The sequence below is a fragment of the Chaetodon trifascialis genome, chromosome 1 (genome assembly GCF_039877785.1).
Source record: "Chaetodon trifascialis isolate fChaTrf1 chromosome 1, fChaTrf1.hap1, whole genome shotgun sequence".
Classification (NCBI taxonomy): Eukaryota; Metazoa; Chordata; class Actinopteri; order Chaetodontiformes; family Chaetodontidae; genus Chaetodon; species Chaetodon trifascialis.
This window is the reverse complement of record NC_092056.1, coordinates 3,938,674-4,227,031: the sequence shown is the minus strand read 5'-3', so window position 1 is coordinate 4,227,031 and position 288,358 is coordinate 3,938,674. Positions and strand designations below refer to the sequence as shown.

General features: G+C 43.4%; 1 protein-coding gene across 1 annotated transcript; it reads right to left on the bottom strand.

Annotated features, from left to right (window-relative positions):
* Nucleotides 1-51,287: 51,287 nt before the first annotated feature.
* LOC139328888 (protein kinase C-binding protein NELL1-like) lies at nucleotides 51,288-285,122 on the bottom strand. The gene is made up of 20 exons (XM_070958961.1): nucleotides 284,961-285,122; nucleotides 284,287-284,415; nucleotides 252,501-252,651; nucleotides 238,833-239,003; nucleotides 213,241-213,337; nucleotides 206,398-206,470; nucleotides 205,783-205,865; nucleotides 198,411-198,545; nucleotides 196,803-196,905; nucleotides 194,783-194,856; nucleotides 189,675-189,774; nucleotides 185,820-185,948; nucleotides 123,514-123,639; nucleotides 104,863-104,985; nucleotides 81,496-81,591; nucleotides 69,696-69,836; nucleotides 61,143-61,336; nucleotides 57,124-57,300; nucleotides 56,526-56,750; nucleotides 51,288-55,434 (listed from the first exon to the last, which is right to left on the bottom strand). Exons 1-20 carry the CDS (start codon nucleotides 285,007-285,009, stop codon nucleotides 55,384-55,386), a joined length of 2,427 nt encoding a protein of 808 aa, XP_070815062.1. The 5' UTR covers nucleotides 285,010-285,122; the 3' UTR covers nucleotides 51,288-55,383.
* Between the last annotated feature and the right edge of the window lie 3,236 nt (nucleotides 285,123-288,358).

Below are 288,358 nucleotides of genomic sequence, written 5' to 3'. Positions count from 1 at the left end.
TGAATACAGCTGCTCGACTTTAGATGAATCACTTAAACTCAGTCACCATGATTTGGTTTTATGATGCCACTCCTGTCCTCAAGGCTCTGGCATCTTGTATAGAGCAGAGCAAGTTGCTTAACAAGCCCTCGGTGCAGGTATTGTGGCTATTGGTCAATTTCCCACCTAATTTAACGTATGTACTAAACCAGAATATATTACTGTCATATCATCACCTGAGATATATGACTTTACTGGTGTTTCCTGGCTTCCTTTCAGAGGTGTCTGCACATTTCCCGTCGGAAATCCTCCCGGCACCACAAATATGCAGCAGCTAATTACAAAGAACGGTGTTGAGTTTGTACAAGAGGTTTAATCTCAAAAACAGCTGTTGCTTTTTAATTCGCTGGTCTAATTTGCATCATTTTCAGTTCTGCAAATGTAGTGGAAAGAACCAAATGCAGGAATGCGCTAATTGAAATGCTTTCGCTGTCCCAAACAGTCCTGCTATACCTTCAAGCGTTTTGGAGAGCCACTGGGGTGTGACAGTGATGAGTTGCACTATTAGTCAGGTTGCTGATTGCTCCCTCCAGGTTTGGGGAGAGTTCCTGCCTCAAGTGGAGGAGTTTAAGTATCTTGGGATCTTGTTCACGAGTGAGGGAAGGATGGAGCGTGAGATTGACAGGCAGATCAGTGCAGCGGCCACAGTAATGCGGTCGCTGTATCGGTCTGTCGTGGTGAAGAAGGAGCTGGGCTGAAAGGCGAAGCTCTCGATTTACTGGTCAGTCTACGTTCCCACCCTCACCTATGGTCATGAACTTTGGGTCATGACCGAAAGAACGAGGTCCCAGATATGACTGAAATGAGTTTCCTCCGCAGGGTGGCGGGGCGCTCCCTTAGAGATAGGGTGAGGAGCTCTGTCACCCGGGAGGAGCTCAGAGTAGAGTCGCCGCTCCTCCACATCGAGAGGAGTCAGCTGAGGTGGGTCAAGCATCTCTATCGGATGCCCCCTGGACGCCTCCCTCGGGAGGTCTTCCAGGCATGCCCCACTGGGAGGAGGCCCCGAGGAAGACCCAGGACACGCTGGAGTGACTATGTCGCTCGGCTGGCCTGGGAACGCCTCGGGATCCCCCCCCCGGAAGAGCTAGAGGGAGTGTCCGGGAGAGGGAAGTTTGGGCGTCCCTGCTCAGACTGCTGCCCCCGCGACCCAGCCCCAGCAGTCACGTGGCGGACCTGTCCTGACGACCTGTGCTGGCATACATTGTACACAGGGGCCATCTGAGTCACCCCCACCTGATGGAGAAGCAGAGGCTTGCTTCTCAAATGTTTTCTCTTGTCATTTCCTGACCTACAATTCTGTGTTTCTGCTCTCTCTTTCCCAGCCCGATGGTTGGAGACTTCAAGGACGTGGTTAAACAGGATGCTGGAGCCATTTTGAGCAGCACAATGAACCAAATGTTTGCTGGCAGGAAACATGTTCCCTTCATAATGGAAGAAAGAACTCCAACTTGAGAGCTGGTGAGAGCACACAGCCTAATCCCAATTTGGTCCGAGGTGGTCCGTGTACAGCTGGGCAGCATCATCAATGCCTCTGACAGACTGTTGAATTCATTGGCTGCGTTATCTGTTCAGCACGTGAAACTAAATAGATTTTATCCAGAACAATCATGTTTCAGTGAGTCTGATGGTGGAGAGGCTTGCTCACCTCTTGGCAGTGGTGATGTGCGGTGTGCAAATGTTTTCACTGGGGCAACGCAGACTGTGCTCTGTCCACCGCATTAGTTTGTCACTGTATTAAGGACATGGTATGTTTCTATTTATTTCACAGCTTCCATGTGCAGACAGTTGCTCTGTTGGTCACTAATGACCCAGTTAAAACTGAGGCCAGCTGTGACCAGTGGCCCACTTGATAGTTGGACTCGTGGTGTTTTTCTCTGGAAAACAAAAACTGCCCACGCTAGCTGTTTCCCATTTTGTCCTGATTACTACTTTAACTAAATCATTGGCTCTGCATTTAAATTTCCCCTGTCCTCTTTCTGTCTTCTCTCCCTCCTTCGTCCCTGCAGGCGGCCTCACGCCCAGAAAACCCTGCTGGTCCACAGCAGCAGCTGCTGCGGCTGCAGGTCACCACCCAAGTTCAGCTGGACCTCCACCTGCTGCACATGGCCTGTCCTTGATCCCCGAGCTGCTGCAGCGCAACCTCATCACCTGTTTGATGCCTAAAAATGTATGTGTGCTTGCACTGGAGGATTTTTTCTTTTAAGGTCCCACAACTGTTTGAGTTTGTACTGTGAAGATGAAGTGAGGTCACATTAGATAATACAACTGGTTTTAGGTGTCATTTTGTTATAGGCTGAAATTGATCTAGCTTGTTGTAGTAAAGTGGCTCAAGGTCGAAGTAGAAACACCTGCAGGACAGGAGGACTTTGTTCACCATGAAAAGATGCAGACTTGAAAGAATCAATATTGGATTGTCCTGCTGAAAATTCACCATTAAGCTTTTAGGTGATAAGTGAACTTCATTTTTGTCTGCTTTTCTAGTCTACTTTGACCACTGAAAGTGCTTTAAAACACGTGTTGCATTCACCCATTCACACACCGATAATCAGCATCGGTTGGATGTGCAGGCTGGAGGAGGCGGGATCAAACCGCTGACCCTCTCATTGGTGGATGACCTGCTTTGTCCTGAGCCACAGTCCTGTCAATGGATAAAAGGACATTTGTAACTGGAATGTTGGAACATGCGTCCCAAGTGTTTTCAGTGTCTAAATTGAAAGGTTCATAGAGCTCCTCTCTGATTTAACATCAGGTTTTGGTTTTGTTAAGCAGTGACACCAGGAAGGTATCAATGTCAAAATAACCAACATAATGAATGTTTGTCTTTGCCTGCATCAGTGACTGCTTATTCTCTTTTTACAGGCTGTCTGCCCATCATCTGCCCTCCAATAAGCTGTAACACACAGGTGATGGCATGTTTTCTTTTGATCATTTTGTTGCTTTTGTTTCTGGTATGGTTTCACTTTAGAAATGATTACATCACTGAGACTTTTTTTTCCATTTCTACTGAGTCTTGTCTGTATGTTACTCTGGAAATGGCTCATCTGTCTCTTCTGTCCCTTACTGTGTAGATGGACGAGGCGTTGGACCAGAACGTCAAGTCAGCAGTGCTGCAGCTGCATGACATTGATGACCATTGTGTGTTCTGGGAAGACATCTTGGAGGTCCACAGCTGTGTTGTGGTCTTACTGCTGGTGAGGAACACAGGGGGGGTCCAGTTTTACTGCATTTATCTTCAAATTTTGGCTTTAGTCATCACCACCACAAACATGGTCCACACACACTGTAGTAAACAAGCACAAACTCTGTTGTGTATCAGTCTGTCCTCATGGCATCCAGCTGTTCAGTAATCCTTTGAGCCAGAGCGGTCATCACAGAAACGGCTTCTACCGAGGCTGTTTGCAGAGGTGACTGGCATGGGTTGACTGTTTGGGTTCCCCTGCAGGGATTACAGTTTTTGTGATTGCCTTGCATCATCAGAGGCCACAGCTCATCTTAAATATCTGCATGTTCTCTGTGGTTTTGTCAGCCGGCAGCGGCCCTTAGGGTTGATGTGTGATTAAAGTTGGCGGCTGGGAAGCACGACATGAAACTCCTATCATGGTAGCCACACCTAAGTGATAGTAAAGGCAACAAAATGCTTCAAAAGCTGTGCCTCAACATCATGTAGCTACTCACATGCGGATACGGTTATATTAAGAATGAGCTGTCGATCGGCATTGGCACCCGCACTGACCTTCAGAAATATTTTGGGTATCGGGCAGACATGACTAGACCATAAAGCATTTTTAAACCACTGTTTGTTTGTTTGTTTTGTCTTTTCCCTTAATAAAATTACATTTTTCACCACTTGTTTTTATTCTTTTTGTGGAAATCAATGAATGCAACAGGATTCAGAAGCAGGATATTCACCATGAATGGCACCCATAGTGACAACTGAAATCTTTCTTTTATTTATGTTCTTACTTTCATTTCTTTATTCTTTAGGCAAAGAGTTGCTGATTTTTGAGGCATTTATGTCTGTATAGTTAAAATATCAGATTCAAATCAATCACGAGTTGTTCTACTGTAAAATTACAATTTTAGCCACTTTTCTAAAGGCTAATGTCTAAAAGGCTAATGTAGTGTTATTGTTAGTAATCATGGAGATTTGTTTTTAAAAAAGGCCAAAAATGCACAAAGTTTAAAAGCATGTAAACAGTCACCCCACCCTGCCCACAATTTTAGGAGGAGAGTGCTCCAGCCAGTTAAATGAGCAGCTGCAGTGTTTGAAACTGACCTGCTGCTGTCTGTCCCTGCTGCACAGTACTTTTTAACCACTAGGTGGCAGTTGAACACCAGCGGTTCCTCCAGTCTGGACAGACGCCTGTGGCCTGGTGCTGTCAGTTACAGGTGTGTTTATAAAGCAGCACATTTCACTGGATTTATTCAGTTACAGAAACACAAGTGCCTCAAGGCTCCACACAAACACCGATCGCTCCTGCAGGGAGAAATGTTGTCGGGTGAAGCTACAGCGGAGATGAAAACCTCCTCAGTCTTGCAGGCAAATTAACAAGAATCTTTAATTCTGAATTGAAGAAACTTTCAGGTTTTCGTTTGAGCTCAAATTGAACTCAGACCCTGCGAGTTTGAGGACATGCAGTAATACATTCAGCGATGCTCAAGCCCAGCTGTTCAGGAGGTGTATGCCTCCATCATAGCTGGTGGTGCAGCCTGTGATGACGGGTTGCAAACTGTCTGTCGCATATCATGATCCTCAGCGAGTCCATATGTCTATACTCTGTGCTCGTACCTCTTTTATTGGCTCTGACCTTTCAGTGTGAATATTTTGACACCTGTGTGACAGTTCTGCCCGGAGACAGCAGCAACCTTTCCTTTGACCTCAGAGGTCTGGTCACTCTGTTAAAGCTTTCCTGCCGTTGATCTGAGCGCCAATTTTCTCCCCAAAATATGCCACAAAAGATGTTCTACTGGTGGAAAAAGTTCAACTACCTCCGGTAAAGCGTTATAAATATTTGATTCTTCATAGTGCTTTTAATCTTTCTAACTGCAGGGAGCACTGATGAAAAGTGTTCCATGTGCAGCTTTAGCACTTCCTGCAAAGATGATTTTCATACCAGTGAAATTCTGCAGTGAAGGGCGCCCGGTGACTTCATTTGATGGAGAACAAGAGACAAATCAATTATTCATCTCGTTGATTGTGAACTGACATCAGATTACTTTTCAGAGCGGCACCAGAGGTTGCATAGCCTTGTTTGTGGCAGAGTCCTGTCGTTAGCTTTAGGGATGGCGGAGCATCATGGGAGTCATTCAGAGCGCTTGATCCTCAGCTAACGTCAAGCCAGTCGCCCAAACCTGTCAGCATCAGCCAAGCTGTCTGTCAGGCTGTGTCACAGAGCTGAACAATGCCCCCCCCGTCAGACTCAACCCAACTGTACCAGGCTGTAGCCTGACATCACTGCTATAGCAACTGGCGAGCAGCAGGCTGTGTGTGTGTGTGCGCTGACAGGAGGAGGTTATGTCAGCCACGGTGAATTGTTTTGTTCAAAGAGGTTTTCAGTCTCCTGTACTCGGAGTGAAATCTGAGCTGTGATGTGATGCATGATCTGTTCGCTGAGGTGTTGTCTTTCAGTCCTGCTTTCCCGCTCGCTGTCTGAGGGTAGCTGTCCTCCTGTCTCCCCTCCTCCTGATCTTTACTTCCTGCTGTAGTTGAGACAGCTCTTTCTTATCAGTGTGTTTGATTTTTAGGGAGCAACAAACTAATGATCCACAGATCCTGTGGTTCATGCCAAGATGTCAAGATGCTTTGCAAAACACATGAACTTGTGTATTTTATTGGTTCCATTAGTTATAAAGTAGAAGTCCAGCATTCAAATTTTTACTTAAGTTGAAGTAAACAAGTGTGGCTGTGCTTGATTGTTGATTATTTTCCTTTTTGTTTGAAGTCTCCAAAGCTGGAAGTTCAAATTTGAGGTACTGTTGGTTGCTTTTAGGCATAATACCTGGAGTTGCCTGGGAGCTCTGTTCGGGTCCTTTTCCTGGACCTCAGCAGTGCTTTCAACACCATCAGGCCAGCCATCCAAACAAACTGGAGTGTTCAGGGGTGGACCAACACCTCACATGCTGGATAGTGGATAGTTTCCAAACGCTCACAGTATGTGAGGACACGGGACTGTGTGTCAGGGACTGTCCTCATCTGAACAACAAACTGGACTGGACTCATAACACCGCTGCACTTTATATAAAAGGACAGAGCAGACTATCTGCTCAGGAGGCTGGGGTCTTTTGGGGTGCGGGGGGCACTCCTGAAGACCCTCTATGACTGTTGTGGCCTCTGCCTTGTTCTACAGTGTAGTCTGCTGGGGGAGCAGCATCACAGCAGCTGACAGGAAGAGGCTGGACAAACTCATCAGGAAGGCCAGCTCTGTCCTGGGATGTCCTCTGGAACAGGTGGAGGAGGTGGGGGAGAGGAGGATGACAGCCAAGCTGTCCTCTATGACAGTCAGTGACTCCCACCCCCTCCAACACACACTCACTGCACTGAGGAGCTCCATCAGTGACAGGATGCTACATCCAAAGTGTGTGAAGGAGCGGTATCGCAGGTCATTCCTTCCTGCAGCCGTCAGACTGCACAACAGAAACTGCTCCAAGTAATCTGCAAATTATCTGTGAATAATCTGTGCAATAACCTGTGCAATCCATCATGTACATAAGTCTGCAAATACAATTTAGAATTTATGATAATGATTATTTTATTACACTCTTGTATATACTTATTGTTTTTACTCTATCTAATCTATCGTTTACTGGAGCTCCTTGCTTTGGAGTATTGTAAATGCTGGATTAACCAGCTTGTTGAATCTGAAATTAGGACACATTTCTGGCTGAGATGGATGTGGAGACATGGATTTCAGAGCAGCATTGTGTGAGTTCTCTGCGGGAATATAAATGAAAAGCGCTGCCAGATTTTAGGTGTCAGTTTTGAACTTCGTGGTAATAAATGTTGACATTTCTGGTGAGGTTGTGCAGTTATGTGCTGGGTTAATAGCAGAACAGTTGCCTGGAGAGGGTGTTGAAAATAATCAGGTCATAAAACTGTAAAAATGTGCATGACCAACATCACATTGAAGCATTTAGCACGTAGTTTCTTCTTAAGTCATCCCAAACGCCACGCAGCACCATCAGCTAGCTGTCGAGTTAGTAACTTTAGTGAGTTTGCATGCGAGCGTGCAAGCAGCTAAAAACAAAGCTGATTGGGGCGAGTACCACGACAGATTCCACATCGACCACATCACCGGCCTTCTGCAATTCAGCAGAGAGGTAGATTATGAAATGGCTTTAGCTAAAAAAGATGGCTTCATCCATTTTGGACTGTAGACCATCCTCTCAGAGCTGAATGACACCTTTTCAAGATGCTTTTTTCTTTATTGGTCGACAGCATGAAATCAGATGGAAAATGTGACTGAATCTGACAGAAAAGCATCACCAACATTTCCTCCATGAGAGAAACCTTCAGCCGCATTCGTGCCAATGAAAGCAGCTGAATGTTTTTGTCCTTTGACTCACCGAATCTGACAGCTTCCTCATTTGGCTTCTTATTTCTGTCGGCGGAGTCGCTCATCTCACTGAATGTTTGCATTTAATGTCACTGTGGATGGACATTTAACAAGTGGAAGAACACTCATGGTTGCTTTCACACATGCCCACGAGGGATTTAAAATAGGGCCTTTTTTTCCTGCCGTCTCTCGTCTCATTTCCCTCCGTCCCCACAGAAAACTGTGACTCATGGCTGTGATTGACAGGAGTGCAGCGAGTGATCATAGAGGACTGATTGACTCGACTTTATGACCAGAGGCCGCGCTCATTTTGCTTTTAACTTGAAGTCACCGGAGAGTTGAGGAACATCCAGCTGGCCACAGATGCTTCCTGAGCACCAAGGGGATAAAAATATGTCCAACACCTGAGAGGGGGGGTCTCTTAAAAGAGATAAATATGTTTGTGCAGCCTGAGGAGGCTGTTGTGCAAGAGTGCAGGCCCAGAGGGAGCTGCACCTTCCACGGTGCTCTGAACACCCTCGAACATGTTGCTGTGCAGATGTGAGCTGGCGATCAAAGGAAGGTTTCATATTAGCAGCCAAAATAGCTTTTCTGCTAACCAGGTCATGTTGATTTGTTCAGCTCCCGAAAATGTCCGATCGGGGAAGTAACCCCGAGGCCCCGGTGAGCCGCATGCATGAATATGTAAACATAGCGGTTTTGTTAACAGTAAGAGGCGGCTTAGTGTCAGTAATTCATGGCAGAGTTGGTCCCTGTTAATGAAGAGCTGTGCAGGAACATAATTGGTCCCGGTTGTGTACTTATACAGAAACTGTTTGTTTAGTACTCTGCCTTAAAGCACCTTATCAATCTGTGATGTTAATAGCTGCGTTTCAGATTCGGTGGGTAAAAACATTTTCAACTTGCACGGATGGCTCCACCTTCATTTGTCCCGTCCCGATCGAGTTTGCCTCAGCTCGCTTCTTTGCGTTGACTTGATAGGCAGTCACACTTCCAAAACCGGCTGCGCGTTAAGTCTGAACAAAAGCTCCCGAGCTGTGTTCACTGCAAATCCACAACAAGCCAGGGGGGTCTCTGAGAGGTTTCGATCAGTAAACCTGAACTAAAGGTGCTTCGTGCAGGTTTGGTCTGCAGCGTTGGTTTCCGTTGCAGCTGGACTGCTTGAATTTGTCTGTGGGACTGAATAGTCAGCGTTAACCCCAATGTAGCTTGATTGAACATGGCCTGTGATTGGATGTTTTTAACCACAATGCTTCTTGGAATCGGTCAATTTTCTACCGACCTTTTTACGTACAGGCTTTTACTTCAGTCACAGTTCCTCGTCTTTTGCACCAGTGATACAGCCAGAAGAGCTCTGTCTGTGCGGAAAGTGGATGTAACGTTTTCTCCCAGACCTTTCTGGTCCACCTTCAAAATAGCTTTGATATGACTGGCTGCAGTGCTGTCAGATACATGGAGAGTGCAACCAGGAACAGTGGCGGAAGAGTCGGGAAGGCAGTCTGTCAGTGAGATGTGAGCAGCTGTTCTCAAATCCTCCCTGTTAAATTTGTTACCTCTGCCAAGGAGGCTTCGCTTTCGGTCTGGTTAGTTGGTTTGGAAAAACTTCTTGGCTGATTTTCATGAAACGTGCTGGAACGGTGTAGCAAAGGCCAAGCAGAAACCCAAAAATCATTACTTTTTGTATCCAAATCACTGGGCACCAATTATTTCACCACCTTCGTTAGCGTTGCGAGATAAAGCATTTGGCCCTGGTGGTATAAATAGTGTTTCAACATCTTCCAGTACATGGTGGTAAAGTTCAGCGGTGATGCAGCCAGTTGTTGAAATGCGATGACATCATAATCCACGTTCACCGGTACCAGTAACCCTCTGGGGTAGCTGACACGCATAGTTAAACATGGAGGGGGGGGACTGATGCAAGTCTAGCAACTCTCCTTTCTCAGACTAAGGTGTAGCTATGGATGCTCATATCAGGCAGCTAATTGTATCCGTACTCCCATCCAATCCTTCCTTCCCATGCTTCATGGGAAAGAGCAATAATATGGACCATGAAGTTTGTGCTTGCTGATGTGCAGATTGTAGAGGAGGGGACCTTTGGCCTTGGTGGAGGTCTTTGCTCTCCCAGTGTCCTTCTAGTCTCAGAGTATGTTCAGAATTCAATTTGTAGCCGACTTTTTACGCCACTGCAGCATTGTGTAACGCCGTGGCTTTAGATAAGGTGCAATTTCAAACTTTTCATTGTCACTGAAATCGTTTCTCCCCACGCCTCCTCCCTAGTTTCACTTCGAATCAGATATAATGCCTCTGTGGTTGTGCAAATACCCGCTAGGCTCCTACAGGAGTACATATCCACCAGCCTTTCTCTATATACATGTAAATGTCTAAAAAATACAGACAAGAACAGATTGAAATGCTAATTCACCAAAGCGCTCCTCACAGTTTTTGCTCGTGTGCCCTGAACATTTCTGTGTGCTTTATTTGTATTTGCTCCGGAGTGATGACTGCCACAGAAAAAGGGGGAGCAGGTACATCAAAATGCAGTGATGAATTTAATTGAAAACCTGTTTTGTTCTGCAGAAAAGTGTGACTGATACAAATGAATCATCCCCTCACTCGAGCACCAAGTTGATGCTTTCGTCTCTTAATTGAAAAGCAGAGTGGATCGTTACCTTGAGAGACACATACAGGGTCAGACCAGAGGATTCTCTGACTGCCGTCTATCTGAATGTGAGTCATCGTAAGGTTAAGTGGAAAGCGGTTAAAAGTGGAAGCTGTTTATAATAATTAGGAACAGCTAATGCCTTTGGCTGCAGCGCTGTTTGCCTTATAAAAGCAGCGTGCGGCATATTTGTAGCTAGCTTCGTGCCAGTGTAGGTGTTCAAAAAAACCACAAAGGAGCACACAAATGAGTGGCGCCCGTTTGTTTACTTCACCCCAGGAAAACGCAACTAAAATAGGCTCGTGTTGAATAGACTGTGTTCTGCATTGAGTCTGGTTCAAAGGCATGCCGTTTATTTTCATAAAGCTTATGTCTTCGGGCAAATCAAAGCAATAAGTGCGTGTTCTGATATCATGGAGCCAGCTTTCAGAAATATTGCAGCACCTCTCTACTCTGAAATCATGTCATGCTGGTTGCATTTCCATGGCGAGATCTGTCAAAGAATGTTTTCCTGCCTCACATTTTCATATTCATGTGGAGCTCATGAATACATCACGGCTCCTCTCTATCCTGTGCACCGGTGGTGACGTTACATGTTTGTCGTCGGAATCGTAGCTTTTCCCCCAGTTAGGTCCAGAAGACATCGGCCGAAAACCTCCACCAAGCGCAATGGTTCAGATTTTAATCATAGATCATTTTTCTCTCTGCAGCACTCTCAATTTCGCTCTTTCGCAGTCAGCCTGACTTGTCCAAGCCCGAACGGGGAGCTGAACTTCTTTTCACAAGCCGTCACAAAGAGAGCAGGAACTTGTCAGATTAAATATGCAACAGGCTGCACATGTAGGAGACATGCAGCTACCAAGATATTTCAGAGGGAATTCTAATCTGTGCAAAAATTCTCCTTTGCTATGAAATCTGTGCATGTGCCAGTGAGCCCACCAGTTTAGCCACGTGAAGTCAAAGGTTACTTGTGGGTGTAAATTAGGGACCCCTGTGCACCAGCTGACACGTAGCTCCAAAGCAGTTCTTCAGCAGAGAAAGCGGAGGTGGGAAATGTGCATTTCTAAATATCCATCCATCCATCCATCCATCCATCCATCCATCCATCCATCCATCCATCCATCCATCTATACCCGACTATCCCTTTTCGGGGTTGTGGGACGAACCGGTGACCTTCTTCTTGCAGTGAGGCGCGCGCACTACCTGCTGCCCCACCGTGCTGCCCGCATTTCTAAATATGTTTCATGATTTTTGATTTTTCAGTACAAAACAAGACACGACACTTTCCCTCCCCCAAGGAAAACAAAAACAAAAACAAAACAAAACCTCGGCTCACAGATACAATCATCTATATAGGACAGTCGCTCAGGTATTACAAAAAATGAAACAGATTTCATTCAAGTTTTATTCGACATAAACCCTCTGGTAAGGATAACTGAAATATCCAATCCTATGTAAGACAAAAGAGACGTCCATGTTCTATGAAATACATTGTCTTTACAATGTAGCATGAATGTTAGGTAGTCGAGTGAAATATAACCAAGTACGACTTTATGCCACTGTGTTTTGGATGGGGCCTTGTCTGAAGTATGCACTTTCTTGCACTGAATGTTAGCAATTTATAAAGGTTAATTTTATATTTATCAGTAATGAGGCTGTTCAATATCCCAAGCAGCATATATATATAGCATTAATTTCAAAATTGACGGATAGGATTTTATTGATCTCCTGCCCCACAGTGAACCAGACCCTCTGTATTTTCCAGCAGGACCATAGGCAATGAGTGAGATTAGCTATCTCTGTTTTGCACTTAAGACAAATAGATGAGAAATCAGCATCAAACCTGTGGCGTTGTGAAGGAGATATATGACCTGTGTGTAGAATTTTAAGTTGTATAGCTTTAACTCTATTACAAACACTCAAAGCTCTCAAACTCTTCCAAGCATCAAGTTATTTTTCCCAGGTTTGTTTCAGGTGAAGGGTGCTTATATTACCATAGTCTCTGAGGACATTGTGGAACACACTTATAGATTTGGGGGCTTCTGAACAGAAAACTAGCTTCTCTATGCAAAAGTAACTTTGATTAAGGAGTAGTGTAGTGTTTCTCTTGACATAGTCCCTTTTCTGCAGATACCGAAAAAAAATCTTGTTTCTGAATTTTGTATTTTTCTGTTAGTTGAGTGAAAGACATCAAAGTGGATCCATCAAATAAATCACACAGATCAGAGATGCCTTTAGTTGCCCAGATTCGAAAACCACTGTCTGTCTGTTGTACCTGGCAAAAAGTCAAGATTATCACATATTGGAGTTAAAATAGAGGTGATTTGTGATCTACCTTCTATTCTTCTTGCTACAAGCAGATTTAAGAGATTTCAGAGTTTTAAGAAATAATACGTTTTTTAAGGGAAATCTGGAGACAAATTCTCAATATCCAACCACAGAGATGTGGGCTGTTTATGCACCCAGGCAGTTATAAAGCATAAGGAAATGTGCATTTCTAGCAAATGCACAGAGGTGGTGGGTTGTTGAGATGACCTGGGAAATTAGAGCATTCATATAGATGACATGGAGCTGGAGGGTAGTTCAGCGGACTTGGGAATTCTCAGCATTCCCAGCATATACACGAAGTGTGGGTCGTTGAGGTCACCTGGGTGATTGCAGTATTTCAACATCGGTGAACATCGATGTTGGTTTCGCCTCAGGTGATCGTTGTTCACCCGCGTGACCCTACCTTGGGTGTCTGGAGCCTTCCCCAGGAAATACACAGAGCCTGTGGGCAGTTCAGGGCCCTGGTAGATCTGGGTGTTTCCACTAAACACTAGATGAGCTCACAGTTGGTCTGTGTTGTTTTTTTGGTGGTGGTGGTGGTGGTGGTGGTGGTGGGGGGGGGGGGGTTCATGGGTCCTGGGAAATCAGAGCATTTCCAGCAAACACACAGATCCATGCCAGCTCTGCCTGTTTGTAAAGCGTGTAATCTCAGTCATGATTGCTAGACGATAAGTGACATTGATCAGAAACTTTGAGCAAAGAGCCAACAAAGTTTTTTAGGTTTCTCCTTTAAATGATTTTAACTGCTGATAAAGTTGCATTGGGAGGTGGGATTGTTTCACCCAAACGTTAGAATGGCTGGCTGGCTCACTGCTTAGGGGGAAACAGACTGTGAGGCCACGTGACTCGGCGAGATGATATTGTTGTGCAGCGGGCTGACCTGTGGTTCGCTGGCATGCTGCATGTATCACAGGTGTCGAGGAGGGCAGAGGAAGAAAGCGGCTAAATCGCTCTGCGTTGTCACCGGAGATTTGGATGCTGAATGGATGTGAGCTTCAGTCAGATCCGCGCTGACATTAACCTTCCCTGCTGCCCCCTCGCCTCCTCAGAGGTGCGTCCATGATGGATGACCTCTCTCACACACACACAACACACACAGCTCTCCCTGCTCATGCCCATTAAGAGCATATCCTTATAAACGGATTAGGAGGTCGGTAATGGAAACTCTGGGAACTCGGTCCCATAATCTCCTGCTTGATACGTTTTGCTCTGATCAATCTTTGTTTCACTGCCTCGGAGGTAGTAGTGAAATGTCATTGGCTAGAATTTGAGAGGTGAGGGTGTGTGCGTCCGTGTGGCTGGGGGTATTCAATGTCAGATGTCAGATTCATTTATCTAACTTGTTGGGCGCAGATTCATATTGTGTGCTGGCTTCAGGTGTCGAGGAGCCATTAGTTATTATCTGTGAAGGGTGTTGCATCTCTGATTTATTCGGCGCTGCAGCAGAGATTGTGCTGCTACATTATACCATCATTATGGCTTCAAGCGTGACCCAAATTTCCTCTGCCCCTCTTAACTCGCCCTCCTCTCCTCCTTCTCGCCCTCCTCCTTCTGCTGAGGCGTTCAATCCAGATGGAGAGCAGGCCGAATGGTGCGACCGCAGCTTATTATCAGCCTCGGCTGCACTGTGTGACCAGAGCAGAGGGAGACGGGGGAGAAAGAGGGACGGAGGAAGGCAGGGGAGGCAGAAACACAACACGACGTTACGTCAAATACGCCGCTTGTCTGCCATTGTCTGCGCGTTTAATGCTTTTAAAGAAAGAAAATGACGCGGCGCTTTGACAGATCAGACTGGAAGATTTCAGGAGAGAGATTGACATTGAAGGTTATTATTTTTTTAAAGCAGCTGCTGTCACTCAGCATTTCATTCTGCGATTGCTATGTTTATATCTGTGCTGTTTTGCTCCTCCTCTGCCATTACTTACTGTATTTGAAAGACGTAAATAGTCACTTACAGGCACCTTTAGGACGCATACTGATGGCTGACAAATCAAAGGAAAAACCAACATTAAGTGTCTGGAGATCGGCTGTCAGAACAGCCTCAACGCTCGAGTCAGTGGATCTACTGGAGTGATGAGCACCGTTCCTCCAGATGATCTTCCCTCAAATGTGTGTAAAACCTTTATGCAATTAGGGAAAGCTTTCAATGCCGAGGTTAAAGCTGTGAGCACTTTTTCTCCCTTGTTGCTCTTAATTGTAGTTTTCAGTCATTGTTGTTTTGGTTACTGTTCATAGTGCCCATTTATCTACATTTGCTTCATTGTTTGTCTCTATGCTTCTGTTAGTGTTTCACTATGTGTTTTATCCTCTAAAAGCCTGACCGGGGACAGGGAGTGCAAATTAGAGGAGGCTTGAAGTTCAGTATACACCGGTCACATTTTTTTCTTTTATGTAATAATGTTGTCAAATAAGAGAAGAAAATCAAGAGAAATAAAAATAATCTCACTGAGATAAAAATCTCTTTTGCGAGAGAGACTCGAGTACGGCAGATAGAAAGAAAACAAGACGTACAGCATTGGTGTTATAGTGAGGGCGTTGTCTTACGTCCGCGATGCGTCACGGTTGTTCAGCTGGTTGAGATGTGGTGACTGTAAAAGCCATTTTCATATTCACCATCCAGTGTGTCCTCTGCATCTGCGTTTGTTTCTCCGCTCTCAGGTTTTTCCTTGAACTTGTCTTGATTCATCTCAGGTGATCGCTCTCAACGAGACGCTGCATGTGTGCTCCTTTATTACAACGAGCTTTAGATGTAGAGTCCGTTTGACACTGATGGATGACAGCTCAGCCACTTGTGCCTATTTCTGAGTGTTGAAGGGGAGGAAAGGCTATTCAAGGAAAGCTGGTGATATTGCCTGGTCTTCTACAGACTTTGTCCATGCGCTGCCCTTCTTCTCGTCGTCCCCAGCCACTGCATCACACCTCTGTCCTGACACACACCAGCACACCATGCAGAGACTCACTGAGTCAAATCGTCAAACTCCTGTGCCGCCGAGTGTCACGCTGCACCGCAGTCCTGTTGTGATGCTTATCTGACACGCCAACACGGCCTCTTGGTTTATTCCTCTCTCTGGCTCACTGCTCTGCTTTCTGTCCTCAACCCTCTTTCCCTGTCCTTGCTGTCTCAAGGTGAGTCCTGACACAAACAGCAGCAGTGGGAGCCCTCAGCTCAGCCGTCTTGCAGGTGACACTTCCCAGATGTCCCAGGCGTGATGACACCAGCATTTTCTGTCAGTTGAAGCCGGCGTATTTTCTTACTGAAGAGCAGCAAGTAATTATGGGACAAAAGCACGTTAGATGTCCTAATATTCTCCTGAGACACTTGCTTTAATAATCTCATCAGGAGGCAATCTGACAGCTATTCATCTTCTGCTGTTTATTAACACCTAAAAATGTCAAGCACACGCCGCACTGTGCACCAGAGCGCCTGTCTTTACCGCAGATGTATTAACACAACCCCATGCGCTGTTTCAAGAGAGCATTGCATCCACTCCAGTGAGCGCGGTTCGCCCAGCCCGTATGTCATCGTGTCACGTGTTGGTTTCTGTTGGTGGTGTTCCATTTCACAGTTGAGTAGATTTAACATGACACCCATAGCTTTTGTTTTGGGAGTGCAGCAGAAAACTGATGTTGGGAAGCTAAACAGGAGGAGTTAGTCGTGTGCTATCCACTGCCTGTGATACTGCTTATAGATCACTGATGGATTGTATCACCTGACACTGTGCCGACTTGTTTAACTGCATTAATCTTCTCTGTCCGAGTGAAACTGCACGAATATGTCTGAAACACCCCGTCTGCCATCAGCTGCATGTGTTTGGAGATTGCCTGTAAATCTGCCCTGGGTCAAACCATGTGTGTTCCCTGTCGTGATGCAACCATCAAGACTCAGCCTCTTATTTTATAGCCAAAAGTTTAGATTAAAATTAATAGATGCTCCAGTCTGCTCTCATATCTTGAGCTCTAATTAAATCTGCAGCCATGAGGTCTGTCTGCTGCAACAGACTGTCAGGCCAAACTGCACAAAAATGACAGATTCAACAATAACATTTCCATCTTAACCATCAGAATGGCAAACAGCTATACTAAAAAAACAACATATAGCTATATATATATATACACACAGTACAGGCAAAGGATCAAGGGTTTAGAGGGTAATGATGTCTTTCTCTGTAAACTTATGTAAACCTGCTTTAACAGAGCATCCTTTGTGGGCACTGCAACAAGCTTTAAAGACAACATTAACATATCTGTCGCATAGCATTCACTTGGAGTCACGTCTCTGAACATATGCCCAACATTCAGTCTTCTTTTAGCTCCACCAGCTGCTGACAGGAATATCTGACTCTTTAGATGCTAGCCAGCTAGTTGCTAACTTTGCTGTGTGGTGCCGGGCGGCTCGCGATGGTAAAATACATCCAGATGTTCTGTTATTCCTCTCTTACTGATTGAAACAGCAGCTAATCTGAAGTCCACTCTTTACAGTTTTGTTGGATCGAGTGTAATAAGATAACTGACTGTTTGTCCCTTTTGAGCTAAAAAAAAAATTGAATTGAATTGAATTGAATTGAATTGAATTAATTTGCTGTCATCTGTGTTCTCCAAGACAAGTCTGTCGTAGCTCCTTTTCTTTCTACCTTATTTCTCGGCCAGGTATTGCACATATTCTTAAACAGACCTGGTACCCATGGCGACGGACCTGGATCGGACTGACCATTCAAAACCAGGATCCGAACCTGTATGGGTACTGGGTTGGGTCCTGTCAAGATCTCTATTCCAAGCAGCCCTTTTCGTATATGCAGCTTTATGTTAAAATAAAAGCATTAATTGGAGCAGCTTTAACTTTTTGGACACATGATACATAAATTCTAATAATCACAGCCGGAGGAACATGTTTCATCAGTTTTGGTGGTTAGAGTGAGAAATTTTTATTAGGGCTACTTTTTTGTCCTTTTTTTAAACTAGATTGGATAATAATGACCCTATTTACAAAAAGTCATGGAGCGGTGAAATAGATTTGTCTGCATTAGAAATATCAAGAAGGTCACTGTCATGGCTTCAGTTTAATTTATCAGGCAGGATGAAGCTGCTCAGCCCAAAGATCCAATCAGATGTAATGTATGTCTATATATTTCAGATGAATGGGCTGGTTCGCGGTCAGAGGTGGATGGTCCCACGGTGTTTGATCTCGTAATGTCACAGGAACACGAGGCTCCGTGTGAATTTCCTCCCAGGTGGGATATTAATATTCCCTGCATGTGAGGGCGTGAATCAGATATTCTGCAAAGCATTTCAGTTTAGATTCATCTCTTGGTTCAATTGCTTTCTTTCATTTGCGGTTTGCAGGTGCAGACAGTGAGTGATTAGAACGTAGTGAAGTCAAATTGCTGGTGTGTTTGGTTTAAAATCCTGCAGGGACCCCCCCCCCCCCCCCCCCCCCAAGCCTCCACATCCAGATGAATCATCACTTCATAGTGAGGATTATCTCTCTGAGTCACCCATGTTGCTAATATCACACTTTCATAGGGCAGCTACACCTCTCATGAGGCATTGTAAGAACTGCACACAACACTTTTTGGGAACAAAGCCAGTGATCTGAGGACAGAAGTCAAATCAAGCTGAAGCTTTTTACTTTGAGACGATGAATCCATTTTTCTGGATGTATCAGTGGCGGGGATGTCATTTTTTCTACGGCAGCAGAAATCCACCAAGACTGCAGAATAAAAGATGGAATAAGTACTGTGTTCCGACAAAAGAAAAAGTTTTTTCTTTTCTTTCGAAATAGCCATTGTGAGACTCTAAAAGGGGCATGGCAGCTCTCGGTGGGCGCATTGTTATTTCTGCTGACATATAGCGAGCTGATAACTTACAGAATTGCCTGGTATAACGGCTTCTCTCCTTTGTTCAGTTTGGAGGTGGGAGGGGAGCGTTCCTGCCCTTCACCCTCGGTCGAGAATACAGAGCAGATTGTTGCGAGTCAGCGGGGGGACGCAGGTAACTTTTAGCGTCCAAAGACAAACAGAAAGGAGAGCTGCAGCCTCCCCCCGGCCAGGCAGCTGCAGCATTAAAGTGAATGATGACTTTAAGCAGTATATTTGATGCCATCTGTGCTGCATTGCTGAGCTCGGTGGTGAGATGTGCTCAGCTGCGGCTGCCCTGACTGTCAATGAGAAGTTCTCCGGGCTCTCCATCTCGAAATACAAGGCCTTCCAAGAAAACATGAAGTGTACTCAGAAAGATAAGGACGAGTCAAACGGATATTTACACAGAGAATTATAGTTTTTCATTCAAGATTCAATCATTTGTTGCCACAAAAACAGTTGTAAGGCTAAACATAAATATGCCAGTAAGACAGACCACAGTGCAGAATTCAGATGTAGGGGCTGTTATAAAAACCTGTCCACAAGTAGTCAAAATTATGTGGACACCAGACACTGTTGATCATATGATCCCAGAGCTATGGGCATTAATGCGCTGATATAACGGCCTCCGCTCTTCTGAAAAGGCTTTCGACAAGATGTTTTCACCTGGCTGCAGGGATTTGCTCGCATTCAGCCACGAGAGCATTAGTGAGGGGGTGTTGGGCGGGGAGGCCCTTCTCTGAAAACGGCCTTCCCCAAGCTGTTGCCACATAATTCGGGAGCGTGCTGTTTTCTAAGATGTCGTTTGGTCGTCCTGGAAATCCACAACCATTCCTAGAAATGCATAAACATACAGTATGTTGATATAGAAGTTTATATTAAAGGAATCCTGTGGAGTTTTCTTGTAAACAAGCGCAGTTATGTATGTTCAAATTCAGTGTTTCTCACCAAAAGGCACTGTTATATATATATATATATATATATATGTATATATATATATATATATATATATGTATATATATATATATATATATATATATATATATATATATATATATATATATATATATATATATATATATATTATATATATATATATATATATATATATATATATATATATATATATATATATATATATGTATATATATATATATATATATATGTGTATATATATATATATATATGTATATATATATATATATATATGTATATATATATATATATATATATGTATATATATATATATATATATATATATATGTATATATATATATATATGTCCTTGAAATGTAACAAGCGTGATAGTTGTCTGTTAATTCATCCAGGTCATGGTACTTCTAAGTGCTTTACAAAGACAACGACTTGCTTGAGGTTCTGGAAAACGTTTCGTCTCTCACCCTGGAGACCCTGCTTCAGTTGTGACTGACTGGGGAGTCCCAGGCATTTATCCTTTTGCAGGATCGCTCACACCTTTGGAGTCACGTGAGTTGTTGACCCTCCTGTCCATCATACAGGTCATCAGGGTCACATGAGCCATGGACGCTTATGACTCACATGTGAGCTCAACGACTCCCGACGTATGAACGACCCTGCAAGCGGTTAAATATCTGGGACTCCAAGAACCTCAAGCAAGTCCATTTGGCTTTTAAAGCTATGAGAAAAAAAACATCCATCCATCCATTGTCTATACCCGACTATCCCTTTTCGAGGTTGCGGGGGGGGCTGGAGCCTATCCCAGCTGTCAACGGGCGAGAGGCGGGGTACACCCTGAACCGGTCGCCAGTCGATTGCAGGGCAACATATAGAGACAGACAACCATTCACACTCACACACACCTTCACCATCACCATTTAACCTAATGAGCATGTTCTTGGTCTGTGGGAGGAAGCTGGAGTACCTGTAGAGAACCCACACATGCACGGGAAGAACATGCAAACTCCACACAGAAAGGCCCTGCTCGACCCGGGGATCGAACTGGTGACCTTCTTGCTGTCAGGCACGCGCCCTACCTGCTGTTCCACCGTGCTGCGAGAAAGAAACATGCTGATTGTATTTCTTTCCCCATGAAACATTTGGAAACCCAGTTCTGCTGATATTTTCCGACATGTTGACACCCATGTTTGCTAGCTACCTGCTGTCTTAATCACTGAGCAGAACAGACCCACAGACCTCAGGACGCTGTAGGATGTCAGGTAGACTGAAAGACAACACACGCTGGTGGCATCACAGCTTGTCAGACTACAGCGCTCCGCCTCTGCCTGCCTCTACAAAACAGAAATGTTATCATTCACTCTGTGGATCAGCACATCCTGGTTTCTGTACCTCAACTGGTGCTTTTTCTGTTTGCACGATGCATCTGATGCATCAAGTGAAGCTCTGCAACGCAGCCAGGGTGTGTTACCCTTGAGTAACAGCATCATCCACTGACCCACCAGCCCTATACACTAACAGGTGGTGGCCTAATGCAGCAGGTGTTAACAGAGCTTCATTAGCGATGAGGTGAATGCAGCAAACCCGTGCTAATAATTCCCTTCTTTGTTACAGGGACGATCTCTGCTGACTTTAACGATGCAGGAAGATTCCAGAGATCCACAGGTAAGACTGTGCTTCTGCTTAAATCAGCCGTGTTGTTTTTACACAGATCGACGTATTTCAGCAGCATCTCCAGGTGATGACAACGTGGGAGATCTTTTCTTATGGAAAACTATAGATATATCTCTCTTGTGACGCTCCCACAATCCAGCTTCAGAGCAACACATCAAGACTGTTTGACTCCACTGCTGAATATTTATCACTCGGGGAGACACGAAAGATGAAAAACCTGTTCAACCCGTTAACTCTGGAGTGACTGCTGAGCAGCACAGATGCTAAAATCACAGACTTAACATCACCCACACATTTTAGCTGATGTGTCGTGAATAAAATAGCCCCCTTTTCACGATGTGAGCGAGCCTTCAAAGCAAAATTAGCTCTGTGAAAAGAGATGGAGGAATGTCTTTTCGCTGTATCTCCTGTTCAATTTCTCAACCCAGCTTCACAATGAAATAAATTATGAGAGAGTGAACTGAAAGTGAACCCGGAGTTCAACCTGTGAATATAGACAGACAGGAAAGTGATGATTGAGGTCATATTTGGCCAGTTTTAAATGCTTAATGTCAGTTTCCTGTAGTTGGTCTTTTAGGGTCATGATGTGAATAGAATTTTCTAAAGCATGTCTATGTTTGCAGTGACTGGCTTTGAGACGCAGGAAGCTACTCTGCATTGCACTAGTAAGCATGTTTATGAGTGGGCAGATACCTGGGAAATTTACTGCTGGGAGTTAAGAAAATCACGTACATCAGTTTGTGTCCACAGCAGGGAGATAACCCTGTGTGGTGTTTAGCTTAGCTTAGCTTAGCAGAAAGATAGGAGGCATGGGGAAACTGCTAGCCTCGCCCTTCCAGCGAGTCCAACACTGTCCTATTTGCACATTGTTCAAGGTGTGGATGGTTGACATGTATGCTGGCAGCATATGTTGCCCTTTATAGCTTCAAGAGGCAATATGTAACATCACCATAGATGCCATAGTTACAGCAGTAACTCTATAATCATCTCTGACACAAACATCACTGCAGCACTTGCGCTGTCTATTGCATGTCCCTTTTTTATTTCTTCCCTGCTCCACTCAAATAAATACATTCACAAGGGGCTGTGAAACAGCAAATTGCCTTAAATTGTCCCTCGCAGCTGCGCGGTGAGTCAGAATAATCCACTAACGTCTGAACTGACAGCATGTTCATTAAAGGTAACACAATTACTGCTCTGGTGGCGTTCTGTGTAATAATGTTCCTGAGCCAAACTTTAAATGCGGAGAGTTTACGCTCTACTGTACGTCTTGGTCGACAGGTGTTTAGGTGAATGAAAGAGAAATGATGTTTGTTTCATAAATAGCTGACAGTAACGCTTCCTGTGTGCTATGCTGATGTACTGCGATCATTTTTGAGCAGCAGTAGCTATAATATAAAGGTGCTGTTTATTATATTGTGGGCTTAATGCCTGATGGCTACAACCACAGCTTCCTGACATAAATTTGGTGTTGGCAGTGTGTGAGAGTGCACTGCATCCTCCATGTAGTGTTAAAAAGGCTCAGTTGTACCTGAAATATTACCTGTATGCTCACATTTATGACTATAAATGATAGCACCTCTATAGGATATTCAGCAGATGGAGTTTAATCATTGGTACATCGATGCCTCCTGGCTATACCGACCCCAAAGTATTTCACCAGACACTGGCTGCCTGCCTGTGGTGACCTCCTGTAGAAATACACAGCCAGGTCGGCTCACGTGTCACATGACTCTATTAAACACAGCTATTGTAAACCATTCAGCAAAAGCTGGTGTCTACAATATGACATAAAGCCTTGTAACATGCATCTACAGCAAGCACACGTTCAAGAAAAGTGCACATTTCACATAATTCTAAGCCGTTTTGTCGCTTTCTGGGTGGTTGTGATTAACTGTAGGTTGGCGGGTGCGTTATCTACAGGCTGTCCCGCACCTTGTAGCTCCATAATGAGGGCTCTGGCAAACATCCAGCCACCTGAGACTGTGGAGCACGATAAACCACCTCGGTGTGTCTTTCTTTCTCTTTCTGGGACTGTTCTGTTTCTCTGCGTCCACCCTCATGTCACTCTCTCTGGCTGTCTGTCCACTTCCTGTCAGATACTTCATTTGTTCCTGTCGACCTGTCTGACCCAGCCTGTTCAGGAACGCGGCGGTGGGATGGATGAGGAGCCATTGTTGGTTTCACTTCGAGTGTCTCAGGGCTCTGCTGAAACTTCTGGATTCTGCTTCACTTTAGGGAAAAGCTTTAATGTGCAGTTTTACTCAATGTGTTGTTTCAGGTGTGAACAGCAGAAAATGAGTACAGCTCTGTGTTCTACTCTGTGTTCATGTGCTAGAGTTTACAGCTTCGGGAAATTCGTCAGTCAAATGGAAACATGTCAGCTTTAATGGATGCATCTTTCCCATATTTTGTGCCACGAATCTGCATCTGTTCAATGCACCTTATTGGCTCTGTATGCATTCACACGCCTCTGAAATTTGATTTGCATTCAGTCAGCTCACACCTTCAGACATTTAACCGCAACATCCACGGTTCAACTGCATATATTCTCAAAACGAGTTATTGTGTTATGTCCTTTGGCAACAGAAAACAATAAATGCTATACTCATCTGTGTTGGCAAATCCAATAATGCAGCCAGGTTCAGAGCGACACATGATGGGAGTTTGTTGCCGCTGGATGCCAGGAATGCACAATTGGCCTCTGGTGCATATAAAAACATGCATGGCTTGACGTTTCCAATGTGTTCCTGGATTTGTTCTGGCAGGATTCAACATGATTCATTACTAAATGCTGGAATGCTTGCATGTTAGCATGTTTAGCAGGTAATATTTACCCCGGTCCTGTCTTTGATAAGTGAGTCAAGCATGCTAAACTTTGAATGTTATTATTTTTGCAGGTATTTCATCATAAATAAAAGAATTGTACAAACGAAACAAAACAAAATTTGGGCTTGATGACGGCGACGGCATCGCAATTCATCCTGTGGGGACTGTGATAATGCACGACAATTTATCCAGACGTTTACCTCAAAACCAAATGCAGTTTTCAGGCACCTTCTAGCAGGAGTGCACCATACAGGAGGAGATTTCAGAATCAGGCTGGAAGAAGTGGAATTAAAGGAAGACTTGACTTCTGACAGGAGGAATAACAACCTTAATGGCCTTTCACACTGATGATAGATAGCATTGTGATTCATATACTGCGGCACTTGTGGCAGAGCTTTACAGTACACGTGGTTCCTGAGGAAAAAAAGAGTTTTTAACAGTGGGGGAGTGATGAACCAGCAGCTGCGCTCAGCAGATACTGTGATCACACAGATACAACACTTCCTACTCCTGCATATTAAATGAATGTGTAGGTTTGAGTGAAGAATAACAATTGATGGAGCTCTTGGGGGCTCTGCAAATGATCTCATGTTGTTGTGAAACTCTCATGTAGAGCCGATTGTCAGAGCTCTTATCACTGAACAATGCGACGGTCTGCCTTTGGAGCGAGGCTACGCTGCTGAACAGGAAGCAAAAACACACCTTTATTAGTTTTTCTCAGCTTTATTTTCATGAGCTGGAATTTTATTTCGCAGAATATCTGCTTTCATGTTTGTTATTTTTCAACTTTTTCTTCAAGATCCACTGTGTTGGGTTTTGGATGATGGCAGAAATGAAACATGACTTTCATGGTTGTGTTTTCATTAGTGTATAATCACTTGAAATTAAGAATCGTTGTGGTTTTGTTAGCGTAGAATCAGCTCTTTATATCTACAGAGGAAGTGGATCTTCTTCCACAGAGTCCGCCATGTTGCACCACCGTCTTTCTACAGTAGCCCAGAATGGACAAACCAAACAGTGGCTCTAGAGAGCGCCTTTCGCAAGCACTGTAGGGGTCACCATGATTAAGATTCTTCATCGTTGGTGCTTTTTCATTATCCGTCATGTATAATCATGTGACACATTACAGTTTTAATTTTTTAATGAGTCCATTTTTTTTTTTTTCTCATTTTGACAGAACCTGCAGTGAAACCCCGAATCAGGCTAACTGCAGCTGCCCCCTTCAAAGCGACAAACATCGAGGGAACTACAAGAGGTGTGTTTGATTCTGAAAAATCTTTGTCTTTTTAAGTCTTGCTCTAAGTTTCATCAGGGGAGTGAGGGAGGTTTGGGACTGAGAAAGGGGGCAAACAAGGACCCCAGTAAACACTTGGGCTATCCCCGGCTTGTCTTTTGATACTGAATAGGCCTGTCACAAAGATAACCTTGTTTCATCTTATGGCAATCAGTTCAGGGCCTCTGCAATAATTATGACAGCTGACAGCTGTGATTACTGTGACAGTTAACTTGAAGGTAGCTCTTTTCCCTGTTGAGCTTTCTGAGTGGCTGAACCCTTCTTTCATCTGGATCTCAGACAGAAGGGGAGCGTCACCTTCATCTACACAGACAGTTTTGGCTGCCGGCCATGGCTCACTTTCTCCTTCCATCATCCTCCTCCCTCACCAAGTGCAGTAAGTCCTGAGGTTTCTCTTTTTTCTCAATGTGTTCGGGCAGTTCATTGGTAGAAATACTCCACTCATGCCATATTATTGTCAAGTGGTGTACACTGACACGCTGATGTGTATTTTGGCTGCATGGGGCAGCATGACACTGATATTTTCACACCTGATAAGGTGCTAACAGGTTATCATTTACACATCCCACAGATTCAGAGCAACATGAGCAGTCATTTGGGGTTATGTTTCTGGCCATAAATGTCTAATAATGTTCCACTCTCTTCACCCGCTGGTCTTTAAGTTTGTCTCTCTGCCATTAGGTGTTGGGCAGGTAAGATACAGACGCTTTATCAGAGTTTTTTGCTACCTGCTGCTGCTGGAAACGAGGCTGATGATAGTGAATTAGCAGTAAAGTTATGGCCTGTAATACCAAAGCAAAAAGCTGAAATATGTTAAAACACTGAGGGGACCTGTGCACTCAACACTACGAGTGACAGCTTCCACAGTACATGTGGTCATTTCATCCATTGTGACCATAGAACTACTCATTATTGCAGATTTAACAGAGCGTATTATAACATGATGGAGATTCTTATTCCAGTATCACAGTAGTAAGCCAATAACAAGGCTCATGTTTTGTTTTTTCCCTATGCCGCTCATCTCATTTGAAGACCAGGTGAAATAGTCTGCACAGCGGTGGTTATCACATCTTTGTCCTTTTACGATGCATTGACAATATTAATAATCTTTAAATAAGTGGGATTTCTTTGAAAATAAACTGGCAGAAGGTTTTGTTTTCAGACCAACAAGGCATTACATGACATTAAATACTTTTTTTATCTGGGTCTTATGAAACCCCATCCAGCGGTCAGAATGGCATTTTATAAAAGAATTAAGAGTGAATAATCCAAATAATTCAAAGACCAGGCAAACTCTGCAGCTTCAGCTTTTAATTAAAATCTACATTTTACTTGCCCCTCTGAGGCCCTGGAAGCTTAATTAATTAGCATGGAATTACAGTTAAGCTTGCAGAGTTGTGTTTATCTCGATCACCCCAGAGAGAATAAAGATACTGTGGCGTATTTGGGGTGAATAGCCCACAGTGTCTCATCCACCATCTCTTCCATGTCTACCAGTATGAATTATCCTCACCTGCTCCCGCTGTCATATGTGCATCGTCTCCCACGCTGCCACTGTCGTGTGCAGTTCGCCTCTCATGCTCCCCTTCATCTTGTCTAACCTCTCCCCTGAGACGCAGACAGAAACCATGTGCATGTGTTGGACATAATTAGCTGCACATCTTGGCTCCTCACCATGCGGGTTAAATTAATGGAGATCGTAGTCAAAGTGACAGTCCTGTGGTCCCGCTCACAGCTTGACGGACTGTGGGGAGTATACTGGAAATGATCGAATAGTGGCGTTTTTAAGCAATAGATGGGTGCTATTATGTATTAACACGATCACTGATGCCTGCAGTATGATTAAAATGGCATTTTAGCGTCAGTTTGGTCAGGATGTTATAACTTTTGTTACTGTCACTGTAACTTTTGACACCAAAGAAATTACATATTTTAGGAAGGGTAGGCGTACTGAGCTGAGTGAGGTGCAGACCATCGCTGGCTTTAATATGAGTCCTTTTAGATTAAAAAAGGTTGCACAACTCTTCTCCAGCACGCCATGCTTCATTCAGGAAAGGTTTTAAGCCTTCATCAGGGTGTCATGTCCAGTTATCTTGTGGAAAACCAATTTCCTTCATGGAAAATGTGTTTTTGGAGAGAAAAACAAATATAATGGCTTGCATGGTAAATTTATCACAATGTACTTTTCTTCAGCATTAATTCCGGTCAGTTTTACCCAGAGGTGTGTTTAGACCGAACGCGGAGCACACCGTAGAGAGGGCATGAATCCATTCAGTGGAAAGATGCAACTGGGTGCAATCCGGCATTTGGTCCGTGCAGAGCAAATCAAGGCTGAGAGATGCATCTGATGATTTGAAAACGTGCATTGAAAATGTTCCAGCTCAGGGCATTGGGCCAGACTGGAGTCATGACTCGAGTCCCGATGTGATGATTTAAGACTGGACCCAAAATTCACAAGACCGGCCACTTTATTTCGACTTCACTTGAACTTGAACCTGGTCCTCATGACTTGGAAGCTGAAGAGGAAGAATATTATCTGGATCAGCAGTTATTTCAGAGATAGAGCAAACTTTCACACCACTGTCCAAACTGTTGGCTCTCTGGGAGCTCAGCTCTTGTTCTGAAGCGCTTTTGAATAAATTACTCTCACAAAACAACCGGCACAGCATCCACAGTGATGGATGTGTTGTACCAGATTGTGTTACATTTTACTGGTCCACATTCCTGTCCTCATCTGGGGCCACATGCTCTGGGTAACAACTAAGAGAATGAAATTGAAAATACAAGAGGCCAAAATGAGTTTCCTTCACAAGGTGTGTGGGCTTATCCTTGGGGATAGAATTATTAGGTAGCAGTAGACCTGCTGCTCATTCACACTGAATGGACCTGACTGAGGTGGTTTGAGCGTCTGATCAGGCCTTCTGGACATCTCCCTGAGGTATTCGGGGGCACTAGTAGGAGACCCGGGGGAAGAAGCAAAACACACTGGGATTATGTCCAACTATCTGGACTGGGAATGCCTCAGGATCCCCCAGGAGAAACTGGAGGTTGTGACTTAAATTAAAGACATCTTGGCTCTAGAACTGAGCTGGACCAGCTGCCACCGCCATCCGGACGCTGATATGTGGCGAAAAAACAATGGATGGATGGACGAATTGTAGCTCAATACCCGACTTTCTTTTAGATGTCTGTGGCCTATCATTGGAGAGACAGTGGGACGGAGGTGAACGAGTGGGAAGTGATGGTCTGCAATGAAATGAGAGCTTGCATTAACACCCTTTGTGTGACAAGACACCTAAAGAGAAATACATACATTTGTGCTACTTAACTTTTATCGTTAAGTGGCATTTGCTTTGCTTATTTCATCTCGGTGTTTTCATGGACAGCGGACATTTAAAAAGGGATCTTGCCATACTTTTATTCGCATTTTATCCGTATAGCTTTGCTTTGATGGCAAGAGTTCAAACACAAATGATTTGAACTTGCGCAGGACCTCTGTTTAAAAGCGCTTGACAGGATCTTGTATTATCTCACCTCATGCATTAAAGTGACTACCTGAGTTGTTGACTGTGCCCGTGGCTTGACCTTAAGGTACAGCAGACTGGGCCGATGAATTCAGACCATCTGACGCCTCAGTCGTCTTGTACCTGCAGCTTCATTTCAGCAGAAAAAAGTGACAAGCGTCAGCGCTGTGACCTTCTGTGACCAACTAGGTAATATACCAGTGTATTATTGGTAAGGGACTTATGTAGATATTTGACATTACTACAGTCTGAGACGCCATAGATCACGATTTCCTCTGAGAGTCAAACTCCCAGAAAGGCTTTATTAAAAGGAGTGATTTATCTAATCTGAAGCAAAGAGCGATGATGTGTGAAGCCATGAGAGATGATTAAGCCTCTCTAGTGTCAGGGAGATGGTCCCTGTCACATCCTGCTCCTCGTCAGAATTTAAGACCCCGCTGCCGTGACATGCCGTCCTCTAAACTCAGCACTGTTCACCCATTTTGCTTTATTCCTCCTTTTGTTCTTTAATCCCCAGTTGATGTGGCGGAAACACAGATCCATTAAATTAATTGCTGTAACAATTCACCTCACAGAGAGTTGAAAGTGCCAGTTCAGGTAACTTTTCACAAAACTTTATAATATCCAGTGGTGCTGACTAAATATGTTTTTTACTTACTAAGGAGGCAGATTAGTTGGTCATTTATTGACCAGTTTAATGTGCCATTTGTCAAAAGAATTCAAGCCATTAAGGCAGTAAATAAAGATGAGTGTCGCCCCCAGAAGGGACTAGCCAAACAGTCTTTTTTGCATTTTCAGTGGCCACCATAGGTTGTTACCACACCCACAGAAGGGGAGGGTTAGGTGAGGGGTATTCATTTGGTTGCACTCTGCAACCTCACCCCTCGATGCCACTGAATCCTACACAATGGACCATTAAAGGGTCAGTCCAGCCAAATGATGCCCTCTGGTGCTGTTCACAGTAGCCATGCAGATAAATTTGGTTTTATGCGCTGAAGATATCCTGATTCACCAGGCAATAAATGTTTAGATCCCTCCACGCCTGGGAACTACTTTCATTAAAAATTTCTGTGGAAGAAATAGTACCTATAGAAACAGTTAACAGCAACTTCTGTGGCTCAAACAGAGCACCACAAACTCGATTTCATTGACCTCCATTGTATTCAATGAAACTATCTGCAAATCTTGTTATTCATGTGGACACCTCACACCTCTTCAGTGATAAGCTGTTCTGGTTTTTGTCACTGGTGTACGATGCGTCCAATGAGTAGTGGTCACCTGGTAGTACCAAATCCACGAGCAACTTGCATAATGAGAACCGGTCTTTATAGAGGATCTTTGGCTTGTGTTGTCTCACTATGTGACTTCAATTGTTGCCTTTTTATTGGTCTTGTTTTGTAGCTACCACTTGAATGAATCGGTAAAGAGGAAATCCTTTCTGTTGTGCAGTACATCCAAAGGTGTGTGAATGCACAACATGTGCAAATCTGTTTTGGAGTGTGGATGTGTGTTGCTGTGAGGACACAAATCTGTTTACGCAGTCACATTGTGGGGACTCACCTTCGTTTCTGGGACAAAACACAATTCCTCATAACGTAAATCATTAAATGTTAAGATGAAGACTTGGGTTAAGGTTAGGATAAGGGTTGTGGTAGGTTGAGTCACCAGGAAATGAATGTAAGTCAATGGCATGTCCTCTGAAGTGATGGAAACGTGTGTGTGTGTGTGTGTGTGTGTGTGTGTGTGTGTGTGTGTGTGTGTGTGTGTGTGTGTGTGTGCGCATAATGAGGGCAGGCTGCTGATGGCAGCATGAGGAAAGCAGGCTCTCTGTGTATAAATAATACAGCCCAGTGAGATTTTCATTTTCTCCCTGATTGACTCTGAATTGGAAAAGCATCCTCTGGACACTGATGGGAAGGAGTGACATCACACTGGCAGGCACATCGAGAAGATGCATCAGATAGATCCATCTAGCCATCTATTTTCCACATTGCTTGTGCTGTTGTGGGAGGGCTGGAGTCTATCCCAGCATGCACGGACAAGAGGCAAGACACGCTGACAGTCTGTCACCGGGGGTAACACGGGTAGACTGACACATTTACACTCACATTTTCACCTATGGGCAGGGCCGTCGCGGGGTGGGGTGGGGGGGTGCGAGGCCCTGTGCGAACTTGAAATTCGAGGCCCACACAGCTATTCGAGTTGTACTGCACACATAATCCCGCTGCAATACCTTTTTTATCAAGTAGAATAATACAGCATAATCATACACACAGTCTTAGCTATGACTTTTTGTTATTTATTTCAAAGGGGGGAAAATCTACGAGTGGCTTTACATCAAGTCAGCTCAGTCACTTTATTTTTGGCATCTTGACATTTTAAAGAAGTAAGTTAGGACACTTTTCATTCATAATATACGTTCATTTTCATTATAACTATACGCAACATATTTACTGCACTGTAACTCTAACAAACGAGACGGACTCACCTGCGTAAACTGAGCAGAAACTGATCATGTCAGAGTCACTTTCTTTGCCTTCTTGGCCACAAACTCAGCAATAAGATCTTTATAATCCAGTCTGGATGCAGTGTCCTTTTCAACTGATAGCAGGGCAAACCCACTCAGTCTGTGACGTGGAGGTGCGCAAATAGTTTTTAATTAGTTTCAACTTTGAAAAGCTTTGCTCGCCCGACGCCACCGTTACTGGAAAAGTCAACAGGATCCTGAGCGCAAACTGCGCTGTAGTTGTTCCCTTTGGGATTATCTCTCGATGTATCCTCAACTCCACAAAGAGGTCCGGTGCATTTATATCCTGAGATTCCTCTTCAGCAGGATTAGTATGTATCAACCAAGTGCCCCAATCAATCAGCTCAGAGCATGCAGTCGATAAGTGACCTAGCAGACACTCGATGCCCCAGTTTGTGTGTTTTGTCTTTGTGGCTTTTTTAAATTTGCTGGACATGTTGCTGTTCTGCAGTGAGGGACTGTAAACACCACGCAGTCTGTTTAGCTGTTATAGCCAGAATTGTAGAAAACACATACTGTAGAGTGTAAGTAGCAAATATTGATATGGGTTTTTGATGCAGCTCATCTCTGATTGGCTAAGCATTGTCGACAAATGTTTTTTCTAAGTGGGTAGTAGGCGAGTAAAATAGGAAAAGAGCATTATCTATTTCTACTAATGCTATATGAAAATTCTATCAAAAAGCCACGTTTGAAATGTTTCATGCACAATATATCCAAAGGATATGACATGTCCTACATTTAGAGAGTTTCTCAAACCAAATACTGTCTCTGCTGATCAAAAGGATGTGAATATCTTAGTCGTCTCACGAGACGCTCCAGCAATAAAACAAATATCCTTCAGACTGTATCACTGGGAGTCTAATTAGAGAACATGTAGGTGCAATTGGCAGAGATATACAGTTTTGTACTCCCGAGTGGTGGGATATGAGGTAAATGCAAAGGTGTGGAGACCCTTGACCTCACGAGAAAATGCCGTGTACCCCGTTCATTTCAGTTTCCCGTGCGTCAGAGCCGTGGCCTGTTCGGTGGCAGAGCTCTCTCCCTGTTATTAAAAGCCGTGCAGTCGCTCTTTGTCAGAATGTGCTGGGCTGTGGAGAGAGCCAGAGAAGTGAAACCAGCAGGAACGCAGCCTCTGGTCTTCACCAACAACAACTTACACTTATCGACTGCTCTTTCTCGGTGGAAAAACTTAACATTTTGAACTAATTCAATTCAACAACAGCAGCTTTATCCCCGCACACTGTCACAATCTGACATTTTGGCTGCGACGTGTATTTCAGTCTTTGCTGTTCGACACTGTGTTAAAGCTCCGAGGCTGGAGGGCACACTGACACACAATGCATGGCATACATAAACCCACACACAACGCTGTTCACATTAACGTCTACCCAAAGACAAGATACTCAGCCTCAAATACACGTTTTATTTCCTCTCTAATAAATTAAATTCTAATAAAATTTAAATGTGCTTTTATCAGTACAAAAGACACTTGTTGTGAAGGGGTGCCATGCAGTTTTCATTTCCTGAAGCATTTTGGTGGTATTTTGTGTTGAATTTGGGGAAACCAATTGTTGTTTTAGTTGTGTTAAGTTATTGAAATGATCCTGGTTTGGCTATTGTATCAAAAAAAAACAAACAAAAAAACAAACTCGTGCAACTTTTGCTAGAAAACCAACACTTCCAGAGGGGTGCCAATACTTTCATCCATGAGTGTATAACTAATGAGACTAACATTAGAATAATGACAATAAAACACTGGAAGGATGACATGAACAAAGTGAAACAAATGATGAAATTTATTAATGAGAATTAAAACAAATGAACAGAAATGCTTACAGCAAAGATGCGCTTTGCCGTAATAGATTTTTCTACACCAAAAACTCTGATCTGCCCACAGCAGACGAGGTGACATTAAGTTTCTACCTTATTTGTAGCACAGACTATTCCAGCTTGACTTTCTCCCACTACTTACTGTTTTTGCTTTAGTGCTTTGATATTTCATTTTAGATACAACGCTGTGTGCCACCCATTCCAAGTTACAAATATCAGCTGCAGCAAATGTGTTCCCATAAATATACAGCAGCATGTACACCAAGCCTCGCCGTATTTGTCATTGCCGAATTGGCAGTCTCATTGTTTTCAGCCGCTCGTGACATATGCACCTCTCACTTTCTGGTTGGTAATGATCTTGAACTTTACAGCAAAATCGCGTCATTAAACGGTGAGATATTTATCAAGAGCGGAGCGCCTCGGTGCAGAGCAGAGAACTTTCCGCGAGAGGCAGTTTTTAAAACGTTTGCCAACTCGACAGAGTTATCGGGACCCAGGGACCTCAGATGTTCAGCAAACAGGGTTGATGGAACGAGTAGGTCAGAGATTAAGAGGATGGGGGCTGAAGAGAAAGGTGTGGGAGGTTAAGAGATCATTAATGCGTGCGTGTGTCCTGGATTAGAGAGCATTGATCTCAGATGAAGATGTTGCCTTTGGCTGTCTCTATTACTCTTGCCGCTGAAGGGGCTTGGACGTTTTACCTTCAGCTTCCTAGTATCCACCCACAGACTAATCGTTCTCTGTCCTCCTTTTATATCGTTTCCTCTTGCAATCACAGTCAATCATTACATCTATTTTGTGTCTGGTTGCTTCTCTGTCTCTGTTTCCTTTTCTTTCTCCCAGCAGCACAGCAGGGCAGTTGATTATTGCAGTTGTCATTTATCGCAGTCTGACGTGCACGCAAAACATGTCTTCTTGTGTTTGAAAGGGCAGGCCTCATTGCATCGACGTGCAGAAGCTGCAGCTGACCTGCATGAGCTGTGCCTTTAGCCTCCCCACAATGCATCCTGTGTGCAATTTACTGGGGTTTATGTGAGGGTGAATAGTAATACTAATTGATGCAAGTTACACCATCCATTAGCTTGTCATCATATTTTTATATGATAACATAGGGCTTAATTTGTAAAGGTTAACAGGTCAAGTTGAGTCAGTCAGTCCAGTCATGGAAAACCCCACCACCAATGCACCTGAGCAGTCCTAACTTACTCTGTATGCGAACTGTAAGTAACCTGTGTACTCTTTGAGTGCAGTACTAAAATCTGAAGTATCCAATCACAAATGTTTAATCATGTTTTTCATCGTGTTTATTTGTTCTTTGATCTGGCCTGCTCTCACCAAATGCCATACGACTAACACACAAATGTCTGAAGCCATTTGTTGTATTATCACAATGTATTTTTTTGCTTTTTTCATGTCGTAAAATCGTCCGCATTAAGCTTTTCGGTCGTCATTTAATGATTGTCATGGAGAAAAAAAAACATCAGGTAATGTAGCGTAAAGTGCGAGGAAGTCCACGTGTGGACGAGGCTGGGGTGGACGAATGGGTCAAACAAACACAGAGACAGTTTGTGTCCTGTCTGAAACCTGACGCTGACGTATTTTAACTTCATCCGTAGGCTAACTTACGTATTTAACTTCATCATGTATGTAACGTACGTTAACACACTCATTTTACTGTGCCATGATCTTTTGAGGTAAAAGCCGAGAACATGCATGCATTTCACATATAAGTGGAAGACAATACTGGAACATTACTTCAGTATTACCCCGTTAGATGACTGACTTTAGTCTTTATTTCAAACAGCTTGACAGACAAAAAATCCTCTCGCGCCACAGTTTGTTTAGCTGCACTGCAAACAGATTCATGCAAATTTAAATAATAAAATGTTGTTGTAGATAAACATCCTCATAGCGCCCAGTAGCTGACCTGAAGTCTTTAAAAAACAACTTATGTCATATTGTTCCAGTAAAGGTGCTGAAAGAGGGAATCATTTGCTGTGTATGGAAGCTGAGGTGTTGCAATGCACAGTCTGTACAGCACGCAGCCGTTTGAGTTCGTCACCCAGCACACTCCACGGTTTCTGCCTTTTCTTTTTTTTCATATTCCTTTGGGCTTCAGTATGACGAAAAAGAGAACAAGAAATAAAAAACAATAAATGGCGAAAACTTTCACAAACACAAACGGTGGCAGCAGCACAAAATAACACCAAACTTCAGGTCCACACAGTCCCAATGACCCACAGAGGAGCGCCTCCCTTTAATATATGAAGCCAGACGCTCTGTCCTCAGAGCAGGTCGTGTTCTCAGCTTGTAAACATTAATAAATGTGATTGTACCTCCTTAAGCTGCTCTTTACCCAAAGTCATGCAGACTCCTTCCAACTCTGTCAGACAGAAGGATTTACACTTGTTGTGTAATTATGCAAAGCTCTGCACTCTAGCAGAAACCTGTGACACCGTCCTGGACCGCGCTGCCCTCGCTCCACCCGAGTCCTCCCTTCTGGTGATGACCGAAATGTCAGCGTTGTGTCAGGAGGAGAGTCATTTGCCTGGCGGACAAACGTAATCGCACACAGTCAGTCACCTTTTTCCCTCTCCGTTATGAATATGGACATTTTCCACACATTTCCCACAAATGGGGTGGATTTGTTTTCTGCTCTCCGGTGCAGGCGGCTTTAGCGATGACTTGTCGGCATTCAGGCCGTGCTCGGTTTTTCACGAGATTGTTTCTTTGCTGCTTCATTTCCCGCTCTCTCTGTTCTCGTTTCTACCATCTGCGGTCATGACGGTCACCAATCACACAGTTGAAACTTTCCTCTTCAGTTTCTGCATTTCTGCTCTTCCTGCCGTACATCGTTGGTCATTTACATCATTTACTTTTTGCTTGCGTAGTCTGGTCGCTGCCATGTATGTGGTGAATATAGTGATTGAATACACTCTGAGATGCATGACAAAATGACAATGTGGTTCCAGTGAGTAATAGAAATGATCTTTGAATTTCTGAATCATAACTTTCTTTCTATGTCCACATATAAAGTCTTTTGCCCCCATGATTTGATGTTAGTTTTTCCACTATTTTTTCTCTTTCACATCAAAGAGGAGTTGAAATTGCTTTTCATCAGGAAAACTTTTCTCTTGAAGATTTTTTGCCAGGGTCGTTTTTACAGACAGCAGGCAGTAATTAGAGAATCCCATCTGAAACGTTTTTAAATGGGCTTGAGCCTCGCATCAGGGGGCCACACACTTTTCACGACTTACGGTAGCATCATGTTCTGTTCTGAACATCTCTCTATGGAAGCAGATTTTCTGTTAAACTAACAAGAGTGCAGCACATAGCTTATGGTAGCTTTGAAAACAATAACTGTCCGGCAGCGGTCTGCACAGATCGGTGAGGTTCGGTGCCTCCAACGGACACTGTGGCCGGTTCAGAGCATTTTAGCTTGTTTCTAAATCTCAATCTTTCCAAGTTTGTAAAGATCGAGGTTGCAAAGAAGGATGCCAAGATAGTTGGTGCACATTGACATCGGTGAATTGAATGCTGGGTATTCTGATTACTTCATCCAAAAAGGGGTTAGGGTTAGGGTTAGGTAAGAGCTAGGGTTAGGGTCAGGGTCAGGGTTGGCCCACCTCCATAATTCATAACACAGCACAGGAAGCTGATATCCATCCATGTTCTTCAATATAGGAACTAACGCTAAACAGCTAAATCTAAGATATGAATGTGTTTTTACGTGTTAAGGCTTTGTTTACTTCATTATTTTTTGTAAACTCAGCATTTGATATGGGCTTCATTTCCACATAACTGGAAATATAGACCTCATTTACATTTCAGCAACTCCAAAGCTGTTGGAAGGCAAAATGCTGCAATTAGTTATTCATATTTTTCCATAAATTGCTGATATGAACTTTAACTTGTTTCCACCTGAGAGCTAGCTCCCTTGTGACAGCACGTAGCCAATGATCATGTGCCCCGTCAGCCAGACTGAGACGTCACCTGCCCTGCAAAAATGAGCCGCAAGCAGGGACTGGTAATTCATTTTCCTCAATGTATTACTCTATTTGTGGTCATTTTCAATAGTCCTGTGTGGTTTTCCAGGTATTTTCAGTCTCTCAGAGATTATATCCCCTATGGAGCAGATCAAATTTTGGCCAACATTTGAACAATTATCAGCCTTATTGATTAATGAGCAATGGAATACTTTTTTCTAACTTCCTCAGTACTGTAACTGCGCTGTGCTAACATAGAAGCATTAACTTTCTCTTTGTGCGATATATTCTTTGCTTTAAAAGAAAGAAGAGCAGGCAGTCTCTTCCTCTCTAGTTTAGGTGCTTAATGTCGGCTGAGGGTAGACAGATTTTATATTAATCCTAGAGTAGTTCCTTGGCAACAGCCTCCTCCATTTTATCCTGTGTGGCTTTAATCTGATTTAATGTGAGAAAAAGTGTCCTAATTGGTATTGATTTTTGTAACTTTCCTTTTTACCACCTCCCACCCTCTGCTTTACTCTGTCTTCTTCCTCTGTAGTCATTACTTGGATTCTTTAAATGACATTTATTTCGTTTGAAGATACAGTGGGTAGAGTGAGAACAAACGCCAAAGTAATGAGTCGAAAGTATGTGTGGTTTTTTTTTGTTGTTTGTTTTGTTTTTTTGATTTATGATGCGTTCGCTGACACAGAAAGGTTTGTTCGTGTTGAAGCTGTTGAAGTTGAGAGGCCTGGCTGTCCAAGATAAACTCTGCTGAAAAGCGCTGTCGTAAATATTTAAAGCACAAGTTAAACTGAACAAGTGGGAAGTTTAGGTGACACCTGAGAGCCAAGGCAGGACCGTTAGACCGCAGAGATCAGCTGTATTAACTGCTGATGGCTGGAAATACAGCAAGTATCATTGTGTCTAACCTGTTTATCATTTTGTGTTAATCCCATTTGTTTATTTTAGATTTCTACTTTGCATGAAGAATTAGTCTTTCATTGGCCTTAAAACTTAAAAGTGATGTGCCGTATCTTCACTTCCATCATTACGTCCTGGTACGACCTCATGTCTTTGCGTGTGCTCTGTTTCATTCAATATGCCTGTCTGCCTGCATTGCTTACAAGACAAACTTAGAGCACTCTGTGGCGATCCATGCAGCTTTTCGGAACCTGTCACCACCCCGCTGTTTATTTCCTCTGCTTGTCACTGATCTGCACAGCCCGTCCTGCAGAAGGTTAACATGGACTGAACGTGGCAGGGTGCAGCTACTTGCACACTTCACCCCTTTATATAGGGAAGACCTTTCAGTTGGACTATGAGCCATGGTTCTCATGAGCAGCGGGTGCTGGCATTTTCCTCCCAGGTCTCGAAAAGGTCATTTATGTTGCTTGAGTTACATGCAGGCTCAGCTAAACTGTTGTGACTATTGTATATTTACAAAACATATAAACACAATTTTAATTATAATACTGATCCTCCAATGGCTCTCTGGTCAGAAGCTGGGAGGGGGCTCGTACCCCGTCAGGTTTTTGATATGTGGATTTTTTTTATATTTTTATTTTATTTTAGATATTATTTTATTATTATTTTGAATGATCGAGTCAAACAGTCTGTGTCATAGATCATACCTCAAACAGTCACAGTCCCCTTTTCCCTATCATGTTGTTTTCTTCCAAAAGTTGCAGGATGAAATCAGGTAGCCTGTGCACCCACATGCACACAGCACTGTGTGATGGAGGAGATGCAGACTACAGCTTAACGTTGTGTTGCTGAAGTGGTTAGAAAAGCATCAATCCCCTTTTTAAATGTCCGAAAATGAAATGCAATCAGTTATACACACTTGCATTTGAGAAATGTAGGCATAGTGTTGGCAAGACCTGGCCTGGTTCAGTTATTAGCCATTCACCAAACTGGCTTTTTAGCCGTCTGGCTCGCTCGCTAGTTGTGGCTTGTGTTAGCTTAGCATCCTGCTTAATATTTCTGAAGGAGAGCTGTGTGAATCTTTTGGCAGCGAGGTCATCGTCAGCAAAGCACTGGATTGAATTTGATGATCTCTGGATGAAGATGCAGAGGAGAAGCTTGTCATTCTTTAAAAAAAGCCTCAGCACGAGGGGATGTTTTTGGGTTTAAGTGAAAGATTTTTTCCGTCTTTCCTGTGACCGTTTCAGACCAGTGATCAGGCAGATAAGGTTGCTGATCTGTATGAAGCAGGAAAAGATGATTACTGATGATTACTCTCACCGTAACAGCATGATGATATTAATAAGAGACAGTGCTATGAGAGGTCGGCACAGCTTCATCTGATCTCATGCTGCTGTTTGAAAACAGCTGTTACCATGTTGGCAGGTTTCTTTCATCTGAGGCTTTCTTAACTATGTTCTCTACATTCATTTACATTTGTGCACCTGAATTTTTTGGGTGAAGCAGCCAAGTTACAGCTCTTTTTCAAGACAAATGGCAGCAGTGTAGAAGCCGAACTTTTTGAATGTATATGTGAAATTGCAAAAAATTGAACATCTCTAAAAAGATAAGGCTTAATCATAGTACTGCATTTCATTTGTTACTTCTATCTACAAATACTGTGTGGTGTTTCTGTCTGCAGCCATTTGAAGTATTTGTTTCCATCACCTTTGTCACATCATCTCATTATCAATGATAGATTACTTCTACCGAGAAGTCATCATACCTTCAGGATAGAGTCAGTCTTCTGTCCACACCTCTCTGTCCTGTGCTGTTCAGGACTGCAGGGTATTAAGAGGGATTCAGGCCACAGAAGAGGCCGTGGTTTTTACTGAATGAGAGCTGAGGGCAGAGATGGAAGTGACTCAAATCTGAGCCACATGCCGACAGAGTAGCTAAACCAGGGCAGAAGTCCCAGATGCTGCGAGGCTGGGGCAAACCTAGAGAAATATTCATGGCGTGGCAGGAAGGTGGCATGGTAACCGAACAGTCACATTTGCTTGGAAAAAAGGCCCCAAATGAAGATTTTTTTAGCTCAAAAGCATTACGTTATTTTGACGCCACACATTTATTGTTGTCAGTGATCCAAGATCCAGTGTTGATCCAGTAATACCGATTAAAGGGCAAAATGCTAACTTAGAGCAAGTGATTTTAGTGCTTTTTAAACCGGATTGCATGTGTTTGCATGACTGATACGAAATCTGACCTTCGTCTCCACAATGAGCAGTTTCAGGGATGTTTGTAGCTGCAAGCAATCCGGAAACACTCGTGAGCATCGATGAACATTCAGGCTCAGTCAGGCACAATCGATCAAACACGAGTTACTATCACTAAGCAAAACACACAACGAAATAACACCGCCGCCCTCCGTTTGTGGCCGGTTTGTATTCCTGTTGGTGGAAGCTGGCGACCTTACACACACATTAAGCTGGAAAAAAATCTGTCAGTTGTTGTGTGTGGCCGGGCGAGGACAGGCTGCACAGCAAGCTGAGCTGCTGCACACTGCGGGGTCAGCTCACGGCAGCTGGGTGAAATCGGTCTGTCACCAACCCTGTGTCCTCTTGCGGATCCAAGCTGTGGCAAGGCTGTTTGTTTGTGTCTTATTTATGGGGCTAAAATCTTTTTTTGACCTTCTGCCTATCCCACATCTCCCTCCCATTCTCACAACAGCTACCTTTGCTTTAGCCTCACAATATTTGCGTCGCTTTGTTGAGCCTCTATTAGCTCATGTACATCACACTCACTGAGTGCATTTAAGCTCTGAGCATGCATGACAAACCTTTGATGAGTTTAGATTACATTGGTCCAAACTGTAGTGGCACGGCATTTTTCTTCCCCTGCTGTGGGATGATATGCAGCAGTGCTGTAAGGAGGGAACGACTGCGTGGCTTTATGCTCACGCAGTGACATAAATTATTATTTGGAGACGTGTAGAAACAGTGAGTCGTGTTCAATTTGAACGAACCATCATACATCAGACGTTATTGTAATATATATGAACGTTATCACTGTCACACCAGGGGCTGATACTGTGCATTGACCACACTGAGTTGAGGGTAACAAAAGGAAACGACTGGCAGTAAATTCACAGTTGTATTAGGGTAGCCTTGGTGGGGGGATGCACAGTGTTACCCCTTTCCAGTTGCACTTGTCATAGCTTTAATTTGGCTTCAGATGTTTTCACATTTGGTAGCAGAGACTGAGAAGCTGGCTGGAGCTTGAGTTTCAGCTCTAAGAGGTTTTCAGGTTCATCTCTATGAATGATTATATATGGAGGAGATGGAAGCACCTTTGTACCAAACATTTCCTTAAGAAATACCTCCAAGAAAGCATTTTGTTCCGAGCCTTCAACTCAGGTAAACCACCTTGCACCTTCATCTATTTTCAACATCATCTGGCTGAAGTTTGAGGGCCTTCTTTTCTTTGGCGAAGGCTATGCAAGCGTTTTTTAAGGGTTGCCACTCTGGTCTACATGTCATAGAGTGACATTTTCTTTCATTGAGTTGTCGCATCATGCTGTTCTATAGTTGCTCGGTTAGCCGAGAGCTGGACAGATAGCTTGGCTGTAGTGCTATCCTCCACTGAGTTTCTCCATGTCTACCAGGGTTAGTGGACTGCTTGTCTGCTTGACTGCTTCTTGAGCCTCGGGACCTGTTATTAAAAAGGGCAAAAAGGTGAATCAGTGTGGGTTAGACAGAACACCAGCCTTAATATTAGCATTTTACGTAATTGTCAAAATCCTTGTTTTAGTCGCATGAGCCCCACCTTTCACCTTTCACTCAATTTGTAGAATATCAAACAAAATCAGGTTGTGTTACCCCACTTTTTCTAACTATGACAACCATTTAGCTGTGAGAGCGAACTGAAATTCAGCCTGAACGCTGTAGAGGGTTTTGTCCCCTGTAGGTCAGTCTCCTAGGGACTCTGTAGCACTCGTCACACTGCCTCCTGCTGGGCAGCAGATTGTCTGTAAACCAGGCCACAGCGTTTGGCACCAGGCTGGAGGGGTAGCAGCCCCAGATTGTGATGAGTGTGTGCGGGTAGATACCAGGAGTACCGATACAGACGGGTTGATGAACGGTGCGGGGCGGCCTGAAGAGTTGGTGTCGACCTGCATGCCTCATTAGGAACAGAAGATAGCTGAGAAACATTCAAAGCTGCTTCCTCTGCAGTTTGTGTCTGACTATACTTGTGCATGAAACAGCACATGTCTGGGTTACAGTAGAACAATCTCTTTCAGACTGAGCTGCCTATTTGTCAGGTTACAGCTCCACAGCAAGCACAAATAGGCTCGAATGCACCATGCACTTCCTCTACTTTTTCTCCCGCTGCAATTTTTATTCTTAACTGCACTATATCCCAGACACGTTTTTTAATTCAAATACTCCTTGCTTATTTCATATAATTGAAATTATCTCAGGGAAATGGATGCCAGCCTTTTCATTATGGAAAGCAGACCTTCTTCCCCAGGCTTCCTTTGCATGTGATCCAAAATTCAAGACTGGCGTGTGGAAGCAAGTGCATTACAACCCCCATCTATCCGGGGTTAATTGACTCTTAGAATCCATTTCCAGAACTCGTATTTCTCTGTTGCCTGAGCCGTATCAATATCACTTCATTATTCCAGCAAACAAAACAGCCGTTCCAAACATAACAAACCACATAATAATTTCTGAACTCTCGCTGCTGGTAGGAACTCTGTCTAGACTGCAGTGTACACTGAGGTGCCATCAGTTTCCAGGGAGCGTCCTCCATCTGCTCACCTAGATAAAACATTCAATTTCATTTGTGTTGCGAGTCAGGCCGCACTCCATTCTGCTCTGCCTGTGTGAGAACTACACAACGCAGAGACACGAGCAGGATGCTGGAAACAAGAGCCCAACGGGAGTTTTACCAGTCTGCCTTGGCTAACCCACTCACCATATAATTAACAACCCGCATCAAATACACCTCCGAACACTAGTAAAGTATGGGAGAGAGCGCGCTAATCTTTTGGCATGCAAATACCGTCAGAGGATAACGACAAGGAAGAGAAATCGCTCACCCATCTGAGCAGTGCTTCCACAAAACAGCATTTATACACCATATGTATCAGTTCCCACTGAGATCCCCCCCGATCTCCTCTTATGAACATTCATTTTTTAATTAAACTAGTTGTTGGGATGCGTCGGGCTCAAGGTGATGATCAATGTTGGCTCGGGAGCAGAGTGACACAACAGCGAGGGGTGTGCCGCAGTGTCCTCTTCAGGCCGACCTGTTATCTTTCAGCGCCGCTTTCGAGTACGTCCATCCATCTGGGTGTGTAGGTGTGTGTGTTGGGGAGTGATGATGGCAGAGTTCGGTGTACAGACGGTGTGGCTCCATTTCTACGGCCCATTGTCCTCCATCGAGCACAACGGGATGTTATCAGCCTCAACCAGGCTCAACCCCCTACAATGCTTCATTACCTGTGTGTGTGTGTGTGTGTGTGTGTGTGTGTGTGTGTGTGTGTGTGTGTTCGTGTGTGTTCGTGTGTGTATTCTCATCCCACAAACAATGCTTCATTACATGTTTCTCCCAGGGCTCTCTTAACATTTCTTCCTGTCTCATTACCCAGTTAGAGTCGTGTTATCTGTTCCAGTCATATTTACCGAGCAGACCTTTGCCTTCTCACAGAGGTATCGCGTGTGTGTGTGTGTGTGTGTGTGTGTGTGTGTGCAGGAGCATAATCCTGACACCAGTGCTCATAATGAATAATTAATCCGTGTTTAATCGGCATGTGTGTGCAGACCACACAGACATACAAGCGATATGTATATGGTATCGCAAAAGTGTTGCTTTTTTAGAGAATCTGGGTCAATGAAAGGTACTTTTTGTCATACAGAAAATCATCATCCTAATATCTAATTACGTTCATTTAAAGTGCATAATCACAGGTCAGAACACTTTGAAAATATAAGAAAATGATAATGAATAATATACAAGTATATTACTAATGAAATACATCATGTCAAACTAGATGAGTCCAAGAGAGGGGGAGAAAGAAGTTACATCTAAAGGTTATTTTCTCCAAACCACTTTAATTAAACATTTAAATGCATTTAAATACACTACAGTGATTCATAACCTGGTTCTGTAACAGTTTTAATTAGCTGTTGTTATTCTTTTCAGACAGTTGACACTTAAAATAACGTATCACGTAAAAATACTAATGAAAAGCCATATGAACATGATTGCTTTCTACACAAGAAATTAAATAAACTAGCTTCAGCTCCAGTGCGTCTTTAATATACCATAGCTGAGCAGTTTTAACTAACATGGCAGTCTTTACAAGTACAGTAGTAGATACTCATATATCTGAGTTGTAGGAGAGTTGGAACATGGAGGCAGGACAGGTCTATCCCAAATAAAGTGACAGAGCCAGGCTAACTGTTTCCCCCTGTTTCCAGTCTTTATGCTAAGCTAAGCTAATCAGCTGTTGGCTGCAGCTTCAGACCAGCTTCTGTGAAGGCAGCAACTCATTTTTCCCAAAATGTCAAACTATTTCTTTAAGTGCTAAGTTTTTGAGATATCAGCCTCCGTCCCTGTACAACAGGTTTCATTGGAACTGTGGTGTTTCCAATAAAACTGTTCAAGGTGACGTCTGGGGATGATCAGAAGTGCCTTGCCGCATTTTTGTGATTTAACCCTGCGTCTGTAAAGTTGGATAAAGGCCCACATCTTTTCACCTGGAGGTCGTAAGCGTCTTTGTATTTAGTAGAAATATCTCCTCTTTCTAATGCCGAGAGAAACGCTCTTCTCTTCAGGAAGTGAAGACTTTGGCAGTCAGGTGGTTCAGGACGTTCACGGTCTGCTTTGTTCACATCCAAATATTCAAAGTCAGTCAGTGCGAGTGCAGATGAACATGATGGCAGGGCCAGAGGCTGCAGCCCGTCACGTCTAATATGAATCTGTCAGGTTATCATGGAGAGTCTATTGATCATCCACATGTGGCCCAGTTTCTCTCCTCGGCCCAGATTAAGAATTTCACAGCGTGGTCGCTGGAAAATGAATCACCAAAACACAGAGAAATAGTGGGACGCAGGGAGTTGGGGGAATGTATAATTAGATGTAATTATTCAGCGTTATGCAATCTGTTTTTTTGAAAATGAGCTGTGTGTCATACTGGTGTAACATAAGCTTCATGTTTAAATAAGAAACAGCATCCATTTAGGTCTGCATTTACATAATACTGAATATTTTCATTTACGCTTTCTTCTCAAATATGAACTTAAACTTAGCAACTGCAGTTTGAAAGACCTCTATCTTGGTCTGTGTTAATGATGGGAGATATCAGATGTGTTCGAGTGCTGTTTTCCATAGCTTAAAGTGGGAAATAAGATCCGATTCAGAGGGATTTTTCTATTCAAACCTGCCTTTTCTCATAACCAGCCTCAGAGGGGATAACAGGGCCTCGAGCTGTTGAACAGCTGATTGTGAATGCATGTTTTTTTAATAAAGGCCAGCTGCCTGCTCGACTGATTATCCGCAGTCTCTGTACACGGTGATAAACAAGCACATTAGAGACCGGCACATCTGCTGACACCTCCTGATACTGTATACAAGGTCTTTTCAAGAATTCATTTATGCCTAGTGTTTTTTTTTCTAAATGGACTTGGCACTTGTGGATGGCTGTGCCTCTGGGCTGCCTGCCCTCTCTAATTTAAATCTGTTTGCTTAATTGATAAATGTTATCACTTAATAAGTTGTGACAGAAAATTAATGATGCTGGTCAGAGCGGGTGTGTGAAGGTCGTGGCGCAGGCCGGCGGTTGATGGTTTAATTGGTTTTTATTCGCCTCTCAAGTCATTTCTAGCCAGACGAGGCATCCCAAAACCACCCTGATGGCCAATTGTGGCGCGTTTACAGGCACTTAATTCAGGACCCAGTCCACCAAATTACACAAAAGACTATCGTGTTGTTGCCTTTAGATTAAGTATGTTAAAGACAAACGCCTTTCATGGATGCTCTTAGTGTTACATGCGTTATCAGTAATCTGATGCTCAAGGATTCAAGGGCCACGTTCAGGTGTGTTCTTCACATGTAGGAGCGCACGTGGAGAGAAATGGCAATAGTGCTGAAAACTGCAGACAAACACAGTAAACAGCCAGAAGTCCAAGCTCCTTAAGTGCCAGTGACTGTGTTTTACTCAGAAGTTGAATGAATGCTAATGCTACCATGTCTCCTGGAAGTGTGGCATTAGCAAACTGTTTGCTAACACGTTAGCCATAGCTACGTGCTGTTAGCTGCACATCTGTCAGCTTGTTTTGATATTTTTCTGCCTGCTGGTGGACAGAAATCAATTAATGCAGCTTGTGTGGCTCCAATTTTTAAGAAAGCTGACGCTGTGTAAAGCCTAAATGAAGCAGAATGTGATAACTTGCTAATTCTTTTAGACGTATACTCAACTGAAAAGAGAAGTAAGACAATATATTTAATGTTGGATCTCATCAACTTCATAGATTTTTGTAAATATGTGCTTATTCTGAATTTGATGCTCCAGCACATTTAAAACAAGTTGAGACAGGAGATAGCATCATGATTGGGTAAGAAAGGGGCGTCCTGGAAAGGCTCAGTCGTTCACAAGCGAGGATGGTGCGAGGTTCACCGCTTTGTGAACACATGATTGGATGAAGGATGTTACTACATGAGCTCAGGAACACCATTGTTGGTAAATGGTTTGTTTGCGAATGACTGCATTCTGTTTTTATTTACCTCTTACACAGCAGCACAATTTTTTTGGAATCAGGGCCTTACGGATCACATTGAGCAGTTTGCAGTCTGGCTCGAGTCCAGACTACATTTCAGACCTCTTTGCCTTTAGGTTGTCCCGTGATGCTCCTCTTATTTATGCAAAACCACTGAGCAGGACATACCTGGACATGATGTGTGTGCATCATCCAGTGGAAAACTAAAACCTGCAAACACAGACAGTAAGCTGATCCTAGACGCGTGTGTTTCCACACAGTCTGTTAACGCACACACTGCTTCACAGTTCTATGTATCTTTATTAGGTCTCTTGCAGCTCTGTCTCATTTTTCTCCACCTTATTCATCCTTTTGGGAGCCCTATGAAAAATTCATATTTGGGGATGGTGAGCTGCCCGTGCTTATTTAAAAGAAATCATTCATTTTCACATCTATTGGTATATTCAGACAACCTCTTTAGATCTGAATCTGCACTTTACGAAGAGGAGGGAAAAGTTCCATCAATGGCAGAATAAAGGTCCAAGTAGGCAGTTCATTCATATGCTGGTTCAGGCTTCTCCCACTGCACACTGTGAATATCAATACATTAAACACCTTTAGATATGCTCACCACCCCTTTGCCATTAGCAGAAAACAATATCCCTGTTTCTGTTATTCTGCTTTCACAGTTGCTTGAACATGGAATAAGTAATTCATATTTGGAATTGTTATTATTGATTTATTCCATTCTCCATGCTTCAATTACGGTGTAACATCAAAAAATAAGGCGTGAATTTCAATCAAATCAAAATTAAAATCAGCAAATTAGACAAGCAGGGAGGGTCACCGGCTCATGCAAATGCTTTAAATACACACACACACACACACACACACACACACACACACACACACACACACACACACACACACACACCGAGACACTGCGTTAAATAAACACTTAGCTGCTCCATCTGACCACAGGTCGATAGTGGCGGTGTGGCTTGCCTTGTCACTGGCTCAGCTACACTCTTTAATTACACACCCATTGATTGGCCAGGGCGTCGATAAGGCATTTAAGCAGCTTAATACTCGTTGTATTAACATGAGCAATATGCACATAGTTTATGTATTAATTCTCAGCCTGAGGTGGAGCACTTGTATTGCATTTCAATTCAGCTGCCCGGGGTTTTCACAAAAAGTCAATAGAAAGAGGAGAAATTGATCAATTTGACTGCTGGTGGCAGGAGAAGGAGGAAGTGGTGGAGGAGGAGGAGGAGGAGGAGGAGGAGGAAGAGGATGGGGGGGGCGCGGAGGGGGCTGCTGAAGTTACTTTCTGTTTTGCTGAAGCGATGCCAAACTGCTGTCTCAGCTCTGTTGTTCTACCCCAACAAATCTATCAGGAAGACTAAGACATCTCTTAAAGTTAAATTAGAGCTGATTGAAAAAGCAGTTTTCAATTGTGCTCCGTTAAGTCCGTCCATTCATGCATAGATGCTAGCCGTGTCCCCCTTCTCCTCCCCCTGTCCTCTCCCTCTGCATCTATACAGTAGATGAGAGTTGTTGCTGAGGGAGTCGCTCCATCACCTCTGTGGCGACCTCTAAGGTTCCAGCCCATGAATGGTAAGCACCTTCGGGTGGAGCCGGCCCCGGCCGAGGAGAGCAGGGGCCGGGACGGACAGGGAGCGCAGGGCCACCATTCACATGACCGGGACAGACAGGGGGGAGAGAACAGAGAGCTTGCTTTACAGCTGACTGACAGCGGGTTAATTGACTGAACCCTCCCCAGGAGAGAGCGTTTCTTCCCCGGAGGCATCTCAATTCACCGTCTAAGATAAAGACGTTCACACTGATCTGTGGTAAGCAGATGCTCACAGAAATGCACTGGGGCTGATGGCATAATAGTCCTGTATGCTCGATTCATTGCGCAGAATCAGTTGTTTATCTCAGCAACTGCAAATCTGTTGTAGATATAAGACTCAACTAAGACAAGTGGCCACTCAAAGATCATAGCACGCAGTTAATAAAACAAATGCTCTTTTAAAATTAGTGAGTATAATTCTATGACCTACCCACGAGGCATTTCTATCTATTAATTTATTACTTAGTTATGCTGTAATTTAACCCCATGGTGCATCATTATAGTAATGCATAAGTCAAAATAATAAAGAACGTTGTAATGAGTTTAAGTTTGAACTCGCACCCGTCTCGTGCAACAGCATGCAGGTCTTTATTTTACATTCTAGTGGTAGCACACCACATATGTCAGGCTGAATTTGGACTGTATGTACAATCCATCTAGTAGATTTGCATGTGAGGTGTAGTCCCCGAAATACTACTACTACTGTATCTAAACATATTTTGTGGGAAATGTTCATTGCTGCTTAGATTATGCTCCCTTGTGATCTCAAAGGGAAGAGGTCAGGCTTGGTTGGACATGCAGTGTACAGGTTTTTGACACTGGAGACTGGGGTTTGTATCCTGCGTGCCATATATTGTTTATTTTTGTAGGTTTAGACTGGTGAAACACTAAATTATGGCCCAGACCCAAGGCCCGGAGCTCCAAAATGTTAAAAACTGGGTGATGAAGTTGAACCCAAGTCAGACTGAATTCTGTATTTATGCATGTTTCAGCCACCAGTGTCCAAAGCCTTTTTAGCCTCACTAGCAGCGTGGCTCTAGGGACGTCAATGTGTCAATCAGTCTATGACTTTGGCCTTGACTGAAATTTATCAGCAAATATTAGAGAGTTCTTTCCTGGTCCACAGAGGATGAAGCTGGCTGACCTTGGTGATTCCCTGAGGTTTCCTCTGGCACCACCATCACGTTGACAATTTTGGTTTTTCGTGAAATGTCTTACTATAAACTACTGGTTGGCTTGGCTTGAATTTCACACAGATATAGTCCCCAGATGACTGACTTTGATGATCCCTGAACTTTTCACCCAGCGCCGCCGTGACGTTGACATCTGTGCTTGAAATCTCTCAACGACTGTTAGATGGATGATGATGTGTCTGGAGGTAAAGCCCAGTCTACGTGTCCAAGTGTCCTTGGGCAAGATGTTGAACACCAAATTGTATGAGTGTGCGTGAATGTGGCACGTGTAGCAAAATGCTTTGAATTATCGGTAGCCTGTAACAGCACTATATATAAGAACTGTTTACCATTTACAAATTTGCCTCAGTTACAGTTTACTAGCAGTACAGCCAATGATACCCTCTGTCCTTAGACCCTGAAATAACTTTGGGTAGCGCCACCATTACGTCAAACGTTTGTCCAATTTGTCAATTTCTGATTAATACTTGCAAAACTAATGAAATTATCATCACCCTCAGTTGTACTTCGTGTTTAATGCTAATCTGCTAATGCTAGCATGCTGAGCAGCTAAATTTAGATGGTAAGCATCAGACCTACTAAACTTCAGGATAATATCGTTGTCAGCATTATTATTTTTTATGTGGTTTGGACATATGGGTCTATGTGGTGTGGTTCACATGACTTGCAAAGAGCAAAACTTAGCAAAACGGCCATTAAGTCAGCAAACTTTGTGATTTCAGTTAGAGTAAAGTTGGCTAACGCTACCTAACATGAGCCATCAGAAGCTACTGAGCAAGCACAGCTGAAAGGGCAAAACCCCTGAGTGCACTGAATTGAGCAAAGGTGGAAATAACCTACGTATTCAGCTTCTTTGTTATTTCTTTCTAGAGTTACATCATCCTGCTTAAAGGGCAGAGCTTGATTTGAAAAACCAAGGTTCATGTGTTCATGTGTAACTGGTGAAACTAACTTCCAACAGAGAGGTTGTGTGTGTGTTTCTATCGATTGTTGTGCTGCAGGAAAATCTAAAACTTTGGGTTCCATGTTGTGCAGCTTTCACAAAATGTAGCTTCAGTGTTGCTGTACCTGTTCCAGTTAGCAGCACAGCGGTGCTCCATTAAAGCATCAAAAGGATGCACTTATCTTTACTGCAATGCAGCCTTTCATACATTTCCTCAGGGAAATTGAAAACAGGAGTATTGATAAAAGTAGAACATGAAAGACTTTGGACTGTATCCTGATGCTAGGATTGGCTTTTATTTCTGAGGCTTGGAAAACATTGCTTTTAACTTAATCTGCCGGTGGATGGCGTGATGGCGAGATGTGCCACACATCTGTCCTCTGAGTCACCCACCTGCAAACCCGCGAGTTCAACTGCCAGTCGTCGTCACACTTTGAAGCCAAATACTCTCAGCAAATAAAGTAAACAACTAAAATATTTATTAACTGAAGAATTTTTTTTACAGCAAACTCTTATCACGACACAGTCTTAAAGTCAAATGACACTTAACCCTTTGAGTACAGTTAGGTTGGCCACTCTGATCTGGAGAAGTAACAATGAACAGACTGGGGGGGTGGGGTGGGGTGGGGGGGTCCTCCGCTGCGGTCCTTTATCAAAAACATGAACAAGCACATCAGGATCTAGAAGGTCCAAAACTGCTTCTTTTAAAAAGTCAGACATTAAAGGAGAAACACAATGTCTTTTTAGTAGGAACTGAATCAAGAACAACATTTTTCATTTTTCAACATTTGTTTTTTTTCTTTTTTATCTTTTTTTTTTTCTTTGTTTTTTACATGTGTACATAGTTCTCTTTCGTCTCCTTCTCATGTAAGTTCTCATGAGATTTTTCAGTTCAGTTCATACAGACGTGTTCTGGGGGGAGGAAAAAATAAAAAGGTGTAACGTGAAAAGGCTGTCCAAGATCCTCGTCTGCTTTGCAAAGACGCCGGGAACAGATGCTGGTCTGCGCTCACAAAATCCACTCGTGTTGAGGGTCACATCAGTACAAACGCACAGGCTAGTCGAACCCAAAATGTTGTTCTAAAACAGTGAAAAGACATTAAACTATGACACATACTAAAAGGGTTAAGGCAAGAATAGAAAAATAAAGAAATAGTAGAAACAATAGAAATGTTGCTTCTCTGTCATACTTGACTTGCAACGCTCTGATCCTAAGAAGCTGCAGTGAGAATTATTCACATAGTCTTACTCTCTTTACAGAACCCTTCACTTTACACAGTATTTACAGCAAAAACAGAACCTATCCCACCAAAAGAAAAGCAGTCCACTAAAATTAATACGTTATTCATGAACACAATGATAATTAAAAAACTGTATAATTTTAGCATATTGTCAGTATGTAAAAACATTTACACACAGACTTGCAAATAGTGTTTTACAGTAGTCATTATATTTCATATCAAATCAATCAACAGAGCAATCTGAAAACCTTGTTTTCAGTGGTCTTTTGTACAAATGTCTGCTTTTGATTGCTGTGTTAATCTCGATGGGTACAGACACCATTTACATCACGTGTTTTTTTTCTTTTGCGTGTACTTTGTGCACAGTTGACACTTTCAGTTTTACAAGAGGCATTGTGAAAATGGAGGCGAGCGCAGGGCGAAATGCTCTGGTGAGACACAAACAGATGTGGCGAACAAAGACGACACAAGGACATCGTGACTGAGAGGGTGCGCCTCGCTGTGCGCCGCCGTCCTCTCCAGAGGTTAAACAATCACCGTCGCCTTTCCGGAAAGTTTGTGAAATGACCACCGTGGTTTAGAGTCCAAACAACGTGCTGTGTGCATGAAAGGGTAGAAAAATATCTTTTCCCACTGTTTCTGTGAGCGACCACAAGCATGACTGGAACAAAAACTACTCTGACATTAAATAGAGGAAGGTCAGCAGGAGGGAGATGGTGGAGACATTTACTCTCAACTCCAAAGACCAAGGTCACCCCCAAGTTTTCCGTTTATAGATTCTGCACTTTCAAAGTCTCACAATTGCTGTATTGCTCTTAAAATGAGACATTTTTTGTTCCGGACTTGTTCTTTTGTTCAGTGTGTGGGTGCACAAATGGCAGAACTAATCTCAGATAAAGAGTACTGATGACAAGATTATTCCATTTGGAGAAATCCTCTGCTGGAGGGAATAATCATGATACTGAACGATAACATGCGACAAGTGACCCTGCTCTCGTGGCCTTCTCATTTCTTGCCTTCAGCGCTCTGATTGGATACTGTTCACCTGTCTCAGACTTGTCTCCAAGGTGCCCTACGAGAGCATCCTCTTTTTAGCTTAGATGAGTCTTAGAACTTCGCGTCCACTGCTCCGTGCCCACTTGAGGGTTTTCATCTCAGATTTCAAGGTCATTTAGTACACTTGGCTTTCCAGTATCAGCCCTGTCCTTGAAGGCGAATACCGGTATATTTTAGGGCTCCAGCTGACTTCATTTCACATAGAAGAACAACTTTAACGAAGCCAAATGAAGGTTTCGTGTTCGCTGTGGAGGACTATCTGAATCTGTGGAGGCTGTTTTTCACTCTGAAGCAGCAAATGCAGAACAACCAGACAACAACAAAGTCTAGAGAAGACCTTGACTGTTGGTATCATCCTCCCACTGAAAGGATTTTACTAAGTGGTTTCATAAAAAGCTGTATGATGAAGCTGACTGAATACGGATTTCACCTGACCAAAAGGTGCAGCTGACATGTCACATTTCTGCTGTTATCTGGTAATATCTTGCAGGCCGAAGCGTAACTCATGGCCATGACACGTAATTTGCATGTGAAAGTCCAAATTTTGTGACATGTTGAGTGTTAGAAACTCCTTCTGGCTTCCTGTGGGGAAAAAAAAAAAAAAAACAGTGATGGACAAACAAGGCGATAAAGACCACACTTGAGGGACACGTTAACACTCTGGAGACTATTTTGAGGATAATGCAGAGTTGTGTAGGAGAGGACGAGGCAGGAGACCAGAGCAGCGTCAGAGCTGTGAATGTGTGAAATGCAGCAGGAAAAGCACCAGACTCTCCCGCCTTAATAAGCCTGGCCATCTGTAAACAGGTTCGACACTTGGTGACCTCCTGGCATACTCAAATCCCGGCCAGCGTGACATGGCTTTAATTATCCCCACTCTCTCACTCTCTCTCTCTCTTTTGCGTGTCTCTCGCCCACTTTGTGTATGTGGTTCAGAGCTGAGGAGCCCTGGGAGAAGCCAAGGCAGTCCGACCCACCGCAGGCTCTGTCTTAGTCTACAGCTTCGGCTGGTGCTGGAGTCTGCTGGCACCATCACGTTGCTCTCACATGTTGTTCTTGTTATATGTAGCTGTGTGGCAGTCAAGCTAATCAGAGAACATATTGAGGCTGAGGGAAAGTGTTGAAGACCTCATTCAGAGCCTTGAATTCTCCAAAGGATGTGGCTCATGAAGGTGGATCACTGAAGACTAAAGAGCAGAGTATGTTTGAAATGAACTACAGCACTTCATCCAAAGTGTTGCTCGAGTGTGTCCAAAGGCAGAAGGGTCTCAAACAGCCACCTTCCATTTGGAACAGGTCTGCTATCATGAGAGAGAGCCACTCATGCATTTGGACAACCAAGCTGGAGAGAGAAGTTCCAACCCTTCACACACCTGGCCAATCGCTGCCTGAAGGGGGCGTACTTGTCAGATGCAGTCCGACCCTCATCGCTGAAGGAGTGTCGGGGAGTGGATTTCAGATGTTGCTGGATGGTCTGAGAAACTCTCCTTTCAAAGCACTCTGACTCGTCAAGACCGCACGTCTGTTTGGAAATGACATGGTCTCCCCTAACAGAGGCCAAACGGCTTTCAGACCAAAATCAAAGCTCCAGCAACACTTCTGGTGTCGAGAACATTTTCACTATGGAACCGTTATGGAATAGGTTCAGAGTAAAAATTTAAATGCTAGCAAGAACTAGAGCAAGTATGATATCCAAGTTTACAGCCTAAGTTCAGATGATGATGGACAACTGCATTACAGCGGTGTTCAGGTTTGAATGCTGACTGGACTGCAATGAAGTCATTTGCTGCGTCCTCTAATTCGGGCATTTCATAGTCACATTTGGAGGCCATATTAGACGTATACAGACTTGTGGACATCGCTGGGCCCAGTCTCTGAAGTGGGAGAAGCAGACAACAGCAGCAGCAATGCGGACGATGTGCTGCCTTTAAACATTTATATTGCATGTAAAGAAACGTAATGCACCCTTGATTTGTTTGCACATTCAGCCACGGAACCATAAACATGTAAACGCACTCAAATACCTACAAGTTAAGATTAAGGTTAATAGATTAACTTTTATTTTTTTCACTCACCACAAAAGCTTTGATTGGTTTTACTGATTTTTATATTGGCCAGAAAAGAACGTAGTCCACATCTGTTTTATCAGTGAGAAGATTGTCAACACATACGATGAAATGGCTTCTGCATCAAAGACACAGCGCGACATCTCAAACGTTCAGGTGTGTGTTTGTCACAGTAAAAAATATTGAGCCATGAAACAAGTTGGTATTGAGTTGGACACTGAACCTACATCCGAATTTTTTGTCCTCGAGACATGTAGTGAAATGGAAACAGCACAAAGACACATACACAACACAGTAACTGTGGTGGCTGGCCTCCGCCTGAGCCACACACACTCACACACTCTTTGTCGACAGAGTTACAGCATAAAAGCACAGCCTCGACACCCCAGTCCGTCCAGTGTGTTTGTATTTTCTGTGCACACCCTGGCATGCACGTGTGTGTGTGTGTGTGTGTGTGCATGAGTCTGTTTTAGAAATCCAAGGGGAGAGTCGTCAGAAGGAGGGAGGGGGGGAGGCGGCAGTCCCGCAGTGAAAGGAGGAGAGCAGGACAGGAGGAGGAGAGCTTTAATTGTTCTGAAGGCAGTCGAGATCCACTGAGCAGCAAACGTTCCCATTCTGAGCAGCGAAGCATGAAAAGGCAAGAGGAGACAGAGAGTGTTAAATATACTGCGTCACGTCACAGCATGCTGCGTGTGCTGAGCCAGGCTGGCCGTAATCAGTCAAAATAATACAACTTAACATCCTCTCTAATATCAACAAAGGGTCAGAGATCTGTCTTTGAGATTTATGATGCTGCTGCAGTAGCAGAATTTAGGACGTGTGGCTCCAAGTTGTGGCAAATTCGAGAAATTGAACAGCAGCAAGTCTTTCCACTGATAATATCCCAGTTTTTTTAGGATGAGGTCCCCTGCTGGTCAGAGGCAAACATGGGCTCATGCTGGAAGCCAATCACAGAGCAGCAAAGTGACCAACAGTAGCTAGATGCTATGACTGTTCTCTGAGTGCACTGATTCAGTTCATGTAACCAGCAGTGAGATCTGTGCTCTGCATGAAAAGTGCAGTGTTTGCTGCCATATAGCTAAAACTAAACTGAACCGAACGACACAACATAACCTGACGTGTGATGTTGATCACGCTTTAGGTCGACGGGTTTGATGCGCTTCTTCTGGCTCGTTTCAATTCTGACTGCTAAAAATAAGTGGAACTGAGGAACAACGGCTCCTTTTTTTGCTAAATGTGTGGAGATGATCTGAGACATGGTGACATGTTCCTGACACAGCGATCTGCATATTTTGTGCTTTTAAGATTAAATGTACTTTACATCATCTGTGACAGATTTTCAGGATGTTTTTGTATTCGTCTTGGAAGACAGGCAGTCGCACGTCCTCCAGCACACATTAGATAAACTCAGTATGCCAGTTTTTCTTCAGAACCAACAGCCTGTAATGTCTGCTATTACCTGTAACGTTGTGAAAGGCATGGAGGAGTTTCAAAAAGAACATGAACTCAAGCTTCATGGACAAACAGATGAGGCAAAAGCACTATTGCACCTTAAAAACAGGCAAACTGAGCATACACGATTCTAGTATTAAGCCCAAATTCATAATTGATTGTGAATTAGCTATTATCCATACCAGTGTTAAATCAAAACTGGATGCTGCGCAGTCAAGCACGCCTTCATTGCGGTTGTTGCTGCTGTGACCTACCTTACACTTGCAGGTGGTGCAGGGTGAGTTTGGCATCTGCCATGTGTCTCCGCTGAGGCGGACGATGCCTGCGGGGTCCTGGCACGTCTGCCGGATGTCATACGACAGGTTGTCGGCCAGGCACGGGTCCGCGACGCAGCGCGGGCAACACTCACCCTCCGCCACCGCCGTGTACTCGCACATCAACACGGGGCAAACCAGAGGCCAGCAGTCCACCTCCCCCTCCTGCGGAGGTGCAGAGAGAGGCGAACAATACAGAAGAAAGGCAACACAAATGTTACTGCGTGCCCTGGTTTTTGTGCATGAATCAGATGATCCGCCGACTGCAGTTACAGCTCACACGCTGATTTGTTGCCACATCTCTAATTAGAGAGGTGGTAATTATCTGAGTCATCCACAAACACTCACACACGCAGCCGAGCAGCAGATCAGGGCCAGGTATTAAACAGAGCGCAGCTCTGAGCTTCGTGTTGATGAGGACATTCTGCGTTTTCTAACAAACCAGCTTCGCCACACTCAGGGATTTAATATGAAGGTCAGCTTTAATTCCTGTCGCAAAACACATGTAGCTTGTGTGTGCATGTGTGTGTGCACGGACCATGCAGCGGCACTGCTGGCAGCCGTACAGCCAGGACGCCCCGCTGCGGTACAGTGTGCGTCCGCTCTGGTCCAGACACTGGCTGCTGGGCCTGTTGTCGCAGCCGGGACAGCAGAACAGATCCTCGTCTGGGTCTCCGCAGTCACAGGGTCTCCTCCTGCAGTACGTCTGCCCGTCCTGCACAACAGAGGTAACAGACTTAGGCACTGATCGTGGCCCCGGCACACAGTATGTGGCCGACCTCAAAGAAGTAGTCTCAACAAAAACTTTGACTTCATATCCTGGGCTGGAACGTACTCGTCCACAGTCTCTTTGTTATCTTATAGGTGGGTCAACCTGCGTTCAGCAGCTGCTAAAAGCTTTCATCAGTCTGATTACAGCAAAGACTTCGAGATTCTGTGATGCCCTGAAAGGCTCTGAAACGCCTTTTCATCTCTGAAAAGTACGATCTTCCAGACACCGCTGAATGCCTCTCTCCCTTTTTTGCAGCAAAAGCATTATTACAAATATGTTGAATCTCAGTAAAGATGGAGCAAGAACGTGTGAAAAGTTTGCCGTCTGGACTGGGATGCACAGTCAGATGCAGAGGAATCTGCTGGATCTCGGAGCCTCCCCAGCTGCCGTGTCCCTGGCTCTCCGTCTCGACCCAGAGGAAACTTTATGGTCCATTTTACTCACCACAGCCAGCACTGTCTGGCCCGGGGACGACAGTGTAATGGAGATGTAAAAATGTTACATAAAATGGCTATTAGAAAATGTATGGGAGCCATAAAATCATTCCGCATACCATTAAAAGGGCAATACAGAGCCAATGTTTTATCGATCCATATTGTCCTGCTACAGTAACCGCTGAGTCCCAGGGTAGCAATTCCGGTGCCGTTGGTCTTTACGGTTACAGCTCTGGACTTGCTGGGAAATTACTGCCAATTGTACCGTGCTGGCAGGACGCATGGATGAAGACTGTTCATCTTTAATGCCAGCAATAAGACCAGGCGTGCAGGCCAACGCTGCGCTGTTGTGCTAACCAAAACAACGTTATCGTACTGCTTTTTTCACAGTTTCATGATGAATTTGATGATTGCAGGCGCCACACGCTTTAATCAACAGGAACTGGTTTTCCACACAGATTTATGATGACTTATTCAATCAAGTGTAATCTTCACTTACAATGCCTTTCATTCCTCTCTCCTTCACAGTTACTTCCCGACTGCCTCACAGTCACTAGGCCACTGGTTTTCACCCGATTCCATTCAGTGAGCATCCCATGTCAAAAAGCAGCAGGGCAGTGGATCCTGAAGGCACTATTAACTACCACAATGTGAGCAGAACATCTCTCTTGTCTCTTTTCTTCACTCCATTATCATTGTGTTACATATACGTCTGCTTTTCCCAGAGCACCTCTTGTCTCTGAATCAGGAAATTCCCTTGTGAATGTATAGAAATGCTTATATTTATAGCAGTTGACATCTAAATAAATATTTAACATTTCTTTTGTTATTAACTTGTATCACTGCTAGTTTTTCCTCGGGTGCTTGTCACCTCTCCAAAGTGTGAGACATGACGGAGATTGCTACAGATTTCCTTCTGCTAATATACGCTATTCAGGAAACACAGCAACAAAAGAGAGATCTTAACACTTCGCGTGTACGTATCTGTTAATGCATCATAAATGAGCTGCAAATATTACTCAACATACTTGTGATATTCAAAAAAAAATAAAAAATGCCAGCAAAGCAACTATACTACGACCCAGAGTCCAAGACAGAAAGCACTGCAGCTGAGGATGTTTACGTTCAGCATCAGTCTCTAAATGAACTGTTTCCTCTGCGAGGAGCATCTTCCTGAGGAAACCACTGCAGGATGTCAATAAGCCAAGTCAATGAGCCAGCATGTTGTCAGTGTGATGCTGATCTCCAGATGTCGGCTGTCATGGTTTACACATGTTTTGACACAAAGACGTAAGTCATTTGGATCTATTTACGATCATGTGTTGAGCTGAAATGTCAAAACTCATGACACACAAGTGTAACAGAATTTACCGGCGTCGTTCATGTGAAACATGATCGTCACTGAAATCACTGCTCTCAACTGTCGATTTACTCCAAATAAGCCTGTGTGTGTTGTATTAATCTCACTCACTGAGTCTCACCTTTCCAAAGACAAATCTGAACAATATCTCTCCTGCAGCCACGCTGCAGCGCCTCCTGAGGACAGCGACGTGTTAAGTTGCCACAGACTTTTGTCAGAATGTAATGCAGGATACTGATAAACAGATGGTCGAACTGAGGTGTTTTTCCTTCAGTCGACCCTGTACGATGCTTAATTTGCTCTCCTGAGGCGAGAGCGATCAGATAAATCGGATATTTTTGTGTTTGTTTCACAGCTATCCATGCAGTGTTCTGTTTGCTGTGCTGCCATCTGGCAAGCAGTACAGAAGTATCCGCTGCTGCACCACCACACCACAGAGCAGCTTCTTCTTCATAACTTATTATTTATCATATCTTTTGCTAGAACTTTTGTTTTGTGAGAAGCATTAAAGGACGGCGACTTGCATTTTGTTGCACAACCCTGCGTCGTAGAATAATCAATAAATGGAAAACACTTTATGTTAACGTACGCGTATTCGCCATTAACTTGTTCCTTATTAGCATGCATATTAATAGCACATTGGCTCTTTATTAGCAATTAAACTTAATTAAAGCTGCAGTAGGTAAGATTGAGAAGAGAGCAGACTTAGCCTGAAAATGTGAACCAACACAAGTTCCACGTCACTCCCCCTCCCTCTCCGCTGCACTCGTGCCCCGCCTCCAAGCACCTCCTCCCTGCGGCGTCTACGCGTCTGCCGTGACAACCAGCAATGTTAGCCTTAGCATCAGAAAAAGCTAACTCTGCCCAGCTGCTACATCGCAGTTGCTAACATACGTACGTGCTGAGTGTTACTGTAACAATCACCATATTAGCTTCATGGTTATTTGTTATATCAGTATATGCTGTTATTGGCAGCGGCGGTATGAGCAGTTTCTCCTTTGTGATTGGCTGTTGCTCCGCCATAGCTTTGACTAGCCTCCTGACGAGGCTCACAGAGCTGTTTGACTGAGCGGCAGCTGGCAGCATGAGCAGAGGGAGGGGGCGGTTCGCAGCCTGTGTGAGTTGTGATTGACAGATGTCAGACACTCCTCTGATTGGTTGTTTTGTGTCGGGCGCGGTGGATTCTTGCAAATCGCAGTAGGAGCAGTAGGTGGGACCAATGGAGACATGTTTTTTCACAGATTACATGTTTCATGTACTGCTGTCTGGGCAGAGGGACAGTTTTAACAAATGTGAGAAAAAATTACTTTTATACAAGTTACCTACTGCACCTTTAAAAAAAAAAAATCCCTAGTCTGGAATTATGGTTATTAAGATTGTAATGTGCAACAACTTGAGTTAATGCTCTAGTAGTTGTAGATTATGGTTATGCAGATTATGGCATTGATGAGTGCTGTGCAATGACTGATGAGGAGACAGTAAGCCACTAATATGTAAGCTAATCAGCATCTAGTCACTGGTAAATATTGTTGTTCCTTAATGTTCCTTAACATCAAAACTTATTTGCAAAAGATAACACAGCTTTCTTGTGCAATGAGGGATTATTATGGATTATTACTTCTGACTAGACTCTCTGCCTTTTCTAACTGTCTTTGTCAGATGTATTCCATGCAGGAACAATTAAGTAAAGTGATAAAACTTCAGGGATATGTGGTAAATATTTATTAGAAATATGCTTTTATGCTCAAATTCTCACTTTGTATCCTTGAAGCTGCATTTTGAAGGTTTGTATTTCACTGCTTTACAGAAAGAAGATCACATTGCTTTCTCCATATTTATTCTTCATCATATACACACACACATCCCTGATAGTCTCCTTACATTTATTAGCATCTTATTTCCAGGGAGTCGTGGAGGAGACGGAGCTTTAGATCACAGCTACAATGAAAACCCTGATTAAGATCCTTCTGAATGTGGGTGTTCGTGTGTACCTTGCAGGAACATATAGCACAGCGGTCAAAGCTGGGTTTCCAGTCTTCCCCGTTGCGTCTGATTCCCTCTTCCTGTGGGCAGTCGCCGCTGCAGCCCGGACCGGACGTACACACGCAGTCGTAGCCTCCCGGGAGGTTCACGCACACGCTGTCATTCCAGCAGGTGTGTGACTGCAGACCGCACTCATCGATGTCTGGAAGACAGAGGGACAAATTATCTGTGAACAGAGGTCTGTGGTTTCATTGTCTTTCCGTCCATTTGGAAATACAAAATAACAACTTGACAAAGTTTTATTTTTATTGGGCAAAATTGGCAAAATCCTCTGGCGGCATTGAACATTTGAGAACTTTCCTGCAGACCTCTTAGCCAAAAACACATACTTACGCTTCTCAAAGTCAAGTATCAAAAAGGTCTTCTTTCAGCATTAGTGTAGCAGTATAAATTCTAGTGTGACATAATAATAAACAGCTACACAACCCTGTCTCCTAAATCAATAAATAATAAGAAATATATATACCACACTTCTGTCATGTGCTTGGATTAATCATAATTAATGTCTAGAATTGCTACATTCCTCATTCAGAACTGCATCCTTTCCCAGCTCCGCACAGGGAAACGTTTACCTTGACTAACTGTGGTAGATGTGATGCACATTTACTTTTAATTAAATTTTCTATTTCCTCACATTACAGTGGAGCCCGGCAGGTATCAGGGTTAACATTTGTAATAATTTGTGCTGTGCACAAATTAGTATTTTGGCCCTTGAGCCACTTTAATCATTCCCCCAAATAAGTAGCATTCAGCTATTGTAGCGGTGGAAACTGAAATTACAGGCTGTGGTGGTCAGTCAGGGAGAAGCTCACAGCGTGTTGGCAGCTGTGTTTTTGTATGAGGGTCCCTTGAATTTACTGAATCCATTCCTATAAATTAGATGTAGCACTCCCTCTAAGCACAACATTACACACATGCTGTTGTGCAATGCAGTACACAACAGTAAACTTATATTTATAGTATATTATTCTAGTAAATTGAAGGTTTAATCACAACATTGTGTTGTCTTTGTCATCTCTTACACATATTTTAAGGGAGAACAGATTTTTTGTTTTTGTTTTTTGGACTTAACAGTTTTTTTTTGTTTGTTTTTTTTGGACTTATACTTAATTCAACCTCAAAACAAAATGATTTGCTTGATAATGTGAAGGCAGAAATGAGGTCGTATTTTACACTCCTTCCTTGTCTATACGAAGAAAATACCTTGCATACATCAAAGCTTCGGTCACATCAATCACAGCTTATATTCTCTGAGTGGATTTAGTTGAATCATCAAAGGGAAGAGACACATCTGCTCAGTCAGCTCAGTCTCACTTTTCCTCTCTCCAAACCAAAAAACCGACGGACGGCAGTTTCTTGCACAGGAAGCAGGGCGCCAAAATTCTGTCCCTATCTTTTATCAAGCCGTGACATTTAACACTCTTCATCCTCATAAATGTGAGCTGTTCAGAGGGAAAATGACCAAAGTCTCTCCACCAGTAGCTCTGCCAGCACCTGCTGCCTATGGACATCGATCACACCCACGCGACCCTGACAGCACGCCGTTCGTGCTGCATGAACAAAGGCCAGAAGAAGAAAAACGGAAACCAAATTTCAAAAAATGGAATTCATGTTTTTGTTCGTGTGTTAAGCTCCGACCATGCTTTCCACACTGTGAGCATCGTGGCCAATGAGTCCATTTACGTTCTCCACAGCTGAGTGTGATGGGGGAAAAAGCTTTATTTCCACACCTCCCTGTTCTCCCTCTCTGTTCATACATTAAAAATTTACTGAGCAACATTTCCATCAGGCAGTCAAAAGTGTTAATCCTCTGTACGCTCGCCGTTTCAGGACGGCAGACGCAGCTCCACATGATCAGACATGGCTCCACTCTCTTACGTAAGCTGTGCTTTGTCACTTTCAGATGTTCTTCACTGTTGTTGCATTGCTCCAGAATCAAGCAGAACTTTAACTACCTCTGTCTGTCCAGGGTGTGCTGCAGGTGTCAGATGAAATGTGTCATAGTATTCTATGGAAAGCCAAGGTGAAGCCCGAACTTGCCGGGATATTGTGTCAGAAGTTAGAAAACTCAAAATCCCACTGACATTTGTAATAACAGAAAAGCGTCGAGATTAGGACGGTAAAAAGAGAAAACAATAAAAAAAAAAAAAAGAATCTAATATAGTTCTTTATTTGCTATTTCTGCTTTTAGCCACCTTTAAAAGACCCCATTTCCCATAAAACCTCCACTACAGGGGCATAAATGTCCAAAGACGGAGGGGATGTGGTCTCAGGCGTGTCTCAATAACAGCAAGAGGACTGACAGAAGTTTGCTGACTGCAGAGAAAAATTTCTTTAGAAGATGTGTTGCTGATTTTTACTGATATGAAACCAAGTTAAGATGACGCACATGCTGCTGCAGAGGTTTGTCACGGGAGCAGTACGGCAGGTTTTTCTGTGCTCACAAAGTAAATGTTTAAAATCATGAAGGTCTGAGATTTTCAGAGTGGGTGCTGCAATTGGTTTGTATAATGGATTGATCAAACAAATTCTGAACACTTGGTTGTTGAATTTGTGAAGAAAAAACAGCATCACAGCTGCTAAATCCCACCCATAGTTAACCCAGAATCCAAAATAAGTACCTAATTATGTCTAACAAGCGAGTAATAACTTAAAATAATGTAATGTGATGGAAGGAAGGAAGAAAACACCAAAGCAGACATGCATTGACACGACAGTTACAGAGAAAGCCTCTGGCACAAGCTGCTCTCCATGAGCACCAAAGTTTTGTTTTGTCGGTGGTGAATGATGATGGTGTGACCTCCTCTGGGTGGACGCGAGGCTTGGTCGATGCTGTGGCCACAACAACACGCTCTGACCGAGCTGAACACAAACTCTAATTGGTCGCAGCATCCAGTTCGCTGGATGCAGAGAAGAGAGGAAAACAACTCAGCCGAGAATGTATTGTGCCTGCGACGGGTTATTTGCATACACTAAATGAAATCCCCATCAGCCAGTCAGACATACTGTACCTCCGCTGGTGAAGGATTAATGCTCTTCATGCTGCATTCACCACATTCAGCCACAAGCTGCTGTTCGCAGATGAAGCGTAGTCTTACATGTAGGCTGTGAAAGACCGCCTCACAGCCGAACACAAAAGCCCTTCGGAGAAGCCAGCTGAGCACAGCCAACCATATGAAAAACTTACACTCACACCTACATGTGCTGCTACACATGACAGCACTAATCCTGCTGTGTATGAAAATGACAACAGACATTCACACAGGCATAGACACCAACACACGGGAGCGCGGAACAAATAAATCCCTCTGACAGATGGTGGTAATTAGAAATCATCAGAAAGCTCAGTATTTGAGTATTTAAATTATATTTCTTTGGTATGTCTCCAGGCAGACCATATGGAAAGGTCATGTACATCACAGAGAGGGAGAAAATGATGCACGCACGCTGTCGTGAAGGGGGACAGTGGGAGTTTATGGTGTATTATCCTCATCTTTATGCACAATCTGTTTATTAAAGCCACCTGTCTCTCCCTGAAGCATTAGGCATAATAAACATGTTTTGAGATGCAGGCCATGCAGCGCTCAGTCAGAGCGATAAAGTAAAAGCACTGCTGCTTGCAGCTGCTCTGGTCTTCACCACAACAGCGTGTTTGTGCACACAATGCAACATAATACGATGTAATGAAACCCCAAAGTGCACAGCACAGACAACAGAACACAACCTATTGTAACGTTAATGCTGCAATACATCATACTAAAATAATACACAAGGTACTACGAGGCTCTCACTGTGTTACATTGTAAAAAATAAGTGCACAACATTAGTTTAATGCAGCATATTGTTGCCATGTTGCAACAATGCACTGCAACACACAATGGAACAACAAACCATGAGTCTTTATTCAGATCCCTGTTAGCTTCCACAAAGCGGTCGTGAGTGCGCCAGAACAATAAAAAGACAACAATCAAAGTGTCACCAAAACAGCAGAAAACAAGCAGAATACAAAGACCAGACCAAACACCTGCGCACACCGACAACACGAGCTCACTTTGTGTACATCCTGTCTGATTGTGAAATGAATCAAAAACCTTTGTCAGTGTAAATGTCAATGTTCTCTCAATTTAGACTCAATGAGCCAATCAGGGCGCTCGCGAGAGAGCAGCCAACTGAAAGTAAGCGGCGGAATGTAAAGAAAATTTACGTTAAATATTGTTTATCTTGACTTATACCTGCACTTGTAAACACAACAATACTCCAGCAGCTGCTGTGATGAATAGAAACCATTAAAGAGTGCAGTTCTGGTTTCACTTTGGTTCTCTACTGTTGTGAGGAAACTTTCACAAACTTTATTTACAGCACATTTTCTTTCACCTACATGCAGTTTTTACTGCTCAGTCTAATTTGTACCTCATGTCCGTTGACTACAGTGTTTGCAGTACCTGCACATACTGGCCATGTGTGACGTGTCTGTTTGAACAGGTACTTTAAGAACAACCCAAACCCAAAGTGAGAGAGTGCACTTCACAGATAAAAGGCTCCTATAGATTCATGTGTCACCCAGCAGGACCCCCCCCGAGAGTCGCGCTGCTAGCTGCTCCGTGTGCCAAACATGAATTAGCACCGACAATACAACAAAGTACCCTGTTCATCTGAAACACAACACATCCTTAAACTGGAAGGCCCGTTTCACAGGGTGCACACTCACCGCTGCACGAGTCTCCAGTTTGCTGCTGCAGCAAAATACAGGATTTTAACACTTGAGTTTCATTGCTTTCATAGACCCATTGCCTTTAGGAAGCCACGGCTTTTTACAGTGTTTGAAAGTAATGCTTTTTGGCTGTAGATGTGAACGTTTATCTGAAATCTGCCCATGTATTTTTTAAATTTCCCACTAACAGAAAAGAAAAAACATCCAACCAACCACCTAACGTCTTTGCCAGATGCAATTATGTACACAATTATTGCTTTAAGTACACACAGACAAAGAGACTTTCAGCTTTTTCAGAACTCCGTCCTCTTCTGTCTCACTAATTATCATCCCAAGTGCTGTCGTCACATAATCTTGGCCAACGTGCAGCTGTTTGCATGTGGTTAAGTGACTGGCACTCCTGGTCTCTCTGGCTGGCTCTCGCACTACAAAATCCTACTTTCTGTTTGGTTGACTCATGAGAGGCTGTTGGAGGGTTATTGTGGGGGGAAAATCCTGTTAAACTGTCATTCGTACTTATTTCCCCTGCTGGCTTCCAGCCTAATACTTGCATAAGGAGGGAGGGTAGAAAGGTGGCGGATACACACTGTAACAGCTTCATGCACTAGTCTGGTTATGGAGTGACACGCATACACAACACACACAGTCATTAACGCCATTTCTCATTGACATGCAAGTAACTACTTTCACTAATCACACTGTATAAATCATATTTCAAGTCATGAATATGTTTGTCGAAAGCCTCAACAAACAAGTAAGTTAATGTCCAATTAGACGGATGTAACTTCACTGTTCGAGCCTTTTGCAGCAGATATGAGTTATGTGTTGAATTTCTTAATGTGACTGTACCATCTTTTAATTCTGATGGCACAAGATTTCGATTTATTGCCCAAGAGGAAACTGAAGCATGTGTATTGCTGATTTGCATCTGAAGATTTAAACACTAAATGCAACAAAGTAAAATGGAAGCAGGCCTAGCAAATACATGACGTACATAAAGCATGAAAAAAATGGCAGCAACACATCACAGAGGCAGTGTGTTTCCCTGTGTTGAGTGCTAGCAACACAAAGAACCGAGGGACCCCACTGATGGATGTTCCCTTTTATGATTGTCACGCATCAACACAAACTGGCCTGTGAAAACAGCACCGAGTCTGAGGGACTGACTTCAAAACCAAACCACCGCCGACTCTCGCGCTGCAGTGCGCACCTCTCACCTGGATCTAACATCACACCGCCTATCAAAACAAGAGAAGTGAATGCAGAGTTCATGGTGGTTGAAACAGCTGGATTTTTTTGTGTTGTTATCAACATGTAAGTAACAAGTAGAACCTGAACGCTGCATTCTTTGATGTACTTTCGGCAGTTTTAGGAAGAGGAACTCATCAGGAAAGAAACAGACTTTATGACTTGGTGATCCGGCCTTTAAAGATGTTCTGGATGGTGTTTAATCTGTGTGGTGAAGCGACAGGAAGCCGCTGTCCCCTCTGCCTATCACTTTTCTGAGGAATTGAGTTTGAGTGAACCACTGTCAGGGGAAATTTGCTGAAATTATACCTCTCCCCTCGACATAAATGACTCAAACGGGACTGCTGATGTTGCATTTTGATTTAAAGGTTAACCGACCTGTTTGCTGCATACATTACGACTTTCCACTGATGCAAACTAAAAGCGTTGCCTTGGATTTGTTGAGTGATATTTCGATTTTCTGAGCTCCTGCTCTCACACAGGTAGAATGTCACCTGTAATATGCTGAACCACTGAAAATCCTGAAGTTCAGGTAATGACTGTGCCAGGAATAATAAGCAGCTGCACTGTGTTTTTTGCTGTTATGCAAATGTTAGCATGCTAACATGCTAAACTAAGATAGCAGCCGTGGCAAATAGGTTACAGGAGGAGTTTGACTTCTGGGCTTTCTGGCAGAAAGTCTTTCTGCCAGAAAGAAAACTACTACTACTAGATTTACGCACCAAAATTAGTTGATCACGATTAGGTAAAGATCATGATTTGGCTTAAATTAATTAATCAGTTTTGACTTGTGGTTTAACACGGGACACTAACGCTGGCCTCATGGATGAAAGTCCTGTGTTTGTCAAAGGCTTTCTGGCAGAAAGGCTTTCTGGCAGAAAGCCTTGATGGAAAACTTGCTTAAATATTATACCTTGTAAACATCAGCATGTTAGAGTTGGGATTTAACTCAAATCACCACTGTACATTAGTAAAGCCTCAGTGTTCTTCATGTTGCTAGAAACTCTTAGACTTTCAGGCATCCAGATTACATCTAATTGTTATTTTAACAGTATTTAATTGACTTTATTTCAGTGTGATGCAGGTCATAACAACACTTTAAAGTTGAAGTTATTTCTTAATAGAATCATTTAAAAAAATTAAATTTTGCTTAGTTTAATCTAATTATTTGGGTGTTTTTTGACCTGCAAATCACCAAATCAGTGCTTACCGGACATTTGAGCCTTGCTAAGAGATTTACAACCATGTCAATCATACAGAAATGTTGCTATGATATATGATATGAAAGTTTGTTTCTCCAACCATGCACTCACACGACTGCACAGCATGTTGTACCCCTCATATTTTGAATTTCAGTTGAATAAAAAAAATCACATTTTGTCGTGAAACAGAGCATCTTATATGGCATGAAAGACTCTTTTCACAAGACATTTCATACAATATGAGAATCTGATTATTTTCTAATCAGCAGTAAAACAGCTTCACCAGTAAGCGGAATGTATTCAGGATTAACGAAGCGCTGAAATCAGACCAAACAGACATAACAAACTATTAAAAACAGTTCCACTTTGCAAGTGAAAGTGATGAAGTTGATTTCAGCTCTTCACGGCCTCCTGAAACTTTAATCTGAAAGAATCTGGATGTGGGAGTGAGAGTAGCAGCATCTACGCTGGACTAAACTGCTGAAATTGTAGTAATTTCTCTTTACTTGTTTTCAATTTTTGCTCTATAATTGGCCTTTGCTTACAAGCTGCTGTTTCATAATTTGTCAAGATCATGGCATGCTCTAAGAAGAAAAAAACAAAGCATTGGAAAATACTGGTCACATGCAAGAGCTTAGGAAAATACCCAGATATGATGAAAATTGCAAATTATTAAAGAAGCTGCTTGCAGGGCGGATGCATGGTCGTTCATATTAACAGAGGACGGGTAGGCGGGTTAAAAACTGATTGCGAAATTAGGACTTTGTACTTTCTTGCTCTGTGCTTCATCAACACTTTGTTGTGACACAGGAAGCTCACAAGCCTGGTGTTTCTCTATTTACGTCTGTAACGCTGCCTCTCTCTGGCTTTGTGGGCTGGGCACACGACACAAACATCTAACGGTGGCACAAGGCTGTCGCATGTTCCTCATGAATATCTCATTAAGGGTTGTGCATGTGGGTTTCACACCGCATGCTTCAATCTCAAGCTGTGAAGGTGAGAAAACCTCTGATTAGTCTGCTTGTAAGTCTGCTGGATGGCATGTTGGAGCGAACACACATGCTCCCATCCATAACATCACAGCATGTGTGTACTGTATGTCTACACGCCACATTTTCAAAGAGGATGAATTAAACAAAGAATGCCAATCAAGCGATCATGCAAAGAACAGAGCAGAGGTAAAAGGCACTTGAAGAGGAAGCCAGGCAGCGACAATATTCTGAATTTCTGAATAATTGAGAGGGAGAGGTCTGTGGTAAGGAGGCGGTGGGAACGCAGAGGTTTGAGGAGCTCGTATTTCAAGCGGTGATGAGGATGTTTTCAATTCAACGTATGCTCACCAATGCAGGAGCTCCCATCCAGCAGGTAGGAGCCATTGTCATGGAAACCACTTCTGCATTCACAATGGTACCAGCCGGGCAGGTTGACACAGCGGGAGTGGTTGTGGCACTCGATCAGGCCCTCCGCACACTCGTCGATATCTGAGGACACAAACACACACTGTGGAATCAGCATCGTCGAAACTATTTTACTGGCAGCAGACATAAACCTGAAGCTTCGCTAATTTGAGTCTTCGCTGCCTGGTCTTTGATCTGTGCGGGCTGCAACAGTGGAGGTTGATCCAATCAGAGCAAACCGCCACCACAACAGCAGAGCTGGGTCAGCGGCGGCCCACATTACACATCCAACATCCCTGCAGCCCGTCTGCCACAGCACGGATCAAAGACTTTTTAGAAATCACCCCGTCTGGCAGCAGAGTTGTTTCTTTGGTGCACTTCTCTGTTTCTTCTCTTCGCTCATTCTACAGTTTCCACTCGGCTCGCTTTGTCTCCGGCATGCGGCGGGCGTACACATGCCCGGCCCAGAGGCGGTCGGTCCTCGCTCCTTCTCGGGAGAGTAAATCTCCCTCATCCATTATGTATGGTGTGAGCTCTGCTCCTCATCTGCAGCCACACACCCTTTTGGTTAAAGCGTGACCTTCAGTCGCTTAAATACGAACCATAGCAAACAAGGAAAGGTGGCAAGGGACTGCTCGTTAACTGTCTCTGTGTATCATATTGTCGCTGAAGGGGGAAAACCCTATATCGCAATCAAATCGGCAAATACAGTTTACAGCTAGACTCGCAGGCATTTTTCACATTACGTAATGAGTTCTAAGAGGGTTTTTGTAAGCGAGCAAGTGCTGGAGATCAGTAACTTTAGAGAGTATCTGCTGTCAAAGTCCACAGAAGTCTCATTGTTAACTGTCATGGATGAAAACTAAAATCTGTATACAGTGAAGGACGGACATCACGTAAAGCAACAGACATATATTTAGCTTTTCACAAAGGTCAGTTAATTGTAAATGCACACTTCCTCATACCAAAATAACTGAATACGTTGGTTTCCAGTGACTCCCAAAGTGACATACAGTACCAGAGACAGGCCGGTACTCTAGAGACCTTCGTTCTTCATTGTTAACGTTGTGAAATGGTCACAGTTTGTTTTAGGTTTAGGCAAGAAAACTACTTGGTTAAAATAAATAAGTAACTTAAGTACATCATGTAAATTAAACAGGTCAAGATGACTTTGACAAGGCTTTCTTGCTCTTTATACTACGTCACCTGATGTGCTACACCTCCTTTGTTTCTGTCATAATTACTGCGGCCACTAGAGGTCGCCACCTAACAATACACATAAATGGAGTCGGAATAACCTGCTTGCACTGTCGACCTTTTCGGGCATTTTTCTGGCGAGGATGGCCTGAAATAGATCACTTTTCATTCTCGCACAGCAAGACCCTGAAGCTGGAGTTCCATCGGGGAGTAAACACTACTGCTTTAGCTACAGCTCGGAGAAACAGCATCTTTTCAACATTACAGCAGACGGTCTCCCGATTGAACATGAGTCTGTCTCGTTTGTTGTTTGCATTAGACCTGACTTCTGCGATACCAGACAGCTATCTCACATGGCCAAGATGCTTGAAGCTGATAAATATAAAAAGATGAAAGTGTTGTTGATCTAATAAAACTCCTGGCAGCAGAACAAACAGACATATTTCCCATAATGCCGTGATATTCTTTTAATCAAAGTTTATCCCTTTGAGAAAGTCGCGCTTTTCTTTGATCCACGTGTTCTCCAAAAACTTCACGCTTATGTGCAAGATTCCAAACTTGGTTCAGCATTTCGTCGCTCCCGCTGAGACTACACACACGGAAAGGTTCACGCCAGCACGACTTCACGTCGATCAAAGCACGTTTTTTGAGAACAATGTGAGCTTTAGTTACAGCAGGGATGTGTCGAGGTCACCAGACATTTACTTACAAATGAGTCGCAGCTATGCAGAAGTGTAAAGAGATGGAAAAGAGTGATTTATACAAATGTTTTGTTTTGCTAGTTGGTACTATGATTTACAATATTTTCATATGGTAAAGTGCTATACTGCTATAGCAATAAACTTGAAGGCTTGTGTGATTTATTTAGTTTTTACTAAACCTGCTGCAGTTCTCCCCACCATGTGATAGCATTCTCCATATGGCACCAGCATGTAGCTAGTTTCTCCATCCATAAAAAATAAGTGGCCTTCTTATCTGTAATTTAAAAACATTTTCACGTTGTTGCAGCCCTGTTGTGAAAGTCAGAGTTGATACCTTTGACCCTGTTTTAAGAACACACATATTTATCTCTGTTCAGATAAAATCAGAGTCTCAGGGTGAGCCGTTTAGCCGTGTGTGCTGCGGTTGTGCCGTTAGCCTGGTGTGCGGCGGGTAATAAGACCTGACAGCTGCCGGGCGGACTGCCCTCTGTCAGCCTCTCAGGTCAGAGATCCGGTCAGAGCTACACCAAAAGATTCCCTCTCTGACATCCCACTGAAACATAGCAAGATGAGAGGTGACTGGTGGCTGAGAGCAGCTAACCCTTTAACAAAAGAGCACTGAAGAGCATGTGCACGAGATGCTTGGGCTGGTTATCCTGCATGTGGACGGTGTCATCATTTAATCCAGAGGCGATTCCATTCTTTCAAGCGCAGATTCAACGCATCATTAAGCTTCAGTGCTGATTCAGTTTAACAGGATTCATTCTTCTAAATGGTGAAAGTAAACATAGCTGTGGTCCAGATACACTTCACAATCAGGCCGAATTATTACATCTCTACTGTAGACACATGAAAAGCGCTGATATTGGTTAAAACAAGCTCTTAATGCAGGTGGCCACCCAAGCGACAAAGTCATGATCCCTCGCTGGCCTCCCACCCACAAACACAGCCCGGTGTGTTCATGGAAACACCAGACCGACCTGGAGGTGCTGCTGCTGCTCTGTCAGCGCTGAATATCTGTCCAGTTTTGGATTTTCTTGGTAATGTAACTGTTTTTTAGCTAGGATATATACTGCGGCACAAACCCAGACGATGTGTAACATTAAAATATGGTAATTGAATTAAAGCTACTCCTTGGCCTTTGGGAATATAAAGGAAATTAAGACTAGTTTGAAGGGCTCTCTGTTCCGTGTGCTACTGTCAATTGTGGCCAAATTGTTACACAGATAGTCAATATTAGTGTCTATAATCTGAATGCCTGGATATTAAATGTTCATCTGCAGTTTCCCAGTGGTATTTGTTCTTAAATTATACTTAAGTATTGCATGAAATGGTTCTGGTACGTTTTAGTCAAAAAATGTTATTTACAAATGCAGCTGCAAGAACAGTACGTTGCGCTCATGGCTTCAGACGTTTGATTTGAAAGAGAGCTCATAACGAAGCACAAGGCTTAGCAGTATCGTTGCATCCAAGACAAGCAAAATAATCCGTTCTTGGAACGACAGGAAGTCAACGAGTAGAACCGCTGTAACGGACGCAGTTGAAGACTGTTTGCGGCTCTTTCCTGTTAGCTTCAAATTCCTGTGTTCACCTGGGGTATCCTCCATAAAAACCCCCACTAAAAACATGCAAGAAGATCACCACCTGACCAATGGTGACAAAGAAACTGGGTCCCCGGGCGCCGCTGTCCCACCGCTCCTGGTCTGCCGCGGAGAAAGGACTAACCAGGGTGGGTTAAACGTGGAAGAAACGATTTCACGGAAGCATGGCGTGTGCACGATGTATCGTTGTGATCAATAAAGTATGTCTTAGTCTTTAGTCTTAGTCTTATATACAAACAGAGTGAAGGGGCTCAGAGAGGCAGGCAGTGAAGGAAAACGTGTACAGCATCTTGAAATGAGAATCGTAGTAAACAGATTAACATAATAATAATAATAACAATAATGAACAAAGTAATCATGTCATCTTTTTCATATTATCTTCATTTAAATTTGATAAGCTGTCTGGGTTGTGTGCAAACCCGGATAGCTGAGTGTCAGCCTTCAGTCACTGCACAGAGCAGGTTAACAGCTGCCGGCAGCTGGAATGTAAACGCAGGCAGAGCACAGTTCACTTTATACAGCACAGTCTGACTCATTAACCTGCAGTGTCTGCTGCAAACCTCGCTGTCGATGCAACTGTTCAAATTACTTGTTAGTCACAGTTCCAAATAATGCAAGTTTAGTGCAAATTAGGATCATGACTTTAATCAGTCATTCATTCATTTATAATTTACGGATACGCACACGCTTTATTCACATATGACTCCACGTTCTGCGCCCTCAGCGTGGAATCTCATGCCAAACACTCCCCCTGTTTTGCATAAACAGATAAACACAGTCTTGTTCATTGTGGAGGGGGCTTTGTGAGGAAGAAAAGCAATAACGGCCAGTCTGAACATCTACAGCACATAAACACCGGGCGACAGTGCTGCCAGCCCTCCTAATAACAATAATCCCACCCCGCTCGCCAACATATCTTTCCACAATTTATGAGAAGTGACTCATTCGAAGAGGTTTTTCTCTGTGACTACTGAATGCTGCCACTTTAATTGTGAGGTAGAGGAGGTGCTGCCATCCTTTTCTCATCCTCTGAGAGAAATGCCCATTTTCTTGTCTGTAAAAATTCTGATTTTCAACATTTATTTTCTGCTTCTCCTTGTTTTTCATACATCTCTCGCTTTTCTATTTTACTACTTTAATTACATTTAACAGAGGACAGCAACAAGTTTTTCACAGTTTTGACTCTGTGCAGCACGGAATTTAAAACAATGACTCCAACATTAAACCGGTCAGTAAAGCGTGTGAAGAGCAAAGTTATTTAAACTTGGATGATGCAGCAGCTAATGTGACTTTTTCTTGGTTTCCTCTACCTGTCGTTTAAATGTTGGTTTCCTAAAACTGGTGAACTATGTAATAGCTATAATTTCTACACTATTCATCAGCTTTGGATGGAAAATTGAACACTGTAGTTTAAAGAAAAAAAAAAAAAAACACTTTTCCACCTATATCCCTCCCACTTCTCGGCATCTTTCTATTGCTCAGCGCTCTTCGTTAATTAGAGCTCACAGACCTTTAATTATCTCGCTGCTACTCAGTGCCCACACACACACGCACTCCTCTACCGTGTAAAATTCGCTTTTTCATTACCTGCAATAAACTCATTACCTTCCACATTTAGCAGCTTTATGTGGAACAAAGTCATTTCTTCATCAAGGTGTTGGAGTGAGGAGAGCACAAAGAGAACAATAACAGCCGTCTTTACCCTGATGAATGCACCTGTGCAAAATGCAATGTTAGTTTGCTTCTTTGTGCCGTACCAACATCTTCTGTTAGATACTGTGTTATTTGTGTGGCACAACACAACTCAATTAGGAAGACGGTGGTGCATCAAAAAGGATTTTTCACTTCCAGGAAACAGGGGAAAGGGGATAAGTTAGCTTTAGTTAAGGCTATCTCACCAGCTAGCACTGACTAGCCAGAGCGCAGTCACTGTCATTTGGTCTGTTTTTCCCACCACGACACGACACGACACGACACGACACGACACGACACGACACAGTCTGTGGTAATAATAAAGTAAGGAGTCAGAGCAGTCAGATTCTGGTCTTAACGCAGCTTTGACCAATTATGCAATTACTGTATTGTAAGATTAAAAATGTAATTTCCTTAATCTCTCATTTGAATTGATGTTGAATCTGAGATGGGGGGTGCATGCATTATCCAAACAACACAGGCGTTCATCCTCTGGAAAGCATGAATGAGCTCTATGAATTTCATGGCGGCACTACAGGAGAAGTCAGAGACCATCATAAGCATAAATATTCATCCTCTGGAGATCATGAATATTCATGTCATTAAATTAGAGTTTCCTTGTCTGAATCATGAATATCCAGTTTAAAAGTTATGGCCATCTGACCAAGACATGTTGTTCAGGTCCAAAGTGTTGGACGCAGCAGCTAAAACCCCCCAACCTTAGAATTTTTTAATCAAAATGTTGGCAAGCAAAGGACTCTGGGATGTGACTGAATGTGGTGCACACTCTGAGGTGAGCTTTTAGTACATATTTTATTTACATATGGTGCCTGAATCCAGCCTGACATGTTTGATATCTTTTGTCAGAAAACATTTGTAATTATGGACCCACCAGGAACGAGGAGTTGAAACCGAAACTGGAAAAGCTTATCGGTCTGATTTGAGACCAGTGATAACCCACAACACCAGGACTCTGAATCTCTTTTTATGGAGAGCGCATGTTATTTAAAACCCCATCCGTCACCAGTCTAGTAAGTCCTTTTTATTTAGGTGTAATAAAAGCATAGCATTCGCACACAGTCAGTGACTCCTGTAGCTCAATAGTCTTATAAAGCTATTTGTTAGCTGGACAAGTGTGTGTTCGTGTGTGTGAACAGCCCTCCATTATCTTGCCAGTGAAGTGGACAGGTGACCTTCCTGTGGTACAGAGTACAATGTGGCAGAGCACACACACACACACACACACACACACACACACACACACACACACACACACACACACACACACACACACACACACACACACACACACACACACACACACACACACACACACCATCAATCTCCCTTACAGCCACAGGAAGGAAAGCAGACAGCGTTTCACATCTCCCTCTGTTTCCTTCCATTACAATGCAAACGAGAGCACTTAGTACTTTCTGCAGGGCCTCACTTCTGCCCCGTCTGTGGGTTTTCCCAACGGGGATACATGAAGACTTTATGACAGCCTGGACTGTGAAGAGCTGTGAGTTTTAGCTCACAGAGGAAATGGGAATTAATCCACACACGGTTAAAATAATCCCCCCGCTCTCGGGAGAATCCTCTGGCCTGCTGAACTTAACATAATTACACTTATTTCAGCCCTACTAACCTACTGAAACAGCATCACGGGAAATGTCACATGGGGCATTTACATTAAGAGTCACTCAGACAGAAACAACAGCCAGGCTTTGTGTTTGTTTCTACCTGATAGTCTGTGACCAGTAAATGTGCATAAAATGAACATCTGCTGGATTAAACGAGCAGTGACCACGCACTAACAAACATGCAGAGCCGTTAATACTGCAGTGACTTGCTATAGACATGACACAGTATCTAAGACCAGGAAGGAAATCAGGCGTGTGGAGGTTTTTCAACACTGCCTGTAAGCATAGTGGAGATTTTGGTGAAACTTCCAGGTTAAATATTACTGCTGTTTAAATGACATTTAAACAGTTATAGTTACGCCTGGATGTCTAAATGTGCTGGTTGGTATTGTCAACTAATCCCATGAAAAGACAGGAACCAACACTTAATGTATTGTGTAGCTTAACTCTGACACCTGTACAGCTTCTTCATGTGTTAAGTGTACTAAACCCAACACTTCCTGTACTTGTTTTTCACAGTAAAAGCACTATAGTGAACTGAGAACTGACAAGGAACAGAGGCATCCCAGGTTAGTTCGGTTTGACAGATTCAAATTTAGAAAAGCTTTATTGATCCCCATGGGAAATTGACTTGTACAAACTGCTCAACACACAGTTAGAAAAAGATGAAATACTACAAAGTTACAGCTACTGTAAAGATGATATAAACATAACACTAATAATAGTAAAAATGTGCACATGCAAATGTGAATGCCAAGGGTAAATGGAAATGTGCAAATGGTAAGTAAATAACAATAAGAGTCAACAAAGTAAAAATGCTAACAACAATGCTAAAATGCTAATGCTGATAACAATGCTAATAATAAAGGACAGGTTAAGCATTTTTCGAGCCTTAATACAACCCTCACGTGCCCATATAATATGCATGTTAGGAGCCTTGAAGTGATCAGCCTCTCCTTTGAAAACAGTTCTCTTCCTTCTGATGCTATTTTGAGGCTGCAGTAGCCTGAGTTGGCCAAATCAAACTGGGATCTTCCAGAATTACAGTTACTTCAGTGGAAAATGTGCGATACCATCCGTCCAGTGAAGCTCAGCAAGCGAATAAAGGTCCGAGAAAATGACGCTGTCGCTCTAAAATGAATGCAATGTAAATGTGAAGGTTGGCCACTTGATCTGTCTGACACTGTTCCCTCGTCTGCTGCAGTCACAGTGTATAGAGCGGAGGAATGATAACAGCATATTCAACACAGATAAAAACCTGAACCTATCCTTTAATGTCGCTTAGAGGTTGCTTGAATTTTACATTTATTCTTAACATCTTGTTTCACACTTTAACCCAACCACATCTCTGCAGTACAGTATGCACTGTCTGCAATGGCCACTGAGCCCCTTCTCCCAGAAATACGTTTATATACAACTAATTAGCAGCTAACATGTTTTGAAGGAAATTTAATGCTGAGCGAATAATGTTTTGTATTAACATAATGAGGAAAGATTAATTAACATACCTGGGAAGTTGTGAAAATGTTGACAGTGAGCTGATGTTTACTGACAACATATTTCATTTGTTTTCCATCAAAAATGGCAGTCTTGCAATGTGCCATCTCCTCGTAGTGACTGCAGCATTATTCAACATTTCAGTGGTTATGTTTAGGAAGTAGCAGCACTCGGTTAGGAAAAGAACCGGTTTTATTTTAATGCAGAAAAGGTTCATCACGATCTTTCTCTAACCTTAACCAGAGTGCCTTAGTGGCCTAAACAAAGTCTGTATGCTAACCCTGGATGTGGTGTCACAGTCCTGCACTTTGTATGGCCCCATCCATCCCGTCCACCTCCTGCAGCTGCAGCGCTGAGCATAAAATGTAGTGTTTCATTCGCTCAAGCATTGACTGAGGGGACGTTTGTGAACACAGTTTAGTTGTATATGAACCTTTTTTCTAGGACACAGGGTTGTGCTAGTTAAGCAAAGAAGCCATATGCACTTCACAGCGTGTGAAGTGGGAGATCGGGGCTATGTCAGCTGCTCAGTTTCTGATCCAGAGCAGTTCAGAAAATATATCACGAGGATCCAACGGTGGATCTGCACTGGCTGTATGAACCCACTGGATAAAGACAGAGGAAGGGATCATCGTGGGAGAAGGTGAAAAGATGGGCGAAAAGTTCGACCTGCTTCCCATCGGCTTTATATTTAGATGCTCTTAACCTCCCATTGAGCTGCAGCGTGCGGCACAGAGGAGTGAAGCCAGTGGAGCAGTGAAGTGTTTTATTGCGCAGGAGGGACGGGCAGCAGAGAGACGGAACAGGAGACAGAGACAGGTGCGTGAGAGACGCACTGTGCAGACAAACGGGGAGAGAGTTTGACAGATGTGGAGGCAGGTCGAGAGGGGAACACAGAGACAGACAGAGAGAACGTGTCGCGCACGAGGTAAAACAAGAACCTTCTGTACAGCTCGTACAAGACGCCTACGGCAACTCTTCAAGGGGAGCTCCATCAGCGCTTCCACTACACTGCTGCGACACACAAACGGCACGGCGGTCTTTTTAATTACACTCGTATATGCTTAAAATGTACAGGAATGCTATCATGTTATCTCTCTCACCCCCTTGTAGCAAACTTTTAACATGCTGTAAAAGTAAACTGTGCAGGGTTAGGGTTTTCCCTCTGCATTGCATCTGGAGCAGCCCTGTGCAGCAGCCACGGGGCCGCAGGGAGGGGCCTCATTAGCGGGATGATGCGTCAGTCCATATTTCGCCCCTCACTCACTTCAACGCGTTAGTTTCTTCGGCGCATAATCTCTCCCTCCTCTCTCCCCCTCCAACGCGGTTCAAAGGGAAGCAACAGAATCCACTCTGCAGATGGAATATAAGTATTTGTTCAAGCCAAGCCTGCATTTTGTTTGTCATCAAAAGTCAATTTACAGGCACAAATTTAAAGTCAGTGCCAGGTGGCAGCGCCAAAATGTTACGTTTAGATATAACATTTCATTTTCAGATAACAGCACCGAGGATTTAGCTTCCACGTTAATTAACTGATAGATATTTGATGGTGTTTATTGGAGGTTAATTAGTCCTCGGCTGATTGTCAGCTTTCATAAATGTGTTGCTTGCTGATTGCCTTTCAACAACTCAAATACTCAGATGTGAGAGAGTTTGATTTAGTATTAAGGTTATTTTATTCCACAACAAAATAAAAAAGTGTTGTGGCAGAAAAAAAAGAGCACGATGTAACTACAGAGTGACATGATTAACAGGATTTGTCCAACTTATTGTGACTTTGCCGGTCATTTGAAAAGGCAAACTTGAATTTGTGTACTTCTACCTCCGTGCGCACACACTAACACACACACACACACACAGCTGTGAAATTTCTCAAAGAGATCAGAGGGGCACAGGTCGTCTTCAGTTCAATAACTTGAAGCAACTTCAGCGGGATTTAAAATTTAGATTTAGATCGCAGGAGGGAGCTCCAACCAGCTGCAAAATGATCATTTTAGAGAGCACTTTGTTATGACTGCGGTGAGAAAAACCTGCAACACTGGCCGTGACAGCAAAGTAACACTTTGAATGTATGTAATGTAAAGGGCAGAGACTTTAATGACATTACAGCTGGTTTTCCTTTCTCATTACAAGACGTTTTTAAATGGATAAATCTAAGCTTACGTCTTAGGAGCGCATCAGGACTGATGTCAGTACCTTCAGTCCAAGTTGTAGCTGCTGCAAGTCTTTTAACCAATAGTGCATGTGTGTCTGTAACCTGGTATCTAAAGGGAAACCATGGCAACAAGATGTGAATAGCTGACCTGTGAATGTGATGCTGCACGAGAGCTGGTTGATCACTTCTGTAAAATGAGACTGCAGAGACATAAAGTTTAATAACAGGGGAGAGGAGAGGAGGAGAAATGAGGGGAAAACAGGGAGGAGGCAAAGGGAATAAGGTGAGCACAGGGGAGGATGAGAGGAAGGAGGAGAAAAAAGGGAGTGGTGGATACGATGGGAAAGAAAGCAGAAGAGAAAAAGGATAGAGGAGAAAAGAGGAAAAGAGTAAAAAAGGGAGGAGATCAGGAGATGAGAGGAAGGAGGAGGAGACAAGGGAGCGACAGACAGAGGTAAAGAAACAGGAACAAAGGAGGAGGGGGGAGTGGAGAAAAAGGGGAAAGGAGAATACACTGGGAAAGACAACAAAGGAGGAAAAGGATAGAAAAGAGGGAGAAGAATAGAAGAGTAAAAAGGGATGAGGACAGAGGATGAGAGGAAGGAGGAGGAAGCGAGGGAGTGGTGGATAGAGGGAAAGAAAACAGAGTAGAAGAAAGAGGGGAGCGGAGAATAGCAGAAGGGAGAATAAGATGAGAAAGAAAGAAAGAGGAGGAAAAGGATAGAGGAGAGGAGAAGGAAAAAAGGGAGGCAGAGAGGAGAGGGCAAGAAGGAGAGATAATTGAGAGATAAGATCGAAAGGGGGGAGGAGGGAGGGAAAGAAAAGAAAGGAGGAAAGGTGAGGCAGGGAGAGCAGGAAGGACGAGAGGAGAATAGAGGAAAGGAAGGGAGTGAAAAAAGGGAAAGGATGGAGGAGAGGAGGAAAGGAAAGGAGAGAAGAAGGAAAATGGAGGCGAGTAGAAAAGAATTAGCTGTCCTTTTCTACGGCTCTCCTGGGATCCTTGACCTGAGCGCTGGCCAATTTAAACACAGGGCTTTAGAGATGGCACGTGTGTGTGTGTGTGTGTGTGTGTGTGTGTGTGTGTGTGTGTGTGTGTGTGTGTGTGTGTATAACAGAGACAAGGGACGACTGCTGATCCAACAGCCCGACCTAATGACCACCCCTCTGATGTCAACCCCATGAAAACAACACAATGCTCCAGCTGAGCTTTAATTGGCTGAACAAGCTGCACAGGTGAAGTGTCAGGTGGGGTCTCACCTGTCTCACAGCGGCGTCCTGTGAATCCTGAGGGACAGACGCACGTGTTGGGGGACACGCAGGTCCCACCGCTCCTGCATCCCTCCTCGCAGAAGGCTAGAAAGATGAAAACAGATTTGTTAGCTGGGCTTGTCTTCATATGCTGAATATCACAGCAGCCGCTGTGCAAAAAAGCCTTTGAACTCCTGCAGTTGAAGGTTTGGTGAAGACATTACAATGTGCAAAGTGGTTCCCCAGACTGCGTTTTAAAAGCCGCGCAACACTTCTGGGAGGAAGCACTGACATGTTTGTCATTCACATGGGTTTCTAAATGCTGTTTTTATGTTTGGATGTGACGTGAGCGTAGTCAGGATGTGAAGTGCCATGGGGCAACTTGATAAAATATTATCACAAGATCTGAAATGGAAATATTGTGCGCCTACAAAAGAGGCACTTCACCCCCCCCCCCCCCGAAAAACAGAAAAAAGTGGCTGCAGTTTTATTACTGACATCATCTCGCACGCAGCTCAAAAAGGTAACCTGTCCTCTTGAAATTCATTTTGCTTTATTGAAAGTCTCTGATGTGAAATTTGTCTTTCGAGTGGTTATCATCTGGAGGACAGCTTCTCCACGTCGCTGCTCAAGTATCCGAGCTAAGTGATGGAGATAAAAAGGCACCATGGGTAAAAAAATGTCTTGGAGCGACACTGGCAAACGACCTTTTTGTAAGGAGGCGCTTATCAATATTTCTAAATTAACAATCGATCAAATGAGTGTGTGGACTGTGAGGGAGGACACAGAGAGTTATCACCTGTTTCAGCCTGTTTTAGCTCAATGCTTTAACGTCACATGTACTGTACGGCTCAGGCTAAGATAAAATAATCCTTTATTGATCCTTTACTAAAATAAAGTCACCTGATGCTTCTACTGCAAAAACCTGAGCTGAATATTGTGTTTTTTTATTGCGTTTCTTCTGAAAGCTCCGTGGTGCTGCTTACAAGGATGGAGCAGATTTTGTTGTGGACACTCAGGCTTGGCTCCAAGGTAAGTGGACTGCTTTTATACAGCACATTTATCCTGCAAGCACTTTAGAAAGCCTCACATTCACCCACACACACATTCAAACGCTGATTACGGCGAGGCGTCGCGCAATGAGCTAACCTCAGAAGCAGATCTGAGGTTCAGCCTCAAGGACAACCTGCTCTGCCACCTGAGCTGCTGTTGTGCCACACTTGAAAGAAATGCGATAACATCCTGATGCGCACGGATCTGCAGCCTCACATTTTCTTTTGTAGCGTGTATTTTAGAAGTGGCTGGTAAGACGAAGGCACTTGCATACGAAGAAAAGTCCTTACACCTAAATGGCAACGCTGATTATCTGTCAGTGCCTCCAAATGATCCACCTGACTCTTCCAAACATGAATCACGAGCGTTTTCTGACCTGCCACCACTTCAGTTAAAATCTGGTCAAGTTAAGGCCATTAAAACTACCAAGTTGACGTTAGGGAAAGACGACCTTCACGGCTTCTGACAGCAGTCTCCGTCGTCCAGGTCATACACTTCCTACACTTAACCATCAGCGCCTCCTTCACGCCTCCACCCTGCTGTAAGCGCCTGATCATACCAATCGATTTGGCATTCCACTGAAATGCACAGAAACTTTGCAGGTGTGAATGCTGGTGTGACCAAGTCCTGAGAGCTTAGATCACTGTCTTTGCCTTTGCCGCAGGTAGAGGACTCTCATTATTTGCATCACCACTAGAGGTCACATGTCTGGAAAATGTGTCTGTGGGCACAACCTGAAAAACAACACTGAAAGACTAAAGTCCAAAAATAAAGCTCAAACCTGGCCAAGCAGGGATAATAATTTAATCAAGGTGTCAAAATGTTTAACTTTGACAGCCCATAATTACTTCACCACCGGTCGGATTTAGATTAAATTTGGTTAGATGACGCATGTCGTTATTGATCGCCCACAGAGCCGCCTGCATCATTCATGAGCTGTCATCTCACTTGTCTACTTTGCAGTTATTTGGAAATCTTATCACCGTGCACGTGTGAGCACGCGTGTCCAACAATGCCGCCGCCTTTTGCTTGAAGCGGGCAGCGCAGACGACCTGCGATGCATCAACGCGGCTGAGACGAACACACAGCAGAGAAGGTCGAGGAGGAACGTAGCCCACAATTCAAAAGGAAGAGCGAGCGCTGGGAGAGACGGTGAGGAAGAGTAGTTTGTGCTTAAAGCGAGGAGGATTAAACCAAAAAGAGGGCAGACTTAATTGAGCAAGTTCATTAAAGAGAAATTACTTGAGTATTTCTAAGCTTAATTAATGACATGATTTGAAAAATGAGCCTTAATGGGCTGAAACCTCTATTTATAGTCACACACACAGGCTCTAAGTGTAATATCTGCATGTGTGTGTGGGTGTAATATGTGCAGCAGCTTGTCTGCTTTGGTTTCTGATTCCAAAGAAACACGATCTCTCCGTGTAAAGTTAAAAAAAAAAAGAAAAAAAAGTGCTAAATATACAAACGAATGCATGCAATAAGTAAAAGCAGAGTCCCATGCCAGACGCTATTAGAGCTATTAATTTGACTGGTTCCACTGTTTAAGGAGTTCTATCAGGCCCTCATTAGGAGCGTGATTGCCTCTGTACTAATAAACCTCACACTTAAAAATTAATTACACTTATATTGACTCAATCTATCTCCAGCTCTTATTATCGTTTCATCACCATCAGCATAATGCCGCCTGCCTGTCCTACTAATGACTGCCAAAGACGAGGGGGCTTCACTGCGGGTGGGTGGGTCGTATGTTTATGAGTTTTTCAGTCAGAGCTTATGGAAACAACCCCCACTTTCCAGTCGCCTCAAGCATTTAATTCTCGTCAGAGTGAAAAAAGCTCTCGACCGTCACTGAAAGTCTGGTTTATCAAAACAACAGCAACATGCTGCCAATTATAACGTGTGTTAATGTGAACTGGGAATCCAGTCAAACTGTTGGATTAAGATGGATTAAAACTCGCAGTAAAATAATATAGTAAATAATACAGAATAAGACAACTTCAGCCCAGCTCTAATGCATACATCTCAGGATGTGACTTAAAATACCATGTGGGATATAAAGATGCTTTTAAAGCGGATGTGCAGACATTTCTGGCTTAATTGAACGCAACAAGCTCAACAGTCACCTGCCATCGACTACCATTTGTTTAAATAAAAACCAGTGAAATAAACAATGTGCTTGTGTTCCTGCAACAAAAGGCTTTATTTCAGTGACGCCTGAACACTTTTATTTGCAGTGTTGCAGCCACAAATGTCTGCAGGTAGAGGTCAGGCGTGGTGTGCATTCATTCCAACACTGACTGCGATCGTGTTGACGTTTTTTAATTCAATTTACGACGGTGGGTGCAAAACGACGACAAGGTGTTTGCCCTTGAAATCGCTTTGCTCGATCTCTGGTGGATGTACAGCATGAACTCTCTGAGGGATTTCTTTGAGAGTAGAACAGACGTGTGATACTAGTGATGGTTTTCCATTCTCGAATAAAAAAGTGGTGCAGCTGTTGAACAACCGCAGCAGAGAACATGCTGCACCGCTGAGGAAGAGTGGCGTTTCACATCCTGTACGGCGGAAGGCAAACGTACGAAGATGAGAGGTACAGCTGCACTGCACTCTGCTCCGTTTCCTTCTCCTGTGGTTGTAGAGATTGATCTCTGTGCTCTCACTCTGACACCATAACGTGGTGTTTACCATTGATGCTACAGATCACTATCATGCTCCATTGTTGCTGGAAATATCTGAACCCTCCACAAACTCTGCAATCTCAACACCGTCTCACACAAAGCATCTTACCAACACTTTACCTCCGTCCTTCATCTTTCTCTCCTCTTTGTGTGCCTTGTATCAACTTACAGCTCCTCCCCTTGCCCCCCCTCCGCATTACATTACCGGGCCCCCCCTACAGCGACAAACAGCCAGTTCTGGGGTTGTGAGGATGAGACAGCCCTCCTTCATTGTAGTCCCCGTGACCTCCAGCTAAACTATCTTACTGCTCAACTGAGCCTGTTGCTGACTCGTGACTTCCAGAGACATGCTTATAAGCACAGATTTGCTATTTGAGTTTCCCATTATGGGCCTAGATTGCTTTCCAGTGGGTGGTGAGAATGGAATCATTCCACTCTGCGCCGTGGCTAACAGCCACATTCACGGTCGTTGGGCGTCCAAGGATCCATCTCAGAATTAAGAGCAGGGACACAGAGAAAGCCGGTGGATATTCCACAAAATCAAGTAGGTATGAAAAGAGAAAAACGAGCTTTCTACGGTAGAATAGAGCTGAAATAATAATTAGAGTCTCATGAGTGTAGCACAGCACGGTAATATGCTGCATTAAGACATTGTGAGCCTCTTGATAATGGTGTCATCTCAAACTTAAAGTTCGAATCTTAAGAGTTTAAAACTGCGTTTCTCAGTATTTTTAAACTTGGCCCTAATATTGAATCAAACGGCATGTGTAATGTGAAAGGGGTCAATCACAGCCCCAGTTTCTCCTGTTTAAGCATTGGCAATGCATTGGAGTTACAGTGCTAGGCATCGGCTTCTCTGAAACAAAACACCTGACGATGTTTGAAATACCCAGAGAGCCGATTAACAACGCTTACAGCTGCTGTGAAGGGATTCCAGAATCCTCAAAGACCCATCGAACCATCTGGATGAGATGATATTCAGTCCGCTGCATCATGAAAAAAGACTTTTAACCTGTTTCTCAAGTTCAACGCAAAGTCAACTTGGGAAATCAAAAGCCGACTCCGACTCAAACAAAGATCGTCTGTGCAGTTGCTAGAGAGGAATGTGGGAAATGAGTTAAAGTCTATTTGACTGAGCAGCATATGGAATATTTTTCACCCAGATGGTTCCAATAGTCTTTGAGGTAGCACATTAATACACGAGAGGCACAAGGTACAATTAGCTGATTAATTATTATCCAGCTCTGCTTTTTCGTCTCTTTTAGCTCATTGTTTTGGTTTCATGGCACATTCACTGACGGATCGGTCTCACAGGAACAGAAACCAGCAGTGTTTCTTTATTAATATGATGTTTCACTCATCCATCTCAAGCAGGTTTATTCCTCTTTCTACAAATCTGTCAGTCCACTCAGACTCATCTGAGACTTCAACTGCAGTCCATGTTTTTACAGATCTAATTTGGTTTTGTCTTGTATGCCTTATTAAGAATAATGATGACAAGTAGGCAATATCACACAAATCTCTTGTCAAAATATGAAGCACTGTATATCAACAGCGATCAATCAGGGCTCCTAGTTTCACTGAGAATACATAAAGCAGTGTCTTTCTGATCTGTTCTGCCGGATGGACGGTTGGTTATAAAGACACTGACAGCCGTAATGGAGGTCAGAGTCACTTTGGATTGTATGGCTGTTAATTAGACACTGCTGTCATCATCTAAAAAGCCAGACATTATTCTCAGGAGTTGGTGATCAAATTAGAGCTAAAAGAAGAGCGAATTTTGGCCTTCATCAGGTCAGAACCACAGTGTCAAATGAATGATCATTCCACGTCTGCTTGATGCTCAAATCAGCATCTATTTGCTAAAGTCTTTTAACAATGTTGAAAGGTGATAATATGCCAGGGCTGTGTTCCTGCGCCCCCAGTGGCCAAAAGAAATTATTGCAATCTATCTATAAATCTAAGCAAGTCTTGCTGATATCAAGAAGAGGGAAAGGATGACAATAAAACACATCACAGTGCGTTCCTGAACACACCATCAGTTGTTGTGACAGAGGGGTATCTAGATAATGGACTCCTTATTCTTCTTCGTCTCTCTCTCTCCCACAAACCTGATCTCAGAGGAAGACAGAGGCGTCCTCTCAGTTTCTCTCTCTGCAGTGTATCTGAGTAATATCTGCCTTGTTTCCCTGCTAATCAGTGCAGAACAGCAGGCTGAAATTGAGAGGTAGAAGTCCACTGTCAGCCTGAAAGGAAGTCGAACAGGCCAGAATCTCAGCTAAGAACGAATTAATGCAAACCCATTTACTCATACAAATGCCTCACTTTGTTATGCATCAGAGTAGAGGCAGTTCACCCTTGGCTGTACTCTCTGTTGGGCATTTACTGAACATCACAGATAATGACCGCACTTACAAGACAATAAGGACTCAGGCCAGGCGGTCGGCATGGATTAAAGACGCATTAAGGAAGATTTTTACTGCCATAATGTATCTGCAGAGGGTTGAAAGGGTGGTTGATCAATAAGGCTGACATGACAATTAATTCCAGCAGGTGCTTTCAGAGATTTCTCGCTCTGGAACGAACCAGCGCTGCCAGCGAGCGAGCGACCAGGGTTGTGACCCACGTGGGTTTCCATGTAAAACTACAATAATGAAGCAATTCCAGGAATAAATATAGTTGCATAATTTTGCCTTCAATCATTATTCTAAACAATGTTTTTACTCCTATTAAAGGACTTCTTAGCTGGTGCAGAAACAGTTGCTGGGTAACACATACGAGTTACTTAAATGTATTTCATAAAAAACTGCACGTGGGAGGGATTCTACTCCATTTCTATTCAATTACACTTCAATCACTTATTGTATATAATATACTGCCATAGATAAGAAGAAAAAGTGAAGTTTAGTTTTCAGGCAATAATTTTCACTGATAATATGTTCCATTAAGGTTCGTGCAGCCTAATCCTGCAAAAATTAATTAGATTTTTTCATGCAGTTCAGGTGCTGTGATACCTGTCAGCAGATGTGATCTTTAATAAAACTAAACCTGTCAGTGAACTACAGTAACCATAACTCACTGCACCTCTATCCGTAGTGTGTGTGTGCAGAGAGACGGTTTGAGATGCTGCCTCTGTAACCAGATGGCGGCAGAACGCTGAGCTGACACTCGTTTACGTTCGACAGGCAGACTGAAGGACGTGAGCGAAGTGATAACCAGATTTTTTTCTGTGCCACATTTTCCAGATGTAAAACAGCTGTCAATGTGGAAACAGCCTTCTGAGACTCTTGCAGTACTTTCACTTTAAAAGCATTCAAAGCTCTCTCTTTTTTTTCTTGTGTACATAGTTATCCATTATCAGACAGCCCTGCTTAATGCCACTTTAAAATCAGAGGATTGCTGTCTCGAGAGTTAGATTGATCTATTAAAAGCACGTTCTATAATCCTAATCCTAAATCACATTTTTATAATATCCACAACTAAAAGGTTGCCCTCAAAGACTCACCAGTGCTCTGTCGGATGCTCCTGCTCGGCTTCTGTTGGGTTATGTGCTCAGAATGACCACATACAAATATTTCATGGATGTTCAAGATATGTGAGGTAAACCCTAACAGGCTACCAACTGAAAAACACCTGTGGCACCGGCACAGAGAATCAACGACATGCACTATTATTATTATTAGAGTACTGACGTCTGCGTTTTTGTCCACAAAGCTGGACGGTTGTCTTTCCGTCTGCCTGCCGGCATAACAACACTGTTGGAGCCAAAATACATTTTTGGTTGTTTTTATTTATTCAAATGAATCGTCTGGCCTTGCTATGACGTCACATCAAATTTAACTGGTTGCTATGGTTGCTCCTGTCACCTGTCAATCTCAGTCGGTTGCTATGGTAACTGATTTATACCTGGCAGTGACTGAAGCCAGGTGGGGTACAATGAGTGGTGAAGCAAACCGTTTTCGACTGTGAATTACGTGTTTTTATGGGCTGTGCAGGTCGACATTCAACATCTTTCGTTTTTTGGAATTTGTATATATTTTTGGCTTGATATGCAAATAAATGGATTGGCATATCCAAAGACAAACATAACTCTGGACATTGAATTTTATGGACACGCTCATGCGTCAAACTTTGGTGAAAAGCTCGTTGCCCCTCGCAGTAGAGCTATAAGTATAGGCTCTACAAACACTGACACAATTTAAGTGAGATGGCCTTAACATTGCGACGGCTCACATTTATTTTCCTTCCTGTCTATTGTTCTGAATGCTACCTTTACATTTATACTCATTCTGTACACTGCTAGGTAACTAAGATTAGATAGAGAAAGCAAAAACAACACCCTGAGTGCTTCCAAAAGTCAACACTGGTTTCTCGTAACCACGACCTCCATCGTTCTTTAACGCCAATCAAGTAGTTTTAGGTGCTGAAACCCAATCAAACCGTAATCACAGACGCTGATGAAACATTTCTGTAACAATTTTTGGAGGCTCTGACAAACAATGTGCAGCTGGTGATTGGGGTGCCTGACTGTGAGATCCTCTCAGCTCTGAAGAGCATTTCAGTGTCTTTCAGGTTATTGTTTTGGTTCACTCTCACACAATGGAGCATTTAGCAGTGAAAGAGGCAGATATTTCCCTCATGGGTTGGTGGAGAGAAAAAAAAAAAGGAGATATAGGAGAGCGAATATTGGACTTGTCGTCAGGTGGACGTGAACGCGACTCCAAATGAATGTTAATGTTGTTCTGTAACGGCTCGACGTGTAAATAAGCAACTGCTCGCTGGAAAGTTTGCCAGAGCAACTTCAGAGATGACAATATTGCAGCGTTTATAGCTTGTTTCTGCTTCCAACCCCATGGCCAAAAATATTAGTCTAGTTTATTAAATTTATTTATATCAGGGACCACGAACAACATGCATTCATCTCAATAAAGAGGAGAGATGCTTTGTAGCAGATTTAACTAGCAGCTAATTTCCATCTGCAGTCTGCGGGCAGGTGAAAGGAAGCAATAAAACACAGAGCAAAACCTGTCATCTGCACTACAAATGGATCAGCAACACACACACACACACACACACACACACACACACACACACACACACACACACACACACACACACACACAATAACACATTTCATGGGAATAAACACAAAACAGAATCCAAATGTTAAAATATTACACACAGAATATCCAAAGTTACAAAACCAGGTTGTCAAAATGCCAAATTAAGGCTGACAACTGCTTACTTAAAATCCATTTTTCAACTTCACGGGAGAAACTATGGAAATCAGTCAAGTTTCTCAGGTTGACGGGGAGCTTATTCCACTCTTTAATGGCATTTAAAGAAAAAGCAGACTTGAAGCAGACTTTGAAACTCTGCTCATTAGCTCAGAGCGGAGCTGAACAAAGCTCTTCAGCGGTGGAGGAGCAGCATTATGGATGATCTTATCCACTAAACGGACATCTGAATACGGAATTGAGTTATCAAAGCTTCATATATTTTACATCACAATGATAATCCCATTGGGATATCCAGCCCAGGACTTTCAGGGCTTGTTTATGAAGTGGTTTTAAGACAGTCTTGCTTGGCTGACCACTGCATTCAAATATGTCTTAAAGGTTTTGACTTTACTTTTTTACAGTTAGCTGTATTTCAATACATCTTTTAAGCACACCTTTGGATGTATGAGTAGAATTGAGAGTAACATCTAAGTATTTAAACTCATCAACATTTTTATCGTGTGTCCATCCACATAAATATTTGTAAAGACCCTTGTTTTTATCGAAACAAAAAATACACGGTGACTGTTTTCTCAGTATTCAAAGATGTACTGTAACTGACTGAGCTGCTGCAGCTTTTTCCATTGTTAATTACAACATGGCAGCTACTTGTTCAGTGCCTATAAGACCATGTCTTATATATACATCATCACACAGATAGATACAGAGTTGATTCATTGATGCATGCACTCAACAACAACGGGCCTAACATGGAACCCTGAGGCACTCCCATAACGCGGCTCTAAGAGGTGATGTTTGCCAGTGGGCAAGAAATAAATGAATGTGGGTTTATAGTTGAATTCTATATGGTTTATGTTTTTGTGTTTGACGGAAATAAACATACTTACTGTGTATTGGCTCCTGCTTAGATGTGGGTCCTAAGTGCAGGTGTGTGTATGTTTATAAATGCATTTACTTGCTGAGCTGAAGTACAAATGAAGTTATAGTATGTGTATATATAAAAAGAGTTTGGTGACTCTAAGTTTATAAAGAGAAGGTGTGGCAGGACTCTGTGAAATAACAGCAAAATGACTGCAAGCCAAAACAGTTCTCTTTGCTGGGGGACTTTCATTTGGTATTTTTTATGGGGGGGAAAAAAAAAAAAAAAAAAAAAAATCAATTTCTGAATAACAACTGAATAAAACAACAACAACAAAAAAACATTCATCTCACTGCCTCTTTCTGGACTGTCTGTGTGTGGCAAACATTAACTGGCTGTTCACGCCACGTCTGGATGATTTTATCTATTTTCATCTGTGGAAGAGTCGCGGGGGCATGAACCCATCAGAGCAGCGAGGATGGGAGGAGCAGGGACGCCCTTGGCAACTGGATGTGAGGAGCTTTCATAACCAAGGGCGGCGCAGGACGAACGACTGCCTCTATCTGAATCCATTACTGAGACACACACAGAGGTAGGCGAGCTAACACCACCACTTCCTCCTGTTTCGCTGATAAGATGAGGTTTATTGCTGAGAGGCGACACGTAGGGCTGGAAATACCCATGACCCATGCTGCTGGAATCTGGAGGAGGGATATGCATCACATCGAAACATGGAGTGAATTTGATGTTATGAGGAAGATTATGTTTGGAAGATCTTCACTGGTTGGTCCAAAGTGGTACTTTGAGTCTGTGGTTTCCCATTACACTCAAGTACAAGGGCAAATGCACTATTTTTCTTTTTACATTTGTCTATAAGATGGGTATGAGATTTCTGCCTCCATGACAATTCAGTGGAAAAGCACTGAGAGACTCAGAAGCACTGTGTCTTTCCTCATTTGTCTTTGGACAATCATATTAATTGTTACGACTTTAAAACATGTGTTTTAATTTCGGGATTTTTCACAACCTGGTTGGGTGAACTGACCCTTTGATGCTTATCAGTTTTGAGTTTATCCAGAGTTTCACTAAAAATGTGCATATCAATTTGGAGCAGATTGGTTTAACATAATTTCCACCAACACTTTATGTCCCCTGGCATCAACAAGTCCTATCTCTCCTGCTGCAAGAGGACAATGATCCTTGCAGCTGGCAGTAAACACGGTTCCCTTATGAAGTAAAAAAAAAAAAAAAAAAAAAAACTCTAGTAAAAATAAGTTGAGAGAAAAATGTGAGAAAATGAGCTGATGATTATGGATTGGCTTGCAAAAGGGGTTTTCAAAATGTGACTTTCACCTGACTTTGAGTTTAGCATTTTTTTAAACAGTAACTTAAAACAATTTGTTGTCCATCATTACAAATGGTTAATGGTACAGATGGTGGGACAAAGGGTTGCTGCTCAAGTACACTTCATCACACGATCACCATATTTTCTTATCTTAAGCGGAAAACAAATCATCCAAAACAGAAGTTGTAAACATTATTTAGATTTTGCATTTTCCACTGTACTCATGCAGTTTTACAATGTGCATTAGGTACCTTTCTTTTCACTATGGTTCAGATAATATGGATAATTTGTGGATTTTACATCCTTATACAACATACAAGGAGCTGGTTGTGGACTTCCGCCGCCGCCACCCGCACTCCCCCCCATCACCAGTGAACATCCAGGGAAGGGACATTGAGATGGTGACATCTTATAGGTACCTGGGTGTTCATCTGAACAACAAACTAGACTGGACTCATAACACCACTGCACTTTACAAAAAAGGACAGAGCAGACTCTATCTGCTCAGGAGGCTGAGGTCTTTTGGGGTGTGGGGGGCACTCCTGAAGACCTTCTATGACTCTGTTGTGGCCTCTGCCTTGTTCTATGGTGTAGTCTGCTGGGGGAGCAGCATCACAGCAGCTGAGAGGAAGAGGCTGGACAAACTCATCAGAAAGGCCAGCTCTGTCCTGGGATGCCCTCTGGAACAGGTGGAGGAGGTGGGGGAGAGGAGGATAACAGCCAAGCTGTCCCCCATGACAGTCAATGACTCCCACCCCCTCCAACACACACTCACTGCACTGAGGAGCTCCATCAGTGACAGGATGCTACATCCAAAGTGTGTGAAGGAGCGGTATCGCAGGTCATTCCTTCCTGCAGCCGTCAGACTGCACAACAGAAACTGCTCCAAGTAATCAGTACAATAATATGTATACAATCTGTGCAATAACCTGTGCAATAATGCAATAATGTGCAATAATCAGTGCATAACAATCTGTAAATACTATTTACAGTTTCTTAGGGATGACGTTATTCTTTTATCCCACTCTTGTATATATACTTGTTTTGAATTTGCATTGCACTTCTTCTAATACTTTATACACTATATTGATGCTGCTGTATATTGCAATTTCCCCTCGTGGGACTAATAAAGGAATATTGAATTGAATTGAATTGAATTGAATTAAAAAAAAAATAATAAAGAAACCTGTGACTTACATGTCATCATATCCATGTCTGGCAACCTGCAGCTGTAGTCTCTACTCATATCCGATAGGGACGAGGGCCATTAGTGTTTCCACACTAATTCATTCTCTACAAAGATACTGCGAGCAAATAGCAAGCAAAAGCCTTTAAAAATATGACTCTGCATACTAAACCTGTCACTATCGCCCTGACAGACAGCACATGGAAGAGACAGAGGACAGATGAGGGGTGGGACATAGACAGATGAAAGAAGAGAGGGGAGATGATGGAGGTGACAGCTGAGAAATCTGCATTAAAAGAGGCTGCGGATGAGCCGGGGATGTAAAGTGGATATGCTTCTGTGTGTGTGTTTCTCATGCAGGTGGAGGCTCCATCATGCAGAACAGCAGCTGGTATTAAAGGCAGGTAAAGAGAACAGAAGCCATCATATCCTCCCATGAAGAGATGGCTGCTGCTTCATTTCTTTCACTCCCCAACACACTAAGCTCTGTTTCTAACTCTTAGTTTTCTTCTAGCACCAGCAGCAGGTCAAAGTTTTCAACCATCCAGTGAACCATCTCAACAGGTACGATGAATTGGCACATTTCTGAGGGAATTTAATAAGTCCGACGATCCTCTCACTTTTCATGTTGCGCCATTCAAAATTTCAGTTTGGCCCATACTGTGCTAAATACCTGCAAAAATTGGAAGTGGAAGTTTTGCTTTCAAAATTGTTCTAATGAGGAAGTATGCAAGTACTATTAGACAAATGTAGTCAAAATATAAAAGCAAAGCAGCCAAATTGGGCTCTATCAGTGTTATATTACTACACATAATGCTATTGTGTGAATATTATTGATGCAGTAACATGTAAACTGCATTTTATTTGGCTGCAGCAGAACTAGTTTTAGTCATTTGATACACTGCTCTGTGGTTTCATTTACTGTATAATAGTCTATTATACTTTATATGCACATTGCTATAACTATAGCTGCCAATAAATGTAGATTCTCCAGCACTGCAGTGCACTTAGTTACTTCCCACCACTGTAATTAGGACATGTTTGCATGCTAACAAGCTAGCTAAGATGATGAGCATTACCTGTAAAACCAGTGCAGGTGTTCACTGTTTTTATGTTTTGCAGACAGACTTCCTTTGGTACCGCTAAGTTCAAGATGTTGTACTTATTTATTTATTTCTGACATTCATACTGCAATGTCATCTGCGTAGGAATAATTTGGATTATTCTGTCTATTTTGGATCAGTCTCAGTCCCTTCTTATTTCCAGCTGCTTTCTTGGTGTTAAATTAAAGTCTCTGCCTTTTCCTTTGATGAGCTCTGTTTGCGTTTGTATTACTCACGTTATGGGGACACTGTTTATACAATCACATTGTGGTGACTCGCCTTACACAATGCAGGTCCCCATAATGCAAATCGTTAAACTTTAGGGTGAAGATGGGTTATGTTTAGTGTTAGGCAAGTAGTGGTTATGTTAAGGATAAGTCTCCAGGAAATGAATTGAAGTCTTACTAATGTCCCCAAAAGTGTGTGTGTGTGTGTGTGTGTGTGTGTGTGTGTGTGTGTGTGTGTGTGTGTGTGTGTGTGTGTGTGTGTGTGTGTTTGTGTGTGTGTCTGGCTCTCCAAATTTCCTGCTTGGCAGAAATATTGCTCTAATTAGCTGAAACCTGGGTATCAGATTCTAATAAACACACACAAAAGCATGCATGCAAACACCTCGCCACACACACACGCACGCAGGCACGCACACACACACACACACACACACACACACACACACACACACACACACACACACACACACACACACAGATCATAGATCTATATACAGCTGATCCCATCATCTGCACTGATGAAGTCCTGTCTGTCTGCCTCTCTGTATCTTTGGGTTCTTTACTGATACGGAAGTAGAAATAATGGATCATATCCTGACTGTGACAGCAACTCAGACAAAGTGACAACAACAACAAAAGGTCCATAGCTATTAGTGGACAATTTTATATGGTGACATACGATCAATATCTCTGTGCCTGTGTCCATCAGTTCATTAGTGGAGGGCTGGAATCATTGACGAGCAGAGAGTAATCACAGTACTTTTCTCAGTTATTCAGTAATAATAGTTACCTGCAGGGTGGAAATAAATGAACACATTCAGGCTCTTTGCTGTCAGAATGTGTGTGTGCATGAGAGCAGCAATATAATGCTTTGAGTGAAACACCTCTGCCAAAGTAAAGATAAGAATATCACCATGGAATACTAGTTGAGCCCAGAATCAGCTGTTCACGGCGTCAAGCTCCGCATCCCTGAAGGAACAAGTCAAAAATATTTATCAGGTGCACTGAACTGGTGGCAAGGGAAGCTTTAATGCAGGGTTTTCCAAAAAATCGGCAAATTGGCCCAATTAAAATGCAGAATTTGTTAAAAGCAGTTCCTGTTTGCAGTGTGCCCACACATGTTCAGACAACTGTCGTTAGAGTGATTTGACTCTGTAGAAAAACATAAAAACATGATGATTCTCAGGCAAGTCTGGACTTTACTCTCAGAGTGGATTTCTGGACATTTATTCACGTTGTTAACACACCTGACGATGCTATCATCAGGAAATGATGAATCAGAGGAGACCTAGCTATTCAAGTCTCAACTAAGTCCAGTTTACATTGTTGCTACTGAGCTCTGAATCTCATGTCTCAAGTAATTGTCACTGATACAGTAACTTAAAAGTGTGATATGAATACTCTACTCTCTAAGTACTAGTTACAATTTTTAGAAATAACAAGTCAGCACTTCTTGATTACCTTTTTAAAGTAAAATCCCAGAAATGGTTGTGAGTAAACACTGTTGGACTGCAGCAGCTTAAGCGTTTCACTTGTCAGTTATTTCCTCTACTTGTCTATCCGTTATTTACTGTATGTGTGTGTGTGCGTGTGTGTGTGTGTGTGCAGCCTGCAGCCTGCCATAAATCAGTCAGAGCCCACAGATCTGAACTAAAGTGTTTTGGAGCCCAGAGCCTGTGGGCTTTGTGCTTTTCAGTCCCAGTCGAAACGCCGCCTGTGTTTGAAAACAGGCTTTTTTCCACCACAGCGATGTACCAGGTGAATTTCTTTATGCTATTAGCGCAGGGTGCAAATTGAATTCACTATAATTCAGAGAACGATGAGAGTGACACATTTGCTTCTGAGCGAAATTTGTTTTCTCTGAATTTTCAGTTTATTGGACAAGGGAGAGGGCATCTGGAGAAATTAAGCTAACATGAAATGCAAAGCACTACTTTATTAACAGATAAACGAATGCATTATTTATCGTCTACACACATTGCAGGTGCTGTGCACTTGTTCCTATTAAGGCAAATAAACATCAGGTGAAAGGTGTCACTTCCCTTTATTCACTTTTGCAGCACAGGAAGACCTCTTATCTCAGTAGAGCATGCCCTGCAGCTATTGAATTTCTTTAAACGGGGAGCAGAGTACTGCACAAACACTGAAACTGGTGGAGGATCTAATCAGAACAATTTCTTTTTTCCAGTTTGTGCTATGTGCTTCACTAGTAATCAAACAAATGTTTTTCTCTATTTTGACATTTTCTCAGCTAATGATTGTTTCCTTTTCTGCGTCAAATTACATTTTGTGTGTTATAACCCACTGCTTGCCTTTCAATTTTTAATGGCCGTGAGGTGCTAATAACCAGCAACAAAACACCTGTCGTTATCTGCAAACTAATGCGAGGATGTGCTACAAGTATATTCTGAAAATGAGAAACAGGAAAATTGAAAGAAGGGCATGTTAAAGGTGTATGTGATAGGCTGACAGGTGTCTCAGCCAATCACAGTCAGCAGTGGAGGTTGCCACTTCCCTTCCTGACCTCAGCTTCCTTCATCCAAGGTCAATGAACCATGAAGGAAACTCAAGGCGACAAAACTCCTCTTTACAATACAAGTCAGTGGTTCCCAACCAGGGGTCGGGACCCCCCACAGTCCCCATGAGAAATCAGGAGGATCACCAGATGACTAAAGGGATAAGGAAGAAAATCTTTTCTGTAATTCTTTTGTGACATACTGGACATTTTCACTGCTTCAGACCTCTAAAGACTCTTCAAATGAAGCAATCCTAGCAGGGAAAATCATCGTTTGGTTAAAATCCTGGACACATGTCCACACTAAGGCCGTAATTTGTGATGAGGAATTACAAGCAGCTTCAATTCATGGGAGTACAAGCCAAAACAGTGTGGATCCACTAGTATATGTGATATCACATCAATGTTTTCTAATGAATACTTGTGTTCTATTGTTTTCTGCGCATGCAAACAGCGGGCATGAGGCTTTCTCCCTGCTTTCCTGCATTCAACCTTCCCCTCACAGCTCCTCCTGGCTCACATGCACCTTAATGATGGAGAAAAACCAGGAGAGGATACAGAGAGCAGGGGGGAAAGGGAAAGGGAAATAAAACCATAACACGGCGATTAGATGCATCAACAGAACCAAACCAGACACACTGCAGATGATAAGAGTTCATTTTAACTCAGCCAGAGTGCTCTTCAAACGCATTCCTCCATGGAGCCTGCTGGCTCCTCCTGAGAAGCTGTCAGAACATAAAACACCGTACGAACACGTGAACTCTTTCTTCACGTTCTCCTCCCACAGACTCAGAAAGCTACCTGTGATATTAGCAGCACCAAAGCTGTTTTTAGGCCTTCTGAGTGTAAAGTATAAATTCGAGCCCGAGTCTGTCAGAGCACGTGCAGGTTTCTGAATGCTGACCAGTACAACGTCACAATCAAATCTTCAATTCAGGCACTTAGACCTTAATCGAGTCGATGTCATGCTATGAGTACTTTTAATCAGGATTAGCATTGCTGTTGCAGAAAAGACTAGAATTGGTGTTCTAGCACTGGAGTTTCAAACTGGTATTATTATGGGTTTTCCTTCCTCTGTATCACACTGCATCTCCACATTAAACAAAGAGACTTCTTTGCACAGACTTAATACTGCAGAGCATCACTGACACAAGACTGATTGAAGACAAAAAATAACCCACCACAGATCAGAGAGAATGAGGACAGCAGGCTAGATTCTCGCCTGGTGCATTATATTACATTACAAGAGTGAATCTGATAGAGCTGAACGCAAGAGAGGATTCTTCTCTTTTACTGCAGCAGCTCCATCTAACAGCAGGCCACAGACTAAAAATAATTGCCTCAAATGATAATTGCTACAAAGCTTCAAAAACAAGTAGGTTTTTTTTTTTCTTACTTTTTTTTTCTACATTTGCAATTAATCATAGCTTCAGATACTGTGGTTCTCACCCAATTAAATGTTGTAAAACACTGTGCCCTCTAGCACAGAGCTACACAGCAGAGAAGCCGCTAAATGTGTTGTTCCTATCAAAAAGGGATGAAGGGGAGCAATAATTATGTAAACAGAAAATTAAATGCTTCATACTTGTAGGGAAATGAAGGCTGAATCTAACACCCAGCCACCCACCCCCACCCATTTCTCTTTTCCCCTCCCTGCAGCAAACACCCCCCCTTTCCCTCCATCTTTCAGAATACATTAGCCCGGGTTCCAGTGCTCGCTGTTAGCTGGTTGCAACATGGTTCCTCTGTGATTAGCTGCGATAGCGAGATGAGAAAAGCACGAGTCAATGCCTTTGTCCTCTGCGCGGCTGTTTAGACTCGCTACTCAAATCCTCTCTATTTAAAACCCCTTTGTCTATACAAACCAGTCCTAGGGAATGAAACGGACCATTAACAAGATTAGCTCAGTCATTCTGCTGCCGACAAAGGCTGCTGATCATTAGGCTGGCAGCGGGAACAATACTGATCTATAATCTTATGCCGTGCTCCGATTGAACTATTGTGGCTTATTTATTGTGCTCTGAGAGAGATTACATAATGGTGGCCCTTTCTCTCCCCCAGAGAATTGTCATACACAAAAGGAGGGGGCAGAGAAAGAGAGGAAGAGAAGGAAGATAGAGTAAGTCGAGGCAGAGGGAGTGTTAACCCCTCATTTCCAGTCAGCCCAGTCAATCAATAGTAGTAATGTGCTCTTGAGAGGGAGGCTTTGCTTCATGTGGCCCTGCAGTCACCCTTGTCACGGCGGGCCGGCGGGGGGGCAGCTGCAGGCCTGCTATAAGCTGGGTACTTGGCAGGTGTGGAGTTAAATTTGAACCTGCGTATGTCATTACAAAGCGTGCTAACACACTGGGTTTTTCCAGCGTGTCACAATTTGGATTTGGCAATCTCTGAGATGAATACAGTCATTTTAAATTTAAGATCTAAAATGGTGTTTTCAGATTGTGTTTTTATTCCAAAGCTGCAGTGAGGCTAAGCAGCGTGAGCCTCTACAATAGCAGCACTCCTCCATCCATTGTCTATTTGCATAACATCAGCAGCAGGCAAATCTATTATGTCATTAACGGCCGCCGAAGGGGCATTGCATTGCTCTAGCAACAATATTAGCCATAATTACTCTGCTGTAAAACAGAAATGAGATGTGAGGTGAGAGAACAAAGCCATTACTCACACGACCACACCAGGTTGCTTGTCAGGAAAACTTAGTTAGTATAGGTCGCTTCTGACGAATGACCAGTGCTGTTGTTTTTCTGCCTCCAGATGACGAGTCCTGGTGTCAATCATGCAGAATCAACACCTGCAGGGTCATTTTAGAGCTGCTTTTAAGCCCCGACAATATAAACCAGGGAGATTATTGATGGAATAAGCAGAGGAAATGTGCTGCCTTTTCAGAAACAGTGAGCAGGAAGGTCTTGCTGTTATGCGTTCCTCCACTTCAAACCTGAAAACACAGCTTAATACCAAACGTCCAGTCCCACTCTGCAGGGGTTATTGGAAGGCATTAAGAGAAAGGTATTGAAAGCTGAGGGGGGAAAAATATGTCCACAATTCTAAGAGGACAAGGATCCGAAAGAGGGTTTTTCCTTTAAGATCTAATAAAAACAATTATGGAAAGCCACATCTGTAGCTGTCTTTGCCATCCTCTCAGTCACAACAATTACAAAAGGTCAAATTATATCATTACAAATAAAAAGCACTCTCTTCGCAAACCAATGGAAAATGTTTGCGTTCTCAGAAAATAAGCCGCTGTCACTCAAGGGCGCTCATCACCTGTTCAGCTTTTAACACGTCAAGTTAATCGCTCACTTTTTGGCTCCGAAACCTGATCTGGCCCCGTCCAGTATGGGCTCATTGCTCAAGGCTTGCCTTATTAACATTAGCGGGGACAGGCTGAGGAGCCGCAGTCACACTCAGACTAATTCCCTTATTCCTGAGAGGGCCGCGGTGATGTATGAGGGGAATGAGAAGGGAGGCACAGGTCGATTGGCCAACGCTGTCGCCATCACACAGTAATGAGATCTCAGGGGGAGGGGAAAATAGAGGCCGATTCCTCCAACTCCCTGCTCGCATAATACTAATTGGGCAGAATAGGATAGGTAAGATGTAGATAGTTTTAATGACATTATTAAAAAGTGTAAAATTTCCTCACCTGCTTCTGACAAATATCATCAGCGAGTAGAAGTGACAGTGTCACGAGCGGTCTCTGTATACATTAGCTGCAATATATGGCCTAAAGTATTTGGACAAGTGCCTTTCTGTGCTTTTGATCTGGGGCTGATTTTCATGGTTTGAGCTAGACCCTACGTTGCACTTTAGAGAAAACTTAATGTTACAGCACATAGTGATATTTTAGACAAAGTGTGCTTCCAGGTTTGAGCCAACAGCTTGAGGAAGGCCCCTTTCCTGCATCAATATGAAAATCCCCCATGCACAAATCGAGCTCCACGAAGACATCATTTTCCTATGTTGACGAGGAGGAACTTGATTGGCGTGCACAGAACCCTGACCTCAGCCCCATCTAACAACTGTGGGATGAATTAAAACCTCATGGTCTGACATCACTCATGTTCTTGTGGCTGAGCGAGAGCAAATCCCTGCAGCCAGGTTCTAAAGCCTTCTGAGACGAGTGGAGGCTGTTATTGCAGCAGATTACCGGCCAAGGTTTTGGGATCTTCGACAATCATGTACGGGTGTAATGACCGGCCACATACTTTGCTCTGGTGTCCATTTAACATAGTGTTTCACATTCTGGCTTGAACATAAGTCCCTCCACCAGGTTTAGTAATTTCCATGTATTTACATTCCGTAATTCATATTCTAAACATTGTTTGAGACACCCGCCTCTGTAGCTGCTCTGTTCCATCATTTGCACATTGGCCGTGACTGCCAGAGTGAAAAATGTGGAGGTAGCGCTACAGTCAGGCTGTGTATTGTCTGTGTGTGTTGGTGTGTGTGTGTAGCATGAGCCTGGAGACAATCCAGCAGCAGAAACTGTGTGGAAGGCACTTTGCAAATTGCATTGATCTCTCCCTAGACCTGCCTTCCACCTGCCTCCCATCCTAATGCCCGTGTTACAGAAGAGAGGAGGGGGTGGAGTCGGTTGGAAACGCCTCCTTCTTTCCTCCATCGTCTTTGCATTCACCCTCTGCCTCACTATCCAACTCTTGCCTTTCTTTCCTTAATTAATCTCTTCCCCCCTGCGCTCACACATACGGCTGTATAGACGTCCACCTGCAGCAGCATACTTCCGCACTGTCCTCCGCTAATCATGGCGAACATGCTTTCCTCTGTCCCGTCCTTCTAATTGCAACATTATTAGCTGTCACGGTAATGAGCAGCAGTGCAGATACAGACCATAACTTAATGAGTGAGAAATCATGGTGGAACATGACAAGAGGGTGAAAATTAACCCTGTTTTTCCACCTACCTCTGTTAAACAAGTGGACTGATGATACAAATATCTCAGACAGCACTTAGCCCAGAGGACTAGATTATGGAATTTCAGGGATTTTCAACATGGTTGGTAATAGAATTACATTTAAGTGTCAGGTTTAAGAAAGCGTACATCTGCAGTTAAGCTAAATGGTAATAAGCTAATAAAAAAAAGAGGAAAAGGGAATTTTACTGGTATTTTACAAGTGTGGAAGTGGATTCAACCTTGCTGTTAGAACGCAGGGTATTCCCTATCTTCACCTCACTGGCTCCACCGTAAACATGGCTGTTAATACTCTGCTACGATGCTCCTCTGGCTTGTAGAAGCTGCCAACGCTCTAATGAGACTCCTCAGACTCCACAAGAGCCGTACACGGACCGCTATCGACTAGCCTGGTCCACCTGTCCTGAACCTGCAGCGACAGTCCCACTGCAGCAGCCGTCAGTGCAAATGCACAGTTAAATATAGCTCATACAGCACACGGCTGAGCGGGCGCATGAACACACAGTCGTAAACTGAAGGTCGTGTGTGTGTGTGTGTGTGTGTGTGCGGGCGCACACACCGATGATGTCAAAGGGCGTGTAAACAGCTACACGGGCCTCCACAAATATTCACTTGCATTACTGCTAACATGAGATCACACAAAAGGACAATAAAGAAACAAATGGTGCAAGCTTCAAAAGTGCTTTTCATGTAACCGGTAAACAATCATAAATGTAATTTCATGTTTTTCTTGTTTGCTTCTTTTTCATTTTATTGTTCAGTTCAATAAAGGAACTGTTAAACACAGTGCAGCTTCCCCTGAATGGGAGATCATGTTGGTATAATAAAACAGCAATAAGTCACTCTTGTAAAAATGATGTGCACTGAGTGCTGTTATTCAATAACACGTGCTCACAGACTTTATTAAAGACATCTGAATTGGAAAGCCAGAAAAAAATGGGTGGTTGTATCAAAAAGCCAGTGTTTATTGGAAAGATGTCTGTATTGATTGCGGGAAGCTGCTGAAACAAGTAACGTATCAAGGCTGCACAGCAGGATGTTAAAACTTTCAAAACTCACTTTACATGGCAGCACAGCTCTTTTATGACCAATCTGGCCGATGCTGAAACCTCAAAATCGATCAGAGTGGGTGAAACAAAGCTCGATTTAATTGTAAACACAAGATTTTGTAAGGCATCGCGCTCTCAGTGCAGCAGCCGTCAAGCATGGAACTGACGCTTTCTGCAGCTGTTGTCTACACAGAATTTTCTTTGGGAAACTATATGATGATGGTAGTGAAGTATGGACCAGTCCTAGTTGTGTAGTATTATGTGGAGTTATTGTGGAGGAAATCAATGACTATGACTACGGTATTGGTCTTGATATGGGCAGATACTCAATATGAAGTAGTTGATCAAGATTAGGAAACTCAGTAATATTAATCCAAATATGAAATGTATCAATAATATTGACTCCAATTATGGTTTTTATATTCCCAGGTTACATACAGTGGTTGTTTGAAAAGCATTTAAATTGCTATATTTCAGCACAAAGCGGGTTTTCACTGCACTGAAATGTAGTCGCTGAAATGAGGTTTAAACAGAGGATACGTTACCCTGTTGAAAAAGCTTTGCTGAATGAATTTCTGCTGCGCTATGCTATAGATTTATTAATTTGCTGTTATTGAGGCACTTTTCCACTTTGATTTAATCATTGACTGTCCCTGTTTTCATTTCTGAAGATAATAGCACACAGCCAATAAGTGCTTTAGCTATTAGGCTGGAGTGTAGTAAGAACACTCTAAAGGTCTATGCAGCAGGCTGAACGCAGGCTTTCAAAAACAGATTTCATTTTTGTGTATATACACCACACACAACCGCACACACTGCACAGAAACACTGCTCATTTCCACCCTCCCTCCTCCCTCCATCTGTATGATGCCGCAGGACCAACCGGGCGAGGCGCCTGGGCGGGGCGACAGGTCAACAGGGAGCAGGGTGAGCACTGAGGTAGAGGAGGCACACATGTGGTGAAACAGGCTGAAACTGGTCCAGAATCAATTTTCATCATCTCCGGGGCAGCTGCTGCCCGGTTTGCTGGAGCGAGCCAGACCGACCACGATGTTACGGAGCAGAGGATCAGCCACCATCAAAGGATGTGGAAGGAAGGAAGGAAGGAAGGCAGGCTCGGGCCTGTATTTGTGGGCATTCGTGTTTTTTCTGTGTCTGGAGGGCCGTTCCAGGGCAGGAACTTACCTCTGCAGATGGTGCCGTTTCCCACGTAGCCCGGCTTGCAGGTACACAGGTGTCCTCTGATGGTGTTGGTGCAGATGGCGTTCTCATCACACAAATTTTGGCTGCTGGCACACTCGTCATGCTCTGGGAGAGAGATGGAGAGAGAGAGACTCCTCAGTCAGAACAGTTGTGTGTTTGCTGTGTGAAAGATGGAGAGGTCGTTGCAAAAAATACTCATTTCGTTTTCAGCTGGGGCAGATGGAAAATTTGTGGAAATTCCACTGATTAGAGGCCAGTCAACAAGCGATCTGGCTGAGAATATGAGGTCACAGCTGAGCTTTTCCCCTGTCAGCAGCCGGCTCTCTGAACACCCAACACCAGCTCCGCTTGGCGTGTTCGAAAGAGACGTGAAGCGAATGCTGTAGAATGAAGGTTAATCAAAGAATGACAAAAGCAGCGCTGCTTTTTCTAGCCTGGTTTTACTTAAAAAAGCACCATCAGGTGGTGGAAGCGATGGGAGTGACAGCTGAGACACGCCAGGTGTGCTGACTGATTGCTCAGTCTCAGCATGAGTTAGCCTAATGATTGGGTACTTAGGCTTAGATACTGGTGACTAGTGGGACACAACATAAAGAAAAATATCAACACTTGAGCTTTTTAGAAGCTTTCAGTCACTACATCCAGAGAGTTTACATCTGCTAATGGAAAGCAGTAATTAAAATGTCTCAGTATTTTCCAGCCCCACCATAAATTTATCAGTAAATGGCGAAATATGGACTCTAAGTTGCTACTGAAAACTATGGGCTACTGCAGCTGCAGAGATACAAGAACGGACTGCTTGTTTTTTATATTCTCCTTTTCAGTAAAACACCTAGCAAGCACATCTCTACTGCAGACCTCCTCCCTACAGTTGCTGCTCTTCATCACAGTAATGAGGCAAAGTGAATGTTTCGATTGTTGCTGGCATTATAAAGCGAGTAAAAGGATGTAAACACAGATAATGTGGAGAATATAATTAGAGCTCAATATGGCCGGATGAGGTTCATACATATCTGACCGGTAAGGGTCCTACCTGATTAGTATAAATCATGAAAACAATGTAACATTATAGATATCAAAGCAGTTAACGAGGTGTGATTTGCCTGTTTAAAAGGCTTTCGTTCCAGATGGCTGAAAAGATGCAAATTGAGGTAATCACACTGCAGAAACAAGCATCACATCAGCTGAGCTCTCTACAGTGACAACAGAGAGTAAAACTGCTGTCATGTCAAAATCCTTCCATCGCAATTTTGGCATTTCTCTCCTTAAATTAAAAGTAACCTGGTCTGTTATGGGCTGGATGGGCTTTTGTTTCCTTCATGAAACAATGACTCACTGATAACACAGCTGTATTCTACACTGTGCTGTATGTGCGGTGCATGCTCAGGGCCATTGTTTTATATTCTGCTGGGTACCATGAACTGCTCTTTTGATGCTTGCTTGGGCCAGGGGGAATAAGAGGTGGGTTTAGTACTGCAGGCGGTGCATAATTAACCACCATTAAGAGACCTACTGAGCAGTAATTCCATCTCATTGCCTGACAGTCAGGAGTGTTCATGTGTGGCTGCATAGCCAAACTTTAGCTCCACTTTCCAGATGTTTCCTTAATATCCTTGACTTTGATGGTTGGCTGCCTCTGCTGAGGACCTTGGAGAAAGTTTAAGGTCTTTTCTGCTGAAAGCTTTTGCTTTGAGAATCAAAACCTGCGGCTCAGAAGAGTTTGCAGCTTGGATTTACAATGAATTACAAGAGCGATCAATGCTTAGTCCATAGAAAGTTCTCAAACTACTTCTGCAATATGTTACAAAAATCACACATTTTTTATGGCTTGTTTCCATTTTGCAAGCTTGATAGGTGTTCAGGTGTTAACCAGTATTTGCTTGCTTTGATCACAAATGACAAATGTAAGCAGCTAACTGGACCAGTACTTGAGTGCTCACTGCCAGTGTACAGCAGACAATCAAATAGGCTGCATTGCTGGTTTTAGAAGTTTATATGGACATTTTGATCTGTGAAACTGGATCTCTGTAACACGCTGTGAATCCTCAGCTTCAGTTCTCTTGTGCTGAAATGTTCTCTGGTTTGCCAGGTGTCAGTGGGATTTCAATATGTAAGGATAATATCAACTGCTTGTTCCGAAAGCTCTGGAACACACTACCTAGAGATATGAGAGAGGCAGCTTGCTGAATATTTTACAAGAAAGCTAAAAACGTATCTGTCCACTTTAGCCTTTAACGAGGTATGACTTCCTCATAGAGGTCTCATACTTATTTACTGCTTCAACTGATGTATTTTTATCTAGATTTTATTCTGTGGTTTTACGGATTGTCTTTATTTTTATCCTTATTCTGTCTTACTTTTAGTATCATTATCAAGTGGGTTTTACTCCCCAGCTTATTTTAAATTCATTTTTTATGCCTGTTTTTATGTCCATTCTATGTCTTTTTCATGTGAAGCACTCACCTGGTGCATGCCTTGCTATAAAGCACTTTGAGCTGCAATGCCTGTATGAAAGGTGCTACACAAATAAAGTTTATTATTGTTATTATTACCTGAATTAATAAAGGAATTAAAAAAACTCTTTTCACTCAGATCTTAAAGATGGCAACGGTTCATGTGCTATAAATGTACATATTTCAACATATTTGTGCTTGCTAATGAGCCTCTGAGGGTCTGCAGCCCTGGGATCAGACCTGGAGAGCCTTGTCCAAGAACTCATGGTGAGCGGACCCATGGGTGTGCAGGAATATCATGCATGCAAATAACTCCATATGTACACATTTTCAACTTCAATCCCCCATTTTCTTCCAATTTGAAATGCAAAATTCCCTCTGCTCACTCTTACTGTCTCAAGCTTTTTCTTTTCGCCTGCTAGAGGAGCATAACGAGTGGGAAGTTCCTGCGTTCCCCGTGTTCGCTCCTGGATTCCCTGACCATCCAGTAGGAGTCGCTACAGCACGTGAACATGAGCGATTGTGTTTGGAGTAACATTACCTGCGGTCAAACCGCAGCAATGGAAGCAGAATATGTAGTTTAATTTCCAAGGATTTGCAAATTTCTGCACAAGGAGATGAGCTCAAAATTCCACAGCGGGAGACAAGAGCTCAACCTTTTCCCCGAAAATACAAGAAATACCCTTTTCACAAAGTAGACATGTCGAAATATCAGCGTTTACTTCATCCACGCTTCTGACATGACTGACATGTAAAATACATTCCTGCAGTATGGATAAATTGTCTCATTGAGAGTTTATCATGCCTTCAGTAGTGAACAATGATGACTGACTTCTGCCTGACCACAGTTCAGCTCTGCATCAGCCTGCTGCAGCACGTTCATCACACCAGAGTCAACATGTCACAGGACATACTACATGTTCCACTAATGAGTCCCACACTGAAACATCCTAATGAGGCTGCTGTGAAGTTGACCCGAGGCCACCGCGACCCTGCTTAAGTCGCAATGTGCTATTAGATGAAAAGCCAAATCTGATTCATACATTATTAAAAAGAACATACAGTAATTATAACAACATGAAATAATAATTATGGATCTCTCTGTTGCTTATAAATACGAGATTAATTGATTTTTGGCGACGTGTTTATTGATTCAAGTCTTGCCGCTGAGCTTATCAATGTGATTAAGCTGCGGTTAATACATCTTCCATCAGAATCTAACATGATTTTAGATGATTATAAACAATACATTAAAAAGCAGTGCCTGATGATGCTGCGGTGGGGATTTACAACAGAGCTGCACAGCTGAATATCGTTTTATAACCAACCATGAACTGTGTCTTTAAGTGCCAGTCAGGACCTGGCCTGAGGCGGCCTCCAATCGCAAGGTACACACTGGCTAAAACACACTCCTTATTAATATGCAACGGCTTTGGTGGGAGTCATGACTAATACATTCCCCTTAATTAATGAGCGGTGCTCATGAAGCCCCGAAGCAACTAGGAGAAATTATTTAGCTTTTCTCTTCCCAAGGATTTCCTCCCCACACTAAACTATAAAACGGAGGTGAATGTCAACACCGCTGGTTGGATGTGGGAGAGTTTATGTGAAGGGATACGCTGGAGTAATAGAGGAAAAGTCACATGATGAAATATTCAGCGAGTTAATGGCTGTGAGATGATGGAGGGGAGAGCAACACAAGCAAAACACCGACGGCCACGGCTGCTCGTTCCTGCTGTTTAATGTCTGCTGGCCAATTTGAAATTATGGAGTTGGAATATAAACAGGCGCAGAGGCTGAACTGATGGATAATGAGTGAGTGAGGAACCACCAAGGCGAATGAGCGATACAGCGCGAGCAGCCCTCCGACAGTTTGGGCTTTTCCCTGAGCATTATAAATCACTGCGAGGAAATAAAATTCTAATTTGGACCAAGATGTCCAAGTTTATGTCTCTCTTTTTGTTTTTGTCAGCCATGTTTGCCAGCTAGCCATGACTTAAACACATGCTCATACCTAAACAACAGTCAGTGACTCCCAAAATGACATATGAGCGTGGGGAGAGGACAAACACATGGTTAACAATATGAAGAGGTTTGGTTAAGTTTAGCCAACAAAACTACTTGATTAGCTTTAGGGAGAGATCATAGTTTGGGTTTTTTGTATTGTGACATGAACAGCCGTCTCCTGGGTCAAAGTCCTGTGTTTGTTTGCCCTGTTCATCCACCCCGACCTCCTCCAGTTCCCCCGACCTCCTCATTTTATCTCGTCAGACCATCTACAGCCACTAGAGGTCACCGCCTCAAAATAAACATAAATAGGAGTTGTAATAACGTGCATGCAGAGACATGCTGCTGTTTTTCGGGGACGAAGGTCTGTTGTGCTTTAGAGAAGCTTTACAAATAAGACCAATGACATAATGGATTACAACTAAAACAACAAAAAGCTGATGTACTCCAATAAATAAAAACATGTAAAGGAAAAAAAAATGAATACCCATAAAATGCTCCAGGTGAAAGTCAAATGAAAAAGGTCAGTTTAAGAACTCACTTTAAGATGTCAACACTTTCAACTTGAGGATCAAATCCTTGGGCGGATTGTTCCGACGGCTCGGTGCAGAGAAGCTAAAAGCTTTTTGTCCTGCACTTCAGAACAACTACAAAGCTCGTGCCAGAGGACCTGAGGGACCCTCACACACACATTAAAACCACTCCAGACGAGACCATGTTGAATTTCATAAGCAATATGACGACTGAGATCAATCAGCGTGTAAAGAGCATTCGCGTGTGTTTGAAGCCTGCGCTGTTCTCTGCTCTGCTATTGATTGCAGAAGAGCTCAGATTAATGAATGTTTGGATGCTGCAGCCGCTGTAGTGCCCCTAATCGACTGTATGGGTTCAGCTTATTATGATGTGGATTGTGTGAGGGGCTGTTTGGCATTGCCAGTCGTTTGATTAAATTTTCATTAAAAAAAAACCCCAGCAGCTTTAATATAACATTTCATGGACTTAGCTGACAAACAGCGGCTAAGAGAGGGACTGACTTAATATACCTCCACACCGGCTTCAGAAATCAGCTGTGATAGCTGTCGTTGAGTGGGTGGACTGAAAAGTAATTTATAGCTCTCGCAGAATAATTAATGGAACGTATAAACCACCAGCGATTGATATGATTTAACAGTTTCCAAGAGGGATTTTTTGCTCTACGATACAATAACCTAACGCGGTGATGAACGATGGTGTCACTGGAAAGTTACTGCAGTGACAGTAGTAAGCTCAGCTGAGAGAACAACAGCCTCGTCTGAGCGCGCTGCCGTCTCTGTCAGCTTCGGTCTAATTAGCGATGATTATAGCGTGAGGCAGTGTCAGGCCTAGACATGCTGAGGTGACCCCCCCGAAGCGCTGGGCTAATGATGTGTAATGACTGATCATCAGGACCGCGGACAGCGGCCGTCACACTCAGTGTGGCGTCATCGCTGTCGACGCGGCGGAGAACAGGATGAAAGGAGGATCATATGGATGACTGATGTTGTTTCCCTTTTCTCAGGATTATGGGACAAACTGAGAAAGTTTCTCACCAACATGTAGTCATTTACTTTTCCTTCAGAGTGAGCAGTTTAGTGGGTTTGACATGGATATTTTGAACACTTGCACTCACAGGTGGGGTGTCACATTTTACTCCATTATTTGGCCATTTGAGGCCACAACAGTGCAGAAATTCATGCTTTCGCTCGGCATTCACCTTCCTTTATTTACAGACAGTAAAACATCGGGAGGTGTAGCCCTTTGTTTTTTCCCCTCCAGATTCTCTCCTGTTGGTGAAGCGGCGTCATAAAGCCTCGGGATAAATGCTAATTTTCCACTCAAGTTGAAACATTTTCAATGGAAGGACAACTATTTGACTCCATTTGCACTGCCTAGAGCTAATAATTTGTGTCCACTCTCCTCTTCACATCCATTTTTAATCATGCCGCCTGTGAAGTTCACTTCATGTTCAGTATGATTTAAACACGGAGATAAAATGTGAGGAAGCAGAGGTGGAAAGTAACCGAGTACATTTACTCAAGTACTGTGCTACAGTTTTGAGGTATGAGGTATGAATTCCATTTTTAGAGGGACATATTGTCCTTTTCGCTGCACCACATTTATATGACAGCTGTAGTTCCTCTGCAGATGAAAACAGCATGGGTCCTAATGAAATACAACATATTGTTTAAGATTAAAACAGTGTTTTCCAGCCCTTTTGACCTGTGACACCTTAGCAGTGTGTAGTAGTCGGTGCCCTTTGCCAACTTCCAAACTTCTTAGACTCATTGAAATAACTGTTTGAAGCCCAAAGAGGTAAAATCATCGAGAAAAGTCCAAGAAGTGAATCAAGATTTGCAGAGCAGAACATTTTCTTCTCTCCCACCAATCATCCCAAGACCCTTCAGATTTATTGTGACCCGTGAAGAGGTCCCAACCCTTAAGTTCAGTTAACCTCTGGTCTAGATTATCTAACTGTTTATAAAGTAGTTAAAACTCCTTCCACCTCCACCACCTGCAACTGTAAAATTCTGCTTACACACCGAAGGATCTTTAATGAAGGACTTTTATTTCATTTCAAGAGGAAGAAGTACTTCTTCCACCACAGTCAAGAAGTGATGAGAGATTTGTACACAGCCTCATTAAGAACATTTGCAGCATGCATTTATTTGATTGTCTGATATCACAAGGCCGCCCACAGGAGTAATGACATGATGATGACAAGCAGCGTTTCAAGAAACATGTGACCTCTTTGCGGTCTGTGAGGCAGAACCACAACTTTCATCCCGTCTCAGCGGCGTTTTCTTTTCGATGTGATGATGAGCTTTCCTCAAGCTAAAGCAGCTAGTTTTAGTTGCCTAAACCTAAAGAAACCACGTGAAGCAGCAGTTGTTTATCACAGTTTTCGACAGGCACTGAAAGAGTTGAGTTAAAGGTGAGCGCCAGATCAGAAAATGCTCATATGAATCACTCTGGAAGGCGATGACAGCCCGGTTTGCTGTTTTACATCTTTATCAAACCCTCTCTCTTTGACACTCTTCTCCACCTCTATCAGTGATTCATCGCCCTTCTCTTCCACTTTCCCGTCATGCTAACAATCTTAAAATTTAAGCTTCCTGAACTTTTGTTCTCACGCTGCATAAGACAGGAAGCCAAATGGCTCAAATATTTATTGAAACGTAAATCTATTACGGGTGTAACTTAAGCCGCCCTGACACTGTGAAATTCAATCTATGTTGGAGTGTGGAGGATAAAACTAATAATTTATAACATTTTGTCAAGTGCATTAGATTAAGTTTAAGTGTGCATGTCATAAGAGATAATCATTACTTTAAGAAAAATGAGGGGTTGTAATTAGTCTAATAGCGCTAAGGATATTACTGAGGCTTATTATTAGACACAGCAGGGTTTTTGGTTCTACTTTGAGAAACCTCACTGAGTCAAAACACTGTAGGACCGTTGAGTGATTTGTTGCTTGTGAGTGAGGACGATCCTGCTATCAGCTACTTTACAGCCAGCGGGAGATTCAAAAGCAAGCAACTTTCCAGAAATCCCAGTTTTACATGTTCGAATCAGATAATTTTGCGTTACATTTCGCCAAGAAACATAAACTTAGATGCACACGGCTCGAACATCTGCCGGTTTTCTTTCTCTGACAGTAAACTGAAGCCTGGACAAATATTTTCCTCTGCACCTCGATCACATGCAAACGCCATTTTAGGTCACTAAAACTGTGTGTACATGTAAAACAGATCATTTTGGAAACTTCATTTGGCTTATGCCCATTGCTGCTTGTGTTATGAGCACACAGTGGTCGTTTCTCAATACCAAGTACGCCAAGTTCGGACTTAGCAAGTTTGACCTGGGAGTACAGTCTCTCCAGGGCGGGAGGACGCAGGACTGTCATTCTGCAATTGGGACAGCATCGTATTTGACGTCACCATCTCAGCTTGTCTTCCGGTTATTTTCAACATTAATGTATATTTGAAACATCTCCGAAACTTTGGAGCAAAATATAAACTACGCGCTATCGTGATGAATCGACCACAGATTTTAAGTTTTAACATCCACTTTCTCACATAAAATAATCTTAAAACCACATTCTGGATTACTAAAACAGCAGTATTTCCAAACTTGTAACAAAGTTGTGAGTCCTCTCCTCCGGCATCATTGCTACGAAATGCATTCTGGGATCCGTGGCTGCCCCAAGTCCGCACAAGTCACCACCCGAAACATCCTCGATAAAATGGGAGGTGCAAGAACACATCTGGGTATTTGACTGTACTTGGTGAGATGCGGACTTGGAATTGGAACAGTACTTGGACTGAGAGTGATGACGTTTCTCAAGTACACAAGAACACAAGTTCAGAGAAGAACGCATATTGAGAAAGGCCTACTGTGTCTGAAACATCGATGGCAGACGGCTGGTTAGCTCATGTTTGGTTCACAACGTGCGCCTGAAAGAACTTCAATAACTATGAGTGAATAAATAATTAGCTTTTAGAGTTTGGACAATAAGCTCACCATGCAGGCTGAAAATGTTCTTCTCTGGTAATTTGATGCATCATTGAGTTTGTCGCCACCTACTGGCTTGTTTGAGCGATCGGAATCGCTTTTTTGTTCTCTGTGTGTACAGAGATATTTTGAAGGTTCGGTTTTTGACTACAAAACAAGACATTTGAATATGCGAACTTTGGATTTTTGGAAAATTTCAGACATTTTATAAGCTAACAATTAGCGAATAATCGTTAGCAGCCGTACGCAAGATCCCAACATTTGTTCATTCGACTTGTTTTAGCATGATATGCAAATCAATCATATTGTGACAGACACCCTAGTGCTCCTTAATGATGCAGATCATTTTAAAAGGCACGTTTGACTCTGAACAGAGGCTTTTAGGAGCTACACGATGTGAGCTCTGCTACTTCTGCAAAGATATCTGGAAGCTGATCTGACAGTGACGTAAGAGGGCCAATGCCAGCGCCAAGATAACGAGGTAGTTTAGGCACATTACCGTACACAGCCTTCATCAAACTTCTGTAACGTCCGAACATTCATTTTTTAACACCGCAGAACTTTTCCACCAGAAGCAAACGGCAAAAAAGCCATTACTTCACCAGAGAGATGAACCAAAAAAAAAAAAAGGTTTCATCATCTGTGCCCATCTTGCCTATTGACAGCAAAGAAAAGACTATTGATGTCTGAAAATGATGGCAGTGTAACATTAATGTGTCCTTACATCTCTGAAGCTGCACAAAGACAAACTTTGGATTAATGTGGCAGCGGTTTAAGTAAATGAGTAAATTATGAAAGTAAATTTTGCAGCATAACACTGGTGGTACAGATTTTGTGATGCCCGAATTCTGTTGGAAAATTCAATAATCAAATCTCCTTCATGTGCACCAGTGAGTACTGAGAGTGTGGTCCTCTCAGGTGACTGAGTGGCATCTGTCCCGAGCCTTCAAAAAGCCCTCTCCACGCTAACAATCTCTCCTCCTGCAGCAGAGTCTCCACACAGCACGTTATCTTTTTATTCCCTTTTTTTGTTTGATGCCTATTTATAATTTCGGTCTTCTGGGTTTCTGTTGCTTTCCCTGATTATACTCAGACTGGAATGGCGATGTCAATTCACATTATGTTTTCCATGTCGCAGAGAAACTAAACTGTGTTGTTCGGTGTCTGTTGACATTTCGTTTCTCACATTTCATCTGTTCCTTTTCTTGCACATTGTCTCTGAAACATAACAAAAACACAGAGCCTGTGCGTATGAGTAAAACTAACACCTCATGATTCACTTTTCCTTTGCATAATAAATTTCTAAATCACGTCCTCATCTCTTAAGCTCCTATCGTCGTCTCATCCAATAATGTCAAGCAGAACACTTCAGTAATGTGAAATTTAATGACCAGTGACAAGTCCATAAAAAAGAATAGAGCGCGGCAGGATTTCTCTCCTTTTTTAAAAAACGCAAAGTCGTCATGCTCACTTTCTGCGTCAGCCTTGATGCTCACCTTGATGCGACGTGAGCTCAGCAGAGATCTGTCCTGTGTCACAGGGGGAAATGTATCGACTGCCTGTTGTAGCATTTAGCCTGGAGGACATCGATTTCCATAAAATTAGTTGGGAAAAGTTTCAGATTTTCCATCTGGAGTTCAGGAGGCCGTTTTCTTTTGACCCGCCGGTAAATGAATTCCACCTTACACAGCTGCCTTTCAATACTGCATGCATGTGTTCTCACAAAGACAGAGATCGTTTTATTAAGATTTCATTAAGACATAACTGGGCTTAAAGGGCTCCTTGCATAGGTCAGTGCAGAATTAGAAACCTTCACATATTCTGCTGACTTTTTAAGACATCTCAATTGTCTGTCTTTGTACGATGCAGATGCTTCTATTTCCGCTCATCTGTTAGTATAATTAATGCCACCTTTGAATTAAGGCACTGAGGTGACGCACATATGCATGAGCTATATTTCTATCCAAATGTTGTGTTTTGTTTTGTTTTCCCATAATCCTGAGCAGATTTACATTCCTTTAACCTAAACAAACCTTTACCTCCTGTATCAGTTTTCTTTTTTTTTTTTTTTTAAGGTATCCAGCAGATATCTGGAGTCTTGTTTCTGTAGTCCCTTCATTCTCTGCCACACAATATCTGGCTCTTTAGCACCTAAATGCTACGTTCACCAGCTGGTCGCTAACTTATGAGGCTGCTGTATGGTGCTGGAGAGGTGGCAGAAGATGAGTTTTTGGAGCTTTTTGCTGGAAACAGCTGTCTGCTGCATCTGAACACGCACATAAGAGTGGTGAGAGTGAACCAATAAGGATATTTCTCGCCTGCAGAGCCAAAAATGATAATCCTTTATACCTTCTTCAGCCATAGAGGTACAGTATACATGAGTTGTTCTGTAGTTTTCAAAGGCATTTGGCTTGGCAGCAACAAGTCGATGCTGTGATGATACTGCCCAAAATTAAACAAGAATGATAAGACCAGGTTCAACAGCACCATCTTCACAGTACCCACTCACCAAAACACACATATTCATAAGTAACGGGAGCTTATTTGCAAGAATTAGAGTTTCCTCCTCTAAAGTATGAACAAGCAGTGATAGTACAGACTTAACTAAACTACTTTCACTCCTTCTAACTAGGTCAATAAGCACATACAGCAAAAAAAAAACGGGGCAGGAAAGCAAGAGAAGAGACACCAGAAGAGAAATCTGCTGACAGAGCATGCGTGTTATGGTCACATGGTATTATTTACATGCAGCACTAAAGACCGGGCGCTTTAAAACACAAGTGCTTCTCATTATGCTGCAAATATGTTAATCATGAATTACAGCCGCTTCTTTAGTGGCATTAGCATTCAGCTTTGTTTACAGTGTCCTGACCACCCAGTTCACATCCTCTCTGCCTGCAGCTGCAGCGCAGGGCCTCCGAGATAAAGCAATTCATTTACTTCCCAGTGAAATATACAGCTCTCTGCAATAAAAATGCTTAGGCTGCAACTCACATTAATGAAAGCATGTTCCATTAATGTGCTCTGTCAGTAAACATCCATCCCATAGCCACAGCGCATTATTATTCCACACGTCTCCATGTGTATTCAGCCGGGGCAACGGGAAGCAAAAGCATCAAGGAAGAGATAAAGCTTAAAGCAGCGTAACGCGAGGACAGACATCACTCTGGATGGATGTACAGTCTGCCGACAAGCCAGAAGAAGTGTTCCTTGCATCAAACCTTTATGGGAAAGCTAAATATAAACACTAGCTTCTCAGAGCCAATTACACGTGCATGAAAGTGAGGACTAAGGAAAACTTATCTGACTCCGTCCCAAACTGTGTTTGATGGGCTTATTAAATCAGCTGGTGCCGAGCCAGCCTGACAGCATGACCTCCATTTTTGAAGAGTTAATGTACACAGGGAGGGTTGCCAAGGTTTCCCAGCTCGTCACACCTGAGCTCCACATTCATTACATGTATAATTGGAATTGGATTTGATCAGATTTTCATTAAACATATAATGTGTCTTGAGGGGGATGCAGCCTTTCCCAACGCTAGAATTTTGGAAAATATATGGAGCAACTGAGGCATGAAATTAATGGCAGCTTCTTTTGGTCAGCCACACAGGCGAACTGAGCGCATTGTCTATGAACAGCACCTTGATAAGAAGAAAAAAAAAAAAAAAGAAGTCAAGTATTGATCAGTAGAGTGCAGATGAGGCTCGAAGAGAAATATACATTAGAGGATCAAAGGCGGCAGCGTGTGATGCGGATGCGGTCTGAATAATAGATTGGTCGACCGAAAGCAAACACTTAAATCTGCTCACTTCAATCAATACAGTTAAAATATCACCACCGTGTGTCTACGTCAGCCAATTAAATGATTCACAGGTGGACGGACTAATGTTATCGATTAGAGCTTGATTGATTTTCAAATCGATATTGATATCTAAAAGTTAAAAAACAAATCCAATCATTAATTGGTCATTTTTCCTGAGGAAAAGGATATTCAGTTGAACAATTAACCATCAATTACGACAGATATAAATAAGGATGACAGTAAAGAAATGTGCGGTTTGCTGGACTTTGAGATGATTTCTGTTCTGCTGAAGTTGTTTCAAGTTGTTGTTTTCCTTAATCAGTGTCATTCCTACCAATCATCATTGACAGCTTGTTGGCAAACAGCTGCCTATTTGCACATCCAGCAGACATGGGGCGACAGCAGCATTCATTTTGGAGTCTTGTTTCTGGATTCAATGCCCTTGTAAGCCTGTTTTGGTCTCCACCAGCCGATGAGAAAAATACCTGCCTCTTTAGCAGTTTGATGCCACGTTTCCAGCTGGTCGCTAACTTTGCAGACTGCTGTGTGGTGTTGGAGAGGAAGCGCACGATGAGCTGCACCTGGGCACGCTCATAGAAGCGGTCACTATGAATCAATACCAACTGAGCTGAAAGATGCTCAGATGCTTGTTAAATCTCTACAAAGGTAGTGAGTCAAATGTTACATGGAGATGTCTCACAAACTAGTTAATTCATATTAAAAAAGAAAACACTCATATTTGTGCATCTGCCAACAGTCAGCATTGTTCAAATCGTAACAATGCTCACACTACAGTGTCCGCTGAGAGGAGAAGAAAACGGTATCTTGGCAGTAACTGAGCTCTTTAATCTATTGGAGAGTTTCAGTGTTTCCACCCAGCCGTAGTATGTGCAAAGTAACAGCTTCTGATAGATGAGGAATTCATTTTAAAATGGCTATGCTACACTTTATCTCAAATCCCTAGCTGAACCTGTGGTTGAAGTTTATTTACAGGACGGAGCTGAGCGGAAGGAAAGACCTTAAACCCCCAACTCCAGCAGATTAATCTGTAACTGTGAGCCATACCAGCACCTGTTTAAGATAAGTGCACGTGTCGGATAACCATTTCCACAATTACCTATGGCCGACAGCTATTATCCTCCAACACGTGAAGTCAGAGATCATAGTGATCTTCCACAGGGGAAATCACTGAGCTCTGCTTGCACTGCAGCATAAAGACATAAACACTGGTACGAAACTAAGCTCAGCACATTTATATCAAAAATCCACTTTTTTTTCTTGACAGTAAGTATTTAGTTTGTAATTGTTGTGATTCTTTATGTGTATTCACCCAACAGCCAGTAAAGATTTTCCATCCCTCAGAACTGTGGAAGGTCCTAACAAGCAAACATTGTCTGAAATACAGGAAGGTTTTGATCACACTGGGTGTGTTTTAGCATTATAGTACATTTTTATGATGGATTTGTGTGGGTTTGGAGCATTTTGTGCACACCATGCACGTGAAAGGTCACTCCAATCGGTGCTATTTGATCTTAAAATTGCAGAAAAACAACACACAAAACAAACAACCTGATTCTGGTGGTGCTGAACGTAGACAAAGGAGCACAGTGTGGCCTCAGAGTGAACACAATCAGAGCTGCACAGTGAAAAGCGTCACACTTCGCTCTTTAGATGCTGTGATTGCCTCTGAAGTGACGCAGTTTTGCTTAATTAGCACAAGAAACACTGGGTTTGTTTGCATGAGCACTGATAGCAGATTTGGCAAACACCTCAAGCACCCGAAAAGGAAAGTCAGTGGCCAGATTACCAACCAGGCAGAGCAGGAAAGTGCCCTCGAGCCCCCGAACAGCAGCGGAGCTGAAAGCTCCTGATTCACTGTATGAAAAGTGGTATTTGCAAACTGAAAATATGTTTGGGAATTCTCACCACCAAGCACAACATCAACTGACACGATAAGACTGTAATTTTATTTTCGTTTTGTGCTTGTATACTACATAATGTATCCTAAATTGATGTGAAAACTCCAATTACCACACAGCAAATCTGGGATCAGCTTGAATTCCAGCATACAAACTGCACACGTGGCATGACGCGAGGGAGGAGCAGTGGGCTAATGGAGGTCCAGCAGCTATTTCTTGCCCCAGGCGCCCTGTAGGTGGCTAATCCAGCCATGAATAAGACCAAAGGAAAAAGACATCATAGTCCCAACCACATGGTTTGATTGACAGCTGATCTCTGGAAAGTCTAGAGCTGAGCACAGACGACCAGCACCAAAGATAATACAAATAAAAACTGAAAAATGTACATATAATCACCTTCACATTAAATATTTTACTCAGCAGAAAAGTAAATTCATCCTGGGTGAGCAGTGAACTGATGTGGGCTGCATAAACATGGATGTGATGACAGCTCGGTGGCATTTCGAGAAGGCGAGGTATAGAAATTCACGCTTCCTGCCAACCCCATTCTTCCCTCCGTCCATCCCCTGTTTCCCCAGAGCTGTTTGCTTGCTTCCATGGAGGTGAACTGAAGTGGAACCACAATTACCGCAGCCTCCCATTGTTTACAGGGCGCTGTCTTGACAAAGGACAGGCTCCACCGCCAGCAGAGACGGAGAGAGATGAGGCCGAGAGCGTCCAGTGCAAAAGGTGACACATGACGTGTCATGTAAAAGCTGCAATAGGTGACATTTTATTCCTCTGAGAAGGGAGCTGCTCAGATTGTAATACTGAGGGTAAATTTGTAGACGTATGCTGGCTAAGTAAGCTTGTGGGTAGATAAAGTCCGCAGAGACAGTAGACTCGCACACACTGGCCTGAAGAGAAAAGGCAGGAAGAAACACATTAATGCCATCAGTGACTGTCATTAGACACATTTCTCCTGTAGCCCCTGTGTTGTTGTTTTTTTTCTCATTTCTGCTCTGTTCAGGTGACTTCCTTTCGGATGGCTGGGGACACGTACGTGATGTCACTGTGCAAACAATACAACCTGTGTTGTATGTACGTAAAACACAAAAAAGTGTTTGTTGGGCTTGGGATGTTTTTACAGACCAGTGGTATGTACAATCTTGAGGTACTTGAACATAACTTGCATGTTCAGGTGCCGTTTCATGCTTCTTTATACCGCTGCACTATGTCGCAGGGAAATACTGAGCGTTTGATTCCACTACATTTATCTGACAGCTGTAATTACTGGTTGCTTTGCAGATTAAGATTTTACATACAAAACATGTGATTAATGTATTAAGCGACAGATTGTCATTCACGCCTGCAGGATTCGAGCACATGTCGGGAAGGCTGCATCACACAATGCTAGTACAATTAAAAGCTACATGAAAATAAGCCTGTGATATTGTATTGTAGTAAATGTGCTCGTTTCCATCATAGAAGTAATGCACAGCTGCGATGAACGGCAGAATATGCAACTGAAACCTGAACAATATTGTTCCTTTCCATTGCCAAAGAAATCTGGCGGTCCAACGCTGTAAAGTCAAGTCAATTCTATTTACACAGCCCAACATCACAAATCACAATTTGGCTCAGGGGCTTCGCTATCTGTGCAGCATACGACACCCAGTATCCTTAGACCCTGGTGTAATAAATCCTCCAAAACAAATTTCTATCAACAAAATCCATCACCAGAGTAAATAATCAAAAACATTTGTTTTAATTTAGGCAGGTTATGCTGGGATAGGATCAGGCATGTATGCCTTCAGGCTCTGTTCAAGGTACCGTTTCTTACCCTTCCAGTATTTATCTGTCAGGAAACTCAATATCTGGCCACATATCAACATCCACAGTATGTTACACCATATATCATGAGGTGATATTGCACCTTCTGTTAGCATTAATGATATATACTCCACAACTGTGCACGCTAAAGCTAATTTCAGCCTCCGCTATTACTGTATAATCAGAGCAGCAACTGGACTTCATGAGTTAACTCTCCCCTCGTTAATTGCTTGATAGAGAAGGAGAAACCAGACGAACCAGAGAAACCAGAGACTGGTTTCCTCTGTGTCTGTGTGTGTCCTGCTTAATGCAGTGACATCATTACAAAAACCTTTCCAGATCCAGACACAATGACGAATAACAATACCGATTTCAGCACAACGCACCGACTGCAAAGCTAACGTGCAATCGCGTTAGCGTCGTGAAATATGAGCAGTCACCTCCCCGCACCGTGAACGCTAACTCTGTTTCACATTCACGCCGAGGATCTGAAATCCTCGAGAAGGAGCTGAGGAGAAGCAGGGAAAGGAGACAGAGAGGGAGGATTTATCTCTCCCAGCAGATGCAGAGAGTGCTCCTAGGGCTCCCAGTCAGCAGCCAGGACAGTTTACAAGCTGCAAAATAGATTGATTGTCTATGGATCCCTGTTCCTGCGTGGCTGCCAACTGTGAGCTAATTATAGTACACTTCTCCGGCGAAACACTGAGCAGCAACCAAGCACATCCTATTCACTCTCAAGAAAACATGTTGCTCGAAACCCCCTCAGAGGAAAAACATTGTAAACCAGCTCTGCCAGGTGTCACCGTACTGTATGTTGAGAAACAGCTTGATCCACTGAAATAAACTTAGACCGAGCAGCTGCATTGTGGCGTTCAAGAAAACACGTTGGTGAAACCGTTTCCATACTTTGCCCTGACTTTCAGCTGTGGGAAGGTCAGCGGCGTGGCGAGAGCAGGATATACTTTTAATCAGAATATTTACTGACACATTAAAGAACTGAATGACTGCAATCACCCGTTCCTCCTCTGATCACACGCTGATTCTTCCGACCTTTAAAAAAGACAAACGCTGGAGTATTCGCCAATCAGTTTGCATTCACTGCTCTGCACGCGTTAATTTCAGATAAGAAAAAATGTAGCATCGCAGTCACAGAGCCATGTGGCTGCCGGTAAGAAGCAGCCATTTTTGACACATTTAGCAGTCACTGCAGACTAGCATGAGTAAAAACTTCGACCAATAAGGTACAGGTAAAACGAGAGGAGAGGAGGAAGTGCACTGATCCAACTTCTTCACTCTCCTTATATGAACAGGTGGAAAGATTTATGTACAAATGTGAGATACTTTGCTTGAATATTGCCATAACTCTGTTTTAATGGTGAGTTTAATTCCCTCTTTGCACCATGATTTAAGAGTCTAGAGCCACGGTATCATTAATATTTTTCTTTTAAATCAATACATCCATACTGCTAAGGATCATGGGTAATTTCCGAGAATGCGGGCTTGATGAATTGTGAATTTGGGCAGCCCTACGCACCGTTAGCTATGGGAGTCTGCCAGTGCAGTGAAGTCTGGGCATTTGTACTCAGCCGATTCACAACGTTCACACTAAAGTGTGTGTTAGCATGGTAACATTTCCTAATTAGCAATAAACAGAAGCACAGCTGTATGCTTCTGTATTTGATCAAAAATCAAACCTCTGGAAGGACTGAGGACTTTAGAAATGATGACGATGCTGATCCTCTGAGGAACATGAATGTCTGCAACAAATTTTCCTTGAAGTCTACCCAGAGCTGCTGAAAAAAGTCAGGGATCTATGGAAATCATTTGGATTCATGCTGTGGTGACCATAAATATCTGTACCAAATGTCAGTGCCAACCCAGGTGATATTTATGTAGATGTCTCAATCTGACTCATCCCTGGAGTCCTGCCAATATGGCAAAAATTGCCTCCAGAAGAACATGTGAATGCTTTTACAGATCAAGAGAAAACAGTCCAACGAGCTACACAAGCATCACACATATCTAACTGGATGCATGGTGATATACTGTATATGCGCAGTATATGCAATAATAATGAGTCAGTAATGTGTTTGCATGCATGCATTCATACCGGTGCAGGAGTATTCGTCCACTCTGATGAAGCCTGGCAGACAGTCACAGCGATGGCTGCCGGGCAGGTTGACACACACCGTGTTGGACTGGCAGTAATGCATCTGGGTCATACACTCATCAATATCTGAAGACAAACAGAGCAGATGCAGCAGGTTGATAACTCAGCAAACAGTTCTCTCCAGACACACACACAGTGATACCTCGGGCAGCTGATGAAGAAAGTGGATGAAGCTCATTGAACTGCATCAGCGCCGTTGCATTAATCTCAATTCACCTTGTTGCTTACAGTTACTAATTAGATTGCTGCCCATCCAACATCCAGAGGACAAGTGAGAGCGAAAAGGAGAAAAGGGAGAGTGAGAGGAAACAAAGGGGGGAGGAAAGATTCATATGCAGAATCTCTCTCTTCCTAATGTAGCTTGAAAGACATTGTATGAGCATTAAAACACAGAGCTCAGAGAGGCATTAGCTGAGCTGGTTGACTGCTGATGAAATGGGATCGGAAACACACAAGGGAGGTGTTATGCAGAAGGGCCTAAATGTGTGTGTGTGTGTGTGTGTGTGTGTGTGTGTGTGTGTGTGTGTGTGTGTGTGTGTGTGTGTGTGTACATGGGATTTATGTGGATGTGAGCAGCAGAAAACCAGTTTCCTGAGGCTAACAGGCCTTTCCACCTCTTCAGGGAGTCTTGTACGCTACCCTTAAGGGAAGGAGAGAGTGAGGAGGGCATTTCCATATCCTCTCCTTGGATAAATACATTCCAGCTTTGAGGTTTTCAGCTCACACTTTCCCCTTACAACAGAATGAATTTGTATGAAGTATGTAATTGACTTACATGCAACACCCAGAGGTTTTTTCTCTGCAAATTTCATCCTTGGAGAGTGTACAGTAGGAGCGTTGAATTGCACAATCAAAGAGAGACGGATCGTGAATTCAGGCGTACAAAGCCTTGCCGGCCTTCAGCATAAAAAGCATTGATCTGCTACATCAAAAACACTGAACTTATTTGAGGACTTTGAGGCTGCGAAACAGTGCCTCAGTCCAATTTTCATCTTGTCCTGAAGCGCTACTCCACCCTGAAAGCTGCTCATTTGATTAGCCTTCATTGGCGATAGACACCAAAGCGTTCTTCGAGCCTGATGATGGCCGGTCTGTGATGTCGCCGACACACGGCCTCAATAATTGAAGCTGGAGAGCTCGCCGCTTTTGTCAGCTTTCATTTAAAGTGGGAAAAGCATCTACTGTCAAATCTGACGCATGATGAGGCTTTCTGATCTCTGTTGTTCCAAGGTCCTGCTTCCCCTGTGTGTGTGTGTGTGTGTGTGTGTGTGTGTGTGTGTGTGTGTGTGCACGTGCATGCATGCATGCATGTGTGTGTGTGTGTGTGTGTGTGTGTGTGTGCCCTCTGCAGCCTCCTCTGGGAGTGTCATAGCAGGTGAGGTCTGCTGACAGAACTGGAACTGTCATTTCACACAGGGGGGAATTCATTTTTCTGGATTTGCCAGTGTGTGTGTGTGTGTGTGTGTGTGTGTGTGTGTGTCTCACTCTCTCTCTCTGTCTCCCCCTCCCTCCTGCCTCCCCCTCCTCCTCTTCTCTCCCCCCTCTGAGCTCACTTTCTTCATCTCTCTGCTGCTTTATTCATGCTGTGATGTAGGTCAGGGCTGGAGAGGGGAACGGCTAAAAATAAGGCAGGATAGGACTCTGTGTGCATGAGCATGCATGCAGTGTATGTGTGTGCGTGTGCATGTGCACCTGTGTGTGCACGTGTGTTTGCGCCAGCACATCCCTTTGTGTGTGTATTTTTGGGGGACAGAGAGAGAGAGAGAGAGAGAGAGAGAAAGAGAGAGAGAGAGAGTGAGTCTGGTGTTGAGTGTTTGGATGCTGTGAGGCAGAAAGAGACATATTCTTGTGTGTGTGTGTGTGTGTGTGTGTGTGTGTGTGTGTGCAGTATCTACATCACCTCTTACTGTACAGAGGTTAATGGAAACAGCTTTATATCCAGCGTCAATATTGGCTCCTGCTGCCGAAAACTCCTTTATATTCTTCACTTTAATCAACCCAGATTTTGTGTGTGTGTGTGTGTGTGTGTGTGTGTGTGTGTGTGTGTGTGTGTGTGTGTGTGTGTGTGTGTGTGTGTGTGCACGTGTGTGTGTCCACAAATGTGGTCCTCAGCGACTGCTGATCAGTCTCTTTACGCAGCTCATTTTCGGGTCTGTTTGAAGCCTTCCAGATGAAGCTGCTGCCTCAGAATGAGCGAGTGATGGAGACCAGGTTTCAGCGTGTGTCACTCAGCGGGATGTTTTCAAAAACTCATGCGTGCTGTTTCATGAAATTTTGTTGGAGGCTGAACGACTGATTTGATTTCGGTGGCAACTCAGATCTGAATTATTCATCATTAAACACGCATAACAGCTTAGATGAAGAAGACAAGAAACGTTTGTACAGAAAGTCCCACTCCCAAACACTTCATACTTATTATACTACTATCACTCGACTAAACATAGATGTCAATATGTTATTTTAGATGCAATCTAAATGAGGTGGTTGGATACAAGAAATAACATCGTCCTGTAGTTCTTTCCTTATGTGAACTCTTGTATTATTATACATTCTGTCACGGATTCTTTCGTAATTGACCTTTTTTTTGGAGGAAAAACATGTCAGACACAATTATCATTTCAAGCAGAGCATTTTGGTCTGTCAGCAGGGGATCTTTAAGAGATCAAAGATAAACTAATGGTGTAATATGGAGCCAATCAACACATCTCCATCCAAAATGACACAGAGCTGATGAACTGCTCACGGTCTGAGGCGCGGCATGAGGATACGCAGTGGTACGCCTGCATGTGCGGCTAATGGGAAGCAACCAGTTTCCCAGTAGTGCATCATAGCAGTATATAACTGCAACATCCCATAACTTCAGCCGCCATTAATCTAAGAGCACAAAAAATGTACGCGAGTCAGGAGAAAAGTGACTCCTGACTTGAGCTGCTTCCATCCAAATCTCATCATCGCCCCTGATATGAATCTCCATCTCAGCAGACGTCTCCGTCACACACACAGCAATCAGCATTCTCCTCTTCTTTGACCTCGCTCTCTCCCCACTGTCTATCTCCATTTTCACATACACAAACTTAATCTCATCCAGCAATTACACACCAAGATAACTGAAGCCCTGCACATAGCAATGCTTTCAGCTAACAGGCGTCTGCACGCACGCACGCACGCACGCACGCACGCACGCACGCACGCACGCACGCACGCACGCACGCACGCACGCACGCACGCACGCACGCACGGGCTGTGCCGAGGGAAGGATGGAAAATTTCATTTATTTTCTCTAATGTATTAGCAGCTAATCAGCTTTTTTCATTTGACTTCACTGGAAAATAATAAACTGAAAAGCAGAAGAAAACATTCCAACAATGTGCATTTTTACACACATCATTATGTCTGTATGCAAGTCTCAATCACTGCACAGTGAAATGAAATCAAAACACATGAACAACAATTTGATTTAATGATGCACAAGTTAACATGTTGTCTCTGTGTTGGGCAGCTCCTGGCTTACAAGAGACAAACAGAGACAGAAACCAGAATGCAGTCACGTTCCTGAGCCCATGAAGTGATATCCTTCATACGGCCGTGTGGCTTCAGTCGCCGCCGGTTCGGAAACCTCGGTTTCTTTTTTCTGGGACACGTCTTTCTTCTTCTGTGTGTCCCGTGACTGACAGCTGCAGAGTGTAAAGTAATGCCGTCCTGCTATGAAAACTCTCACTCAGCGCAGTGAAGTGAGGATAAAAGAAAAAGTTTCTTCTCATCCAGCGATGGACTTTCATCCCTGTGTGGATGATGTTTTTATACTGCATTCAAATGAACGCCAGGAAAATGGCTTCCTCTGAAGGAGGAAATTAATCTCAGCCTGCAATTACACACCATGATAATTGAGACTCGTACACAGTGTTACTTTCCACAGCTTTGACTTGTGAGGGAGGAAAGTGAGCCTGGGTATCTCACACTTTGCTCCATTATTCCCGCAGCAGCAGGAACTCAGACTGCCGGTGCAAACTTGAAAAGAACTGTGGTATTATCCTTTAATATGGACTGAGCCAAGAAGAGAGCCAAATGATTTTCATGACGGGGTTTCATCACCGCAATGAGGGCGCAGCGAGGCCTCAGATGGCTGAACTCAGTGACTAAACTCTCTTATCTTTCTGTGCTGCAAACAAATCAAACACAAAAAACAACAATCAACATGCAGCGCAGGACTACACCTCTCTCTGAGGCTGCGTGCCCCCTCATGGAGCCAGAGGAGAAAAAGAACTACTGATGCATTTAATTAGAGAGCCTTTAGAGAGCAGCAGCTCTTATCGGCATCCTCGTCCTTCTGGAAGACGCGTACAGAGCAGGAAGTGCTCTGCTCGAGCAGATTAGAGCCCGCTCATGAACATGCTGTTTGCATTGTCTGCCGGGGAACGGCTCGTGGGTAGGAGAACTGAACGATGGCGTGCTTCGCTATCAGGAGAAAGAAACAGGGCGAGCGAGGTGGTTTAATCTACCTGTCGCTCTGCAGCTCCAACAAGGAGCTGCCATTCACTGAGCTGCACACTGACAGACTTTCAGACAGACACTCTGAAGCCTGAAAACTGTGACAGAGTCCTTCTGTCAGACGGAGCAGAGCAGTTTACCCAGATGACAGGCGCTTTGAGTGTGTGCGCGCTGGATGTTCACACAGGTATATTTGCTGCAAAGCTCAGAAAAGTACACCTGGGTGCCCACTAACTGAAATAAATCCATATATCAGGCAGAAGGAGGCGGTGCAGCGTGTGCCTCTGCTCACAGTTTAAGGGATTACCGCACAGCTGAGGTCTTATTGTTGCAAGTGAAATCCTAAAAGCAAACTGAATTTGCGTCATCGGAGCGGAGAGATGTATATCACAGAAGAAAGGCACGATCTGCCGCCGCAGCCTCCCGTGCTTTATAATGAACTATCATCAGCTTAGAGAATGGGTCTGCAAAGCGACCAAACACAACTCATCCAGACAAAGAAGGAAAGCGACGAACAACACAAAGTTTTCTCACTTCCTCCGTCAAAAAGGAAATTTTCATTTTCATTTCATGCTTATGCACATGACGGCGCATCACGCACCAGATCAGCTACTTTGAGGGCGGTGTAATGCTGTGGCAATCGCCTAGCTCCAATATTAGGGCTACAACAGGCCCGTCCTGCCTCTCAGAGTCTACATTATGGTGAGCTGCAGCAGCGGCAGTGGGCTGGCTGTGGTGTTTGGGGTCAATGGGAATAACAGACTTTTTAACAATCTGACTGGACTTGATCGTACAAACTTGCACTCGCTCTCTCAGTAAAAGTCTGTCTTCTACGCCCACTGCTTTTTCTGATAATCCATCAATAATACAAGGGGGTTATTAAGCGTAGAAATTGAACATCTTATGTTTTCTGGCTGCACTGAACAGCGCTGTCATGTCTGGTGATATTTTGTTCAGTCTGACATATCTGAGATCTTAGATTCTGAATATCTTTACAGACTTTACACTGACCTCGGACTGAAAATCACTCAGTGAGCAGCTACCCTTCTTACACTTTTTGTTGCAGTAAATGATGAAGCTCAAGTAGGCTTTGATACAAGAGATCACTTAACTGGTAAAAGTATCTGTGTGTGTGTGTTTGGTACCAACTGTGGCAGTTTAGATTTAAACACATGAAGCTAAAGCCCATCGGCTCATCCTGTGCAGCTGTTTTTCAAGGTTTCATCCAGACTCACATCAATTTCTTCCACCTTTTCTCTGAAAGCACCGAGCCTGTGTGTCTACAAACACGGAGGTGATTGGTGCAAAGCAGTAGTGAGTCCAGACAGTTGAGATATAGGAAAGTGAGGAATAAGGAAGAAAGAATTTCCAGCTGTGTGTGTCCCTGGCCAGACAGCTGCCGACAGCTGCAGGGGCTGTGGGGGCTTTAAAGGGGCTTTTCATTGTGGGAATCAGTATGCATTCAGCCGTATATTTAAACAGGTCAGTCAACTTTGGAGCAAAAGGAAGAGATCAATATTATCCGTATTCACTATCCTAGAAACATGAGCATAGTTTTCCTGGAGCGTGTTAGCACACACACACACACACACACACACACACACACACACACACACGGAGGCTCTTACACACATACAAGCTGATCAGAGGCACAGACTGGGATGCACATATGGGTGGTCCCCCAGCCGGTGCGTGGCTGCGTGCACACAGACGCACAAAGCTGTTCCAGTGGCACGCTGATAATCAGGAAGTGCCGCAGATGCTGTTATGTATGGAGATGTGCTAAGAGGCTGGGAGGTAAACAGAGATGCTGACAGAGGAAAACAGTGCCAAAAGCTGCCAGCAGGAGGGCTGAGCACAATTTCTTTGTTTTCAGAACACAAGTGGCATTTTGGACCAATACTATGATCAGAAAAAAACATGTTTGATTAGCTTGAAGAAATCAATGTCTCCCAGCTTAGCTTAGATACAGAACAGGCTGCTTCCATGAATCCTGCCTGAACCTTCAACCCAAACCCGACAGCTCACAAACACTTCAGTCAGTCGGATTAGCCGACTGTACACTGATCATTCGCATCCTAAATCAGTCAGGGCCATGAAGCAGCCAAAAAGCGTATTAAATCAAAACTGCCTGACCAGTTTGTGTTGATGTGAGACTTTAAGATGACAAACAAAAAAGTTGCTCTCTGAAAAAGACAACAAGCAGATGAATCTTTAAAGACGACAGAACCTGGAGAAAAACTTTCATCCGACACACAACAACAGTCTCTGACCTGTTCGCGTCTGCCTGGTGTGTCTGTGTGCACTTTGTGTGCACTCTGTGTGCAGTTTGTGTGTTTGTTTACATCGGTCAGCCCTTGTTTCCACCGGATCTGTTGTTTTGTTTTGTTCTTTCCCGAGGCATAGCGAGCGTGCATTACTATTCTATGAGCTGTACCAGTCCCATAAACACACACACACGCACACAAACACACACACACACACACACCCTTAATTGTCTCTGTGCCCAGGACTGAGTAGGGCAGCAGCAGCAGCAGCAGATGGTTGAATTTAGCTCTCATTGTGTTAAGTTGCTGCAACACACATACACCCACACCTATCCACCCACGCATACCCATACCTGCACACACGCACACGCAAATTTGTCAGGAAGGTCATTTAGATATTACTTATGCAAGTCCAGATGAGAACTTGTTTCAGATTATTGGCCAGATTCAACCATTAGTGAACAGTTGCTAGGTAACGTGGATGCCTCGCGGCTAACGACCTGCATGATCTAATTGACATCCCATCAGTCAGCATTCACCTTGTAGCTGAGAGGAAAAGGAAAGCAAGGAGGAAGGCGAGGAGGTGCGGAGCTGTTATTATCCCGACTGTGGTAAATGTAAACGCCTTTCCATGGTTGTAGCACACTGCACGTCACGGACAGACAGAGGGAGACAAAGGGAGACAGACATTCAAACAGGGACAGAAACACAAATACAAGAGAAATCTGAGGGTAAACAGAGACGGGGAACAAAAACTGAGGCGGAAAAAGATTCAGAGGCAGAAACGGAAAGAAATCGAGCAACGAGGAGACATCAAAGACACATTTCACTTGCTGTTACTTCATCGATGACAGACAGTAATCATCTGATATTAGAATATAATGACGACGCCGTGGCGGAGCGCTTAATTAGCTTTATTGTTGTTCCCATCCAGAGGCAGCTGCTACCTGGAGAGGATGCTGACAAAACGCTCGTGTTTGTGAGTGCATGCGTACGAGCGGATGTCACATTACGTTTTATTCTGCTATTTTTTCTAATTTTGGGTTCACTTTTAATTTGGAGGTGGCGGCGGGTGTTCGCAGATGATGCTACACACAAGTCAGTGTGAGTTTATGTCAGAGGTGCGAGTCAGGAGAAGAAGGATTCAAGTTTTTAAAATGAAAAGTTAACTGATTGTTAGTGTATCAGATCCTGAGAGTAACTGCAGTGATGAGCTGAGAGTGGAGACATTTCAGCCATTTTTCATATCAGGACATTGATGCAAATGCTCTGATTCGAACTGTTGAGTTTTAAGGACCAGTGTTTAAGATTTAGTGTCATTAATTAACAACGGAACAAGTTACGGCGGCTGATGCAAAAGCCCAAAACATTTCTGTTAGAAGAAACGTGCTGCAGTTTCAGAAATGATGCCAATTCGAACACACGCGGACATCCAACACAAATACACCAACAGGAATGTACTGCAAATACAAAAACATGCTGCAGAAAGCCAAAACTACTACATGCATTTCCAGACACCACAATGGAAGTGCTCCGGGCCTGTCTTTGATGCGGGAAGAAAAGCGGAGTAAAGAGGTGACGAGACATCAAAAGTTAGGTATACTTTTCTCCATTTGGCCTTCGTCTTCTTCAGTTTCATAACAAAGCAACAGCAAGCAGCCTCTTTCCTCCACCTCTCTGCCAGCATCAAAAACAAACACTCTCTCGTCTGGTCTCTCCAGCAGTTCCACTAATGCTGGGATCAGACTCCATGAATCCGGCCTGACTTTGAAATGATTTTGTCACGGCCGACGCGTTACCAGTGTTGTGGCCGACAATCGGTGTGTGTACCTGTGCAGCGTCACATGCTAAAGGTGACATGCTAGAAAAGACTAGCATGTCAGAGTTTTTTGCCTTGTCTCATCTAGTGTGACATCTCTAAGCATTTGCGTGAAATAAAACGTGCTGTGATTGGTCGGGGACATGTAGTCCTGTCAGTTTCCTGACCAAGACGCAGAGAGACTTTACGGCGCTGTGATCTTTAGATCTGACTCGGTGAGCATAACCAAAGACAAAATATCATGCAGTCTGATCCCGGCGTTAGCGCTCCCCGTAGAGGCCTGGACCGCTCTGTTGTGTCTGGAAATGCAGTTTTTTTCTGTTGCAAGTCTGCATTTGCAGCACGGCTGCTTTTTGGCTTCTGCAGCACATTTCCGTTGCTTTTGCTCTGGATTCTTGTCTTCTTGAATTGGCATTCGTCCTCATCGGCCACCTTGTCAAATGACCTCCTGAAACGTTAAAGGGGCCTCGTAGTGTTGAACTAACTCACATGACACTGTCACATGACTCTGCCGTTCCCATCAGCTCTGTGGATGGATCATTTTAGCATCTTGCTTCCAATGGCAACAGGCAGCTATTTCCAGCTAAAAACCCCTCTGCTACTGTACAAGTCCTGCACCAAACCACAGACAGACAAAGAGCGAGTGGACATATCAGAGCATTTATCTGCTCAAGAGCCAGACATTTTTCTCAGCAGTTGGTGCAGACCGATCTATAAAGAGAGTGAATATTGGAAAAATGGCCAAAAACACAACTCCACATGAATTCTAATGTCGCTACATAGTGTGTCATCTTTGTGTTCACAGCTTGTAGCACCACCCCGAGTGGCCAAAAAACAAAAAACGAATAAATCTGCAGGTTTAACCTTTAAGGTGGTCTGCTGACATGTTTCTGTCCCTGCTGTTTGGAGGCTTTTTTCTTTTTCTTGATTGTGTGACAGTCTGAGATTTGCAGCTCAGGTCCATGAGACACCAGCAAAGCTGCTACAACACGAGACCCATGATAAGAACGTTTGAAAGTTTTCAAGTATTAAAATTTAACTAACCGAATGAACTTCTAGCTTTGTTCTTTTCATTTGTCATTTTATTATTTGAAGAATGAGTTCATCAGGATCAATTCAATATGATCATTGATGGGTTAAACAGGCAAAAAGCCCGTCATGATGAAATGTTAATTATATTCTATATTACAAAGTATTTTCACGTATCAGCATTTCTTTATTCTAACATACTGTTTTGCATATTTATGCGAGCGTTCTGAATAAACTTTGAATATTAATTCTAATTTATTGGTATCATCCACTTGCTTCTCACTTCAGGTCAACAATCCCATTATGTTTCGGTTTTGAGTGAAACTAAAAATACATTTTGTTAATTAAGACTTCAGGGTCTTTTTTTCCTCAGGATTTTTCACAGACTCCTACATTTTTAATTGAGTTTGTAAATGTTTTTACATGCCCCGCTGCTGCTGTGCCCCATTTTCCTGAAAGGTAGATGTGTCAGCATGGGGCCCAGCGGGAGAAACAGCCAAGTGACAGTCGAGTGTCTGAGAAGAAGGCTGGAAGAAGCGACACACACACACACACACACACACACACACACACACACACACACACACACACACACACACACACACACACACACACACACACACACACATGCACACAAACACAGAGTTATTTGTCCCCGTGCCCGGGACTGCTGGGAGGGCAGCGGCAGCAGATGGTCGGCAATAGCTCTCATTGTCTCAGGATGCTGCAACAGGGAGCAAGGCGTGCCCTGCTCGGCCCTGGCCCGGAGACGCCATCGCTATGTCCTGCGTCAGTGTCACAGTCAACCTCTTCGCCATAATTAAGGCCAGCCCCTCTGGTTCCACCTGACAGCAGAGAGCAGCTGGAGGACAGAGGAAGAGGAGGAAAGGTCGAATCCTCCAGACGAAGGGCAGCTGAGCGGCTCTCATGTTCCAACACGTGCACTGACACACACGTACATGTCCTCTGGTCACATGACCGGGGGGGAAACTGGACTACGTTCAGTGCCTTAACCCTCAGCTCTGACCCAAAACCTAAATCCTTCACACTCTAATGGCTGCTAGGCCACTTGAATTCAGTTCAACAAGTGATGAAAACATGAATGGAAAAACCTTTTTGCTTAATGCTGCACAATATTTTGAAATGTCCCTATGAGGCAGAAATGTCTTCTAGTTATATACTTAAAAAAACTCACTAATACTTACTGTTTAACGGTCTATGTTTAATTATGTCACTGGCTCACGACTGTGTCTCTTCAGCTAATGTTTGTGTCTCGTTATGTATTGATCGGTTTATTCTATCCTCATGCGTTTTGCTGGATTTACCAGTTTGTTGCTCTCTTTGTACTCGTCTTGTACAATCAAACACTTCCCTGTAAAATGGTAAAAAGCCATAAAAATGCTGTTGAAACAGTGGTTACACAGTAGGTAACCAATCAAATGCAGCTTGCTGAAGTCTTTTCACTTTGAGTACATTTGCAGTTATGTTGTTTATTGATGACTGTCTGTCCCTGTAAACGTGAAATATAAAAGTAAATATCTATATTTGCATATATTAGAGCATAAAATGTTCAGAATTTCTGTGTAAAAACTGCTGAATGTCATGAATTGATTATCTCGATTGTTTTTCAGGGTCAGTGTGGTAGATAGTGGAAAAAAGATGGGTGCAAAACAGCCAGTGGTATTTTTCGACCTTCATCCCAACTTAATCCAAAATCTAATCTTAATCCTAATCCCTAACTATCCCTTTTGGAAAAGCGATGACCAACCAAAATGAGCTGCTTTGGGGGATTTTGCTCCTCATTCACTCCTCAAATGCGTCTCCCACACAGAGTTTGTCGATCCCTCAGCTTCGGCAAAATGCTGAGTTGGGTTTGAAAATCTAAAGTCCAACTCTGGGGACTCGTGCGGAGGCAGAAACCGGATCGAAAGCAGCAACTGTAACGGCGATGTGGACGGTCCGACAAACGAGAGCAGCTGCTGACAACTGCATCAAGCGCATTCTCACTCCTGCTTCTCTACATTGCAGGGTTTCTGTCGAGACAAGACATTGACAACTAAGTTTGGTAAAACATGAGCCATGCAGGAGGCGCCACATCTGCTTCTGACAACATCCACGCTTGTCATCTGCTCTGCCAGCTGCAAGACGGCCCGCTTCCAAAACTACAGAGCGAAGGATGCATCGTAATCAGTCCCGGGAAGCCGGCGCATCTGAATCCGCTGGTGACCCACGTATATGAACAACATGTTGCTTAACAGATGCAGACAGTCACATCAAAGTGCTCTGTCCATCATAACTGCTCATTATTTTAGACACAGCGTGTTTTTTCCAGATTAAAGCCTCGTGATTTCACAGCTTCCCCCCGTCGCATCTCACACATGCTGCACGGTGGAGAGCATTACCACACGACAGCACTTTATTTCACTTTCTATAGATTTTACGATGATATCTCCTTTTCCTGGGAATGTCAAAGTGTAACTTGATGGGACTCTGTAGCCGACGGCAAACAAACTACATTATATTAAAAAGATACGTATCAAGATGCAAATTGATGTGAGAGGTCCCTTAATACATTTTTATCTAATAAAAACAGCTTTTCTTGAGTTGTTCCTTAATAAATGCATTTCATTTTGTGAAACGTCCTTCTTGAATCAAGTTTTTCTAAATAAAAAAGTGAATGCAGGCTTCATAGCTCAACCCTGTCTCCTAAAATCATGTTTATACGGCTTTGCTTAATGCGTTTTGGAAGAAAATATAATTACAGCCTGCGTTTTGTTCACAAGCAACACTTTTCCCAGAAGCGTTATGCTCTGGTGCCACACGAGTTGTAGGGAGCGGGTGGTGGGTTTCCACATGCAAGGGGGTCCCACATGTGGTTAGATTTAACAAAAACACGCAGGTGGTTAAAAAAAAGGTTAGAAAGATTAAAGATTGTGGTTTGGTTCAATATTTAAAAAGTAAATGTGTCTTATATTGAGTCATTGTTGACTTTTTCAGTATTTAATCAAGATGACGATCAAATTAGTGGCATATTGTAGTAATTCTGCAGGGCAGGACTGCACAGGTGACACAAACAATATGCACAATATGTCCCAGAAATGCTGAGGAGATGCAGAAACACAAGCTGAAACCACAGATCCAGACTGCGCTCGCTCGGCCGGTGCTTCGTTCACGTTAATCAGCTGCAGTGTGCAGGCCTGTGTATCAAAGCATCCATCAAAACTGCCACACAAAGGACAAATTATGGAGGACTATCAATATAAGGATTGATCAGTGTGAATAGAAAGAAATCTGCCTTCAGGAGGAGAAATATTATTATAAAAGCAGCCCTGTTAATGTTGGTTTATTACTTTTTTTCTAAAATTAACATCGTTTTTGTGCTTAAACCTAATCCAAGCTTAACACGGCAGATCAGTAAACAGCCATATAAGATAAGATAAGATAAGATAAGATAAGATAAGATAAGATAAGATAAGACTTTATTAATCCTCCATAGGGACCACATATGGGTGCTACATTGGCAGACCTATTCTGTTGTTTAGTTTGGATGATCTGTTGTCTATGAGAGTCAACTGTAAAACTCTGGCGTCCGCCATGCACAGCCTCACCTGTCCTTTTCCACAGATCCGGACAGCTGGAGCGTCTTTCTTTTTTAAACCATCATTCACTCTAACATTCACTGTCTCCCTATGATCCGCCGCGTTGTCTTTGTTTGCCCAAAGACAGCGGAAAAGTCTCAACCTCCCATCCTGCGGACGACCAGCGTCTGAAAAAAGAAACTTAATTTGACGGGCTCTTTAAAAATGTCACTTCACAATATCGTTTGACTTCTAAGTCTTGATTTTAGAAATGTTCCTTTCAGTCGAACTCTCTACTTAACTTCCACTCTCAGTGTGTCTCTGTATTATTATGCAAATTTCTTCCCATTTCCTTACTGCAGTCATTCTGCTCATTAATACACCTTGTTATGTTGTCACTGATTAACTTCAGCGCCCCTCAAATTCTTCCGAGTGTGAAACAATCTTCACAGTATTCTCTTGAATGAATGTGATTGATGACGGATGGCCAGGTGTTCGGGAAGCTCTCAAACATTTGCTTAATGGAGGATGCTGGCAGTTTTGCATGGCGGAGCACCCTTTAGACAAATAATGTATGAATTTAATCACATTTGAAAACTCGCAGTACAACCCTGATTCCAAAACAGCTCGGACGGGGTGCGAAACAAAGAAAACGTGGACTCGGGAACACACAGTTTCCGAATGATTACATTCAGCTTTTAGTTACGTTTTACAAAGCGTCCTAACTTTTGGGGAATTGCAGAACCTTCCAGGCAGACATTGATTTCCATTCATTTCAGTATGAATGGAAATCAGTGTGTCAAGGTTTATCTCTGACAAAGATGACAGAGTAGGACTCCCTCTGCTCAACTCCTCTTTCTTTGTTGCAGCAAAAGCTTTTGGTGAGGCTGCTTTAAACTGACAGGCTTGAAAAAAGCAAACTGTAACTTCTGCCTGCCTTTGTGGAATCTCAAAATTAAAGAGACGGCTGACGAACGATGGACGAGGATGAGCCTGCCCACCGACTGCACTGCCAGACGAAGACAACCCAGCTACACCGTCGTAGACGGAGCTCAGGGTCTGGGGTTACGAAGCTTTCTTACTTCAGTCAGCGAACAGTAAACTTGTCTGTGGTGGTGAACATCTCTTCCTGACATCTCCTGCAGCTCTTAAAGAGACGGCCTGTTGATTATTCTGTTGTAGATGCTTGGTGGGCTTCCTGCCTGTCTGAGAGGATTTACTCGTTCTTCTTCACAACATTAATCCTTTTCTTGTATCGACTACGTTTTCATTCCTAATCAGCTGTATCATAAGACTTCAGATTTTGAATTGTTCCCTATGTCTCTCTCAGATCACAGAGCTGTGACTGTTTCACCTCCTCCAAAGTGAGCAGCACGCTGGTGTATTGCAGACTGACTCCTTCATAAAAGTCTGCAGCACACCGATGTGCCATAGAACACACTCTTTGCTTTCTATGCCTCTGCGAGACAGCTGACTTCCACATCTAACATCCCTGTGGTTCAGAACGTCAAATATTTGGGAGTTTTGATCAACCCTTCACTTGTAAACGCCGAAGAAACAACTGCATGGCACATATGACAGAGGTGGAAACTGCTTTAAAAAGAAGTAAATTTCACCTTTTTCACTTGAGCATCTCTGTTATCAAAGTGAATTTCCTCCCTAGGATGTTACCTTTACGACCACTTAGACTGCTCCTCCAGTCAATTTGTCTCCCTGAAGTCTAGTAGTGATGGTTTGTCCTGCGCCCGGTCTCCAAAGGTTCAGTCCTGGTGCTCATGTGTCAGCAGAAGAGAAAACCGTACAAGACCTGATCTACTCCAACATTTCTCTCACACAAACAAAAAAGAAATTTGTCTATTATTACAGAGGTAATCACCCTTTGACACCTTGCTGAAAAGCTCTGCAAAGTCATTTCTTGCTGGTATCTACAGTTGCCCGTATTTCACAATAAAGATTTTCAACTGGGGGAGCAACCCATTTCATCAGTGCAGCAGAGGAGGCCTGCACGCTCTCTGTGGCATCCGTGGGCCTCTGAGCATTCCCAAACATCCAGAAACATTTAAATTTACCTGCCGCTTCGTTCTTTTTAATCTTCAATTGCACACAGCGAGGGAACGTACCGACCTCTACACACCCATTTCACACAGCTGTGACCAGGCCCAGAGGACAGGTCTCAGCAGAATGTCCTATCTCGCTAAAGGCATCCTCTAAGTCTCCACCTACTGACAGACTGCAGAAGGTGGACCTCTCCTCTAAACAGGCAGCACATTTTCCAGAACATACAACCGTCCAACCATCCAATTATTCATTTTCATTTCATACACAGAACAAACTTCACTCATTGAATGAAAAGCAGCACCGAACTGCAGCCTGTGCATTCAAAATGCTTTGGGCACATTATTCCAGGTGGTCTAGGGGGTGCCCAAGGGCTGTGGACTTCTGGAGGAGGGTTTCATAGATGCTGTAAAGCATTTTGTCCAAACCAATTCTGGGCTCACCGGCAGTCCTGTTACTTAATGATAGCACCAGCTTGGAAGTCTGTGTCAAGCAGAGGCGTCTCTGGCTAGCTGGCCTCGCAGCTACAGAGCGACTAACACCCTGTAGATGAAAAGCTCCACACCGGCTTCACAAAACTTCTAACCCTTCGGCAAGGCAAGGCAGCATTATTTGTACAGCACGATTCATATGCTGGGGCAATTCAAAGTGCTTTACAGAGTAATGAAAATACAGCTAATGTAAAAGACTCACGATTAAATGAAGAAGTGAAAAAGTGCAGACGAAAGATAAGAAAATAAAAGACTTAAATAACCAGTGCAGTTCAACTCAAGCAAAACAGAAAGATAAAAAACATAACAAATACTCCACACACCACATTTAGATGCACACTGTGAATGAACCCATACGAGTTTCATGAACTTTCTCATCCCCGGTGCTTCCTGATTCGACTCCAGATGTGATTATTTCGTCAGATCTCGCTGCTGAAGGCAGACGAGAATCATGTCCGGTCAAAAACTTCACCGTCCACAGATGGATGAGAATCACACAGCTCTGTCCCCCAGCTTATAGCGTTCACTCGTGCACAAATAAGCATTGCATAACTGCCATTGTACAGCATCACATAACTCTGTTTAAATAAAGAGAATAAATATTGATTGTCAAAAAGCGAGTAGTGCATCAAAGTCAACTTGCAGAGATACGTAATCCATCATAGTAAGAAAGTCTTGACCTCTGCAGTACGCAAGCTGACAGAACTTTCACACCAAAAGCACATCTGACCCCAAATACGCAGACCTGAACGAAGCTATGGCAGCTACAATTTCAGCGCAGAGACACATGGTGAGAAACATTTTGTGCTTCTCTGAACTCCCGAAGTTATGAAACTGTCTCTGAATCTACCAGGACTGAACATCTCAGGCATGGCAGAATATATTAGAGAGGACAAGGATACCAGGTTAGAAGACTGATGTTGTTATTACTGACGTTAAGTCCGTAGCACAGCCACCTGCTCTGTGCTGCTCTTCTTTCTGCATACAACCTTGTGCAACTGTTCACTTTTGTGAAACCCAAGAGTGTAAAGTCAGTTTGGTGGCACTGCTGCTCGAGGAAAGGGGCCTTTCTGTGTGAATGTATGTTCTCCCCGTGTTCACCTGGGGTATCCTCCTTAAAAAAAACACTAAAAACATGCAAGAAGATCACCACCTGACCAATAGTGCCGCTGTCGGCTGGCAGCCCACCGCTCCTTGTCCGCTGTGGAGGAAGGACGGACCAAGGATGGGTCAAATGCGGAGAAATAATTTCACATAAGCATGGCGTGTGCATGTAGTGCACTGCATTGTTGTGTGTGAAAATAAAAGTACGCCTCTTCTCTCTTCTCTTCTTCTTCTCTTGTCCAACATGTCAAATCAGACTGATGAATAGCAACGTTTTAATTGACAGAAACAGACACTATTCCAGCACCATCTTTCCAACACTGCTCGTGAAATCAATGCTTTTCTGCAGCGGCGTGTCAGATGTAGGACTGAACAATCAATCAAAACAGTATCCAAATCATAATAAGCTGATAAAGGTAAAATGTGTCACAACATACCATTATAAATGAAACACTGCAGTGCTAGAGAGATGCCCCAGCCCGCATCATATCTCCCAGACATAAGGGGAACATGCTCATGTCATTTTCTATCATCATGTTTATGTTTTTTGGAGCAAAATGAAATGCAAAAATAATCACTCCCACTAAAATCAAGACTCACATGGCAATATCTGTCAGAATAATTACAATCTGAATTATTTGCATATTGTTCAGCCTCAGTCAAATATTTTAGAAGTGATGTCAGCTAGGCATTACAGGTAGCTAATGGGCCAAACCACCAATATGGCCTTTCAATAAAGTAATAATTGGTATAGGACAGCTAGTAATTAATACCAGCTGTGCAGCTAATTTCAGAATAACAGTATCAAGCCTGGACACTTTCTGCATTAAATTTCTCATTAATTTTTCTCTCTAAACCTCCAATATATCCTGAGGTGACTTGCAGTCTGCCTTGGCTCATCTACCTGTGCCCTTCTGCCAGTCACAGCTCTGTCTACCTGCGCTTCGCCCTCCTTCCCTCGCCCGCATGCACCGATGCTATCAGCTCCTGATTCACTGTAGCCGCCTCAGCTGTTATAATTGATACAGAATCCCGATGCCCGGAGCAGCTGACATTCAACGCAGTCTGAAGGACAGCTAGGGAAATGAGGAGTGTATAATGGAATAGGCCGCCAGCACAAACAGGAGGAAGAGCCACTTGTAATGTGATCTGCTCCAGCGCTTAAATATCAAGTGCAATTAAATGCCAGTGACGGCGGGACGGAGACAGCTCGAGCAGCATGTGTGTCTGGAAACAAATTTGCTCTCGATCGGCAGTGACATCCTTTATATAGTCAGCTATCATTTACTGTGTGTGTGAGTGGAACAGCAGGTCCGCTGTCTCTGCCCTGGCAGGGAGAAAACAGTCTCACTAGATTTTGCGAAATGAGGACAAACTCTGAGAAGCAGATGACATTTTGCGGACACAAACAATCGTTCCTTCACCATGAGAGGTGACATTAGTACGCCCGACACTTTCCGGATTGTAAAACCTTGGGTTGACTTTAGCTATGGCTGAGTGGAAGGCTTCAGTGTAAACTTTCACAGTAGATTCCTGTTGAGTTAAATACCCAGGCCTGATAATGAAGGACAAACTCATTGCTAACAAATGCAGTAGATGATTAATTCCATGTTCTCTCGCTCTGTGCACGAGCCCTTCTGGTCAAAGATCAATAACATCCTATCATAACCTCTCTGCACTTCATATCACACAACCCTAAGAAGATTATATTGGCCAATTTGAAAAATAAAACCATATTATCCATTAAGACTGGCCGTCCATCTGTTAAAGAAAAACTTCTTCGACTTTACAAGATAACATCAGTTTTAAGATAATTGCCTTTTCAGCGTTTTGGAAACAGATTCCTCAACAATCCTGATGAGCAGTCTGGATTTTAACACACTACTAAAGTGGCAATTTTGCAGTACTGATTAGGAAGATACTTTAAACAAACGTGAACCTATCCACCTCTATAAGGCAGGTAAGTATCAGAGGAGAGTCAGGGTTCAGGAGGTAAAGACACAGTGCTCCTGTCATAAAATATCTCTTTTTTTGAAGCTATTGTGAATTGTTACTTGGTGTTTTCCCTGCTTTTGTTCTGCAGCTCTAGTTTCTCTGACTCTGGCTGTAAGCTCTGTTCTTCTAGCTGCTCCAGTCCTTTCCTGTCCTCCGTCCTCAGCCCCGGCAGTGAACTCTTGTGGCCCCCGATGGGAGGGGTTGTCTCTGGGCAGGGCAGGGCGACACGGGGAGGGTGCACTCAGCCGAGCGCCAGGTCAGCCGTTTGGCTCATCTTTTTTTCATATTCCACCAGTTGTACGCTGTATGACTTTACCTGGAAGCAGGAAGTGTATGAAGCAGTGCACAAGGGTGCGCACGTGAGACCTTTCTACAAGGGCACAGAGCTCGGGGGGGGAGCAGACAGAGATTAATGATAGGAGGTGACAACTCTCTTTCAATATTAAGGGAAGAAAGTCCTGTCATTGTCTGGACAGCAGGGGAAGGGAGAGACAGGGGGACGCAGGGAGACAGGGAGTCCTGAGGAGCCACGGCAGAAGCAGAACAGACCCTTTCCGGTAGTTTTTACTCCCCAAGAAGCAGCGATTCACTAAAGCACCATCATGTCACTTCGGAGCTATTCTTCTCTAACTCAATCCTCTCACTGATCTTTATGAAAAAAGTGAGCTTTGCTGTATCAACTACAGGCAAACATCTTGATTTTAACGATTCATTTGCCTCATTTGTATGGCATCATAGCATGATCATAGCATTAGCTTTTTGCAAGTTTTTAATGTCCCCCGGAGTCTTTTATTGTGTTGTAACATATTTATTTCCTTCCAATGCCATCTTTCTCAATCCCACCTTTTCAGCCATAATCTCTGCTGTCTAAAAATTAGCGATGCCGTTCAGTCGTAAAAAAACATGTTTGGCTTGTGGGAAGTAATGCTGACTCACAGCCAAAACTGCAATATTACATCAGAATTTGCAGTTCTTGTCTTGACAAATTTTATGTTTATTATTTTAGAACTGAACTTAGATGTTCTCATTTCAATTCATTTCTCTACAGAGTCTGATCTAATGACTTCAGCCATGGAATAACTCTGTAGGCTGAACATGATGCTTGTCAACATGCAGCACAGCTGGAAAGAAGGGAATCACATCGCTCCACTGATAAAAATTCACATCAGCGATTCCTTTGGGCAAATAACCTGCAGGTAAAACACAAACTGATAAATTAAAAACTTCTACATGGCGCAGGTATCTCTTCCCCAAGTTGTCCTTGATCAGAGACAGAGTGGGACGGCGTTTTGACATCCATCACCGCGAACCTGCCAAACGCTCCTAATCACTGCCACTGTTTCCTGTCAGAATAAAGGCTTGCAGTTTAAATGACTAAAGTCTCTGTATACCCTCGAGCAGATCACTTCTTCACACACTTTCTACCTTCTTCAGTTTCAACAACTGCTACCAGGATACATTCACTAATGAAACCTTCATTATATTACATTATATTATATTATATAACATAGACTGAACCCAAACATTTAACCTATGGTGCGGATACAGGAGTGGGTTTCACCTAAAAATCACACAGAGATTAAGAAACAATATCTGAGTCAACCTATATGAGGTGGTCTGATTCTGGTTGAAGTCAAAGTGGAGTCAGAGGGTAATAATGTTCTAGTTACTTGCAGCACATATGGGTGGTTGTGGTGGTTAAATTGTAATCACATGGGTCTGTTCGTTCACACATCATCCTCTTGTTGTCCATCAATGTGGGTGCCAATCCGGCTTCTGGGGAACTAGGGTGAACCGCTGCATTGACTGACAAAGCATGTGGTGGACTGTGCATCACTACAATAGTGAGGAACTCTTGAGGCAGAGCAGCGGGGTCAGTGGTGGGGGACAATCAAACTCTGATCAGGACTCAGACAAACAAACCAAGCTGAAATTTTAAAGGCCAGCAAAGAGCCCTGAAGGTTGCTTTGTTCAGAACCTGCAATGCAGAAGTATTGGATGGAGCAAAGAGCATAATGATTGATGATTTGCTATTATAAGAACCTTAATGATATGAGGATTGAATCTGCAGGGTTTGATCTCAGGCTGGCATTACAGGAGAGGTCATGGTAGTTCCTAGAAATTTCCTGGTTTCACCTAGAGAGCTTAAATGTGCCTTAATCGCAATCAGCCCCTTTACATTTGGCAACTAGGAGAGCACTCAAAGCGCAGACCTCCACCAAGACCAATAGTCCTCTCCTCTAAGATATGCGAATCTACAAGCCAACATTCATATTTCTAGATATTTTTACGCAACTATTAGATTACATATTTGGGTGTTAGTAAGTGTACAGTTGCATGATATGTGCATTTCTATTGCCACACTGAGGTCAAATGCCCTGTCCACAATCTTAATGAAAAGTGAAAAATAATTCATGGATTGGCCCCAGGATTCATATCTGCCTTCCAGCAAGTTTCGTGACAATCAGGCCAGTCTTTTTTCCATAATCCCGCAGACAGACAGATAAACCGAATGTAAAACATAACCTCCGTGAGAGAGGTCACACGTTTTCTGCAATTTACATAAAGGAAAGACTTTGGGATCATCTAGACACCATAAATAAAGTGTAATCGCTTATTTTGTCAGGTGTCGCAAATCCCCGACGCTACTCAATTTGTAATGATGTAAAACAGGAAAAAAATGCAAATCTTTCCATTTGAAAAGCTGAGAATCTGTGAATGTTGAATCAATTAGCAATTATTTTTCTGCCAATAGCTTATTTGAATAGTTCACTGATCATTTCAGGACTGAAATAAGGACAGTAGACTTCATGTTTATCGGGACAGTAGATATAAAGATATCTTGGACCAGAGTGTCGGACAGACCAATCAACCCACTGACACATTAGTCCTTCTACGCCTCACCTAGCAGGCCGAAAATGACTTTCATACAGGTACTGTAAATTTACATCAGTACTCCTGGCTTTGCCCTTGCTCCTGCCTTTGTCCACTAAATAATTCCTTGCCGGTTTATTTCAATCCTCGGGAGATCAGAGCCGGCTCTTATCCATGCAGGCTGGCACACCGGGTTGCTGCCCAGCACTCCAGAATGACATCACCCTTTTCACTTCAAGGTCACCTACGGGTGGGATACAGTATCAGGCAGATTCGAGCACGGAAATTCAACCTGCTTTCCTCTCGATGATTTCAGTTCAGCAGTCTGTTTCCATTTCATCTACTACATGTGTGTGTTTTCATGTGCGTGTGTGTGTTCTCCATCACTGTGATGTCATGATGAATGGGCGGCCAACAAAGCGGAGGAGAGGCGGAGAGAGAGAAGGGGAGAGGAAAAGCGATCTCTTCTCTGCCTTTTTATCGCTCTATTTCATCATGGAAATCACCTCATTTACTCTGAGCACTTCTCCATTCATCTCTTATTGTCACTGGCAAAACCCATTTTCTATCTGCACTGGTGTGCTGTGTGTGTGTGTGTGTGTGTGTGTGTGTGTGTGTGTGTGTGTGTGTGTGTGTGTGTGTGTGTGTGTGTGTGTGTATGTGTGTGTGTGTGTGAGAGAGAGAGAGAGAGAGTCACAGGAATATGGGAAAAAGCAGCGAGCTCGCTGCATGCAGTTCGCATTTGCACATGAGCAGTTGCATTAATGAACTCACACTGCACAAGTTTTAGCAAACAAACAGGACAGAAATCTATATTTGCTTACTTTAACAGACTGTTGGGTTACATTCAATCATATAACAAATCTATATGTTTTTAATGTCATCGGTAACAAAGTGACAGTATGTGGCAACACTACTTTTTTGTGTTTTACCTTCATTTTAACCACTCTAGCAGCTCGACTGCGATGTCAGCAATGCTGGTCGGTCAGTCGGATAAATTGCCATGAAAATATAAACATTCATGGATCCTACTGACTTTAGCTATCACCTCCTTTCCTCAAGTATCGCAACAAGGTTGAAAATAGCCATTTCAAGTGAAGTGTCTTGACAGCCGATGGATGGATTGCATGACATTTGGTACAGATATCCATGTTCCAATCGGCCTGCTTTTGACCAAATACTTGCTAAACTAAAGAAATTCACATCAGCCTCAGCTCTACTTTGTGTTTAGCACTCATTAGCAATCTTAGCATGCTAACAGGTCAGCTAATGGTATGAATTAGCACATTGCCAGCTAAAGATCAGGGAAAACATCAACACTGTGAACATGCTAGCATGCTGATGTTAGGTCCAGCTCAAAACACTGCGGTACAGAGCTGCTAGCATAGCTGCAGACGCTAAGTCTTGTTTACTTTTCATTTAGTTTCAATAGAGGGCATTTCTCTTGCAGTCTGGGCCTCCTGGTGCTGACAGACATGTGGTACTGGACAGTGCAGAGTGAGAATGATTCCCTCATCCAGAGTTTACAGCCCAGGTTTCCATCATCTCTCCTTCAACCAGCTCATCAAACTTTAGTCTCCCCTCCTTTCTTTTGCCTATTCTGTGCACACTGCTGGAATTGACTGTTTTCAATGGACATTTCTTTACTTTAAGGCGTATGAACATGCTGTATTTAGGGGTTAGCAATGGTGATGCGACTCTAATTGAAGTCTACCATCCAGTCCGCTGCCCTCAGCGGTTCAATATGTGTTTTCTGACCATCAAGGCCACAGAAGTATTTTAGTAGATATATGTATGCTGTCTGGTCTTTGTAGGCCTAAATAATTTTAAAGTCTGCCTGCAGCTCGACTTTACCTGCTATGTTTCCAGTTCTAATAGTATTTGCATGGAATCTAAGGCTTCCAAAAAAGCAACTGCTCGATGAGTACATGTAAATGTATGTAGCCACAGATACTATCTACACATGTGTCTGCGACTGGAGTCTTTTAAGCAGAAGATAAATCATCAGAATAACCCTCAAGAGGATGGATTGTCTCTGATGTAAACTCTGTGTATAATGAATGCCGCCATCTCTTACACTGTGTGCTCAAATGTGTAATAATGTACACATTCATGTTGTTTTAAGCTGCATTATTAACAGTTATTTTTTTGTTTGTTTTTGAATTCCGTGAGTAATTTATTTATTTGCTGCAGCGCCGCTGAGGGTGTAAGCCACATCCGCTGAGAATCTAATCAGCGCTGTGTTGTTTCCATTCCATCTCAAGCTAGGGGTCCTCGGCTGGGGAGGCTGTGCGAGGTGGTTAATGACATGAAAATGATTAATAATTCAGAACGAACCCTATGTGGGTCTAAACAGACTCGTGCCAGTGTTCCGGTGCCTTCAGTGAATAGCGGGAGAGCAGCGGCACAGCTCTTGGAGTAATCCGACATGACAGCGTTCACCTCGGATGATAGAGAGTGGAAGAAAACTATCAAAATGCTTATAAATATCTTATAGAGCGAGTGTGGAGCGGCGGAGCAGGACGGGTGCAGAGGCTGTCACGCTACTCACATGGAAGGCAAGGACGATGCTGTGCATTTATCACTGTGTTTTGAGTCTGTGTGTGTAGTTCGGTATACGGTTACAGTAGGTGCTGATGACAGAGGAGAATTAGGCATGCAGCTGCTTCTGGGGGGGGGATTAAGGGCTAAAGATGCAGAGCTGTACCTCGACAGCAACACAGTCAAACAAACAGGATTGTGGAATTTCAAGGTATCTCTGTGGTTATTTGCATATGTTTGAATGACCACACAGCTAGCTGGAGGAGAATAAGAGCTGCAGACTGAAAGGAAATAAAAAAGATGTGAATACTGTTCCTGAGGTAAATCCCTCTCCCTCCTGGCATGGGAAAATAACGCAGCTACAAGTCTTTTTCAGCAACTTGTAACATGCTCTACCACAAAGAGAGCCCCAGGTCAGACATTATGAGAATACACAGGGCTGTTAAGATATGAACACTTCATCCTCAAGTGCAGTACAACAAAAAAAAAACCTGGAACAAAAAACCGGTTTTACCCTCTGGTGATGGGAGGTGGGAGAGAGGAGGTGAGGGTAAAGCATCAGAGGATAAAACTCTTTGGAGAGCCGCTTGGCTTCCGTTTCCTTTTTCTTTTTCTCTGTCTCAGTGTAGTGAAAGAGAACAAGCTTGTCCAGACCAGCGCTAGAAATTGCTTAACCTCCTTTGCTGTACTGTAGCTGTCGTCACCTGGGTTAGATGTCAAAGGGTAGACTGGGTAACTGCATCAGCACTGGGTAGATTCCAGTGCACCGCGAGACACAGAGAGATTTACCTGTGGTCCACCTTTGGAAAGGACTTGATCGTAAGGGACGTTCATTTCCACCGAAAAGTCCCACACTCCAGCTTTAATACAAAAAATATCGATTAGCTGAGCTTTAATTACATGGGCTGTCTTTTGGGAAGAAATGTCAAAGGAATATAAAAGCATGTTTGTTCTCAAGAAAACTCACAGCCCTAAAGAACAAAATGAAAGCAAAGGGCAAGAATAAAGAACATCCTGTCCAATCAGACCGCCGTGTCCCCTCTTGAGCACCGGTCCTGTTGTCTTTCAGGTCTCTTCCTAAACCAGGTTATCCCTCCGCATTTTGTGAGTGTGCCTCGTACCTTAATAGAATGGTCTGTTGGACTTTGATCTCGGAGGATTAAACACCTCCCAGTGGAGGGGAGCGCTCCTTTCTCTTTAAATCTCTTCCCTGCCAGGCCCAGACCAACCAGACACATTATTGATCACAGGAGGTTCCCTCATCAGCCTGCAGCCTCATTTAGAGCAGCTTCATTGTTTCCAGATGAAACACCTGACAACAGCCTCCCGCTGACTGAATTTAATGCATGCTGCTACCTGTAAAGCCCATGACTCCAACTCCATTTCTCTCATCCCCGTATGTGATCTCATCAATCTCTCCAAATCCCTCACTCTTAAAAGCCTTTGTTCGTCTCTCACCGGCCACCACAGCATCCTCTAAATCAGGTTTGGTGCCAGCACGCAATTGATGTATTTTACACCAAAAATCACACCCATTCTTCCCGAGGCATAAATCAGTCAAAAGGTAGAGTTGAGATGTCGAGCACACAGCACTTGAATGAGATCAGATGAACATCCTGTCTTTTGAGGAATAACACCCACAAATAACAAGGGGGATCCGTGTAACATCAGATCCTGTACCATCAAATTCTGGCTTCTTCTTTAGGATCAAAAATACTCCAGTTGTGCAAACAGGAACTGAACTAATTCAGCATGACTTTCCATGGTGCAGATTAGCCAAAATGCAAACACGTTTAGCCTACAGTACATGAATGAGGTGTAGCTCACTGCTAACACACTGACTCCATGACAACATTACACTTCCTGTTTGCAGATGGGATGCAGACTCAAGTCTCCACCATTAAAGTCAGATGCACTACAGCACATAAAGGTCACAATACTTCCTGCCTTTGTTGGTACTACACAAAAATAACAAGCTGTAATCCAATATGGGTGCAATTCTTTTGGATATTGAGGCCGCCATAACCTGAAGATGCCGTAAGCCTTTTAACAAAGGGAGTGAAAACCAGTGACAAACATCAGCAACAGTCTCAGATAAAAATCGCAGCCATCCTTTGCATTGTAATAAGGGTAATATATCCCCATTATCAATCGTCCTAAAGAGATAATTAGAGTCTCTAACTTTTCAGCTCCAACAGCTCCTCATTAACATCATCAGTAAATGTGTCAATCACACACTTGTACGCAGCTACTCATGCACAGTATCAGTTATATCTTTTATATAAACGGACATTTACCACTTCATTATTTTAATTACGCTACTATTAAAATAGTGGAGTTACCCATTCCCCCTCAGCCGAACAGATTGTTCCTCCCTTTACCATCTGTATGCTAGCAAAGATGACTCCACACACCATTACTGGGTCATGAAACTGGCACCTGTCTCATGTCGACCTCTCCGAGTGAGTCAGAGCACCAGAACATTGCCGGATCAAAGAGGAACTCATTTCAAACACATCGCCGCCACATCTTCTCAAGCCTTCTGCGCGGCTTAAAAAAATAATCACAGCTTCCTGTCTTCTGTGTAATTTCATATTGCCATTGTCTTCAAATCAGAGAGTGTGTTGACATGTCTCTTTCTCATTAGTAGGCGATGGAAATAACAGCAGAGGTAATGCAGCAGCATGAACTCTTTAGGGGAACAACAGAGCAGAACTAAAACCAAAGGCAGAAAGCAAACAAGTGCGGGCCAACCCTGCAATATATGATGCATAGATAACAAGGACAGTTGTTGTTTGAACGAAGACAAAAGCAGGAAATTGAGGGAATTTATGAAAATCACTATGTGCGTTACATTAGCTGAGAGATGCATGCTATAAGAGGGGGAACAAAGCTAAGTGTATGCCATATTTGAAAATGAAAGGGCCATTTCACTGTGCCCGATATGCCTGGGGCAACGTGAATTATACACTGCAATGTGCCTCTCACATTACTCCAAATGTACACGCATGCCCATGTCTGCACAGGCTGATTGTTAGGTGCTATAGCAACCGACAAATCCATTTAGCATTGTTGGATAATGAAGACCGAAAGGAGCGATTTCCTCTGCCGCTCTCCAGGACGGCAGAGCGTCCGCAGCAGCAGAGGAATGCTATACGGCCGGCAGGACTGAATCTTTGAGAGGTCGAGGCAACCAAGTCACAGGGGACCCATCTGTTTCTTCTAACAATGACCCTCATTTATCAGATCTCCAACAAAATAAGTGCAGAGTGAAGAGCTGGCAGGCATGTGACAACATGTTCCACGGATGATTCATGATTCGCTATCGCAGGTTTAAAACGAGCAGTGGCTTGATTACACGTTGATCAGACTTAGAATATGATGCACCAGCTCATGGTTTATTTATGACGTGTTATCTTAAGTGGGTGAGGTAATATTTCTGTTATATATATATTTTTTTTCAAATCGAGGAACTCAAAGTCTCTATTCTGCGTGTAACTGTGGCTCAGCGGGTCATCCACCAATCACAAGACTTGTCTTTGGGCAAGATACTGAACCCCAAATCGCTTGTTTGTATGAGTGTAAATCAGCACATGCAAAATGCTCCATATGAGCTACAAAAGAGTGTTTTTAATCTGCCACCTCTATGGTGACGTTTAGGCTACATTTGGTTAACGTTAATGGATAAAAGGGGCCCCGTCTCAGAAAATGGAAACAAGACTAATTCATTTGAACAAACAACCAATGCTGTATTTTTCCTGATAAGAACTGTCCTGATGGGATCATAAACTCTTTATCCTGTTTGATGACTGCACTGCTCATGATGCTCTGATGAAACCCTGAGGCTGAAAGCTCAGCTATTAAAGAACATTTATTCACTGCTCCTGTATTTAATGAATCCATTGTTCGCCACTTTCCTTCTGTATCTGCTGTAGTGCTTAATGTTTGCAGATAGTTTTACCATTAAAGTGTCCAATTACAATTAGTCATTTGGTAGACGCTTTTATCCAAAGCGATATACATATGAACTCATACAACAATGACTACATTTACATGCAGTCAATATTCAGCTTATGGTCAATATTCCGGTTTCTGAAACATTCCGAATAACCTGTTTTCATGCGTGAGCAAACAGGGTTATTCCTGTATACATGGTAATTGTGATCAATTGGGATATCCCGATCAAAACGGCGACGCACGCACAACGTGTCGACGCACGGAGAACATCATGACGCAATGTGCGTCATTTCAGCTTCTTCTTCCTGTAAAAAACAACAACAGCAGCAGCACGGCGGATAAGGAACAGCCCGGGGCCGGTCGCCTTCGCTATCCCGGTACTTTCTACCGTCTACAAAAGACATGATATTCATGTCTTTCACCACACTTACAAGGTGACTTGTCTCCTCCTCTCTCCAAAAGTGTGGTGTCCTCCGTTTCGCCATGTTTTCAACAAGTATTTCCTGCACTCAAAAGACCAAGATTCCTTGTGAATAGAACATGCGGAGAACACAAATTAATGTTCGATGGGGATATTCCAATAGATGTATACATGACCAAATATTTGGGTTAGAAAAGGAGTAACCCAGGGGTCACATTCGGGTTTTTAAAAACCGGAATACTCATATTCCGTTTTTTCAAAAGGATTATTGGTGTTTACGTGGCCGTGCGCAACCGGGTTATTGCTGATATTCCGGTTATGAAAGGGTTACTTGACTGCATGTAAACGTAGTCACTGGCGCAGCCTTTTGCCGAAGGATACTTCAGCATGTGGGCTGCCGAGGCCGGGGATCAAACCACCGACCTCCTGATTGGCAAACGACCGCTCTACCTGCTGAGCCACAGCCATCCGTTTTCACACAGGAAAACAGAAATGCATTCACTATTTGAGCAAGCATAAACTTACGTGGCACCTCCTTCCACATGTTAGGTCTAATGGCATCAGTACATGCAAAAGCTGACATGAGCACTAAATGATACAGTCCTAAAGCCAAACTGCGAAGTGAAAAGAAGTGCGATGACAAGTTAGAGCAAATGTTACACTTTTCTCTGGCCTTTTCTCTTCTCAAAGTCCAATAACTTCTAATGAGCAATGCAAACATATAGAAGAGCAGCAGGTTTTAAGGCAGCATCCAGGTACAATCATATTAACAAAAGTCACTGAATGGTTTTGCAGGATTCAATCTTTGCAAATATTGCAATTTTCCTCATCTTTATTCTCATTTTTGTTATTGTTGTTATCCAGCTTTGATAGATGACTCACAGCCTGTTGTTACTAAAAAACGTTTTTACACTTTTCCTCAGCTCCTTCCTCTCCCTCTCATCACAAGGAATGCACTGCACAAAGCTGCAAATACGTTTTGTTTTGATGTATCATGTTGCTGCATTCAATTGTGCACTGATGTATTATCAGGGTTGGCTGTGTCCTTACAGTCGTAGTGGCCTTTGTTTCGGGGATTTTCAGTTTCTATTCACCATCCCAGTGAACCTCGCTTTGCTCTGTTCATCAGGAGAGGCTCACTTCCTGCAGGCGATTTGTAGAAGTCGGAGCTGGAATGGCTTTGTTGTCATCTGCTCAAAGCTGGCTGAAGGAGAAAGCGTTTCAGAGTGAAGTGAACTTCAGCAAATGTGCTTGGTGTGAATACAGCCAGTTTACAGCTTGAATTGAATCTCTATTTGGGCCTGAGGGTTTTGCTCAGAGGACAGAACTGATAAGTGGCCCGCAGGCTGAACATTTAATGAGCTCCATGGCTGTGAGCGGTCAGAGGAGGCTGTTACCTTTGGAAATGCCATCATCCTCTATGGCTCTCTCTCACTGTGATGTGACATTTTTCCAAAATGCTCTATTCATGGTGAGTCAAATGCTGCTTGATTTTGCTGGAGAGGTGGAAGGAAACTCAACACACTTTCATGCACATAAAAAAGGGATCACTGTCAGTTAACCCTCTGCTGGCTAAATGTCATTTCATCAGTGTTTAAGAAGCTGTCAGAATGTTGTCGAATTTACAGCCGGTCTGGTTTTAGTTTAAAGCGGACTTGAAACGTCATATTTTCAGTTAATTAAAAGTAAATTCACAAAGTCAGTGTGTGATCGAGCAAAATTCCGCCTCGTTCAGTTCTGATTATTGTGCACAAAACAGAGCGAAAGTTGCACCGGCTTGTTAGTTTGAGGCATTCTGTCCTGTTATCGATCCGTTTAGGTAGAAGGTCAGAAATTGTTTGCTAACATTTGATATGGTGGGCTTGTCAGGAGGGACACACAGCTTATGAGACTGCCTGCGAAGACTTCAGGACAAAATGTCCCTCGAGGTTCTTGAAAAAAAGTTGGTCTGTAGGGGTCGAGGGACTGATTTTGTTTGACCTGCATTTGCAACTGTGGCTCTAGATTAGATTATTTTATTTGTGCGTGCAGCAGTCAGCTGAAAGAAGCTAAAGTGACACACAGATAAAATCAGCTTTCTGCAGCAGAAACAAAACTCCATCTCTTGGTTTGTTTGTAATGGTGCTAAATAAGGCACCCAGCCCATTTCTGAGTTTACATCTGGATGCCTAAAGTCAGATTAGCACTGAAGCAGGAGAGTAATGGCTGCAGTTCATGGGAAGCAACGATCCAAGCAGAACTCACACACAGTAGAAATTAGAACAGCTACATTCACAGGAAAAGCTAAATGAGTTCACTTGTTAAACACAGATTTGGGGGCGTGGTAGGTATCACAGGAAGACTGAGGCGCGAGCGTGTGAACTGCGAGCACAGTGGGCTGAGAGTAGGAGGTGCGATGATTTGCTCGGTTAGGTGAGGAGCAAATGGAAAAAGAGAGTCGAATAAAATAAATATGGAGGTGTAGATGAGCAGAAGGCGAGGCGGCAGCAAGAGTAGAAATCCTTGGGAGTCCAGATGCTGCAGACTTTGCTGCAGTGGTCTGAATCATTCATTCTCTTTTAGTTTTTATGGTGATCTCAGTAAACATCGGCCCTGTGCATGCGTTGGGGGAGTTGTTTTCTCCAACAGCATATGAACGCTGCTGAGAGATGATGGATGGTAAAGAACAACACTCTTCGCCTGTTCTTCCCTTATCTCTCTGACTTTCTTTTAACCCTTTGTATCTCTCTCTCTCTCTCTCTCACACACACACACACACACACACACACACACACACACACACTTGCTGACCCAGGCTCATGAAAGTTTTAGAGGCCTGGCATGAAGTGCTCAACAGTCTAAAACTCAGTCAACGCTGACCGTTTCCTGTCAGGTATTTACACAGCAGTTGAAAACAGCGTTGCAAAGCATCCAAATTGATGCAATATGCATCATGTGCCATATATATTTCATCTGGAGAAACAGTTAGGAAAGCTGCTCGCACACTGAGGACGACGCACGCCACAAAGGTTCCAGCTCGAAGGTACGCCGTGAGGAGATCACATCACTCCGGCCTCTTCTTCCTTTTTTCATCTCCATTTGCTCTGTTCATTCGTATCTGAAGCTCTTTCACGACTATCTCAAGTTCGAGATGACCAGCAAAATAGAAAAGTGATTCCTCCAAATGGATTTTCTACGAGAGAAAAAAACTAGGCCATTGGTTGCTGCCCTCCAAATTGACCCATATGAGCATTTTCTGATCTGGTGCTCTTATCAGCATCGCCGTCATGTAGCAGTGCCCGTCAAAGCCATTACGAATGAAGTTTGCAAAAACGACCTCTATTACGGTTTATCAGGAACACAGACCGCATGTGCATTTGAACAGATGACTTATTCTGGCTAAAGCTTGTTGACAATTCAACAATAATATATGTCTACGTTACAGCCACTGGATACAAGTACGTCAACTTCACCTCCATTGGACAAATGTGAGCGAAACAGCGCCGTGCTGAAGTCAGATTGCAGCAGGGTTTTCTGAAGTTTGATCTTTATCTTCAGCTTGTTATTAGCACTGCTAAGCTCAGTGATTGGAGGCTTCTTACCCAGCTGCTTCTTGGGAGTTGAGCTCTCTCTTAACATTTCTATGCATGCAGGCTTGTCGCTTCAACTCTTTATCACAGAACCACATATTCTCGGAGTTCATCTTTTCTTCTAATAATGCAACCAGTGCAGCTTCACGTCCATCCACGTCTCGGAGATTAGTCATCTAACATTGTTTAGAAAATGATTTTTAGTTGCAGAATCTGGACCGGCAGAGTCATTCAGCTACTATATTAAACATGAACGGAGATTACATCCACAACAGAACAGCAACGGCCCCTAAGACTCCCACAGAGGACATGTGACAAGTGTAATCGCCATCATCCCGCCCTCCCACACACACACACACGCGCACACACACACACACACACACCATCCTGTCAACGGGCCTGGAAGAGCAGCACACAGAGGAGACATCCAGAACATGCATCATTCAGAGGCAGAGGCCTGGCTGGTGGCTACAACCATCCCTCAGATGACTTACTCTGCAGCAGGGAGCTGTACTGTTTTACCCTCGATCCAATTATTGGGTGCAGTTTTGGTAAAACACGAAACATACACCTACACATTAGCAAATAAATGTTCAGTTTGCAGCCCGAAGAGTTGGGTTAACTTCATTTGTCCATTGCTGGTGGTGGCAGAGATTGTATCAGTCAGCACATTTATGTGCATTGAAATGACAACAATACTATAAATATTGAGATTTAAGATACGCCATCTAATTTAGTTTTAACACCCAATAGTGGCACTGAATCCTTATTTCCTCCCCATGTTCACACACGGTTGCACATTTTGGTGATTAACGGCTTTATAAAGATGATTGGTGTTCCAACCAAACTATGATGTGTAAGACAAGATGGAAAACCAATTTCCGCAACTTTCTGAGAGCCTTTTTGAGAGTGTTTGATTCATCATATCATAAAAAAAACATCATGCTTATTAACTTAATTGCACTCAACACTTGTGTATACGGACATGTAAAGAGAATGATGTCAGAATGAAGGATGATTTGGATTCAGCAGTTCTTCCGCTGCTCCACATTAGCTCATGTTACTGTGTTTGTAGCTGGTCCGAGCTGCGCTCTCTGTAAACCATGTGCACAACAGGATTTCCAGCAATTCGGAAAATAAATAAATAATGAGGCACACTTGGGGCACGGTGCAATGAAAATCAAATTCACAACAGGCTGAAATGTGAGTGAAACGGGACCTTTAAACTCTGCAGAATTTGAAATCAGAGCTATGACAGGCTGAATAATTCATGGCCCGTTCACGACTCTGGCTGTAAACAGAGAGCCGGAGTCGGTCTTTGCGAGCGTTTACTGCTTTCACATTTTGTTGCGCTGTGATATGATAATACTGAGGAAATATTTACTGTATTCTAAATTAAATCATAAAAATAACCTGTACCATGAAATGTCACATAACCTGAGTTTAACATCCACCTCTACAGCGTTAATGTCATCAGGGACTATTTCTTCTGTAGAAAGTAGTTCCAAGTTCAGAGGCAGATTTATATTATTTTCATTTTTTTCCCATTAAACTGACCCTTTACCTGTTTTAAATGTGTTGTCGCAGTACGAAGGAGGCACAAGAAAAACCGTTGGACTACCTTCACCAAAGCTCTTTTCAGGGTCCACATGATGAATAAGCAGCATAATTTGGGCTTCTTCGTTCAGCTCTCCCACACTCGCTCGAGAACTGGGGTCATGAAAGTGAGTGGGAGCTTATTCAGCCTCTTCACTGTGGCTAACGCCGCCGTCTCTGATTTTTAATGGGGAAGGGGACGCGAGGTCGTCCGGCCAGACTCTCTCTGAGTAACGCAGATGATTATGAGATCTCTGAACTTTCAAACACTCAGTGTAAGATGCCATGCCCACGCCGCAGCTGACAAATACCTGCCTCAGACAACAGCGAGGCTTCTGCACTCACAAGTCAAAGATTTACCCACCATGCTTTGCCCTAAATGAGGTCATAAAAACAGCTGCTCACTAGTACAAGCAAGACATTAAAGCTGACGGATGATGATTGCATCACGTGAGGTTTAAGCAGTGCGGACACAATAAATGTGATCCAGTGGGGCGACGCTTACAACTGCAAACATTCTTTATAAGGCTTACAAGGGCTGGATGGAGAGACACTTTTTAAAATAAAGGTAAAATACTATTACTCTTTCTAATTTTACGTTCACTCTGAAAACATTTGTGAATAGTAGAGCGATGAAGACTCTGCAGCATCTACTAAAAGAGCATGCTTCGTTCTGGATCCAACAGGAATGAGTGCATTTTCTATTAATATGGGTTTTGTATCAAGTTGGATCTCAATGATTAATAGAAAAATCAAACAGATTTACAATTCAATTTAGCTAATGTGAACAGCAAAGCATTCGTGTAGGGAGTAAAAGATGGTTGATATACTGTAGAATATCAAAACCTCTTATGTGGCTTTTTCTCCATTTATGGCCCAGCAAAACTCCAAACAGCGTGTTTTTGCCTCTGATTAAAAGAAAAAAAAAGTTGCACCTACCGTACAGTATTCACCCCAGAACTGTCCTGATGGTCACAGCTCGTCACCATCATGCTATGAGTTATATCTAGTAAACGTTTGCAGCTTGTTTTTTTAATACGTGTCTTAAATAATGATATTTTTTGACTGAAAAAGTTGAACTATAATAAAAACTTCTAACAGCTAATACTTTAGATGCCCACAAAAGCTAATACCAGGGGTACTCTGATTCCAGTGTGACCTGAGGCGAGCACGCAGCACTAAAACATCAGGATGAGGCTGCACTAAAGAAAAATCTAATAATAAAAAAGTAGTTAGAGTTTGTACTTTTCTTTGTTTCAGGAGCTGTCTAACCTGCAGTATCTCCCAATGAACTGCACTTCCGGCTATAAAAGGCACCTCGGAAAAGAAGATATGGATGCAACAATAACATCTTTAAAACTGATGTTATTGCCCACGCTGAGATCAGTCAAACTGAAGACAACGCTGGATGACTGATTAAAATGAAGGTCACCTCGGTGCCGGCTTTTCCTCGCCGTGCTTATTGCTTCACAAACTGCTGCTGGACTGCCACTGCTTCTCATTCTCTGCTATTTGAATTCCACGGATCTAAAGAAGGACGTCAAAAGAAAAGCTTTTGATTCCTAATTTATTTCAAAGGGCAGAAATCTCAAGAGACTCGTGCATCTCCGCCGCCACCTTTCAGACCTACGACGAGAACTGAGCCTATTCAGTGATCGGATCACCTGTGAAGATGCCAAACGTAGACACACTTTATTACTGTGTGTCTGTATGGATAATAAGCACAATTCTGTCTTTAGTTATTTGCAGTGTTGTTGTCTGCTTTAATTTAAAAATAAGAATTTGCAAAATCAGAACCTCCGGGGTGCAGTTTCTGAAATATTGAATTAATCAGCCCACTTGCAGTTGCAATGCCTGCTGACGGCTTCAAGGTCTCATTTCTTCCTGCATTAAGCCCACACTTTACCTTTATAAGGAACTGACAATACAGAGTGAATAGAAACCTTCATCATTTGAAACAGTTAAAAATATGTCATTCACTTTGTTGTTCAACTGTCAACAAAGATGATGAGAAATTTAACCAATTATATTAAGAAACAGTGAGGAAAAAAAAACCAATCCCAATCTTTTAATGGCCCAAACTGATGAACCTGCAGGCTTTTTAGTTTTCTCAGTCAATCCCAGCTGCGCGTCTTTACGCGAGACCTGCGGGTCTTCTACTGGCAGCTCCGTCCATCCAATGGTCGCACTGCACCGTGAAACACTTTGCAGTTGTAGCCAATCAAAGTGGCTTCCTCGCCATATAAGGTCGGAAGTAGACGGGACATCCTCTCGGACCAGGGAGGCCCGCGTAAAAGGAATCTTTCCTCAGTGTGTGAGGGGGACGCGGCTGCAGGGCGGACGGGGATCGACCACCGGCCGCTGGAAGTTTCTTCAACAGGAAAAAAAAAAAAAAAAGTCTTCCAACGCGTCACACTTCCGACATGTTTCTCTCAGAGTCTGAGGATGAGTTGGAACAGGATTCAGACTCTGATTCCGAGTGGAGCAGCAACTGCGGTCTGGACGAGGACTACTTTCCGAGGGGGCTGGCCCGAGGATCAGATGAGTAAGAACACACAGGGTTGGCTTCAGTCCAACCACTTACCCCGCGCAGAAACCTGATATGACGTGTGGGCTCTGACACACACGCAGATCAGTCCTGACATGATGAGCAGAGCCTTCAGCCCGCTCTGTGACCCTCTGTGAGAGTCGGCTTGTGCAGAACACGCAGACGGGACTGTGAACGCAGCTCACGGTCAGAGCTTAGCAATCGGACCGGTTTGTTGTGCAGCTTTCACAGGTGTGCAGCATACTTAAAATACACGTCACGCCTGTTTTGCACCTCAGCAGCCTCCTGTGTGTGCATGAGTGCATGCAACTATTCATGTGCACATGCTGCGAGGTGCACAGTTCAAACTGCGCTGCGCACAAAGCTGCAGCAAGAACAATGGAAAGCCACGCGAGAGGCCACGATAACCGTGTGAACCCGCAGCTGCTGTTGCGCAGAGCTGATCGTTTAGTCTGTTTAACAAAGTTCACAAAGTGTCTGAACTGCATTTACCGGCATGAAGTTCATGCGCGTGCACATCGCGGCGCGCGCTCACAGTTTTAACCGGTCATCCAGCGGATGTGTGAACGCATCCTGATATCTGAGTTTCTCACTGAGCAACAAGAGCAGGCCAGTAAAGTCCCAGACAGGACTGCAGCAGGTTTTCAAAGGGGTGGCCCAGGGAGGGGGGAGGGGGGGGGGGGGGGGGGGTATGGCTGGTATGCCTGTGCATGGTGCACACTGCTTGTACCACAAGTTTTTACTTGTTTGATTTATGGATCAGCTCGATATTAACTTCAGATAATAAACTTCTGAAGTAAGAAGTTTTGTTCAACTTGACGAGACTAAGAGTGCAACATGCATCAGTATGGAACAAATATTGGACAAAACAAGACTGCATCATCATCATCATCATCATCATCATCATCATCATCATTTTACGCTGAGCCCTTAAAGGGCCAGTCTGCCGCTTTTTCACATTATATTCAGTACAGTTAAGCTCGTGAAAGCAGCTGTATGATGTCTTCTGTGATGCTCCAAACGAGCTTTGTCAAATATCCAAACATCAGCTTGATGATCAGAATCTGGTTTATTGCCAAGTAGGTTTCCACATACAAAGAATTTGCCATTTTGGTGCATAACAGTAAACAGAGCAAGCGGAAAATTTAAAGAAAGATTAAAAAAGCAATCACAAGTACTTCAAGTCCAGACGCATAAATAGAAAACTGACGATAAAATCTTAAAAATATAAGAATATTTACAATATGACTGTTGCATAAAAGAAAGTATTGTGCAGGTTTGAGCAGGAATGTGCAAATTATTGATCACGGAATGTGAAACATATATAATATTATTATTATGAGCACTTGATACTACTGCCTCATTCACGACTTTATCATTAATTCTTCCCCATTTACTTTATTTACAGGGAAGAAACTGAGGAGGACAGCTCAGACGAAGAGTGGAACAGCACGCCCACGAAGAGAAGAACCCGCAGGAAACGCTGCCGCGCTGTTTCTGCTTCGCCGGTGTCTGCGTCACTGAAATCCACGTCGAAGAAGTGGAAACAGAGTCCCCTCAGAAAGAAGATCCACCGCGCACCTTCACCCAAAAAGACCTCCTCCTCCTCCTCCTCCCGCAAGACGAGTGGAAAGAGGCCGGCAGAGAGACGGCAGGCGAAGGAGGACGAGGGCGAGGCAGGTGCTGGAGAGCGGTGGCGTGACATGGATGAGGAGGATGTCGAGCCTCCTCAGCCGCGGTTCAGACCTGAGAGGGACGTGGGGCCGCAGCTGAACAGAACGGCGAACTACACGCCGCTGGAACTGTTCCAGCTGTTCTTCTCCACGACGGTGGTCGACACACTGGTAAATAACACCAACGCCTACGGGAGAAAGAAATACCAAGGCCAGAAGGAGAGCTGGGTGCCGGTCACAACAGCAGATATGTACTCCTTCCTCTGCCTCGTCCTCTACATGGGCATTGTGCCGCTAAAAACCCTGAAAGAGTTCTGGAGAGGCTCGAAGCTGTTCAGGCTGCCGTTTCCTGCGTCCGTCATGCCCTGCAGACGCTTCCTAACCATCTCCCGCAGTCTCCACATGAATGATCCTGCAGTTGAAGCGGCCAATGACCAGAAGAAAGGGACCTCAGGATATGACAAACTGTGCAAGATAAAGCCACTATATGAGCAGATTTTGGAGGCCTGCTACACTTTCTTTCATCCCTACCAGCATATCTCCATAGATGAACGGATGGTGGCGACTAAAGCAAGGATCGGGTTTAAGCAGTACATTAGGAACAAGCCTACTAAATGGGGCTTTAAGCTCTTTGTTTTAGCAGACTCGGTTTGTGGCTACACCCTGAACTTTTTCGTGTATGGGGGAAGAGACTGTAAACCCACCGGGAAGGGGCTCAGCTATGATGCTGTCATGAGGCTGCTGAACATCCCCTTCCTGGGAAAAGGATACAAGCTCTATGTGGACAACTTTTACACCAGTCCGACTCTGTTCCTCGACCTCCTTCAGAGGAAAATCTGGGCGTGCGGCACCGTCCGTCCCAACGTGGCCGGTTATCCCAAAAAGAAAATGAATGACATGACCGAGAAGACGCCGAGGGGAACCATCCGGTGGCTCAGGAAAGGAGACTTGCTGTTTGTTAAGTGGTTAGACACCCGGGAGGTAACCATGTGCTCCACCTTACACAAAGCATACAGCGATGATATGGTAAAGCGCAAAGTGAAAGACGCCGATGGACAGTGGACAGTGAAGCAGGTGCCTGTTCCAGGCTGCATCAAAGATTACAACCAGTACATGGGGGGTGTGGACTTGTCAGATGCACTCATTGCCTACTACAACGTCCTCCATAAAACCCAGAAATGGTACAAAACTCTCTTTTACCATTTTGTGGACATCGCCACTGTGAATGCCTTCATCCTCCACAAGGAAATGTGCAAACTGCAGAATCGGACTTCGCTGAAGCAGAAAAACTTCAGGGAGCAGCTGATTTTGTCCCTGGCTGAGATCGGGTCCACTCCACGCCGGTCGGGTCCTCAAAGCTTCCCTGCCTCTCCTTTCAAAGTGCCCCCTGCCTCCCCATGCAAAGGGCCCCCTCCTTCCCCGTCCAATGTCCCGTCGGCCTCGCCTTCTGCAGCGCCACCGCCCGCAGCCTCTGATGTGCCGGGTTTCGGTCACCTGCCGGCTTACTTTGTGGAACAGATGAGCAACGTGGCTCCCAGAGATCGGGCCACTGCCGGCAGAAGGGCATGCGTGGTCTGCAAAAGAAAGTCCCCGGTCTACTGCAGCACGTGTCAGAAGACGCTTTGTTTCACCACTTTAAGGAACTGCTACAGAGTGTGGCACAGAAGCAACGGCATCTGCATATGAGTGACCACATGTGCTCGTATAAAGTGCCTTTTGAGAGGCGGTGTCATCTTATTTCTGCAGCATCGTCACTAAGTTGGTGATTCGGCTTTTGATCCCCATGACTGAACATGTGTCAACTGCCTTTTAGATTCTTTACCAATGTTACCTCATAAGGTTGTTACCTCGTCACTACTTAACAAGCCTGTTCAAGTGCTCTGAGATATATGGTGTGGTAGATAATAGAATAGTTATTAACTGAGGTTATTATGTATAGACTATATAATAAGCTGTGGTTAGTGAGCTAGAAGATGATCTACATAAATGGATGAATCTCCCCATTATCCTGATTGGCAGAATGGAACTGTTAAAATGAATATATTCCCAAGGCTTCAGTATCTGTTCCTGTCATTACCCACACAAATACATCAAAGCGCCCCTAAAAGTCTTAATAAGAGACATTAGAGGATTTATATGGAATTGTTAAGTGTCTCACAAACCAGGAAGCAGCATGTTATGGCCTGGATTCATTTTGGAGAGAGCTGCTGAGGAATGGGGGGGGGGGGGGGGGGGTCACGCTGCTGCTGCCGGGAGGAGCAGTTTAACAGTCTTTGGCGGCCGGCGGTGCGGCCGTCGCTTCCCAGTCTGCGGGCGCACTGAAAGACTGGGTTATCATCTGAAACACCCTTGAGGAGTGATTTCACACCAAGTGCCTCTGAAAAATAAGATTGTGGAGATTTAGCATCATAAATGGATGTATATCTACCTGTGGAAATTGATACCTCATGTCATCTTCTCTCGTTATCTGCAGCTAAGATCCTTTTACAGCAGCCCTGGATCCTGAAATTACCGGAGCTCACATTTACTTCTGTGATGTCCTCCGTGTGAATGCATGGGGGTTGTACACATCACACATGAATACAGCCACTGATGCAGGAGATCACTGACTATTTACAAACTCACCATTATGAGTTTTATCTTGGCTTTCACTGGAATTTAATATTTACATGAAACATGCGAGTTACTGGTTGTTCAGTTTATTGATTCTGTCATTATGCAGGTTTTAGATTGTATGTGTGTTTGACTCAGCTGATCTTTGACATTTCTTGTTATTGTACCTCAGCAGTCGAGGAGAGACCCACTTTGGTTTCTGGATTTAACACGCTCAGTCGGATGTTCAGCTTCAGCTTGGCCTCCAATGGCCACTATAAGTTGATGCACCAGCATACAGACTGATAAGGAGCCTGCATAAAGAGAGCAGGAGTCCTTCTGCTTTTGATACCAGGATAAGGACCTTTACAAGGATGTGTGAAGCCGGGATGTTCACGCACACATCGAGCATACTTCAAAAACCACACGATAAAGACACGATTCATCACCGTTTACCTCATCACTGCTACCTCGCTCCATGGACGTTACATCACAATGCAAACTTGGAATGTTTTTGGTAAGATTTGTGGTATTTTTTGGTACAGCATCCATGATACACTGACTGAACTCAGAGCTTTCCCCTCTGGATCCACTGGTCTGTGCACATTTAAGGATTTTCCTACATTTACAGAAACACAGTATTGTAGCTTTATGTATAACAGAATGAAAAGCAGTTGCCTCAGAGTCTCCTCACCTCATAGGTAAGCAGCTTTTGGAAATGAGCAGATGTGCCTCACTTGAAAAGCTGACGTGTTGTCAGGAAGAGATATAGTTTGGCTCTTAAATGGACTCATTGCTGAAGCTAGAAGCAGAACTGTTATGGACCTTAGTGCCTCTGATTCACTTCATTACCTCTTGAACTCCTCCAAAGTTATTTCAACGTGTCTCTTCTGTGATTTAACATGCTTTTTTTTTTTTTAACACATTACTATTTTAGATGCTGTATGTATTTGTATGTGGGTTGGGGAAGGGACCCGTTCTTTTTCAAAATCTGTGTGTAGTATTTTTATTCGTGGTGGGAGGGACGCCGTTTGTGGTTTAACAAGTATGTAAAGCCAATTATGTAAAATAATGATGTCGTACACTGGAAGTGTTACATAACGTTTTTCATCATCACAAAAGTGACTCATCAAGCTTTGGCAGCTCGGCCGAGGTTTGTTCACCATGATCGGTGGAGCAGTAATTACATCTCAAAGTTAAGTTTTGTCCGTCAATCTCAAGTTTGATTCCGATTTTCAGGGAGCTAGTCTGCGAATGTAATGCCGTATTATGATTTACTGATGTACTGGATTTGAAAGAAATTAAAAAGAAAAGAATATGGGTTCTTTTTTCCACTTTCATCCTTCTACTGTGTAGGTGTGGAAATAAGAAGAAATTTCAGTCTTTGCTTGAGTTCTTCGTGGTCTTTGGAATTGTAGCTAAAAAGGCAGAAATTCACAGCGGTGATGGCTTAATGATCTGAAAGAGGTTAAAGACAAGCTCTCTGGAGGGTTGTCTGGCACACGGCTGCTGTCATATACGCTGCTGCACACACTGTTGTCGGTGTGTGCGTGTTGTTTTCCGTCAGCATGGGTTCTTGCACGAAGGTGTGAAACCGAGAGCTGCTCTCAACCTCCCTAATTAGACCTGCAAAGATGATGTGACATGGGTAAATAAAATGTCCTGACAGCAATTCTTGTTCATTATCATTTGAAATAATCAACTCTCTGATAATCATACCTGCTGCCTCAGTCAGGTAATGAGCCGCACTGTGAATGTGCCCGAACCTTAAAGCCCACACGCACAGTGTGTGCAGCAGGCAGCAGGAGAGAGGCTCTGTCACCCGGACACCTCGGGCCCCGTGGCTCTCCAGAATAGAAACATGAAAACGCTGCAGCTGCTGATTGTTCTTTTACAAGATGTTCGTAAGTGTAAAGATATTTAATTGGCACACTTTGCACGAACAATGCAAGCTGAGATGACATTTTAATGTTGTATTCATTTTCCAGGCCATCCAATAAAGATGGCCTGTTTATGTATATTACAAACCTCCTTTGCTCACATATTATTTCATAAAACCGACCGTTGAATATTGCAGAAGCTGGAATGAAGCAAAATTTAACCAAACATCCAAAATTCTTATGTGCACAGCTGGATTCAGCTGCACAGCCATTAGCTATATACAGTAGGTTGAATGATGTCCCTGAAGAGAAGAACTTTGTTTATTACCTGATTTAGTAATTCACTTTTTAGTAAAATGTCCTCGACATGCTGACTTCTGGTTTAATGATAAAAAAGTAAAAAAATCTTTGCAATGATCCTTCACAAACAAGGTAACCGTGCATTCAGTTGTTCAGGTATTTGGGAATAAGGGAATTCCTGCAGGTATGAGGGTCTCTCAGTACTATGCCAAAGGCATTTATTCAAAACTGAGTGGTATGCAGGGGGATTTTTTTTTTTTAGTGGGAAACTGCAGCAAGGTTAAATAAATATGATAATAAAACAAACATCATAGCAGGCCTCCTCATATCAGAGCCTGTTCTTACTCAGGATGCTGTAAATAGTAATAAGATGTGTGCACATGCATTGACTAAAACCAAATTACTGCAGCAACAGGATGGGGCGTGCATGTAAATGTGGCTCCTGACGTTTTGTCCACAAATAAGATAAAGTGTGCATGTTGCCTTCAATATTAGCCGGGGGGAGGGGGCAGCAGAGAGACTGAGAAAGAGGGTGGAAGCTGGGTCAGGCTGCATTAGCAGGGATGGTGCATGAACTGAAAGGCTGAGTGAACCATGAACCGATCCAGCTCTGGTCTGATGGAAGCTGTACGTGAACACACGTGGCAGCCACGGCACTGTTCTGCCTGTTGATTAATAGCCTGATAGCTCGCTTCACGGGGGCTTTGCGGACACAGCAGCCGCTCAGGTGGGGCGATGTGACGTGAGCGTCCCTCAGTGATTACATATCCTGTGTCTGCAGATAAGACACTGTTTAACCTTCTGCCAATCACGACCACATACATTATTTGGCTTTCCTCTGGATGTTAAATTGGGAGCAATCCTGCAGGCGCTGCTCCGAATCTCATATCTCAGTCCATAAAGCAGAAGGCAACAGGAAGGCAAACTTTTGTTTCCATTTCACAGGAGATTAATAATCTCCAGCAAGGTAGAGCGGGCTCCGTCTGTGACAAAATTTAATGTCTTACAGACAAAACAGACTTCGCTTGAGTGTTAATATCACCCTGATTATTCAGTCTTTTCACTGCTTCTGAATTATTAGCTTACTTTTCTCAGAGCATTTCCAGCGGTGCCACTGAAGCCCACCGGTTAATGGTTCATGGAGTTTGATCTCTTCCTTCTGCTTGTGCATGCTGGTTCTGGACTCTCTGCACTCCTGCATAATAGTAGGCAGGTGAAGACAGTGAATGACTGCATGTGAATGACTGACATCCTAAAGCAGACCTAGAGACCCCACACTGTTGGCGGCATGAAAATGGCGCCTCATTAAAATAAATGGGTGGCACCGACACCTCACAGGAAGAAGGTCCTGGGCTGGAAGCTGACATGCTGAGAGCTTTCTGTGTGTGATGCATAGTCTCTCTGAGTTACCAGCTGCTCCATCTATCTGCCACAACCCAAACACATGCAGGTTAAGTTAATTGATGATTTAAAACTAGGCTCGAGTGTGCTTGCATATTTAATGGTGTTTAGCACACATCTTTTCTGTGAAACGTCGTTTGTGTGAGATGCAAGTTTTGACAATTAAACAGGATCATCACCATGTTTGAATGCGGGGATGGAGATGTGCAGAGGTGGAAAATGAGACCTAAAAAAGCCAGAAAGGTGACAATTTGAATCGCCGGTCCTAATGCTGATACGAGCCAGTGCTCTGTCTAAGCAGTCTGAGGAAAAGCTGTTCTCGTGTTGTCGCAGAAGGTCAGAAGGCTTGTGTTTGGCCAATTAGTGACAGCAGTACAGCAAACTCTGCCCCATTAGTTCCTGGGTTAAAGTACTACCCGTCCAGCGAGCACATTCTGGAGAGCTGCATCCCAAGAATGGAATATAAACTTTCCTGGGTCCCTGAATGTTTCAAAAGTTCCTGGTTGGGTTACAATACTGAACTTTCTACAACACCAAACTCGAGTCACCACACTTTAAGTAGATCATCAGCTTTGTGTTTGTGGCAACATTTTTCACTGCGAGCAGCGAGCGAGCGGCGCAAACCTCTCAACGCATTATTCATCGTGTCAACCTGATCGCTGACCCCGAGCTCGGCCATTCGGACAGACGGCATATGCCCTAAAAGCGCTATCCGCCCTGTCGTTATGTTAATGACGTTTGGTGTCAACACCCCGCTGCTGCTCTCTGACAGGCTAAAGCCTCGTCACATCATTACACGCCATTACTGTTTTTAATGAAGTCAACAGCTCGCAAGCAGAGGGTCCCCTCTCTGCTGTGTGACTCATTAAACGATCTAACATGTGAATAACCCTGGGCTCAATTATCAAGTCACTGAGATGTCCTTGTGCCTGCTCACCTCCGCCTCTCAGCCACTCAGTCGCAGCTTCAGCCTGTTGGGCTTCTGAAGCTCCCTGAGTAAAGTTATAGCAATTTAGCTCTATGCCAATATTGGCTTTTTATTAGATATTTAGTCATGCTGCACACCGCCAATGTCATGGAGGTTCACTGGGGTAACAATAAACCATTTTATTGTTTGTTTTAGCATAGAAACTATTAAAGATATGGAGTGAAGAGATAGAGCTTGATGTAGCTGAACTCAGCCAGATGTCTCTGACACTGGGTGGTAAAGCAGCCCCTTTAACTCCGAGGAACGATGGACAGGAAGCCTACGCTTATTTCTGCACTTCCATTTATTGTCTGGACAGGAAGAACATATATGCACTGGTCAGTCATGCAGATGGCTCATCAGTGTTGGCTCAGACCCTGCACACTATGAAAGCTTATCAAGTTCTTTTAGCTAGCTTGCTCATTTGCCGAGTGCATTTCAAATTATGTGACCAATTTAGTGCTGCGAATACATGACGCATGTCCAGCATTTCAGTGAGCCAAAAGCATTTTCCAGAGGACATATTAATATGGATGTGCTACGTGCGTGCAGGTGAGCTCCCCTGAAAAATCTGGGTAGGGAAAGCAAAAGAGTTGTGCTTGCTCATTCCTTATTATCACGGCTGGGCAAGGAGTAAACTGGTCCAGCAGACCTGCTCAGATCAGTCTGCAGATGCAACGAGGCGAACGGCAAACTTCAAACTACTCAGAGTGAGAGCGTCTACATGGGAAGAAGTTGCTTTGTACAAACATGTCTGCCAAGTGAATGTCATGTAATATACTGGGCAGCTTCCATGTGCGTAACTGCGTGGGCGTTCAGCAAACTTTTGCTTGAAGAGGACATTTGGTCTGCCAAATGTCAAAAATATGTACAAAAATAAGGAATTCGCTATGTTACAAAGTCATTGAAAAAGTACAGAAATGTGTGTGTTATGTGTGTTTGCGCACAAGTTAGTTGCGCACGTCGTCCATCAGAGGAGTTACACACTTGTCGCTGGGGAGTTCCTCACTGCTCACAGAAGCACATGAAGGTCAAACCACAGCACCACCAGCTGCTCTTTATTAACACTCAACCTTTCAATGCAGCCATCTGCCAGCTAAGGAAGCGAATGTTTAAAGCCTTTCAGGAGGGAGCGCGCACATAAACACAAGACGCAGGTTTGTGTTTCTTCGCTTGTGACGACCATCCCCAGACAGCATTCAAACGCTGAGCTTAACACCTGCCATTACATGCTTAACCTCTCCCTCTACGCCCGCTTCTGTCATTTTGGATTTACTGAAAAAAACAAGCTGAAGACCGGGGAAAAGTTCATACATTAATTAGACCCAAGTGGTAAATACGAGAAGGGCTTGTGGGGGGGTTTTATGCTCTGATATCTCTCACTGGACAACCAGAAATTCTCGAAATTGCATGAACACAGATGGAAAACATTAATTAATTCCAACATTATTTTGAGCATTAATATGAGCTACTGTTCTTTTGCTCTTTTTTAGTAAATTGAGCTTCTCACTTTAAGCTATTTAAGTGTCTCCAGTTACGCCACTAAGCCCATAGCAAAAGGCCGTGCACTCTTAACTTTAACAGAAGCTGCACTTGATGTTATGAATAGAAGTTAATCTTATCCAATAAAAGGTTCTTCCACATAAATAAGTCATCAAGTCTGTAGTGTTATGTTAAGTGCTTCATAACGAACCAGAAGCAGTTGAACATCAGCCAGATGAATGTTTCACAACTTTGCAACCCAAAGGTTATACTTGTTAATGGTTTGTTACTGAGCAACAAAGCTTAAAAAGTAACCACTAATGAAACACCAGCAGGTCAGCTGTGCCTTATCAGCAAGCAGCACGCCTACACTTGTGTGCACACCTACACACAGAGACCCAAATCTGCCTTGCAAAGCATCTGAAAGGTGCTTTGGAGAATAACATAACAGCGGATTCCACAAACAAACAGCTGAAAGTGGGAGCTTTGTCAACTAGCAAATAGCAGACGATTATGTCCACTTCCCTACGTATACCTGCTTCCTCCGGCATTGGAGGGCGAGACTTGTGCTACACGATGACGGAAACCAAGACTTCCCCTGAATCCTAAATAATAACAGTGCTTCACACGAAGCTTTGATCATGTAAACCTTGAATAAATCTACGAGCTCTTCCTTCACTGTACCGGCTGCCTGAATCGCTGCACCCGAGCTAAACTCCACTCCTCAAAGGCAGCCACAGTTGACATGCTTTGGGCAACAGGTGCAGAAGAGCTGAGCTCCTTTGTACTTTGAGCATCTGTATTATAGCTGGGAGCGCTTGGCAGATATTTTTGGGGAGGCACTCGATGAGGCTCCTGCTGTTGCTGTGAGACTATTGAAACCCCCTTTGAAGCATGGCACAGTTGAGCTCGAAGTCGAAATATCTTTAACTTCTTGCACTTGGTGCTGTTGACACCAGAAACACGCCAAGCTCTCAGAGCTGGAGAGTATACTGCAGCTGTTTACCTATACAGTATCAAAAACGAGAACAGGTCAACAGTGCTGCAAAATGAGAATGAAGACATAAGGCACTTAAAACAGGAAGCAAAAGTGCAGAAACACAGTCAGAGCAGATTGACTTCAGCTGCAGATAGAAGAGGACACAACTGCCATGCACGCAGGACAGACAAGGGACAGAAAGACTGAAGACAGCTTGCCTTGGATGATTTAATTGTGCAAAACATGGGTTTGTGCTCACTCAACACAGGCACGACATTTGTCTACAGCTTGCACAGTTCAGGAGAGTCTGTCAAAATGATGCACAGGAGATACAAACAGAGCATTATTTTGAGCATTTGGGGATTTATAGGTCACAAGACATCAAGACGTCAAAGTAAAACTGGGCTAAGTTTGGTTGTGTTTCCATGCTGGGTATGGCTGCAGGATTGTGACCTCAGAAGAATCCCAGTTACCATAAGATCCATTAATAGGTCCCCAGTTATGTTTGTCCACAACAAATTACAGCCTTCATTTGTGTGTCTTGACTGTTATTTTCAGAGTAAATGTTTCATGACAGCAATACTAAAGCTAAACGAGAAGTACTTTAGGGCTGAGTTTGCCTGATCGACAGATACAGTATGCTAGCACCCTCAGACTCCCCCAGGCAAGCCCCCCACAAACTAACTGCCATATGGCAGCAAACTGCACAGTCAAACTGAAGCTTTATAAAGGTCTCTTCAAAGATCGACAAATGAACCAGCACTTTTTTCTTACTGTCTATGCTCTGAATAAGTGAAAATCCCTCTGCAGCTCTGCAGTGTGCTCCTTTAAGATTGAAGCATTTTTCAAAGCAGCACACTCAATATGCAGTGCAATAACATTCGATTAGATCGACTGACCTTCGCTCCCGTCTATGCATTTCCTCTATGGAGATGGTGTGTGCGTGGCATCATCCCAGCTTCTTTATGAAGTCACAGCTCATCTGGGTTGCGCTGAAGCATTAAATTAGCGCTGCGACAGTTACAGCGAGAGGTTGTTGGTCGCTTTAATTGTCAGCGGTTAAATATTGTGTGAATGTAAGGCAGCCTGGCAGAACGTTCGGGTCATAAACCAACTCTGAGCTGCCGTGCTTTGTGGGGCCGAGCAGAAAATCACCACTCCAAGGGAAAATCCTTGACAAGTACTCTGACGGCTAAAATCAATCCCTGCACAAAGCTAAACTTCAGGATAAATTTAGAGTCCTGGAGCACAAACTATCTCATCATTCCCACAAAAAAAGGGACAACCAAGCTGAAATATTCACTCATTCATCACTTGATACACTTAATATTTAGGCAGAGTAGAATGATTTGTACTGTATGCTGTTGATACATAGCTTTAAATACAGCCTGTGCATTCACTAATCTCATCTTTCAAGAACTCTCTCAGTTCAGTAACTTTATGTAAGAGAGTAATTTAGCTCAATGACACTCAGTCATCTGAGTTTTTGTCTTATTCACGAGTCTGAGTGTGTGTGTGTGTGTGTGTGTGTGTGTGTGTGTGTGTGTGTGTGTGTGTGTGTGTGTGTGTGTGTGTCTAAAGGGCCAAGGACACTGTCTGAGCTAAGTGGAGATGACTGATGTCCTCGCAGTCATAATTGTGTCATTACCACCCTGTGGAACATGATCATTAGTCCCTGCAGTCTCTGCTGTAATTACCAAATTGGGGATGACTGAAGGAAGGACTGAGGAGGAGCGTCTGTCCGTGTCCAGACTCGACCGAAGCCGCACCTTCACCTTCCAGCAAAAAGACACGGGGAATGACCTTAGGTGATCTTTTTTTTTCAGCTGTCTGTGTTCAGATGGTCGCTGCGTCCTGATTCAGGGGCTGACTCCCTGAAGGTCTGCCTCTCAGGACTGGGTACGTTTCTATGGATCAACAGGGCCTGTCCCTCTCCGAGTCCAAATAGTCTTTTCCTAAATTTAGATGTTATCGTTTGCTTATGTCTGTGTCTCAAAACCCACTGGGCACCAGTCACATGTTTAATGGTACCTTAAGACACTTTGCCAGTCTTCCCAGTGGTTGTGTTGAGGTGGTTATCTGTCACCGGTTAATGTATTACAAACTGGACCATCGCAAAGGCCAGATTAAATAATGGAAATCCCGCTGTGGCAGGAATCAGTGAATCATTGGCGTGAGACTAGATTGTCTAATTCAGGAAAGAAGCGCAAGATTAGTCCACTTTCCTTCAGTCCTGCAAAGGTTGCACCTTAGTAGGCCGCGTCCTTCAGAAGAGGTGGCAACTGAACTGGGACAAACATGGTGTGTAATTGATGGTGTGTTACAGTACTGAAAACCAGTGGGGATGAGGAAAGAGAGATTAGACTACATCTCTGCATGCATGTCTGTAACACACCTTTGACTGAGCGCTTCAGGGTCAGTAAATGTGCATGAAAGAAACACCGGGCCATTTCTTCTTTCATCCACACTGCAGCTGCAGATAGAGTTTACCACTGATCAGTGCCGCCAATGTGCCGCTGCTTTGAGCTTGTCCCTGCATCAAAAAGCACTGCAAGGCTGCAAAGCATTTAAAAAGTCCAAGCCTGGCATCCGTTTCAAAAAGAAATGACCAAATAGTCTGAAAGGATGAGTTTAGATGTCAGAGCCTTTAGCTTTACAGAACAAAGCTTGAATTGATTGATTTGTTAGTCAAGGTTTTATTGAAATGTGTCTCCTCTAATAAAAAGATTACAGAGGCAATATGATCTTTGCCTTAATTAACCAAGACTTTTTCTCAACAGCAAGATACAAGGAGTATGAGGACAGCATGCTTTACTGTGAGATACAGCTTTTTTAAATTGAAAATCACTTTGGAAATCTGATAACACCACAATCTAGCTGGTATGAGAATAGGGAATAGCAAATCGTTATTAACACTCGGGGCAAAACACCAATCCATGTTAATGAAATTAAACAGGCCTTTAGGTAATCTGCATTCACTCCCATCAGGCTTCTTGGAGCGAAGAAGTTTTTCAGGCTTGCAGGGGAGCTTTCAGGCTCGATTCCAGTGGAAATTTGAACACTCTGGTCCATAGACTGCAGAGCAGCAAGCCAGCTAGCCCTCTGGCTCAAGGATTACCGCCCCAATCCCCTACAGCTCAGAAATGGTCAGGAAATTGAATGGGAATAAGCGGGGATAAATAACCATATGAGGAATGGGAGGTGAGGGAACGGCGCAATGCCAAGGACAGCGTTGGCTGTGCTGGAACACATGCAGTCAGCGCGGTGCAGATGGCAGAGATGGATGCCACCCAGAAGAGAGTTTGAGAAGTGGGACAGGGAGGGAGAAGAAGGACTCGGAGGAGCAGCAGTGCACACTCGACACTGTCGCTCAGTGAAATGACTGTAATTCATTACAGGTCTTTCACTGACCTTTTACCAGAGTGCTCACCCATTGTGACTCCAGCAGACCTCTGCCAGCGTTACGCAGTAGGCCGAGTCAATCCGCCCGCCGCTCACAGCGAAGCTCTCCTCGCGCTCTCACACTTCCAGCACCACAGACAGAGCTTGGCTAGAAGCGCTGCTTGGCCTTTCCAGCACTGTCCTCTCTTTCATTATCTCTGTCTATGCACTGGAAAGAGGGTTTTATTGTTATTTTTACCCCTCACCATCTGTCTGCCTGTTTGTTAGCAGGCAAGATACTTTCTTGTAACCTTTATTTAAAGGATCAGTTGCATAATTGTGGCATCGTTAGACGAGTGAATCAAAGCTGAATGCAAACGGTGGTCTGTAAACTGGGATTGATGTTTGAAACAAGCAGTGTGCCTTTTCTCGTCCAAATGAGCTTGACTAGCCACAGACTTTGCTTTGAATCCATATTATTGTCTGTTTGTGTTTCTTGTCCAGTCTGATTTATTTTCAGCAGTGTTGACACCTCCTAAATCACTGCAATTAACTTGGTGAGCACAATGTTAGGATTGAAGCCGTGGCCCAAAGTACAAGCTGTAATAAACCAGATTTATCCTCGGCTGGCTTTGCTATGAACAGTGCTGTCTTTCTCGAGACGTCCCTGTTCAACACTCACACCGTTTCACTTTCCTCAGACTGTTCCTGCTGGTGAGAGGCTCAAACCTTTGACCGTCTGACTCGATTTGGCAGACAGCTATCTCTTAACCTGCAGATGAGCTGGTAAGAGTTTGGTGGTGATCCAACCTTAAATAAAGACCTATTTTAATTCTGCATGTATGTGACATTCAGTTCATTCAGCCGTTGTACAGAGCCAAAGCAGATCTGTAAAACTTTAAAGAAACAGCTCGTCGTTTTGGGAAATACACTTCACTTTCTGGCTTAGTTTAGCACATTTATCGGCATCAGGGGAAATACGTAGCCTACCAACATCTGTCTACAAGCACCTCTCATTTGTTTGAAAAAATGATGTATTCAACAACAATTAACTCTATTATGAATGGTTATGCGTTGGATTATTTCTGGGTCACAGCCTGTAATATCCTCAGTCTTCGCTGGGCTTCCTGGTGGTCAGACTAACGGTTAAAAATCAAATCAAAAAGCAGGCTAGCTCTTTGTCACTGTTTCCAGTCTTTGTGCTAAGTTATGCTAACCGGCAGCTAGCTGCATCCTTATATTAATGAACAGGAATGCAAGATGCATTGATCTTCTCATCTAACAAGCGTATTTCCCAAAATGTCAAACTCTCTACCTTGTTCTATTCGTATCTACACTGACAAAAAACTACATGACACGTTCATGAAATCTAATTGAATTACCCTGAAGGGAGGTGTTGATAATACTGAATGGATGCCAGTTTATTTCATAGGCCGACTGCGACAGTTTTTTGGCTTTTGACGTGGGACCTTGATTAAAATTGTCAGCTTGAATTCTTGAAAAGGCTTTCTCCACAAGAGTTTCTGTAGAAGACGGACGAATGTCCCAGAACCTCCAGACATAAGACATAATGGTTTTTATCACTTTAACTGCAGGTATCACCGTCTTCCAGTGTATTTACTGAAGGTGTTGTTGGGATTGTCTCCAACTTTCTAATTGATTGCCAAACATGTGCTTTCACTGGGAAGACAAACACCAAACCAACAAACTTTTACGCAGGTCACAGCTCACAGCGGCTCGCACTGCTGCCTTTTAGCTTGTCATTGTCTTTATCTACCTTATTCACTGCCTGTCCGTCTTCCTCTTTGTATCTCCTGCAGCCGCTAACCCACCTCGACCCCCTTTCTAAGACGTACAGGTCTGAGGAGGCGCAGACGCTGTTGCTCATTCGTTCCCTGTCATTACATCCTTGTTTTAACACGGTGGAGAAGTGTTCCCATAGAGAACCTGATTGATTCACAGAAGTACAAACACAGCCAATTACTCTTTAATGCCACTGAGTGAGAGCCAATTCAGGCAGCGGCGCTCGCCAATGCCACAGAAAAGAGACGCACACCACTGCTCCCATCATCGCAAGCTGAATAAGGTCAAAGGAGGATTATCTAAACTGCTCCCAATCAATAAGTCACTTTCTTTTGCATCACGCCTCTCAGCGCACATCACGTTAGCTCTCATCAGGGCTGCACTGAGACCATTAATAGTAATAACTTGATAGTGAAGCGGTCTGTGATGTAGGTTGAACAAAACTTTCTTGAGATAAGAGTGTATTTCCATGTCTGTCTGGCTCCTGTTGTTGTTATGTGTGGCCAGACTCGGCAGGGAAAAGTAAGCAGAAGCTGTTAGTTTTAGCGGATTAGCTGTAGCGTCAGGCCAGGTGCTGCACTCCGGGTGGAGACACATCGTGTTTTCCTGAGCTTATCTGAAAACCCAGGACAGCTACACACACCACACACAAACACAGGTGGACTCACACACACCTTCAGTCCTACTGTGGAAGCTCTGCAGGCAGGCGTTGCCCTTGATTAGCTCCCTTCCAACCTCTGTGGCTATGATTCCTGCAGGTGTGCACTCCTGGGGATCTGTCTGAATGTCTGGCAGTCAGTAGCTGCAGCCCCCCAACACCTGTCTGTCTGTCTGTCTGTCTGTCTGTCTGTCTGTCTGTCTGTCTGTCTGTCTGTCTGTCTGTCTGTGGTGTGTCGGTCAGTGTATCGGTCAGTGCCACCCAGAAGCCAAACGCCCAGCTCATCTCAGCTCATCTGCAAACATATGATAACAGCACCTCTATCGGCCTCAGCAACATGGAGAGACAAGATGGGTGAAATCCTCCACAAATGACTTCCTAAACCCTCCCGGGTGTACGGGATATGGGTGCATTATCAGCTGTGAACATCTCAGCAAACAGGGATCAGGATATGAAGACACACTATTTGGGATGCATTTACTGAACCAGCAACCAAAGCCTCCAGGAGGGAGCTCAGAACAACTGACAAGACAACCAAAACAATGACGCCTAAAGGGTCATTCTCCCAAATTACAAAAAGAACCATTTCCTTACCCCTGGTGATATTTAGCCAGCAGATGTTTCAGTTTGACACGCAATAACAACAAACCAGGGCGGCTTCGTGCACAGCTTTCACAGGAGTGCCAATATTCTTCGTAGGTTTTCACATCAGAAGTGTGACAGCATGGTTCGACATCATCGGGTTTACTTTGTGAACCAGATGGCTTATTTTAAGGATCTGGCAAATCTTGATGTAGGCAAGACAAAATCAATACTTTTTTGTATTTCTTTCAACTGGTAAAGACAGTCTTTTCAGTTTGAGAAACCTGCTTTCCTTTTGCAATATTTTGCTCTTTTATTAAGTGGAGTGGATCCATTCTTTTTTCTTCTGAGCCAAACTCATGACAGCTGTGTTGATTTTAACACTTTCCTGTCTTTTGTAACCACCAAGTGGCAATGGATATGGGATTGATTGCAGCCACTTGAAACCCACACCCACTCTATAGATTTTATGTACAACATTGCATTGACAGCTATTTAGTCAGTTTGCTCTTGAGTGACTTTATCGAGGTTATTTTTCAATTAATGCAAATCAATGCAATAAAGGCACACCGACGACAGTATGAAAGTAATATCATTAGCAAAAGGAAAACCTGTTTTTTTTCTTCTCAAAATGCTGCAACGTAATGCTTTCCATTGTTCAGTCATTTCTTTGTCAAAATATCAGTTTGTTGCGGCTTTGATTTTAAATTGTAATTAGCTTTATGTTTTTTCCTCTGTGAAGTTCATCATAACACATGAAATGGGTTGCATGAACACTGACTGACTGCCTCGGGACACCGTGAATCAGAATCAGAATACGACGACACATCAGCCGAGATGACTGAAGTTTGCTGGAGCCGCTCCAGTTGCAGTGATGCTATTAGCACCAAAGTCACGGCACATTATCAGTGAGTGGTAAAAGCCAGAGAGACAGCAAGAGCAAAGAGGAGAAGAAGAGCTGAAATCTGCTGTGGTGTCAGCAGAGATTGACTGGAGATCAGGGACATCATAAAGTGCCTCCCCAGAGCCTGTTAGCTAACAGGACACATCAGAGAGTCAGTCCCTGAACCCAGGGAGTTCAGCTGCGCCAGAGCAAAATGAAAGCGAGCTGAACAAACAGAAATATCCCTGTTAGGTTTCATGTGTCAGCCACACACTGGGCTCTAATCTTATTACCCATAGCAGAAAAAAACTGTGGTCTGTGGGCTAAATAAAACTGCAGAAGAATGCAGCCCTAGCCGGTGATTGACCGCAATGGGAAGAGAGGGACTCATAAGATGCGTTTGATCAAATGCATGTTAATTAGGCCCAATTAAACTGAACAACTGTAATCCATCCTCAACACACAGCTGGTGAAGTGGTGAAACAAATCCACCTTAATACGTTAAAGAAGTGTGTTTGACTTGCACATAAGAGCTGCCGAAGAGTTACAGGGCGCAACAGGAGCTAATGCTGCCATTAATGTGGGTGGAGTGACCCATGGGGGTTCTTAACAGCAGGAGAATTCTCCACAACGACCTCCTGAGACCATTTCTATGGAAATAAGCTTCAGCTCTCCATATGAGAAAATACTTGACTCCACATCAAGCATCTTACTAACTGCTCTGACTTCTCCCTAATGTGCTCACCCATAAACATTTCCAAGGACGCGCTGCGGCGATGGAGCCTTTAACTTGCAACATGGAGGAGAAGGGAAGTGCACAGAAGAGGTACTGGAGAGGCTGTGATAAAAGAAAAAAAACACCTTCCTGCAGAGCGGGAGATCATTTGGGTATATTGAGCAAAGAACGTCCATATAAAGCTGAGAACACTGGCAATGAAAGAAAGATACCGGTGCACTTTGACTCAACATTAGACCCATGCTGGGATTTCATCCACCATGGAAAAGATATGCGGAGCAGCCTCTGCGGTAACAACCAGCCATTTGGGAGGAGGGCCCCTGTAGCACTCAGCTAGGGAGCGGCAAATTACCTTGTTTGTCCTCAGTTGATGCAACTATTCTCAACATCAGCAGGGTCAGCACTTTCTGTAGTCTGAGCTTTACTGGGAGTGGACTCAACCCAGTACATTTCAACAACGAAGGACTTTTTTTTTTTTTCTAGGATGAACGAGCTGTCAGCAAAACAAAAGCAACGGTGTTAATATCCGTGTCCTCTGGAGCTGAGCGGCGATACACTACATCTGCTGGGACACTAAGAATATCACTGACAGCATAAACAAGAGCTAATGAGGATAATAAACCTATGATAAGCTCATTAGCACGAAAGTGAAGAAGTACAGTACGCTGAATGGAGCCGCCTCGGCTGGCGTGACACACTGAGCTGGAGAGAAGACAATCGCACGCATCATGTCGACTGCTTCTCATGTGTTTTTGGGATTTTTGTAAATATGTGCTTATTCTGAATTTGATGCAGCAACACGTGTCAAACTAGTTGGGACAGGAGCAACTAAAGTGCTCCAAAAACACCTGTTTGGATCATTCCACAGGTAAACAGGTTCATTGGTAACAGGTGAGAGCATCATGATTGGGTATGAAAGGGGCATCCTGGAAAGGCTCAGTCACTTTGTGTTTGTGTGTCTGTGTGGGTGTGTGTGTGCATACACTACTGTTCAATCGCTTGAATCGCCTGTTATATTGATGTTTTTTTGTCTTTTCTTCAATAAAGGCTATATTAACGCAGATAAATACAATCTAATTCAAACACATTGAAAAATGTTTCTCCCAAAATAAGAATAACTATGCAATTAAACCTTCCATTTAGCCCGGCCTGCCGAAACACCCATTGATTTTAAATTTGTTTTTCAAGCCCAGGAAAAAAAGGCAAGTGAGCCTCGATCATTATTGAACCACATTTTGTTGGAGTGAACTAAATTAAAACTGTGATTTGTTCAGCTTAGGTAACACTAAACTAACTTCTATTTCTCTTTTAGCTCTGCTGAAGCGACACACCTGTTGATTAATGCTTGTTACAGGCAGTATGGCGTACATGATACTGAAACAGGAACCAACAATCTGCACAGACTTTGCTTTCTTTTGCCATTAACAGGTGATCTCTCAGAGGCGTCTTTGTCTCTTCTGACAGTTGAACCATTGTACGTCGTTTTGTTCTTCACTCACAAAACAGGATTTTTTTTTTTTGGAAACCTTTCATACAAAATAACAGAGACCATTGAAACATATTGAGCCGTCCTCTTTGCCGTCTGACTGATCTGATTCAAGCTTTAGTGGCAGGCGATTCCAAACTTGCGAGCGCTCATCTACGATGTTTCACGCGGAGTCAATCACAACTGAAAACCTCGTCTATCGAGCTTCACGTGTCCATCCAGTTGCTGAGGCAGAGCCAGCAGCAGCAGGCCAGCAGCGAGCCTTGCTGGAGCCTTTGAGTGTTGACAAGACGAATCGATAGCAAGCACGGCCTTCTCCAGGCTTCTTCCAGGATTAGAAGCATTTCACATGTTAGAGGGAGGAGGAGCAGCTGTCTTTAAACCCGCTGAGCGGACTGACGCCTCCGAGCGGAGTCTTTGGGGTGGAAGTGACGGATTGCATTTACTCTCGTTACTGTAACAAAGTCCGCTATTTGTGTATTTTTGTGTACTTTTTGAGTAGTTTTTTTTAAAGATTGGCAATTATCTTCACATACTTTTTTATCACAAATATTGCACTTCGCTGCATTTCAAGAGGTTTTTTAAAAGTCACATGAAAGAGTCCCAATAAACTGTGATCAGCAGCTGCAGGAGAGAAAAGCTCCATGTCCAGAGGGGGGACGCTCTCGTTCACTACGTGAGTTTAACCATTAAAAATACACCACAATGCATTGTGCTATTTAGTTTATGTGGCTTAATAATGCCACCTGCTGTGATTGTCACTCATTTCACTTATAATTTCTGAGTTCTGCCCTCTTTTCTTGTTAATTCTAGTAAGGCTACACAAAGGAAGGCAGCTGTATAACCGATCAGCTGTCTGTTCATTGGTTGTGTGCACAGGCTGCACAGTGCCATCTATAGAAATGGGATTCATTGTTGGTTTGGACATCAGGGCTCATGCTGCAGATATTGTTCAGTGCATCTATAGAGACTTAATGCAATCCATTTTGGAGCCTAAAGTTGATCTTCAGCTTAACAGCAGTATCATTTATCATTGTATAGTAATGTTTACTCAGAGTGCATTTCAATTGACCAACCTTTTACTTTTATCTAAGTACATTTGTACAGAACTACCTTTATATGCCTAGAATCTCCATAAAGTAACAGTACTTTTACTTGAGTATAATATGTTTGCACTCTTTCCATCCCTGTTCAAATCTAGAAAGACGTCAGTCACATGCATTAATACATCTTTAATGCCGTAAATAAGCTAACAGGCCTTACTGGGCTTACTGTGGGTGCTTTTGTTTGTTTTCTGCATATGCCGACACATTTCTGCTCTTTCGCCAAATGTCTGCAAATATTAACCCATTCACCACATTCTCTTGCTGCGTGTAGAAATCAGGCCTGTGTCATACATGCTGCAGCAGAGAGACACAACGTGCTGCAGCTTCATTGACTTTTAGTGCCAGAGAAACACGTTTGAATCATACCCCATCTTCTCAGCGTCATGAATCAATCCGAGTGAAACACACAGATATCGCGCACGTCCTGTTGGAATCAGCCCATCTTACTCTTGTCAGCGAGCTGTCTCACATCAGTTGTGGATAAATCTTCGGTAAAAAGCGCATATTCAGGAAAGAGGAATCAGTGGTTTAAGCGCAAGCACTTCCTGCTTGCGTGACTTTCTATAGTGTAGATTGGCCACAATTTAAGGTGAAAAACTGGGTTCAGGTGAAGCCTGCAGCTGAACGGCGGGAAATTTAGCTTTAAACAAACTAAGTTAAGACTGACCAAAATGAGTCCAGAGAATAATATATTTATCCAAAGATAAGGTTTTTGTGCTTTTTCTGTTAGGATCCTGCCTTCCTGTCTCTCCTTTTGTGTCTTCTTGCCCTTTTCCCCTGTGTGTGTGTCTGTCTGTTCACCCCTGTTGGCGCGGCTGGGCATCCCCTTACCTGCAGCCAGCTCCGCCTCCAGCACTCACCTGTGAGCACATTTCCTGATTGTGTGGAGTATTTAAGGAGTGAGCAGTCTTGTCTTCCTTGCCGGATTATTCCTCATCCTCCTATGACAGTGTCTGCACGCTTCCACGCGTGCCTTGATATTGATACCCGCCTCGTCGGAGCCCTTTTTGTTCATCCACTCCTTTTAAGTGCGTCCTTAGTTATTTTTTGTCCACTCGTTCGAGTGCGCTTTTGGTTTGCCTTTTATTTAAAAAACTGTGTTTGGTTTTCATAAGTACTGTCTCCGGGTCTGCATCATTGGGTCCCACTATCTAGTGGCAGTCAGCCTAACATTTTCAGGTAAAAAAAAGAAAAAAAATAATCCAGAAAAAATGACACTATTAAAGGACGAATAAAAGTCTTAATGGCGAGGAGACGATCAATGCAACCTTTGACAACATTCTGCACTTATCCAAAGTTTTGACACGCCGGAGGCCAATACGCCAGCCAACGGTCCCATGGAGGATAATTAAGTATTCCGTTTAAAGAGAAGCAGAGAATAATTATGGCCCCACAAGGTGACTGAAAGCAGTGCAGAAGGCTCAAGCTGGCCTGTGTTTAGGTCCTCTGGTCCCCCCTCAAACAGCCCCCTGATTACAAGTAAATAATCTCATTTTCCATCATTCAGCTGCATATTAAAACATTTATGAGGGTATAATGGTCACATTTAACGACAGCTTAGGGACACAATCCCGTTTATAAAATACAAGAAGAGAAATTAATTTGCTCTGTAAAACATCTATTAGGATATCAGTGGCACCCTATCACTGCCAGACTCTGTTTATAACACCAATAAAGCAACAAAATGATGATGATGATGATGATGACCCTAGTCTGCTGTGTAACACGTGTTATTTAAGTCGGAGGTGAGCGTGAAGCCATGTCAGATATCACCACACTGTACAGGAGGATTCCAGCTAATCCATTTACAATAGACGTTTGAGCTGCCTTTAGGGAACAACCCCCAAACATGGATAATGCAGCTGCAGCCAATAGAGCTCAGGCCCCACGATTTACATACCGTAGTTGATCTAACAATCAGCGTTTCCCAGCCCTCACTCGTATGTTGTGGGACTGTCGTGGATTGGAGTGGAGCTCTGGGTAAACCTCTTTACCATGCAGATCAAACAGAGGCAGACAGACTGGAGGGCTTGTGGCTACCAAGCTCTCAGAGTGTTTAGTGGATTCAGTCTGCCGTGGCTCCGACCCAAAGACAACTGCACTGAGCATTGAGTAAATCCTTCAATCCGCCGACTCCCGCTCCCAAGCCTCTTAATCAAATAAGGCCATTAGCTCCACCACAAGTACCCTGGGCCTCCAACATCCACACAGTGGGGCTTTTACACAGACAAGTCCAACAATCAGCAATACTGGAAGCACACTGACACTGTTAGTGATGAGTCAGATTACATCCCTCAAAACTCAGATTATATGGTTTCTAGGAAAACTGAGGAACACACTACAGGAAATAATAGGTAGTCTTGTTTATTAAGATTAAAACAGTGGTGTAAAAAGTAAGAGTATGCAGTTTGGGATGGCGAACTTTCCACTCTACAGGGCTGGGTTCAATTCCCAAATATAGCAAGAGCTTTTCTGCTGCCAACGAAGTTTCAATCTGACCAGAAGTTTGATGCAAGGACAAAAAAGAGCATGAACAAAAGTTTCACAATAATCTCAAAGGAGCCATGCTTGTGCCAGCACACTGAATACAAAGTTTCATTCTCTAAAGGCCAGCCATGAGATCATAAACTGACTGTACCTCGCAGGCAGCACATTGGTTTTAGTTCATTTTTGGATGCTGCAAAAGTCAACTTGAAGAAGAAGAGACTGTCTTCCATTACAGATTTGAGATGCCCCATTACATAGGACTGAAGAGGAAGCCAAACAGCAACAACTTTAATGCAAGAAATTACTAAATTCTTATTATCATTTGCCAGCGTCCATGTTTGCTTCATGTTTTTCTTCTGGGTTTAATTTCCATCAGTGCAGCTCTTGAATATGATTCTCAGCATCTGCCTCTGAAATCTTGATTACATTACATTTATTTGGCACTTTCATCCAAAGCAACTAAAATGAGGGCATTCAGCCTTCATAAGAACAAGAGTTAGAGCTTGATCCTGCACCATAATAACGCTCACAGCTGCACTCTCATTAGACGATATTGAAACTTTGAGGAGTGTCTAAATTTTTATCTTCGAACTGGGATTACATGAAATTAATGGCTGACGGCAAGAAAGAAAATCTATTTAAAAGTCAGTGGTCTCCTTTGGAAAGTGGCCAGCACTAATGTGAAATATCAATAATGGACTGAACATGCAAAAGGTCCTTTAACCAAAAGAGTCCTTTAATGAAACTGTTTAAATCACCTAAATTGAACCTTAACCTTAAACCATAAGCTTGGTCAGATTTTCACATAACGCAAATGAACACATCAGTGTGTCACATCTCTCAATCTCACTTCCTGTTCACAGTGTTTCCTCAGAACAACCATTGATCCACCAAGTCCAAAATTACCGCCCGCCACTCGCCAAATGGGAGTAGAAGAATCTGCGTTGAAAGAATGAAATAAATGAGGTTTGTCGCCTTTGGCTGGTTGCAAATGGTTACGTTTTGTTTTGCATCCACTCTGCACCCTGGTCGTGGCATGAAAGCCATGAAAGCCATCAAAAACTGTGTCGCAATCCTTTGGTTGACGTAACCGTCCACTGTTATGATACGCTACGATCACACGCACTTTATCTCGCTTGCTACCTGGCTCTACTACCACAGAGGAGCAGCGTTTCTGCAGCTCATTTTTATTCTTAATCACATCATATTTTATGCAGTTTAACAGCCGGTTGAAAAATGTCATGGCAGGTAAACTTTTTCAGTCCTCCATCCATTAGAAGATAGAGCAAAATACATTTTGGACTGTATTTACAACCTTTTGTCATTGTGTCATGCACTCAGCTCATTACAAATCTCAGTCTGTGGCCCACAGCCAGCATAAACATGCTCCTAAAAGAGAGCAGTGACTTAAATGATGACATACTGCCACACATACTGCTTTCAACACCCCAAGCTAATAGATATGAGTCAGTCACATGAGTCCCAGCTCAGCCTGAGCTGGATAAATCATGGTCCTACCTTCACAGTAAGTAGAATCCCCATGGATGGAGGCATAGCCACTCTTGCATTCACACTCTGCTTTAGTATTCCGGTTTTTACATTCAGAGTTTTCTCCACAAATGAGTCCCTCTGCGCAGAAGTCATAACCTGAAAGAGAGGGACAAAAGGAAGCCTCGATTTACTTGGGTCTTAAAATTTGCTCAGTCAAGGCAGTGAAAAGTTGTCTGCAGACACACACAAACACAACTGCACACAGAGATAAAAGCAGACAAATGCACAAACGAGCAACCTTGTTCCTGTCGCCCACAACACTGCGGCGATGACGAGAAGCCTCATGTATAAAGTTTATGACTGCAGTAAATTTGGTGCAATAATAAAAGTTTTGGCTTGCATGAAAGCATGTGCACACACAAACAAGTAAAAAAAAAAGCACACCGTGCACACACACAGCACGTGGGCAGATCTCAGGGGATGTCATCCATCCTGCCAATAGAGTCAAAGAGTCAGTCGTGCGCGACTGTAGCACAGGACAACGTGTTCTTCTGGTATTTTGTGTTGACGTGCTGGTTTTAAAGGATGCTTGTAGAAAAAAATGGACTAAGGCTGCTCAGAGGTAGCAAAAGAACCAAACGTGAAAAATGACTACAGCAGAGTGAACGGGAGAGTCTCCACTTAGTCAGCCAACATATTTCAACACAGGATCTTTATCATCATGTTTTACAGAACAAGCGAAAAGACAGTTTTTAAATCCAGCACAAGATGCTGACTCTTTGCTAGTAATCAACTGAGGAGTGGACACATAGATGGCAGGCTCCTAAAGCATGCTGCACCTCCAGCGGAGAAGTTTCAAAATAAAGGCATGCAGCAACTGTTGTATAACTGTCAGGTCACAAACTGGAAGGGTATTTGGAGAGTGTAGAACTCCATCAAGGCCAACAGTCCGATCCTTCATGATGAACAAATCTGCAAGCCCAAACTTCACGGTCGATATTATTGCTTGTTCTCATAAGGCATAAAGTTTGAGCAGTTTATTGCAGGCAATTCTCATTTGGACATGAGTGAGAGTATAATTAGCTGCATGACGTGTGTTTATTTATGTTTCCATATCCACATTTTATGGTTCAGACACAGAATCTGAACACAGCGACCACTGAAAGCTCCAGCTGGTGGGTGACTCTGTAAGTTGGGCGTTGCTTGGTTTTGGTTCATCCATTTTGAAGATGGCGGCCGGGTTCCAAACTTATGTTCCGCTAGACAGAAATATGTTTCTGAAAATATTTTAGGCAAGAAATGGGTAATCCAGTTCTTGATTCATATTGTATGAGCGCTGCCTTGTTTGACAGTTTGATCGGATTTTGGCGAGCCTGGTGCGCTGCGCTGGATGGACTCGTTTCCATAAAATAGAGGTTGAGTTGCGATCATGCAAATTCTGATACGGTGTCTGGTCCGACAGCTCGTACCAATCATGCACCGCCTGGCTGGATCTCCTACTCTCTGTGGAAAATGAATAGAATCCATTGAGTTGACATCCATCCACAGACCAAATCATTAGATCATTAGTTTGACAAGAAAGCATTTCAATTCGTACCGGTTCTCCCATGAAACCACCATCCCTGAGTGCTCCATAACGACTGCTTTCTGTTTGGCATGTGTCGGCTATCCCAGAGGATTAATGATACCCGTGAATTTGGATTGCGACATGGAGTCACTGTATATCTACAATTGGTTATTTTGTCAATGCTGAACTGAATTACCAACAGCTGCATTAACGAGAAAAAATAATTGTGTATCCCAGTGTGATTCAGATCCGCTCCAACACTTGGGGGGATCCTCCTCCACTCATCCTACACCCTCCCACCAAGTTTCATGAAAATCAGGCGAGAAGTTTTTCTGAAATCCTGCTGACAGACAAACAGACCAGCAAACCAGGCTGAAAACATAACCTCCTTGCTCGAGGTAATAAAAGGCTAAATGGGCTACTTCTGGCTGAGCTCTATTAGGATGTAACAGTATGACAGGGAGGTTGAGTATTTAGCTCTGCTGTGGAGAAACTACAGTATGAGTGTGTGGAGCCTATTGAGCAGATGGATCAACAAAGTAGATGGTGTTGCAGCAGCGGTTTGAGAGGTTTCTGTGGAGTGTTGTTTTGACGCTATCTTTCAGTGACTCTGGGCACCGTTTCAATCAATTTTAACTTGTGAAAACTAAGCTGAACGCAGCTGCTCTCCTCCAAAATAAAGTTTCAAAAGAATGCATTTCGAAGGCATGTTTCAAGGTCGCAGTGGGTAAGAGTTTTCTTCAGTGGAAGCAAGCAGCGTAGGAGTCAGGATCCCACACTGGCTTCCCACCTGTGAACATGATCAATTGTGTCTATTGGCAGCCGTGGTCGTGCTGCTGGGATTCAAACCCAGGTTGTTAGCGATGGTGGACGTGGACCCCGGCACTGCCTGTGTACCACGCCACCAACCTTTTGTTAAACTTGAACCAAAGATCCTGCACATGTCCAGCAATGTGACATGACAGACAGACAAATGAACCGAGAATCAGACAGTTCAAGACGCAGGCCGACAGAAAGATGATAGTCTCCTGCTCGGTAAGTATGAGCTGATGTAGCCCATCATGTCCTGTAATGAAAGACAGACTGGCTGCACATAAAAGCCCTGAGAGGCAGGGAGCCTGGGGAGCCATTACTGAGGAAAGAGCTGTGTCGGCATTATTCTTCCTCTCACCCCTCCACCATTTCCAGCAGCACCCACAGAACAGCGTGCACATGCAAAAGGACTGACAACACAAGGAAGAGCAAACGTGCGAGAGGGTGTCCATGAGTGCGCTTGTGTTCTGCTCCGACCTCTCGCAGAAAAAAAAATACAGAGCAGCTGTGTTTGACATGTGCTGGGTTTTTGATTTGCGATACACACACACATCGCTCGTTGTACAATTCTTTCTTTCTATTCCAGTAAAACAGAGGAGTATGAACGCCCTGTGACAATTGTGTAATTACCAATTTAGCAGAGGCAGTGTGGCTCTGAGGACTCGAGTAAATTTCAGAGTGGTGGAAAAACACCGTGTCACACAGCGTAGAAGAAGTCTGGAGACGGTTTGGAAATAATGATGGGCTCTGAGCTCTGGCGACGGTTGGCGTGCGTGAGAGAGACAGACAGGAAGAAGGTTACAGGAAGAGCCGCTGTGACTCTAATCTGTAATTGTTGGCTCTTACTGTATGAAGACTGCTCTCGCCTGCACGTCTTCTCTCTGCATTCTATACCTTTCTTCTCCTCCTCTCCTCATCCTTCTCCTTGCTTTTACTATTCCCAACATATAGTCTTATTCTCTCTTAGCCTTTCCGTTCTCATCTTCCTTCTCTCCTTTCCTTTTCTCTGTCTTTTCCTTGCCTTCTCATTTACCTTCTTTTCATCTTCCTCTCCTCCGAATACAGTGAGCCAAAGGCGTGTTGCTTATCTTGCCTGAACGAGAACACAATTTCCTTCGCTCAGAACCTGTCCTGGGCTTCTTTCATTACGGCTCTATAGCTGACAGCCTCCTACAGTTTGTTTATTCAATGTATTTACTGAATTACCAGTGGCTATTTACCCTGTAGTACCTCCCTGCCAAAGCAGCGGGGTACAGGCAAATTGGCATAGCAGGTGCTCTATAGCAGACAGACCAATCTGCTCTGATATGTATCCAAGCCAAGAAGCATTCATACCGGGAGGAAAGAGAGAGAAATGGAGTTATTGCAGAGATGCAGCCTGAATCAGCGTCCGACAGACTGGCTGTGTTTACTTCTCGCAGTGGCAGGGGATTGGTGCGTGCAGGTCCAAAGAGAGAGTGATTCATGCAACTGAGAAGAGTGCAGTAAGAAGGAAGACGTACCTCTGCAAACATTGCAGCATCTGCCATCCGGTAATATCTGATCAGCGACGGTGCAGTTGAGCTCCGGACAGGTTTCTGTGACTTTCACCATCAGGCCGTTCTGGAAGGACAGGACAGAGACAAAACATGTTAATTCTGGTCATTTTTCCTGATCATTTAATGGCACTGTCACGTTGGACACATGCATGTTCATACAGTTGTGTGTATTTTTCATCCTTTGAGCTTGTAAATCTTTGTGATTTTTAGCAAATCTAAAAAGAAGGCTTAAAACACATTCATGGGCACTGAGTTACCTTTCGGTTTCCTCAAAAACCTCACAGCCAACCCAGGTTGGATCCAATGTGTCTGAAATCTGTATTTCTTAAGTAGAAAATCAGCTTTTCTTTCTACAGATGTGTTGATTTTGATATAATCTACACCAGTAATGGTACGGCATGTCCTACAAGAGAGGCTGAAAAAGGGTTATCCATGCAGTTTTTAATTAGTGAGCATGTGATCGTCGAAAACTATTTGAGCACACCAGTGAGTGACTCTGAATAAGGCTACAGGTATGCTTGCATTCGCTAAGCACTGATGCTAATCAATCAGCAGCTTCCAAACATTATATTGTTGAATCAGGACTTCAAGTTGCTCGTGAAACATAAAATCAAACCCTCATGTTTTACTATCCTGCAAATAAATCCAAAAGCAATCTGTTTTTTTTTTTTATTTTCTAGGTTTAATAAATGTTTTCAAAGTTCGCTGACCTCAAACAAAAGCCTGCATGTAGAGCTGCATTCTGCCAGGCTGAACCTCATAATTTGAAGATCAGAAAAGGTGAGAATGACACGACCACCTTTGAAATGTGTTAAATCACACCGACGGTTAAAAAGGACATTTTCAGGTGTTAAAAAAAAAGGGGGGGTATTTTAAGATACCCCTGACTGAATGAGGCTGCCATGACAACAGAGGATGGGGAGGATGTAAAGGCTGCTCACATTCAAAAGGAGGGCATGATTACAGATAGCAGGTAAGGTGCAGATACATGCCACCAGAGCAGGGAAACAAGGGTGGATAGAACATGGTGTCATCTTCCTCCAGGCCTTCAAAACAAATAGCAGACACACAGCAGCAGCAGCAGCCTGGCTAGTGTGTCAGAGCTCTGGTGGTCCCTGCTCTCAAGGTTCAGAGTATCGCCTCAAACTCACTCAGATTTCTCCTTCACAACCTGCTATAATGCTGTGCTTTTCCAGGAAGCACATTAACACTTTCCTCACCTTTCAAAATTCAGTGGCTTTGCACTGAGCCTTTTATCAGCCAGTAAGTGTCTTTCTCGTTAACTAATGACAGCAAGTATCTTCATCAGACATGAAGCGGTCTTTCAGTTAATCAGTAGGTTGCACTATAGTAGGAAGCACTATAACACACTCAAGATGCTAATGTTTTGAGTCGTTTACGACTGCTCAGATCGATCAAACCGAGAAACCACCAGGAGCTTTTATCGAGTACGGAAAGTTAAAATCTATGGTGATAGTAATAGTTACAAGCAACACGACAAACACTTGTTAAATCGACTTTAACATTTTCACATAAAACAGGTGAACGTAAATAACGTACCCTGTCTTACTTTGCAATGATCCACGTCATTAGTGGCGTTTCAGCGGACCTTTACGAGTGGTCAACCTTAATGCAAACATCAACATTCAGCACTGCGGTGCTGGCTTTGTTGCTCCGTTAATCCACAGGACAATAAAAGCTACGGACCCTAGCAAAAACCAAACCACAGTCATACCGCAGCACCTTCGTACCAAGGTCGTGGACCCAACCGCTAACAAAAAAGTTGTATGCCTCCACACTTTTGCCTGCTTTCATTTGTTTTCTAGAGTAGAACGACGTCTGAATGAGCAGGTAGTTGTTAAATCTGCTGACTCAATAGCAGCAAAACTTTGAGTTCAGTTGAAAAACGGCTTCTTCTCATAATGTAAGGGTCACATCCAACATATGTTCTGATTTTCTGTTCATACCTTTCTCTCATAATTTCATCTAAACTAGCACAGTAAGACTTTGCGCATCTTGTCCATTGTGGTTTAACTACCTGCACTCCGTCTGAATTTAATGTCACATGACTGCAAACAACCTATTAAAGCAGAACTAATTAGATTTTTTTTATGAACAGTGGCTCAAATGTCTAATGTGAAAGGTGTTGTGATACAGAGTGCACATTTGTGTTAGCTAACATTTGTGTTAGCTAACACAAATGAGCACAGTCCACCCTCAGTGGTGCTGTTTTCTAGCAACAGAAGGCAGCTGTTTTGGATGAAAAAGCTTGGATAAATCATCCATATGCTACCTGTCCAGCACCAAACAGCAACCAGCTACAGTTAAAGTGACGAGCAACCTGGTTGAAAAGAGCCAGACAGATGTTTTCATCAGTAGACGCTAAAAGAAGAGCAAATATTGGACGAATGCTGCTCTGTGTCAGCTCTGTGTGTATTTATACAAATGTCTGCTAACATATTAGCCATGACAACCTTACAGGGGGCAATATGTTGAGTTGCTACAGCTTTTAATCTGGCCATTAAAATTTCAGAAAATACATAAAAATGCCACCACAGCTCAAGGTGATGTATTCAAATTACCTGTTTAGTTTGAAAAATAAAACCTAAAAATAAACTGCAAATCCTCCTATTTGAAGAGCACACTTTAGGTATTTTTGCCTAATAAATTTGCTTAATGTTTTCTTTAAAGAGGCGACAGATAACAGTGTAGTAAATACAGACCGAGCAGCGCATTTCCTCATCGTCTCACATTCACTGCAGCTTTTCAGTCAGCTGTTGTCTGAGAGGCAACGACAGCAGAGGTCAAGAGGAAATAAGCTGGCTGGAAAGAGGCAGATCTGGAGGAGTCACCAACTTAAAAAAACAAAAACAAAAACAATTCCCAGTGACTGTAACTTCGCTTTACCCACAAGCGTTTCACAAAACACCGGCTATCTCCATGTTGCAGCGGTGAAAAATGCTATCAGCTCAGTGAGAGGCTATTGCTATGCTATGCTGGACAAAAGGGATGGTTTCACTCTGAGAGGAAAGAGCCCCGTCCCCAATCCCCTAGCAAGCTTCAGTATTCCCAGCAGCATGAATGCAGGCTGCAGAATGAGGCATTCAGGTGACTCAAGGAGCCTCAAAAGCCTGTCTGATCATTAAGCAAAACACAGTTTTAATTTCAGTCTGGTTCTTACTGTCATTACATTCCTATCAGTTCTGTCTATTTCACAGATTATCAAACCATTTATTTAAAAGTGACATAAAAGGTTAAAAAACATTAGAATTCCTGCAAAACTTAAGCTATAATATTTTATCTTTTACAGCACACAGCCTGGGTCAAACATTTAATATCCACTCATGTCTTCACTTGTCTGACCGCACGTCTCAGTACATACGTACATGCAATGACAGTGTTCAGTGCCAGTGCAGGAAGTTGCATGAAAGGAAACACAGTAGATGATAAAGTAGTGGCCGGTTGTGGAGTACAGCTGACTTCCACTCAGGAGGCTGAAATTTAGATGTTTTGAAGCTGTCAAGCAGAGGAGCTGCATGCTGATCTTTGTACAAAATGCCAGAAAAATGGAGCCAATGCAGAAATGCCACAAAACGCAGTTCCTCAAATGGCCACTTGAAGCTGGCACCAACACTGAGCCAATCCCCACAGACCCCCGTATTAAAATGACCAACTTTACAGCATGTTTGAAGCCCGAAACATGCTGTACCTAACAAACAGTTTTGGTTTGTTTGTTGTGTGAGGGTGAATTTATATGGTTTAAATTACATTACAGCTTAAAGTTATGCATAATCATGGGCATGGCTGCTCTGAGTGACAGCTAGCTGCTAGGTTTCAACAGCCAGGCTTCATTCGGCTTGCCTCAGCTTCACCCATGCTCCACCTCTTTGCTTATTTCTGGATTAGCCGGTGGTGGTGGTGGAGATGGTGATGGCCAGAGCCACCATCACCAGCTTTAGTATGTCTGTTCTCCACACTAAAGACTACCTCCTATAGGAAGGAGACTCAATTTGACGCATGAATTTATTGAGGCAATTACTCTGAATTGCTGAGTGTGACTTATCCATATAGACGGCACAGCCTGAACCACCAATATAGACCTTTAAATTAACAGTGATGGTTTTAGTGGTGGACCAGAATAATCGGTTTAGTTTCACACCTCATCCATAAAAGGTCTAATGTGGCCCCCTGTCTCTCTCTCATTTCTCTTACTTGCCTCCCCATATGTTAATGCATATATGCATTTTCTCTCCCGCTGTGATGGTGAAAGGACAGAGAGACGGCCCAGAGAGGACGAATCAGCGCTCAACAGAGGCATTCCTCTAAATTTAACATGCACAATCTGCAGAAAAATACACACAGTCAGGTTCACATTCTTAGACACACATGCTGAGACCGACAGCTGAGATTTACAGAGCTTCATGGACCAAAACGCTGACACTGGCGACCCCTGAAAGCCTCAAAATAAAACATTGTCTGGCCCCTTCAAAAAGCAATTTGTCTACAAATTGGTCATTTAGTAGCACTCACATCTGGGAGTAAAGGAAAGCTCTAATTGCTTGCAACAAAATCTACAAACAATATAATGATGTTTCAAGGTGTCTGGGGGCCAATAATGAGTCCAGGAATTCACTGTGTGGCTCTTTGTAAGCAATTACATGCATAAAACGCTAATTTCCTCCTTAAAATAATGTCTTTAAAGATAAATGGCTTCTCAGTGAAGAAAGCTCACCTCTGTTCTATGCTGAACTGGAATAATGGCTTTAATTATAATCCATGCAGTGATGAAGCTCCAATTCAAATCAGGCCTTTGTGTTGCTGCGTTCATACGTTATTCTAATTACCTGGCTATCTTGCCATTAGAGAGAAGAAAAAGGCAGATAGAACAGATTGGAGGAGGGAGGGAAAACTAATAAGGCCTACTGGCTAATTGAATAACACACCGAGCAGCCGACCACACGCAATCATTACACATTTATGCTGAAGGAGAAGTGCTGCATGGTGATCTCATTGAAGTTGAGTAGAGGCTAAATGCTCAAGAAATAATTGGACAAAGTAAGAGCAAGTATTACCTTGCACTCCCTGCAGCTCCGGGATAAAAAGCGCTGGCCTTCAGAAAAGGTCTTGCCCAGGTAGGTACATTTCGCTGTGGACAGATAATAGAACAATAACACTGTAGTAAGTATCGTAACTATGAATTACCATAAATAGAATAATTCCTGAGCTATTATCAGTTCCTGTGGTAGTTTCAACGGTGACGAAAAATGCTTTTGCCAATGGAAAAAAAATAAAAGTTTTGAGCCTGAAGTTCTGCATACTTAATTCTGTTAGAAAGAGAGTTGTTCTTGGCTGGTGTGCATAAGCGGAGAGGAAGTGTAACAGCGCATTAAGAATACAACAGAGGAGACCCTTCTGCATATTCCTCTGGCGATAGCAGAAATAGAAAATGAAGCATATGATATGAAGTCCTGCTTTTCTCCTCTCCAGGGTGCAGGACTGTGGAGCGCTCAGGCGCAGTGCTGGAGCGCTGCTCCCTCGTTCGTCTGTGCCAGACCTCTGATGTTCACAGGGGAGGAAGAGGAGGAAGACGGAGCGAGCGGAGGGATAGAGGGAGGCAGAGGAGGGCTGGAATTATTCAAAGATGAACTATACTTCAGGGATTTAGTGTTTTTGCAGTATAGCAAGATAGACACAGTTGTCCATGGGTCTGTGAGCAGTTACCAGACCCCTGTGTGCTTTATACTAGAAATAGTGCTTCCATGAAAATCCAGCGACTGTGATCTTTGCTCTCGCACTGTTTGCTCTGGTTTCATTGTGCCAGCAGAACATCAGCCAACAACAGCCCTCTTGTTTGTAACTACAGTGCTTCTGGTTGCAGTGGTGGGCCGACCTCAAAAGCATGAAACACTGCAAAGTAAACAAGCTGAGCGTGTATTCAGGAGTGTCAAAAAACAGCAGCATTGGTGAATATGTAAAACAACTGCTGTGTCTGTTTATCTGACAGGGAAACTTTTGTGGTTGTGTGAATAATATAAGAATAATGTCTCACTGGCAAAGAACGGGAAGCGGCCGCTATACTGCTGCAAAAAGTCTTAAGGTGTCGTAAGACCAGAAATGTCGGCTTGATGGGGCAGGAAGCAGGAGGGACGGGAAATAGTGTCCAAAGGGTCACGAACATAAGCTAGCATGCTAACAAGAGCTGCTGAATTTATCAGCTGAAATGAAAAATGAAGTGGCAGCTAGCTTTGGTAAGCTAATGCTGATGCTTCATGATTTGTCTCTAGTGGATGTTTTCGTGATTCCACTCTCATTAATCAAAACTGGAAATAGCACAAGGTTACTAACAGTAGGTTGTAAGCTAGTTAGCCTGGAATGCTAATGTTTGCAGCTTACATTAAAGCGGACACACACCTTGTATCAGCGCTGCTGGAAGCTGTGCAAATTCCATCCTGCTTTGTTGTTTCTATAACTTCACCATCCAATTAAAATGGATATTGTATCAGCAAACAGTTCTTTTTTAATGGGAGGTCAAGCCTCTTAAACTGTCTAGACATTGTAGAGCCTTGGTATTTTGGAGGCGAGCTCACTCTGATTAAATTCATGCATGAGGGAAACATGAGGGATCAATTAAACGGGAGACAAATGCATCCTCTCCAAAAACAACAGCATGGTTCATCTATTAAAGTGACATCCTGTTTGTGCATTCGCACAGTGGTGCGATGTTGTCATACTGCCAAAAAAGCAGCAAAAGAAAAGAACTTTATTTAACTTTTCTTGATTAACATGTTCTGAGAAGACCATATCATATTGTATTTTAAAGAAGAACTGATATTCAAGAAAGCTGCTGTGCAGAGATAATAGAGCTCGGAGCTATAGGCAGGACTGGCAAAGTCGTGACATTATGGCCATGGTGTCGACTCAGCAAAATGAACACAATGTAAATGTTCGACTCATTTCTATCATCATCAGCTACTAATACTGTTTGGCGGAAAAACAAACGAGTGGCCGTGTGAACAGTTAATCTGACTTGAGCCTACCTGTGTGGTGTGAAAGAGGGGAGTTTCGCTCATCTGGCTGGCTGCTGATACTTACGTCTGCATTTCTTGCAGCAAGTCCCGTCCACGTGCACAGGCAGCGAGTCCTCTGAGCAGTTTGCCGGAGGACAGAAAATCCTGCGACACTCCACCACACCATTCTGTAAGGAATTTCTCATTATTATTATTCATTTATTGCTAAAAACATGCAACCATCAGAGGGAAAAATTCAACACTCAGTGCAAACATACAGCTTTTTCCTGTGGCACTATCAGAAGATCCACACTGAACACGTCCGTGTACTGTGTTCCCCTTTATGTCTCAATTTACCTTTATATCTTTATCTGGCCCCCCCTTACCCCTTTACCCAAACAGGAAACATATATGACACACGCAGTGTAATGTATGCTTTCATCTGAAGCATCTTAAAGTACAGGCCAACGCTCCATGCAAACCCACCTGCAGAAATGCAATCTGAAACTGAAAGCTATCACATTTACGCATAAAAAAAGAATTATAATGTCATACAATCAGATAACAGATTCATCATCGAGAGCTGGATGGCGGATACTGAAACCGAGCAGCCTGCTGATAGCAGGTATTTATTCAGGCCCTGAAGGACTGCCTTCAATTTCTGAGGCTGATATCTCTCTCTGCGAGCGCCTCTTCATTTCATGAGTCATCGGAAATAGTTCCCCCAGGACGCCGCGGTTATCAGTTAATGGCATGTCCACGGGAGGAAATCAGACCAACTAAACTCCACCCTGTGCTTGATGTGCAATGATGCAGCAAGTATAATTCCCCAGGGCTCGGGATGGCCTGATTCAACAAATTTCAAAGTCTGTATGAGTGCAGGCAGGGAGGCTTATTAGGGGGCACTTATTAGGGGGCGGGCAGGAGGCAGGGAGAGACGACGCAGGGGCAGGCAAAAAGGGAGGTCTGATGGGAAGGCGAGTTAAAGAAGCTGTTGAGTGGGGAGGAAATAAGGGTTGTGGTGACTTTCCATTAAAGGGAGAATCTACCCACAGACATCCTGCGACGCTGTAATGCATCATCAAACTGTGGTGCTGGAAGTGGATGCAGTGTGGGTTATTTCGTTGTAAATCATCTGCCTTTTAGGCGTACCCGACATCCTGCGACTGCCAGCATTTTTCCTTTGATGTCATGTGATCACTCTTGGTCTAATATTATTATTATCAGCGCTGTATTAGTCTATACAAATCAATTTTTTAGACTCTTTATTAGAAAAAAATGGTGTCTTGGGTTTAAACTGTAGCTTCAGTGCAGAGCTGAGACAAGCTGGTGCTGAATGTGATGCTGTTGGGGCTGCCAACAGGAAGTTGTCACCATCAAGGCAGAAATGCCACAAAATGATGATTTCAACAATCTTAAAGCCACAAGGATAGATTAAAAAGGGACGAAGGGGTTATGGAAACTTAAGTTGCTCCCTCTCACAATACTGACACACATTTCTACAGAATTTCACAGAAGTTGGACTAATCTTCCTGCAGTGGTAGATTTTTTTTCCCCCACTTGTTTGAAGAAAGCAATACTTTCAAGATTCAAAAATAGATTAAAGTGTTGGATTTGATAGAGAGTTTTTGCAGTGTGGCAGCCAAAAGCCGGGTCCTGGTTTCTCGATTGCGAGTGTGAGGGTGACGCTCACCTTACATGCACAGTTCCTACAGTTCTCGGGCTCCACCCACAGCTCCTTATCCCGGTAGACCAGGCCGTTGGCGCTGCAAGTCCTCTCGCAGTGACAGCCCTCCAGCTGGGTCAGCCTGGACTCGGCGTAGTTCAACTGAGGATGAGCACAGAATCGCCAGAGTCACAAAACTAAATCAAAAGTCTGAGTGTGCATGCGGGGTAACCCCTCGCCCCGCCCTCTTGCCCTCTGGCGTGCCCCGGTCGGTTTCACAGAGAGCTGCTCCACTGGGAGCCACTCATTAGAAGGGCACACAGAATAATAAGCGATCATCATTCAGCTCATGCTCCGGACCCCAGGCTACAATCTACCGAGACATGACAGACAGGACTGACAGCCCCGATCCTGCCTCACCCCTCTTTTATTCCTACACCCTTCTTCTTCAGCTTATTTCATGCTCAACACTCTCCACGATTGTCTCGCGACAGAAGTGATGCATCTTTGACGGACTGGCAGTGTCGCACGGAGGGGCACAGAGGGTGGGATGCACCAATCGGGAGTAACTCTGAATCAGCATTTAGCAACCCGGTCGCTTTGAAGTTCTGTTTATACTGCTCGTTTCTTAAGCCGTGTGTTTCGTAAGAAATGTTCTTACTGCCTGTCTGACCGTGTGATCACAGACGTGTTTCCGGTGGAGGAGGTGCAACGTTTTTGAGGGGCGCAGAAGTCATGGCGAGGAGGTCAGGGTGGATGGAGGGCGTATAAGCGCAGCACTTTTACACATCCTGAGTCGTGTGTGGTTTAAGCAACAACAGTAGTTTAAGGTTAAGAGGTTTAGCTGAATGCTGTTCTTGTTCTTCAAGTCAATTTTTCTTCAAGACTTTATCAAACCAAGACTACAAATATGTAACACATGGACATTTTGTGACATTGCAGATCCGTTCCATCGAGATTATTCTTCATTTTGTTGATAAAAAACATGATTCAGGTGGTGTTACATTTCTCTCCAAATGTTTTTTTTTCTGTTAAAAACTCAATTTAGCTCCTAGAAAAACCTTTACATCTGTTTAACTTGACTGATGTGACAGTTGAGCTGTATTTTCCATTTTTTAGTCAGTTCCCACTCAGTCCTGGGAGAAAATTAAAGAAAGGACACAACCCAGTCAAGTTTATGATGTTTTTGAGGCAAAGAGTCATGAAACTCAGCGGATTGCTAACATTAAATCAAATCTACCTGCAGGTGGACATACTGGTGAAGATTTTGGGGCTTGTACTGTATTTTATGAAAACTAAATTAAAATTAAATTTTGGTTTAAATCATTAAATTGATTCAGGTGCAGCACAAGTGGAATTCACCTAAAATGCGGTTTAATAAGCCAAACTATGGTCACCAAATCTGAGTTCAAATTTATTCTCGGCTGATGTTTTGCTGAATTATAAGACACTGTAGTATCAGCAGCTGCGAGGCGTCCAATCAGCTGCATGAAGGGTTCAGATTGATATTTAAGAGAGAACGAGAGAAGTTGTCAATAATCTGTCATCTTGTCGATCCGACTGCAATAGACATGTCTTTAATGTTGTGAGCGACAGCTGTCACGCTGTGGGATTTGATAGTCCATGAAATCACTCAAGAGCCACATCCAGTATCACGTTCATCAATAATAAAAGGCATTTCTTCTTTCTTTTTCTTCAACATCCATCAAGGTTGAGTTTGTATTTATTTATAATCTCCACATGGTGTAGTTTTCTGTGAAAAATATAGCCTTGAGAAGGAGCTGGCTGCTTCCACTGTATATGTGTTATAAATTCATCTACAGTGTAAAACACAAGTGCTGTCTGACCCACATATAAACAATGAGAGTCCTGCTGGAAAGGTGGGGAGGTAGGGGAATTCAAAAATGTGCAATTGATCTGAGCAACGCAGGTCAACTCGGAAACTGTAGGTCCACTTAAGACACTCAAGGCTGCTCTGCCGCTCCGCCTCCGCCCCCTCGCTCCTGCGAGACCTGCCCAGGCCGCGGTGTCAGAGAGAGGCCTCGCCGCCAAATGATAGAGGCTTCTCAGTAAAAAAGAAAAATGCCGGATGTCACTGAGGCTTTTTGCTTCATTTAGGAGGAGGAGTCCCGGCTGGCTGCAGGAGAGCTGTGCGAGCGGTGAGCGATAAAGATGTGTCCTGTCAAAGCCCTAAACAAAATGTTTGAAATGCAGTTTCAAAGGCTAGGAGGCTGCCTTGAGGCACCACAGAGGAATACCTTTCCCGTACAACGTGAGCATCAAATGGCACAGTGGTACTGCACAAAGGAGTCAGAAGCTAATAGGCATGTATCTCCTATGGTTGATACATGACGCTGAGAGACACGAGTGAAATAACAAACAGCCGAAGACCAAATGAAAGAGAGCGAGGGAAAGGTGCATTTATCACCTTTAATCCACCTTGTGTTTGCCTGCATGTCTGAGGGACTTTCAAACACTTATGAGTGAATTTCCAAAATTTTCAGGACCAATCAGTCTCAGGCCGACGAGTAATGAATTCGATTTTGTTTGTAATTCAGATCGGGGACGTCTGCTATCATGTAGTTATCATACTTTAGCCATAACAAAGAAACAAACACACGGCTCAAAGCTCTAAAACCTGATGGTAAGTTTGAAGACTCAATTGATCAACGCATCTTAAAACGTAAGCAATGGTAATGACGTGTTTGGATCTACAGCACGTCGGGGAATCCTCCTCTCCCAGCCCTCCAAAGACAAGCACAGACATTAGTAAGCACAGAAATTAGCCCCTGGATTAGCTGAGTGCACAGGGAGCTGCTTTGCGGGTAACTTGCCAGAATCAAACCTAACCCTCTCCTGCAGTAATAACAAACATTTATACAGCTGACACATGGACCTCGAATCCTCTCTTATTACTAAGAACACTGGGTAAACTCAAAGCTGCTTTCATGGCTCACACACAAGAGAATCCACTGCAGCAGCGATGGAGGAGAATATTAAACAAGTTATGCATCATTTATTCGGATAGCTATGCAAAGTGTGCACCAATGGCTCACTTAAAGCCCACACTGCTGTGAAGACCATGCAATGAAATGCCAAATGTTCATTAACTGGGAAAAATAGCCTCTGCGACAATTCATTTTTGAGATGGAGCCCGAGAGAGTTGTTTTCACAAGGCCCAGAATATCCAGCAGTTTATTTAAAAACTTAAAAATAGCAGAATTCGGACAGTGACAAGACTTAATGGGTCAGTTCACCCACAATAACCACTTGTAGCAGCATGCAGCCGTGCAGACGGTTTGGGTTTCATCTTCAGCGTTTTGAGCTACAATATCTGTCTCTGAGCTTTCTGCCAACCGTTTATGTGTTTGGACTATTTTTTCTAGTAAGAAGTACAAAAAAAGAACTGTTGACAGAGAGGTCTGCGGATTATTCCAAAAGACGGGGACACCGATTCTAGAAGGAGATGTCGCTGTTGATTTTGAACAAAGTGTGAGCATCAAAACAAAATCCCTTATTTGTCACTTCTATTACAGGCAGAAAATCTGAGCCACAGCTTCACAAATAAAACCCTCTACATGGCTACATACCCCTAAAGGTAGGCGAGACAATTTTTTTTTTTTTTTTGTACTTGGGGTGAACTGAGCCTTCAGGAGGAAAAACTAACATTGGATCGGTGCCTGTATTGATACTCTACGCTTAAGAATCAGGAAAAAAGTGGCACAGTACCTCCTGTTTTGGCATGAGCGCACCCTTGTGCTTCTCCTCACAAACATACAGATATAATACTTGCAAATGCTGCCGTGCTAATCCACACGCACACACCGGAGCTTATTGTCGTCTCACCTTGCCTTGACACTCCACACCGCACACTCAGGAGCGAGCAATTATTCACTTCACGCTGAATTCCGCAATTCTCTACTGAGGCCATTTAGCGCCGGTGTTGACTGCATCCTCCCTGCTGCAGCTCGTATGAGCAATGAGCTCTGGTGGCAATAGGTCGAGGTGTGTTCATGTGAAAGAGGAGGCATTGACACAGCAGTGGGCTAATGTTCTTCATTTCACCCTTATTTACACTGAAAATTATTCTATAGCTCATCCACCTGCTGAGATGTCCTTGCGTCGCTCACTCCCACGTGATAGACTCGCTCTTGCACAAAGAAGCACACACTCACATGCGCACACAAAGTCAATCACGCACACTAACACACAGTTATGCAGATAGTGTAGTCTTATAAATGGTTTTAGCGCTCCCCCATAGCTCCAGGGCAAAATGCACAACGCCTGTTAGCCTCCTGTTGTCACGATGCAGTCGTCTTTTCCTGACACCCCTCTGAACCCTGAAAGTACTTCCCCCGTGTGTGCGAGTGTGCGTGTCTGTGTGCTGCCTAAAAAAAACCTAACCTCTAGCATTTCAAATGACAGTAGCAAGAAAATAAGCATCAAATCATACAGCGGTTACATTGCTTATTGTCCCACCCCTGAGCGTGCTAATAAAGATGTAGCTGCTGCTGAAGAGTGGTCAATAAAATCCATCCTGTGCTAAATGACTTTAGTAAGTGAAGGTCAGTATTTCGGTAAGATAATTATGAATGTGTTACTAACAAAAACAATACGGCAGCCAATGACATGTAATCAAAGCTCACACTCAGACTGTGATTCGTCAGGAAATCATATGAGAGGAAACATCACCTGCCGATGCTGACCGCTGCTCACTCGTGTTTATATTTTATGTGGCGCCTTCTGGGCTGCACACGCTTTGTGATACTGGGCTACAACAAACTTTGACTTGACGTTTTCCTTCATCTCGTCCTTTTTTCTCAGTTACATTTATCTGACAGCTGGAGTCAGAGCAGTTATTACCTTTGCTGATTCAAATAAAGCAACCCGTTGCCATTTCCAGAGCGTCAAATGCCACCACTGACCCTTTAGCATCTGTATGAGATGCACCAAGCTTTCAGCTAACTCCACTGTAAACGCAGTCTCGCTACCAGACAGCCTCTCCAACATGTGGTTAATGTTAGTTCTAATATTCTTGTTTCCTGATGTTGAATTTACGGTTTACATGTTCGCATTTTCATCTTTCATATTGTTTATTATCTATGATTGATTTTTATTATATAGTATACATATTTTTACACATTTCTTGCATTAATTTACATAATCATAGATATTTCTTATTTCCTTTTTCCATTTAATTAATGTTGTACAATGGGAACAACTGCAACTGACCCATCCAAAGACCCCACCATCGTCCAGTTGTGGACTTTTTTGCTCTTTATACTACATCACCTTGGTCTGAGTGTCTAATACCGCCACGGATGGGTTTACAGCAGAGTTAGTTGACAGCCTGGTGCGTCTCCTATAGAGGGCACCTTGTGTGTTTGCATGAGAAGCCAAGGGCTGTGACAAATTGTCAGTATATGATATAAGTCCATAAAATATCAAATCTTTGATGCTTCTCTGCTTCCTTCATTTTTCCAACTGATACCACAGCGCAAAGTCTTCAAGCCTGAGGTGAAGATTTTCAATCAACAGCAAAACCAATCAAACTCAAGGTCTTTCTGGTCGCATTTCCAAGGCAACTGAGCGAGCTCAATCTGCTGATGAGGACTGTGTAATACGGTCAGAAGCTCCAGAAATGCAAGAAGTTGGGTTTTGCTGTCAGTCTCTACTCTTCTTTACAGTTTGTACTTTTACTGGATTATCATGTACTTTACACGTTGAAGGAGCTCGAGTAGATGCATTCACGTTTCCCTCCTTTGTTATCATGCACCTGCATTCAAAGTGAAAACTGTTCTGTTGTTTCATTAATCTTGAGCAAAAAAACAAAAAGCTGGCAAAAAAAAGCATGAAAAAAAAATAATATGACACCTTCAGGGACCAGTAATTGTCTGTTCTCTGTTCCCTCTTACATGCACATTAATATCTTTGTGTGTTTTTTGGTGAGTCTTCTAAAACCACTTCAATCCACGCTCACAATAATAACCGACAGAATAATCACATTTTCTAAAGACAGATTAAGGTGCGTGTTCATGTTGTTTTTGCTTTCCAACAATAACTGGTATCTTTTTTTGGGCCCCGTCTTGTTGAAATTAAACAAAAATGAGATACTGACTTCAGAGGAGAAAGAACAATAAGCTTCAATGAAGGCAGCCACAGAATGAAAGGATTCTGTTGTCTCCGGCTGCAGTGGGGAAGGAAGTTATTTATTCATTCTCATTTATTTATTTATTTGTTTGTTTGTCAGGCTACAACTGGGAAAGGTATTGGTCATCCACCTGGACAAGCCGGCGAGCACTGTGAGGGTTATGTTTTATGACTTCTCAGGTGCATTCAACACCATTCGTCCAGCTCTACTGGGAAACAAACTGACAGCAATGCAGGTGGACGTCCCCCTAGTGTCCTGGATTGTGGACTACCTGACTGGCAGACCACAGTACGGGCGCCTGCAACACTGTGTGTCAGAGTGGTCAGCAACACTGGGGCCCCACAGGGGACTGTCCTCTCTACCTTCTTCTTCACCCTATTTTGCTTATTGCTCAGAGACCTGCCACCTTCAGAAGTTTTCTGATGACTCTGCGATCGTTGGATGTATCAGCAAGGGCGATGAGGATGAGGATGACTACAGGGCTGCTGTGGACAACTTCATCACATGGTGTGAGCAGAACACACTGGATGGAAACAGTAGGTTAGTGTGGACATTGTGGAGGATTACAAGTACCTGGGGGTACATATTGACAACAAACTGGACTGGGCAAAGAACACTGAGGAAGGGCCAGAGTCGTCTCTATTTTCTGAGGCGACTGAGGTCCTTCAACATCTGCCGAACGATGCTCAGGATCTTCTATGAGTCTGTGGTTGGTAGTGCTATTCTCTATGCTGTTGTGTGCTGGGGCAGCAGGCTGAGGATGGCGGACGCCAACAGACTCAACAAACTGATCCGCAAGGACAGTGACGTTGTGGGGATGGGGTGTGACTCTCTGACGGTGCTGTCAGAGAGGAGGATGCTGACTCTTGGACAACGTCTCACACCCACTTCATGATGTGCAGGCCAGGCACAGGAGTACGTTCAGTGAGAGACTCATCCCACCAAACACAGGACTGAACGCTACAGGAAATCATTCCTGCCTGTGGCCATCAGACTGCACAACTCCTTCCTCTCAATGGCCCTTGGACTTTTTTCTCAATATATATGCATGTACATATTGATAATATATATATGTTTATTTAATCTCTTCTATCTCTTCGGAGCACATAAAGTATTCCTGATTCTGATTCTGTGAATCTTAGTGAAAAGTCTCCTAAACATTTATGACACTAATGAATCCATCTTTGCAGCTGATTATACGTTCTTCTAACTTGTTACGCCGCCGCAGAGGTCGTTTCTTGTTCTTACCTTCAGGGTCATCTTGGCCAGAAGCTCCTGAAGGTCCATGATGCCTTGCACCAGGCTCAGGAAATCGCTGCAGGTCGGGCAGGCTCAACGGAGGAAAAGGAAGCACCAAAACAGAGAAGAAGAGGAGAAGAAGAAGAACAAGAGAGAAGTGTTTAGATAAGGGATTGATAAGAACACATGGCCGCTAGCAACAAACAAACAAAAAAAAGCCTCATGCATCTGTTTGCTCTTTGTCTTAGGCTTGTGGCTGCTGTTAGTATCAATAATACAGCGACAAGGTGTGATTACATGCCTTATTGATCAGTGCAGAGACAGTGGCACAGCGGTGGCCTCGTATCTTAATCTGTTTGACAGTAAACAGATGGAGAAACAAGGCGGGGAGAGAGGAGGCTGCACTGAATCTGAATTAGAGCAAAATGAAGATTGCTGGAGTGGAGCGAGAAAAAACAATGGAGGGCGGTGTTGTTTGCGATCAGCGGGGAGAGGTCACCACCAGCTAATGCGTAGCTCATTACAGCCCAATTTTAGAATGGTACGCAGTTAATGGCGAACGCTCTTTTCACCGTCTGAGCATGTTCGGGACACTTTGTACGACTGTGCAATCATGGTACTCACTGCGGTTAAGGTTAGGACACTGCGTAATGTAGCCGTTGGGAGCGAAAATCAACTTCACATCCTGGATAATGCCCTGGAAACACAGAGGGAGGGGTGCAGGGAAAAGACAGAGAGAGACAATGATGGATATCTCTTTGGATCTAATGTCTGAAAACATGACAAAGACTATGAGCCTTATTTTCTTCTTTGCATTGAAATTGACTTTGCTCATCTGTTTGGTATTTTGGGGCTCAAAATTCCATTTACCTCCATTTTATTGGGATGAAGGCCGACGTCTCAGAGACAGATATCTCAAAGGCTGGAAAAATAAAACCAGAACCTTCTGCACGGCTCAGCCTGGTCTCACATGAATAACACACCCTTGTCTGAAGTCATTTTTTGCTTTTTGCATGTCATTTAACACCATCCCTTTCAGCTTCTCGTGTGCCATTTTAAGCACAAATGTCACAGAGACAGTACTGTCAGACGGCGCAGCTTAAAGAGGAAGAAAGGAACAAAGATGCAACTTTCACTCACTGTGAAACTGGGGTTCACGTCTCGTCAAAGTTAACTTATTGTAACCGAGACTATGACCTTGTCCTAAATCTAACCAACTAGTGTTTGTGACCAAATATATCCAACCCGTTCATATTCCCACAGCGTCACGGGTAGGCTCTTTAGTCTGCGTATGAGATGCATCGACCTTTCAACTCCGCTGTAAATCCACTGTGGTAATATAAGACGCTCAGAGCAACTGCTCCAGCCGCCCAACACGCCCTCACGCCAGCGACGCACAAAGCCTTCCCAACACGTGCTTAACATCGTGAAACAGCGGCACTTTGGTTAGGCTTAGGAAAAGGTCGTTCACTTGTGGCCTCTCACGGGACACGACCCCCAGGCTCCTCCGTGAAAGTCGCGTCCATCTGCTCCACCTTCCTCCACCTGTGGACTTTCTTGCTCTTTAAAGCACGTCACCGCTCCAGTGGTCTAATATTGACGTGGATGGGTTTACACTGGACTTAGTTTAAAGCCGGGTGCATCTCATACAGACGCTCAAGGGTAAAGTGGACGTCCGTGTCGTTGGTATCTGACGGCCTCAGAAAAAGAACAGGCTGATGTTACCAAGTAGTTTTGGTGCCTAAACTCAACCAAACAGCAACCGTTTCACAGCTTTAACCATGTGTTTTTTATTGTTCCATGACAGTGAAGGTCACCTGTCTTCTTGCTTTTCTAATAAACTAATAATGCGGGCGCCGCTAAATGAGGCGAAAATGCAAAATTTCCACTCATGCTGTTCAAACACATCGCATGAGACCACATTGCATGCTTTAATAGTTGAATCTGGACCCAGATCTGCTTAAACTACACATATTAAAATCCTTTAAAAATACTCGAGTTTACACCAAAATCTAAATTTGATGGAAGTCTTGAATACTAGAAAACTGGAAATCATCTGGTTAACGGCAACTGGCGATGAAACAGCCCCTAAAACGGCAGGACAGGCAACTCATTCGACGACGCTTGTATTTTAGAAATGTTTCAAAGAATAAAGCTAGTGTGCATGCAGCATCCATTCCTGACTGAACTGAAGCAAAGGCACTTCACACGTAGGCAGAAGTAAATGGCCTAAAAACTGATAGGCTTCTCTCCTCGAACAGACTGTCTGTCAATCACTCTGAATGACAGGGTATCTCTAAAGGTGCAGGGCTGGTAAATAGAGGGCCTCATGATGACCACAGAGGACAATCTGGGGAAAAAAGGCAACCCCTCTAATGGAAAACTGAACTTGTGAGACACTGGGCTGCACACACACACACACACACACACACACACACACACACACACACACACACACACACACACACACACAGGCATATGCACATGGGGATAATATAATTTCACCTTTCCTTCAAAGCAGCTACTGAAAACATGCTGGAAGGACATTAGAATTCACCACCTTAAGCACAGCTTGCATCAACTTGTCTCTGCTTTATGTGTATGTGAAAGCCATTTACAGTGCAGGCAAGCCGCCTGGATGCAAGCAACACCTGCCTCCATTTCGCACACAGACATGGAGAGAGGGAACCTTGAGGCGAACAGGCTTGCAGCACAGATTGAGAACACACACACACCCACATGCACGCACACACACACAGAGGCTGTGCAAGCAGTGGATGGTGAAGAAGAGATTGTCAGTGTCAGTCAGAATGAAAATGAAGGTGTAGATCACAGATGTCTGTCCCGGTGGTGTAATATAGGGGTCCTGACCACACATCACTGTCAATGATCAGTAGGTAATTCGAACTGAAGTCATAAAACCTCTCTGCTCTCTCTCACACACACACGCACACACAGAAATGTACGTTTGTTTCACTCCTATGCCAACGCCTATGGCAGACACGTTTGAATACTATTCAGGCAGCAACACATTTTCTATTGTTCTGTCTGCATTAATCAATATTCTAACAATCACAGCGAATTAAAGGATTACATGTTATATGAAAAGGGGTCGCTGAAAGCCATGAACGCACCAGGGATGACCAGCTCAGTCTCTCTGCTTTCGTTAAAAGAGATCTGTTTCCAGCATACCTGATCCGACCGATCCAATGCATGCTGACTGTCAGCAACACATGGCAGACAAGTCAGAGATGAGGTGAATGAGCTCGCAGCTACAAAGCCACATTTTTGCCCTCAGGAGTTCGTGGAGGCCAAATCAGAGCTAAAAGATAGAGATTATTGGACTTGCTTTCATCACGTGGACAGAAACATGCCTTCAAATGAATGCTAATCTTGAACTTCCTCACCTGGATTTATTTTTTAGAACAGCTGCATATATCAGCCAGAGCAATGTTACAATGTGGTAAACTGAGTCGGGTGTGCATCAAAAAGTTAATTAATGCAGCCTTGAGGAGGTTTGAGGGTCTTTACACCCACATCGTCTATGACTACAAACAGAGGAGATGCAGACGAGGCAACAAAGGAGCAAAACGATGTGTTTTTGAAAGTAAAGTCAGTCACATGACCTACATCCAGGTGACTGTGTGTTTCCTCTGAACATACACACGGCATCGCACTGGAGGTGTGTGTATAAACACTCCTACACTGTCCATCTGATGTGAATGTGAACACATTCAGGGTAAAGCTGAAAGTCAAGACAAAGCAATTACAAATGTGTCACTGTCCAGATTCTTACAGGTGGTACTGCAGTCTTGACTAGATGCATAACCAAAAAGGTGCATGTGTGTTTTCACGCATGTGAGCGAGCGTTTGCAAGAGTTAAAAAGACGAGAAAAGTTCTGCAAAGTGATGGGACTTTGCCAATTAGGGCTAATTCAAGGTTTGGTTCTGGGCTTAAGGTTTAGATTAGAATTAAAATTGGCTTAGGGTTTGGTTATAGCTCAAGCTGGGGAAAGGAAATAAATACAGCTGAAAAAGATCCACACAAAGAGTGTGAATGTGTGTGTGCTTTCATGTTGTTTATGCATCATTTGTCTCTTTGTGTCCCCAAACATTCACAAGTTCACTCACCGTTATAGCTGATAAAATAACCTTCATATCGCTTGTCTGCTCGCTTTTACAGTCATAAGCTTATTTATTATAGCAATAATAGGCCAGGCATGTTGGCCAGCACTCCGCCCGCAGGCAGCACTGACAGAGCGTTATTATCCTGGGTAAAGCTTTATCCTGTGATTCTTTCTTCATCAAATTCATCATGCACAGCGTGACTTTTCCCTGTTCGAGCAGCGTGTGAAGACTTAACCTCCACCTGCAGTTCATCTCTCAAGACTAAACAGGCATCAACAACACTAATTTACAAGTGTGAGAGGTAAAAGGCAGATGAACAGAGAGGGACAAAGAGGGATGATAAGGACGAAGACCTGCCGGAATAATTAAGAGATGGACTGACTCCACACAATGTGCAACGTCTTGATGGACGGTGATGATCTTGCTCCGCTTTTGTCCAACATGGACTCTAAACCAAAGTGATTGGTTAGTCGCACCACCACAGTGCGACGTAAAAGAACAGAACACAATAAAACATTGATTTCTTTCTTTTAGCCACGAGCAAAGACGCACATTAAAGCAGCTCAGCTCCTTAAGGCAAAGCTGCACCTTTTGATTTTGAGACCTTTTGAGAGTCAGTGGCGGTCGATGTTTCACATTTTAGCCATCAAATTGCACACAATAACACTTGTGTGTCATTCATTGTGGAGCGTGTGTGCTCAAATTCCTGGGAGAAACTTATCTAGGAAATATTCAACATATCAAAAACAAGTACATTCACTAAAAATGCATGCAAATAATCAATAGGCCCCAACCCTGAAGTTTTCAAGTCTGTATCAGCAGAGCTACAGTGCGTTGGGGGGTTAACGTATCCTATTCCAATTACGACAAAAAAGGAGCTTCGCAGCATCAATAGGAAACACATACAACACTTTTTACGGCTTAGCTCTTCATGAAGTAGTTGAAATTTAAATTCTTTTCCAGTTCAACCCATGAGTTTCCTTTTGCTCATTCTAGGCGAAATTAACACATCAGGTACGGAGGACAAATTATGCTGTTGATGTTACGACGCTGAAAAGGAAAGGCTGTGAACAAAGCATGAGCTAATTTAAACAACCAGGAAACAGAAGAGACACGAGGCATGAAAAGCAAAGGCTAAGTGTTAGATCTAAGCTCGGAATCTCTCGCGTCCGGGGCTCGGCTTTCCTTCATCGCGCTGCCTTATGTAACGCGTTCAAGCTTTCCATCATTGTCCGCAGCAGATTCATTACGGTCGCGTGGTGCATGAAACGCCGAGCGCTTCACAAAGGCGCCGGTTCCAAACGAGCCTGCGGTGTCCCTGAGGAGTCAGCATCCTTGCCACAATGGATTCTAGATAAAGATAATTTATTACAGTTGCTCCTTCAGATGGAGAGGCTCCTGGGAGGAGGCTGCATGAGGACGAGGAGCGTCTCGAGCCACTGTGAGGGCTCAGTATGTTTTATTTAAAGGCCTAGTTAGCTCGCTTATCATTATCCCCCTGCTGAATCCTGAACGGGTTAGATTACAGCTGCTGCTTTATTTCAACTCCTATCTCTATCTGCGGCGTTACTTCTATAGCTCCTGGCTATTTTTCCCCCTTTCCTTCGCCTCTCCCTTCTTTATTGTTTTCTCTTCTTTCCCAACAAGCTCTTCATCCTTCCCTGCTTTTAACGTGAGACGACATGAAATGGCTCTGTTTATCCCCTTGTCTTTAGCAGGTTAAAGCAGGGAGCAGCTGAGAAACTGCGACAGGAGAAGCAAAGTAGCAGCATTGAGCAATATGTTTTGTCTCCGTCTGCATGTCGTTTGTATCTGTGTCTCTTAAAGCAACGCATAACACGCCTGGCCTCTGTTAAACAGTTAAAGCAAGTCCTAACTCCCTGTAAAACCACAGCTTGATAGGATGTGTTCATTAGTTAGCTCACAAAGTTCTGGTAGACGTCCTTTTGAACTTCGGTGAGAGGCAAACTGTGTCACTTGCTTCCAGTCTTTAAGCCAATTTAAACACTGGAAACAAAAGACTCTGGGATTTAAGAGAGCTTTTGTCAAACCTTCACTTCTTTTCTCAAGTAGACGGCAGCCTCAGCATGAAATGAAGCCCGGTAGCTAGCTAGTAGGCTAACTGAAGCAAGATATCTGAACCTGACTGGAACCAAAACCTCTTTCTTATGGTTGTCTTTAAGTACTAATGACATATTTTCAGCACACTAGAACTGAGTGTCTATCTCTGGAAACTTTTGGTCAAACATTAAATTACAAGACATAAACCTGGTGGCCCAGCTCGCTGACCATTAAGCGGTTGTGACAGAAGCTAATAGATGTATAAAGACGTATTTTCTGTGGCTAAAAGCTCTCCCAACCTCTTTCATGCTTTGTTGTATTGCTACTGTGCCTTTTATTTTGTCTGTAGCAAAACTTGTATTAAGGCAAATATAAAGAAAAAAAAAATGCGTACAATCTAATACTTCGTGACTCATAAATGTGCATGAGTAGAAGGAGATAATTAGGTTACTCTTGCTCTAAATGACCCTTCCAATACATTGAGCAACAGGTCCTTGATTCAAGGTGCTACAAGTGCACCTGTCAGCCGACATGCCAGCTCAACCCAGTGTAAACCTAAAGGGAGAATCTCCTCATTCCCTCTGTCACTTCACACAGGCCTGTGCGCTCCCACACCATCTGTCACTGCTGCTGACGAACACTTTGGAGCGCTCCCCGCACACGGAGGGTAGACAGACTCCGAGCACCGAGCCGACTCGGATTAGGGAAACTGGATGACGGAGCTGCGTCTTTCAAGACCAGAGCTTTCCTGCAGAAGACGGAGCTCCTTGAAGTCTTGATCCAAGAGCGGAAGCAGGAGGAGGAGGTGGAGGGAGGAGGGCTTGTGCGCAGCAGCGACAAAATATGCGGGGGAGAAATAATTTACACCGCACTGGAGGCTTGTGGCTAATCAATACGTTACATAGAAAAAATGAAGGGCCCATTGATTGAATGGCGGGTGAGCAGGAGAGGCAGGAATGTCAAGAGCATGTGCATGTCTTGGTGGCACTCTGCCACGTCCCCTCCCTGCTGCGAGCGCATGCAGGAGCCTAAGAAAATGAGCAGTGATTAAAAATCGACAACGCCGTAATGGGCCTGGGAATAAGCATTTCAGAGCACATGCTGAGCTTCTTGCTGCTCCTGTGTGAGCCCACGGTACTTCTTTCTTGTGTCTTCCACTTGACTCTCTTCCCCCTCACTGCCTACTGCAAATCTGGCCAATTATGCCAGCTGATGTTGAATGTGAAGCGCATTCAGGTGTGCGGAGGAAGTGTATGCGTGTATCACACGTGGTCTTACCTTGAACAGGCCATGCTTGTGGCTGTGCTGGCCCAGCCACACTCCACTGCCTGGGGTGAGCTCCATCTGAGGGGGGTCTATCACCCGCTCATAAATCCTGCCAACAGCAAATCAGAAGAGAATGTTTGGTTATGATAACGACACAGACACAAACGCGTTTTGCTCTTTGTCCTGGTCTGGCAGGAACACTGATCCAATACAGCTGAATACCAGAGCAAATCCAATGGACCGTGTGCATGTCTGCTCCCTCCCTCCGCCTTCATGAGAGAGGCTGTTCTCCTCAAGCATGACAGCCTGTCTCGCCCCACGGCTCTCTAACACGGTATTGATATCTGGACCTGGGATGCAGGCTGGATTAACCGCCCCGACTCCTGACACAGACACAAGCAGGCTTTGGCATTATCGAGGCAGACATCCTCAGCGTCATTCAGTCATTTTCCTTCGCAGAGGTGGGCTCAGAGATGCCGCCGCGCCACGATAGGCCTCTGCAGGGATGTCGTAGAACCGCTCTCCTCCTCCTCCTCCTCCTCCTCCTCCTCCTCCTCCTCCTCCTCATTCTACGAGCCCATTCACAGAGACTCGCTCACAGTAGCCTGATGATTTTCTGCTGCTTCTCAATTTCAGATTCATTGAAAGGATATTACATGTTTTGATCCCTGGTGGAAGAATTGCAACAATATGTACTTCAAAAGTAAGGGCAGAAATAAGTACCAGCCACAATCATTAAAGTAAAGAGGAAATGACTCATCATGCAACATAAAATTTCTTCTTATTAGTGGTGGGAGTAGAAAATAAAGCAAAAACGTCGTGACTGGTCTTGATATATGGCCGTACCAATCCCCTGTAAGTCACCGTCATTTTGGTGCTTTAGGATTATACTTCAGACCCATTAAGCAGTATTTTTGTTATTAACACTGAGTGAAATGTCTCCCTTTACTGAGAAAAGATAGCTAGTGCTGCTAATCCCTGCAGCTCGGCAGCTTTCAAAGGTTTTGTCAGTTCTTGGCTACGGCCCATCACAACATGGAGGTAAAAGATTTTTCTCATGAGACGTGGGCCTGAATCATGACCACAATGCTTGTCAATATTACATAACATCTGACAGGTGGAAAGAAAATGGGATGCGTCCATGCCCATATGTTTCTGCTGCATGTGTATTGTAGGTACGGGCTTTAACTTGTCAAAAATGACTTAATGCAGTTGAGTGCATGTAATTGTAACATTAATAAACTGTCAGAATTCATTTTAAGACATGAGCACAAAATTGTGATCAAATGAGGCGTTCACTGCAATGTTTATCAGCCTCAGCCGGTGCCTTTTCAACATTGTGTGTGACAAACAAATTACCACTGTCAAGCCGAGAAAGATATAACTTTTCAATGACATGCAATTTGCTCTAAAAAAATCCACATGGTAGTTTCCTTTAAAGCTGTAAGGAAGCAATTTTCCTCCAGTGAACGAATAAAGTATAGAAAAGCAGTAAAAAATGTCTGAGTCACAGTCAGAGGCGTCCAATAAACGCATATAGTGAAGCAGAAAAACAATGCTACACATCAGTAATTATAGGACTGTTTTCTTCGATGCAGACAATTTAGATTTTTTTTAAATAGCAGTTTGTACTATGAGAACATGAAATGGTGTACAAGTGCTGCAGTGCTGTTCATGCTGTAGCTGTCTGATTTCCCACCTGCTGGGCGAGCTGTCACTGCGGTAGAGAATGTAGAGGTCATGTGATTATACTCTATTTTGTCTCGCCCAACCTTTCTGCCTTTGCTTCCCTCGCTTTCCCCTATCGTCAGCAGCTCAGCGGCAGTGAAGAGTGGGAGTTTCACACAGGGAACAGAGCTTGGAGAGCGGCGATGCCAATTAGAATAGCGACGCGCTCATGGGCATACTTGCATGGTCCAACACCACAGGCTGCAGCCATCAACAGCTAATTATAGAGGACTTACGCCAGTCAACATATTGTACGGTATGATTAACAGCTCTTCTATCATCGTGGTGCAGGATCCAATGGAATAGCTACAGCTTACAACCAAGAGAACAGAAGAGACTGTGGATAAAAGCACTCAATGTCTTGCCCATCATAAAAATCCCAAAAACATATTGTCTCACAATGTACCATAGAGGTATGGAGCCATCTAGATAGTTTTAGTTTCATTTGTCCAGGTTTTGAGATTTTTGTACCTGAGATTTCAGCCAATGTAGGTGTTCTTTAGGCATTTTATTTATTTTGAATTTTGGGAGAGCTGATCCTTTAAAGTAATAATCTTAAAGAGTTTCAACCAGTCACACTTTTTGCTCGCTTTAATGTTCTGAAATTACCTTTTTTTTTTAAAGAGCCTTCATTGTTAGTCTTGGAGCGACCTGCAGTCTACATGCCTACCTGTGCTTGAGGGATTGCAGTGTTCATTTTTGTAATTTCACCTCACTGATCTCAGCCCCCCTGTCCCGCAGTCATATCAGAGCTTTATTAAGTTAGCACGGAAAGAAACTGAACATTTCCGACTGCTGCTGATTCCTATTAACAGCGTTCAACAAGCAAACTTTTTATTGTGGAGCAGCCACAGCTAAGGCACTGCATTCGTAGCTGAGTTAGTGATCAATCATCACAAGAAGGACCAGCCAGAGCGAGCTGTTCGATGAAGAACTGCAGCCTGCACCGTGCTTTACTAATGTGTGCAGACCTACATGGCGTGTGCAACATGATGGAACAAGGCTAATTACTGACTGACATCTTCATTAACACAACGCAAGTTTGTTTGGCTGCTCTGTAAACGGATAAAACTCCTCTGTTAATAACCATTAGAGGAGTGTTTGCTAGCCTCAGAATTCTGGGACCTGCAATCTTAAACCACACTTGTTGTCACCACCAGTAACCACGGGTGTCTGAAATCTTGAGGATTATAACTTTAATGTGGGATTAGCAGTGGTACTCTGCTTTGCCAAATCCCTTAGCATCTACTGCACAGTAGAAAGGGAATGCTAATCAATAAAAGCTTGTTGGATGTGGAGTGGCTTGCAGGGAATACATGATACAGTGGAGCCAGATGAATCAGACCCATCACTTCATCCATAACCAGCAAAATAGGGCAGCGCTGCTCCACATTTACACCGCTGCTCTTAACCTTTATCAGTGTGTGTGTGTGTGTGTGTATGCGGGAGTGAGAGAGGCCCACATCTCAATACAGAAGAAGGAGGCAGGCAGATGTGGAGCGACTCAGCCATCATTCATGGCTGAACCAAAGCGGAAAGCGCCGCATTATGGCCAGCTCGAACTGCGGGAGCACCATACGCCTGAGACTGTACAAATCCACATCTTACCACAGAACACATATTTTGTTGACAGACCACTTCAATAAGCTGCCAGGCCACCTCATTTCCACCGATTTGCCGGCTGAATTGAATAAACTGCATTTAATCTTGGGCAGTCTGGATTTCAGCTATACTGGCTGGCTGTTTCCCAAGTTTGTCTTTAAGCCAGCGATAAGAGCAAATACATGAAAAAGACTAGAAAAACACTAAAGCCACAAATGCTATCAAAAGCGGTGTCCATCTAGCTTACGGATTACATGTCAGAAAATTCCAAAACTAACAGCTTTCATTTTCAAAAGTGAGACACAATATTTAGGTCTCTGGCAGCCTTCATGGCTCCCCTTCAAAAGAACAATCTCAATCACAGCCTTCATTATTTGCTCTGCCAATATCTGTCGGCCACACTAAACTACAGACCACTTCCAATTTTCCACTCGACGAGCTTGAGACATTTTCTGTCATGTTTGTGCCTCTCCTCTGCCAGAGAGATGAAGTCAGAAATTGTGAGTCAAAGTCCCTTTTGAATCACTCGCCTCACCGTGGGACAAAATTCTCAAAGCTCTCCGTTTATCTGCTGCCAAAGGCACCAGCTGGGATATGTCACATCACTGAGGGCACGTGGGACATTACTGTTTAGTGTGGCAGCTCAGGCAGGAAGCTAAAAAGAGCGTCTTGCAGAAATGTGGAACTGGGGGATCAGTCGCACTTCATCAAACCTGAATCAGTGAATCCGGGGCAGAATCAGCTGATGAAGCTCTCTCTGATTGATTTCGATTAAGCTGTTTAACACAACTTAGAAGCAGTATAACATTTAAGAACTGAAATATTAGATTTAAGAACCAAAGCTCCAGAGCTAAAACAATCAAAACTCTCCAAGAAGCAAAAGTCAAAAGATCTGAAAAACAGTGTCCATGCTGAAATAAAAAAGACTTAAACAGGCTCGTTTAGCCAGTTCTTGGTATTTTGTCCACTTTGAACTGAATCCACGATGGGGCAGCTATCAGAGCCCCACCAACACAGAGGTGGCATCTCGAGCTGGTCCTCGTCAGACAACTGACCTTCCCTGCTGACCGCTAATCCCCCACCTGGAGGACTTATTCATGGACTTATTAAACATCTTCAATGGATCCCTTTCCTGGTATTTACTGTATCACTTATGGACTTATTATTATGTCATTGTTTTCTACGTCCACACTAACCAACCGACCCCGTTCTACACCTGTGCATAGAAAAACAAGCACTTTGTAACTGGAAAAAACTTGCCGGGGAACATAATCCGTGTGAGAACCCTGTTTCCTCGTTAAAAAGCATTTACTGGTGTAAATGTCAAGGAGATATTGTTGCTTGCATTTACTTTAATTATTCAAAGTGTCTTTTTTCTCCCTTAATCCTAATGTTTTTGAGGGAATTTTGCTTGTCGCCTTAAACGACTCAGGCTTTGTCACAAACTGCTGCGGGCCTTTATTTCTATTTCAGTAGGTGCTTGCAGTAAATGGCTGCATCATGTGTTCTTTCAGCTAAGCCAGCTAAGCCCAGACATTGATCATGATACCACCCGAGAGTACAAGTGCGCCGCACAGTCCAAAACACATAATGCTCGACACTGGGTACAAACACGGCCAGAAACAAAGAGAAGATTTATTGTGACCAAAACGCACAAGGATCACCATGAGACAACCTTTCCTTTATGAGAACAAACTATGCCTTACTAATTCTAATGTGGAGCTGATTCTCAGTTACAGTCCATTTACTGAGATTGGATATAAATTTTGGCTCATTTACATGTGAATTTCTACTCTGCTGCACAGAGAAAGCTACCGATCAGCTGTTTCCTTATGCTAACAGAGTGCATATTCTGTTGCTATATTTCTAACTGTGTCTACAAACTGGACGTGTCGTCACAATGACTGCAGCAGGCCTGAATCACTTGCGTTATAAAGGACATATCCGAGCTCAGTGAACCTTGTAACCATGGGGTGACGCTGAACAGAAGAAGCTTCATCCATTTGCAAGTCAAACACACCACCCTCTTCCACTTTTCATATACAGTGTACGGCTGCTACAGATCATGAGAGATAGTAAACAAGCTTGGCATCACTGGAGAATGTTTGTGCATAATTACATCCCTGGGTGACATCTCTCTGAAAGCACTGGCAAAAGTGTCATGCATTATAGAGCCCTTTATAATTATATTACAGCCACCCGCAATATGCGCAACTGAAGTGCATCAGACAATGTGTGTTGTGGTCTCTAGTGTATAGTGTATACACAGGAAAAAGCACACACGTACATATCTGATGCTGCTATAAACACAATGTGTCGGCGTAGCAAACAGCACCACAGAAATGAGTGGAGCTTTAAACCTCTCCATATCTGCTGGAATTCAGGTACATTTTGTGTTTTTCCCTACATGCCTTTTGGTTCGTCCTCTGTTATTTGTGTTTCTGCAAAGCGCCGTGTGAGCCTGGGTTTGGAAAATGACACCGACTTCACTGCTTTTATATGCAAAATGTGCAACCATTTTTTTATTTCATTATTTTGTCACAATTTTAAAAAGAGGCAGAGCAAACAAAGGAGAATTTTTAAAGCGGGAGTTTCATTCAAATGAGGAATGGCAAAGTGAATGTTGGTATTTTTCTGGAAACTGGGACTTAGACCTGAGAAAAGACGTCTCAGACTGGCTTCTGCTTCTGGAGCAAAGCTGCTGCATTGCCAATTGGGTGATTGGAGCAAATTCACAGCAATAATAGAAAACTGCATTTCAATCAAACATTCTCCAACCAGTAGATGGATTTAAATCAGCATAAAAAACGTAGCTTTAATGTGGTTAAAGCAGGAACATCAGTAAAGCCGTCTGCAGGTATCTATAAGTTAATATGGGTGATTCACACAGTACGTGTTCACAGCTGAGTAATACTGTGCAAAAACGCTCTTCTTCATCCCTGCAGCCATCTGAAGGCAGCAGGACAGATATAATACATGGTGAATCTGCATCAGGAGTAGACCCCTATGGAGCCATTACTGATGGTAAGAGGGCCACAACAGCATGAGTAGTCCTTCTTAGGGTCAAACAGAATCAGCTGAAACAATAAACACATCAGACTTTGGCATCTTTTGAGTAAATCATGTGTCTGTGAGAAAGAGGCCCTCTGAGGATTTATCAAAAGCTCAAGACCACAGGCTCCTGATGTTTAAATGCAAAGTTTAAACTCTTGCTGTGTTTCGAGCTTAAGCATATTCTTTTGGCTTGTTAATGCCTTGTGGGCTGATACAATAGACATGGGGAGATAGCTGAATAAGGCTTTTCAATGAAGCTCCATTAGGTCTACATCTACATAGAAGCTTAGTTAATGTGCTTTTTTTTGTAGTATTTAGCAGAGCTGAGAGTTCAGTTGATTAATCAGCAACTAAATTGATGAATCATTTATGCCATTTTCAAGTAAAAATGAACTGTAACACGACGTAGTTGCAGCTTTTATTACTTTTCTGTGCATTAAGGGACTGTGTGGGCGGGTTTTGGACCGTTTGACAGAACGAGCAGAGGTGAAGACGCTGACTCGGCCTTTAAGAAATGATGGCGTTTTACCATTCGCTGGTCATTTTATCGAACATCTGACTAATGAAGAGAGTGAGATGCAGCCCTACTCCTCAGTGGTGTGAAGTTAACAGACATCTGTGTGGAAGTGGAATAATGTGCTGGTATTCTTTCTTACTTTGGTGGAAGCACTACTGTATATTCAGGCAGCTGTCACTGCAGCTCTGTGGGATCTACTTCTGAAAGGGCATCTGTCAGTCTCTATCATGCTTCTTAAGTGCTGCGAAAGCATCGAACTGTACCCGCTCCACTCAAACAGCAGCTCTGCCGCCCACAGCGGTTGAAAGACGCCGGCATTATGCTCTGATATGGCAGGCCCGCGATTTGAGTCAATACTCCCATTCATTGTTAAATCCCGTCCAAGTCGTCTTCCAGAAAATGAAAACCTAGAAATCCCTCAAGGATGAAATATGAGCAAGATGGGATTTTCTTTTTTCTTTTTTTTTAACAACACGTGTTTTTAACCATCTCGCCAATATGTGATGCAAAAGAAACCCAAAGCAGAAAAAGTGAAACTAACCAAAAAGAACTAGAGCATCCACGCTGAAAAAGGCGAGGAAACCACGGCCCGAAACTGGAGCAGATCCTAATAAGACGGCAGATGTATCACGTTTAATGGATGAAATGACCCAATTTCCTTCACCTCAAGCTTAGTGCCGGGGTAGAGATGGCTTTACCTATAGTATGTAGATGAAGATAGAGTCTAATCTGGCTTTGTCACCAAATTCCCAAAGGAACTGTACACCTGCTTCCTCCCTGTCTCAGATATCTGTAATTACTTCACCTCGACAATGACCTTATCTGTTGATAAAAGCTCCTGTCCTTTTCAGATAAGACACGATTAGTGTAGCTGCAGATATATTCCGGGGGAAAAAAGAGATGGAGAGACTGTTAAAGTGTATAAGCATGCGTCTATATGTGCGTGCGTGTGCGTCCCCTGGGTCTCCTTGGTGCAGGGAGCTCCTCCCGTCTGACTCCTCCTCCTCACTGCCGCCTGGGGCCCGAGCTGGGGCGTCTACCCACATGAGGTGGGCTGCACCCCGCTGAGCTCGACGCGGGGAGGCTGCAGTAATGACATACTCCATCACACGTTACACTAGGCAACAGTGAACCCCAGACTCAAGAAGGCTGTTGGGGAGGAGTAAGAACCTCAAATGTGCTCCTTAAAAAAGTCAAAGATCTGAGCAGCAGGATGACGGAGGCTCGGGCAGGGCCAAAGATGGCGCTCTCAGAACGCTGTTTGTCTCATGACTCAGACATGCGGATGCATCCATCACTTGAGATGTTTAGGCAACTGTTAGGACATCACAGCCATGTGCAAAGTTTGAATCCAGCTGTTGCATGTCATTCAGTCAAGTTTAAATATTCTGCTGTGCAAGATTTACATGCAATGGCCATGCTGAGTGTCCGTGCAGTGAGTCTTTGATGAAGCAGAGCCAAACAACAGACAGGGAAGTGAAACCGTGTTTTTAAGTTACACTTTGATTTTGGGTACATTTGTTTTTATTCATGCTACAGCTAAATGTGGCTTGGCTGTATGTCTGCCAGCTCATTATTATTCCATTAGCACATACATGTCATATAAACTGTTTAATTGTCTGTGCAAACATACCAACTTCCTTGCTTGCAGCATTTTAACTTTTAATACACATTATGCAGATAGTCTCATGGGAAATATCCCAACACTCATTGGCAATGAACTGTCATACAACCTAATCCAGAAGTTTGATCATACAATCTCAACACTCTTTCTAGCTGTAGACTGATCTGATTTGATCCATCTCAGCATGATTCCCATTAAAAAAAAAAAGATCTAACAAAAGGAGAAAATACATAATAATACAAAGACCAATGAGAGGAAAACAAGTCTGAGCTGATTAGCACCAGATTCACTCACACCGTGATTACCAGTTCATGCCTTAAATCAATTTCAGGTGCAAGTGCAACCTGATGGAAAATAATTGGGGTTAACAGCTGCATTGGTGGAACAGCAGGCTTGTAACACTGATTGAAAATCTAAGTCGGATGGTCGAGGTCTGTGTGTGCAGCCTACCTCACATGAGAAGCACATTACAAAAATCAATATGAAAAAAGGCTCATTGACATTTAAAAATTTCCTTCATTAGACTGGCTCGGGCAGGGGGAGTAATTACTGGGAGGCCTATATGAGCTGCTGCACTGGAACTGCAGCCACCCATTGATCTAAATGTGGTTTATTCTGCTGGAGTTACTCCATTGATTAGAGACCCAAGGGCCACATATAATTTCCTCTGTGCTTTCACTGCACACTGTGTCCTGTGCAGCTGTGATAATACAACAACCCGGTCAAACAAAGGAGCTTTCCGGTCAGAGAGATACCAACTGTATCTCCATCCCAATCCTTTTAAAGGACAAAGGTGTCAAGGATACAGACAGCATCATGTGGCATTATTAACCTGATTTCAACTCATTGTCATTCTTTGCGCGGCAGCCTCCTCTTAGCTGGGGCGTCGATGATCAGGTAATGAAGTAATGAATGCTTGCTGCTCTGCTGAGCAGCTCCAGCACTGCCCTTCACAGGAAATTAAAACGTTACACCTGAATTGCTCACTGGGAGTAACATTTCTAGTTCTTCATGCATGGCTGAACTATGACTTAAACCTGTCCACGCATATCGCTCCATCTTCTAATATATAATGTACATTAAGATGCATTATGGATGAGAAAAAGACTGCGATGCACGCATGGAAAAAGACGAAAAACGCCTAAGAAGGAACAGGGAGCAACAGTATTATCAGATGAAGTTTAGCTTCATTGCAACTCTATCATTATTCTAATGTTCCATTCCAGTCTAACAGCCTTGTTCTTGTCCTAATGATAGTTTTGGCCGGGCTGATGAGCTGCTTAGCAGGTAAGGGAAAAAAGAACATACCTTCCAGCTCACTGGCTTCTTTAATGAGCAAAGCAGAATGTCATTTTCTGGCTGCTGGACACAAAAGCAGCGCGAGTCGTATCATTATGAGATCTTTAAGGTGGAGAGCTCCCGATGTCTCCCCTCCGTCATTAGCCAAGTGAGTAATGGAAAAGACAATATTTCATTATGTGCGTCGAGCTGCACACTTGATTGTGAAAGCGAAAGAATGTAAAACAGGCTCTGCTATCATCAGTTCTCCACGACATGATCTTGATCTTTATAATACAGAAGCTTCTGAGGAGAAGAAAATGATCTGGACTGTAAGGCTCACTGAGCCATCAGTCGACTTCCTGCCATCGACGCAGCATTGTGGGAACTGTAAAATGAGCATTAAGGCGGAATAAAAGAGAAACCTTCATCTAATTTTCGGTAAACCTTTATTTTCCAACCTTAAGTAACACATTTGTTTCTATGTTCACATGCAGGGCTGCAACTAGCGATTTTTTTCACTCTTAATTACTATATCTATTATATAAATGTGAGGGAAAAGGTGAAAACTGCCCATCACCGTTTCCAAGAGCCCAGTTTGACGCCTCCAAATTGCTTTTGTGCGATCAACAGTCCAAAACCCAAAGCTACTCAATTTACTGTGATACAAAAGAGAGAAAAGCTGAAAAGAGGCTCAAACCAGAGAATGTTTTGCTTGATGAAAGTCTTGTCGATTAACTCAAGTGTTCAAATGCAAGCGTAATCTGACCTGCTCATGTGCTGAACAGGTACAAAGTCGGCGTAATTCATGCATTTGTCTCTTGATCTGGAACATAATCTTTATCCAACTTGTATTCAGAAAGCATGATCTGATTGCTGTTTGTGCCTTTTTCACAATATTTTATCCAACTTGGCGATGCAACAGCCATCGACGCTGATCGTCAGCTGTTTTGAAGACGTAATTAGGACGTCGTTCAATGCGGGTAGAAGACAGAGCGAGAGAGAGAGGGTGAAGGAGGCAACAGGGAGAGCTAAAACATTGAAAGGTATGATAAAAGCAAGCCTCAGACCATAACTGAAACAGAGACAGCTGCAATGCGAATTGTGGAAATATGTTCAGAGCGGCAATGAGCATCGGCGAGTCGGACGTTTAAAAAAATAACACTGGCCAGGGGCAGTTTATTCTAGTGAAACCAATAACAGTCCCTCTTCCAGGCACAAAAGCATCTCATTTAGGCCATAACTACATCTCAAACATTGATGTCCCTGGATGATTTATGGGCCAAATGAGATGAATAATGTAGATCAGACCGCATTGTTAGCCAAGCGTCTGGTTAATTCAGGCCACGCAAACGCCTCTTCATTACCATGTCCTCATGCTGTTCAAGCATCTGCTCCTCTAACTGTGGATGAACCAAGTGTCCACTGGAGGCAGTTTCAAACAAGCAATCTGATTGGTTGAAGTCACTCTGTACTTGTGCTTGTAATTCCAAACACACAGTTTGGTAGGAAAACTTGGAGGGATGATGCAACCTGGCACCAGTCTCTGGTTAATTAGACCAGTGCTAACTGGTCTAATTAGCTGTTACATGTCAAACTGCTGAAGGAAATATCAGTTCTGATACGGATCAAATTTGACATCTCGTTACTGCTGGTGCCAAAGGGTGCAGGTTTCACTTGTGTTTCTTTGTTTTGCTCTTCTGATGCAATCTTCAGTCAGCAAATCTAATTTACCATTTGGCATTTTTTGGATTGACCTGCAGGCAGCGCCATAATAAAGGTCGGCTGGATTCATCATCCGTGGTCCAGAAATATCAACAATAGATGTTACTTTTCTTTACAACGTTTTGCATACTGGATGATTCTGCAGCAGCAGGTTTATGTCCAGTACCAAAGTTAAAGCGCAGAGGTGTGTCCTTTACGTAGTGAAGCCAAATGTAAGTGCAAGGAGGTCGGGGAGTGGTTAGGTGCATATGCAGCAGGTCCGACTTTTACATCAGAAACGTCAGCGTGTAGCTTTGAGCTAAATGCTAATGTCAGTATGCTAACATGCTCACAATGACAATGCTAACATGTTGATGTTTAGCAGGTGACATTCCATAGTTGTCAAGATATTTTACTCAAAACCACGAATGTCAGGCGATGATGGCGCGGCATGTAAAGTCTGAGGAGCACCGAAGTCAGAAGGGTACATCCTCTGGAAACCATGAACGTCTGAGCCAGTGTTCATGGCAGCCTATCCAACAGCTGTTGAGATATTTCAATCTGGACAAAAGTGGTGGGTTGACCTATCGACTGACCGATTTGTCATCCCTGAAGCTAAAAACAACCTCATAATATCTGCAAGTGTCCCATAAGCACCAGTCACATCCTTCTCTCTGGGGTTGTCATTGACATATGTGCCCTGTAATGACGCAGGGAGAAACCAGAGCAGGAAAAATACAGGTTTTAAAAATGTGAAAGATTTCCTCTGGGGATATTTATGCTTTACTCTCACACTGTATCGGACAGCAGTTTCACTCCAGGCGGCAGGCTAAATGAAGACTTTGTGTAACTGTCAATGCTAATGCAGACATATCAATAAATCTGTGTTTTCAGGTTCTTAACCCTGAAATCAAACCAGCTGTGTAAAGTATAACTTGATGAGCATGAACCTCTCTGAGCGTCTGACTAAAACTGATTAAAAATTGTAAATGTGCTGCAGTTGTTATTCAGATATTCAGCTTATCCATAAGTAAAGCTTGTCACTGATGGCAAACAAAGCCTGTTGTTGTGACACCCACGTTCTCCCAAGCAAAAAAAATTTTTAAAAACTCCAGCAGAGAGAATACAACAGTAAACACACAAAATAATGTACCCTCAACATAATCACTCCAACATAAAAGGAGCTGTAGCCTCAGACACGCCACACAGGAGAATAAAGCTAAGGCTTATGTCTCTCTTTTAACTACTAATTGGAAGAATGTGAAATATTAAATGATAATCAAAGTTTGACACAGCTTGGATGCTATTTTCATACAAACACAAAGCTCCAGGTTAGCCACATGTGCTACAAATGTAAAGTTCTTAAGAAAATCATCAGAACATCACAGCTTACAGATCAAATCCCTGGTTCAGCTTTGACCTAAGGTGCTCACTGTAGTTGTATGCATGCGGTTTATCAGAAGCTGAAAACACCAAGCAAATTTAGCAGAGCTGAGCTTTGCTCTCATTTCATGATCCCTGCTTTCTCAGATCTTTGTTGTCTAATATTATAACACTTTTGTCTTCCTCCTTGTCCAGGACTCGCTGCTGCAACAAATACAAAAAAAAATCTACTTTTGTCTAACTGTAGGTTAGAGACAAACAACATCCTGACAGACAGACTGAAGAAGAGAGTGTCTGGCTATTTAATGATACTCTCTTTGTGTTTCAGTAATTATGTTAGAAAGACATACAATATGCTGTGTGTTTATGACTGCATCATCTCTGCTGGATGCTTCCGTTTCAGAGGATGTGTCTGAGAAACAATCACGGAAAACTCAAGACCACTGGGTGAGCTAAATAACTGGATACCGTTTTTGTCCAGAGTGGTCTCCATGACAACTGAGGAAGTCCATCCCTTGTTCTTTTGTGTTTTTAACCATTTTTGTCCTGTTAGCGATAAGGTTAATCAGCGGTGACGTCAGTTGGCCGGTCCAACGCTCCCACTACCAGCTCATAATTTCCAACAATTTAGCATGTACAAGATTCTGAGTAAATTTCAGATTTGCATGTTCCTGAGCGGATGATCCCTCTTCATTTTGGTTGTTTTATGTGCTTTATTACGTCAGGCCGAAATGTCAGCTTTACCCACTAGATACAATAATTATATCTGAGCATGTTAAAAGTGCCCAAGGTGGTGAATGATTTGATTGTAATGACTCTATGACCTCCCCGGGTCAGACGGGGCCTTTCTGTGTGAAGTTTGCATGTTCTTCCCGTGCATGCGTGGGTTCTCTCCGGGTACTCCGGCTTCCTCCCACAGACCAAAAACATGCTCATTAGGTTAATTGATGACTCTAAATTGTCCGTAGGTGTGAGTGTGAGTGTGAATGTTTGTTTGTCCTTTCATGTGGCCCTGCAATCGGCTGGCGACCGGTTCAGGGTGTACCCCGCCTCTCGCCCATTGTAGCTGGGATAGGCTCCAGCCCCCCGCAACCCCGAAAGGGATAGGCGGTATAGATAATGGATGGATGGATGGACTCTATGACCTTTCCTCTTGCACAACCCTCAGGTAAAAAAAAAAAAAAGTATTTTAGCCTGGTCTCAAAGTTTTGAGTAGAGCAACATTTTCAGTATGTTGCTCAATCTGTCAAGTATTTTCCTACTGAGGTTGCTGGCGGGGCTTTAGAGTGTTAGTCTTGGTGAAAAACAAATTCCTGTATACAGTCCGCTGAGGGAGAGAGAGCTAGCAGGCAGAGAACACAGAAAGAGAAAATTGAGGTTGAGTAGATCTTGAGAGGGGGTTGCTTTTGTTTGTTGCCCATTTCTGCACCCTAAAGGAAGGCGGCAACGAGGAGAAGCCAGTTACTTTCAATTCAACCCTGACTGAGGGTTGGCTTTCATACCACGTTTGAGGATCACACAAGTAACAGAGCCCTGGCTAAACAGGGTGCCGAATAAGAGGCGGCGCAGCAGAGGCGTGGGAGCTGGCAGCAGGAACCGAACAGTGCAGAGAGCAGCAGAGGCCCTCTGGGAAACACCAGCCAGTCTGCACAGGAAATGACCTTCAGTGAGCAGGGGGCAGCAGCGTGGTTGTAAGTGACAGGCAGAGCCAATGTCATTACTGCGATTAGCTGTTCAGGTCCAAAACAAAGAGCTGACACTGAGTGTGTGACGAGGGAGTATGTACTGGGTGTCTGCCACTAATTCAATTAGGAAATTTGGAGATTGCAATTACATACAACAGTTATGTAAGCACCTGACCTTGTCTAGGCTCCACAGTGGCACTGTTGCAGGTAATATCACGGAAATGTGTGCGTGGGAGAGAAATGACCTGCAGTAACCGAGTGTGTTCCAGTGAAATGCATTTGAAAATGAGAGGTGGAGGAGGCAGAGGACTGAAGAAGTCATTGACTCTGTATGAGGGAGCAGACTGCAGGCACCTTCTCACTTCACACATCTGAATGCAATGACGTTTTGTATTTCAATACATATCATTATTTCCACATGTCTGCCTGCTCATTTAAAAACGCTGCTGAAGCAAAAAAGGAAATTTGTTTTTCAGCTGGTCAGGTGTGTTGTAGCATACGGTAAGCTTTTTTTCCCGCAGAGCAGCAGTAACCAGCGTGGATGTCAGTGACTTTGGCTGTTATTCAGACTTTTTGTAGAAGAGCTGAGGTGTCCTGACCCCAAGCTTAAGGCCCAGTCACAACCGCGTCTTTAACAGCAAAACTGGAATCATAACTGAATCACTTTGATCTGTGGATTCGCTCGTGGAGACTAGAATATGTATATGTATATTATAATATATAACTAGCTGAGCTAGTTCAACTTTTAATAAAGTTTGGCATACAAATTTATGCTTTTGACACATAGCAAACTGTCTTGACAATGCTGACCTGAGAGGGAATCCAAAATGAGGGAGGAATCTATTATCTGTGTCTGAAAATCCGGTGTCTCTCGGAGCATAAACAGTTCCACTGGCTTGCAGTCAGTCGTTAAACAAGAGTGCATTGTACAAATACAGAACAACTAAGGTAACTTATTACTTCAATTAGTGTCCAAGAGCACATGCACTTAATTTAATAAACAGATGATGTAGTTAGTCGCTCTTTAAGATCAGTCACCTCACGGCAAGACGGATCTAGACTGTGTGGACTTCATACATAAAACATCTCCTTTGACTGGTGACCTTTTCAAGGTGTTTCTCTACCTTCCACCCAGTGCTTACTGACAGAGCTTAGAAATCAAGAGACTACTGAAGGTGGTTATATTTAAATCATGCTGAGGAACAACAACAGGAAGTTCAGCTCTGTCAGACTTATAATAAAATAAATTTGGGGACAGTCATTTATTCAGCGCAATCATGTAACTGATCGGGATCATTTATTAGGGTGGCACTGAATAGAGACGTCACGCCTGTGAATAAGCTGAGCTGAACTGAGCTGATGAGCTTTGAGGCAAACCACATTAATCATTGCGTAGAAGAAACATAATTACTGGCAGAGACTGAATATTGATAAGATGAGAACGAGTCCCAGTCCAGGACACCGGACGAGTCTCGATCAAGTTAGAAAACTACTATTAGTCGTGACAAGGCTGAAACACTGACGCCTGCCTGGGCAGATACGGATTGATTAGTGTAGCATCCACTTTCAGGTCACAGCTTAACAACTAACTACAAGCAATTCTGGAGTAGCTTCCAGACACCCATGGCTTGACTGCAGGATGCAGTTTGGTGTCCCTTCAAGTCTGCATTGGCTCAGTCTCTTCAAATTGGGCCAGCAAACCAGAAAAGTGCAAGTCAGAGTCAAGTGTCAGTGACCAGTGTGCAGGATTTAGGAGGATCTATCGGCATTGGCATAATTATGTTTTCATGAAACTAAGAATGTTATTCATTTAGTTTGGAATGAACTTCTCATAACTGCATAGGGCACTGTGTTTCTACAGAAGCCCAGAAAGGACAAACTAAACACTGGTTCTAGAGAGAACCACCACAAGTTCTCCTACACATTTGGAAGATGCCACTAAATCCAAGTCCAAGTCAAGTGACAAGTCTTTCAAGTCTCTACTTGCATCTCTACTTTTTTTGTATATAAGTGAGGTCTAATCTTGGTAATGAGCCCATTAATTAAATCTGCAGCTCTGAGGCAAACATTTCACGACTGATTCTAGGTTTTATTTTTACTTTTTATCATAATAATGACTTTAGGTACATTTTCGTCACCTGCATAACATCTGTTTAACAACAAGCACAGCTTCTGTACAGGTTACAGAGCTAAAGCTACAGGTGTCCACAAGCTCACTTTGAATTTTGGGACAGCAGCCCAGCCGCCACACACAAAGTGGAAAATCATGTACTTAATGGAATGGAGGTACCAGAGGAGTTATGTAGCTGTTAAAAGGACAGGGTTGAGGTTTGTGTTGCGTGACTTCGAGGACAGGGTGGTAAGATGTTTAGCAGAAACCCAGTCTCCAAAATCTCTGCACCGAGCAGGTGAGCAACATGCTAACATAACTGAATATAATGTCAAATCTACAAAAGTAACACCGATTTAAATCCAGTGCCAGTTCATCTCTGACCTTGGAACTCTGCAGTGATGAATAACCTGATTTCCTTAGTTAGGCTGCAGCTATTATTTTCATGATCAATTTCTCCATCTGTTATCATTCTGATTAACTAATTATTCAGCCAGTGAAATTTCGGAAAATTCCCAAAACCAGTTCATCAGTACACAAAACATTTAGTCCTCTCTACACTGTTACAATGCTCATTGACAGGCTCCATCTCAGCTGAAGGCAACACTGCCTCTCTGCGCTCCCTCAGCATGTTGCCCACATGTCTCTACCTCTGAAATTTTCTGTGGATCGATCTCAGACAAGGACAGATGGGGAAACAGACGCGGGGAAATTTCCATGAACTCTCGAGTTACTGATCCACCTTCAGATTAAGTCCAAATCCTAACCCAAGGTAACAGTCCTTCACTTGGACACCGTGGCTCGCCCGGCACGGTCAAACAAAATGACAGCTACAGATTGAAGCTGTTGCCCTCCAGAAAGCCAGAGGATTTGCTTCCTGTAACAAACAGCGTCAAAGACACAAGCAGATGTGGCAGGGGATACCAAACGGATCAAGACAGTCAATAATGTTGTCTATTTTTTGTTTTCAGCAATAAACATGAAATGCTCCATTACTGCAAATTTCTCCTATTCCAAATAAGAATTCTGATTACTCCGATTAATGCTGTGAATAGTTAATTGCATTGCTTTTAAAATACTGTACTGTCCCATTATTTTGCCCTCTCGGACTGATCTGTCCTTTAATGATAAAGGACAGTTTGTAAAGCACTGATGAGCAATTCTATTTCCTCCCGACAGTACAATGTGAAAAATGTAGAAGGGGATAAACAGTCTATTCATTTAATACTGATGACCGTGACGAGCAACGTGGGTCAAAGACATTTCAATGGTTAGCATCTGAATTCATTATAGTGGCTTGAATGCTTGTCTTAAACCTTGTCATAAGGACATGAGAATGAAATGTGACATTGGTATTAATTTCCCAGAATGCTCTTAGGTAACCTCCAAAGAAGTGATTATTTGGGCAAAAGATTTTCCAGTTGAGAGACAGAAAGAAAAGAGTCATCTCTTAATGTTAACCAAACCTGCCTCATAGCCATTTCATATTCTGGTCTGGTTTCTCATTTTGCTTTGTGCGTTTCACTGGAAAGAAGCCTCCATGTTTTCATTCTGAGGAAGTGACACCAAACACTTGACATTTCTGCATAATGTTTTCAATTGCTGAAACATTTTCTTCTATCTGATAAAACTGGTCTGCGTGAGTCGACAGTTCCAAGCACATCAGCTATCCTTAAATCATCGCTTTCATTTTGTCAGCGTGTTAGATAGATGACTGATAGCTGGCAACGCAATACTGCTGGACAGACTGGAGAACTGGGTGGTAAAGTGGTTCGAGTCATATCTTCACGGCAGAAACAATTTTAAAGTCTGTATTTTACTCTCATAAAAACAAAGCAAGAATCAGAGGATTCATTCCAGACAGCTCGTCAAGAAACTAATCTGTGCTTTCATTTCCAGTTGGTTAATGTCTTTTCTCAGGTCTCCCTAAAATACTATTTGAAAACTTCAGCTCATTTAGCATGCTGCTGCTGCTGGAGTAACATAATTAGCTATATATATAGTCCACCTTTGTATGAATGCACTCGTTCAGTGAAGGCCTCAGAGTTTGTTAAAGACAGTTACTAAACAAACCAAACAGGTCAGGGACAGTGCTGATGGTTAGGTTGTAAAGAAAATATCCCAACCTTTGAATATCTCACAAAGCACCGTAAAATAGTGTGACGACCATGTTCAGTCTGCCTGCCTGTGTCTCACTCTGCTCTCGCTTGCAGTTACTGGGAGTTGGCTGGTGGGCGGCGCTGGGAGGCAGTGCCAGCTGGAACCTGCCGTTCTGGGTTGGGCTTGCAGAGGTTATAAAGGACCGCCCTTTTGGTCACACACTCTCTCCCAGCTGGGCCTGCTGCAGCCTCTTCAGCCTGTTTCCCTTTGTTTGGTTTGCTGCACCTTACACCATGTTTCACCCATCCATACGCCCTTCCTTCCTGATACCCTTCCTACTTACACATGCCATCAGTTATTTACTTTTACTTATTTGTTTGAGTTAAATAAATTAACTTTCGACTGATATATCTGTGTGTGGCCTCCCCCTTGTTGTCGGCCTTGAGCCAGTTGGTAACAATAGATAATTAGGAAATAAAAGAATATGACACAACAGCAGATCTAGCAAGAGAAGGCCGTTCACCTAAGTGGACCAGGCAAGGAGAGCGTTAACCAGAACAGCAGCCAGGAAGTCTTATTTTTGTATTTACTTTTATCAATTCTCTGTCATTCAGTCTGCTATTTCAGTCTCTCCTGTCAGCTATTATCAAATAACGCAGGTGACAGGAAACAATAAATAATAATAGAAACTCTCAAAACCAAACTGCCAGTGAGTCAGAGTCATTTCCTGTTTACTGGTCATTTAATTTTTTTGAAAATGTGCACACTTTATGACTAATTTCTGTGGGCCTTGTTAAAAACTATAAACAGATTTTTACATCTGTAGAGTGGATCTCTGTGGCACCTCTTACATGCTGCTCTCACACCTGGTGTCATGCCAGCTTCATTGATTATAGCACAAGCTCAGTGTTGCAGCATCCACTCCACGAACCTTCTGCATATGTTATGTGTTGAATATCACCAAAGCGCTGGCAAGACAAGAAAATTGCTGTTCACAATCTGAGAGAGCTTGAGCTGTTTTGCCAAGGAGAATGAGCAAAACTTGTAGTCTGTAGACGTGCAAAGCTGGTGAAAACATAACCCAAAACACTTGCCCTTGTAACTGCACCAAAGGGTGGTTCTACTAAGGACTGACAGGGCTGGTGCATCCAACGCATGTCTGCTTAAATATCGCCTGTCTCACAACAAAAAGTCGTTTGCATCATCAAAACACGACACATGTTGGCTGAATTGAATGGTAAAAAGCCCATTAAAATTCATTTCAACACTGCAACATGAGCTCAAGGGGATGAACATGAAGCATCACAGTTACTGTAAAACATAAAGCTTCCAGAGAGTCCTGCACCAGCTCTGACCACCGTTACACTGATGGACCATCTTGCCCTTCTATCCTTTCTGCATCTGTTCTTAGCTTCTGAAATTTCCTTTAAAAAGATTTCTGTAAATTTCCATTTTGCTGTTTGCACTCTTTTGTCTTCCCTTGCTTTTTGATGATGCATTGCATAGAGTCACCCGTGTCAACCTAATCACATCCATCTGTGTAATATGTCACAGTTTGGGTGTGAAACAGTCATCGATAAAGCAAGAGCTGCCAAAGCCAAAGGAACTGCACACAGTTAAAGTCCACCTGAAGATGTGGGGATAACGTGCACCCTCTTACATTCATGGATACTTAAAGCCATTTAATGCATGTTGAAATCAATATAGTGCTGTTTAGTGCGTAAATCAAATTGATGTACATTTCGAGGCCTGTGGCTCTGCCAATCTGCTTTGAATGGAGAAATCATTCCCAACACATAAGAGAAGTGAGATGATCAGTGAGGCGAGGGCGTGATTTTCACTATCTTTTCTTTTTTTTATGTTTTTTCCTTGTGTCACCAAAGCCAGATTCACTTGGTTGCTGTCAAAGTAGTGTGAGAAAATATCTAAAATACAATTGGATGGTCAGCACAAGCTCTCTACAAACACCTTGAAAAAGAAGGATTTGGTTGAGAAACACACACATAACACTCACACTAAAATAAGGTTGCAAATCAAAAAAAGAAGTCTGGCTGCCTTTCTCTGTATCTAACCGAGTCCTCATATAAAGCATCCACATTAGCGCCCTCTGGGAGAGTCTGATTGGCAATTCTGGACATATCCTGCTCACTGCAGTGTTTATCAGCGGTACAAAAGCACAGAATTACAAGCTTTATCCATTGAAAAACATGCGCATATTCTACTGAAAGTCAGGATCAAATGAAGGTAAATAGTTTGTTTTAATGGGTTTTCATTTCAGCCTGTCAGGCGATCCAAAAGAGAGGGAATTTGAGAGACTTTTTGTGTCCATCAGCTTCATGGAAATACCAGTCATTGGTGATGTTAAAGGATTCGAGCTGATGATGAAGAGTCTTTGTGGTGAAAAGCCAAAAGCTTTGTCGGCAACTGCAGATAAAAAGTTTAGCTGCTGTTTTTTGCTGTAATTTACCAGCTTTTGACCTGACATGCAAAACAGCTCGACTCGGCGCAGACTTTAAGATGCTGGTGGCAGATCAGACCCGTGAGGCTCGTCATCAGGCTAAAGTGTTGTGTTGTCTCTCAGCTGACAGGTGACGCAGACAGTTTGAAATCTGATTTGTGGACCGGTGCTGTTGCCCGTCATGGTGAAACGCAGTCAGGTAAACGTGTGATCAGAGCTGCAGCTGCAGATGAGGCGGTTGACCTTTCTGGTCGATCCAGCACATGGTGGGAGAGGCTTGGTAACCATGGTGACATTCACACTATCATCCGCACAGCTTTGATTTTGCAAGAAAGGCTTCACAACAGAGCAGCAAATGTAAAGTCAGCAGCTGAGATAAACAGACGATAATCAAACTGACTTTTCAGGTGTAACACACCTCTTAAGTGCTACTGTCCAAACCTGCCTGCCACAGCAGATCCACACTGAGACTCTTTCCTCCACTGGTCCCAAACACTAGTGGACACTGCATAAAACATTACATTATGCAAGCTCTGAAGCAGGAGGTGTTTTCACAACGCAAAGCTGAGGCTAATGTGCATTCAAATTGGCTTGGACTCCTTCCCTAATGCTAGCATGCATGAGCGATCAGTCAGCGTGTGGGTGGGTTCATTTCAACTTTCAACAAACGTTGTCATCCGAATAAAAAACAGCACACACAACAAACCGTGTAGTTCTAGGTGTATGTGGCTCATTTTGTCTGATGCAAAGAAATGTGGGGTCTCAAACCATCCAACAAGAAAAATGCAGCCCAAAATTACTATCATTCCAAAATATGACGAGAGTATTGCACTGGTGAAGGTAAAATCCAATGTTATTTTAAGAGTCTCAATTTATTTCTAGACCATTATTTTGCTAGACATTGAGGAATTGCAGAAATGTGTAAATACTCCATGCACAGCAGCTTGGATTTGGAGTTACTGCTTTTCCACAGAGGTCCATTTAAGCTTCCTTACACTGGAATATACTCTGCTTATTACATTGTCAAGTCATCAGCGTCACTAATGCAACAGAACATATCATGGATGTCAAGGAATAACTGTAAAAACACACACAGGAAAAACTTCTTGTCTTATCATGAAGTAATGAGGGATTACATAATAACTACACATTATGACTTATCACTGTTTTGCCACTGAGTGTCAGATTCAAAATGCAACTACTCATGAAGAGAGGTCAGTGTGTCAATTCACAGATATGTATGAACTTACCTAATTAATGACCTAATGATTCATTAATATATCATCTCCCTGTCTGCTCTCTAGTAGCTCAGCATTATCTACTGTATAGTCCTCGATTTGGAGTTGTTCATTCCCAATTAAAGGACTGGCAGAGAGCTGAGACAGTGAGTTTGAGTTTCATATTTCACTCTTCATCTTTCATGTTTTTGATGAGGAGCACAAGGTTTTTTACAGTGGAAGGTAAAAGAAAGAAATAACTACATACAGCGTCCTATAAGAACAACAGTCTGAGCTGTAAAGTATACCTCTGCCTACCTACCTCTGTCTGTTACTGTTTGGCCTGTAGGCCCCCTGCCCCCCCTCCCTCCACACTCACACACCACCAGGTACAAAGATAACGCCCGCAGGTCGCTGCTGTGCTTTGGATGATTATGTTTATAGCAGCGCTGTCAAAAATATTGCGTTATTAAGGCGTTAACGCGAATCAATTTTAACGGCGTCATTTTTTTAACGCGCGTTTAACATTCTTTGTGACCTAGTGAACTTGTAGTTTTTTATAAGCTGTGGCCACTGCTAGTAACGTAAGAAAAACTACAGGATCCGATTGTAAACTGGAAACAAAACAAAGGCACGCCCCACGCATGTTTTGGTCTTGCCTGCTTGCTAGCTGTGAAAGTGTAGGCGGATGTCAAGCGCGAAACGTCGAAATGGATGCGAACAAGATTCTGAATAGAAAGTTTAGATTCAAAAAGTTGCCAGATGGGTCAACTGACAAGACCAAAGTTTGGACAGAGGCATATGGATACCGCAACTAAAAGCAAGCTTACTGCAGCCATAGCCAAGTAATGTTCATTCTTTCTGGAGAGAAATAAGAGGGGCTGATGAGCCTCTGGTGAATAAACAGAAGAGTATCACAGTCTGACTGCTTGTATGTTCAGAGGAAACTTAAGAAAGGAAAGTTTAAGCCATTGTTTAACTGCACTATAGCCTGAGTCCCAGTTTACAATGATGTGCACTGTTTTGATCCCTTAGAAAGGGTTGTTGAAGGGGCTTTTTTGTAACCAAGTATTTATTTTTTTTGTCATCTGTTTATTGACAGTGTTAAATTGTGTGAGATTTGATTCATTCACAAATTGTTTTCAATAAAAAACATTTGCACAAAGCAAGCCGATCCACTTTTCCACGTTGATAAGAGTATTAAAATGATAATTAATGGGACATTTAGAATAGACAAAAATGTGCGATTAATTTGCGATTAATCGCAAGTTAACTATGACATTTATGCGATTAATTGCGATTAAACATTTTAATCGATTGACAGCACTAGTTTATAGTGAAATACTTCTGAGAAAAGTTGTGGAGATCATTATTTTTCGTGGACATTGTAAAGTTTTGGTTTTTGTGACATGGATTTAATGCTGATGTAGATGCTGATGTGAAATCCTTCTGAATGTTAAAAGTTGTGCTTTATTTGTGTGGAAAGCTTTAAAGACGGTCAGACCACAGGCTGGAGAAATGTTTTAATAGTATTTCTGCAGTAAAATATTATTCTAGGGAGATGTTTCCATTTGTTACACTTCTATGGCACGACTTTCTGTTTTGGGGGGGAAATATTTCGCCCTGTTGTTGGTTTGTTGCCTCAAGGAAAGAATCTGCTACAAGGGCAGTGAAACGCCAAGGTTTACTGTGGTACACATGACACGTAAAATAAAGAGGCAACATATGCATTAGAAAAAAGATATTTTTTTCCAACCAATCAAAATCAGACGCTTTAAAGTCAAAACATGAAACAATCAAATAAAGAAACTGATGCTAATTACAGCTAACATCTTATGTGTGAATATTTCTTAGAAATCAACACAGAAATGACAGCCCCTCATTCAGTCACGGGCATTTCTGCTAATATTATACAGTATATGTCATTTAGATTAAAAAATTACGGAGGAGGTGTGGGAAAAAGGCAGCACCATGCCATCGAGGTGTTTTAGCATTCTGACAGCTGAGGGAAGATTTAAAGGTTTAGCTTTGTGAGCGTGTGATGTTGCCAACCTACTGCCTGATAAGAGCTGTGGTTCACGCACTCATTACTGAACCCTGATCCACAGCACGACCATCATGGACGAGGTAATAATACTTAAATATGAGCATTATGTCTGGAGGTGTGTCTTTCTTTTGGTCAGACAGGGAGGGAGACTCGATGCGAATGTTTCTTCAGGCGGAAGATTTAAAAAAGAGATTCAGCACCAACTTGCCTTCAAACATTCAGCTTGGTGTCAACTTTCACTTTCACACCACTCAGCCGGCGGCAGCTGCTACACGGCACTAAACAAGCCATCCAATCTACCATCTCTTCATTAACTCAGCTCTCACCCAAAGAACTGTAAAAAGCAAAAAGTTTTGATTCCAATTTTATCGAATTACGTTTTGGTCTTTTCTCCCGAACAGCATTCTGATGCTCTCTTTCATCTTCACTAGAGTCTCCTCTGACAGGCAGCCAGTGCAGCCATAATTAATCGACAAACCACCAGCCCGATGGGAATAATAGGCGTTTGGGAAGAATCAATACGACAACGCGTGCATCATACAGCTTTTCATCCATGAGAGGTGACAGAGCATTACCTCTGCTCAAATTTACGCTGCTTGCTCACAGTGCGTCTGTCTCGCAGCTGCATTAAGGAAAGGACAAGCGACGCCTCCCTGGCTCTCAGGAGGGAGGCAGGACAGAGAGGGATTGCCACAGCTGAAGTGCATGTTTATAGATCAGCTCTGACTGAGTGCTCCTTTAGAAAAGGGCCTTCACTTCCCAATCGATGAGGCGATTATATCATTGTTACCTTCTACTTCATTATGGAACAGTGCGAGCTGAACACACATCCTCTGGGCTATATAAAGATACAGCCTTTCCTGCGCGCTGTTGTGTGTGTGTTAATTTGTCCTTGGCTGTTTCATTGTCGGCACTGTTAGCAGCCTGTCATCCACGCTGAGACAGTAGCGAACAAATATTTACCTTGATAAACACTGACAGCTCATTAGATGTGTCACTTCAAAGGAGCATGGTAAAAATAAACCGCCACCGCCACTTGTGACAGAGACATCAAGGTGTTTCATGTGTGGCCTACGTGTGTGCGGTGTGTGGGTTACCTGTTACAGTCGACGTGCAGCAGTAGGTGGGAGGCGCTGATGGTGAGAGCGATCTTGTGCCACTGGCCGTCGGCGAGGCGGTACGGGAAGGACTCGGAGCGCGGCTTGCCTTTGAAGCGGTAGTGGTAGCGGATCTCCTCCCTCACCCCGCTGCTCTCCAGCTCAAAGTAACTGCGGTGGAAGAGAGGAGGTCAGAGGTCAGAGACGCCCAGCGTCCTTGACGAGGTCTGCGCTCAGGGTAAAGGAAGCGCTGCACACACGCCACCGCTCAGGCTCCAGCACCGTGGATCATGATCACGGATCTAATTACAGCTAACACCTTATGCGTGAATACTTGTCACATTTCATATAAATCAACACAGAAATGACAGACAGTTTATGATCACGTGCAAAGCAGGTTAATTACTTTCTAAACCTTTTCTTGGAAATAAAAATGCAGTGGCCTTTAGAAAAATATTACGCTCAAGCTGAAATTTATGAGTCGATCAACAGGAAAGCAGTTTTACTATCTGAATAATTGATTGATGTTTCAAGTGATTTACAAAAAGGCCAAACTTTCATATCTATTGTGATTTTTTTTATGTTTTGTATTATTGGAAGTTGAATGTCTTACTTTTTCTTTTTTTTGACATTTTCTACTTTTTAATCAATTAAAAAGACAAATAAACAAGAAAAGAAGAACAGTGAAGTGGACAGTGATCATTCCCTACACAAAACACTAAAACTCTGCTGTAGACTGATTAAAGTGGCTGTTTTTAGGCCCTTAGTGAACGATTTCTTTTACAGCACAAACAATCTGAAGTCCTGATAGTTGTCCCACAATATGAAGGTGATGGAACAACTGACAACAAATGTAAAAATGTGCTCATCTTACAGACTGACCAGTAGTATAGCTCAAAACAGCAAGTGCCTCTATAATATCTGTAATACTCACTTGATTAAAATAGATCTTGTGTGCAAAATTGAGGCTTTGACCTGAGGGTGGCGCTTAATAAAAGCTCACAGAGTCTGCAGAGATGAAGTGTTTCGTCCTCTGAGGGAAACGATTAGTGAATAAAATCTATTAGGATTTTATGTGTCTTGTGCAGATGTGGCCTCACAGATGTGCTCGAGAAGAGATCAGAGGTCACTGAATTTCTTTGAAATCTGGCTTTTTGTTTTCAGGTTACCTAGTCATCAACCAGAGTGCTGAAAAAAAGCTCATTTTGATGTAATTGGACAAAACATAGAACGAATTATCCCCCTGGAGATGGTCAGTACTGATACTAAATTGCACTAATGTAAATCCAGGTGCAAAGACATCATCTTGGGGTTTCACTGCTAGTGGAGCAAAAATGTACCTCCTCAATAAAAATGAGCGATTAAACTATGAAAATTAAATGTCATTCTGGCTCGCAGACAGTTTCTCTCCTGTTGTGGTTTGAGAGGAACCGCTGCCACGTTGGCAGACTTCAACACTCTGCTGATCCATTATTTATTAAAAATGGCCACTATCATCCTGACCCCTGAATATACAGACTGTAATTTCATTACCAAGCTGACAAACAATAATAATATGTGTACACACACAGGACAGTGAGTTTAAAAACAGCTACTGAGGCGGAGGCTCGGTGTAATGCTCAGTGATGCCCGTCAGTTTGTCTCGACAAACAAGTAAAGACGGATATTTCAGTCTCGGCTTCGCCCACTATTCTCACTTTGTGGTGTGACTGCAGGTGTTTGACCTGCAGCTCGTCTCAGCTCCGTGTACACACTACTCTCCACACTCATCAGCCACGCTAAATTAAAAGCCGGCCAACCACAGACAGCAACAGCCCGAGAGCCGCAGGCAACCAGTCATGACATTTCAGCTTCCCTGCGGCGACGAGTGACCCCAACCCTGGAACCCCTGGCCCCTCGGCACACACACTGCATGTGACACAGCTCTGCGAAAAGCTGAATCTGGCTGGAAAATATCCTATCCCAATATATTCAGGCACAAAAACAGACTCACAAACAGGGTTCAAGCCCATTCAATACCAAAGCTCAAGAGCTCTCATGCATATTAATGGGAGGGGAGAGTGGACCCACTCCAGAGAATAGCAATCGAAGCTGTGGGACAGCACATTTATCCATCTCCCTGTTCTTAAAATGAATGAATCTGATAAGAACTCACCACCAACAAAACGGCAAACACGTTATAAGATAAAATATCAAAGATTACGCCGTCAATATTTCTCACATTGAACAGTTGCACGTTAGAACTGGTGTCCTTTGCCTGCAGCTCAAAGACGAGACGTGAGTTATGAGAAATACAGCAGGTCAGGTTGAACCAGGAAGCCATCCAAAGCTTGGGTTAATTTTCATTTTCTATTTGTGAAATACATTTTTTGCATGTGACATGTAATAGTTTCTGAACAGAAATACACCTAAAAACAAGGAACTCTGCAGACAGGTTTCAGTTATAAAAGAATACAGCAGCCATAATGAAGAGAGTGCAGATGAACGAAGAAAAGACAAAGGAAATGAGAGGAGGGGGCGTTGAGCGGTGCATGCAGCCTTGTAGGGTTCGGCTAAGCGAGTTTAAACCTTTGCACAGAGTTAATGACGGCCCATCAGCCCCCCACACAGCAGGCTGTGTTAATACAAAAACAATTATCACACGGTAAATTAACAAGCATCACAGGGAAGTGTTTTTCTACAACATTAAATTGCATTTGCACGCGCAGAGCAGTGGCTGATTGCTTACGTGTGTGTGTGTGTGTGTGTGTGTGTGTGTGTGTGTGTGTGTGTGTGTGTGTGTGTGTGTGTGTGTGTGTGTGTGTGTGTGTGTGTGTGTGTGTGAAATAGACAGGGGTACAGTCAGTATGGGTACGGCCGGCCGGTTGGGCCGTCTTTGTGCAGCATGTCATCACTCTGAAATTAAATGAATACATCACTCAGAGGCTGTGCTGGGCACCTGACAGCTCATCTCCATCATGCTGCAGGAGACAGAGCCGCTGATACTTGTCAGCTGGAGAAGAATCATTTGCATGGAACGAGGAGTAAAAGGAGAACGAGAGCTCTCCGGCTTTGCCTCTTCCACTGATGGAGGCCTCCTTGTGGTTTTGAGAGGCCTGGAATCACTGAACGAGCAGAAACACCGTTATCCTGATTTGACTCATGAAATAATCATCAAAGGCATTAACTCCACTTCACAGCGAGCGTTTATTTTATGGAGCATTTAGTGGTAGCTATTGTATCTCCACATTACAGCATATTTAATGAAGGGGAATAATCTGTTGGCAGGCAGTCCATTTGTAACAAACCGTGTAGCCTGACAAACACCAAAAACGACACGTCTGTTTTGGTGCTTCTCTGCACAAAATCTAAACAATGAGCCTTATCACCATTTTAAAAGCTTTCTTTCATTGCTGATCCTTTCATAACCAGTGTTTTACAAAGCTATTTTTTTGACTAATGGAAGCTGCGTGGATCTAACAGACCCCTAATGTGAGCATCCACGCTTTCAGAATAAAAAAAAAGGATTTGCATATCAAAGGAAACTGAAAATTTTGGCTAGCAGTGGTGGAGGAAGACGCCGTTATGATCAGGATGTGTTCAGATGTGATGTTTGAGCAAAGCTGTGCTACTGTGCAGGCCACTGTCCTATGAACCAAAATACACTTGAAAATAAGATGTGCCTGCTTGAACTCAGTAAAGAAATGTCCAATTTTACTGATTTGACCAAACAAAAAAAGCATATATGGTTACCAGTGACTCAAGCAGCCATACTTTGTTTTGCATGTCTTTGGGTTCACTTTATAAGGTTCAAATTGATCAGGACCGCCTAAACACGGCACACAAAGATATGGAGGACTGCAGAGGACACAGTACTGGTGTCCTCCAAATACAGACAAAAAACGCTGCACCGGGAGCATCCTTTGAAAAGTAAAAGGCTTTGTTGGCCAATTATGTTGCATTCAGTTTAGAAATGTGGGCTTCAGAGGACAAACCCCTGAAGTGGGACACCGCTTTGACTTCCCTTTTCATTTCTAGTAAACCACAGCACAGCTATTGAGGAAAGTTTCCTTGCATTTTCAGGGGTCTGGATGTGTTATTTTTGCAAGAATGTGACAGTGTGAATACACATTAAACATAACTTGTATATTCTGTTCTGGCTGTACAGTGATGAATGAGAAAAAACACATCTCTAAGCAAACCAGGCTTTTATTTATTCGTTTAAAAGTGATACTCTCCCAACTTTGGATGGCATCTCACTCTTGCTCCTACATGGTTTGAATATATTTATTGTAAGTTGGACAAAAGCGCCTGCACAGTGAATGTAATGTAATACTGTAAAGAGTTGCACTACACCGCAGGAAACCCACTTCGGAGTCACAGCGGGCCATTAATTGACTGTTATCTTTGTCTGCAGAAACGGTGATTTTGCAGGTGCAAAAAGAGGTTTTCTGCATCGCGCCTGTAGCGAATCCTGAATCTGAACAGAGAGACCGTAATATCAAATGTCAAGTTTCCATTCCAGTGTCAACTAAGAAGCCCCAGGTGATACGACAACAGAATGACAAATTATATACTCTGAGTGTTTGCTGGAATTTGTCTACAAGGCGATGTGCAGACACAGCAGATTTTGTCAAATTCAAAGCAGCACACTGACACATGGTGCCACATAAAGCAACCTCCCATACTGTAGGTACATATGGAGCAGACTATATGGACAGCACTCTAAAATATACATTCAGCATGAATTTATCATGTGCCTTGCAGCATGCAGTGCTAGTGGTCACTGTCCAGTAGCACATTGGCCCCATTCTGATATTGTAGAGATCTCTAATCTCATAATAGCACAATATGGGAGCACAATATGTTTGTACTGATGTTGAACCCGTGAATGTCACCATGACAGTCTGACGCTCTCACATTTGGAGAATGTAGTTTCACTGCAAATTGAGAGTAATGGGGACGTCTTTTCGAAATTGCATTCACCTCTATTGTTATAGGATGGAGGCATGAATCTGAAAAACTGATATGACAACACCCAGACCAACGAGAGCAAATACAACTACTCGAAAGCAAGAGTTGATCATTTCTCTGGCTTTACATGAGAAGATTGCACTCCCATCTTCATCTGATAAATATCTGGTTATTAGGGGCAAACAGCGACTCTGGCTCTGTCGTACATTAGGCTACCAAAATCTGCCAGCCTGCACCACCAAAGCCTAATAATTACCATGTGCAAAGTGTAAAAACAACTTCTCGCTGTTTTCTGGGAGTTATGTGCCAAAGCGTTGGCACATTATTGGCACAAAACCAGTGAAGAATCGAGAAAGTTACTGGTCGCAGCCAAGAAACAGTCTGTAGTTGTCATTTTTATACCCTGACTTTTGTATCGATGAAAGAAAAAAGATATAATGTGTTAATAAGTGAGCTTTAGAGGTGCTGATTGGCTGATTTTTGTGTTTTGTCTTCAGACATTTTCCAGTCTTTGTGCTTAACTAACCAGCTGATGGCTGTAGTTTATTATGTAATAGATAGATATGGCAGTGGCATCACTTTTCTCATCGAACTGTCTTCCTGAATGCAAAAATGTCTCAAAAATTCATTTAGATGAACCTCAAAGAATTTAGGTTGATCAGGGAAAAGGATTTTCCTGAGAAAAAACAGGACACCAAGTTTGTTCTTGCAGGTGGCAAAGATGCTTTCGACATGTTGTCAACGTTAACGTGATACGAACAAAGCAGAGCTAAGCTAGCAGTCATGTTTTAAAGTGACAGCAGCTTTTCTCATTAGCTCAGACAACAGAGAAACAGTTATGGTGACTTATCCCCAGCGGCGATATAAGCACGCTCACAACGCAGGACATGCGAAGACGACTTCATGCTAATGCCTCTCCTCATTTTCTTCACAGTATTCAAAATGTGCTGAGGCCAGGAGAGATGGCGTTTCAAACTGCTGAGTAATAAACAAACAGCCACAGTGGCAGGGTTGCAGGCTGTGTCTCCTGATGTTGATTGAGGGCTGTGGAAGTGTCTCAGTAGTGCAGTGACAGCTCTGGGAAGAAGCTGTTGAGGTGACAAGTGGTCTTCATCAAAATGCACTGGCATCATCTGTAAGAGAAAAGTTTTGGAAATGAATGGCTGCCCCAGAGTGCAGGGTTGGCTGTATATCACCCTATCCTTTTTTCCTCAGCCCCTGGTGTCATGCAGCTGTTTTATGGAGGACAGCTGACAGCCAATTATCTGCTCAATCGGGAGGTCAACACTCTGGAGCTTGTCCGTGGAGTTGGAGAAGCAGGCAAACCGGATACGACGACGCCAATACGCACCAATGCCTTCAGTTACTGATCTGTGAAATGTGACTGGATTGGTTGAGGCATTGTTCTTCTTTTGTCACATGAAGACGATCCTTGATGGAAGTTTGTGGATTTAGCAAATGCTGTCCTCACAATGGAAGGTGCTGGCAGATAGGTGTAACTTTCACAACTGAGCTCAGCTTGAAGTAGATCATGAGAAGCAGGAGGAAATCCATTCTCATTTTCACAGTTTGGAGTGTGACATTATTAGCAGCAAAGCACGGTGCATGGCGGACCACCTCGGGTTTTCTGCGATGCGTTGCATCAGTGGACCTGCAGAGATGCTGTCAGGTTTGAACAGCTGACAGGACAGAGGCGGTGCATTCATTGGTTTACAGGGTGCAGAGGAGTAAATAAATTGTGAAAAAGACATGGCTGAAGGATAGCTGTCAATGAACTGATAACCCTGGCACTCCTACATTTGTAAGGCCAGTAAGTGAACTCATTTAATTAGGAAACTGTGGGATTGCAAATCATTAATTACCACAATACAGGGAGCAGTTCCCTTTAATGACCACGCAAGCTTGTTGCATAAAAACTACCAGGTAAGACAGGGAAAACTTTAACCAGTCAACTGCAGTACAGCTAGCTACCCTCTCAGTAAGAAAAATCCCATTTATCAATTTTTTAATCGAATCCCATTAAATGTCCACCTAAAGACTATAAAGGCACGTGTCAGTTTTGGTATTGGGATGTTAGTCACTAATTTTCTGTATCAAACTAAAAAAATTATCAGCTGTATTTGCCATCCTAGTCCTCAAAGACATTTCAGGGTTTCTGATGTTTTTCTGCCAGAAAGCCTTTTTGTGCTTTTTCCTTTATGAGAAGGAAGGTGGGCAGCCAAGTGGATGGTGAAGGTCTCCAGGGTCTGAAGACTGCTGGACAGGTGGAGGAGATCTGGCTGTCTCATGGGGATCACGGGGATCAGGGGGATCCTGCCTTTCAAACTCAAAGATTGCCTTTTTGCTGCTTGAGACCAAGCAGAGCCTTTGTCATGCTGTGTGAGGAATTTCTTTTCCTGTGGACTTGATGTTCTTCAGGGTTGCTTCCCTACAGGCTTCTTCAGCAGATGTACAGCTGCCTTGCCCACTTATGGGTTTTGTTTTCGGACGCAACCTCACAGAAATCGACAGTCCAAATGTTGATGTCAAAACTGTCTTAAGCGTGTAAGAGCCCTCCATGGGTTTCCCAGTTGGGGTCACATTCTGTTCACAAAGTGCAGTGTTTGAGTGATCCAGGTTGCCCTGTCGAGCCTTCTCTGCTGATCAATGTTGTCATATCAACAACAAATGATTACATGCCATTTAAAAGCTTTATGGCACTTTGTAGCTCATTTTAGCTCTTAGCTATAGTTTTATAGCACATGTACTCTGTGGTTCAGTCTCATCTCTCTCTTCAACATCATTCCTCAGAGTAATAAGAGGACGTTTTGATCAAAAAATCTACTGAACTGCTGCTGCTGAACACCAGACAGCAGACAAAGTTATTGACTAGCCAGTTAAAAAAGAGGAGCATTTAGCAGCTTAAGAGGCAGATATTCTTAACAGGAGTTCATGGAAACCAAACCGGTGCTAGAAGCAGAGTTAATATCGAACTTAGCACTCCAACTGAATGCTAACGTTGCGCCTTGTCTGCTGGATGTGGAAATGGGCAACTGTCTGCTAACATGTAAGCTAAAGCACCTTCATAAGGCAGTACTATGTCGCGCCCCTAAGAGACCAAAAAAGATCAATTAACACAGCTTTAATTTCCAGTGGATTATCAGGTCTGCAGAGTTGGTACTGTAAAGCTGCATTTCCACTGCAGATAATACCCCCTTCACGTAACGTACCCCCTCGACACGGCAGGAAACTGCAGTGATATGATCTTCAATTCAACACAAACACACAGTATTGCTATCTGTCCTATTAACAGCCATGCAATTATATCCACTTTTGCCAAGATGCTTTGCACACGGCAGCAAGAATGATGAAGGGACAAACTCTGAGCTTGCAGAGGAAAGTCTGTGATTCTGGGTAAGCAGTGCAAAATTCAGCTTTTTGCACAGCCCATGTTAGTTCACGTATTTCAGAAGAGGACTGAGGCACACAAGGAATCATTGTTAGTCTGTATTTGTACTGTATTGCATCCTTTTTCTTCGAGCAAATACCGCCGAGGAATAGTCCAGGGAGCGCAGTGTGGAAACTGGTATCTGTCTGAGGTGAGAGGGCCCAGCTCAACCCTCACCCCAACTCCATGGGGGAGATCACGAGTTCAGAATCGACGCCAGCAGGTTTCCTGCCTCTGACATTCACACACAAATCCCATCTGATGGCAAAAAATTGAAAAATTCTGCAGATCAAGTTTAAGGATAGAATAAACAGACACAGATAGAGCAGCAAATCACTGCAGTAGCCCTGCACAGCACAGCACAGAACCGTTCCCTTTCTCATCCATAGAATTTTCAGATCATCTGCCAAGGAATGATAAACAAACCAAACTGCTGGTTGCATTTTTGGAGAATAATGATCAAAGTACTTCTTGCAGCAATATGTCACCCCACCTGTTTGTCAAGACTATTATATAGAGTATATGTCGGAATCAGATGCTGTGTGTTAATTCATCAGATTAACAAGATTTCCTTTAACAAGGACTGATGGAATCCAAAACTACATAAAGGCGTCTTGTCTATTATGATAATGTTTTACTCGCCAGGACTGTAGAGATTCAGGGATGCAAAACTGTGCCAAAATTCTGCAAATGCACAACCGATTTCCGAAAGCTACTCAATGCTATAATACCACTAAACTTCATTGTGGAAAAATGTTGAAAATATATACAATAATTCATGAGGTGGAATAAAAATTAAAGTGAATGCAACCCACAATATTGTATATTCACTAAAAGATGGTGTTCAACAAAGATGGTGTTGTACGAATGAGGTAGAGGCTAAACCAAGCTAACCTGTATATCACTGTAAGGTAGGAATTTTAAACTATTTTATTCACCTGTGAATTAGTGAATATTAAATTAGGAGTGCAACTTTTAAACACAGCTGTTCTTGTGCTCATAATCAGCAAATGATTCTGCACTGGAGCAAATGTTTACTGCGTCCAACTTCGCAATGCTTACTCCCAAACATTCCCAAATTCATACCACAAAGTGTGTGTGTGTGTGTGTGTGTGTGTGTGTGTGTGTGTGTGTGTGTGTGTGTGTGTGTGTGTGTGTGTGTGTGTGTGTGTGTGTGTAACTCCCACCGCACGTCGACTTCCGCTCAGTGTGTTTCCTTAGGAGCGACGAAGCTTTAGGTGCTTATGCACTGAGGTATGGAGCGAGAGGGAGACCTGCGGAGTGACAAAGGGCGGGCAGATGAACAGAGCAGCTGGAGGAGCTCGCTGAGCAGCTTTGGTGTTTTAAGTGTTCAGGTGGGAAGAACAGCGGAGAGACCGGGCTTTGAGTTAGTTCATCACAGGGCTGCTGCCACTTGCTGACAATGAGAGCGTTACTGGAACCCAGAAAACTGCTGGCTGGGCAGAAATAGGCTCTTTTGTTCTATTCAGCCCAGTGGAGCAGCAATAAACCTTCTCTCCCATTCCCCAGTGCTGGGCACAAGAAGAAAAAAGAAGTTTCTTCTGCATTTGCAGCGGGTTTCGAGAAATACTTGCATTCAAAAGACGTTTTCACTTTGAGGATGAGGGGAGCGGAGGAGGAGAGGAGGGAGAAGGATATTATCATATTGGGAAAGCGGAGCTGGCAGAGGAGGTGGGAGGGAAGAGAGGATGGTTTGATTGTGCTGAAAGAAAGATGAAGAAGTAAAGAAGGGAAAGAGAAGGAATGTATGATTGGATTTGGCCGAGTGGTACAGCTAGCTGTCTCTTAGCTGGCTGAATGGGAGGCCTGTGTTATAATGGGAAAGAATGGGCATCAGCCGAGGGCTCTAATAGGGCCTTCAGAGAGGATTCAGGGGTTCTGAACAAATCCTCGGTCACAATGGAGCACAGGTCTGCACCGCGCCAGTCAAGGCTCTGTCCATCTCGCCAAATTTAATTACACTCGCAATGTGGCAGTCTGACTCACACAACAGCTCGTCTCAAAATAACTTCAGCCTGCTGCGGCTTGGCTCGGCTAGATTTGCATCCCAATATCTCCTTTATGACACTCAACAATACACAATATTTGTCGGAAAGTTAAAGGTCTTGAAAAATCAAATAACAGATGAGAGGTTTATTCTGTTGTAGCCTGAACAAGTCAGTTCACCCAGGAAAGAAAACATATGTTCACTTTTATCAATATTGTATCACGCAGACAGTTTTAGTTTAATATGTTGTGATTTTCAGACGTTTGAAACGTCATCAGCCAGATATAGTTACTCCATAATCCACAGATCTCACTGTGAACAGATGGTGTTATAGCTCTGCAAACCCTCCAAAGCAGGAGACTATGGTGGATGGGTGAGTCAGCAAACCTGACTTTGACCTGGAAGACAATCACACGCATCCTGTTGGCCTATCGAACAGTCATTTCTGTTAAGTGTGACCACAACTGTCCTCTAACCTTGAAGGCAGAATAAGTAGGATTTTCCCAGAAAAACAATGTTGAGGCTTTTGCTGTTGTTTTGCTGTCTTGCTATTTCTGGACGTCGCTGTAGCTCCCAGAAAATAACAGCATGGGAGGAGGCTTCTGGTGCCGTTGAGCTGAGAGAGAGGGGCCAACAAACCCCTACCAACAAATCCTACTAGTTCTGCTTTTAACTTGCTGAAATCTCATTACATCTTAACCAGTAATGAATCATGTTTGCAACTCTTCTGGAAGGCGCTGACAAATGCAGTCTTGCTGACTGAGGCACTGGATCAGAATACACTCATATTGGTCATTTTTTTATTGGTGTTTTCCTGTTTTGGTTGGAACACTTCAAAATCTGGGCAAGCAAGTACAGAAATATGTCTTTGTCTATGCCTTTTAAAAGTCATCCACCCTACCCGAACCAGTCATTTCTAAGCAATATAAACGCCATAGACTGACTTAAGTATTAAGTACATTTGACAGCTGGGTATGTTTGATTGCGGCTGAGTGCATGTTAATACAACATTTGCTTTGTCCAAGCACTCCTCCGAGCTACATTTGCTGCATGGTGCATGTCACTGTGCCTGAAGGAGGAGGACAGTACAGTCACCTGGCTCCATTTAGCCTCGCTGTTGTTTGGCCAGCCTGCTGTGTGGCAATTACGCCTGCAGGTAACATGAGAGGGAAGGACAGAGAGACGGAGGGGGTGGGAGAGTGAAAAGCAACTCTCAGGGTCACCTTGAAAGCGCAGTGGGGGCCAACATGTTTCTCTTCGAGAGTGGATCGTACTGTACAGCAGGTGCTTGAAGAAAAACGTGTGCACATGTATGCACGTACACACCAGATGAGGAAGTATCCAGATTCTTTACTCAGGTAACAGTAACAATACCACTGAGAAGAAATGCACCTTTAAGTAACAGTCCTGCATTCAACACTTCACCAAAGTAAAAGCATGCATCATCAGCAAAATGTATTTCAAAATTAAGTGCCACGTCATTGTTACGATACATGTTGGGATTATATATTACGTCACAGATGCAGAACTAACCTGAACTAACCCAGTAGTCTTGGGTACTTTATTATATTAGCACATTATGGGTTTTTAACATAAAAATGTGCTTATGTTGCTATTAATTGCTTGTTGCCATATTTGACCACTAAATATCTTAACATAACATCGCTTTTTCAACAACGTCGTGATAAAAAGCTGTAAGTACACGTATTAAACGTGCCACTATTTTTCAGGGCTGAGTAACTGGTAGCTTTGTTTACTACATTTTAGAGGCCTAGCTCCCTCTTCCATCAGTTGAGGGGCCCTCTACCTCAATCTCCCATTGTGTATGATTTTGCCTTTGTCTCAACTCTCAGCAAACACATACGCGCACTCCCTCACATGCTCACTTTGACTGCATGTTTTACAGAGCTGAAGGCTTTTACCTTCAGAGGAGTGGAGGAAAATCAATGTTGCCTGCCCTTTAAAAACAATTCACAGTTGTACAGTTTGTCAGGGGGCCGGGGGTGAGCTCGCTGCTGCCACTCACTGATGTCCTACAGCCATCACATTCTGCAGTGAAATTCTGTCCATCACAACAAAAAGCCGAGAAGAGATGTTCAAATTATTACTCTAAGAAATTACAATTACCATCTCTACAAGTTGCGTTTACAACCATGTCTGCCCAGACTCATATATGTAGTGAAGACTTTGAAATAGAAAAGCAATTAAAAGGTAATAAATGCACTAGATGGTAAAATGATGACACCACTATATTAACAAGTATGATTTCAGTGCAGAGGACTGATCACCTGAATCACCTGCAAATATGCATGTTGCTGCAAAGAAGCTACAAACGAAAAAAATGCTTCATGCACATGTTCAAAAAGGCTGCACAGAAGATCTGAACAATCTGTACATTTTCAAAGTGGACACCCAAGATTAGAGCCACCAATTCAATATGTGATGGAAAGTGAAATATGGTCACTTATGGTCAAATCTGCCCTTCTATTTCTGAGCGATGCTGTTGAATAATGGCCAGAAAAGTGTTTTTGCAGAACATTATGATGTGACAGAGAAGCTGACCCTTGACCTTTGGATATAAAATGTCATCACTCTTTTTCAGTTGGTGCTTGAGTCCAAGTGGGCGTTTGTGCCAAATTTGAAGAAATTCCCTCGAGGTGTTCGCAGGATATCACACTCACAAGAATGAGATGGACGGACAGGCAGATGCACAGACAGACTGATGGACAGGGAGACAGATGGACGAACAGACAGACGGACGGAAAACATGCTGCCTCCGGCCACGGCTGTCACCGACGCAGAGGCATACAAAGATGTGTACCTGTTTCTGTACTCATTTCATCGCAGCTTGGTTACAAGGCCATATGTTCTAGCTCTCAGTGCAACAGCAGTCAGAGATGCTGTAAGTCTGTGCAGCAGTCTACAGTAAAATGTAATATTATCAGGATGCTCAGCATTGCTAAGTTCTTCACACTCATCTCACAGACACAATACATGGAGGGTTATCTTTCTGCCCTGAGCATACAGGAGGAAACGCTGCATTATTCCACTCGTCGCCTCGCCCTCCCATCACCCGCTGACTTACACTGGCAGCGGAGTAATCTCACACTGATCTTTACTTTACTACACCTCATCAACAGCCATCTGCAAACAGCTACGAGTGAGATGAGAATTCATCTCAGGGTTTAATTTAAAACGAGAGCACTCAGTAACCCGTGGAAGTAAAGTTGTGCAGAAAAGGAGCTGCAGGCCAAAATGAAGAGGATTACAGATGGATTACCTGTGTTCTGACTCGTGGATGGAGAATATGACTCCTGATGTGGAGGACTTCTGCTGGATGGAGGCCAAGAAGGTAAACTCACTTTTACTCCTGAACAGCTGCACCACTTTCTCTGTGATGTGTGCCGGGGCGTGAACTGCTCTCCCAACATCTGAGGGAATAAAGTAAAATGGAAAGATATCATGAGCTTATGTTAACTCTTTTTGCAGGCAATGAACTTCCTCCATGTGCACTCAGCCAAAAGTGCAAGCGACATATTAAGCTAACTAAAATCACACATGGTGAAACACAAAGTAACACCTTTACTCACACAAATTACATTTCATCAACAGTTCGAGCAGTTACCTCTGGCAGTCTGTCCAATAAGCTTCATACACCGAACTAGAGGATGCTCAGACAGCAAACTTTGCATGAACGCATGTGTTTGTATTTACCAAAGAGAACTTAAAGATATTGGGAAATTAGGTAAAAATAAAGATTTTGACTTTAAATGCAGGAAATCCATCTGGATGGAGCTCTTGCCCACACTTTTGTAGTTTGCTTTTAAAGGATGACTCGAGTCTAACACAATTTCATGTCATCATGAGGTCATGTCTTGCAGTGATTGGCAATCATTTCTATCGGTTATGATACATTTGTTCTGACTAAATAATTGCAGAGATCTGGGAAAACTGCAACATTGCAACAACATGCAGAAAACACGAGCAGTCAGAAGATTAGACGGGTTGTAAACAAGCCAACAGCTAAGCCAATGCGCTGAAATGTTGTTAATAATAAATCCCATAATGCTATGTTAAGTACATCAGGTCAAAGCTGAACCAATAAATCATTCTGGATACGTTGATGGATGTTTACAGCAGACAATCTGGGTCAGAATTTGTCTGCCTTCAGGTTTTATTATGTTATTTACTGTTATTATTTTGTTGATAGGAACAGTGGACAAAACTACAGCCTGATGTTAAAGTTTTTAACATTGAGAGGAACCATAAATAACAGTCCAAGTCTGAGTGTGACCCAACAGTTACATGTATAGAAATCCCCCATTCACTTGTAATTAGCATTGCAGTGATGTCTGCGAGTCCGCAGTGACAGTGGCAGAGAGGAGTCACACGTCTCGTTAGCATAAAGCCTGTTGAAAACCATGAATGCATGCACGTATGTGATAATTGTTTCCATCTTCAACCCTGATTGAATACACATGACGGCTAGATGACAGTTTACAGAGATGAGTGTTGGAAAGTAAACAGCTGAGCGTTTAGACGGTCTGAGGCAGAAAAAAAACCCACAGAGGTGGTTTTCATTCACGTCAACATTAAATTAAAAGGAACTTAGAGACTTAAAAGCCAGTTTTTGTCCAACGATGACACCAGTGTGGACAGTTTGGAAACACTGTGTGCAAGGACACCCCCACGCCTGGCAGCTGACTCACAAAAGACACCAGGGTGTGTTTCTTTACACAACGTTGCTTGCAAATGCAGTTGAGTTGTGAATGCTTCCCGCTCTTCTTTGTACAAATTGCATAAACTTGCCTCGCTGCTTTCCACTGGAGGAATTGTTGGGTCTCTTTAGGAGAATGTGGAAAGTGTCCTGAGACGTTTTCTGTTGTGATTTGGCGCTATGTAAATGAAACCGAGCTGAAAATTGAATTTGACAAAGAATGAAGGAAACGACAGGCTTATTGTGATTTGATGTTTGCATATCTTCTGCAAGTTGATTTCATGGTGTATTGAAAATCAACGACCCAGGCTGGAATATCTCAAAAACTCTCTGAGAAACTTGTAGCAGCAGTAAACACGAGTCTGAGCGAGAGGCGGCTGTGGTTCCACACTCCAGCTTCAGCTTCGCATGACAGACGGTCCAGTGGAGAGGAGCCTGTGGCTGTCTCAGCTCAGGGCTTTTAAAACTCCCCCAGGTGACGGTGGCCCACCTGCCTTCACACTCAGCCTCGCCGCTGTCACGGCCCAGTCGGCTGCGTGCCGCTCCCCCCGCCCCTTCTCCAGCACGCCGGCTCCCAGACCACAGCCTGTCATTAGACCACCCCTTTAAAATCTGCAGACACTGGCTCTATCATCATGATGTGAGGATGTCGTCAGATTTCCAGCCTGCTTTTTTGTCTTTTGACCTTCACCTGAGTCCTCACACCTAAATAACAAAATACTGTAAGCGGTGGTTTGTCACTGCGTTCCAGAATGACCAAACCAGTTTATATGAGTGTTTTCTGATCTGCCACCTCCACGGTTAAGACCTGGGGCCTCGTCATCAACTGTGATCTTAAGTGTGACTCTGCTCCACCTGTTCTGCTCCACCTCGCTCAGCGACGACACCCTCGATTCAATCTACTCAAGATTTTTACTTTAGGCATCTTTTATGAATCAAACGTAAGCACACTGTTGGAAATAAAGGCTCAGTTCAAATAGAAATCTACCAACATCTAATCCTGATGAGAAGAAACCAGCACTGAATGTACAGGAAGTAGGACATGACATCCAAACATCAGCTTCCTGCACGTTGTTCACCCAACCGCACATTAACTGAAAAGGTTTCTAATAGGTCACACTCGTCCTGACTTTACTCCTGGGAGGTGAAAACCATTATACACACAATCAGCAGGGGTCACTTTTCCAGAAAACACAGGTTGTGGTAACATTTCGAGAAAGCAAGGTAAAAGGAAAAGAATATTAAAAGAGGAGATCAATGGCTCGAATGCTGATATATATATTTGGAAAGATAAGTTTATGTAATTCTAAAATCACTGGCAGAGCACTAAGCGCAGCAGCACGTCTGGTTACTTGTTCAGACGTGAAAGAATACCATATATACTTCAAACAATGGTGGTACTTCAAATAAGCAAAGCCATTTGGTTTTCTCTAATCAGATGTTTGCGATATATCCGTTGTCATCACGCTGTGACCATTATTTCTTTTCAACTCCGGCTGAAAAAAGACTGAACACCCTACTGAGAAAAAAAACATTATTATGTATTTTTCTTGCCAAAGAAGCTTTTATGCCTTGAATTGTGCAGGGTTTGCTCATGTGAGCAAAGCTGGTGTCTGTCTTAGTCATCGCATCATCATACTAAACAGTGACCTCCTCTTTCATTCACACAGTCGATGTCCATTAAAGACTGCTGACCAGATTTACTACTGAATCCTGATTCACACTTTGGGTCTGTTTTCTTTTTTGGACACTGATAATTACAATATTCAAAATTAGAGCTTGCATTTTTGTATTAATCATCATTTTACTTTTGAAAATATGTTGTATTTTTTCAACACAGTTTGGCTTAATTGCAGTCTGCTTAGAAGCACCGTACATGTCTGTAACAGCTGCTGACGGATGCTGTTTGACAAAGGGCTTGTAGATGCAAACTTTACATCATTAAATTTGACACTCACACACACTCCATGTTAGCGAATCCTGCTACTGCACTTAAAATGAAATTGTCCAATGGAAACCAAACTTAGAAAAATCGCTCAAGCCAAAGAAAACTAACTGCTATCACACTCCGACAACCCAGTAATAATGATGGATCGATAGTATGATGGGAGCAGAAATAAAGTGGTGCCACCGTACAGCAGGCTTAGGCTTGTAGACGTAAACAAACCCATTTATAGCGACAGGAGGAAACAGGTAGAGCAGGGAGGTTCGTCTCCAAGCAGACACGATGAAGCTCGGCGTGGCAGGCAGCAGCCGGCTGTCACCCCGCCTCCCTCTCCATTTTACAGCTCATCACTTTAATCAGGAGCCTGGCGGGTCCTCCCCCAGCTCGGTAAGTCTTACAGATGGCCTCTTTAACTGACAGTAAGGAAGAGGAGCTCAGCCGCGGTCCAGAGAGACTTCACTCACCGAAGACACAGCCAGCCAAGTCTGTGTGGACTTCTGTCCGGCCTGATAGGGGAGACCAGTGTCAAAGTGTCACAGCCAGATAAGCACATTACTGTACTATGCTCAAGTTTGGCCAAGGGCACAAAGTAGATCAGGGCTGAGTTTTCTCGGAGCCCGGCGTCCAGTAGGCCAGCAACTGGCAAGAAAACTGTTAAGAGCCTTTACTCTCCAGCTCAGACATTAGTGGGCATCACTTAGAAACCTGACTGCAGGGCTGCAAAGAAATTCAGCTTTGTATGAAAAAACATGGCACTCTCTTGATGTGTGGGGGGGCTCTGCCTGGACAAAGCACAGACGCACCTGTACTGTGCAGGTTACATGTTTGAAATGCAAACTGAGAGAAGGCCCTTTGTTCTCAGTTGCTGTTACTTAAAGTGCTGCCATTTAACTGAGCTACAGTTACATTATGTGGACCAAAGAGAGCAACCGGGAGCTCTGAAAGCAGCGCCCTGCACGCGACAGCATGTGTCAAAACAATCCCAGACGTTTGTTTTCTATGCAATACCCCAAACACACACAGCATGAATCGTGTTAACGGAGCAGTAAACTGTACTTTAACTACAGCCTCTGTCTGCATATGATGATGTGTGCTGCAGGAGTCTTTAAATGACGCTATGCAATGAGGTCATTGGAGTTTCATGGCCAAAAGAAGGTGGAGGTGGATGTCTAAAGTCTCACTGAGCCCAGGGGTCCATCCTCAAATAGCCTGTCTGACTAACAGCCCAAATCCCATAGATATTTAAACTGCACATAGTTTGCAGGACAAAACTTGAACCATGCATATCAATAACCTCTGAATCAGTGCATGGTTAGTAAGCAGACTAACATTTTCTGGACAAACACACTATCTACACTCAGGCGTCAGATCAAAGCATGTCTCTGTGCACCACAGAGCCAGTCTGGCTGTCTCTGCTGGACAGTAGTCATGTTTACAGTCCCCACAGCAACACATTCACCATCACTGGCAGCTGCTCGGGGGCCGCAGGGCTCTGGTTACAGCAAGGAACAACATTAAAGGTACAGCAAGAGAAGAATAACACGTCAAAGTTTTCTGGCATCAGTTGTGGAACATTAAATAAACCCACAAGGGCTGAACTGATAAGTATTTGGCAGGTGACACACGCGATATAAGCTTCTTTTCACTGGCCATCACAGCTCTTCCAGCTCCGTAATTCCTTCGGCGGGGAAGACGCTGCCGCTCTACCCGGCAGGTGGGATATTCGCTTTTCATGGCAATGATGCAGATAAAAAAGGAGCTGGGTCCTCACATCTTAAGGCAAAAACCCGCAGTAAGCTGACTGGACAGCCCAGTTTGAATCCGAGTAAAACTTAACTTCATGACAGAGTATCAGGCATTGTGTGTGGGAAAATTCAGACAACCAATAAAATCAGCTAATTCACACTATAAAAAAAAGAAAAAAAAAACAATAAACAGAGATGAAATAACATGAAATAAACACATGATTGGTGCAAACTTGGCTGAGAATCAGCTCCAGTCAGCAGAACTCAAGAATTAATCACCGCAGGTTGGCTAACTAAGCACCATTCATTACTGGTTTGATTTTAATATCACTAAACTCAAGGGAGAAATTCATCGCGATGGCCAACAGGTGAGCATTAGCCACCTGTCTTTGTATCTCTAGTAGCAGTGGAGGAAAATTCTAGATGTCCCCATCTATTAACCATCAAATAACGTATTCACATTGCATATTGGAAAGCAAACCTTAAATGTCCATTATTTAAAAACCGGTGGGGGTAGTTCCTTGTTGGTTATCGTATTTTTGTAGCTTCAGCCTATGTGTCTGTAAGTATTTTGCTCTGCTGTGGTCAGAACTATGAGAAATGGCATGGAGAAAACAACACAACCTGGGCTTAATCCTCAAAAAGCATGTACGGTAGCTCACGCAGGCCAATAGCTGCATTCATGCTATGATGTACACATGTATGAAAAAATGCATATTTAAATTCTTTGTAATTGGCCCTGCATGTTTGGACATTTTTATGGTCTTTTTTTTGTCTTTCTGATCCTGCAGAAAAACCAGTCATCCCTATTTCCACACTTCCAGCCCTCCAGTCATCTGTACATCCACACATGAAGCTCGCCAGCCAGTCATCCATCCAGTACACAGCAGACTGTCCCTGAGGAGCTAGCCTGCTTTCGGCTGCTCAAGGCGGGTCTGCAGTGGAGAGTAAAAAGCAGAGAGACTGGACTGCAGAGCAGGGGCTGGGCTGGAACTGAGGATAAAGGACTGAAGCGAAGGCACACAACTCTCAAGGATTCAAGGTAATGTTTAAAACAAAAAGTGCACGTCAACAGCAGCCACTGATGGCACTTCACCTTGACTGCAGCTGGAGAAGAGACGCTGCAAATTCAGTGTACAGTTTTCCATCAAAAGCGAAATGCAAAAAGCAACAAACTAAGAAATTCAGGAGCAGAGGCACTAACAGAAGTCAGCAAATAAATAACTGAAGACGGTAGTTCAAGGCAAGTGGTACAGTTACCACAAAATGGCGAGGAATGTCGAATAAGGTTTAGAAACTGGCAAAATCCACAGAAAGTGAGCAGTGTTCGCACAAAGAACAAAGGAGGAAGAGAGTTTGAGGCACGTGAAGGAGACTGTGAGTGCATGTCAAGCAGCCTACAAACACCGCCGAGCTCTCAGCAAGCCTCTCCTAACTTGACTTGGCTTGCATTTGAAGAGCTCCTCAGCTACTGAAAAATTTATAAATCTGAATGGATAAAACATTGATGTTTCGGTTCAAGTTTTCCTTCCCTTTGCAAGTAGATCACCTGACTGTAAACATTAAAAACCCTGTAAGATCTACTGTATCTGGTAGGTGATTGGTGCAATGGGTCATGAATCTAATGAGGCGGGCCACGGATAACATCCCAAGAGGGCACGCTCGCACCTCAGACAGAGCTGACAGCTCTTTATCGTGAAGCGTCAGACTGAGAGCAGTTTGAGTTAGAGTAAATAAGGATGAAAGGACTCGGAGAAATAAAGACCATCCATCTGTGGGAGAGCCATCGGCTGTCGCTTAAAGAGCAATAATGCAGAGCCCTGACGCAAAATCCAGCCAGAGGAATATTAGATATTGGTTAGAGTAATGAACTTCCCATTTGAGTTCTTCCAGCGGCGTCAACATTTACAAGCTGTATCTCTAACACACTGAGGCTGTGAGGGCAGTGTGAGCTGTGCAGAGTTAATGTAGCCTGGGTGTGTGTGTGTGTGTGTGTGTGTGTGGTATGAAATGAGATTAGCACCACAAGAGATCACACTGTTGTAAGATAACTAAATTAACACAAACACCTGGAAAATGTAATGTTTTTAGAGTCAAAATGATTGTTGTATTTATGAGAACAGTCCGACAGTCGGTGCATTTGCTTTCTTTCCGACCATGAGCCGAGAAGATGGATGGTGCTCACAGTTGCCTTAATGACATGATGTGCAGTATCTGGTTGGTTTAGCCTGTACATGAACAGAGAAAGTAAGAACGGTCAGTCACGGTATCGGGGGAAGACAAAAGCCAGGCGTAGTGACTGTGTGCAACACCCCAAAGATTGATACTGAGACCAAAACCTGAGCACCAACGACATCTTCCAACCCACGCTGTAGCCAGAAATGCTGCATGGAAGTAGGCCTACTCGATAGATTGTCAAGAAATAACTTCAACATGGAACCTTCCCTAAAATCACAAATCACAGGCGATTTCATAGCCCACAAGGGGAGCTCCTGGAAGCAGCCATATACAGCCAGCTTATCATGACGTTATGGTTAGCATGTTAGCCTGTCGACTTCGTCTCTGCAGTAAAGATGCAAATACAAGATCATAAAGTAACAGGTTATCTATAAAGGAAACTAAAAATTACTATTCACAATTCACACAGAGGTTTACATAGCATCTTTGGTGTTACTACTACTACCATACTCTATATACTGTACACATATATATATACTGTACACATATATATATATATATATATATATGTGTGTGTGTGCACATATGTACATATACACAGAGCTGCAGAGTCGGGTGTTTATTTTCATTGTGCTCACTGACATAAGCAAACCTTTCACATCATTTATTTTACTCATAGATGATATCAAAAGTAAAGCTTAATGGAGGTTAATGAAAACACATTTCAATATTTCAGTGAGTACGATTTAGTGGCATCTAGTGGTGAGGTTGTATACTGCAACCAACTGAACTGGAACTTTAAATATTTAAGTATTTTTCACTTTTTCACAATGTTCATTTCACAGACAGAAAAGTCATTTCAAAAACAGAAAATGACAAAAGCTGATTAGTTTTTCCATTTGGTAGCAATTATTGATCGTTATCATGGAAACGCAGTTCTTATTTCTCAGACAGCTGTAGCGCAAAGGCAGTCCTTTTTTTGTCTACTTCAGATTAGGCTAGAACAAGAGTGAATGTAAAAATGGTGTGACTCATCAAACCAGTCGTCGCTCTGAATCTTTGTGTGCAAACAGCAGCTGGACGTGTGTTTACTTAAAATGCACAAAAAGCACAAAACATGCACCTCTGTTGGATTAATTAAATCTCGATTTGTCACTTTTTATTCGGTAAACGGCAGATGAAAACATAGCAACACGTAAAATTATTAATCACATTCAATCAAAAATTCTTCAATTCATTACTTTTTAAAAAAAAAGTGCTTCAGAAATTTAATATAAACTCGAGAAATTCAAATGGATGCTGCTCAACTCCAGTCCCTGTGTGCGCTAATCTCTTTCCATACAGTGAGGATTTGTGTGTGTGTGTGTGTGTGTGTGTGTGTGTGTGTGTGTGTGTGTGTGTGTGTGTGTGTGTGTGTGTGTGTGTGTGTGTGTGTGTGTGTGTGTGTGCGCGCGCATGCATGTGTTTTGTTAACAACTCTCTAGGCTGAGATCCTATCCATAATCTGCTCCACCCCCCACAGCTCTACACAATCCTCCTCTGCTGTGGGCAGGTTTTAACACCACAGCTGGCACTCTGTGCTTCAAACAGCTCACACTGTACACATGCAGCATGAATCCACACACACACACACACACACACACACACACACACATATATATATAAAGAATAGAAACTTGCACAGGAGAAATAGGTGGAATTGAGATGTGAGTTAATTTAGTGGAGCACTGAGTGCTTTGAGGTGGCATATCAGTATCTGTCAGGCCTCCGGTAGGCCCACTGCTGGGAGTGTGGCCCGCCCTGAGGGACCGCACAACTGTACAGCCGGGGCCCCTGTCGAGATTTAGGAGAGCCCAAACACAGAGCTCCCACCACCACAACTCAGCCAAGCTTAATTACCTCCTCCCTCTTCAATACCGCGCCGCCTGACAAACAGCCGATCGCTGGATCCCAGACCAGCCAGCAGGCTCACCAGACAGCCAGCCAGCCAGCCAGCCTCCATCCTGTCATCAGCTCTGCTTACACAGCTATTTATCTCAATTAGCCATGCTCTGCATACTTGAAAAATATGATGTCGGGATAAGGCTGTGATAACGGCGTCCGTTAGTACTGTCCTCCTGATATTTGTGATAAATCATCCCAGAAGAGCTCTCAACTACCATGTCGTTAAACGTCGAATAAAGCAACAAATCGGCAAATAACCTCATCATCACGCAGTCATGTTTATGGCAGCCTCCTTAATCATTCTCTCACAGCCGCTAGCTGACAGCCAGAGCCACATTGTTTACCTCCGTATGAGCCCTGCTGCATTTCTTTCTCCTTTAAAAGAGAGAGAGGTGAGGAGAAAACGACGGCGGTGGAGCAAACAAGTGGTGCAGCGTGGGCAGCATGCAGAGCAGAGCTGGGAGATACGATCAGGACAGGACATACAGGGAGGAGAGATAATTCAGCCAAAGGTCACCCAAGGGCGCCTCACTTCCCTCCCAGAGAGCATCTCTGTCACAGCCCAGCGGCACGCCAGCAAACGCCCGCAACGATCACGTATGACACGGAGCATGTGCACACACCAAGATTCAGAACTCATAACCCTTTCCTGTAGTTACACGCCACTCCTTCTTGCAGCGAGACGTGAGGCGAGGAGCTGCTGCTGGAAGGCTTTCACTGTGAAGCTGGGACTGTGCTACAGGATGGAGGTGGAGGGGCAGTTTCAGCAGCTATTAGCTACCGTGCTGCCTGAAAGAAACTTTTCAGTCAACCTTTTGTCACCAGAGCAGAGTAGGCTGTTGTTAAGTGCACCTCTCCACGCATATTCCACTTTACAGCATTTATTATGAGAACTGTTGTGCCAAAACTCAAAACTAATGAATCCCAAATGGAAATAAGCAAAAGGAAAACAGTCAAACAGTGAAACTCTCTTTCAGAACATACGCAGCAAGTCCAAGATGATGACTTCAAATGTCTTGCTTTGGCCGACTAACTGTCTTAAACTCAGAGATCCAGCTTGCAGTGGCGTAAAAACACTCCTCACAACTGAGAAGTTGGATTGAATGTGAAGACAAAAATGACTAAAATGATGAATTGACTGAAAATAGTTGCAGATTACTTTTCTGTCAGCCAACTCATTGAGTCATGGCAGCAGCTCTAACTGCTGTTTGGCCCTTTTTGAGCCAATTCATACTCGAGTGAAATGTGCTATAAATGCTTCTGCTGACAGTATCGGAAATGTGGTCTGTTGGCCAAAATGTTGTGGAGCAAAACATTTTGACATGTGGGAAGGAAACAAATGTGGGATGAAATCTGGGAGCATAAAAAAGGTTGACTAGCACTGGTGCATTGGACAACGTCTGTGCTGTTTGTCAGGGTCATTTCATCACTGTATTTTGATGCTTTTTCCGTACTAAAAATATATTTTCAAGATCCTATTGGCGGCACACACAAGCATTCAACACAGTGAAAGTATCTACTAAACTCCTCTGTTTTTAATCTCATCTCCTTTTGCCATCAGAGTTTGCAGGAAATGTATCATAAATTGCAAATTTTCTTCATATCGTGCAGCCCGACGAGCAGCTGCGTCAGTATCTGAAAACATTACAGCCCTGCTGGTGGAGAAACACGCTAATACTTCTCTGAAGAAGGAAAGACATGGCAAGACAAACAACACAAACAGCTCCCTCCCTCTCTTATCTGAGCAAATGGGGCATCAATTCACACAGAGGCGACGCAGAGAGGAGGCAACTCATCAAATACGGCCGACTGTAAATGCAAACGAGCGGCTGCGTGCCGAACAATATCTCCATGTGTACTCTCAACACGTGTCAGCCGCAGATTATTCACACGGGACTCCATTTGGAGGGGAGGCGGCTGAGTTTAGCGACTCCGGCTGCGTTGGGGTTGATTATGAAGTCAGAAACAATGAATTATTAAAACAAACGGCACTCCAGATGTTCCCCCTGTCTTCATGACAAACACTATCCTCTCTCAGGCATGAAGATGCGAGCTGAGCATAACACAAGCTTGAAAAATCTCTGTGGCCTTCCCGCCTCGTGTGTGTGCGTGAGGCAGTGTTTGGTGCTGGTTCCATTCTCTGGAGGTGCTGTCACTGTGATCCATGAGCAGCCCTCAGTCATTTGGCATTGTGAAGTTTAAGCTTCAGTGTTAATAAACCTCTGGCGTGAGGCCGGCAGCTGCTGCTGCTCATCCCGCACTTCTGTTGGACTTTGGACAGGTGGGTACTATAAACTTAAGCTTTGCTGTAGTTGTGAACGAATTAGTTGACCAATCAATCACCCGATGAAGAGAAACATACGATACTCGACTGTTGAAGCAAATGTGGCCAAATAATTTTAAGTTCCAGCTTCTCAGATGTCTCCATTTGCTGCATGTCTCTGCTTTAACTTGTCTTAATTCTTTCCACATATCGGTTTCGTACCTCTTTATGTGGTTTCTTTTCACTTGTAACACATGAATTTCCCCTGCAGGTAAATAAAATCTCACTATTGCAAAATGACTGACTTTGAGCTTCGGACAGTTTTTTGGACAAAACAAGCAACTGGAAAATGTCACCATGTGATGGGAATTTTCAGCGCTTAAGAGAAAAGTAATTAACAGATAGAGAGAAGAAGAAAAGATCGGAGTAATTACAAAAATTGTTCCTCGCAGCTCTACACTGCTGCTCAGCTGGGTCGCTATGGTAGGAAAGAAAAACAATTATATTTAAATTGAGCATCAGCAATGGATCCACGTCCACAAGCATGCAGACGGCCCTTTTTTACAGGTGTGTTATGAATTGATCTCTCTCTGACTGACTGACTCAACACCATGACAGCATGGTGAACACACAGTTCACCAATACAGAAATGTCTTTACAACAGGCAAAAAAACAGAACCTTCAATTTCTATTATTACACGGTTTTCATTTTATTTACTCACTATCATGGGTTTAAAAAGAAGAGGGCTGGTGATGGTGTTAAATACATGTTGGGCTGTTTACTCATTAGCATGCATCAGATTAGCCAAAAGCTTTTCTGCTTCATCCATTGTCCCATGAAACTCCAAGCACACACGGAGCTGATGAAACCAAGAGGAAATGCAGCTCCCAACAGATCAACAAGTGCACTCAAAGCGAAGGTTTTTCAGTGGGTAATGCGAGTGTAGGTAGAGAAAAATCACTCACACATGCTCCCTAAACAGGATTACAACTACTGAGCAGAGCGTGCAATATTAAAAGGACCTGATTCTAGAAAAATAAAATCAGCTGAATGGGATTTTAGCCCAGAAGGGGGACTTCAACCTCAATATTTGGCCAATCATAAATATTTAGAGCCGCAGTGCAGCGCCCAGGGGGAAACTCCAGGACTGGGGCCAATACCTTGGTTCATGGTGGAGTATCCTGAACATCAAGCAGTATTTTTCCATGAGATGAGATGGAATAAATCATGATGAGGGTCTGTGATGCCTTTTTGGGTGGGAGGAAACCAGAGCTTTTGGAGGTAACACAGGGGGATGAGAAAGAGCCCAGTCAGGACCTTCTTCCTTTCAGATGACACCGCCAACCGCTGGGGTGACCTGGCCTTGACTCCGAATTCTCTCGATAACATGCTGCGTGTTTGCTGTAGGGGATAATGTGGAGTACCGCCCAAAAATCTGAAGAATGTCTGCATTCACATGCTGCAGAATAAAACTGATTTTCTTCTGCACCAGAAATGTGGCCATTTAGGTTTTTAAGTAACAGGCAGTAGACCACTTAGCAAAATCGACCAAAATGCAACTCCGCTCTCAGTCCCCTTGTAGCACAGTGCAGCAGGTTGTTTGGTTGAATACGTTGGTCCAGTCTGTCTGACTCACTCATCCTTTATCTGACTGAGGTTTGTGAAAGTTAGAATCCAGAGCCCGACTCTGAAACATCAGCAGCCTCGCCGTGCCGTGTGCTGATGAATGCATGGCGCTGTCCGTGGTGCTGAAGTAGCAGACAGATTTGTAATTGTGCCATTTTCTCTCAGTCCCACCCTGATTACATACTAGAAATACTCAAATCTGTACTATATTGAAGCCTATATACTCCATAGTGTCACCTTCAGGATCATAGATAATAATATATATAATAACAATAATATTTCTATGATCATACAGAAGCGTACACCCCCAGACAGCAGGCGATTTGTGAATTCTTAACACTGGGGTGGCCTGATTTGAACTTCCCGTGGGAAGAGCGAACATGTAAGAGTCCATTCTGACTCATTATTTCTCCGACTGTTGACTGTCTCTCCTCTCGTCTGTCCCGTGTGTGTGTGTCTCACTTACTAACTCAATGCTTATCCACACATCTTACTGGCCTAATTGCGTCACATGAGAGGATTTACAACACATGCAGCTGTTCTGTGAGTTTCCTGAGCCGCTGAAGCACTGCCGTAAAGGCTAAAAATGCTGCACCAGTTAAAATTTTATTATTCTCAATAATTTATTAATTGCAGGTCCGGGTCAGGATAGGGCTGTGTCTGGATCTGGACCCAGACCATGATCCGCCTACTAGTGACCTCGGGAGGAATGGACAGGCATGGAGATGTTAATAAGATCACATACTGCTCCCAGATCAAGCCCCAACTGTAAAATATTGTATTATTAAATATTAATAAATATACAATATATTTTCGGAACTATAGGTTTAGTATAGGGTGAGGGTTAGGATTAAGATGAGTTAGGGTTTGGGCCAAACCCCCTGTTAAAAATGAGCAAATCCCTGACTGTTTTTAGTCACGTTAAAAGATGAGCATGTGCTGTACAGTACCTCTCTTACATATTCATATTTGTAGGTGTGAAGGCTGTGTGAGGAGCGAACAACAAGCCAAATTCATTTAGCAACAGGACTGAATAAGCCCCCACTGTTTCCATCAAAGCCCCTCTCAGCTTTCAGCTCCCTGTCTTGCCTCAGAGACACAACTATAAGACATGAAAAGCCTGCAGTCAAGAAGAGCAGCAGCATCTCTAACTGTGTTTTGCTATGCCTCTTTCTCCTCTAACCCTGACTAAAACAAAATGACGGCTCGCCTTGTGATGCAGTCAGCGCTCGCATTTTTTATTTTTAAATCCTGCGTGCTTTGATCCTTCACTGGAGAGTTTTGTGTTTACTCCTTCCAAGTGCCGAAGCTTTGAGCACTGTAGCAGGTACAGTACAGCATCCAGGCGTTCATAAACAACCGCATTATGCTGGTTCGGACCAGCCAATCACGCTTCAGCTCCTGATTTCACGTGCCACTAAACAAGCAATGAGCACACACACTGTCCTCCACGAGTGTTGCAGACTGAAAGCATTCAGCCGCAAAATGCACTTTTAGATTTCTTCTAAATCTAACTTACAGTCCAACACTTTCAAAGTTCTAAACTTGACACGAAATACAGCTATTATGCCAAAATGCATCATCCATCCAGCTTCCATTTCTGTCACATCAATCATCTCTGAGATTCTCTGAGTTACAGACTTAGAACTTAAATGTTTCTGTGCATCTGAAAAGTTGAAAAAGTTTCTGTTTATATTAAGAAAAGTTCATCCTGGTCTTAATAATTTCAACTATGTTGTGTCCCAGAATGAAAGCGATGCGCTTACTTATGCTAACAGAGTTTAGCTCAAAGAGAAGCATACAGCCAATCTCTTCTTGGTAATGAAGAATACTTCTCAGTCAACGTCTGAGACATGCAGATGCACATCCATGTTCATATTTAGCCACGCAGAACATCATAACTAACATCTGTTCATCCAGTCGGCTTGACCTGCAGGACAGGCACAATTGTTCAGCATTTGTCTTGCGAATGATTTTCCAGGAAATGTCACATGGATGCAGGGCTGCTTAGCAAACTCCCAAGAAAGCCCAAATGTACAGACTGCAGTCCCAATACTGGAAGCTGATTGGTTGGCAGCAGCTCCTCAAATGAAGTTGCTAAGTGAAGACTTTTCAGTGGCTGCGAACTGTGTGGTGGTACCACAAGAGAAAAACGCTTTATTTCAAGTCCAAAATTCAACATTTCATCTGGAGAAACAAAAATGATGTTGCACTGATCTCTAACTGGTAAATTAATAACGAATGATAGAGACTTCTCGAGTCGACGTCGGGGCTGATCGAGGCAAATTTCAAGGGATCATGATGTGTTAAAATTAAACCAATCAAATTTCCTTCTTCATTGAACTCTTCTGTGTTTCTGTCTGCTTGCATTTTAGCGCTGCTCTCCTTTGCAGTAGCTTGAAGTGTGAACATCTCGCTGCACAAGTGAAAATTAGTGTGAATGTGAAAAATGATTTGGTCACACCGGAGACTCCAAATTCAGACACGCAGGTTGGCAAATTACACTAAACTGAAACTAATTAATCTGTTACCTCTATCTCTTATTAGCAAAGTGCAGTGCACAAAACATTTAAGCAGCAGCTTCTTGTTTTATCCGTCGATGACCGTCACATTCATGAGTTTAAATAAGAACCGCTGCTGGCAGGAGGACATGTCAGCTGTCCCTAATTAATGCGATTTTCTTGAGAGTAACTTGTTGACAAGCCAACATTAAACTTGTGTGGCGCACTGTTAAAGTGCCGTCGTCTGTAGCCGGTATCTACGCTCACCAAAGACTGTTTGTGAGTGAGGAGCCTCCACTTTTCAAACCACTGTTCAATCTGTGGTAAAAACTGTTTTGTGGTTCCAACAACTCCAACAGAGTGAAGCGTCTTCTTTCTGGCTGATCACGTCCCGTCAATGTCAGGAATCGGAATCTTTGAGTTAAACTTCATAATTAAATCTTATAATAGTTTAGAAACAGGACCATCAGTATTCAGATCACGTATCTCAGGTGTCAGATTTAGTAACTACAGCTGGTACGTTAATGTAACAGATACATATTTTATCAACAATGAGGTAAATATAAGTATCCGATCAGACTCGATCAGTATTAAAGGACTGATCTTGATCTTTCCATCCCTAATGAACAATAATAATCTCCAAAGTTGGAGGTACCTTGTATTTCCTTGTGTTTTTGGCTTACGGACAAGCAGCATCTGCCCACTTTCAACATTTGCTTTGTGCCAGAGTTGAAATAGAAGCAGTGTATTCATCTATATGGTGGCACGGTGGTACAGTGGCAACACTGTCGTCTCCCAGCTAGAAGGTCCCGTGTTCACCTGGCGGGGTCCATAAAATATACCCCCACTAAAAACATGCAAGAAGATCACCACCAGAGGAACTGGGTCCCCGGCACCGCTGTCGGCTGGCAGCCCACCGCTCCTGGTCTGCCGCGGAGGAAGGACGGACCAAGGATGGGTCAAACGCAGAGAAATAATGTGATGTGATAAATAAAAGTATGTTTCTTCTTCTCTTATATTTTAGCAAATTTTGGGACATTCAGTGGAGAAGCTGATTATATTTTTGTCCTCAGCTGTGAAAACTGTTCAGTCCGTTCTCGCTGCCATGAATTCAAGCTGACCGCAGCTTCTGTACGAACTACAAACTTTTTAGAAACCCCATGAAAAAAGGACCTGAACATCACAGAAAAACCTTCATTCCTGGAAAACAGCGCACCTCAGGCTGCACTGGTTGGCTTTATTAAAACCAATAAAGCAATCACAACACAAACACGAAACCATGATTGTATCGATAACCGATTTCCTCTTGGGTAAAACCTTTAACTCACTTTGTTATGTTCTGCCTCGTCATCCAGTTCCAACAGAATCCTGTTTAACACTGAGTAAATATACCTCCTTATATTTCATAGGATGTCACTTTTCAAGTCATCAGGAGGTGTGTGTTTGATAATCAAAATAGATTTTGGGTACACAATTTCCATATGTCCTTACTTCACACCTGAAGGATAAACATTCGGCAGTTATTTATACAACTAAAAATTCATTTCTTCTAGTATCGCTTCTTGAAAACGTTCATCAGCATCTTAGTTGATGTCCAGTCTACACCTGTTTGGATAGAAATCAACACTGCTGGCCTGTTGCACTCTTCCTAGCAGCCTAGTTAAGATGAAAACACACTGTGCAGGCTGCGTGCTTTAAATGTTGCATTACAGCTCGCTAACAAGCTGCCCCAAAAATATCAGGCCTGCCTCTCTCAGAACGGTGTCACGGGTCACGGGATCAATAAGTTACAACAGATTCCATCAGCTCTCATATCTCAGAGCGCATGAAGCGGTGCTGATATGATGGAGATGAAAGGAAGCGAGGGGCGCAAAGAGGAGCAGCGATAATATTATTTGTGCTTATCTTCATGGGAAAACCAAACATCTCCATGCAGAACTGATAAGGCTCAAATGATGTGAACTTCATGCTCCGACATCAGGACAAAATTCAAACTCCACACACAAGTTATCTCACAGTGCAGCCGTTTTCAAAGTCAGACACTGTGGGCGTCACCCTCCGACAATACTGAGACAAATGTCACTTTTATTCCTGTTATTGCACTCCATCCATTTAAAACAGCGCCCGCCACAAAACACATACATATGCGCACGCACACCTCTTTAAGCCAACGATGACACCGTGACTATCATGGACACCGAGCAGCATAAAAGGATGCTGCATTAGCCTGACAGCCAGTAAATGTTAGCTAACGTCTCACAAATCCATACCTGCCAAGCTCAGCGTGACGGAAACAGGAACGAGTGGCGGGCGCCTCCCTCCCGTCTGAAACGGTCTGCAGTGGCGCTGAAGGCGTGTGAAGTTTCATTTGCACTTTAAACAGGAAAAATTGCTGGATTGGTCTGGCGAGGTGTTCGCATGGCAACAGCGATACAGGCTCGAGTTTAAAGGTTTGTCAGTGACACCTTCTGCCTTGAGCTGCTGTGGTAAATTACCAGCAACAGGCAGCCATGGTGGTGTCAGTGTTGTCTAGGTAACCAGCTTGCTGGTGCTCCCAGTTAATCCATGAAGAAGCCTGACGGCGTTGTGGGAGAGGAGATTAGGTGGACTGTTTTGTTGTTGTTTTAATGGGTAAGGACACATTAAAGAATGCTCGTTTATGGTTATGCTTTTGTATGAGTGCGACGGTGGCAATAAAACTCCCTGCTGTTGGCTGGAGTTCTGTTATCCGGAAGACGGTGGTACCATCATGACTTCTTAGCTTTTAACGATCAGTTTAATATGAATATTGTCTCATTTAGGGTCAGGTAATCATTTATACTGCACAGCACGTGATGCTAATTCCCCCAAACTGAGCACCAAAGTTTCAGGGCTGCATCTGGAAGTCATAGCTTGTTAAAGGCGAAAGTGAAGAGATAAGTTTTTAGCTTTCTTTAGAAATATTCAGCGAGCCGCTTCCCTGATATCTATAGGCAGTGTGCTCCAGAGCTTTGGGGCATCCCTGAAAAAGGCTGCATCCCTGATTTTCTTTCAGCTGCTGGTGGAAACCTCCAGTGGACCAGCAGCCGATGATCGCGGTGTAAACAGTTGGATTTATGGGTAAAGTGATAACACAAACAGTGCAGCAGCAAAGTGAAATGGCTCATGAAGAACGTCCAAAAGCATTTCCTCTTTGATGTTTCTTTTTGTTGGTAATAAAGTTTTGGCTGCTGGTGTAGAATGCATCTCCTACCACCATGGCACCAAATTGTAATTAGCTATAATTAGTCACAACAGAACAAATTCCAATTCCAATCTATGATAGGTTATAAAGCCACCACAGTGAAAGTGAATGCAATTACAGTGTGGCTGTGATACCATCAAAACAAAGACAATGGCTCCAGGCAGGACAAAAAAGGGCTAATTATATCAGGCTTGTGATGGAGATAGGAAGATGCTGAAGGCTCATTCTTGCACCTTCCACGAACAGTTTGCGATAAATAGACAGAGTTTAATTGCTCCGCACTGAGGTTACTGTGCCAGTTTCCAGCCATGCAGCCGAGGATTTAAAGACGAGCACGTCGTATTGCAGATGACATTTCTCTGTGTGTGATAATGAGACAGACTTTAGAGGGAGCTTTGAGTGTATGATAATGCGCCACTGCAACTACTTTCCAGACGGTCAATTCTTAACTCGCATTGTTCATGAGAGAAAAATCTGAGGCTGCTGCAAAATATAAACAAAACAGCACAGTTCACTGTTGTCTAACTCGTAAAAATAGAGTAGAGGAATCGTTGAAGAAATCCAGCCTCTCTCTGCGCAGTGAGCTCTGTAGGGAGCTGCAATATGTGCTGTTATTATTAAAGCTGTAACTATTTACTCTGAGAGTGTGTGTGTGTGTGTGTGTGTGTGTGTGTGTGTGTGTGTGTGTGTGTGTGTGTGTGTGTGTGTGTGTGTGTGTGTGTGTGTGTGTGTGTGTGTGTGTGCGTGCTACACACCAGGATAAGCTGGATGAGTCAGACTTGCAATTTCTACAACATGTCCTACAGTGATTAGAAGTCACAGCCTTAAAAATAATGTCCACTACCTGATCTGGAATGTCTGGAAAGATGTGCTGAATAATGAGAAATATTCATATAAAAATAAGCTAAAACAAGACTAAGAGTCTGCAGCCACATTAGTAATGATCATAGTACCAAACATATATTAAAGTTGAGTCCAAACTGTAAATGTCAAAGTCACATGCTTTGAACCTTGAATAATTCCTCAAAGACCTGCCCCACATACGTGCACTTGATCTAAGAAATGAACAGTTATTCTATTGTCTATGTTATTTATCACTAATTTAGCATGTTGGTTAGCATGTTGACATTCGCTAATGTGCAAAGTAGCACAAAACACAAACAGAAAATGTGTGCAGGTATTGTATTTCATCATAAACCAAAGTACTGAACAAATTCAGTATCATGATGATGATGATGATGATGATGATGATGATGATGATGATGATGATGATATGCTTTGTGGTCTAGAATCAGATCGGCTTCATTGGCCAAGGATGTGGACACAAACAAGGAATTTGAGTCTGGTGCTTCTGCTCTCTATGTGCTAACACAGGAAAAGACATATAGTGATGAGCAAGGACAACAAATAAAGGTGAAGAACAGTCAGGACTGTAAATGCACACGAGCATGTGAAGAAGAAGAAGAAGAAGACGTAGGTGAGTAGAGGATTATGTATGCATGTATACGTGTATATACAGTATTTAGTGTATGAGTGTGGGATTTATACTGACTATGACTGTGAGTTTTTCAATAATTTCTCTACAAAGTAAAAAACAAAAAACAAAAGGGCTTTAAAAACCTCAACAGATGGGAATAGAGGGAGAGACAGCACAGTCTGAGTCCAAAACTACAGACGGCAGCTTCACTGTAGGGCTTCACTGCCAGAAATAGATCCTTTACAGTAAAACCTCCCGATTGATCCTGGTCCCAGGAGATCACGATGGTCTGGACCAATTATATGGATTTTAGGTCTGGGTGTGCCAGATGAGATCAAGTTTCCCACATCCAGCTGAAAGCACTCGTGTCCTGTCATTGTTCCTCTTCCTTTAATTTGACAGCAGGGGGACAATAGAGACACGTCTGTCCCTTTAAAAGATATCGCCCTCATGTACGATGAATAATTCAGATGGAATAATTCCGCCGAGGTTCCTGTGAGGTGGGACTAGTGTCTCGCCTCCTCCAGCACTAGGACAGCCAGGAAGCTTATACATAAAAGATGAAAGGTTTGATAGCCTCCGTTGGATTCAGCAGCTGGGATTGTGCGCCGTAGAGTCGTAGCCTGGTTTAGCTGCTCGTAGCTTGCGAATGCCCACAGCCTCTCGGGCCTGCCGGCATGGGGCTTTCTCTGTAATATCTGTGACATATGCAACCCAGCGCTGCTCTGCAGTCGGAGGGGCGGAGGTATAAATAGCAACAACATGGATGCAGGAAAGAATGAGACCTCACTGAAACCTCCCTGTGTCTAGCCAATTCACTACAAACCTGCAGCAACAGCGCAGCCTGCAATGAAAACAGAATAACTGTTTAGGTAACATCAGGCTGCTCATTTTATCAAGATTTGTAACAATTGTCAACACCTATTTCTCCCCCCCGACACCACCTGCTGTCTCACTTCACTGCAGAATCTGCAACTGGGAGCTAAATTCAGCCTTTTCATTTGCCATTTTCCTTTTTCATTCGGTTCCATACAGCTTAGTCTCATCTCCACCGTGAGAGACAGATCTGTTCGAGTGGAGCCAAACCTTCTGCCTGCCCAATCGCCTGACACAAGCATGATAACATTTCACTGGGGCGCATCAAAGATTGGCATATTTTGACTGTCTAAAACAGGAGTCACATGCACAGAGCTGATATGCTCAGAAGAAAGGAAACCTGTGGTGAGGCGTGCATTTATCGGCCCGTCTTGTTAACCTTCCACCCTCCTTGGATACCCCAAGGGCAAATCTTCAATGCTAAAAAGACATAAAGGCCAACATTTCGGTTCAAGGCATTTGTCTCTTGATTAACTGTCACGAAAGTCTATCTGTGGAGAGGCCGATATGACTAACCATCAATTCAATCATGAACTCCATCACTTCTGCAGAGTCGATGGATTAAATCCCTGTTGGTACCAAAATGGGCCACTGAGTGTTCATATTGATTTATATACCGTAGCTCTGAGTTGACAAGAAATCTGTCAGCAGAATATCTGATGGAGGTTAAAACACTACCAAATGCATTTAGAGAAAGCAGAGTGAAATGGAATTTTGACTCATACGGAAGCACAGAAGATGGAACAAGATCATTAAGAGCTACATGCACAAAGCTGCATCCTCTGCAACAGTAATGTGTTTATAATTTGGACTCCAGGTTTGATTTTCTAGCAAAGAACAACCCGTAAATTAAACACCAGGACAGTGGCAGCCTGCTATTCATCGTGAATGGGACTTGCTGTTGCAGCCTGGCACCGCCCGCCGAGCTACGGTGATTTAAAAAGCGCCCAGCGGCACTACAGGGGAAAGTTGAGGAAATCTAAACTTTATGCAAATGTCCTCTGATGCAATTCGAGCGACTATCCGGCGAGAGCAAGTCGCGCTCCTTTAAATGCCCACACAAACAGAGGCACAGAGGTGTTCACTAATCCGCTCCACAAGAGGAGCTGGGATCACATCCAGTGCAGATACGGGCCCACAATGCCAATCAGTCGTGCCAGCTCAGGCATCGGTGCGGTATTAAGACACTTTCAACAATGCATAACACAAGGTAAAAAAAGAGCCAAAACAAAGCTGTTCGGGAGACAAGCTGTGAAACCAAATCAACTACTTCCTCGTGTGTAGTACGGCTGCTACAACAGCTGTCCAGTTGGAGTATGTAAATTTCCTGCTTAATGCAGGATCCCCACAGAGCTGCAGCATCATGCCGGCCGGAGACTCAGTTTTCTTTGTGTTTGTACTGAATGCGTGAATGCAGAGTTACAGCAGTGAGCCTGCAGCAGAGCCGTCCACTCTGCTCCGGTGCTGATGACCGTTTCTCACACAGCTGCTCTGCTTCCACGGTCACGGTCCAAGCTCTACATGATCTTTTCTGTAGCATAATAATGACAAAATCTATCAACTCTGGTTAAGGTTTGCTCACTGTCAGGCAGCTACAACACTCTAAAAAGATTGCACTGGTGCAGCTTTAAAAAATGAAGGTAACATTTGCATGGTCTTTTCAAGTAACTCCAACTCACCTGTTGAGTAAATCCCACAAGATTTTTACACTTACACTCAATTGTGTTACTAAGCAGTCAAATTACTTCATTTAAGTTATTCCAACTTCTTTATTTTACTTCCATCCTACTGCGAAATGTCCATGCAAATAGTTAACTTCATTTTTTTGAGTATTAGCAACTTATTTCATTTCAGTCAGAACATATTATGTGTAAATTCCAGTTTTATGATCAAACCGTTTATTATAAAACCAGTGTCAGCTTAGATCAAAATGTTTTTCTAAGTCATGAACAATCTTTACAACTTCAGCTGTGCACAATACAAACATGCCCACTTTCAACAATACCCAAATGAGCTTTAACCCAAACTGAATGTGTGATCGGGAGCCTCAAATGAAGGCATTAAGTCTGATATTTGCAGGCTTTTACTCAGAAGTTGGCCTTGAGCAAACAAAAACAATAATATATTCCATTTACTTATGAGGAAAGGACATGAATTCTCGTAACTTTGCAGTGTTAAAACTAATGCTACAGAAATTCACTCTGCTGCCACTGTTTAAAAAGCATAAAACGACTATGGCCTGTTAGCACGAGTGAGCTAAAACTCCACCAGTTCCAAATACAACAAAGCAAAAATAACATTATTCACCAAGTAGCTCAGCCTTAAACTACATTCTATGCTGGCAGGAAATTCAGCCTTGCACTCAGCTTTTAAAGGGTACTCATGAGATATATGAGCTGAACTACAGTAACTAAATACTGTTTGTTATTAAGTGAAGGCAGAGATGATTAAAAATCAATACACTATTGAGTTAAGACCGTTTCTTTTATTTTAAGTTTGACCACTTTCTTAAAATAAATGTACATGTAACAAACGTATTTATGTGGAAAAGCTCTTGTTTTTACACTTAAATGAAGCTTTGATGACAGTTTCATAAGGACCATCTTTCCCTGGAGTTCTGCCTGTTCCCTCCTGATCTCATGTTCTCCGTCACTTCCACTTCCCTACAATCAAAATCTCTGCATTCTCAATCCCCACGTCACCATTTCTGACCAATGATCTTTGCGCCCCCGTTCCTGGAACCCATCAGTCTCTCCATGCTGTTCTTCAGTTATCAATGCAATCCCATCATTCTGTCTTTCAGGCTTACTATTACACAACCCGCCACCTCTCCATCACCACAATGATGGTGGAGGTTCAACTGAAGCTTTCCATCAACCACCTGCTGCCTCTCCTCCACCTCCACCACCACCACCAGTATCTACACTCTGTGGGATCCTGTCTTACATCCAAGTCCTTGCTCACCACCACCGGTTTTTGATTTTCACACAAGTCTGCAAGTAGTTGAGACATCCAGCTGACAGTGAAGGCAGCAACTGTTCCTAATCAGAAACCTGTTCATTAGTGTTTACATGAAGAATTTACAAGCCAGTTGGTGTTGAATTATCAGATTAAAACCGTGGTAAAAGACCCCTGTGACACACGAAAGCCAGGCACAGTCAGCTGCTCCACGCTCAGCATCTGCTGACGTATCAGATCAGTTGTTGCTACACACTCCCTGGTGGTTGAAAGATGACAGATGAAAATATACTCCGTTGCAGATAATTAGGAGCTCTTCTATTCAGCGTATTCGGGGACGGTAATCAATGTAATCAGCAATAATCGCCATGCCCTGCCTCAATTCAGGCTTAAAAACTTCAGGGAATAATTTTCCCATCTGCAATTAGAGACCGTCCTTATTACAACTCTAAACACTTCTGTAGTGTGGACGGATGTATTGTTACAGGAAACTTTAATTTGTGTGTGTCATGTCTTTATTTTGGTCAAAAATCCTCTTCTGCTGTCATGTGATTTAGAGTTTTGGTGCTTCATCTTTTTTGTCTCATGCTAAGATTTCCTATTATATTATTCCTCGATTGCCTTTTCACAACTGCAAGTTTAATGTGGAGAAAGTGACAGTTATCTGACTGCTAGGCTGCTCAGAAAAAGAGAGAATCGTCTCTTACTCAAGACCGAATATGGTTTTTGGTCTATTTCCTGATCCTGTCAGTGTAGAAACGTCTGTTTCTCAATCTGTGATTAACTTCACTCCTAATTACTTGGCGTAAAACGAGGGACTGACAACAAAACCTGATGTTCTGGATCAACTTTCAATAGAACAAAGGATTTCTCTTACGTATGAGGCTCCGTTAGCGTAGCATAGATGCGCTGGGAGCATAAAAAGTAATTTAACGAGTTAAAATGTTTTAAGATGGTGGATTCTTTTTAATTAAGCAGGTAGATGAGGAGCAAAGTAGCAGTGAGCATATAACACAGGTGATAAAGGTAACATTCTATTTCTTTCGTTGTCGGGAAAATCCCACGAAAACCTCCAAAGCAACAATGAATGAGCATGCTCGATCACGTGGCTGAAGCATGGTGGCCTGACCGCTGCCTGCTGTTAACGTGATGCTATCTCTGCCCATCATCACTCACCAACGGTCGCACACACGCATCAACACAATGTTCGATCGCTGCATTGGGTGTGTGTGCGTGTGGCCGAACAGCACCCGAAAGAGAGCATGTTGCAGGATGGCTGATATGTTCATGAGCAATGGATGAAAATACTAATAATCGGCATCAACCCTTAATCGTGCCTGAAAGCAGGGCAAGAGTATGCATAGAAACAACACAGAACGAAGCCCTAGATTCGCTTTTCTGACAGGTGGAAGGACCTGCAGTCACTCAGAGCTTCATGATGATCAACAGCAGTGCAGCCGGAGCTCTGAGGAAATGCTGCGTACACAACAAACTGTATATTACGAATGTAATATTCATTCCTGTAGCCTTAATTATGGACGTGCAGTCGTTTCAGCTCTTACAGCTGAAGATACTTTGCTGTTCTAACAACTTTGGGTGTTTTTAATGCAGTTTTCGTGTGTGGTGACTGACACATTGGCTGCATTTACACAGCACATTTCTAACTCACGCACACTGACTGCAGGGAGCCACCATGCAGCATGCTGGCCTGGATAAGGAGGAGGCAGGGGTCAAACCGCCAACCCAGCGATGAGCGAATGAGCTGCTCCACCCTCTGATCCACAGGGTGGTTTGGGAAGATGGAAAGTATTGAGGCTGACACATGGCTATGGCCTTTTCCAGGGTTTTGTTTCTAAGAACAGTATATATTTGCCCTTTAGCTTTGAAGTTTAACAAAATACGGTAAATCATCTCCATTGTAAACTCACTCTGAGTGGAGCTCTGTCCCTTATACAGTATGAGGTTTGCCTATGTAGCACACATCGTCAGGCTTTTTCCAGACTTCTGCCTTCTGACGCTCTGGAAGTTTATTTGGCCTCGCTGTCGCTCTGTCAGACGTACAAAGTTAACCTAGAAAACACGTGTTTTCTGTGTGACAAACAGAATTGGCCTCGGTTCACTGACAATCACGCTGCTGTAGTGCACCTTTGCAGCGATGTTGGTAATAGAAATTTAGAGCGTTGACATGATGTTGACCTCCTCCTCCTCCTCCTGCAGTCCTGGTCAGTGTTTTGGAGGCCAGAGTGGTAAGACAGCAGCTGATTACTGTGTGTTTTCTGCCTTTCTGCCTGTGCTAGCAGTACTGGTGGCCCTTTGTTCGAGAAACATTCAATTTTTCTTTTCGACTGTGAGCAATTGCAGAAATTGAGTGATTTCAGAGTCCCCAATTTTGCTGTTTATAACACACCTATTTCAGCTTTCACAATATATACTTCCCCCTTACAAAAAGTAGTGCTCTACAACTGAGGAGGCAACTGCAGCCACTTGTGAGCTGATCCAGGAAACATGCTGGATGGGAGTCCTCTGCGATGACCTCTGTATTACCACTCTGCTCTGTGTGGCTCAGTGGAAAATCTGAAATGCTCCAGAAGTTTTAATCTTCACATTTTCGTTAAAATAATTGAGAATTCAGACTTCAGTCTAGGACATGCAAACTGATGCCAGAGCTGGAACCCATGATTTATAATTGGGATAATATTTGGCAACATCACATTTGAGCAGAAGGCATTCAGTGTAGCCAGAACCAGATGAGACAAAATAATATTTGATTTTGATTGCCACAATAAGGCGAAAGCTTTAGCGCAAGTCCTAATTTTCCAGAGAAAACATTTCTGAAAAGGTAAGAGTCAGCTTTCGGTCGTTTAGGAAATCCTGTGAAACTGGTCACGAAGCAGGATTTGCTGACTTATTCATAAAGGTTGACAATAATCCACTGACTCTGGTCGATAAAAGTTGTACTTCGTCTCGATTTTCTCAGCTCTTTTTTCAGTTTTATGTTCAAACTCAAACCCCTGACACACCATCATGATTCCTTTTAATCACACAACACTTTGCCGCATCACAAACTGGATTTTCATCCAAATGTACCACAAACTTTAAGCAAATTTCAAGAAAATCGGCAAAAGGAAATGTGAATGAATGCTTGCATCCATCCACTACTGTTATGTAAGTATTAGCCTTTGGTTGATCGAGATAAGCGGTAGGTGGCGCCAGTCAAAGTCAGAAACACAGTCCACCACTGCAGAATAAGAGGGTGCAACAAGTTGATGGAAGCTGACGCCATTTACAGAATCAGTCATTTTACTACCATAAAGCACTCTATTCAAACTCGACAGAAACAAAACAGTCTTGGTTTGTCCTTACAGTCTTCCAACAATCACCAACAACATTTTGTTCTGCAATTAAAGGCCAATGTTTGCTGGACATACCTTGATGTACCCTTTACATGTTATTCAGAGGCATAACAACAAATGTGCATGTGAAATAAAAGAAGCACTGTGTGTCAGCTGCAGCTCTTTATTGGACAGCGGTGAGGTGTGAATTTCTGCTTTAAATGAGGTTGGAAAACAAGTTTTGATTGGAATCGACAGGGGGATCGATTAAACGCTAATTAAGGACCATTTCAGTCCTAAAACCAGACTGCAGAGTTAGTATATGTTAAGAATAATTGGCCTAAAAGGCTGATAGGAGGCGTGTTTATAGATCTCAGGGATATCAGGATCAAGGCGGTGTTTGTCGTTAGCGTTTAACTGTTTGACATGATTTTGAGTAAGAGAGTCAATGACGAACAGAAGAAGAGAGCGATCTATACTGACCAGACACGTTGTGTAAGTTTCTGTTCATCTTGATATTGTTTCTCCGCAGCCCACATTGTGTAAAACATAATTAAAGCAGAATGTGATATCAGTGCAGAGACATTATATCTAATGTTTGACCTCATCGGCTTCATAAAACCTTAAACACAGTTAATTTGCAAATGACTAACATTATGTTTTTAATTACCATTTACACAGCATCCCAACTTCCTTGGACTCAAAATAGTCTTGAAATAATGGTTTCGAATTGTCCAAATTTTGTAATAATATAAAGCAACAAGCAATCTCACATGAAACTAAGACATGACACAAATAAACATGTTATCATACATCTGACAATTAGCTAAACCACATTTCACACAGCTCATAATCCAGATCTGGTAAACTGAACATTACTGAAGTCGTGTCAGTGAAACATCATTCAGGAGAATACAGTATCTTAGCATTCAAGTATTGAAACTATATCATACGGCCGTGCCAGCGCTCCTGTGAGGCCCCTGACAACATCAGCAAATAAAATCGCAGGATGGATGAGAAAAGACATCTTTGCCTCTTCCCACATCTTTATCTTTATACAGTAGAGCAAAACAATTTAAAGTTTGTCCTGAGTGTGGCATTAAGGGAAAGGTCATGTTGTTAGCTAAATCAGATGGCTTCATCCGGAGTACAGCGGTCATTTCAGGACACCTCAGGCTCAGTTAGTCGGGCTCATCTCTACGTTGTGAGCTCAGAGGATTTCATTCAACTTTCATCAGCGTAACCTGTACGTTCATCCGAAACAGACCCACGAAAAACCCGCTGAAATAAAAAAACACGTGTGATTCGAAAGGACTCTGCTCAAACAGACCAGAGGATAATCAGATGCTACTCAAAATGAGGTCAACCCACACACGTCCAAACAGAGAGATGAACACCAAAAACTGGAAGCGGCCTGATGTGGCACCAATTAATGAGCAATCACAGCTGAAAGGAGTAGCATTATGTCATTTCCCTCCGACTTTGTACTCCACACTCCTGGTTTTCAGTCTAAAACACATTTTTCTGGTGATCAGAGATGATTGTGACGTGCAAAACAAAAAGGCCAAATTCGACTGAGCATCATTTGGATACGGCCCGGCTGAGGTCCCGAGGTATTAGGAACCAAGTTAAATGCTTTGAGCTAATTGTGAAGGGTGAGGGTTCAGTCTCTGGAAAGTCTCCATCAAATTTCATGGTAATCCATCCAATAGTTGTTCAGGTACTTCTTAAGATGTCATGTATGCTTTGCAAAGGCCTGAGCTGCCCCTCAGCAGCCTGATGAGGAAAGCTTTGTGTATGAAGTTGAGATATTTTACTCACACACAGGGGGATACCAAAATACAAACTGATAGTTATCATAGGTAATATGGGGGGGTTTCTGTAATGAGGCTGACGATCTGGGTTCAAATGTAGGATGAGTAAATAGGTCAGCACCCTTCTGGACAAACTATCTTTATTCAGTACCTCACAGTTCCCACAATGTGAGGAATCTGATGAGAAGAACAAACTATAACTAATGTGCAGTATGTTTTTGTTCCCCGCTTTCAGAGCACAGTGGGAGCTTTTTTCTCCCTTTTCATCACAAGGTTGGATCACATCCACATAAGGACCTTTGAGTGGAGGCTGCACTTGTCTGCCTCCCCTGAACTGGCTTTCATGAAGTGCACTGGTGCATTATTCTGGTGAAAGCGCAAGAGAGGAGACGCTGAAATCTATTTTTTAATGTCAACCATCTGTTGTTTGTAAAATCACTGGGTGTCCGGGGAGACTGGTCCCACTGTCCAGCCAAAGAGTCAGCCAAAGAGTCAGCCCAGGCCCCCCTCTCTCTGTCTCACTGCCACTGAAACTAATTGGAACATCACATTGCCATTTTTTCCAGCTCTTTTAACAGCATCACAATACGCTCCTCCACAAGTTGTGCAATCAAACAGATGCAATATGGTATTGAGCTCAATGCACAACATGATTGCATACACCATACACAAATCTTCTTGAATAATCACTGACCCAATCAGCCGCACAGGCTCCGGCACAGCGTGTAAAAGACGGATAATCATGGACTGTTGGTTGAAATCCCTTTTTAGAGCATTAGCCTCTCCACAAAAAGAACTTGGTAAAATTGCAACTTTGGCTGCAGTTGCTCCGTGGAGCCATCTGGGTTACAGGGCCATGAAAGCGGCGCGAGGGTGGGCAAAGTGTTAAATAGGTCACAACACAAGCATCCTCTCCAGCACTGACAGGTCCAGCTTCCCCCTCTGGATTAGCCTCCCTTTTCCCACACTATCTGGGTGCTGCACCTCAACCCTGGGAGCCTGGAAACCGTAGGGAGAGCAGCTTGGAGTTGGGAGTGTGTGTTGGCATGTGTGTGAAGTAAAAAGTGAGCTTGTGTATCCTGTATGGCCTCCAGCCTTGAATCTTGGATAGCTTCACCTCGGGAGAGAGTCGGCCAAGCTGCCTTCATTCATATGGAGCCAGTGGCACATCGAGCCAAGCACTCTAGAAAATAAAACCACATGCACGCACTCAAACACACACACAAACACACAAAACACTACCACTCTGCCGATATGAGTTTCAGCACCCAGTGCTGCTTATTTGGGATTCAAGCTGCTGTTGTTTGTGCCAGTATCTTTGAATTTGAATATATTCATGCCAGAAAAGTAAAAAAGCCTGAGTGTTCCTCCCCAGCATTGTATTCCAGTGCAGGTTGGAACAGCACTGATCCATCAGGACACAATAAAACCCTCCAAAGACAATTTAATGTGAATCTCACACATACTGCCTGAGAATATTGAGCTATTAAAGATACCTACAGCACCAAAGTAACTCAATTAATAGGACAAAGTCTTAAATGTGATAACACGGTTTTCATCCCGGGTTCTCCTGGCGGGAAGCGAAACACACAGCAAGCAGCTAATCCTTTAAAAGTCTCTCTCATACAGCGCTGAGGATATCTTCCTCTTCCTCTCACTGTGTCCCTCTCTCCTCTTTCTACTTCTGCTCTCGAACAATTCAACCTCCGCTTCAAGCTGTCGGCACAACAGGGACAAGTGGAACCAAATATTGCTGAATCCTTTTCAGAGTGTAGAGAAGCAAAAGTGAAGTTATTCTGACAGCGGCAGCACGTCTCCAACACCTTCAGCAGGGTTAATATTACCACCTGTGCATCTTCCTATTAGGACTTTGACAATGATCTCCAGTTGGCAGATAGTGATTTTCTCTCTCTTCTAGGCTCTAAACATCCCAGCCACATACTATGAGCTCCTTTAGGATCTTCACGCTGTGATATCTATTAACCACCAGTTGTTGGGATTGCACAGCGCTGGGTGTCATTGGAAACAGCCGTAGTGTTGCAGAAATCATGCACAGGCAGCGCGCTCGAGTGTGTCCAGAAAGAGCCCGAGCATCTGCTGCCTGGGACAAATTAAATGTGGAGTAATTATGAGAGGAGGCTCCCCGGAGTGTTCTGCCTCAGCATCCCAGCTAATGCTGTGACACCAAAAGGTGTGGCGCTGCGTGGCTGCGCTCACACTAACTAATGAAACAAAGAGCGTGTGTGTGTGTGTGTGTGTGTGTGTGTGTGTGTGTGTGTGTGTGTGTGTGTGTGTGTGTGTGTGTGTGTGTGTGAGAGAGAGAGAGAGAGAGAGAGTGTGTGTGTCTGTCTGTCTGTATGTATGTGTGCGTGCGCGCACGAGCTGCCACGACACAGAAGACAAAGACATTTCTGAACTTGAGCAGCGCGACAATTGTTAAAGAATTCGTCGGCGTGCGTGCGTTACCTCGAAAAAGGAAGGCTTTGCTGGTGTTGTGAAGCCCCGCCACTTGGGTAATTCCATAGGTGGCATTTGCCAGGTCAAGTTCATTGATGATATCAATCTGGTAGTCTTGATCTGATCCGAAAGCCAAAGCTGAGGAAGAGAAATGAAGGTTAAAGATGGTGTGAGGCGGTGCGTTCACAGCCTGCTGAGGGGATTAAACCTGACAGGCTTCTAACTAAAATCCTAATTCGTGTTACAAACAGTGATGATCACTGCGTATGTGCATTCCACTACTTGAAATGGTTGTGAGGGGGAAAGTCGCGCATTTTTAATGTAAACGCAGGATATTGTGAAGCTGCCCACTAAAATGCACCGTATCAGCCCGCAGCCCACACCTGTGTTCTGCTCCTCGGGCTGTAGGTGCACCGTGCGCACTCGTTAAGGTAAAAGGTGTCCTCTATTTTACCTCTGCAACATGGTTATTTCTCAAACATTGACTCTACAAAACTGCATGAGATTAAAGATCAATACGCTGCAGTCCAGAGACATTAACAAAAAAATAATAATAATAATCTGACATGCTTGCGCGCAAGGTGCAGGAGAAACTGAGGAGCGCAAAACACGTTAAGAAGCGCGTGCCACTCGCAACAAAATCCCTCAGTGCGATCACAAGGTGCCACGAGGCTTGAGCTTACCTGGTTTGGTAAAAAAGAAAAGGGATAACAAAGCCACGTAAATATCCATTTGTGTTGGAGTTGCGCTGTACAGAGTCCTCAGTCGTGCGCTCCGCTGCGTATCCACACTAACCCGCTCAGGTCCGTCTGGCGCTGTGCGCCGCTCTCACTTCGCCTGGATGTGGAGGAAAGGAGGAACGGTCCACAACACAGGAGCAGGGGTTTCCTCACTGCAAAACCAAACCAGTTTATAGTGTTTGAGTGTGTCCAATTAGTCACGGCATGGCACCAACAGCAACGGGGGTCCGCGTTTATTCAGGACATCCTTTAAACTGGAGTGCAGGCGGGAAACATGAGAATATCCTCAAACATCAATCTGTAAAGTTCCCCCCGTTCAGACCACAGAAACTTCCAATTTTGGAGGTGAAAAGGGGGCTTTTCAAAGGAATGTCGGTGAATGGAGAATATGGGAATTCTCTGTAATAGATAGGTAGGCTGCTGTCACTTGTCACAGCAGAGATTATTCAGAGAATTTCCAGGTTCACGGGCCAAATGAACGAACTGCGGCCGATAAAGCAGAACAGATTTTATTAACTGTATGAAGATGCTGCAGCCAGTTTGCTCTGTGAGGAATTTGTGTAATAGCACAGACGTAATAAAACAAATCCTGCATCTCCTCTGTGCTTCATACAGCACCCCCCCATCACTTCCTCCAGCTAAATCGACTTCTCTTCCTCCCACTTCCTCCTCGCCTCAGAGAATCCCTGGGATTTATAAGCACTGCTGCTCCATCCTCTGTCCTCTGGGGCCTGTCCTTATTGAGAACCATTAATCATACCCTTCTCCTGCCTGCCTCTAATTTGTGTACATTGTCAGGTTGTCTCGGTTACCTGCATCAACACAAACTGGTGTGAGAGAGAAGAGCGGCGTCTGCTTAGTGATTATGGCAGTTACACAGTGTGCACCGCCTGCTCCTCCTGTGCGAGTGTCTTTCTACACCAGGGATGCTGTAATGTCTGCTTTGGGATGCAGGTCACTGTTCCACCCTCTCAAATTAGACTGTAAACAATAGCAGCATTCAGCAAGCCTATCCACTGATCCAGAACCGAAAAAATCTTGAAGGGGGGGCACATTATTTGAAATTAGAGGTTGCAGAGCAGCGAGGGGAAAGGGAGGGATGGAGAATTTAAAGTGTTTTTGGACAGGCAGCGAGGTTTACAGGACACATAAGTCCTGCCTTTCAGTCTTTAATAAGTTTTTAAAAAGCAGTTCATTGTCTCTTCTTGGATTCTGGCGTCCAGTTCATTCACACTCTCTGCGTCTTGGTGGAAATTTACTGAAGCTTTGCAGATGTACTTCAAGGCTCCTGTAGCTCCAAGCAGCCAAGCAAAACAAAGATAAAACAAACAGTTAAATGAAAAGCGTACAGTTTTTAATGTAATCCCAATTCAGTGACAGCTCTTTTGAAACTCTGCTCCAAATAATACTCAAATATCGCTGTGCTGGCAGTGATGCTGATTTGTAGGTCAAAAGACATCTGGACGTCAGTGCTAAAACGGGGATGGATTTGTTTTTTTTAAACATCTAGATTACTAACAACTGCTTTTTAGTAAGTATATCTTAATACATAGTAATGACCTCCTTTCCACTGAAATATAGTCATTTAATGCTGTTGAAATACAGCTTGGAAAACACCCACTTTGCAGTAAAATTCAGCACAGTTGAAACCAAGACACCTCGACCTGGAATACTAATGAAGCTGAGCTGAAGTTCAGGCAGAAGGACAACTTTTCATTTTCTTATTCTCTCTGTTTATGCTTTTTCTTTCCTGCTTCTAACTCATTCAGGAGTTTCTTTATTCACTTGGACCCGTCTGATTTGGCTGCGACCTCTGTGCAGTCATCTTGTTGCTGTCAGGATTTTAAAACGCTCCTCTCTGTGCCTCCGTCGGTTTTCGTTTCACTGTCTAGCTGAGGCGACCCACCTCCACCCTGAACTGAAAAACACCAACGTTAGTCATTTGTTCAAAGGGTTTAACGACCTGAGTTCATGCTTTTCTAACAAAGATGTCTTGTGGCAATGAGGCTTGAAATAATGACACCCCCGTCTCAAAAAGAAAGGCCGAAGTACAACCGTGACGGCCAGACAGTTGGGAGGCTGAGTTGAACTCTGAATTTTGTTTAGCAACGATACTTTTACAGGCCCATGTAGTAATCTGTCGCAGTATATTCAGTCTCTTACCCGCTGCCATTATCTTCTCATCTGCTCACCTGTGCCATCAGTACCTCTCCACTCTCAGCCACGCCTACCTGCCCACTCACTTCATCACACACCTGAGGCTCATAGCAATCAGTGCGAGTTTAAGCTGCTCACTCTTTGCCAGGCTGTTTGTTGCCAGCAATTACTAGTGGACTGATCTCATGTTGCCAAACCTGCCTGGCTCTGACCTCAACCTTTTTGTTCTTTGCCTGCCTGTGACTGGCTGGTGTTTGATTCACTGTACGTACATAAGTGTAAAATTAAAGTGACAAACAGGTGTTTTTGGAGCATCCCACACCCTTCCCAGTCTTTTGTTGCTCCAACTTGTTTGAAACATGTTGCTGGATCAAATTCAGAAAAAGCAGATATTTACAAAAATCAAGTAAGCTGATGAGGTCAGACATTAAATATATTGTCTTTGTACTTTTTTCAACTGAATGTGTCAAAGAGGATCAGCCAGCTATCACATTCTGATTTATTTATGGTTTTATGTCAATCCATCTGATCTTCCACCAACGACTGCATGTCTGTGTGGTCCTGACAACATGACAGCTCAATAAACAGATGCTTTCATAATCAATGACAAGGAGCAATAAACCTATTTTGGAGGCTCATGGTGGAAAAAACACATCTAAAAACACTTATCACACAATTTCAGGCCAATTCAAACCAAGGCATCTTGATGTCTTTTGACCTGCATCAACAAATCAATGGTCACAGCAATGGCGCTGATTAGACATTTGTTGACACATGCTTTCTGCGTCCGAGCGTCACCAAACCTAAAGTGGACAAACAGTGAGGAAGAGACACAGCAAGAGAGATAACGGCGGAGAGAGCATGACTGGCAGCGATATAAATGTCAACAGGATTAGCTCTATAATTTAGTCCCATTCGACTGCAGTGTTGTCCAGCTGTTTTCCATCTGTGCTTGTCAACACATTATAACGCCCAGCATCGCAGCACAGGCGCACACTGTGAGGTCACCAGACGAGGTGCGACCGGTGGACCCTTTCTTAACAGGAAACAGGCGAGCGACAAACAGAAGTGACCTCAAAAACAGCACTCGAAAATCTCATTCGCTACGGGTCTTAGCTGCCTGGTGAAGATGGAGGGCAAAGTTTAGCATCTCTCTGCGCAGAACAGGACCCATAAGAGGTGAG

Coding starts and splice junctions, on each gene's coding strand:
- LOC139328888 (XM_070958961.1), bottom strand. CDS start 285,009: ATGGATATTTACGTGGCTTTGTTATCCCTTTTCTTTTTTACCAAACCA. Junction 284,416..284,960: donor TTTCTTTTTTACCAAACCAG/GTAAGCTCAAGC, acceptor TCTCTTCCTCAG/CTTTGGCTTTCGGATCAGAT. Junction 61,337..69,695: donor GGATGGGAGCTCCTGCATTG/GTGAGCATACGT, acceptor TCTGTCTTCCAG/ACATCGATGAGTGCGGTCTG.